The 272,850-nt window shown below is 38.3% G+C and overlaps 4 protein-coding genes and 1 pseudogene across 8 annotated transcripts in view; 3 read left to right on the forward strand and 2 right to left on the reverse strand.

Moving 5' to 3' along the window:
- The window catches only part of LCA5 (lebercilin LCA5), an 18,272-nt gene extending 7,039 nt beyond the window's left edge, over positions 1-11,233 (forward strand). For both annotated transcript variants that reach the window (XM_058021532.1, XM_058021533.1), the window contains 6 exons: positions 96-625; positions 2,125-2,262; positions 3,504-3,600; positions 4,721-4,866; positions 6,744-6,882; positions 8,693-11,233. In XM_058021532.1, the coding sequence (XP_057877515.1) occupies positions 96-625; positions 2,125-2,262; positions 3,504-3,600; positions 4,721-4,866; positions 6,744-6,882; positions 8,693-9,486 (1,844 nt within the window). In that variant the 3' untranslated portion in view covers positions 9,487-11,233. The remainder of the gene's footprint in view (positions 1-95; positions 626-2,124; positions 2,263-3,503; positions 3,601-4,720; positions 4,867-6,743; positions 6,883-8,692) is intronic.
- A 52,504-nt stretch (positions 11,234-63,737) lies between these two features.
- On the forward strand, positions 63,738-87,375 carry HMGN3 (high mobility group nucleosomal binding domain 3). Its single transcript, XM_058021278.1, has 6 exons — positions 63,738-63,888; positions 78,310-78,360; positions 82,430-82,459; positions 83,104-83,151; positions 85,440-85,553; positions 86,062-87,375. Exons 1-6 carry the CDS (start codon positions 63,874-63,876, stop codon positions 86,098-86,100), a joined length of 297 nt encoding a protein of 98 aa, XP_057877261.1. The 5' UTR covers positions 63,738-63,873; the 3' UTR covers positions 86,101-87,375.
- A 15,446-nt stretch (positions 87,376-102,821) lies between these two features.
- On the forward strand, positions 102,822-209,793 carry PHIP (pleckstrin homology domain interacting protein). 3 transcript variants are annotated; one of them, XM_058019812.1, is made up of 40 exons: positions 102,822-103,102; positions 103,212-103,270; positions 103,455-103,484; positions 103,642-103,701; positions 113,553-113,703; positions 113,817-113,915; positions 124,386-124,546; positions 129,569-129,790; positions 130,362-130,462; positions 138,278-138,348; positions 139,122-139,222; positions 139,339-139,379; positions 140,498-140,596; positions 142,525-142,678; positions 143,607-143,741; positions 158,742-158,870; positions 163,896-164,121; positions 167,010-167,147; positions 168,171-168,354; positions 169,007-169,130; positions 176,799-176,939; positions 177,729-177,805; positions 178,472-178,703; positions 181,659-181,778; positions 185,354-185,461; positions 185,905-186,029; positions 186,229-186,311; positions 189,440-189,551; positions 189,769-189,830; positions 191,356-191,511; positions 193,439-193,559; positions 195,176-195,301; positions 197,299-197,371; positions 197,762-197,812; positions 198,119-198,268; positions 199,738-199,890; positions 201,929-202,092; positions 202,568-202,848; positions 203,159-203,320; positions 205,132-209,793. In XM_058019812.1, the coding sequence occupies exons 1-40, from the start codon at positions 103,057-103,059 to the stop codon at positions 205,776-205,778; spliced, it is 5,475 nt and encodes a 1,824-aa protein (XP_057875795.1). In that variant the 5' UTR covers positions 102,822-103,056; the 3' UTR covers positions 205,779-209,793. The 3 variants fall into 3 exon arrangements, with proteins under 3 accessions (XP_057875795.1, XP_057875797.1, XP_057875796.1); XM_058019814.1 differs by having other exon boundaries at positions 205,135-209,793; XM_058019813.1 differs by having other exon boundaries at positions 169,010-169,130.
- Positions 209,794-218,881: 9,088 nt separating this feature from the next.
- On the reverse strand, positions 218,882-239,991 carry IRAK1BP1 (interleukin 1 receptor associated kinase 1 binding protein 1). 2 transcript variants are annotated; one of them, XM_058020706.1, is made up of 5 exons: positions 239,731-239,991; positions 233,267-233,332; positions 232,932-232,964; positions 229,291-229,421; positions 227,999-228,280 (listed from the first exon to the last, which is right to left on the reverse strand). In XM_058020706.1, the coding sequence occupies exons 1-5, from the start codon at positions 239,989-239,991 to the stop codon at positions 228,010-228,012; spliced, it is 762 nt and encodes a 253-aa protein (XP_057876689.1). In that variant the 3' UTR covers positions 227,999-228,009. The 2 variants fall into 2 exon arrangements, 1 of the variants encoding a protein (XP_057876689.1); XR_009114268.1 differs by lacking the exons at positions 227,999-228,280; positions 232,932-232,964; positions 233,267-233,332; positions 239,731-239,991 and adding an exon at positions 218,882-224,597 and having other exon boundaries at positions 229,291-232,726.
- Positions 239,992-258,138: 18,147 nt separating this feature from the next.
- Positions 258,139-272,850, reverse strand: part of LOC131081106 (nucleoporin NUP42-like) — a 29,418-nt pseudogene continuing 14,706 nt past the window's right edge.

Raw genomic sequence — 272,850 nt, forward strand, 5'->3', positions numbered from 1 at the left:
ATGATTGTTTCAGGCAGAGCTTGCTTCCAAGGATGTCTGAATAGACAAACTGCATTGTCTAATAGTAAACACGCTTTTTATTTTTCCTCTCTCAGCCACAAAGAAATTGGATTCCAAATATGCACCGAGCAAAAGAGGGACACGGTGGGGTTTCCGTTCTCAGAGCCTCACCAGGGATTCTCCTGCAAAAGATATAGATCTTGTTACAAAAAGAGTTCTTTCTGCTAGGCTGCTGAAAATCAATGAGCTCCGAAATGAACTCACTGAACTCCACATCAAACTGGATGAGCTGCAGAAGGAAAACAGGGCACTGAAGAGGCTTCAGCACAGGCAGGAGAAAGCCTTGAATAAGTTTGAAGATACAGAAAACGAAATCTCTCAGCTCCTCGCTCAGCACAACAATGAGATTAGAATATTAAGGGAGCGCCTACGAAAATCTCAGGAGAAGGAACGTGCAACTGAGAGACGGCTGAAAGATACAGAAGATGAACTGTACAGGAAAAAAACTGCCTTGCAGAAACTGAAAAAACTGTCTGCAGATAAGCACCTTGCTGAAAGAGATGACCTGGCAAAGAAACTAGCCTTAGCAGAGAGCAAGCTGGAGGACAGGGAAAAAAGAATTAAGGTGGGATGACTTTTTTTTTTTGCAAGAAATTCTGGTACAGATATTTCTTTCCACAGTTACTTGTAATTTTACACAGCCGTGGAGCAAATAGAAAAGCAGTATTTTTTGGTTTTACCCATAAGTAGAATCAAGTAAATTATTTCTGAGGTGATTATATAGTAACTTATGAGATAATTGTACATTCAAATTTTTCTTTACAAATTAAGCATATTTTGTCAGAATATATCCAGTGGATTTGTGCTTTTAAATGTTTTTATACCTAGCAATAACATTTCAGATGTAGGTGCAGATGTAATACAACTTTATGCAATCTAGTTTCTCCTTTTTAAGGGAAAGAATTTTTAAAATTTTCTGAGTATTTAGGGAACTTTACACTAAAATTCTAAAATAAAAAATTATGTAATAATTCTTTTTCAATTTTTGAAGAGCATTCATACAGTGTTTGATTGTCTACTATTCTGCACATCTAAGAGCTCAGCTGGACAAAATTACATGATGTTTTTTAAATACTGAAATATCTTTAGACCTTTTTACAGGTATCTATTATAAGAAATTTGTCCAATATATTTTAATTTCATCCAGAAAAAATGTTTATATTTTTGTAAACATGTCTAAGTATGTCTACACTGTAAATATGTTTATGAACTCATCTTACATAAATTGTGTTAACACTATTAAATCTGTTGGTAGTTGTACTGTATTGATAGTAGATATATTTTATATATTGTATATAAATTTTATACTATTCTTAGCTTAAATTATGTCATTGAGATGATGGTTTGGTGTCTATATTAGTAATTAAACCTAAATTATATTACAGAGATAAGAGATCTGAAAATCCAAGGATTGAGCTGGAAACTAAGCTTTCATAAAATAAATCCCACAGTACCAATATGTAAATGGCTGAGTTAGTTAAACCACCTCATCCTGTAGTGTCACCATCTGTCATGTGTACTTTTATGATTAGGTATTTCAGCATTTATGTACTGGATCATGTTAAAATGAATCCTGCTTTAAAAAGTAAGAGATTTTCTTCTATTTTTTTCCCACTTTCATCAACACAGCTTCATTTAAAACAGCTATTACAAGATGAGGGCATGTACATGAAATTGTAATCACAAAGCTAGTTTCTAGTAGAAAGGTTAAAAATTCCTTCTGGTTTTTCTTCCTTCTAATGCTGCACTCAGGGAAGGATTCTCTCTCTCATTCATCAGTAGGAGATTTGTCTTAGAGATCTGGAGGTCCACTGTGGCAAGAGCCTTGCAGAAAGTAGTCTGAGTTTCCATTATGTCCTCAAATCACCTCTGAATGCTCAAAGGGATGAGCTGCAGGTGCTTTGCCCCCTCAAAGTTAGGATTAAGGGTTTAAATTATTTCAGTGTTAGCAATGGTTGAGCCCGTATCTAAACCCAAGACACTGGTTTACTTAATTTTATATAAGTAATTTGACTATGAAAATTACTTCAGTTATTAAAAAATATTGTTTTGTTTTAATTGAAGGATCTGGAAAGAAATCTTGAATTAAGTAGTAGCAGTTTTCAACGAGAGTTACATTCAAAGAAAAAAAAGTTGTACGAGGCTCAAGAAGAAAACAGAGTTCTCCAAGAGGAGCTTAATCATCTAAATCAGAAGCTGAAGGTAAAATGTGAAAAGAATTGAAGTTGCTAACCATGTTCTGGGATTTTATCTTCAGAAGTATCTGTAATCAGGTTTGAATAGTTAACCAGTAGCTGCACTCTCTGATATGTATTTAATTATATACAACATGTGAGTTCTTTTTCTGCATTAAATTGAAATGTTCTGTGCTCTGACCCTACAGTGTTTATAACACGAATGCTTCTGTGTTAATCATTATTGTTAGCATTAGTTAAGAAAAGCAAGATCAAAGACATGGTCAAACATTGAGAATAAACCACAAAATCTATGCAAAAATAGATTTGAAAGCTTGAATTTAAAATTAAATCTGCAGGTGTAAATAGTGCTTTGTTACTAATATACTTGCATTAAAGTAGGTTTGAATGAGGATTAATGTAATTTATTTGTGATATTCACATGTGTTGCTAAATGTGTGCAAATGTTTATTTAGACCCCACACCATCATCATGGTTGTCCAAATTCTCAATAAAAGTACTTAAAATATTGTTGTATTCTATTTAGTACATCTTTAGAAAAACATAAATAAAATTCAAGCTAAAGTACTTTTGTTTCTGGAAGAATTTTCCTCAAACTCCAGGTCTCAATATGTTGGAGATTAACCGGTTCACCACGTTCCCAGCTATCCAGCAAGTAGCAGTAATGTTAGTTGCTCTAAAATGTTTAGAGTAAGAGTTTTAAGATTTTGTTAGTGGAGAGTTTACAGTTTGAAAACCTTGTCATTGTCAGATGAATTCTGATAACTCACTGTTCATTTCTATACTTTATTCAGTAAATGTGCTAAAAGTATCTCTACCTGTATGATGCAATGGGCCTCTGCTAACTGAGGCTCATGTGCCGTGTGACAAGTGGCATTGCTTGCTTTGAAATGTTTAACTCTTCACAACACTTAAAATTCAGTTGTGCAGTCTATACACATGCTGTAAGTCTTGTTCATGTTTATGGAAGCACTGGCATTCAGTTTTATTTTCACTGCAGAGATAGGGTTTTTTCCTTCATAATATTTTGCTAAGGAGTTTTTGTGGGAGAGAAAGTTGTCTGTTTTCTCACGGCATAAACAGAGTTAGGAATGTAATTGTTATTCTTAAAACAGAAACCATGGATGGAACAATTGTCTATCTGTTTCTATTTATCATATCTATTTTTAATTTCATTTACAGCTTTTCTAGTGGCTGGTAAATGAAATACTAGTGACTTGTTCTTATACCTACCTCTTCCATTCACAGGAAAAAGAAAGAGAACTTGAAGCAAAAAATATATATGCCAATCGTATGTTGAAATCATCACCTAGAAAAGACATGGATATTGTACAAAGAAAAAGAGGTAACTTGTATAAAGCAGTAAAAGCAGAAAAATTATTAGCATCACTTTGAAATGTCTCAGCTGGGTTATAGCTTTCATGCCACTCAGTGCTCAACCCTGATGCTGCTTGTTCAAGCACATTTACCTTTTGGCACTTCTTTCAACACAGCACTGGTTACAGAGCATTGGGTTTTTGTCTGTTCTGTAACACAGCAGAGCCAAAACACTGAACTCCACCAAACAGCAGTTTTATCTCCTTTCATACCAGAACTTCCTCAGTAAAGGAGGAGGAGAACATTGGTAGTAAAATCTCAAGTAGGTGATAGATATTTACTTGACAATAAATTAGAGAGGCTTTAAAAATACATATCTTCACTGCTAAGAATATTTTCATGATCTGTTGTATTTATTTTTTACTAATTCAAATGTATTGTCTGTCAAATGAGCTGCACTTATTTTTTCCTCAGAGTATATGTGTCCCAGAACATAATCTTCTAAAAGTATGGGCACAGTGATTTCTTCTGGTGTGACAAGACAGTCTCAAACCTTGTCCTACCCACATAAATATGTGTATCTCTGTGTGTGCTTAGGCTGTTTTCACTGGATCAGTAGAATCTACTTGTCAGACAGAAGAAGCAGAAATTTATGGGACTGTTTTAAATATTTCATGCCAGTATTTCAAACAGTTTGTCTGCAGCTTGTTTTATTATAGATGCTCTACCATTATTCCATTTTAGGTTCAGATTTTTTTAAATGTCATTCTGTAGAGATAAGTATATGTGTTTCAAAGATTCAAGTCAGTGAATTTTAATGTTATGAGTTTGATTCTGTGACAAGCAGTAAGATGAGTGAGATATTTTGTGGGGCTTTTTAACTAATATTCAGTGCACTGTAATGACCCTATAAGTAGCATTAAGAAGGGGTTTAATTTTTTTTTCAGTAGAATTTTTGCATACATATTTTTTTATGATTAGGTTTTACAGATGCTGAAAACAACTGTGTGAAACTCATCAATACTTTCCATTTCCACTGACTTCAGTACAGTCTTTTGTTTGCTGCAAATCATGAAAAATGAGAGACAGGTATATAGGGAGATATATTCTAGTGAAAACACCATTTAATTAGTTTGTATTTTCTACAGCCAACAACCAAAATATAAAAAAGGGACTACAGCTCACAAAAAGTATACAGACCAGTGGATGCTTCTCACCAGCAGAACTTCTTCCAGAATCAGAACTTGCATGTGCTGACGCAGCAAACAAGAAAGAGGGAATTCTTCCTAAAATAGTGAGTTCCATAAAAATTTGAGACCCAGTCCAAATCACCTATCAGATTGTAAAATGCAGAGCTTATATTTTAGAAAATGTGTAATATACATGTGTAAATATATAGAAAATACAACTTCAAAAACATTCTGTTCTTTAAGACAAGATCTACCTTTCTAGAAATATACTCTATTTTTTTAGAGAGTTTGTCATATTCTTTGTCTTACTAAAAGCCATTAGCTCAATTTATTTTTTTTCCTGCCACTATTACTTCTTTGAAGTTTTTACAACTTCATTTTCATTTTCACCCTTTTTATTTGTTTCTAATGCTTATTTAAGGAATCTGTTAAACAGTGATGGCTGCCTTCGCTCTGTTTTCTATTTGGTCTTAATTGTGGTTTCTTTTACTTTCCAGAATTATTTCACAGTGCATAAATCTAACACTTCCTCTTATTGTCGCAGTGCTGGTATTCCTTCTGGCTTTCCAGCTCTGTCAATATGCTTGAGGGTTTTTTTGTTTTTCCATTTCCCTTTTTAGTACAAAATAGTACCAATTAGAAATATTGCTAACAATTTTGTGTATTGCTAACCCCAGGCTAAAATCAAAGATTTGTAAGGTATTACAAATCAGAATGACATATCTGACAAATCAGATTCTGGTACAAATTTTACAAATTCTGATTACCTGAGGTTGGGACCTTTTTCCAGAAATAAAAGTCTGAGGATGGTCTTGGCTGGCTTCCTGTTAGGGCTGAAGCTTTTTCATGGCAGTTTATTTGTATGTTCTCTCTTCCCAAACCCTTTCTGTAACTGTGGATACAGTTTAATGTATTCTTCCAGTATATCCCTGGGTGAGTGAGTTACAGAACCACACAGCTGGTACAAGTGCAGCTCATGGAGTCCAGCTGTGTGTTTTCTATATGTCTATTGCTTTCAATAATGTAAATTAGATTTGGGTAGTCTAGGCTTTCATCAGTTTTTAAAGTCAAGCATTTTAAATACCTGGCCACCATCTCCTTATGTAGTTTATATTTTTTAATATAACAATGATAACCTTGTACATGAAGGAAAAATACTTGAAGATTTTTTGGGTAACTGTCCTCTTTTCTTTGTTCATTAAGAAGTAACTACTTCTCTTAGAAAGGTAGTTTTAATCTAGAAGTTTTTGTTCTAAAATAAGCACAATATACAAAGTTAACTCCCATGTGTTGGACTATGCAGACTTTCTCTTCACTTCATTGCCATTACTTTTCTGTATTAATGATTTTGTTTTAACAGCAGATTAACAACTGCTGTTGTTAATATAATTTCTGCAGGTTCTTGCCTTTTACATATGCATGTGTAGTCACTAGCTAAAATTGTCATCTGAGATTAAACTTTCCTCTTTGATTGTTTGTTACTTAATACTCCATAAATTTAAGTACCAAAAGGAAATTGTCTGAATCTACAACTGACTCATTTGAATAAAAAGGTCAGATTGTACAAGTAGAGGGCAACTAATTGCTTGCTTATTAAGAGAATATGATGGTGAAATGTGGCCTTCTATTAAACTGCCTGAAGAAGACAATGTCTGGTTTCTAAGGAGAACCACCCTGAGAGTGATAATTTTGCCTTATGGCATTGGAGCTACAACTTCCCTGAAAGGTGGAATACAAAATAGAGTTGATTGTCTATTCATTTTGTTTCAGGTGTATAAAAGTATTCTAGAGGTGATAATATTTTGGAACCAAACCCCTGAGTCATCAAAGCTGGTTTGGTTTAAGGTGACTTACTCATTTTATGTTTAGCAGTAAGAATGTGATTTCAGAATGACATAGAAATTCTTATGATTTAGTTGAGTTGTTCATTTTATTAACTGCTTTTCCCCATCAGCTTCAGTTTTCTATTAATTTATTTCAGGAAAAAGAAACTCAAGACAAAGCATGGAAAGAACAAACAGAACTCTTAAGACAAGAACAAGACAGGGAGAGGGAAGAGAAACTGAAACATTTTCAGGAAATACAGTCCTTGGAGGAGAGGGTTCCAAAACTTCCTGATGGTAAGGAAATGGGCAGCTGAAGGCTGAAAAATGCACCATAGAATACTGATCAAGTGAGGCTGCTGGTTTCTGGTGAAAATAGCAAAATGATTTTGCAGAGATCACTACAGTGGAAAATTATTTTCAGTTATATTATGCAAAGAAGAATCAAAAAGAAATACAGGATATAGAATAATCCATTCCCTGTACTCAGCTGTGATTAAGTATGCAGCAGCAAAAAATGCTGTCCACAAAAAAGTATTGGAGTCTGAGAGATTGTGCTTTACAAAACAAGAATGACATAGAAGGTAAATGCTGATGTTATCTCTGACTTGCTAAATGTTATTGAGATAGAAAGTAGATTTTTACTATTGAGATTTGAGTTACTATTTTTACTATTGTGCTATTATAGTAGAACAAATATGTTTTCCTTAATATAGCCCTTTTTTTTCAGTACTTTCTATTGCCTTATATAATTTGATATTTTAGTTTATCTTTTCAGGTCTGGTTATCTGGATCATTTGGTGTGGCTATTTGAGAAATGTCAGTTTCTATAATTATATATTAGTATTGCTTTTTTATTCATTGAGTTTTCACAGCATCTTAATCACTTAAATGCACAAGTCAATCTCAGGTATTTTAGATGGACTGCACCCTGTCATGTTAAAGAACTCTTTCAGTGATTGCAGCTAATGAACAGTAGTGCTTATTCTATATGACAGGAATTCTAAAAATCTATAGCTGTGTTCAGAAGTAAAAACTTTGAAAAATCTTCTATCATGACTTACATAAGCTAAGAATCTGATTTTATGTCTCTGAATAAGATGATTTACCACCTTACCCATCATATGGAATCAGCTGGTATTGCCCCCACCTTACAGACAGAAACATGGCTCTTGACTTAACTTGCATAATGATCTGCTACTGAAAAAAAATCTATGTTAAATATATTAACTGAACTACAGCAATTTTTTCTGAAAGCCCGAGCCGAAGTACAGTTGATAACAGGGAACTTTGTGAAAGCCTAAGTCAGAAATTTGAGTAAAGTATTCAAAGGAGAATGCCACTGTGTTGGAGGGACCAAGTAGTCCCTCATATTCAAGTTTTGGCCAAATATACATCTGTTATCTTTGGGGGGAAAATATTTTAAAGAGAGAAGTATTTGAGAAGCTTCCTCCCTCTTCTACACATAAACATTACCAGGTTCTGTCCATAAGTTGCTGTTGTGTTCCTTTGGTGTCCCTTCATAGCTGTGCACAGTCACTGAGTCCAGGCAGTGAAGCACAGAACACTCATGTAAAGGTTTTTTCTGTATGCAGCTGGTGCAGGGTATTTTTAATCATTCACTGCTTGAAACAGGTGATGACTCCTATGACTTTCAGGCCTGATTGCTTCACAGAAATTATTCCCTTTATGAAGAAAAAAGAACCCACACATATATCCCAGGACTGTCCTAATGTCAACAGTGGTGAAAAATAAAAATAAAGTATTGTGCAAGTCAGAACTATTAAAATCAGTAATGTTGTATCCATTTTCATTCAAACTCAGGAAATGGGAAGGCAATTGGCAGAAATCAAATTGCTTTGAAACTTCTAAAGCATGGGTAATGTCCTTTGGAAGATGACAGTAAATTTTTATATCTTATCAGAGAACCAGGAGTGGATTTAGTTGCCATTTTTGAAGAATTTATTCTTATAGCAGAAAAATGTCATTGTACATAGAAGAGCATGTTAAAAACTTAATGGCTTTCTTTGCTTGCATTATTTTCAAAATCTTATAAGGGTATTTTAAAATTAAAACGTTTTAAATATTGTTCAAAAAATTTTTGCAGAGTGGCAAAGGAAAGAATATGACAAAATTAAAAAAGAAAGCAACTTTTTATCGGATAAAGAAGAGAAAATAAAGATGGAGACAGAAATTCACAAACCTGAAGTAGAGAGAGAAAGCACTGAAACACTGGAAGAGCGGCGAAAAAGAGAGTTCCTGCTTGCTAAAATGCAAGAAATTGATAGAGAAATTCAAAATACAACAAACACAAAACCAACTTCCCAAGCACCACTCATAAATACAGCAAGAAAATCTGATTCACTAGAGAAAAAAGAGAAAACGAATCCATTCTTTGAGATTCCTGGGAAAGTTACTAATGGATTTCCTGTAAAGGACAGCCAGGATGATGGCACAAGGGCACAAGGGCAGAAGCAGCGAAGCGTAAGGACTGTAGATTTAAGTGGTGAGTTAGCATTTGGTAGTTATGTACCTTCCTTTGGGAAGGGATCAGGGAGACCAAGTTGGCTCACTGAGAAAAGTGACAAATTAGAAGAAAATGTTAAGGAAAATGCAGATTTTGATAGTAAGAAAGAAAAGAAGTCCAATTTAATGGAACAACTCTTTGGAAGCAGTACTGTTCTTCTTTCTAAAAATAACAATACACCACCTTTGGACATAGATTGGGGCTCTAGTAATAAGCCTTTTGTTGATAAAAACAGTAAAGTCAAAGAAGACAATGGGCTATTTGGTGAAGGAAGAAGCCTAAACAGACCCCGTCTGCAGTACACTACAAACAAGCCAGGAATTAGTACGCTTGGTTCTTTAGAAGATGAAGTTGAAGAAGTAGTCTTACAGTGATCGTGTTTTATATGTTTCATATGTAAATACTGAAAAACTATTTTCTTGTAATATTTATTAGGTATAGATTTGAAATATTTCAGATTTATTGTAAAGCCTTATGAAGGAATAATTTACATAGATGGGTATGTGTATAGAGGAGAGATGCAGAGGAGAGATGCTTGGGGTTTTTTTACCTGTATTTTTACCCGTAGGTCGCTCACAGTACGCTGCTTTTCATTTGGAGTATTTCTTTTAGGCCTCAGATACTTTCTTTATTGGGCATTTTAAGAACCTCTTAACTGTGCCAGGAGAAGGCATGTGTAATATCAGTCATGAAATGAGTAGAAGAGACATTCTTAGCACTAATTCTCTTAGAAAGAGTATCTTATGCTGCTGCCATGTTATCTCAGAATGTCAAAAGAAGCACAATTAACTCAGGAACAGTTGCTCTCTCCTTTTGCATAGGTTTTTGTGGACCTTACTACCAAATGTGTAACTCTTCTCATATATTTAGATTATATTTGTTATACAATGCCATCTTTTGTAATTTCTGAATTTTCTATGTAAAATTCCAATCATTACTAAGTAATTTTTAAACAAAATTGTTTTATTAAATGAGTTGAGTAAATTTCTTGTGTGTAGATCATCTTTAACACAAAGTTCTCACTTCTTGTATCATATTATTGGTATTGGGGATGTTGCCTTGTGAAGGCTGACCTAGAACAGAGACTAAACAGAGTTAAAGAATAAAGTAGGTATTTATTAGAAGGCCTCAATGGACACACCTTGGGCAGCACAAGAGCCCAACCAGGGCTACACCCAAGATGAACCCAAAATGGTCACAAAATGGATGTCCAATCATGAGGTATCACTCTTTTATAAGTTCTGGTCCATTTGCATATTGGAGTTAATTGTCCAGTTACACCTTCAGATTATGAAGTCCCATCCTGCTTGCATTTCTCTCTTCAGTCCACATTATCTTGGGCCTGAAATGTGGATTGTTTGTCCATGGTCCCCAGCTAGAGAAGGAATTGTTTTGTCTCCCTACCCTGTGAAGAGAGCTTACTATCCCCTTATATGAAGCTCAGAACTACACACTAAACCAATACAGAATCTGAAAAATATAAAAGCTAAAACCTGAGGCATCAGGGGGAGTTGGTTGCAACTTCACTCATTATATTATTTACTGGTTGTGCTGTGTACACAAATGAAAAAGATAGGCAATGAAGAATTTAGCAGTATTCTAGGAAATAAGATGAAGGTCATTCCTTAAGCTGAAGGTCATTCCTTACTAGAAGAAGAGATTTTCAAACACTGTCTGATATGCTCCCTCTGAGCCTGATTCAAAACACACTAAAATACAGAGAATTCTTACGATTTAAAGATGCATCGAGTCAAGATTTTTCTGAACACAGTGGCTCTTCTGAAGAGAAAGGCTGGTGTCTTCATCATGCAGTAACTCTCTTTGCTCCTCCCTTTCAGAAAGAAAATTAGTTTCAGATCCAGGGTGTGGGACAGTTCTCACCAGGTGCCCGGTAGTGAAGAGCAGCTCATGTTCACCTGCTTGCTTACAATCCCAATTACATTCATTGTGGTACTACAGAACTTACCTGGCTCGTTTTGCCTGCAGATGGTCAGAATATCAGAAATATTTTAACCAACAACAGTGAATTTAACTCTGTGTTGCTTTCCTGCAATGACTTTTTGGGGTAAATACTGTGGTGTAAGAGGTAGGAGAGGGCTGTGGGTAAACACTGTGGGTGTTTGTAACTGGGTACTTACTTGTCTTGTCCTACCTGTGGGTGGTGTTGTCTGTTTGGAAGCTCCTGAGGATGACATTCAGGTGGATTGTTTATTTCCTGTGGCTGAGGATTATAAGGCATAAAACAATCATGTATCTGCTGCAGGTATTAAGGAGGAGACTATTGGTTTTGTTTCTTTGGAAGTCAGCTCATTAACAACTGACAAATTCCAGCTATTGAACTGAACTGGTGTGCTGAACTGATGTGCCCTACTGTTTCAATTACAAATGTATAGTTTCTAAGCTGTTTTTTATTATCAGCCCCTTTTTAACCTCACAAATATTCACATCCTGTTACCAGCCTCTTCCTAAAGCAAATACTGTGGTGACTCACACCAAAAATAAAAGATGTATTTGCATTAGGAAGGTGAAAATAAGTTGATCTGCTGGAAACAGTGTCACAGATATAATTTCTCTTTTCCTCTCATGTCTGTCTATCTCTACAGTTTATTCTTCTCTCTTGCTGCATTTTCTAGTTTTAGAGTTAGTGGCAAAAGTACCATGACAGATACAATGTGTGAAAGCACAGATAATCTTCTGATTGCGGGAGGAAATGTTTGTGTCCTTGTAACATCTGTAAGCAGCATTTCTTCTGTGGAGTAACAGTTTTCTGCTCACTAGAAGAAACTTTTTCAAGGTCTTGAAAGGCTCTGTACACCTTACAAATGGGCACATTGATCCCCTGTAGTCCTTTGGACCCCTGGTCTCAGCTGCTGTAGCTGGACAGTCTGCATGTTTTAGTGCTTTTTAGTGGTGGCAGTGTTTTAACAGCATTTGATTGACTGCAAAAAAAAATTCCAGCTTTTGCAGTAAAAAGTAGGTCACAAAAGTTTTGATGACAATTTGTGTATGATTTTTTTGTCCAGTTGTAGGTTCTGTTTGATGTTTAGACCATATGGCTATTACATCTGTTCTTGCTTTCCTTCTGAACCATCAAAGGTGATGGAAGAAATTCCTCCATTCCAACAGGGAAGGATCATTCCATTTTGATTAACAGTTTTAGTGCAATATTCAGGTTCATTATTACTGTCCTGGAAAAAATGGTCTTGCAACTCTGATTCCCAGGAGAGTGGTCATCAAACAAAAGTATCTGAAGAGCATCTGATGAGGGTGGTCAGGTGTCAGGGCTCACTTGACAGAGAAAACAGGAAGATTTAGGAAGGAATATTTTTCTCTTTGAAAGAGGAAATGAACTGGTGAGTGTGTCAGGGCGGGTATAATAGATGTTCTGTAATCCAGAAGAAATGTAAACCACTGGAGGAGAACTTGGGAGACCCTTCACAACTTTGAACTGAAGCCTCTCAGCTGAGGTAAGAAAAGGAAAGTGGGAAATGTTTAAACACCTTTAATATTTTTCCCAGATCTGTGGAATATTTGGGCTAGCTAAAAAGTGGGAGTGGGGGGAAAGTGATTTTCTATAACCTTATGGGATCTTCTGTTTGTCAGTTTGCTTCTTCTATTGCAACCGTGCCTAAAGAGGTGAATTGCAAATCTGCTGCTTCCAAAACGAGGGCACTTAGAGAGGATGAGCTTAGGCTACTTGGTGGCCTCAAGTTCATTGCTGGTCCTGAGACAGAAGGTTCTATCCAGCCAGGCCTGGGCCTATTTGCACTGTCAGGAGGTGGGACAGAATATCTAATCTGGCATGTTAGGAGTACCAATTTGATTTTGGGGCTGGTGGCTACAGGAGCATCAGCAGGGCTTTCACTGATACTTGTGGTCTGCAAAGTGCTTTGGGTGAGCCTTTGCTATTCAAGAGAATAGTAATAAATTCTGCATAGTGCTCTGAAGCAGAGACCAGCACAAACCAGTGTGGCAGACACGAGTGCCTTCAGGAGAGTCATGGTTCCAGCAAGGGAGGTTTTGTTCCCAGCATCGCATGGCTCCGCTGAGCCTGACCTACTCTTGTTCCAAAATGACAACTTTAAGCATAAGAGATGCCCCGGGTGACATTGCTCATTTATAAAATTCCCTTTTGTTGGATCAAATTTAATGTGGTCTCCTGTTTCGAATTATCTCTTTGATTAGCTGCAAAGTTTTGATGTCTGCAGGAGGAGAACAATTGCATCAGTGTGTGCTGTCAGCCGGGACTCGTGGCTGCTGGGGAGTTGCTAGGATACCTCTCTAAAAGGTACGATTCACTTGATTAGCCACCAACCCAGTTTGCATGAGAAATATTTTTCCTATCTTTGTTTTGTGCTAGCATCAACTGTGCATTAGATGTGCACGTGTGTTTAGAGCAAGCTACGGGTAGATTTTCATGTGTGTCCATTTCCTCCTTTTGATATGCAATAAAACCCTCTCTGCTTCACCTCAAAGAATCCAGAGCAGTTATAGTAGCAATTCCAGTAATCTGTAAAATGAGCATTGCTTCCAGAGAGGAACATCAGCCTAGAGAACCAAGGGAAGGTTTGACTTTGGATATGCATCTTTGGCATGACAGCTAAAGCTTCACTTTATATGTGTGAACATGCAAGGGAATTTTAGTCTCCTATGTATTATTTTCTTCCCCCACTCTGAGCAGAGGGTTAGACCAGGTGACCTGCCACTGTCCCAGCCAAAACTATTCTATGATTCTGTCATCCTTTCCACATTCCTCTGGTATTAATGCTCCCTTCCAGTGGAAATGCCTTGCACAAAGCTACTTTGTTACACTTGCACAAAGTTGTCTCAGAATACCTCCTGTATGCCCAACTCTTCCTGAATATGGAAGTATTGTATTCAGGATGCAAACCCAAACTCAAGTCTCTCTCTAGTAGCTGCTTCCTACATGCTCACCTTTCCAATGCCTTCTTTTTACTTCCATTTTCCTGTTTCCTGGAACATATTGTTCAAACATTAGAACATCTTGCCATCATTTCTGTGAATCCTCTTTTGTCCCACAGCTCTCTTTCTGCATTTTCCCTCAGACTTCCATAAACTCCTTTTGCTGCTTCCACCATGTCTTTCCTCTGATGGACCATCATTCCTTCTTTCTGTCTGAACTGACTTCTGCTTTTCATCCCCTGAAGGATGAAGAAAAGTCATGACAGGGGATGTTCTCCCTATGTTCCCTTTATCTCCTATCCCATGGTTTCTTTCCCCACTCTCAAGCTCCCTAGGAGCTGTGTTGTGCTGTGTTCCCTCTCACCTGTGGGTGGAAGTAGTGTTGCAAGAGGGTAGGAAAGACACTGGAAAGAGATGTGACCTTGTTTTGGAGCTGAGTTGCCCACACATGAGCACTAAGAGGCAGGTGCTGGAGCACTGCCCGGCGAGCAGGTACCAAGACATGGACACTACCCAGAAGTTCTCCTCAACCTTAACTGGGGTGAGTGGCTGGCTTTGGAAGTGCCATTTGTGTCCTTTAGGAGCTGCCCATCTTATCCCACCTCTGCAAGTCATTAGGATTTCCTCACTGTCCTTTCTTGCCTTCTCAAAACTGCCAAGTGCTGCAGGCTGTTCTTCCCAACATCCTCCCTCAATGGCATGTCTGTTTTAGTCTGGGTATAGATCACCTCTGCTGTTCCAAGTAGCCAAAAAAGCTGCACATTGCTGTGCTAGGATCTTGATGACCTGCTAATCTGAGTGCCTCTGACAGCCCTTCTGCCAAACCTCCTGCTGCTCCCACATCCCAGCCTTCCCAGTCGTTTTTCCTTTTTGCTGTCTTCTTGTCTCCACTGTTGTGATATATTGGGAGTCATGGGACTGGGGCTGTGTGCTGCTGTGCTGTGCAGAGCTTCTAACGAGCTGTGAGCTTCACAGTTTGCTGCTTAATAATTCTCATGGTAGCAAGGATGGGTAACGCAGGTGCTGTTACTCACTGGAGATCACTTAATTACTAGTACTCAGCATGAAAAAATCGTGTTCAGATTGGCAAAGGGCACACACTGAATAGGTCCCAGACCTGACCTTCCTCTTGCTGTAAAGCTAACTCTGGCTTTGAATTCTTCATTGAAACATCTTAAACTGCCTGTGTGAACCAAGCCCCTGAGCCTTGGGGAATGATCTTTGTTTAACAAGTAAGCATTAGTTTGACTGGTACACGGTTTTCCTTGTCTCATAACCCATCATGTACAGTAACAACAGCAGCACCTGCGTTTCAGAGACATTTTTGACTCAACATTCTCTCTAAACTTACAGGTCTCATGCCACCCATGTGAAAACCCTGAGGAGATGAGAGGCCTTCTCCGAGTCACAGTGGCCAGTGGTGGAAGTCAGACTAGGAATTTCCACATTGTCATGCATTATAAGGCACTGTCCTCAATTTTCTTTGTGTATGGGCATCCTCTATCCAAGTGTCACGTATAGTGCAGTTCTGGAATGAGTTGTGTTCAATTTTTTTTTTTTTTTTTTTTTTTTTTTTTTTTTTTTTTTTTTTTTGCAGAAAAGCATAAATCTAAGATGGAAACATGCCCAAGATTATTCTAATGTCTTCTGAAAATCACGTCTCTCTGATATTTTGTTTGTTTCTTGTGACTAGATCACAAATGCTGGCACCTGTAACATTTGTGAGCAAAGGATGTGGCTTCACCTTATCTGCTAAATCACAGCATCCTCCTACTACACCTGCAATCCAGTGGAGAAAAAAAGCATGGTTAAAGATTGAGCATGATCAAAATTTAGAAGACTCACTGGAAATACTTAATTTTAAGCAATATTAATATTTTTATCTTCTCATCAGTTATAAATTACACTCAGGGTCTAGAGTTTCTCCAAAATGTAATCAAGTAAATCCTGATTTTAATGAGTGGCAATCACTAAAGCTGGGAATAATTGTCCTGACTTTCTTAGCAGCGAAGCATTGCAGCGCCTCTTGAATTCAACACAAGATTAATCTTCCTGGGGGAGCAGACTCTTGTCCTGGAATAATGTATCCCCATGTATAAGGTCTGCACATCAGTACATTGGAGATCAATAGCTCTTCTCCTGATTTGGCCAAATGATGGTGCAATCAGCCAGAGCTCAACTAGGAGATTGAGACAAAGTGTGTGTTGCTGTTCAAGCTACTTCGTACTTCTTGGAAGGGAACATGTTGAGTTTCATAAGTGAATCACAAAGTAATTGCAGGCTCCTAATGGCTAAGGCTGAGACACAGCACTGCTTACAGTGCTCTGGTTGCTCTCTGGTGCTTGTTCACTCACATGTTTCATTCCTGAGTAGCTCTTGTAATCACTGGCTGTGTACCTGCTGCTGTGCTGTGTTATCACACACTCACACAAGGAGCAGGCTTGGAAGGCACCCCAGTGGGTAACTAGGTCCAACCTCCCTGCTCAGGCTGGGTCATCCTACACCACACTGCACAGGATTGCATCCACATGGTTCTCAAGGAAGGCTCCAGAATCTCTGTGCAAGAATTGTTTAGCTCAGATTAAAGTTTTATGAAGTATATCAGGGTCTGCTTTCACTTGTGCAGACTGTCCTGGTAGTTTGATGTGCCTTTCTTTCCCTAGCCATGATCTGAGGTCTTGGTCCCAACATTTATGTTGCCTGGGACAAGGATGCCTTCTCACCATAAGCAATAAATGTTTGAAAAAAGCTTTCCACGTGGTTTGTTCCCAAATTCAGAAGATATATTTATGACTCTGCATGCTTTCGTCTTGCAGATTATTTAAGTTACTGCACATAGGCTGTTGCTGGGCTGTTCCATGGCTGCATGAGCAGCGGATCCCACAGCTGAGAAGCTTTCCTGTGTGTCACACGAGCTCCCTTTAGAGGGCACCATTGACTTCCCTGAAGCCTACGTTGATGCTTGAGCTTGCTTTTCACGAGGCTTGTTACCCCTCTCAGGTAGGTTTCAATATAGTTTTTCTCTAAATATTTTGGATGCTCTAGGCTACTGCACATTATCTACCGTGTGCAAATAATTGATATAAAATTCACCTTGTCTTAGACTTCTGAGGCCTTGGCTATGATCATTTTCTCAGCCACCAAGCAAAATGCTGGAAGGAACATACACTCCAGGATGCTGAACTGTGTCTTCTCACAAAGACCTTAAGAGGACTAAAAGGCTCAGCTTCAAAACATAGAGGCCAGCACAAAAGTGAGACTTCACTTCTACTGTGTGGTCTGGGAGATGCAGGTTCTCCTGTCACATCTGTGTGACTGGATCTGCAGAGATGTAGTGGATTCTCCTTCCCTACAAATGTAGTTGTGTTAGAGCAGACAGGATGTTTCTGCCGACAGATGTTTCATTTCATCTTCCTCTCTCCCACACTCAGTTTCTTTCTTTGTCTGCTGTCCCCAAGGTGGGCAGGACGTGGCTGCAGGGTCATCTTACTTCATAAAGTGGTACCAAATGAGCACAGCCTTTGGAGGCTGTTTGTGACATGAGTTCCTTGCTAGAATGAAGGAAGTTGCTTTTAGATTTTTTAATCTACATTTCTGCTTCTTGTCTTTAATGAAGAAGTATGGATATCAGGGAGGTATAGAAAGGGCCTACAGCAGCCTCACAGCTTCAGGCAATGCATGGTTCAAGGGAAGTCCACAGTGATGTAAGCAGGATAATTGTGAAAATAAATGTCTTCTCTGCAACAAAAAATGAGATTTAATTTTAGAATTGAACACTCAAAAGGATGTAACTCATTTTTACAGACAATTATTGTAATTTCATGAAGAACATCCAACAAAGTAGTCATTGAGATGCCTACCTGGTCTCTCACTCCTTATTACTGCTTATATCCTCTTCAGTGCAATTGCATCAACATGGTCCTCATACATGGGTTTATATTTTCTCTTTGTGCAGTTAATTAACTGCAGGGCTGCCTGAGCCTTTCTCTAATATTGCAGATGACTGAGGACTGTTCAGTGTTTGCAGCACCTGAGCTGGGTTTTTGATTGTGCTCACAACATTGTCTTCTTCATTGGCTTGAGAGGTGCCCTGGCCCCCAGTGGGAGCAGCTGACAGCCACGGGCAGAGGGGCAGGGCTGGGTGGAAGGCTGAAGAAGAGCCCAGGGGAGGGTGTAACAGCCACCCTTTAAAGAACTGCAAGGGGGTATGGCAAGCACCACAGAGCTCTCACAGGGCAGAGGCAGCAGCTGGAAGGCAGCCCAGAAGATGTCCCCAGGTGTGTAATCCTGGGAATCTCACCAACCCATCACTTACCTCTTCTTCCATCCCTGTCACGGGTGATTTTCATAACACCTAGCAGATTAAACCTCTTATTCAGCAAACTCAACATAATTTTCTTTTGTGTTAGTGGTACTTACTGTTACACTGTTGCACCTCTATCCCCAAAAGCTTTTCAACCTCACTCTTGCACCACACTGAAAACACCAAATCTCTTCTGAAATATTACAAACTGTCTTTTTGTTTTTCCCTAGTTAAATCATCAGACCCAAGTTGGAAGAAAAATCTAGTTGTACCAAACTTCTAGTTTATTTATGTAGTCATTGATGGCAGGCATGTTTACATCTCTGTGATCCTAAACCTTAGGGAATTACATTTCATTTCAAGGCTGCTGGGTCTGCAAAATCCCATGAGATTTTTGGCTTTGACTTAAAAATAAACAGGGTGGTTTTTTCCTATGGTTGTGGAGCAAACCTTGAAAGACAGAAGTTTGGGGACCTCAAAGAGAAAGAAAAGAAAGCACATTTAAGAGATAAAAATGTATGATTAAATAATAAAAGTTTCCAAATGCATATTTCATATTGTGCCTTTCTTAGAAAAACATTTTCATGACAGAAAGTGACAATGTATGATTTTGGATTACCTTGAAGGAAGGTTTCTTCAAGTGCTTATCAAGCAGACCATGACTTTCAGGATGGAATACACCATAACACTGAACTCCATGTTCTTCCTAAGTAATAGAGGATGTATCCTCTTTTAATTAAATAAATACATATTATTGGTATCTCCACCTTGCAGGAGAAGAACAAGTACACAGAATCTGACTCTTCCACAGCTCCTGGCTCCCAGGTACATTAAGGGAGCCATGCAGTTACTACACCCACTTTGTCCAGTTTCAGACTTGAAGGGCCATGTTTTAATCCTCACTCATATGGGAGCCAGTGGGGTTGGTGACAGCCTCTCTGAAATCACAGGTCCTTTGTACATTTATTCTTCTCTCTTCCAAAAGGTGAGAACAGTGGTGTGTCTCAAAGCATTACCAGTTAACTTAGTAATAATTGTAACCCTTTCTGTGATCTTCTCCTCTCACAGTTCAATGATCTGAGACACCTCAGAGTTGAAAGCATTCCAGTTTGTACAACGCAAATTGAAATTAAATCAGCTACCTGGTGATCTCAGATGTTTCACCTGCTCTGTTTCAAAACCATTGATAAAACACTTGACTCTCAAACCAAGTTCAAGAGCACTCAGGCTCCTGATCTGCAGGGAAAGCAGTGGACAGCAGGTCTTGAAACACTCCTGAGGCCACCAAGAGTGGAGCACCTCTGGGTGAGAAGGGCCCAGTGGGCTGCAGCAGTGTGTGGGTGGATGGAACATGGGTTGATATCTCGTGTTTATGTGATATCTGGTGTTTATCTCATTGGCTTGCTGCTCATAGTGATCCTTCATGGGATGAGCTGGTGCCCAGCTGTCAAAAAACAGAACTAGCAAAGCAGAAGGTGGCCACAGACACAAACCAAACCTCAGCCTGGTGCTGGTTCTTGCACTTTCTAAGCAGTTCCCTGCCACAGGCTTAGCCATAGCATAAAAACAGAAAAATACCTGGCACCCTGGATACCTTGTAGGTCCCAAATTCTCCTTTCTACTACAAATTGCATGGGTAATCCTAGTCCTCAAGTGAGTTAACACAGCAGTTGAGAGAGAGGCTTTCAGCAGCAGAGGAGGATGCTTCTGTTCTCACAAGTACACCCTTGGCTCTCATCTTTCTGGAGGCTTGTCCCAAAGAGAGCAGCACTTCACCTGCCTCAGCCTGAGACAGGCTTTCTACAAAAGGTGTGTTCTCCTGATCTTCCTCTTCTGAAGGTCAGTCACTGTCAGTGCTGCCCTTGGATGGTCTGCAGCCATTGATGCCACAATTATGAAATTGTTCCTCTGTCACTACATCTATAATGGGTTCTGCTTGGATTTTAAGCTAGACTTTCCCAAACACAGTTGGCTTACTCCCTGAAAAGTCCCAATTCAAAAGTCCAATTTTCTTTATTTAAGTGGAGGCTGTAAGTAATACAGCAAGAGAGTTGCACGCTTCACATTTTTGTAAAGATTTCCTTTTTACTCCATTTTATGGTCTTTTATAATTTTCATGCAATGTTTAGATGACCAGCACATGGACCTCTGTTTCAGTGTAACAGCAGAGAAGCAGAAGGCACCTCTTCATCATAAAACCCAGTCCTGCAGAGAGACAAAGGAACATGGCATCTCCTCCTTAGCTTAAGCTGAATTATCTCAGTCTTAAGACTGAGTTGTCTGGGTTGCTTGTGCTTCCTTCTAGAAAGCTATTTCTCAAGCCTCTGATTTTCAAAATTACCTAAATGGTACTCTTCTGTTTTCCCCCTGACTCTAAGGTATTTCTGAAAGAAGCTACTCTTGCTTTGCTTTGTGATGCTAAATAAGTCAGGTTCCTCTTATCTCCTCTGGAAACACGTCTCTGTGTCCCCTTTACTGTCCATATACCCTCCAAATTTGTATGAAGTCCTTTCCCTATGAGCTTCTCAGGCAGAGGTAAATTGGAGCAGGTGACTGCTAGAATCATTATTAAATATTATTTTGAGTTGAATTTGATACATGGATGTGACCAGCTTCAAAACTAAGGCAGCTAAGACCCAGGCATATGATCTGTGCTTCATCTCTTAATAGTGAATAATTTTTATGTATTATTGATTTCTTATCAGTTATTGTACTTTACAGTATTTTGCTCAAAACACTAATGAAAATGTGGCTGCAGCTATATTAAAATTCTGTGACAGTTTTTCAAATATAATTGAATTTGTCATCCAATGCATTGCTGATAACTGATGGGACCTACACAATCCCTGTAATTTCAGCTTTGTGGGCTAACTGCCTTTCACACCTAGCAAGCACAAAGGACAGTTATGAGGACAATTTCCCATTGTTTCTGTTGAGGGACAGGAATACTATAATTTAAGCAACTGGTTTTAAATACAAAAAGCATGAAAGCTCTTGCTCCTACTCAGGGTGTCATGCCTTACACATTTAAAGACAGTGTTAATCTTTTAAAGCCATCACTTTGCACTGAAGCTTCAGGATTAGGTCACCATCTAGTGTGACTCCTCAATTTCTTTTCCCTTCTCCAGAATGCAATCTCTGCTCCCATAAGCAGAAATGGTCTTTTTCCAAGTATTTAACTGTTTGGCTTCACTGTAAATTAATTCTGTTTGCTTGTTTGTGCTCAGTTTATTGCATCTGCTAGAGGGAACACCAGTTTCTCTTTTTTTTTTTTTTTCTTTTTGCTTAACAATCCCCGTGGTTTTGTTTTATGTACAAACTTTATCAACAGTGTTATATATGCTCCCAATCCACTGATACAAGTTAAATAATGGGAAGACACAGGGCAATGCACTAAAAATATGCTTCCTTAGTAAGGATTTTCCAGGAATGCTTAAATTTGAGATCAGTCAGTTGACTGTTTTTATCATCTACTACCTTAGTGACGATTCAGCAAAGGTGTAATCTACAATAATCAAAATTCCATACACACACACACACACACACACACACATATATATTTGTATTTGATATATTGAAAGAATATTGAGTTGCTTTGAAAAAAGACTTTGTTCTCTTATTTTCTCACTGGTATTGATTGCATGCCTCTCCTGTAATTTGTTTAATAATGAAATACCATATATACTCTTCTGTTAAATTTGCCAGAGCAGCCCTGTGGAGAAAGATTAGGTGGTTCTCATTAATGAAAAACAGGACAAAAGCCAACAGTGTGGACTTGCCACCCTAAAAGCCAACCACATCCTGGCTGCATCAAAAGAGGGATGGCCAGCAGGCTGAGGGAGGTGATTCTCCCCCTCTACTTTTGATACCCTCCCTGGAGTGCTGCATCCAGGCCTGAAGTCCTCAGCACAAGAGAGACATGGACCTGTCAGAGCAGGTTCATAGAAGGGCCACAGAGATGCTCCAAGGGGTGGAACTTCTATGTGGACAGGCTGAGAGATCTGGGACTGTTTGGCCTTGAAAAGAAAAAGTTTCAGGGACATCTTATAGCAGCCTTCCAGTACCCAAAGGGGGCTTATAAAAAAGACTGAGTGACTTTTCACACAGGCAGTTAGTGATAGGACAAGTGGGAAAAGTTTTAAACTGAAAGAGAAAAGATTTAAATTAGATGTTAGAAAGAAATTCTTGACTGTGAGGGTGGTGAGGCAGTGGAAGGGGTTGCCCATTGAAGCTGTGGATGCCCCATCCCTGGAAGTGTTCAAGGCCAGGTTAGACAGGACTTGGAACAACCTGGTCTAGTGGGAGGTGTCCCTGCCTATGGCAGGGAGGTTGGAACCAGATGATTTTTGAGGTCCCTCCCAACCCAGACCATTAAATGATTCTATGATTCATTCTTATATGTAGCTACATTTTCTTTTCTTCTTGCTTGTCTTACTTTTAAAGGCAAAAAATATGCCCCGAAATACAGTTTCTCTTGGCATAAACCAGCATATTTCCTATTGCCTTCTTTTCAGTTTGGGACAAGATGAGACTATCAAAGTCTAAAATCAGATGCAAAAAACATTAATGAATCATCCAGAAAAGAAAGAGCAATATGTATTTGTATATTAAGTCCATCTATTTCCAGGGAGAATCCTTTAGTGATGAGAGAATTGCTTCTTTTCATCTTGTAGGTACAATCACTGCTGCTGTGCTTTTACACTGATGCTTCTCCACTGTGACACACTCTTCTTTCTTCATTAATTTCAGGTGACTGCTGCTCTTGTCTCTGCTCTCAGCATCTTTTGTAGCTATTTACAGACTCGGAAGGTTGGTTTGCTCTCTTCAGATTACTTTGGCTACTCCTGGCAAGATCCCAGACTTATTTATCTGAGGAAATAGTTGGGATCTCATTGCTTTTCTCATCAAACCATAGTGAGGTTTCCCTTTCACACAGAAATGTCTCAGACACATGAGAAGCTGAGAGCTAGAGATGGGTAGAAGACAGTTTCCCTTTGATGCAAAATTATTTCAGATTTCAAAAGCTCTTCTATCCTACTCTGGGACAAATATTTTTCCAGACAGACAAGTTGAGAGAGCTGGAGGTGGTTACATGTATGCAGACTCTGCCACCCTCACCCAGGGCAGGAATTTGGTCTGTCCTCTGCAAGGCCCACAAGGCAGCTTTGAGGAGAAGTAGGTACAGGTAAAGAAACCTAAGTTTAGGAATCTGATTGTAGGTTGTAGAAGCATATCAGGCATCTGAGCTTCTCCAGCTGGTAGGTGTCAATGGAGCCAGTTCCACTCCCTCTGAGGCAGGTGCCCTGTGCCAAGTAGACAAACTGTGCTGATTCACTGCTTGATTCAGTCACCTGCACTTTGAAATGCTCTCTGCTGCCTTGCCTGGCTTTGCAAGGGGCACAGCTCTCCTGCTTCCTGTGTAACCCTTGCATGAAATAAACATCCCTATCCTATTGGGCAGGGACTTGGACCCGAATCCATCACCTCTAAGTAAAGAACAAATTTCTTTCTCTGGTTGGTAGATATGTCATTTATACAAAGTGGGACAGCCTGGATAGCTAAGGAGAATTTGTTAGAGTGGGAGAAGAAGAAGGATCAGAGTGAGCAGTGCCTGCATCCCAAAAGTTATTGAATATTGCCAGAGGAGCTATTACCATAGTTATTAGTACTAGAATACTTTAGGAAAAAAAAATGTTTGATAGCAGACACATTCAAAAAAAAAAAAAACTACATAGAAAATTTATGACCTGATGTTCCTAATCAACACACTTGGAGTGCAGTTCATGCTCAGAGCAGTGCTGAGAGTCTGGTTTATCTGGAGTGCAGCTCTGCCTTTGGGGGAATTGCTGAGCTGTGTCCCTTCGTGCAGCTGGCCCTGCAGCAGGGAGCTCTCCTGCAGAGGGGTCCCAAGGAAGGAACAAATACAGGCAGTGGAGGATGATGGGGTGAGTCTGCTGTGGCACACAGGTGTTCTGTCAAAGAGATAAGAATGCTCCTTTTGAAAGACAAAGTTGGACTGCTCACCCCTGTGTCCCTCACAGCTCCATGGCTGGCACCTTTGCAGGGACCATTTGAAGCCTTTTTCTGCTTTGAGTCTCCATTTTACAACTGAAGATGGAATTTTGGAGATAAAGCTTATGCTTCTAAAATCTCACTTCATGTATTATGATCCTTAGAAATGTTGGTGGTTTTTTTCTGGCTTAATTACACTATGAAACACACAAGACCACTTCTCACATCCTCTATTATAGCATGATTTTCTTTTTAATGGACAAGGAGAAAATGCAAATACTTTGCTTGGATTGACAGGGTGTTGAAGTGATGTCATATTTTCTCTGTTGTGATTTTTTATTAATTAAGCAGTATTTCTGTACGTAATTCCTCAAGTTCAACATGATTCTTCATCTTCTCTTGAAATTATGCTGCTTTTGAGGCTTCTGAGTCCAATATGGCCTGGATGCTGCAAGTTATGATACATCCTTTTTCTTCTTTTTTCTTTTTTTTCCCCTCTCCTTTCTTGTTGTCTGGGATAAAAAAGTCTAGGAAGTTATCAGCCCAAATACAAATCAGCTATTATATATCCACCCACCCCAGTGCAAGTTCTTTCAGTGTTACTGTTTGGCTTCAGTTCTCTGTTACCCAAAAGGACACAAGGACAGTTTTGGTTTTGTGTTTTTGAGGGTTGAATAAACTTGTCATCTTCCTACATCTATCCCCCAGAAAATCTGGAGTTTCCGCTTCCAGAAATTCTTTTGAGATATTTTAGCTAACAAAACTGCCTAATTTTTGATTTTATTAACAGGAAATATTTATAGAATGCCAAATCTCTACTGAGGTCCTTCATTGAGGCTCTTCTTTATTACTGGGGCTTGGAACCCTGCATGTGTCCCAGGTCACCCAGTGTTCAGAGTAATTGATAGCCTTTGGAAACCAGAATTTTAGGAGCTGCTGGTCAGTGTTTCTAACAGAAGTATGAGCATTTTTTCATGCACAGACACTACTAGTTAAAATGACTCCTGGGAGGTATTCTCTTTTGGGTTGTGGGTGGCTGACAAGAAGGTACTATGGTTTTGGCAACTGTTTTCTGCATGGTATTTTTTCCCCTTCCTTTAAAAAGTATGCTATCTAGGTATAGCCTAGGGCCATATCCTCTGCACTAAAATGAGTTGAATTTTTCCTACTGCTTTCCTTTTTCCCCTGACCCCATTCTATGTAGAATTTATCTTAAGAGCAGTAACCATCGGGACTGTCCCCTATTGGTGAGCCAGTCCATAATGACAAGGACAAACCAGCACCCCTGCAGATCCACTGGGAAAAGGGAGAAGATTCAGCAGCTGCAGGACTCAAACAACTCTCTCTGCAGAACAAATACTTCCTTCCTTCCCTCTACAGAGAAAGAGAGAGAGAGAGAGAGAGAGAGGCAGAGATACACTTTTCTTCTTTCTTCTTCTCTCCCACCTTCCAGACCTATTCCTAAATGCCTCTCCATCTGTTTCTCAACAACCTTAACATAATTTCAGGCTGTCTTCTTCAACCACTTCTCTTTCTGGGATGCCCCAATGGAGCTCCACTTCTGCTTCTTTTCTCTCCTTGTGTAACTGCTGGCTGTTCTCTTATACAGCAAATATTTCTATGCGGGTGATAGAGGGGGTTTAACTTCTGTTCCTCTCTCCTCTACTCAATCCTGTCCTGCTGGCAGCTCTTGAATAATTATCAGCTCCCAGAGTGATTAACACAGATCTCAGCCAAGCCTTCTCCCAGGCTTCTTTCTTTGTGGGGGAAGATTGTGCTGGTCATCCCATGCTGCTGACATTAAGAGCCTAAAACGAGGGATATGCTTTAAGTCACACCTCCCATCTTCAGGCTCTTTCTGTGACTTTCATAAATACAGATGTTTACATGCCAAACATCGTATGTATAAAATAGGTTTATTTGTGGCTTTACTCTTCTAGGAGATGCAGTTTCACTATCCACCAGCTGGTAGAGAAGTCACAAGCAGGTGCCAAAAGTGACAGCCCTTTCTTCCTGAGGCCATTGCAGACAAGCAGATACTTTGGTGCTTTCTCACCACTTACAAACACTGTGCAAGTGGCATGGGCCAGGCAAGGCTGGGGGATGCTCATTGCTCTTCAGGGGCAGGGAGGCTGTGAGGTCACGGGCAGAGGAGCAGCTGGGGAGTGACGCTGCTGTGAGCTGTGTGTGATGGGAGTCCCTCAGCCAGCTGAGTGGGAAGGGCTGCTCCAACAGCACTGATCCCAGCAGCACTGATCCCACACAGATGCTGCAAGGTCAGTTTGAACTGGTCAAACAGCATTGCTCAAGTTTTGGAAAGGTGAAAATTCAAAGTCAGGCTCTACCCATGCCATGCCACCAACAATCTCTGGGTTTTAAAAATTAATGGCCTTGTTGTTCTGGCTTTGTGCATCATGCAATGAGATCATGATCCATGACTACAACTCCTATGCAATAAAATAATACAAATAATTAATAATAATAATAATAATGAGTTGAGTTTCATTACATGTCTTGCACTGCTTAAAATCCCCTGTGAGCAGTTACTGTCAAAGAGAATATTTAATGTCTTGATGCAATTTGAAAGTGTAGTGCAAATGACAGTGTAATAAAACAAAGAACTTCATCAACTTCTAATTGAAATTAATGAGGACTGAACTTCTATTTTGTGCATAAAAGAAGAGACTTTTCCCCTGACCTTAAAAGCTGTTGGCTCCATCAGGGGCATGACTCAATTTGAATTATCTTCCTTTTCTACCTCAAAAAGATTTTACTGCAGAAAAGTAGTCTTTTTTCAGACAACCAGTAAATATCATTTGGATTTAAAAGTTAGACTTTTCTCTCGATTCCTGCAGAAATGTTTTCCCTATGTATTAGCAGATCGGTAAGAAATCATAACCATCTGTATTTTGTGACACTAGGAGCTGAAAATACATTCCTTATCTAAGACACTATTTTCTACAATACTATTTCAGAAATTTATACATAGACCAAATCTTAACAAAAAAGACTCTGTTATTTCAAGGTCATTTTGAACCTCCATGGCAGAGGTTTGAATATTAGTAATGTCATCAGGCAGAAGCACAGTGCACTGAGGCATGCCAGCGTGTTTGTCAAAATGGCTGTGGAAGCCCTTTTCCCATCCCCTGGCAGCAGAAGGGAATAACAGAGCTTGCTGGAACTGGCCACTGCATTTTATTACCATGCAATAAGACAGGCAAATATAATTCTCCATGCTAACATTTGGCACTGGTACAATTTCACAGACCCCTAATGACTGCAGTGGAGCACAGTTCAAGCCACTCAGGTATCTGAAGTGTTCCTTGCCTTCCAAGTTTTTCAAGTTATATGTAATATGTAATTTTCTTGTAACTTTTTTGCTATAAAACTGGCTAAACCAAGAATTAGTATGTTCTTTTTCTTTTTTTTTCTTTACTAGTTTGTACAGCTTTGCAGAGCTTTAAGAATGTCTAAATTGCTGCAAGCTTTAGCACAGCCATTTAGGTCATTCCACATTGCTATACTGCAGCTGTTTGCATTACATCTTGTGGGCCACTTGTGAAGGGAAGAGTTGTTGTGATGTGCTGCACTGGCCAACAGCAGGCACAAATCAGGAGAATTGTACTTGGAGGCATATCATTAAATTTCAACAAACAGGCTAACTGGAGAAGTCATTCTTCCTGTGAGATCACTAAAGCTGCCATTGCCCATAAACTATTTAGAAGACCCGAGTAAAGGGCTACTTAAAGTCTTCAGCTGATAAGGCTTAATCCTGTGTTTTCTTATTCCTTTGTTTATGATTCTCCTGCTTGCCAGTGGTTTCTTCTCAGTGCCCGAATAATTTGTGTTCACAGGCACCTACTTTCAGGAATGTTGGAAAGACAGGATATTTAAAAACTACCTCCATCTAGTACCTACAGAGAGAACTAAAAGTCTGTAAGTTTTTTGATGCCACAACATAAATGGATGTTTATCTTGTGATAAAAGTATGCCACACAAGCCTCTAAGAAGGTGAGTTCAGGCGACAGTTTTTACCTCAGATACTGTTGGTTTGTTTCTTTTCATAGCAGTTACATACACTGCTTCTAAAAATAAGTTTTTTTATACCATCAGCCTGCATTCTGGGTCTAATTCAAAGACTGTGAAGAAAATTGAGATAATTCTAAGCAAAGATTTAAAAAATCTCTATAAATAGAACTTGTGATATTTTGTTCCATTTTACTTTAACCAAATGTGATGATATAAAAACTAAAACTTCTGTTTTCTGAAAATGTAATTAGTCTGCACCTTCCAGAGACAAAGGAAGCAGTGCCCAGAATCCACAAACTCTTCTCCAAAATGGTAACCCTCTTGGAACAAGAAACAGCTTGTCAAAATCCCATCTTTCATAATGGAATTTGCTACTTCTTGATGGAGAAGGATGCTTCCTGCAGCAGTATTATACACTTACAAGACATGAATCAATTTACATTTTAATCATGGGGGGCCCATACCATCAATTGGTGAGAGTGCTTTTAATTTACCTGAACTCAGTCATTGGGTTGATCCCAGCGGATTTGCTTCTACGGCAACACCTGCTTTTATCATATCATCTCTTGAGTATTCAGCCTCCATAAAAATAAATAAATTCTCCTGAAACTGTGCTAAATTCCTTACCAATGAATCTCCTTTCACTATATGAAATTCTAAATAAAAAAAGACAGGTTTATTTTAAGCTTTTAACAGACTGTTGTAGTTAATCGTGTGTATCAGGCAAGAGGCTTGGTTGCTAAGAAAATCTTTGGCATGTTTCCATGGGATTTGTGTGTTATTGATGGAAAAAGTACCAATGATAGGAAATGCATCTGCTAATTTGAATAGTGAAACAAACAAAAAAAAAAGAATAGAACAATTTTCTGCCCAACTTTTGAGTTAATGCAAGCTCAGGCCAAAAATAACATACTCCCCATCAATTTACAGAGAAGATTTTTGGCTTCAAAGACTTGATTAAGATTATAAAAAATAGAATACCCATTTCAATGTGGATAGAACATATGGATCTCTGGTTGTCAGTGGTTTCCCTTACACTGCTGCACAGAGTTTCCTAGGACAAGCTCAAAGCTAAAATACATTCTGGAGGTGATCTGCAGAAACACCCGGTGTGTTTGTTACTTCCAGAAGAAATATCAGCTGTATTTACACTGAACGTTCTCCCGTGTGCAGTTGTCTGCCATGTGATCAGGCAGACCTTTCTCCATAGTTTTTCCAGCTGTCCCAATTATCATGGTTCAGAAGAGAGGGAGAAAAACAGCCAGAGATGGGGAAGACAGAGTGGGGCCTCCTTTAAAAATCCCTGAGAGTGTTTGCCTCAGGAAAGGACACAGCAGTAGGCATCCAGGGCTTTAGATGAGCAAAGCCTGCCTAGAGGAACAGATGCCTCGTACTGGGCCATAGCCTGGAGCTCAAAATGCTGCCAGAGAAGTTTTGCCAGGTGCTGGAGCAGCCAGTTGCAGAGAAAGCCAGTAGCCCCAATGCGGAGATGGAGCCCTGCACAGGCCAAGTTTTAAAGACTGGCTGACCATGAAAAACATACTTATTCCACTTTGAAACTTTTTATTTTTTGTAAAAATATGGGCCAGAGTCATCTGGAAGTCAAGAATCAAGCAATGGGTTAGATCTTATTGATATATTCTCAGAAACCATCATTTTAACTGCTCTGTATTTAGACCCTTGGCTGCACTCCATAATCAGTGCATGACCCCATAATTTAGGATTTTGGAAAAGGAATGAGTCCCTCAGGTCTACAAGCCAAAGAAAACAGTGGATGTATTGTGGGAGGATATATTGTTTAGCAGGATAACATAGTTCAACAAAGTAGTGTGGTGGCCAAGGAGACTACTCTGAGAACAAAGTTCCTGGGCACCCTGAGAACACTGATCTACAGTGTAAAGTTCATAAAATCTTGTGGAAAGTTAGTTATTCTCTGGGGTAATAATTTTATTTTGACCTCTTGAATTCCTGCTGCTTTTAGGCATCATTTTTTATTCCTGGACAAGGAAAATCAACTGTAGAGCTGAAGTCTGTAGCCACATAAGGCATGTGTGGGGCTCAGTAGTTGCTACCTACAGTGTTCTTTTACCTTGTGAATGAAACCTGGATTTTTTGTTCTCTCTCATTTAAAATAATTATTTCTTATTTCAGTTTAAACATGAGAGGATTTTAAAGGCCAAGGAACAGGGTTTATGCCTCTAGTTACCATTGAGCTAATTAAGCAGCAAAGCAGTACTGGGCAATGAGAGAATCTTATGGAGGCAAGAAAATTGAGAGTATAAGACTCCCTGTTACAATGCAGTAATAGCATTGGAGAGAATGCTTCATTTGTTGTGGATGATAAGCAGCCAGGAAAAATCTTTTCTGCTTTCTTTCTGCTTCTCTTTTTTTATCCACTCTGTGACTTTGGGCAAATCCTCCCAACTTCTTGGTCCCTTAGTTTTCCCTTTCTGTAAAACAACAAATCAAACTACTTTGCTAGAATTTTGGAGGAATGGATGTAGTGCTTTATAAATATGTAACGAGTTCTATTTTTGCTAGGAGGCAAAATGGACTACTATATATATAAATTTAATGTTTGCCACTGGCTTTGGAATTTTTTTCAAGACATGCCAGTAAGAGAATATACTTAGAAGCTAGTCTGACATATCTCATTGAGTGTCAAAGGTTTGCATCAAATATTTGATTTGAGCTTCTCTATGAGTCTGTTTTTAAAACAGCACAGAGACAAGGCACATTTGCTTAGCCTGCATATCCCTAGAAAGAAAAGGGATATACATTTTTAAACCATTTTCATTTACTTATGAGAAGAATATCTATCTGCAATACTTCATGTATAAAATGCTTCATGGGCGCATAACATATGTACAGAGCATATGTTTTAATTTTAGTTCAGTACAGTATTTCAAATTTAAACAAATTAGCCCAAGGCATAAAGTACTACCGACCATTTTTTCTGTTTTTAATACAAGCCAATTGTAGAGAAGCATTACTAATGAAAACAGCAATCATAAACCTGAGCATATTTTACTTATCACGTTAGTAACACAATGTACCTCTTTTTTTAATTTAGCTTTTCATATAGTGAAAAAAAAAATAATTGGTAATGATCTTATCCTGCTATTTCTTCACAGATTTTTGTCATCACTGTTTTAAGAAATTTTGAGTTGGTAGTACCATTAAAACATTCTTATTCAGGGCTATCTGCCTTCAACTTGTTCAGTTTCCATGCTCGGTAACCAGGAAACTTGGACACCACAATCCCTGAACTACTTCTAAGATAACTGCTAATGATAACTAGGAAAAGCAAGTCAGAAGGTTTAAATTTACTGCTCAGGAGTCCACATTTTTAATCCTGAGAAATGGTATCTATTATGTATATTGAACATGCACTCCAGTAAATTCTCCTTCTCCCATGGAAGGCTTAGCTATACAAATAGGATGCTGTTTTACCAGTTACAAATATTCTATGGCAATACCATAGGTAGTTGCATTGCTAGTTATATAAAATTTTATGGTGAAGCCTCTAACTTCATTCAGAAGTCAGAAGTACTCTCTTGAGAATCCTCTCACTGAAGGGAAATTGAATAGTTAATATTATTGCATGTTATTGAATACTCAGCTACTACAAAGAATTGTGTTAAGTCATTTGAATAGAGATAATAAATAGGCTGCTTTTTCTTTCCTGTGCAGCAAATGGGGCATTGTTACAAAAAAAGATTAAAGACCAGGTTTAAAGTCTATGTAAAGCAATACATTTAAGTCTCCTATCAAAATGTATTTGGGTACCCCTCCTTCTGTTCACAAGAACTCTTTCATCAGACAGGGCTCCCTACAGCATCCTCATTTGTGGATCTATCTATCTGACTTGCTCATATGAACCCTCCTCATTGGTACTAAGTGAAGGTATCTAGGATGGCTTGAGCAGAACTCATTTAGGTCTTTGACACCTTCTCAGGAATGACTTACAAGCAGCTCAGCTGGGAGGCTGAGGAGGAGGGAGATCTCTGGTGCAGAGAGGCAGAGAAAAGGAGGGAAAGGAAGGTGTGTCTGTATGGAGAGGGCACTCAAGGGGAGTGAGGGTAGGAGAAGAGGAGTGAAAACTCTTCCATTGGCTCAGCTAGAACTGGAGGGATATGTGCCCATGGCAGGGTGGGTCAGAAAGGGATCCAAAGGATGGACTTGGTGGAATTTCTGCAGCTTGCTTTCAGGCACTCAGTTAAAGCTCTCCAGCTCAGCGCAGCACCAGCAGCACTAGCACACAGGAGACCATGAGTACAGCATGTGCAGCTGGGATCCCACCCTGACTCTGCCTCCCATGCCACACAGAGATGCACACATCCACAAATAAGCCTCTTCAGGGAGACTCCTACACCCCTTGAACTCACAACTTTCTCCCTGTTTCTCCCCCAGAAAGGAGAAGGCTGAGCAACTCACTTTTTACAATTGTCTTAGAGTGAGATACCTAAACTAAGGTCTGGTTCCAGATCTCTCTCCAGCTTGAGAGAATATAAACTCCAGTCACTCCTCTGAGGAATTTCCAGCCCTGTATGAATAAAGAAATATTTTAACTTGATGTGCCATTTTCCAGAAATCCTCTATTTTCAATATTTTTTTTTTGATAGCAGCACCTAAGTACCACCCTGAAGGGTTTATGTTCCCCCAGTGAGCCCAGTGGGGTTCTGCAGGGAGCCCAGCCTTGTCAGCATGCATTCCGTGTGTGCTGACACTGCCTGCCAGACACACCCTCCCCTGGGGACAAACTGCCTCTTTGCTGTAGCTGAGCAGACACCAGACTACTCAGCCCTGTTTGAAGTAGGGCTGCCCTAAAACAGGAGTGTGGCTTAGGTGTATAAGGAATGGAAAAGCACTCCCAGGATTAGACAGAACAGATTCAGATTCTAATTTCTGTACCAATCTTGTTTTAATTTTCCTTTTATCTTTCTGAGATCTGGTCCTAAAACTCTTGCCTGGCAGCATATAAAGATGCTGCAATGGAGCAAGAAGTGGAATTCTATGTCCAGGTCTCAGATTAATTGAATACCTAATTTGTGTTTCAGCACAGCCACAAGTATTCATTTATTTATTGAAAGATGCATCAGTGCAACAAAATAAACTTTTCACATGAGCTCCCACAGACCTATTCTTGATTTATGGCATTATACTAGAAGCTCAGTCAAGCTAATTTTGTTCACCAGATATCAAGGGAACAAATTTTAAGTGCTCTGTTGAAGCGCTTTACTAGTTTGAATTTGATGTGAAAACCAACAGAGTCTACTTTGACTCATTCCAGTGCAGATGAGAAGAAACTCCACTGCAACTGTGGCACATGAAAAGCTGCCTGTTTCAAATAGTCATTTCTTAACATGGTAGTCACTTTCCCATCTCTCTTTGTTTCTTGGTTATAATTAATCTTTAAAAGAAGAATGGTCCAAATTTTAAATTTACTATAAAATCTATAAAAATATAAAATGAAGTATCTGAACCCAGGCCTTTGACAATTGCATTTATTACTGCACACTGACTGAAAAAGATTCTGGATTAGATACAGAAGGACAATTGACATCAGGCAGGCACTCAAAGTGCAACAATATGTATTAGAGAGGAAAGGCATTTGTGGGGCATTTGATTAACATACTTTTAATTGGACTTTCCTGCCTCATTGGTTTTATTCTTTCAATTTAGTTCAAGCTGCTCAAATACGTAAATAAGCAAGGCACCTACTATAATTAACACAATACACTGTTTGCAAATTACCATATTTCTCAGATTGTGTACACATAAATAGGATATTGTGCAAATATTGCTGAACTCCTAAGAAATATAAACAGGCAAGGAAAATCCATTATTGAGCAAGAAAAAAACCAAACAAGAAAAGAAAAATAACACCAACACCCTCCTCTTTGAAGGCTATTTGAGTCCCTTGACCTTTGTGATTTGTTTTCAACAGCAATTTTAACTTTAGTTCTATATGTCAGTAAAAATTCATTGGATGTTCTGTCAATATCATTCACGCTCAAATTTGAGAGTACTAATGCTAAGTTTTGTTCCCCATGTGATGCTCTCTAATCATATAAAAGAATGTGTGAGATCATACTTGTATATCCAAATTCAAGAAACAACAGTGAAAAGCAAGCATATACTGTATAAAGGATGCCTAGAGCATAGAAACACAACAGAAAATGCTAAATCCTATTGCTATTTATAATGCTGAAAACATTCCAGGATTTTTTTTAAGATCACATTTTAGGTGCTATTAATCTAGGATGTAATTAAAAAAGAATATTTAAATTGCACAATTGCCAATAAAACACATTAAACATTTAACAACTGAAAATCATATAGGTAATTTGGATTTGATACTTGCATTCTCAGAAAATGTGAATGGCATCTGGGCAATAAAGCACATGGACACAAATTCCATAGCCAGGATATAAGCTGAGTGAACAATTTGTTGTGTGAATATTTGGAAGAAAAAGAACAGACTGAAAACTGCACATCTTCCATGTTTGAGTGGTCATCAAGTTTTACATGATTTAAAAATTAGAGTCAGTATAATATTTAATATATTTTTAGAGGTTTTACCCTTTAAATGCTTTTCAGATGCCATTTTAAAAATCCCAAAGTTCTCCTTTCTCAATAAACACTATTTCTTTTTTGTTTTAGACTATGATTTACCTTGGGAGCACCACCTACCATTGAACACCCTCATGTACAGTGGCCAGGGGGAACACCTACAGAATTGGTGGTTCTGGTCAAATACACCTTAGAAAAATACACAGCATTTCATTTAAAATAAACATAGACCATAAAAGACACAAGTTCCAAAAGTTACCTCTGTATTATATGAGCCAATAGGGGAAGATATGATTCTTTTCCTCACACAGATTAAGTAAACGTTGCTCAGGAGAAATCAAATATTGGATTTGTTTTATATTTACTACTCTCCATCCCTTCTTCACTAAACTTTGCTACATAAAAGCATAAAATTTTTATTTGCTTTTTTTTTATGATGTTTTTTTACCATTTCACCCACAAATTCAATTAATAGGCTTGACTAGTTATTAAAATGAATCTAGTTTCCCTCGATAATTATTCACAAATGATTTTACAAACATTCCTGGAGTCCTTACATGTTCTTTACTTACAGTTATGAAAAGCTAATAGTGTGTAAGGTGTTACTATTTTCTCATTGGCAAGGAGGATTTTTGAAGTTGTACTCAGTTTGTGGTGCACCTGGGTATTTCTGGGGAATACCTGGATGTCTTGCAGGCTGACAGAGCACTGGGTGCTCATTATTGCCCTGAAACAAAAGGTTCTGCAATGTACACACTTAGCTAAAGAATTCATTTTATGGGGGAAGGAATTTAAATTGAATCCTCCACATCTGTGTTGCAATCTTTTGTGCTGAGCAAAACAGTAGCAGGGCAAAGTGAATGTCCATTAGGAGGTAATAGCTGGAGAATGCTCCACTGCTGCTGTTTCTGCACTGATTATGTAAAACAGCTGTCAGTCAGGAAATTCCTTTGGGAAAACAGCACTTCCTTCTTTCCAAATTAATTACATTAAATGTGGTGAATTACATTAGGGAATGGGAGCATGCAGGAATGGTTGTAGGAAGTTTGCTTCCATGCTATCAGAAAGTTTCAATCCGCTGTTTTCATGGAGGTGCACAATGTAACTGAACTGTCCATATTAGTTTCTTCTCCAGCTGGAATGAATATAGAACAGACTTGGATTTGGTTTTTTTTAAATGCATGCACCATTGCTTTATTTTGAAGAGAAAAATCCTCACCTGCTTCCTTCTCATAATCTATGTAATTATGTACATTTCTGAATAATTGCCTGTTACGTGTTTCCAACACATATCAGAGTTAATGTTCCTCTTACTTGTATTTAAAACTTCTTCAGACCCACAGTCTTTTCAACAGAATTGCTTCCATACTTCTAAGAAATATGCTTCTCAATGGCCCAGCGTCCTTTTAACTGAGGAAAAAAAATTATACAACTGTTGACAAAATATTTTAAAATCTAAATGCTGATGAATGGCTCTCTTATCTCTACATCTAGCTGTCTTAAGGAAAGAAAAATAGTTTCCTGTAGTATTCTCTGTCCTCTTTCGTTCCACATCTTGTGTCCAAGATACAAGGAAGACATTATAGGCTAGTTTTACTTGTGTCTACAAAATTTTCCAAACAGATTTTCAAAGCCTTCTCAAAACCACACCGTTCTGATTGCTTAGATGTGGGCTTTTTTTCAGTGTACACATTTGTTTTGAATTCAGACTGCCATATCTAATTTCTGTTACCAGTAATCTCTTTTACCACTAAACCTTCTCATTCCTTTGCTTGCTCTTTCACTTTGTGGTACAAATAGTTCAATAACTACTGAATAATAATAGCTGAATAACTCTGATTGTGTGTGTGTATATATATATATATATATATATATATATATATATATAATTTAGCCATTATTTCCAGATCCCAGAATGGCAAGAGGCTGGATCTAAAGATGTAATTGAAATGTGTGTCACTGTAGTTATTGAACAATATTGTTATAATGTAGTCTCCACATGTGGGTTGAATTAAATCTGTCAAGTTTGAGGCCAAAATGAGTAGAATGTCACAATGTTTATCACTGTCTGTTAAGCATCATCATTCTCCCAGTCAGTCATTCCAAGCTATGGATTTCCTAAAGTTATAGCTATAATCTAATATCATAAGTTTTTCTTCTGAAGTAAATGGATATTTCAGAGCAAGAAATGGAATTAAATATTTCAAATATAGTTTCAATACCTTTAGAACTGTCTGAAATCAGTCTCTTCCTGCTAAAAGAGTTTTTATAGTGTTCTAACACTAACAGTTTTCTTGACAGCCCTGAGCAAGCTCTGCAAATATTCTCTTGCTAGAGATCTCCAGTTTTCCACATTTAGGTCTCACCCTGCGAGCACAAGCAAGTATTACCACTGTGTTCAGTGTCATTATCCAATATTTATGCAAATCAGAAAGAGTGGATGAAAATTCACCTTCACTGAAGATAATGTAGTGACATCAGCAAAACAGGATTTCACTCAAAATAGAGGAAATAGAGGTTTTTCACTTTTTCTCTCTCTGGTTTATGCACCTGCAGTATGCTTGAGGAAAAGCAACACTCAGAGCTAATTTAAGTAATCAGAAATATTTAAAGAAAATTACTGCTTCAACTAGTGAATTGTAATAACTATACACAGCTGTTAAAATTGCTTATGCTGCACCACCACCAAACTCACAAAGCATCTGTGATGAGAGATCAATCATTTCCTGGTATTTATCAAGACATAGCCAATTAGAACAATAAACAGGATCACACACATTTTCGTGTTGTATCATCAATTCATCTCTTATAATATGTAGCTCTGATTGTCACCAACATTTGTTTTGCTGAATTCTGTCTAAATACTCTCTCAGCTTCTCAATTCAAAACTCCTTTAATGCATTTCTTCTAAAAATGTTCTAGTTTACCTTTTTCTACTGCTAAACTCACTCAAGCCCTTGAAAATTATTTGTAGTATATTGGCTTCTTGTCTTTCATGTCATATAGTGAGTGCTTGTGGAAAAAAGTGTATTAATTTCAATATTCTAAGTTCTTTTGGTCTGAAGGGACCAAAAGCTCCAAGGGAACACAGAGAACTGCTTCAAACCATTTTAACAAGTATTGTCATCTTATCTTAACTAGACAGAAATCTTCATCAACTTCAGTGTCAGATAGTCCAGTCACCATTCACACTCAAAAGGATCTGTGGTCTCTAAGCACATCTAAAATTCTGGCCATCAACATGGCTTGATTTTATTCAGTTTTAGCTCTCTAATAGAAGGAAAAGGCTTAGTTCTGTGCTAGTTCTGTCTGTGCTAGTTCCCAAATTTCATCTTCTCTCAGTGAGGAGTGAGGACTCCTCCAGAACCTGTTTGATCCTCTCTGTCTCAGAAACTTGTTCTGTGTCCATGCAGAAAGAGTCCAGCACTGCTGAGGCTGCTAAGGGTAAAAGAGATTCACTCCACAAAGCACAAGCAGATGAAGGCACACTGAAGCAACACTATTGCTACAGAAGTACAATCAAGAAATCAAAGGAAGCTACTCAGTGCAGCAATGCTATTTGAGCTTTCTCTCTGGTTTGCACCACCTGTTACAAGTAGCCACAGTCAGACTTTGCAGCTACAGCTTTCCAACAAATTTCTATTCACAACCACTGTCCAACATGACAGATTCTTCATTCTCAAGCATTGCCTACACTACTTCTGTCCCCTAGATGTAGAGTTTCCCTCAGACTGTCCTGAAGTGCATGTTCAGCACACTTAGAGAGAAATCCATGCTGCTGTCTGTCTCATTCTGTTACTTATTGCTTTCACAACCTCTTATGTCATCTTCAAATAGTGTTAACATCAGAATTTTGTTGCAAGTCTGAGCCCCTCAGCTGAACCCTGCAGGACAAGTTAGAACCACCAGGCCATTGGTGATTCCAAATTTATGACTTCATTAGGAGATACTGTAAGTGAAAGAGTTTATCCTTCTTTTACTCCATATCAAATACATATCAGTTAACTTTGTAAGTGTGTAGATTTTTGTTGTGGTATATGAGGGCATGCATTTTTTACTTACTCTATTATCTTTACAGATATAACATGAAATGTCACTTTAAAAAATCAACAAAGCAGGATCAAATCTATTTTCAGTGAAGTCCTGTTAGCTGGTATTAATTATATTCCCTGATTTTAATTCTTGATGAATCAAGTCCCATATCAGTCATTCCATTAATTCATCCAGGATTGAGATCAGGATGTCAGAACTATAATTAGATGGGTCATCCTGTTTGGCTTTAGTGTAAAAACTGGTCACACTCTTCTCAAGTTGTCATAACTAGATTATACTCACTCTCTTCAACTGAAAAAAAAAATTCATTAGCTATGTGATTATTGCTGTAAATCAGAATTTCTTCAAAGTAATCTTCCAAAGCAGAGATATATAGTATTAGAGTATGACATTAGCTCACAATTTTCTTGTATCCAAGGGAAGCCTTCAGGAAGGATGTTCTCCATGCTTAGACTAACAAGGACTTGGCTCTAGCTTCCCTTCACAGCCTTTCTAAACATAATCTCTTGTGGCTGTTTGTGAAGATGTTAAGGCAACCTCATCAAGCACAGAGACTTCTCTCCTCAGCCTAATGAGAGAAGGGACAACCTCCACAGGCTCATTTCCAAACTGCAATCCAGCTGCTGTGCTGCCCCAGCTATCCTCAGCTGCCAAGTAGAAGATATCTCAGACTCGTGGTCTTGAATGGACAATGCTTACAATATCACAGAATCATGGAACCATTTATGTTGGAAAGACCTCTAAGGTCATCAAGTTCAACTCCAAGTCCAACACTAAACCATGTCTCCAGGTTTCTTTGAAATACCTCCAGGGACAGAGGTAATCAGCATAATCCACACTCAATGTATCATAAGGTACATCCCTGCTCCCTTTCCTCACTATCTGAATTATGGAGTCATAGAATCATAGAATCATGATCTGGCTGTGAGATCTTTGGCCTTAATTTGTCCAGCCTCATTTGAAGCTGCCCCCAACAGTCCCCTCTGGCAACAGAAGTTCATTCCCCAAACATGTAAAGATGTACTTTTTTAAATTTGGGCTTTAAGATGCTCTATCCCTTGTTTCAGTGGATTTCTCTAGTTCTAGTATTGCAGGTTTCAATGATTAACAGTTCAGTTTAACTAACACCTACAAGATTCTTTAAATCCACCTTAGTTTTCTCCTCTCCAGATGGAAAACTCCTGTATTTTCACAGTATTTTTAACCTCTGGAAAGGGAAGAATGGGAGGTTTAAGCCTGTCACTCTTCATTTTGTGCCATTTCCGACTCCAGGATGGCCATCCTTTCCTCTCATTCCATGTGTGATGGAAAACCAGATAGCACCGAAGCTACCGAGGGAAGTGGGAGGCAGGGGTTGATAAAAGAGGTTTGACTTTGCCTGTGGTTGTGGGGCAGCTCACAGCCTTGTTATGTGCAAGAACCTTGTTGTTGACAAGGCTCCTGTGTATATCCCAAGCTCTGTACCTAATCCCTGCTGACACCTATCCCCATAGGACTACTGTTCTCAGAGGATTTGTGAAAAGGTGGTTCATTAAACCCAGAATGTTGACATAAATATGAATGAGAGCCTCAGTGCACTTGTTCCCCATCTCCCCTCTGACTGCTGGGACTGGGAGCTACTCATGGTGGTGCTGGTGTAAAGCAGCTCCTTCAAGGGTGACAAGTGAGACTCCTCACAATAGATCATCCTTTGAAAGTCCATCAGTTGAAGATGGATATGCCTCTTTGTCTTTACTATTTCTTTTAAACTGCTAGTGCTTAATGCTCTCTAGCACGTGCTTCATAATATATTTTTGGCCAATTTTCTGCTTGCCGGTCCGGAAAATCAGCATACAGTCATCTTTCAATATTGAGCTTTGTACACAGCTAATGTTAATGGAAAACAAGGGACTGTTAACAAAGACAAAGAGCATGAGCTGACATTATTTTCTTCAAGCTTCATTCAGCAGGAATGCCCTGTCAAGTGGAGCACATTATTCCCAAAAGCATTTTGAGAATGAGTGGGTGAACATCCTCTATCATTTTGTTATACTTGTCAAATATCAACTGTGCTGCCAGCAGGGATATACAGCATTAAGGGTGTGGCTAGGGGACTGAAACTCCTGAGCAAAGAGCAGCACAATACCTGTAATTTTTTTGTTAGCTCTTTGTAAAATAAACAAAGAATAATTTCAGGGAGTGAAAAGCTGGACAGAGTCTGGCTCAAGTTTACAGCTGAAAAGTATGCACAATGGAAAATAGAGGACAGAGTCCTCTGTAAGAAAAATTATCTGCCTGTATTTGTCATTGGATCTGCAGTACATCATTTACAAAAGCAAGGGTCTTACAAATGTTTCCTTAATGGTTTCCTAATTATTCTAATTAACGAGTGTCTACTAGGTTCCATCAGTCATCAGTGAACTCATTTGATGTGTTTCTACTGCTGCCTTGTCTTCAGAAATTCTGTAAGACAAGAAGTCAAGAATACAAAACAGTGATGAGGAAGGATACAGTGACTAGAACTTGACAGAAAATAATAAATAAAAAGAATTATGATTCAAAATGTAGGTACAGTGTTGGAAAAAGGCAAAACGAGAGGGGAAATGGTTTACTGTCTTACTAACTGGAATGATTAGGTGTGCTGTGGATTTCTTCCTTTTTTTTGCTGGTCATAGTGACAAAGAACAAAGACTTGAGCCTTTTCATTCTGTATATATTAAGCTATAATCTCCCATTTTAAAAGCAGCAGAGAATAACATATTACTTGGCAATATAATATCAAATAATGAGCAAATAATTCAGGAATAAATTAAAGTCCCACTGAACTCACATTGCTGTTTAAGCTGAGCAAGGCAAGCTATGAAAACATAATTATGTGTTGGGGGTTCATCTTGTCTTTCTGAGTAACTCTAAGTATGTATTTCACAAATCAGTTCATAGATTGTTTTATTTTCCTTCTTTTTTTTAAACTTCCCAAAGTCAACACAACAGAACATGAGAATACGGACAGTATAACTGTGCCATGACACAGAGACACAAGTTCATGGGTTTTTTCTTAATGTCACTCCAGAAAGAGTACTCTGACATGTTACAGATTACTAGGACACGACTGCTTTTCCATGAAATCTTGCTCGTCTGAATCAGTTAGGTGACATCAAGGATTTCCCACTAAATGGAAATCAATACAAAAGGGGAAAATTATAGTGGAAGAAGTAGGTTGTAAGAGGGAGAAGTTTGGGTCACAGGCTTTCAGATACTGAGGTTCTATTGCATAATTAATCTTCATCTTCCCAATAAAAAGCAGGAATCTGCTGTAAAATACTACTGCCTGTTTTTTCTTTAGGAAGAAAAGTATTCATGGTAGGAGTCAAAGGAAGCAGGGAAGTCATTAGGAGATGCTAACAAAGTGGTTCAATGGGATCTATTCAGAAGAAGCCAGCAGTGGGGATTTTTTGCTTAAAAGAGAAATGCATTTTTTCCTACCAACAACATCCAAGTCCCCAAAAATCATAGCTAATTGTACAATCTGATCCGTATTAACAGTGTGATATGAATGAAATATGCTCCTGAAATTCGTGCTGTTAACAAGGGTCCATTATCCTGATCACCTTAGAGAACCTGGGCACCAAGGTCAATTTCCAATTGATCAGCTTAGGCATGAAAAAAAGACATTATTATACTGCAGTTAGCCTGAACATTAGCAGCACCAATGCCATTAATTCAAAATTACTTTATTTGCAAACAAAAGTAGCATCTCTATGATCTGATCACTGGTGTCGAGAGGACACCGTAAGCATAGCTGAAATTTTAGGGCAGGCAATAGCTCTGTTCAGCTCACTGGCTGAATTATTTTCCTTTTAATGTCGAACCTAATGGGCTGCTAGAGGATGTTCAACACAGCAACACCAAGTATTGCATTAAGGCTTTGCTTAGCAAAGGCTAAGCTTCCCAAGAAAGGTGAATAACAATAGCCAAGAGGTAGAAATTCATTCCAGTGAAATCCTTCTGTCTGTTTCTCTCCACTTCAGCAAGAGCTTTTGAATTTTAATCACTTGGTCTGAATTTCACACACTTCTTTTTTAGGTTCAGTGCAGGACATGCAATATGCAGGCTACACATGGTTCATTCTGGACCCCAGGTATAATCCATGGTCTTAGAGACAGACCCATGTCAGTTTGCATTTCTCTATTTTCTTTCCATAATTACCAGTGAAACAATACAGCGATCCTAGGAGTAAACACAATAAAGCACTTCATTTCTGCAAGAACACAGAAGGAAACACTCAAGAATCTCTTATCCTCTTCTCAGGCTTATATGTACCCATTGCCAAAGCTGAAGAATTTCTGCATCAGCTTCTAGGACTGTACTGAGATGCTACAGTTATTTTTCCAGGGGTTTTTGTTGTTTTTTTGTTGGGTATTTTTTGTTTTGTTTTGTTTTTTGTGGGTTTTTTGTAATGTAGATTTCTTATATTTGCACAATTTCTATTCTTGAAAACCAGACCTGATTACATCTAGCCATTCTAGAAGCCATAAATGTTTTTTTAAATTAATCTCTGAATGTCTCAGACTCGGGAATTTTTACATATATTCAGTTAGAATTAATTAGAGCTTACATGAATGATTCTTGTTCCAAATAATGACTTCAGAAATGTTCCCTAAATCCTCAGACCTCTCCTGTCCACACTGGTGAGCTCACTGCAGACAGAAACTTACCAAGATAATACTGGAAAATTTTCTCCTAGCCAAAAATGCTAAAACTGATTCTACAAAAATCAAAACCAAGGAGAGAAAGGGACATCCTGTATCTCCAATTTCAACACAGAGGACAGGCTGATATATATGAGTTTGTTAAGCAGAAGGAGGACTTAGGGGATGACCAGGGGCTTATAGAGAAGACAGAGTTTTCTTCTACATAGTCAGAAATAAACATGAGAGGCAACAGGTACAAAGAGCTACAGAGAAAATCTAACTGAATGAAAGGAGAAAAAAACCCCAAACAATTCACAGGAGAATGGTCAAGTGCCAAAGTTGCCCAAAGTGGCTGCAAAATTTCATTTACTGGAGATAATTTCAATTCAAGCGGACAAAAATCTGAGCAACTTAATCTAACTTTGAATTTAGGCCTGCCTTTGAGAAGGAGGTTGAACTGACTGACCTCCAGAGTCTGTTCCAATCTGAATTATGGTTATTTTGCTAAGCTACCCAAGCCAAAAGTTTTTGTCCCCCTCTCATAAGAGAAGAACTTCAAACTCATTATTATCTACCATCAGAATGGTAGATAATATTATTTTCCTGTGTCAGTCAAGAATTTGTAAAGAATGGAGTGTATTAAACTCCTGTAAATACTTGTAAGAAGTACACTATCTTATTTGATAATCGGATAATAGAGGTTGATATAAAATAGAAGCTCAGTAGATGGAGACACTTCACACTGAAATGTATGCAATAGAGTAATGAAAAAGGAAGATGTTTCACTATATGTGAAGTCAAAGTTAGCCTGTGCAGATGACACCTGTTCTAGCAGTGTGACATTTCCAGCCTTGAAAAGGTGAATCTATTCCTAAATCAACAGGATGAAGATCATCTCTTGTACTACTAAGTTATTTTTGGTTGGGATTTCTGAATCTGAATGGATTCCCTGGAAACTTTTAAACAAACAGTGGCTGCAGGAGTTAAGATGGGGTACTAATAGGTGGTTCCCACTGTGGAACACAACATGTGAGAAGAGCAAAGAGAAAGAATCAGTAGAGAGAGGGGTACATCTATGCTGGTAAAAAAGGGAGAACTGTGACCAGTGCTTGACCTTGAGGATAGATATTATGGATCAGCAAAAGAGCAAAAGTCCCCAGTGTTTAGCTCCAGCCTCCTCTAGAGAAATCAATTATGTACAAACTACAGACTTCTTGGCACTGAGTCTCTTCTGTATCTTACTTTACTATCTTATATCCACAAGATCCTATGACATAATTGTTATATTTTGTCTTTTTAAAATTTTAATCACAAAGTCCCTGAAATAACTTCAGGACTATATGTCAGCCTGTCACTTTCATGTCACTGGAGTATGGAACTGGAGGGTTTGTATCATGTTCTCTAGGAAGCAAAAGTGTAAAAAGCCTTTAGAGGACTTCCTGGGAGTTAAACCTGATAGTCTCATCCTAATTGACTGCTAGAATGATTTCTGGATTGAGTTACTCCCAAAACTGTGTCTGGGTTTTTATGTTACAGAGAATGAGATAGAGTGGTCAAATGCAGAGCCTGGGGTAAGCTGACAAACAATTGCATATCCACATAGGCACCTTCCCCTTAGTTTCCCTAAAACTTTTAACAGGACAGCCATGGGTTCAGTGTTAAACACACTCCCAGGTCCTGTGTGTTTGCCAGAGTAGAAGAGTGTCTACAAGACCCAGAGTGTCTGCAAAGCAGACAGTAGACAAGAGATTTATTTTTTAGATGTTGATTTGGTATCAGTAGATTACACAGTTGCTTTTTGTTTTTATATGCCCTTGCAATTGTGACATCTACTTTACAATTGGAATGAATAATTTATCTTTTTTTTGACTTAAGTATGATTTTAAAGTAACTGCCTAAAGTAACTGGTCAGTGGTCCCACACCTCTTTTATTTAGCAAGACATTTATTTAGATTGGTAACAAGATAACTATTGGGGTAAATTGTTTACTTAGGATTTCAACAACTGTCTAACATTTCTGGAATAGCCAAAAGAAAAAGGACTGTAGCCCCACAGTAGCTGCCAGAGCTGCTTTGAGAGTTTGCATTACTGTGCTGGTACTGTCCAGGCACAGAGGAAGCCCGTAGCAGCTCCTCACAGAGAATCCCTTCCCTGGCTGACTTTCTCCCTCTTCACAAAAAATCAATCAAAGCAAAACCAGCACATTTGCAGAGATCAGGAGAGGAATTTGTGTGCTCCAGCCATAGCTAGAAAAGTTGTCCAGACCATAGCAGGGAAGTGGATGCTGATTGCAGAGCATCCACGCTGCCCAGTGCAAACTCCCCAAGCACAGGCTGATCGTGCACACAGCTCACAGCACCTGAGCTGGGTCTCCATGGGGACAGCACAGTGACACTGGGAGTCTAAAACATCACCTCTGGCTGTCTGTGGTGGGATGAGGCTTTAGCTCCAAGTGTAAGGATTATGCTGAATAGAGCTCACCAGAGTGTTGATTTTATAACAGGATTGTCAAAGTACCTGTTGTCTGTTCTGGGACTTGGTGCAGCCCAGTGGAGTTTAGGGATGTCTTGGACCTCCTGAGATAGTGTTAGAAGAATATGAAGGCTCAAGCAGGGGAAGCCTGGCTACTCTGTCTGCAGGGAACAACTTCTGTCACAAATAGTCACCAGAATTACCCCAGAGAATGGTAGTGCATCCAAAATAATCCAGGAGCAGATTTGCCGTGTGTACTCACATTTCCTGGAATCTGCCTCTTTCAAGGTCATATCAAGACCACATAGTCCTGTGGTCATCTGATGGACACTTATGCAACAGCAGAGATTCCTGTTCTTTGTTCCCAAGCCTATTTCTTTGCATGTCATATTGCTACATGCCATTCCATCCTCACACTCTTCTCCAGTTCTCTTTTTTATCCTCAGATTCTGTTTTACACTGTCAACATCCAAATCCTTTTCTATGTTAATGTTGCCTCTCAATTTTGCATCACCATCCCCCATTAGGGAATGCACATTTTCCCATGACAATACATACTACATGAAAATATTAAATTAGAGATTGATATGGACCAACACACTGCAACAGACCAACACTGCTCCTGGAGGAAATTTGCCACATACTTCCCTGCAGTATTATGACTGTTTTCAGCACAAACTCCTGTGATCTGTGTTCTAACTATCCTCTGTTCACTTCTTATACATAGCCTCCCCTTCATAAACTGATGTTTCTCTGAGTGGGATAGACAGTGAGTAAACAACAGCCAAGTGGATTAAAGCTATGGCAGTTCAAGAGAAAGATAACACAGAGAAAATGGTTTTGTCCTCAAAAAATTGTGTTGTCATCATATAATCTACTTCTGATGAACACGAGCCACATTTTGTTCCATTTATCCCAGACATACTGGCAAAGAAGCAAGTAAGATCAGCTTTGCTACATAAGATCTTCTGCTTTCTTTTGTGTTTCTCTTTTTGTATATAAGGATATATCTTAAATCTACTATTTTAATTGCATTTACAAGATCTTATTCATCTGAACATCCAGCAATTTTTAATTTAGTCTATACTTTTTGGTCTCCAGGAAACTGTTCAGTCTGGTTTTGTGTTTCACTAAGATTGTCTACTTCTTTTCCTGATACACTTTTTAATGTGGTTAATTGTCCACCTTGATTCTGAACATTTTCATACAAGTTTCTGTATGAAACTTGTATGTCAGAAATAAGTTTCACACTATTTTTTGCAGCTTTGACTTCAGAAAAACCCAGTTCAAGCATTCCCTTCTCTTAACCACTTCAGTCCATCCTGCCTCACTATATAGTTTTCTCAGCTTATGAAACTTGGCCCATTCAAAATCCTCACTGCAGGTACAGATCACTTTTGTTAGTTCTTCCATTTCATCATCAGTCTTTGCCAGAAAGCAATCAGCTCCTTGGTGAATTCTCTTAGCCTAAAAGATGATGAGCTTTGTTAATTCTGGCTATGGTTTACATGTCCAGATGAATGAGTCTGAATGAAGTTGTTTTACCTGAGGCACCTCCCCTGCATTTGTTTGCAGAGAAGATGAATGCAATGCCCCCAGCTTTCTCATCCGACTGGCATGTATAGGCATTTGTTTTAAAATACAAGATCCTGTGGAAGGAGTCATGTAAACATCTCTGTCTGAGACAGTCACTGCAGGTTGCTCCCCGAGTTCCTGAAGAGAAGCAGACATTTTAAGGCTGCAAACCAGAAATAAATATTTCTAGTCCTACCAATGACTAATTTTGCATAGAGAGGCTAAACATTTATCTCAGAAGTAGCTTCTACAAGGCACATAACTGCTGTTAAACGAAATTAATCAAAATGCTGCTCTGCTTTAACCAGTTGCTGCTGAAACAAACTATTGCACCCATTTTAGTGCTAATGAGGTTGTGGATTCTCTTTGCTACCTATTAACACTGCTGGAGGCAGGATACTGGTTACTGAGGCTTTGATATGATACAGTGTGGCTTGTTCTTATTGCAGACATTTTTCAAGATAATTATGTCACTTAGATTTTGGTTCACTGATAATTAATAGTAGTGAGATTCACTTGCTAGATAATAATTAGTATTATCCCTCAATAGTCTTTTATAAATTAAGTACAAAAGACAATGCTTGCTCAAAATGAAGTGCTGGTCTAAATACCTGCCTTAAATTATACATTAGATTTTGTACAGAATGTGATCGTTTTGGGAGACCTCTATAAAAGGTAGTGCATATAAGATGATGTATATTTATAGAATGTTCTCTACTAAGTTGATGTGCTAATAAACAAACACATATTTGTCTAAAAGTTTTAAGTTCACTTAAATTTGAATGGCCATAATAAAAGCTCACAATTGCTTTCTTCCCTCTGAGCCACCCTGATGAACCCTGTTTTATTCTATTCTTAGTTAAGCAGCCAATAAAAAATTGGAAATTTAACACATCTTCCTTCAAGCCAGGAATGGGTTTTCCTCTGATCATCCATACAAAAACTTACTACTGAAAATACTATTCTAAGAGGAAATAATGCAATTAAGTATTGGCTTTTGTTTGGTTATTTAATCATTAGGTCCAACATATCTTTTCTTTTAATGCCCCGATTTGTCAATAATCAGATGTGTAAAGTAATAAGTTATTTCCTGAGAAATATGTCTTTTACTGTAAGGCTAAGGAGAGCAAAGAAAACTGCACTGAACTTTTAGATAGTAATGAGTAACCTTGACATCTGAACCACTTTATGATACTCTTTTATCTTCAAGATGACATATAGAAGAACAATAATACCAATATTAAGCAGTATAGAAGTACCATCTGGTACTGACATTTTGACATAAGAAAGCTTAAGGTGATATACAGACACTCAGTGCCAAAGATTACCTGGTTTCCACAAGCTCAGCTGACACAACAATCTGGTGGAAGTAGAGGTGAATTTCCCCAGCAGCTGATGTGCAGTGATGAAAGGAAGAAGGACCACTTCCATTTCAGAAACAGGAATTTCTACAGCAGGAAAGTTGCACACAGACAACTGAGCTGTACAGTCATGATGCTTTTTAGGTAATCATCTTTCATTAGTTTAAGCCTTCCTTATACTTGTGAATATTTTAGCAATATTCACACCAGCATTTAGGTTGCAAAATTTGCAGGGGTATTAAAAAATACTGATTGTTTTTGGTTATTTTTACCAAAACTGTGTCTCCATTTTTCCACAATATTATAAGCTCACTATTGTCTGGTTTTCACTTGTGATAGGTAAGTCTTCACATCCTTTCTAATTATTGATTAGAGACAAAACCTTTAAAACAGCTAGGTAGGAAATAATAGATAGCAAGTACTATTTGGGAAAAAACAGGCTCTCTTTTTATAAACACAAAGCTACATCCATGAGGAATACAGTCATGATTGTGATGAGCCTTCCAAACCCCATTCCTTCAAAAAACATTTAGATTACAAGCACAATTGTGCAAGGCAATTCATTGGAATTTGAAGGTTATAAAATTCCTTTTCTGTAGCTTTTGGTATAAAACTGGCATGAACTTGAACATTACATGGAATGAAAGTAGTCAAAACAGATTAGATTTTATATTTGGTTATATCAAAAAAATAGTTTAGCCTGAATTACCTGACATTAACAAACAAAACTCAGAGCTACTTAACATAAATGTGCAACAACTCTATTACACACATTACATGGTATTTGTCAGTAAGTGATCTTTGAAGATTAGCAGCCAGGGAGCTTAACAATCAGATGCATTAAATTCAGCTGTCAAGTAATACAGTGACTCACAAGAACTTAGAACAAATTTAGGAGAAAAAATCCCAAGTAATTCCAGATCAGCACATGTATGAGGAAGAGTAGACTTCTGCCCATTGTTGGTGTGGTCTCAGGTACTAATGTGAAAAATAAGTGGGAGTGCTTTCAAGGTTCCTAGATAAGAACACAGGAGGCTGAGAGGTAGGAAAATTAAAGCATTCTATTATTTTTTTTTCCTCCTTAGTTTTCCTCTGTCTTAAAATATAGTAACAGTGCCCCAGGCCTTTGAGCATCCTGTCAATTACTTTGAAGTTTAACTAAACCAAACAATACAATCAGTTCATGCTTTACTACCAGGTGGTAGCTCCATGCATCTGTCTGCATGTCATTCCTCTCACCACTCTTCAAAGGGAAGCTAACAAAAACTGGGGTGGCAGGATGGGGGGGCAGGAGGCAGCATCCCAAATTCTGCACAGAGAATACACTCCCCACCCATCTCTGTCAGTTCTGCTGCACTCCAGCCAACCCAGCAGATCTCCAGACTGCAATCTAGGCCCTCTTAGGTATTGCACATAAAAATATCCTAGGACATACTCGGCTCATGATACTTTTAATTTATCTCACTATACTAATCCAGGAGAGTTCTACTGAAGCAGACTCTGGTGGATTTACTCCTAGCTGCTTGAAGATAGAAAATAATAATGGAATTCATAATTAGACAAATTGCCAGTTTCATTACTTCTGACCTCCATATCTCAGCTCCAGATAAAAGAACTATTGCTCCATAGTCTTAGATGAAAATCTATTTAGATCAAGGCTCAGCAAGAAGCCTTGGACAAACCTGATATATCTATTTAGAGCCATGACACAGAAGAGCAATTTATCAACATCAGTAAATCTTGATGAATGCCAAGAGACCCAAGCCTCCTAAATCAAATGAGGGCTTCAGCCAGGTTTTGTCTAATAATTGGTTGCTGAAAGCTGAATGCAAGGTAGGACATAATTAATTGGATTCTCCCTCCTTACAGCATAGCAAAGCCCTAAAGTACAGACTGTGAAGGTTTAGGATGTCAAGCAGGAACAGGAAATTAGCTTGCAGAAGATATAGGAATGGAATTCTCACCTTCTTCAGCAGGTAAGATCACATCATTTTTTTTGATTGACTTTTCCAAACACCAAAACTTATTTTGAAAGTCAAGAATTCTGCACTCCATCTGCTAATCCATTGTCCAAATACTGTGAAAATTTTATATCTACTTGGCAAACATGAGAAATCCATATTTGGTTTAGGTACTATATGATAATTAATTCCACCATAATGATGTACTGATCTGGAGATTAAAGGGCTAAGGGACAGTTTGGGGCTTATTAAATGAATCGATGCACTATTTCAGCTTGTGAAACAAATCAAACCTTGTTCTGCCAGAGAACAAATGCCATTTTCCATGACCATGAACTTATGTAATGTTGGGCAAGTCACTTAAACTTTCTTTCTGTTCCCTTTCCTTAAATGGGAATACCACTGCCTGACTGCAATGAATTTATGGACAATACATTTGTTTAAAACTATAACTATGCTGTAATAGAGGACCTGTGTAAGAATCTTCCAAATAGAACAGTGACATTTTTATTTCTCTCACATTTAGTCAATGTACAGAGCACGTGGTGAACCTGCAGGACCTGTGGCATCCAGCAGGTAGCAGGAATAAGTGAAAAAGGGAGAGCCATCTTTATGTTCCTGGTGTTTCCTTGGGACATAGGTAATACAAGAAAAGAAAATGCTGGGCTCTGCACATAATGTGTTTGGGTTTTGTAATCAGGATAAAAAAAATTACACACAAACGCACATATATCTAGAGGAAAAATCCAGAGAAATAAGTGAGCTTGCTTTCTCTTATATCAGTTTCTCCTCTGCAGAGGGAAATGGAATCCTAAGAAACTCATTTTCCTTTAATTTGCCAGAAGACAGCTTTGCCTGAGAAACAAGCTTTCAAGCTAGAAGGCAGACCAGCTCTAATATTCACCCACCAGTAATCCCCTGTAAGGATTATACATTTAAAAAGGAGAAAGGTGTACATTTTGTGATGATCCTTTTACTTCTCAGCATTTTTCATAGTTGTTCTGTCAAAAAGTACTGCTTCTTTGAGAACACAGTCCCCCTGTAAATGTGCAGGTGACTAAGATTGTTGATGCTTTTCAAAACCCACTGGCAAAAATCCCCAGAACTCAGAAAAACTAATTCCCAGGCATGCAAGGCAATAATAGCCAAGATGCAGCTTATGCAGCTTACCTGTCTAAAATGGAGGACTTCCTGTTGTAAGTTGTTAGTCTCATTCTTGAAAGCAGTCATCTCACAGAAAAAAAAAAAAAGAGAGAGAGAGAGAGGTGATACGCAGGCAATGCAGGCAAACCATAATGAATGTTGAATTTCCACTGACTTGTGCCAGCATGTTGCTTGTGCCAGAAAAATGGCAGAAGATGATGTACAACACAATTCGTGCCTAGCTAGTGGAAGAAAAGAGAGATTAAAAGAAAATTTAAGGAAAGAGTAACCGGTTTCTTATTTTCCACACAAGAAAAGCCCGTATAACCTGGGTCTTGTAGCTACATATAAATTCCACCTAAATTCCTGTCTCACTGGCTGCTACTGTCAATAAGAAGCAGGGCTGCTACTGATATTTCTGCAGGCAGCCTCTGTGCTGTGAGAGGTGGACACTGACATCCTGCCATTGTGGTCTAAGTGAAACTTAGGGTGAGTCTGTTCCCTCTGAATGACAACTCCCCAAAAGGTGTTTGGAGCTCAGCATTGTGCCTTCCCCTGCATGATTTACACTACGTTTTTCTGGGCTCAGTGAGCTGTACGAGGCAAAAATGAACACTTCATAGGCTGAGTAAAACTCTCTTGAAAAGGATGAATATAACAACTACTATTTGTTCAAGTTCATAGTTAGGAACTGCACGAGGGGCCTCACACCAAAACACTGCCACACGTTACCACTCCAAGCAAACTTGTGCCCTGAGATCCCACTAAGAAATTTGAACTATCTGGGTGGAGGGCTTGCATAGGTGGAGTTTGTGTGAGTATTCTTGTGGATGGGTATGGGTGGGACAGAGAGAAAGAAAAAGGGAGAGGAAAAGAGAAAGGCAGGGGGAGGAAGCAGGAAAAGAACAGAGAGGATATGAGGATATGCTAACTTTATTTTTCTTTTTTTAAGCAGATGTGAGCTTGCTTTGGTTGTGCTCCAAGCAGGCACACTTCTTGTGCCCACGCTATCAGCAAAGGCTCAGCAGCCAGGCTTACTAACCATGGCTACACTGTTTATGGTTTGGAGGTGACTCATACCCACCCAGAGTAAAGGCTGTTAAACAACAATGCAGTTAAAACCATAAGAGACCTGAAAAAAAACGCCAGACACAGGCAGAATAAGCAAGTTGTTTCTCCTCAGAAAAAAATAAAGTTCTTAGACTTTCAGTGGGGCACTGTCCATAAAAGTTTAAATTAATCTTAGCACTGAGCTATGGGAATTTATCTTGCAGTTCTTGTCCTTTAATCCAGTAACTTAGCTACATGTACATTCTGGCAAAACTACTCTTCCTAAATATGAAACTGGAGCACACTCTTCAGTTATCTGCCCCATAAATGAACTAATCCTTATTATTAACTGGTTTTGCTGACATCAGCTTTCAGCCGTGAGATTGTGTTTGTCTCATTTTTCTGTTTTCTGACATTTCATCCATATTCTGTGATGCTGGCTAAATCCAGCTGATGTGCATCAAATCAAATACTGATATACCCATTAAAGAAAAAATCAATTCTTTCAGGCCTCAAACTTGGATAAGGTATGTCCAAGACTAAAATGAAAATCTGAAACAAATCTTTCAGCTTTCTTCTGAAGGTGTATGTGAAGCATAACAGCACCTATGTCACATCTCCACCACATGAAGTAGCAAAATTGTGATGTTTCTCTATCTCCCCAAGAAGACAGAGGAAATATGGTCAGGAAGCCTAGCTGACCTTAGAGAAACATTTAATATCTGCTTTGACAATTTCTGCATTTTATAAGAAACAATCAGTGTAGAAAATTCATTAAGAGTTCTTGGAGCAAAAACTAAAAACCCAGATCTCCTCCCCTCCTGGTAAAGGCTCAGAAGCCTAGGATCACATCTCCTTTTCCACTGGGTGGAACTCAAAGGCTTTTTTCTGGTGCTGAAAAAATTGCTGGCAGCTGCAACTCCAACAGGTGGCAGGTGCTCAGAAAACACAGCTAAGAGACCACTGATTTCAAGTTTGTCAATCAGCTCCTATTCTTAAAAAGACATTTCTGCCACATGTCCTGAAGAGAGGAGACATCCCTCTTATCATGTCAAGTACCCAAGTGCCAGAGCAGAGCTGGAATTACCATCAGCACTGCTTAGGTGTAGGCAAGCCAAAACCTTAGAGCGTGCTGACCAAACCTCCTAGTGCTGCCTTCCTCTGACCACACAGAGCACAGGAACCCAACATGACTCCACCCAACAATTGCACAAGACAAAGAGATTGCAACTTTCAATGCTGTGATGTTCACTTATAGATATAGATGCAAGCTCTCAAGAAAGATATTGATTTTTCAGCTATGGTGGTTGTATTGCATTTGTCCTGAAAATATGTATAATTTCAAGGGCAAACACTACAGGTCTTTCCATGTGTTGATATGTCTTATGAATGTCTCTGAACCCTACATTTCAACAGCCTTCTCCAAGGACAAAAATATAATAATTCTGTATCTTGTTCTTTGAAAATTTGAACCTGAATAATTCAATGAGAGGTTTGGTGTGTCTTTTCCCCTTAGTTTTAATAAGGATAGGATTTCATTCTTCATACGCATCTCACAGTGTAATGTTCAAACCTGGCAATATTTCTAGTCAGTGATGGAGAGCATGTCCATGTGTTCCCCACATAATGAGGAGTGTTACATTGGGCTAACAAGCAGAGCTGACTGAAAGCTGGTTGCTTCCTGCTGAAGCACCAGAGGTATTACCTCTGCATTACAAGGCAACAGTGATAATAGTAAATTCCTTTCTCATAATCTAGCTGCATACATAGCTGTAAATAAGGTATTTAAAAGGAAACAAAGAAGCAGACAAAGCTGCAGATGTGGGCTTGAACCTGTGACCCCAATAATTTCCTTTCTAAGAAAACTTCCAGTTAAGAAGCCAGAGAAATCAACAATGTAACTTCTTAGCATATATCTTATTCTGTATCTAAAGTACAATATGTCATATGCAACATATAATACAATAGCATACTACAGTATATCTTATTTTACATTTTTATTACGTGTACATTTTGTATAGATGTGCATATATAAATAATTGCATGTTTAAATATAAAATCAAGTTAATAGCCTAATTTAAGGGAATGGCACTCAGTAGAGCTGAAAAATCTCACCTCGCCTCCTCTTCAAATACATGTCTCTGGCATGTGGAGATACTACAGCAAAACTGAGGCAGTTTGACTTTAAAAAGTGTAATGTCAAAATGCTTTCAGAATCCACTAGCATACTGCACTCCAGCAGCTTTGATTTCTTCTCACAAGAGTTAAGAAGAAATTCACTTAATCAGTACAGCTAGGCTCAGTTTACCAACTTCTTTTAAAACTTTATCACCTTTGTTGAAAACTGCACTGTGAACCCTCAAAATCAATCATCACAACTCCTGCTGGCAATTAGGATTAAGGAAATTAAGCTCAGGAGACACACTAGTTGTACATACAAAGCTCATCCCCATGGGGGAGATTGCTTCACCTACCAGAGCCTGCCAGAAACATCTCTTAAGGCTTTACATCATCACTACACAGGAAAAAAAACCCCAAAAGTTCTATAAAGTAGCAGTATGATATATGTGATGTATGTTGATACAAGTTGTAGGCCTCTGTAATTTTCAGTTAGAAAGCTCTGGCTTTAGCATTGCTATATCAGTAAAGCCCATACCAGGTACATTGCCTCAGCTGTGATGCCTGTCTGTTAAACAAAAATGAATGAACAAAAAGAGATCATCAGTCAACTCCAGATAACTCTCTTCTCACTAAAGTTCTCCAGTTTAAATTCCAGATGCAAAAAGTAGCAAGTACAGGATCCCTTCAGCTCATCACTGGAAAGACTTGTTACTGTATTTGCTGACTTTCACTGCTCACCCAGCTGCACGGGTTCCCCTAGGACCACAATGCCTGTGATGGATAATATTTCAGCATTTGGGGAATTAAAAAGCAATATGAATTTTTGGAAAGACTGGGTTCTTTTCAGTTCTAGTTTAGTTTAGTTAGTTTCAAAGCCTTTACAGAATGAGTCAAGCAGGTTTGTAAACAGTTCATATTTTCAAATGCTTTATGTCTTTGCAGTTGGGAAAATATTTATTGAAGGGCTCGGCTTTGGCCTCACTTTGCTTCTATCAAAGGTAATGGTTTCAATGTTTTCAGTGGCAGCAGATAGTTGACACCAAAGCTTTGGGAAATCCTACTTTGGAAAAACAATGATGTCTCCTGGGTCTGAAGACGATGTGTAATGTAAAGTTTTGTGGGTTTGGGGGATGGTGATGCTTATTTCAGCTTTGTTTGGTTTTACTTATCCCAGAGTGTAAGGAGCAACATGTCACAGAAAAAGGATGGACTAATTATATTCTCATAGATGGCTTTACTAGAAGGAAAAATTATTAGACTTTTATAATTCAGGAAAAAAAAAGTTCTGCGTGTAACTAAAAAACTAAAGAATGTGTGCAAGCATGCTGTAAAGAAAAACTATTTGTAAAGACAGCCATATCTAAACTGCCAAAATTGTTATAAATACATCTGATTAGAATTTACCATGCCTGCATGCGTATACAGGGTATTTTGTTTGGAGTTTTTTAATAGTGACAAAATTTCACCAACAAATGTTTTTTCAGCACAATGACTGTATCCTGTTTACTATACAGAACCATGCATTCCTGCAGTAATGGTTTTCAATAACGTTTCCAAAGCAGCACTCTTGAAATTTTTTTTAAATAAATGTTTAGAAGCTGCAATTTATAAACTCCATAAAAGTATTCATTATCTTTATTTCCTGGATTTCCTTAACTGTTCCTTGGGTGTTATGACTAGACTTTGATATATCAACAAACATAATTTATGGCATAATTGGTGTCTGGTTGATATGTTTAGTTACTGGTTGATATGTTTACGTACAGGTTAATATGTTTACTTACTACATTATCTAGCAGTTGATTTAGGATTTCCCATTTAAATTACCCTGTCTATTTAGAGGCCTCATTTGACAACGTTTCCCATTGCATTGTCTTTTTCTTCCCATCAGCTGAATCAATAATTTATTGGTATTTTTTACTAAATATTATTGGTATTTTTCACTAAATAAACACAAAAACTGATAAGCACAGTTAGCCCAGGAAAACATATGCAAGGAAAATGGAAATACTTATTATATTTTTACACAACTTCCTTGTTACAAAACAGCCAGTAAACTAACCTCTACATCCCTAGTGCAGCCTTTCAAAAGACTGATCCATATTTAACATTTAACAGCAGATTCTTACCCAGAAGCTTCAGTGTAAAGGAAAGCAAAGAGAAATTTCATTGCTGCAAACTCAGGAGCTCTGAGCCAGACCAGTGCAGCTACAGTTTGTGTTCTTTTGCATTCTCTCCACTTTTTAGTTTGAGGCGAATGAACTGATTACAGAGAAACTCAGAAAAGACTGAAGAGAGCTAGTAATAGGGGGTGCAGAGAAACTGCTTGTTTTGTTTGGCTGGTCCAGAATTTCAACAGAACTTTAGGAGCATTGACTTCAGCTGTTCAAAGTGTCATTAAATGACAAGCTCAGAAAACATTGTTCCTGTGTTGCAACATTTTGTTATTAGTCAAGGTGTACTCCCCACCTTTTCAATTAAGATGAGCTTTATACAGTGTCTATACCAAAAAAAAAAAAGAAACCTTACATTTTAGGAACATAAATAAATGTATACATACCACATTTAGAAATTTTTTAACAACTTTTAAATCAAATTTTAGTTGATCTAATTTGGCTTTTTCTAGTAGTAGTCCCTACATTTAAATTTTTACTGATTATTGACTGCAGGGTTTAATGCTGTGGGACAGAAACACTCAGTAGTTTGATTTTTTTCTCATTGTATGTTAAGAAAGGACCTACCATTAACCTGAAGTTGTCTTAAAATTTATTGATTTTGAAGTTTAAAACACCCTTTTCCCTATTTTTGTCAATCAGATGTATTATTTCAGAGAAATCATGGAAATGCTTCTCTATACTATCAGAAAAATAATAATCTAGATTTATGAATAACTTTATTATATTTATGTGGGTTTTACAATTGCAAAGGGTGATTCAGAAGCTTAGCAGGTTGAAGTATGTCTCCTAGCCACTCAAGCAACTCTATGTCAAAGAGGATGCTCAGGGACACTGGTTTTCTGTGGCCACACTGCAAGTTCTGAGTGTAGCTAGGCTACCAGAAGAACACTTAGGGAACACTTAGCTGCTCATTGCCACCCCCACCACAGATTTCCACCTCCCAGGTTCTGCCAGTGTAACTTGTCTGGCTGCTCCCCAGCCTGTGCTGAAACGAGCCAGGCCCACTCACTTTCAGTGACAGGTCTTTGCAGGTCCACCTTGGTTTGCCTGAACTAACACAGAGAGTGAGTTTTTGGAAGACTGGGCCAGCAGGATAGAGGGCAGCACTTTTCAGAGGATTTTTATGGTCAAGAGGTGGAGGTGTCCCCTGAACTATCAAAGCTGCCACTGAAATGGGGCAGGGCTGCAGGTGCCTTCTTGTCTGCCAGCGAGAAGGCAGGACAAGTGCTGTACTCCAAATGCAGCCAGATCCAGCAGAAGCTAAATGAGGCCTACTGCCCCAGCTACAGATTACTGCCCTCCCTCATTAACTGGATCTTAGCATTTCCCCCAAACCCACACTGTATCTGGGATTGCTTTTAACCTCGTTTTTTTAAAGTAGTTTGATTCATTAAATACCTCCAAACACTTGTATTTCTAACCTAACCCACTTTGATTAGTAGTGAACTAGGGTGTGGCCAGATAAATTGATATACTAGTAGGTCTGATAGGGATCTCTGGTTTCACCTGGTTAAGTGATAGGTGAAGCAACACCTGAGACCTTTGTTAAAGCCTTCTGAAGAGCAGCTATGTCTTCTTTTGCCTGCCTGATATAAACCTCCACCTAAAAATCACTTTAGGATGCTTTTCTAATTTTTTAGCGACTTCATTCTAGAAGAGCTTATACCTGCAAGGAATGAATGTGGAAAGCAGTGTATTCCAGCTAAGTTTCTTGCATTCATAAACCAAATACTAACATCACACTGGAAACATGAGCATATATGTTTAGAAAGGGCACAGAACTAAACACAGAATGCTGAAGGCAGGGCTACTGCAAGTAGAATTACCCAACAAAAGGTTTAAGATGATAGAATCACTTCTCTGAATTCTTGTGTAACTGAGACTCTTCCCCTGCTCATGTAGATGAATTCAAGGTTTACCACTTTTAATAGTACTTTATCTTAAAAGGTGGAATCTTTCTTGGACCAGCTTTTGCATACAAGGAAAACAGAAGGTAAGACCTTAGACAAGGGAGAGAAAAAGCATTGTGATAACGTTATCTGTCTCAGCTTAGTGTTCATACTAGTACTTAGAATGCCTCAGCTGGTGGTGTTGCTGGAGCTGAGACAGATGAAGGCCTTTGCTCTTACTTCAGCAAATCATGCAAAACAATGAGCTTGTATATAATAGGCAATAAGTTGTCTCATGAAATTATGTAATAGTGTAAGAGAGCTTGACTGGCAGACAGCTGCCCTATGTGACAATGGGCTGGATAACCATTGTGGTGTGCTGCTTACTTAACTTCAATGCAACTGAGCGTGGTGTCTGACCCTGCTTTCAGCAGAGGGTTGGACCAGACAGTATGCAGAGGTGCCTTCCCACTTCAGTCATTCTGTGACCTTAAAAGTTGTGTGAGTCTGTCATCTTGAATGCTGACAACTCATCAGCAGCTCATAGTATGGAAGTGTCCAATGTAGTCCAAGTTCTATGGTGTATATGGTGTTAGCCCACTTCTACTCCAAACTTCATTGACCTAATTGCTCTTGATTTGTATGGGAACTGTCTATACCAGATGCTCTGTTCCTGCTAATGATCAGGAGAAATTAATTGCAAAAATAAAAAAAAAAATTAGATTTCTAAATTTAACTGCCTTTCTAATATGTGTGAAACTGATTGCATTTTTGTTCATTGGTACAGTAGAAAAGTTGGCTTTGTTTTCTGTTTCATAGTAACTAGCTACTAAATATCTGGTTTTTTCTATTCCCTGTAGTATTTGTGCAGAGGATTATTGAATGAAAGTTCAAGAGGTTTAAAGTGTGGTTGTAGTGCTTTGAGGTGGTAGAGATGCCCCAAAAAGAGAGGTAGAAGCAGATTTGCTGAATACTATGATATGTTCCAAAAGCTTGATAGCTTAAAAACATCATTATAGTAGTTTGGAGTGCTTGAACATTTGTCTTATTTGAAGATAAAATGTAAAGCTGTTCTGAAATTTATTTTAAACGGTTTCTGTGAGATTCTTCCTAGCAATTGAACTGCATGACAGGTTTATTTTCAAAGGTAAATGTCATCGATTATTTTTACTTACAAATAACAATTCTGAAATTACAGAAATTTCTAGACAGCAACAGGCATTGATAATGATAATAAAATAGTTACCAGACTTCAGAGTGCCTATGTTTGAAGGAGTGGAATGAGAAGTGTGTTGAGACTGCTTAGTTTGTATCTCTGTAGCCCCTTATCATCACAATTTGGGATTATTTGTCTACAGCCACATACTCATTTACGAGGATTCAACAACAATGTCTCTTTTGATGGCTCCAAGGCTATATTTCAGGGTGGCTCTGTAGAGCAACCAGCATACCTTTGACACAAAATGTGACATAGGGCCACATTACTTTGATCTGTGTCCTTCTTAAATGTTGTTATAAAAAATGATAGTGTGTTACATTGCATCCCCTAATTACTTAAAAAAAGAAGCAGTTGTGAAGTTAAGCTATAAACTAATTTCTATGACAACCAAAAATATGGTCAAAACATGGCTTTTCTAGCAGAGCCTACATCTGTGGTACAGAAGTTTCCACCACACACTGGAAAGGAGAATTTTTGCCTTTTTCCTCTGAAATCCTACAGATCAGTGTTTCTCTTGTTAGTAACAGAGCTTTTCAGACAAGAGGCATTTTCAACACCAGCAGGTCAGGTATGATGGAAAAAGACAACAGCTGCAGAAAGATAAAGCTACCTGATAATTCTTGTGCTTTTTAACTGAAAGCTGTAACAGCAGGCCAGCCAGCCTGAACATAAATTGTGTTACAAAGTGCCACACAGACACAGAGGGATGAGTATATACATAGTATAGAGAAACAATTTGCTGCTGTATATACATAGTATAGAGAAACAATTTGCTGCTATTCTCAGGTTTTGGGAATTTCACCTACAACCTGCCATTGTCCAGAGAACTGATAGGACCTGCAGTGGCAGAAAGCAAACTGAAAAAATCAGTATTGACACAGAAAATATTGAGGGAATGAAGAAAGAGACCAACTGGACTCTTCTACCCATCAGCAACTTTCCTGAATGATTTCACCCTGAGGTGCAACATTTCCATTGAACCTGATTTGGTTCAATTGAGGAAAAAGAGCATCTGTAAATAAGTTATTGGCTCTACCAGTGCTTTCTCTTGCTGTCTCACTGCTAAAATTTTGCTTTTCCTTCTTACTGTTCATTAGTTGTAGATAACTATAAATTAAGTATCAACAGGATTGCTTCTCCCCTTTCCATAAATCCAGGCGAAATTACCTCTTCAAATCTACTGGACTTCCTCTCTGCCTGTTACCAGGCTCCTCCTGCTCTCATGGAATTGTTGTTGCTGTCTCCTAGCTGCAAATTGAAAGAAACTGGAGTGATTGTGGAAATGGGGCGGGGACAGTTTTAGAACTGAGCTTATGCATATGCAGGGAAAGTACCAGCAAAGGGTGCCTGGGAAGATGATGGAATCTGTGTTTGCAGAGACATTCTGAACTTGACAAAGTCTTCAGCTGCCTGCTCTAGAGGGCAAAGTAAAGTAAACCCTCTGCAACAGACGGTTTTACTTGACATCCTCCTGAGATTCCTTTCAACCTGAATTATCCTGCAAGGCTAAAAGTAGGGAGACAAAATGGAAAAGGCATATAATCAAATGAGGAAGGTAGCAATAGAACTAATCAAAAATTCTAAACCCCCTCCCTCAAAAGTTATTTTGGTTTGGAATGAGGTGTTGGACTAATCCAGACCTTTTTGATGGCATAGGAATAAATCACTGCACATGTGCACAATTCTCCTGTGGGTGACATTTCATCTGTGTTGATGGAGGGCTCACTCTGTTTTCTCCCTCTCAATGGATGGTGCACAGTGAAGCTGCAGGGGTTGCTCCCATCATCCATTGATGACTTAAGATACCTGGGAAAAATGGAGAACAGGTGGGAAAAGAAACAGGAGAAAGTAAAGTTACAGAGTAATTCTGACCTGTTTCTTTCCTATGTTACTTACTACTCAGGCAATATACTATGTTAAGGTGGGCCCGAATTTCTGATCAACACAGGCATCACCTGTTAAAGGCCATATTTCCAGTCTTTCTGTGTGGAACTATACCACTTTGTACAAACTATTTAAATATACACGAATAGCATGTAAACAAGTGGGTGTGACTCCCTAATTTGGTGGTTTACACACGTAACTGGGAGCAAACCCAGCTGAGTTACAGCCTCAGTGAATTATTAATACAAATTATTTAATTAGTACAAATTGTTTAAGCTCAACAAAGCTCTTGAAGCCATATCAACAGTAGGATCTAACCTCTCCTGCTCCAGAGATACTGCAGTTTGTTGTCAAAATAATGTTGTGGGAGAACAAGAGGTATGATTTCAAATGCCCCCGGGTAAAGAGGGAAAATGAGGTCTATGACTGCTGCATGATGCTCCACGTACATCCTAACCACAGCTCTTGGTTAAAAGGCAGATGGCCAACCCCTTGGAAAATCTTCAGGTTTCAGTCTGCTTCTGCAGGTAGGGAGAGGGATCTCTTAGTTTCAAGATGTGAACAAGTCCATCACTTTTCTTTTTCTCATTAAAACTAAAAGAAAAAAAAGGTAGGTGGCATTTGAACTTCAGAATAAGAATTGATTACCCCACCTTGTAACGGAGTGTTTTTCTCAGCGGCACTGGTTTGTCTTACTAGTAATTTAGCTGGGCAATGTAATGAAGAGACCTGATACAACAGCATGCTTGCATCTGGAGCACGAATGGATGTACACGGCAAAACAAACCCCCGGGCTGAAAAAGGCAGAACAGTAGTGATGGAGAAAGACTGCGGCTGATTTCAGTCGAGGAGGGGAAACCGGAACCTAGCGAGAGGAGAAAACGAAGCTAAATTTAGGCAGGCTGAAATAATGCACCTGTGCAAGGACCACTGCAGAGGTTTACGAGCGGATGCTGTTCCCCGTTCGCCGCTCACCGCACGCAACTTGCCCGACGCGCCCAGACCTCCGCCCGGTTCGCCTTCCCGACGGCTGATGGAGCATCCCGGGCCCGCGATTAGCCGCTGCCGCCGGGGCGGGGGGCGCGGCGCCGCCGGGGGAGCCAATCGGGAGCCGCGGCCGCGCCGCTCCGCCCGCCCCATCGGCGAGGCGGGCGCTGGCGGCGGGGGCTGCCGGGGCGCCGGGGGCGGCGGGGCGGCGCGGCGGGCACCGGGCGCGGGCACAGCTGCGGGCACCAGCCACGCCGGTGTCGCCGCCGCTGCCGCCGCCACCGCCGGGCGGATCCCGCGCTTCTGCCGGAGCTTCTTTCGGTCGCTTTACTTTGGCGGCCCGGAGCAGGGACATTATGCCGAAGAGAAAGGTGAGGCGCCCCGGGTGTGCGGCGGGTCCTGCCTCCCCGGGTGGGGTCGGGGGCCCGAGCGGCGGCCGGCGGGTGGAACGCGCCTCAGGGGCCGGGGCCGCCCGCCGCTCTTCTGCCGCTCTCCCGCCGCCGCTCCGTGCTGGGCTTCGCGGATGGCCGCCGAGCCCGGGCATTTTGCTGCCTGTTGCAAGCCCCCTCGCACCCCGCCCCGCCGCTCCCCGCCGCCTGTTTACTTTCCCGGTGCCGCGCGGGGCGATGTCGCCCCGCTCCCCGGGGGGTGAAGTCGCTATCACAACTCCAGCCCCCACCTTCCTCCTCCTCCTCCCCCTCCGCCGCCGGGGAGAAGCGCTGCAGCAGCTGCGGCTTCGCCCCTGGCCCCCGCGGGAGGAGTTTCCTGCTCGCAAACTCCGGCGCCGCGGCGGGGAGGAGGCAGCCCCCACCCGGGGCTGCTGGATCCCGCCGCCGCCGCTTCCCGCCGCGCCGGAGCGATGGCTCCGAGTAAAAGGGAGGAGGGGAGAGGCAAGCCATGTTTAAAACAAACTACACCCTTCTCCTCGCCTCCCGCGGCAGACCCGTATGTACCAACTCCGGCGCCCATCCGGGCAGGGCCCCCGGGGGCGGGGGGCGGCGCCTGCCGAGGGAGCGCCCGCGGCCCCCGCCGCGCCGGGGGAGCCGTGAGGGGCTGAGGGGGCCCCGCCGCCGCCGGCCGAGTCCGGCTCTCCCGGCACCTCGGGGCGGGCAGCCTGCTCCTCGGGAGGGAGCCGGCCGTGAGACCGCCTTCCCCCAGACAGAGAAACTTGGGCGGCCCTCGAGCGGCCGGGCTCGGTGCTGTGGGGGTTTCTCGGTGCCTGCCGTGCCCGCTGGGAGCGGAGCCGGGGCTGCGCGGCCGCCGGGAGCGCTCGGCGCTGGCAGAAGGCGGCTGAGCCCGGAGGGTGGCGGCCGGCGCCCTCCGCCCCTGCAGGGCCCCGGGGGTGGGCGGCACAGGGAGGGAGGCCCTGCTGCCGAGATCCTCGCCGAGAACTTGCCGCCTGCCTTCCTGGGCGCTAACAGAATGTAACGGGAGACTTGACACTAATACGTGCAATGACAAAAAAATTATAGCTGCAGTCCTTTAATTTTAACTAGGTCAACCGAGGCAAGGCAATTTGTGTTTTTCCCAAATGTCATCTGTGACCTCCTAATACACCGTTTCTGGGCACGGGCTGAAATCTGTTTTAATAAAGTTAGAGGTAGATGATGCCTTCCAGGTAACTTGGTGTTTGCTTGTCCTTTGCTTATTCCTTATGGGAGGTATCAAAATGTCAAATTGTCAAGTATGCTGCTGAATTATTTAATTCGTAGTTGAGGGCCTCATTCTGGTTCTGAAAATGGATACAACTGTGGGGTTGGTTGGAATAACTGGGCTTGAGGTCAGTGTATGATGGGCCTTTTTTCCACTTGCTCTTCTGTCATTGCACCCTCACGTGCTTCTGTGCTTTTAGTGCTCTTGCTTGTCGCCAGGAGAAACTAGAAAATTATCTTGTGTCCATAGGAACCACCCCCCCAACTTTTGAAACCTTGTGAACTTCCTACCTTGTTTACTTTGCTCTTCTGCATTCTTACACTACAGATGTTTCATGCTGTCCTAAGTGTGGGTAGAGTTAAAGATACTCCTGTAGGTTTTTGTGGTCTGTTGTGAAATGTTTATTAAGGGAAACTACCTTACAGTAGTAAATCCATAAGAAAATCTCTCATTTCTAGAAGATTATTTAAAATAAGTAATAAAAAGATTGTATATGGGATGAGAGCAATGGAGACGAGTTTTGACAGCATAGTAAGTTTTATTTTGGTTAGCATTGTATTGGTAAAGGTTTGCATTTAAAGATTATGTACAAAGTGTAGGTTTTGGGAAGCACTGGTTTCAGGGAAAGTGTGTGATTAATGGCTTTGCTTTTTAAGAAAAGTGTAATCATAGTATTTTACAATAGTCAGTTTTATTCCAGAATAACATCCACAGAGTGAGAAGTTGGTGATGCAGCAGTAACTGAATAATTACACCAGCCAATTTTGACATGGAGACAAAACCATCACATACAACTAGTAGTCAGTTCTTCTCTTAAAATTTCTGAAGCTTCTAACGGGAAAATTTTGTAAGGAAATAAACATCAAAAGTCAAAATGAGAAATTTTCACTGTTACAAGGGTAGGTAAATAAGTAATATTGCAGAAAGGGCTTAAATCCACCTGTATCTATTTTTGTGTATTTAGTTATCTAAGCTGGCTGGTTCTTTTTTGTTTGCTTTTCTTTTCATCTCTTTTTTTTTTCATCTCTGTGTAAACTCAAGTCACTTGCTAAGTCCCTGGCCCTATGTTCATTATGAATATTATGAGCAAAAAAGTGTAAGCTGTGTCCCCTTCTCTAGAGGGCCGTGGCATAGCATATCAGGGTATCATTACTCATTGCTTGAGGGTCACAGAGAAAAGGAAGAACATGCTCTGTGTTGAGATGGTGTTAAATACTGTGCTAAAGCAAAAAGGGGTTGAACTCTGGACTGCTCCTGTCAGATTTCTGTGCCCTTCATCTGCTGTAATAACATGTTGTGGTGTGAACGTGGCCTCTCTTAAGAAGAATGGCATGCCAGTGTGGGATAAACCAGAATGCTGGTTGTGGTATTGCTAGAAAGAATGCCTTGAAATGGCTTGGGGTGTTTTGCTCTTCACTTGTCTTTGTGGAACTAGCTCTTGGGTCATACTGACAAACTCCTTGACCTTGAAACAGCCCAAATAAACATATCTCAGTGTTATCCATAAAAGGGTGAAGAGCCATTCTGTACCTGATGACAAGGAGAATCGTGGTATGGTCACTTACAAGTGCACAAGCAGACATCAAGATGAATGACACTTCTCCTGAATGTGCATCATGTCTAAGGGACATTAATAGGTCAGGTGATGACTTGTCCTGTGTTGGATGGGGAGCCTGTCATTTAGTGGGGATTGCACTCCAAAATGACCCAACTTGTTCTTTAATCTGAATATCTGAATCTATGCAATACCACCTGCATCTCACTTGTTTTGAAAACACTTGGAGTTGGATCAGATATGAGGACTAAGTGCAACCTAAGTCATCTCTTTTTTTTATTATTTGCCATCTTTGAATATTGCTATTTTTTCAAATAAAACAAAAAATATTTTGGTCTAATTGGCCATTCCAGTTGGTTATTTGTTGGCTCCTTGTAGTCAGGAATGAAGTTTCTGCAGTGCAGTTGATGCTGTGAAGATGCAGTAGAGACCATCTGGGACAGGTTCCTGTTCCACTATGCAAATTCACTTTTTTTGAAGTCAGAGGTACTTGGTTATATTTACTGCTGAAAAACAAGCCTGCTGGGTATTTTGCTTGTAATGCAGCTTCTTTAGCAGAAGTCAGAGGGGACCACATTGTTGTCTTATCGTAGTGCATTTAGTTACACGATCACATGATTTTTTTTGTGAGACCCTTACTGATTATTTTGCCAGCCAGGTATCTAATCAATGTATTTTCTCACCTTTGGGGTTAAATGCATGTTCTTACAGGTACTAACCCAGAGCTGCTAAATTCTTCTTATGCTTCTTTGTCTGGACCTAAACTGAGTTCTCTTTGTGAAATTCTTCTATGTGTTTTAAGATTTTATTTCTGAAATGTCATGAATATTCAAAGAGAGTATCAACCATTTTTATCCACCAATAGGGGAAATGAGGCACAGAAATAAATTGCTTAGTTATTGGAATGGTCCCTTTATCTTGAGTTCTCAGGTTAAGATGTCTGTCCTGGCATTTTATTCCCACTAATAAGCACCTTCTGCACTTTTGAGTGGCACATTTGTTGTTACTTTGCCAAATTTGTCTTCTTGCTTTGTGCTGTGTACATAGAAACTGGGGAACTTGCAATAGTAACCAGTTCTCTAAAATTTTGTTGAAGGAGCTTGTATGTGATCAGAAAATTAAGTAATGAAGCTGAGGTCCTGCTGGTGACAGCTCTTTTTTGCTTTATCTCTGAATGATCTTGCTGTTGCTCTTTGGTCTGTGGAATGAAGTCTAGGTTTGTGCAAAGCATATCAGCAGCTGAGTTTGTGCTCATGGTGCAGCAGTGTGAAGTATACTCAAGTTGTGAGCAGCTCCATTTCACATCCCTTTCCATGTCCTGATACTTCAGCTGTGATTCAGTCTGCATCAATGTGATACACTATATGTAACATAGTGGATTTTTTCAAAGGGTCTCTTCATTTTGAAGCTGTTTGACAGGAAAGAAGCTCCAGTGATGTTGTGGGAACCTGCATCTTCCCAATAAATTGTTTCAACACCGGGGCTGGAAGCTCTTTCTCTGTAGCCAAGCTGCTCTTTAGTTTATCCTAGAACACAAGGGAGTCTCTGTGAGACATAGAAATGGGGGAGGTTCTGGATTTCATCTCACAGTCTGTAGGTGATTATAGAATAAAAAGGAAAAGGGAGTCAGTACCAGATCCAGATGTGTTGGCTGCTGCCCTCTCCCCACTCCTATTCTGTCCACTTCTTTCTCCAGATTTTAACTTGGATTCACTCTGCCTTCGTGCTGACTGCTTCCTTCTTTCTCCCAGTCCATGAGAATTAAAAGCAAAAGTCAGAGCTCTGAAAAAGGTAGTTTCTCCTTCCACATTTTCTGGTGGGTCACTCCTGGACCATTCAGTAACTACTGGAAAACAGGCTAAGCAGCAGCAGAAGATGCCCTTCTTTGCATCTGTCACTGACATGCCCTGACTTTGACAAATTTCTGTCTAATGTGTCAGCAGAGTCCTCAGGTGGACTTCCACCTTCAGCATGCCTTGCAGGGTTAGGTAAAATGATTGCTATGCAGAGATGCACTTTAAATTCAAGCAAGACAAGCAAAACAGATGTGCCAGAGCATCTTAAAGATTGCAGGAGCCTTGTAGTAGAAGGGAGATGGATGTTTTGCCACTAACAATTTTAGAAATTTTACTGGATTTGTAACTATTGCAGAATTTTAAACCTTGAGGTGTTTAAAAGCAATTGAAAACTGCCTAGTTGGCCTGCTTCAAGAAGGCAAACAAAGTCAGCTGACCAGACTGACTCAAAGGATCTACATCTTTCATAGAGAAACTAAGCAGAAAAGATCAAAAACTTTTATCTGCTCGTGAAATGCTTGGATACAAAGCAATGTAGCAGTGTTCAGTGGCACTGAAGAAAAAACATGCTTGAGCAGTGCTGCTATGGCACATTGCAGTAAATGAAGTTTACAGGACTATTAAATACATGCAGCAAATATTTTTTGATGTTTTATATTAGAGACTTTTTAACTTAGAGCTTATTATGTAATCTTTGCTATTGTTGTTGTTGTTGTTGTTATTATTCAGTTATGGAGATTAGAAGGTCATTGACCAAGGATTTAATGATCTAAAACATTTCTGATAATTTTATACCAGTCTGTAAAGATCTGACTCATTTATTAGCAATTGATAGCAATGTATATAAATTTTCTTCTTAGACTACACTAAAATACCATTGGACTTAATGGACAACCTAAAAATTCCAAGGTTTTCACTGAATTGTCAATTGAAAAGTATTTCCCATGCTTCTTGGGCACATAAAGCATAGTAGTACAATCTTTGTAAGTCATCAACTTCAAAATTGACTAGGTGCATGTAATCTTTCTGTACATGATAGTTCAACACTCAGATATGGGTGGTGTTCTTTTGTGTGCTGGAGTATCAGTATTGTTAAGTGTAAAAAATAAAAAGCCCTGTGTGTAAATGGAATGTAGTTATATATGTAAGTAGACTATACCTATGCATTATTTAGTTTAAGGTTGCTTTTCTTCTGTGCTGCTTGGGAAACTTCACTTTCTCTGCTGTTTTATACCCAAACAGTAGTGTGTATGGGAATGGTGTGTTCCAGCATGTATCATTCCTTTAGAGAAGCTCTATGAAGTTGAATTTTGCTTGACAGGATTGTGACATTGTCTTTTGCCTAGATGTAAGTAAACCAAATTGAGAGATTTTTCTTGGAAGTTAGCACTTGGTATGATCATCATGGCTGCCATCTACTTCCCATTCTTTACCTGCACTAAGCTAGCACTGTGATTTATCCCATGATCCAGTAGCCAAAATGGATTCAATTTGCTGGAATGACCTTTCAGGCCATGACTCTTAAGGCTTTTCTGCCTTAAGGTTGGAGCATTATTTGGATTTTTTTTTTTTAATTCTGGGTCATTGAACTGATCCAAGTTAGAGATGGTGCACGGTGGCACAATGAATGTGTGGTGACCTGCTAGAAAGCAGTAGGCTGGCAATGAGCAGCTGGCTGCTTGCAGGAAAGAGGTATGGTCTTATACCAATTTTATTGTCAGCAAAATTGGCAGTGTGGGACTTCACAGCTTCAACAGCAGTTCAACAGATACTTCAAGCTGATATATACAGGCCAGAAGCAGAAAATCCAGATGCCCATTCCTGTCCTTATTCTGATTTAACCTGTGGGATATCATATTTGTTTGAGGTAGTTTTTGGGCAGACCTGACTGCTGATCTGGTTTCCCATGCCATGACACAAAGAGTTAAGCTGGAGTTGGCAGGAATGATTAGGTGGGGAAGGGCAGAATTCTTAGCAGCAGCCAGGCATTCATCTTTGATTTGATTGTCCCTAACTCTGAGTTTCTAGAGGAGTATTCTTTAATTCATTAGAATAATCAGAGCAACTCAGTGCTCAAATTGTACGCTTGCAGCACCAGAGGGAGGAGGCATCAGGCTTGGTTTTTATTTTGTGGGTTTTTACCCCATTGGTGTCTTTGGAAGTTACCAGATTTTGGAGATACAGCTCCTCTCTTCCAATAGTAAAGAGTGGGTGTTCTTGGTAACAGTGAAAGCTGCAAATGAAAAATGCTGTGTTCCCTAAGAACATTGGAATCTGTCTGCAGAAAAGAATTGTGTATGTTCCCATCACTACCAGCTTTGTTGGGGCTGTTGGTATGTTTGCTCATCTCACATAACTTTCTCCATTGACCTAATGCTACCTGAATTAATTGTAGCTTCCATTACTGCAAATGAGGATCTAAGGACATTTTTACCTCTGCTGTGTCTTGCTCCTCTCAAGCAGAGTTGAGATGTGTCAGTGGTCTGTTTGTAGAAGGAAACCATCCTTTATCTCTTCTGCATCATTTCTTCCTTATCCCACCTGTGCCCACTTGGAGACTTTTTCATTTATTCTTCTCTTGAAGCTGCATTTTGGTTGCCTGTGGAGCTCTTCATTCTGGCTGTTGTAGTAAAGCAATGTTACTTTTAATCACAGCTGTAATTATTACTGGGATGTGAGAGATGGGTGTATCTAAGGCTTTGTACCAGTTGTGGTTTTGGTACCTGCTATCATCATCTCAGAGGTTTGGTGTTCTGTAGTAACAGTTAGCTGAAGCAACAACAAAAAAGGTCCTTTTTCTAGATTATTGTTGTTTTTGTCACTGTAATGTCCTCTGGTAGAAGAGGAATTGAACACCTCTTTTGAGTCCTTCACAGTATTTTTGTTTGTCAGAGGTGGCTATTTTAAGGAAACAGTTGTTATTGAAAGTAATTATCTAAATGTAATTTCTATTTTTAGATAATTTTTTTCCAGAAGTACTGTGTGCTAGTTTTACTTTGCAAATCTGATCAGTTCTATTTAAATACAGATTTTGGAACCTAATCTTGAAGGTTTAAGAAATTGCCTCTATATGTAGACTTGGATGAGTTCAGCAGCTTCATCTCACTTGCAGAACTGTCATCAGTTTTGAAAGTTAGAGAAGTAATATTAGGGACTGGATTTCATCCATCATTTTTTTTTTTTTTGAATCTGCCTTTTTATTTTATGGTGGCAGTAAAATGGTCAAGCAAATATAGAGACAAGAATCTACTCACTACCTAGCTGAATTTTCACATCTGGTGTTCAGGGGTAGCTGAGCAATTTCAAATGCTCGGTGCTCTCTGCTCCCATGGCTGATCTGTATTTTTCAAAATGCAGCTGATTACTTCACTGTGTGAAAAGTGATCTGTGTGGCTAATTTTAAATTACAATGCCATATATTTTTTTTAAGTCTGAGCCTCTAAAAACTGTTCTTACTTTTTCACTTTGCCATAGGTAGATGTCATGTTCAAAAACTGACTCGAGGGAAGAGAAACTTGGAAGGAAAAATAAACCAGTTGTGAGATTTTTAAAAATGTCCTATCAAATATGCAATGTGTTTTCAAAATGAATTTTGCAAAAATGCAATGCATTTTCAATTATATTTGTCAGTCTTTGACCCTCTTTGCAGTGGGAATAGCAGAACCTCAATCTACAATGCAGGAATTTCCTCTTCTGGAAAAGCACTTATTCTGTCTGCTTTTGGTTATCTGGAAATACCCCAGTTCTAATTTGATTTGCTGTCTTGCCTGGAAGTGCATAAAGCTCACAGAAATCACCTGTCTTAAGAACTAAGAATGAAGGAATTTAATAAAAGGCATTTTCTGCACCTACTGATTTTATTTATGACCGGGCTTTTTGTATTCTTATTTTCTTGTATATTCTGTGAAAATGCATTGCATGTCAACAAGTCACTCTGCTTGGGTTGAATCTTTAAGCAGGAGTGGAAACCTTGATCAGGAAGTGTTTCCCCTGATTTTTGCCAATTAACATGTAATTAGCATATTAATACAAGGGATATTAACGCTTGTCTTCAAATTTAAACCTTTAAGTACCATTCATCTTTTTGGAGCTTTATGATCTTGACATTCTCCCCCAAAGAATTAGAAAATTAGGTATTCTCTTAATAGATGTAAGATGGAGGGGTTTAAATTCTAAAAATGACATTTTATAATATTGTAATAATTATTAACAAAAATATTAAAATATTATATACTTAAAGAATAAATACTTAAACAGCATGGGGTTTTGTGTGGTTGGTTTTGTTCGTTTTGAGGATTTTTGTGAAAGACTTACTTACATGGCTATACAAGAAAACCCCACCTCATTTCTTGGAAGAGAGCAAGATAGATAAAATTTTGGATAAGTATTTAAAAAAATCCAACCTGTCACTAAACAGTTTTATGCTGTACTTCCCTTGTGGTTCTGGCAGATTTTTTTTTTTTTTTTTTTTTTTTTCAGTAGCAGCATGCATAGTTTTTTCCTCATCCAGGATCAGACTTTTGCTAGGAAAAAGAAATGAAGCTGTGTCGTGTGAAGACTACCTGATTTCTTAAAGCATTTATTAGGGGGAATTAATTTTACTTGCAAAGCTAATTCACATTGGCTTGGCAGTGAGCACTGTTCTATCCACTGAAAACAGATCAAAGAACTAGTTGTAAACAAAGGTTAATGATAAGATGCTGGAGGAGCTAAATGAGGAAACAATAGTTAGGAGAGTATTGCAGGAGTTGGTTGGTGTTAAATTAGTCAGCATGTAGTCTTCATTAATCTAAACCAATAAAGAAATAGCATTTTAATTACATTTATGAGCTATCTAAAAATTCAGAGCTGCTCTGAGGAGAAATAATAAGATATAGCATGTATGGGGAAACCATTCATGGCATTGAATTTAGTCTAATAGATAAAAACAAATGAGGGGTAGAAAAAATTTTAGGGAAAGAGTGCAATAAACCCTGAAAAAGACTTCAGACTTGATACATCTGCTCCTCTTGCAACGTGGGGGTTTTTTTGTTTTTTGTTTTTTTCCTTTTTCAAGCTTTCACATTATTTTGGTTGGTGAAAAAAAATTGTAGGAGGAAGGACCAAAAGCATTACATCATGGAAATTGCAGCTGCAAGAGTGAGCCAGGAAATCTATGGGCAAATCCCCTTGCAGGCAGTGTATCAAGATGTGACTGAACCAAACAGCTTGCAAAGAAGGGGAAAAGTGCTATTCAGAATGCTCATGTGCTAGCACAGTTAAGGCTTTCTGTCTTTCTAATTTCTTAATATGATAGTTAGAATGAATTTGCATCTGCTTTTTTTGTTTGTTTTGTTTTCATGGGGGTATGAAAGGACTAATTTCTCTCCCATCAGAGCCAGGGTGTTGAGTTTCGGCTTGTAATAAAATCCTTCAGAGAATGAACCATCTATTTAATTTTATACCGACCTTCTGCTGACTGTTACATCTCACCTACTTGTATTCTCATTTTTCAGACTTTTAAATGTACTTCTTTATAATAAATCCATTCATAATAGTGCAAACAAAATATTCATCCAGAAGCTGGACATTGCCATTTCAAATGCATATCTTTGGATCGCTCAAAAGACATCATCGGCTTCACTGCTTTGGATTACTCTCATTATATACTGCGTGTATTTCAGGGTTTTGGTTTAAAAAAATGAAGCTGTATGTTTTGTGGTGCATCTGTACCAAGTAGCCTTGCCTCAAGAACAGTAAAAACAGGAAATTGACCTGTGTTTTCTATTAAGTGTTTACTTAAAACAGTTGTCTAGTTTTCTCTTTTCAACCTAACAGTTCTGTAATGATGTTGGCATTGCAGATACTGCAGTATTGCTTTGGTGTGTGGAAACACTGGTTCTTATTATGTATACTTCACAGCTGGTGAAAGAGCTGTGTATACAAATAAACTCAATATTAATATTCCTTCAGGGGCATTTTAGCATTCTCTACCATCTATTAATATTCCTTTGTTTTTTCCAATCCACTCAAAATCATTTTCTAGATTGCTCTTAAAAATAGCTGGGGTAAAAGCAAGTGGAAAAATAAAAGCCAATTGCTAATAGACAGTCTTAAGGTTTGAGAGTTATGCAGCTGTGACAGATCTTGCAAAGCTTAGCTGCAGCTCAAGTTGCAATCTTATTGCCAATATTTAGTGCTAATGGAGATGTGACACAATGTGTGGTCATCTGAACCTAAAACTTGCTTGTAGTTCAAATGTCAAAAGCATATTTAGATATTTAGAGATGGCCAGTCATCTTCTTTCCTTGTGTGTACCTCCATCAGGAAAAAAAAAATCACCGTTGTCTGTGTCCTTATTTGCTTTTTCTATGTTTTGTCTCTTATAGGCATCCATACAGTATCCCAGACAGCAGGCCTATAGGGACTGCCTTATAAATGTAATACAGATATATGATGGAGTACAGCTGGAGAATCACTGAGGCTGGAGTGCTGCCCTTGTCAAGTGGTTCAGGGCGGTCTTGGATGTTTCAGCACAAAACTTGCAGTGTGGGTATTCCTGCTCCTGACTGGTTTAGGATGTACAACACAGTATCCAGGGTGCATTTTAATGTGGCTGGGGTGTCATGTGAAATATGGTGAGCCATTGCATTAGGTCATGAGGAAAAATGTGCCAAGGGGAGGGGTTGCTTAGTACATTTTGTTGCTTTGAAACCAGAGGTTATTCAGTAGTTTGTCACTAGGACAAAAAATGGGGGAAGGGTTCCCGTGGAAGAGTTAAGGAAGAAAGGTTTTGGTGGTATCTACATAAATGTCCTATGACTCCAGATAGGAGTGCAGACAGACTCTGCTTGTGGCATGCCAAGTTCTTTGGGAACTATGCTTGGCTCAAATCCATTTGTGTACAAATCTCTCTTTTCCCTGGGGAGAGGAGAAAGTATTGCAAAAACTGGTATGAAGAACCACATCAGCTGGGACTCATCAGAACTCATAGAGGGGGGGAAAATAAGTTTCTGTTCCTCTTTTAACAAGTACATTGTAGCTATATCTGACATGTATGTTTTTTTGGTGTGTCTATCAGCTGCAATACACAAAATAGATGGAGTCCCAGGCTGCCTGCAGCTGCCCCGTGCCACTGCATTCTTGTCTGTTGTACTGGCTCAATTGTTTGTGCAGCTGTGCACTAAAATGATTCTGCTGGAGCAGGGCAGACTATATATTTATGATTTGGCTATATATTATAATATTTATGCATTTGTTAAAGCAGCAGGCTTTTTTCAGCTGGATCAATTACCTTACCCATGACATGGCCTCCCACACAGCTCTGCCAGCATAGTGGGGAGCCAGGGCTGCGAGGATGAGCCCAGCCACCAAAGGCCTGGACTTGCAGAGATTGCAGAGAGGAGGGAGCAGGAAATGGAAATGAGAGCATGTCAGAACCCCTTGCTGCTTGTTCACACCTCTGAAATTACTATTATTCTCCATGGAGAAAAGTTATGTGGCCTTCAGAATTGCTGGTGGATTTTCTAACTTGGGATGGCTGCAAGAGCCCAATGCTGGGCTCATTAATTATCTGACTTAATTGAAGTATGTTATGCAATATATCACAGTAGTTAGTATACAGAGGTTGTGGTTGCATTAAGAGTATTTTAATATGATTTTCCCCCCCTGTGGTTAGCCTCATGAGCAGTTTTTTTGATCTGTTTTCTAGCAGTAGTATTGGCATCTAAACTCAGAGTGCCCTGTCTGACAGAAATATGGGAGAATCGTCTTTTGTAAGTGTTAAAGAGAATGGGGTAAATTGCTGTGTGTTTACTGTGCAGTGTTGCAGGTGGAGAGTTAGCCCTTGAGCAATTCCTGCAAGGCTCTTGACATGTGGCAGTGCCATCTTGGGATAATTTAGCCCTCTCTCAAAGCTTTATGATTCCTAAAAGTGAAGCAGGGTAAACCAGCCTGATTGTGGAGTGTCAGTCAACTTCATTTAGCTTATGAAGAGTTTTTTGGCTTGGCTTCCAAAGGAAATGGATTATGCCATCTTTCTGTCCTTACCCCTGAAAATCTGAAGTCTCTTGACCACTGCTAGGAAAAGATTCTAAAACCTCAGAGAACTTCCATATAAGTAGGTTCTGCCCAGGACAGGAAGGATGCTATTTGAGTTCTCTCTTGGGGAAAGGGTGCAGCACAAGTTTGTTAGAATTAGGAAAATTCAAATGGGAGAAACATCTTATGATGTTTCATAGCATCATGGACAACAGACAAGCTCTACCCAGAGCGTATCCTGTATTGTGAGTCAAAGAGAAAAGTTGTAGAACGCAGGACTTTGTTTCTGACAGGAATAATGGAATAGCTTGGTTTTCTCTTCTTTCTCACTTCTGATGCTCCCAGTGTCACAACATCAAGCTGTAGTAACTCCTTGGTAACCAAACTGAAAGACTTTTAGAAATGCAAGCCTGAAACGATCGTGCAGGTGACTGGTGAGGCTGCAGTTGCACAGGGAGCAGTCAGGCTCCATTTTGGATGCCTGCCTGTTGCTATTCTGAGTTGCACTACGCTGCGCGATGCTGCTTAACTTCCTGCTGGTTTCAAGCTACTTACATGATCAGTCCTCGGCTCTTTTTTGCAGCAGCTGCTGTTGTGGCATGCTTCCTTTCTGTCGGGAGAGTGCACAGCAACAAAGGCACGTTTTATTCCTGGTGGGGGGATGCCTTTCTCTAAGTGTGTTAGAGCCCCATGCCAGGAGAAGGCACTGGTCAACTGCTGCAAATGAGCCGGTCATTTTCTGTGCTCCAAGCCACAGCTCTCTAACTCCCAGACATCTTGTGGCAAAATCTGTGAGGAAGTTGGAATTAAGATTGAAATGGAAAGAAAAGGGAAAAGATAACCAGCCTGCTTCCTTACTGATTGTAAAACAAAACAACAACCAAATTGCCTTCTCTGCTGCCTGTAAAATGCCTTTTTGAAATATGCCATTCTTGTAGTTCTCCTCTAACTGCTGCTGCTCGCTTTTTATCCAGAACTTGCTTGCTCCTGCCTAGAAACACAAATGTTTGCAAAATGTGAAGTTACACATCTTGAGTTGTAAACAAAAGAGAAGCTTGATTTCACCTGCCCCGCCTTCTTTAATTTAACCAACCTTTCTCTAGTACCTATGCAAGATTAGTTTTACAGCGTTCAAGTTGATACTTTGTTCTTGAGAAGATGCATGTTTGTCCCAAGCTTTCCTGTCAATATCTCAGTATTTTACTGATTTATGCTCTCCTGATGGAGGAGGTGAGATATGATGTAAGGATACTTTCAAAACTTCCAGCTGAGTGAGGGTGGGAGGAAAAAGGAGTAAAGAAGGTAAAGAAATCATTCACTTCAGTAATGCTATGTATTTTTTGTTCATCTCACTGCATCTCATAACAAGTTAAATTCATGCTTGGGAAAAAAATGTGTTAAATTTCTTGGGGATATCAAAAGCCATCATAGAGCAAACCTCAGATTTCCAGTTCCTACTGTTGTGCTACCAACAGCTGATGAGATGGAGCTCCCACTGGAGCCTGTGGATGCTTTAGTTCATGGTCTGTGGGGACTCTGAGGGGTGCTGAGTGGTGTGATGTGTATGTACATGGTGCTCAGGCCTCAGCTGGTTTTGGTAAGGAGTCTGGTTGAGTACAATGCTGCTTGCACATACAAATGCAGATGTGTCAGGCTGCTTTAAATTGTTGCAAGTGGAAGAGCAGTCAGTCTTCACCATAATCTTTGTTTTGCTGTTGTCTGTGCTTTTAAGTCTGTAATAAAAACACTGATTTAATATTTTGTTTCAGTCTCCAGAGGGTGCTGAAGGCAAGGATGCAGCAAAAGTAACTAAACAAGAGGCAAGTATATATATTTAATTTGTTTTGGCGTGTAATTATTTAATTGGAGTTTTGCAGTCATGTGTATCAGAAGACTATGCATTTCTCTGGCACTTCTGGTGAGCTGTTTTCAGTGGGAATAAAGACAGTAAACCACATTTGTACCCTATCTGGCTTGATTTTGTCTTGGTGTACTGAGGATTTATACAACTTATTAGTACACCAAATAAATTTGAGAAAGTTTTAGGGCTTTCATGGACAAACTCTGGTGGATTTTGTGTAGTGTGTTACTGCCTGGAACTGTTGCTCTGTCTCTAGTGGGGTTGGCAGAAGGTTAATGCACACACTTCAACCAGTCTACTTCAAAACTATTCTTAGCTTAAGTGACTGATGGGAGAGTGTCTTGAATTAAGATACTAGACTCTAAACTGAAGCAGCAGACACATTTGTGTGTTTTCTTTGACTGGATTTGTTTAAAGGACACAGTACATTCTGTTAGAGAAGACAGCTGGTGATATCTTGGTATCTACAATAAAGTTTGCTAGTTTGTTTGTCATAGCCCTTAATGTGAATTTTAAAAACAGGTAAAGAATTATGAGAATTTGTTTTCTTAGGTTGCCTTCTTTTGTGGCAGACAAACTTAAACCAGGACCTTGAGAAGAATGGGGGAATATTTAATTGCTGTCTTTGTAAATCTTGGAGCATATTTGGTCAGGAAAATAGCAAGTAAACAAGTGGCATGTGCTGTAGTTTACTTCCATGTAAAGAGCACTTTTTCATAAGGTTCCCCAAGCAGGATCTTAAAGAAACTAGCTAGTGTTGAGGATCTTTCTAAGAATTTCTAACATGTAACCTTATGAGAAGAGAATGGAGGAGTAAAAGTTAATTTTCATAAAGGAGGAGATTATCAGTGGAGTACTGGATTTTGGGGGGGGGGGCTTTTGCTGCTGAATATATTTGTTAATGATCTCTAGGAGAAAAGGTACTAAAAAATTTACAAAGTTTGCTGAAGTCTACAATAATTGTCAGAATAGTCAGAAGTGAGAGAGGCTGAGAAGTCTGTTATGTCATTGACAAATAACTGAGCAATAAAATAGAAGAAATTGAGTATGGAGAAATGCAAATTAATACATGGGGAGAGGAAGACCCAGTGGTGGTCACAAAGCTGTTAATCGGGGGAGAGATTGTAAAATCACAGTGAATAGTTACTAGAAAATGTCAGTAGTTCTAAACAGAAAGCAACTAGAACACAGGAGAAAATGCCAGAGGAAAGAGTAAACATCAGTGTACCACAAGATTAATTTTTGTGCTCTCAGATAAGGGAGTACTAAATGCAGCTCTCCTGATAGAGGCCATGATAGAATTAAAAGGATACCAAGTACAGTAAAATTACATAAAAATACAGGGACAAATAGAGGATGTACAGCAGCTTTAAAGAAAAGGTAACCCAAACTAAAAAACCAAACAACACAGTTTCTCTAGGATTCTTCATCTTTTATATAATGGAGTTGTGGTAAAATAATTAGTAACACAAAGAAAGGCAGTTAGGGAATTACTCTTCATGAAAGCAGTAAATAAGAGGAATCTAGTGGAGGTAAGAGGCAAGAAGTTATAAGGAGAGACAGCAGAGGGTGAAGATTTTGCTTTTTGTTTTCCACATGGTGCATAATCCCCTTATGGAACTCATTGACATGGGATGTTATGAAAACTGAAAGTGTAAATGAGTCCTATATTATTAAAGAGATTTGTCTAGAAAATAACCCTTGGGGACTATTTAAACACATGATGTGATTATGATATCCAGGTTGGAGAGCTGGCAACTTCAGATTGCCAGAAGCTGGTGCAGTGGGAGTGTGCACAGAGTTGTTCTGTCTGCTCCTTTTCATGGACCCTTTCCATAGATGTTTGCTAGTGGGCCAGTGTCAAACAGACTCCTGGGGGAGCTGCTAATTTCTGGGTTAGTACAGCTGTTTGGAGGGGACTGAGGTTCCCAAAGCACATGAAAATGTGACTTTTGCTGACTTGGCTCTAGTTCCTTCCTTATAATCAGATAACACAAAAATACATACAAACTCCAAATGAGAATTAAAATTATTTAGCTGTCAAGGATTTTTGAAGACCTTATGGTTTATGCTGGCTTTCTTGTGGCAAACAAGTCATAAGAAAGTCAGGAAGTAGGGGAGAGAATTATAACTTATCTAATTCAACATATTAGGCTTTAAAAGGTAGATGCTAGCAAAACATTTCAGTTCCTAAATGTTAAAGGGATAGAAATAATTGCTTAAGAAAGCAGATTTGTAAAAGATGATCCCTTGAGTTAAGGGTTCTTTGATTACCTGACCAACTGAAATGTTTTGTTTATCCTGTTGTAAAATAATGGTGGGCTGCTTCTTTAGTGGTTGATATGTTAAATTGCCAAGAAAAGAGAAGTTTACCTTTTTGCTGTTAATGATGCATAAATATTTCATAGCTGAAAATATCTAGGTTTTTTTTTTTTTACTTCTATTTTGCTGGATGCAGATTTGAACAATTCTCTACTGCTTTCCACTAAGAATTCTTGAATGGCTCCAATGAACACAAATTACAGCATTCTTCAGATATTAACAAGGGCTTTTTCCTGTTGCAGGATGTGCCGAGCCATGTTTTTTTCAGCTCAACTTAACAGCTTAATATGTAATTAGAAGTATTTTTCATTCTCTTTTTAAGCTGAGTTATGTTGGATATTTGTTGCAGTTTAGTTGTCCCTTTATTTTGGCCACAGGTGTAGTTCTAGTTTTATGAGTAGACCAGACTTCAGCTCAGTTTATTAACCATGCTGTCTAACTGAGTGAATCTGATTTAAGTAATAAAAAATATTGTGAATGAGCTAACAAGTATTTTTAAGACTTCAGTTATAAATTTATGACAAAAAGTAGGATGAAATAAAATCTAACAAGGAAAGTATGTTGAAGTGATAAAGAAAGCTGGAGAGAAGCAGAATCTCTGGCTCAAGTCTCTCCTTTTGAGATTTGTGTTTAAACAGAAGAAATAATTTCCCTCTCTCATCCTGCAGCTGTCTTTGTGCACCTGGACTCTCTGAGCAAGTGTGTGGAGAACTGAGGAAGTGGAAGGACTTAGTTTCATGTTTTGAAATTTTAGCACTCTGATGTCCTCTAGAGAAGGATGTTAACTTTATTCAGCTGTTAATCAGATGGGATTTGTGCCCACTATTACAAGTAACGCCTGCTAGATTCTAAAAACATCGTGCTAAGTGTGTATGAAAAAGGTTCAGTCCTTTGCACAGGTAGTCAAGCTTACTGGATTTGTGAACCTTTCACAGACCAGGAAGGGACTCAGAAGCAGTTGTAAAAGGAGTGTGTGTGTGTGAGGTATTAAACTGTGTGGAGCTTTTGATGCCTTACAATTTTAGCTTTTATACTTTCCATGCATTTGTAATCCTGCAATTCTTTAGTGGATAACCCTAAACTCCATGTAGGATGTTAGCTACTACTTTCCCATTTTGGTCAGACAAAACAATTCCTCTCTAGGCCTGGAAGTCAAGGAAACCTCGCTGTCTCAGGCCCAGAGAGATGTAAACAAAACTGAGTTGGGAAGGAGCAAACTTGGAGTAAATGACTTCATTACTTGAAGCTGTAATTGGAAGACTGACCCCCAATATGCAAATGGACCAGACCTATGAAAGTATGAAAACCCCTGACCTTTCATCCATTAAATTTAGGTATAGCCCCTGGGGGGCTTTATCTCCCTGAAATGTACCTGAAGGCCATCAATAAACAGAACACCTTTTTACTCCCTTAATTTTGTCTGACTTCTGTTTTTAGGTAGTCCCAAGGAGGCATCAGTTTAGATGGTATAATTCCTGCACAACTTTTATTTCTAACTTTCACATCACTCCGTCCCTTTAAACTTTTAAGTGTCCAAGGTGATGAGATGTGAACTGTGTTTGGCAATAGACACAATCTTATAGATGCATATTTTATGCTGTCCTATGGAATGACTGATACTATGTTGCTTTGGATAGTTTTTCCTGTAAGCCTGTAAAAATGTTCTTTTTTTCTTTTTTTTTCTTTTTTTTTTTTTTTCCCTGTAGCCCACAAGACGATCAGCAAGACTGTCAGCTGTAAGTATGTGTGGTACCTCCTGGTGTATTCTTTTCTAAGCACATATGGTTTCTCAGACCAAACAAGTTCTTTACATTTTGCTTGATTCGATTTTTATTCTTGCGAGGGAAATTTAGGAACTCTAGCAATGAAGTTATCTTTGTTTTCTTGGTTTCAGGTTTTCAGATTGTTCTGACAAAAGATATATTTCCCCACTTCAGTGCAAAACTGTCTGTTAGGTGCAGTATTGACTTTATTTCATTTTGCAGGCTGATGTTAGTTGTGGAAATGCAGCTACTTCTCTGGAAAGGAGAAGGAGCTGTGTTTCAAGGACTTCATTTGATGCCACTGCTAGTACTTGGTTTTATTTCCTCTTCTCTGTTAGAATATAGCTGATGGGGGATTTTTTAATAGTTCCTACTAATCTCAGTGTTTTACTCATAGAGTGACCCCCAAGTTGCCTTCAGTTCTAGATGAGTGAGTTAAACAGGTGTGTTCAGAGATAAGGTGTATTTGTGCAGTAAGGTTTTTCAGACTATTTTAGATGGATACTATTGAGCAGGAAGTAAGGGAAGGTGTAGGGTGGGGGGGGGAAGCAGGGTGTGGAGGAGGCTGGCTTCTGGTGATGTGTCTAACATGTTGTGCAACTAAAAATGTTTTATAGAAACCTGCTCCACCAAAACCTGAACCCAAACCAAGGAAAACAACAAAGGTAAATACTCCTTTTTAGTTACCATTGTTTTAGCCAATAGTAAGCAAGTATACTCGTTCTTTATGTTGCAAACAGTTCAATTCACAGCATTTTTTTTGAGGCATGGGCTTCCCTGCCCCCCCTCCCTGGATGAAAAACGCAAATTAGATCATTCTTTTCTTTCTGTTCCACCCCTTCCTGGCCTCATTACTGGCCCAAAGAAAATGTCTTGCCTGTTTGATATGCAGACCATGTTAGTTTGTAGTGAATTGCTAGTTTTAGAAGAATTTTTACCTTTACTACACCTTTCCTGAAAAGTACAGGCTTGGTTGAGTAAACTCTTCCTGAGACCTAGCAATTTCTACAGAAGCATTTGAGATTACTCTGTATCATTCTGTTTCCTTGTCTAGAGGTGCAGTACTTCATTTTGTACTGAGAAACTCTTATCTGTTCTTGAAGCCTGGCTGCTGCTGAGAATGCACAATTATAATTAAAGGTGAAATTAAATATCTTTAAATTGAATGGTTTGGGTTTTCTGGGCCAGTTACAGTCAAATTAAAATCTTATTAGTGTTTGAAATACCTTTTCAGGATTTTTGCATATAAATCATGTACTTCAGAAACTGTAGATTTATTTGTGCCTAAGGGGAATGTTGAATAAGAGCAATTGCTTTATTGGGGGAGAAAAGCTCCCACGCTGGACGTTGCGTCTAGCACTTCTCACACTTCCATTTTTCAAGTCCTTTTATTGTCATCTCAGTTGGGCAAATGCCAGGATACAAAATCCACATGTAAAGTAAAACTCTGACTTTAAACACTGTTTGATTTATCATATAAAATTACCAGTAAGTCTTGCTGAGTCTATCCTGCTCTCCCCTCTCAAAACGAGTATTAATAAAGAAGGGAATGTGACAGCTTCTGTAGCTTCACATGTGTGTGGGATGAGCTCGGTGTCATGGACCCAGTCTAAGTTGTGTGAGATACATTTGAAGCTTATTTTGGGTGACTCAAATCCTTTATGATATTACTGTAAGTAACTTTTTAATACAGTTATCTTTTTTTCCAAATCCTAACTGGATCACATTTTAAGGAGTTTATTAATCTTGGTCTCCTCAACAGAAAACAGCGAGTGTATACTCTGAACTTGCTAGTAAACGATGAAAGATGGTGCAGATTTCAGATAATTTTTATTGTTAAAAGCTTGCATGCTATGAATTTGCTAAGTCAACTCCTTAGTTTGTTCTTTTGTAGGTGAAGAGTTTTAACTGTGTTTGTATCAACTGTAAGCTTCCAAATTAAGCTGCTATGTAACATTGTAGCTGAGGGGTGGAAGGAGTAATTCAGGCTGCCCTGGAACTGGGATTACTGGTCTCCTCTCTGTCCCATTCCTGTATGGGCATCAGTGGGGAAGGGTGGTAAATGAAGGAAGGCAGACCTTAATATCCCTGTTCACAACTATTATTGCCATTTGCCTGGAGAATTTGGAGCAAATGATTGCATGGAAGATATCCAGTGTTTATCAGAACTACTTTAAATACTAATGTAAAATAATAAATGCAATACCATTTAAATTTTATCCCATTGGACTTTAACTGCTTAACCTATGTCTCTGCTAACCTTTAGATCACAAACAGAAATAAGTATGTAGAGAAAGGATTTATAGAAAAATAGTAGCCTTCAACATAGAAATTAAGAGCAAATCTCAAAATTAAATTGTGGCTGTCAAAATAATTCCTTTTGATAAATTCTTTGCTTTCTGTTGCTGCAGATGGACTTTTATCAGTTTGCCTCCCTAGTGTGTTGGCTGGTTCTTTCGTTGACATGGAGTGACCATCACAGGTGTTATCAGAGTAACAAAAGGACAGCCAACAAAAAAGCTTAATTTTTAAAATATAATTTAATATTTTATATTAATTGAAAGTGTAGTGCTGTAGTTACACAAATTGTGGTGTCTGTGTTTGGCTGAATAAGCTTTCAATATACTGTAATTGCATTTGTTCACACAGATATGCTGTATATACCTCATAGGACAGCCCAACCAAAGTAGTCTGGCAGGGTTTTGTATCCCTGAAAAAATTTGCAGAAAAACTAAAGAAGCAGGCACCACCATTTTCTAGAAATGTTGAGTCTCTATGTAACTTATGTGGGTTTACAGCTTTCAGGTAGCCTTTAGGTGATTTTCTGTTTCAGTCCAGCACATGAAACTTGCCAAGACTTGCTGTTTAGTTCATGTGAAAGTTGTTTTGATAAAGATGCAGGGTTCTGGCTACTCATACAAGGTCTATGGCCATGTTTTTAATCTTCTGTCAGAAGGAACCTGGAACAAAGGCCAGCAAAGGTGCTAAAGGGAAGAAGGATGAAAAGCAAGAAGCTGCAAAGGAAGGTACTACACCATCTGAAAATGGTGAAAATAAAGCTGAAGAGGTACTTTCCACACATACCTCCTGCTGATTGAATCAGTGTTTCTTAATTATTCAGCCTTTCAGACATTGTTAGCATGTTCATAATGTTTCTTTTTATTGCCCATAATGTTATTGCAGATTGTCATCTCGCTCAACTGTTAGTGTTTCAACATCCAGAGGTGCCCCACCCAGCACACTGTCAGTAAAAGGGCAGATTGAAACAGTGAAAGTTAAGGGTGCGGTAGAGCATTCAGCATGTGTGCAGTGGATAGGAACAGGTGGTAGTGTGGTGCTTTTCAGTGGGAACCATGGAAGCTGACAGGTAAGGCTTGTATTGCTTTTGAAAAGCTGGGAGCCACGAGTTGAGACAAGTGTGTGACTGTAACTGTTCCGCTCGCGTAGATATCCTGTGGACACAGGTTTGGAGCTGGTGCAAGTGAGAAATCCAAGGAGTAAGGATAGCTTGGGTGTTTAGGTACCTAATAGCATGTCACTATAGTAATTTAGTTTCTTTCTTTTTTTCTCCACAGGCTCAGAAAACTGAATCTGTAGGTGACAAGAATGAATGAAATACCATGAAAATTTTGGGTTGATTTTATGTACCTCTTGGACAACTTTTAAAAGATATTTTTATCAAGTATTTTGTAAATGCTAATTTTTTTAGGACTATGATAGTTGACATATTAAACTGTATATGAACATTTCCCTTCTCATAACAGTGCTTTTAGAAATTCCCATTGTTGCCAAGTAATATAAATATCAACTTAATATTGCAAGGTATGTGTGAAATTGGATCAGCATTCCATACACTTGCTTTAAGAAATTATGTCTTGTGCATATGGTGATGTTTTTACTGTGTGTATTGGAATTTTTCATGCAGTTTTTCTAGAGCAATAATCAGTGGTGCTTTTGTACTTAGGTTTTATGTGATTTTAATGAAACATGGATAGATGTGGCCACCTGCTGACTATTTTGGGTTCTTTTAATGGATTAAAATAAAAGGTCTCCTTGCCCGCAAAACTAAAGACTCCTAATGTTTTCTCTTAATCTGAGGAATGCCATACTCACATCTTTGACTGTTACAAGGCAGACTAAATTATTTAGTAACAGTTGTTTTGCATGCAGTGTGTTTGCTTTTTTTTTGCCGATGTCTGATTGAAAACCACGCACACAGGAGCAGCAAACTGGGATTTTCAGGGGCCTACAGTTTAGGGGATTTACAGATAAATTCTTCATAGATACATTCATCAGATACACTGTCACAGGGTGAGTAGAGTTGCCATACTCTGACAGGATATTGTGTCTTCAGTGAGCTATCAGTACAGAACAAATTGCTTGATTGATAGAGACGTACAGTAATTTAAAAGTAGCTTTGTTTCTCCCCACTCTCTTTTCATTAATGTGCACTGTAGTCTATGGAAACCTTTCTTTCTATCTGTAGCCTCGAATTTAATATAAATAGTAATTACTGTTCTTCAGCTGAGGACAGTTGTTAATACATTGAAATCGCTGTTAAACAGTGCTATATATTTGGTACCTGGTGGAAGTGGAACAATGAAAGCTGGTTTTGAGGTAATTGTGGTGATGTGGTGGATTAGCTAATGATTTTTTTAGTGTCCATGTTTCAACTCTGCAGCTCATTCTAAGTACCTTTTATGATTTTTCTCCTTCTCTTTTCTCTAGGGGTCCTGGTGTTTCTATTGTTACTTCTGGGATGGGAGGGGTGAAAGAAAAGATGTTCCCTGTTCTTCGGTAGCATTGATTTGTATTGCTCAAGTGGTAGCCATTATGTCTGAGGATACCTTTTGCTTGTTTAAGTCAATAAATAAATGACTGTTGCCTGACCTGGCGTTCTATTTGTTCTTTGGGAAGAAATCTCTAGTTGCCTTTTTAAATTAAAACCAAAAAAAAGCCAAGCATATCTACACTTGAAAATTGAAGCTTGATTGCCAAAACTTTCTCTGCTAGCTAGAATAGGAGTTAAGACCTGCATTGATATAAATGTCACTTACACTTTTATGATAGGCTTGCTACACCCACAGAAGAGGAGGCTGTTCTCTGCAGCATGAACTTAGTTTTGTTAGAAAATTTAAATCGATGCTCTGCTTTTGGTGATGCAAGGGAGAGGGCTATAACAGAAATTGCAGACAATGAGAAGGGAAGTCCTTAGTGTTACCCAGTGATATGTGTTTGGTAATCATGCACATTACTTCTGATTTGCTTTCTGATGGACCTTGTTGAAAATTTATTAGAAATTATGGTTGTGGGAAGTTGAACCATCTGAACCCTTTCACAGAATCATTGAATTGCTGTTTGTAAGCATTTTTTCAATTTATGAGTCTCTTGTCCCTCTGTGTGTGTGTATATATACTCTGATGATTTTGTGTGGATCATCAAGAGTTTAATTGCCTAATCCTATCTAGGCACTTGAAGCTCTTGAAATGACCCTTTTTACTTAGACTTTAGCTTAGGCATGAGCATCAGAAGACACTTCTCTGGACAGTCTTATTTAAAGAGATTAATTTAAGGAGATTTAATAAATGGTTAAAAGGTAGGCAAAATTTGGGTCCTTAAACTAATTGCACAATACCTTGACCTAGTAATTTTGGCACAAAATTCTTCTGTTGTCCCAGCCAGATTAGGAGATTCGGCTCAGTGCCAGAATTCCATTGGAAGCACTTAACAAAAGATCCATGTGGCTGAAGTGCAGTGAAAGACACTATCCTGCTGATTCACTTAACATTTCTGATTTTTCAAAAGTCCTTTGAAAATGTCATGCTTACCTATATTTTTTCTCTATGTGTCAAATTCTCAGAGAAATCTTCAAGGCACTGTATCAAGTTCTAGAACATGTTTTTTAAAATTAGAATGGTCACACATTCAGACATATGTAGCAAGAGTCTTCGTGGGCAGGTGGTGATCTGCAGAGCACCTTCAGGAAGTATGTAAGTATTTTAGTTTTGAAGTGGCAGTTGGAAGTGCCAGGTGTCACATCTCTGCCATAAGGAAACTTGTATCATCAGTATTTAATGACTGACTGCTTCACACTTGAGCACAAGGCTTGGAGGGATCCCTGAAAGCAGTATATGTCCTTTTGTGGGATGTAACAGATGGGTAATTCAAGGTACATTAAAAAGAAAATTGTGAGGGTTTCTAAGTTTCAGCCAAGGACAGGGTTAATTCTTTGCAGTAGTTGTGAGGGGGCAGAGCCTGGAGCTGTATGGGCAAGTCCAAGACCCAAATGTTATTCAATACCATCTTACCTCATGGCCAGGGTTCCCAGGGCTGGGGAGAAGGGACTCTTCTGCTCCAAGGAGGAGCATGTCCCTTTCCAGTGGTGGGCTTGGGGTTCATCCCTCCCTGTTTAGTTATCTCAGGCTTGGTGAGCATTTTGTGTGTAAATCACCCACTCTGGGTGCACTTTTGGCATTAGTATTGTTGCTGTTACTGTTCTTTTCTTACCTCACTGCTGTTTCCAGTAAGCTCTTCTTATCTCAGCCTGTGATTTTAACCTTTTGTGCCTGCAATTTTCAACTCCATCCCTGATGTGGGAAGGACAAGGGGAATTGAGGAGAGTGAGCAAGTGACATCTGGCTTGGTAGAGTCTCAGTGGGGGCACTGAATTGGGGAGGACCATTCCTAAACCACGACAGATGTACAGACAGTTTTTTAAGTTTAAAGGAGGCAAATGTATCAGAAACAAGACAATTCCCCTTGGTTGTCACTTTCCAACAAGTGGTCTATCATTAACTGACCTTGGGCTAACTGCATGTGTCAGCACAAGGTTACACTTGGTATTTTGTCTGTTCAATGGCAAAGGCAGCTTTTTCTGAACTGCAGATAAGATGCAACCAATTAACAGAAATCCGAATGGAAAATTTACCCTTGTGCTAACCAGCAGTGAAAATTAGGTTGTTTTGGTGCATGTTGCTAAACCCTTAAAAGTTTGAGAGTTACTTGCTCTGTTCATAACTGCAAAAATAAAAAAAAAAAAACAAACTAGGGAGAGAGAAAAGAACTAGCAAGAAAATAAAGATCACTTACTAGAATAAATAACATGCAAGTTAAATTTCTAGTGGAATTGGGAAAAGCAAGAATTTAGCCAACAATGTCCATTTATATTAAATAAGACAGTAAAATTCTGTATGTGAATGAAAGCACTAAATATACAGGAGGATGTCTATGAACAACTCCAGTGTAGTAAGAGCTCTGCCACCCTCCTGGCTCGAGGTTTGTTATCTTTCTTGTATTTGTAGGAAAATGTGAAGAATACTTTCACTGTTAGTTAAATTGCTGCATACATAGTGGTCAGGAGAGTCATTAGAATGTTCAGTGCTATTATTTTTGGTAAAACAAAAATTTTCTGCTTCTGTTCTCTCTAATATTTTGCTTTATTTTAAAACTAATCAAGCTTAGCTATAGCCAAATTGGCTTGCCAAATTGCCAGCACCTGCTTTCTAGGATGTCCAGTTCTGCATTTATAATAGATCAGAATTAAATAGTTCAATGGTTTTCCCATAGAAAATGGACAGTGTAAGAAATAAACTGTTTTGATACATTATGCCCTTTGTGATGATGGGGACTAACAGGTGTTTGACTAATACAGCAAAGTACCCTCACAATCATCTTCAAAGTGGCTATAAATGAGTTCTGGTGAAAACTGACTTAACTAACACTAAGTTTTAACTTTGTCTATTGATACTAATAATATGAGTGGAAAATCATATTTGCATACCTGCTAAGATAAGGATTAAGCTAGTAATTCAAATTCATGCTCAAAAAATAAACCTGATTGTGTGAGGCCATTGTGCTTAGTTTTAGTACTGCATTTATGTCACGGTAGTATAACTTGTAGGAATTGTTTTATCACTGTTTCCATTCTCATTCAGAAATAAATTTCAGACTTGAAGCCCATAAAAACTGAATTTATACTGGACTATTTCAGGTACTAAGCTGTTTGATATGAATCTTCCAATAATGAACAATTTAATGGAGAGCAATATAATTTAAGATGACAATGCAGTGACTGGAAAGAGTGATCTTGTCAAAGTCCTCAGTCTATTTCTAAAATGGCTGTAAAATATTACTGTAGTTCCTTGCAAAATAAAAGTTGTAGAACAGGAACTTTTGCCCCACTGTAAGACAAAGCTGGAAGGCCATTCTAAGCTTTCTTTAGAATAGGAATAATAAATCTAATTTCTAAAAACAAAACCAAACCCTTCCTAGTTTCTAATGTCACATATACATATATATGTACATGTCAGGCATATTCTGTAAGAAGTTGGAAGATGTGAACTCTTGAAGAGGTTCATAACTATTGGAGACAAAGCATGTGGTGTATGTCAGGTGCATCTAGAATAACTGAGTAAGAAAGGAGTAGCAGTAGTGAATTTCTGTGATTCTGTTCATTGTCATCTTACAGATGGCTGCATATTATTCACAAGAGGGAGGAGTGATGCTTCTGCTGCAGCTGGGGGTCATCTCAGAATGAGCTTGGAAGAAAGTTCCTGGTGGCTGAGTGCAGGAGCAGTGTGTGAACACTGTGCAGTGATTGCACAGCAGCGATGCTTTGTGGAAGACAATCGGGGGGGTCATGGGGCAGAGCTGGGAAGGGCAGGAGGGGGAAAGTAGTCTGATCCTGTAATCTGGGTGGGTGGGTGGGTGTGGAGGAAGATATCTTGCACAACATAGGAGAAACATTTTTCTAGGAATAGGAGCAAGAGAGAAACAGCAAATTTTTTTGCATGTGCAAACAAGCCTTGAATGTCACTAGATTTATTTTTTCCCCTCGGGTCCTTTATCAACAATCCAGTTACTGAGGGCACAGTGCTTTTATTTTGTTCCCTCTGGGATACATTCCTGGTAAAGCTTGTAATTGTAGGGGGGGGTTTTTTCCTACTTCCTTGAAGGCATTATTGCACTTAAGTATCATTTGTGTATTGGTGCCAAATCTCCACCTGCAGGATAACTACTGGTTGTGTTGATGAACTTCTGGAGTCTTTCAGGAAGTTTTGCCTTCTTTACCCCCAAGGGAACTAAGTGAGTAAAGGTTTAAAAAATGGTAAATCTGAGCATCAAGAGGCTACTGGGGAGTCTGCTTTCTACCTCAGTGACAATAGATACCAGACTTTGAGGTGAGATGGAAGAAAGAGAGCCAGGGGAAGGCCAGGTGAGCATAGCACCTCTGTGCTGTTTTGAGACTTCTTTATAGTGGTCATAGACAAAATAAGAATTGCTTGGCCTCAGCAGCAAGAGGGCAGGTGGGGGCCTCAGATTCACAAGGTGTGTGCAGTGGTAGTTCATCAAAGGGAACAATGGGACTGGTGCAGGTTGTTCTGATGCGGAGTAGCGCAGAAAAGGCACATTTCCAAATAGTTGCATAAGGATAGATTTGGCTGTGACATTTTTGGCAGCTGGTTGTCTTTCTGATTCATCAACTCTATGATGAATCAGAAAGTTGACAATAGTTGTTAAAAAATAGTGAATGTGGATAGTGTTAACAGGAATTAATGACAAGAGATGGCTAGTGCTCTGCTATTACACATGCTGTTAGGACTATGGGATGTGTATGAAATTGGTTTTAAATATTGAGTTGCAAGTGCTAATTTTAGTAGCAGTTGAATATAATTGTGAAGACATCCCCCAAAAAACAGAAAAAAACAAAGTATTTCCAAATAGATGTCACCAGCAATGATGAAACTGCAAGGTGAACCACTGCCATACAGGTTGTAAGCAACTGATGGTAGGGCACTTGTCTGGCTCTGTCCCATTCACACTTGAATGATCACAGGGGTGTGCTAACTTATTTTTTAAATGCTGTCTCCTTTAAGTGAAAACAATAATAATGCTCCTCATCTGATGAATGCTTCAGCATTAGCATTGGATTCATCCTGTCATGGTGGGGTGGTGTTTTAGGTTTATAGATCCTACAATGCATTAGGTAATATACAGAAAGAAGCCAGCAGCACAAATATTGCATTCTTACAAAATTCAATGACCAGTTAATTACTTATAACAATAGACTTGGCTTACACCAAGCATGGAAAATACTGGCTGTCCCTTTATTCATCAAACAATGAGACAAAGCATTTGGTATCATATATCTCTTAATAACAGTGCATCTGGCATGTTTAGTAGGTTATATTATTATTGGACCATGAATAAAGGATTCAGTTATATATTGCTTCTTTCAAAAAGGGGTGTTCCACCTTCCTCCTCATAGTCATATTTACACCAGATAACAAGCCATTGGCAAGAAGCTTTGTGACCAAACACTGTTTGAGGATTCTTTTCAGTGCTTTCCATGCACTAGTCTTCCTGTTCCCAGTAAGGTCTGAAAAAGTCTTTGACAAATTAGAGGACTGGGCAATCACCCAACTGTATGAAGTTTAACAAAAGGCAAGCGCTGGATCTGCACCTGGGATGGGCAGCCCTGAATGTACAGACAGACTGGGAATGAGATGCTGGATAGCAGCACCACATAAAGGGACCTGGGAGTCCTGGTCCATGGCAAGTTGAACATGAGCCAGCAGTGCCCTGGAGCCAGGAGGGCCAACCCTGTCCTGGGGGCATCAGGCCCAGCATCACCAGCTGGGCAAGGGAGGGGATTGTCCTGCTCTGCTCTGCTCTGGGGCAGCCTCACCTCCAGTGCTGGGGGCAGCTCTGGGCACCACAATGTAAGAAAGACATTAAACTATCAGAGAGTGTCCAAGGAGGGCAACAAAGATGGGGAAGGGCCTTGAGGGGAAGCTGTGTGAGGAGCAGCTGGGGGCACTGGGTCTGTTCAGCCTGGAGGAGACTGAGGGGAGACCTCACTGCAGTTACAGCTTCCTTGGGAGGGGACAAGAAAGGGCAGGCACTGATCTCTGCTCTGTGTGACAGTGACAGGACCAAGGGAATGGCCTGAAGCTGTGTCAGGGGAGGTTTAGGTTGGATAATAGGACACCCAGAGGGTGCTCGGGCATTAGAACAGGCTCCCCAGGAAAGTGGTCACAGCACCAAGTCTGACAGACTTCAAGGAATGTTTGGGAAATGCTCTTGGGCATATGATGAGATATTTGAGGCGGACCTATGCAGCGCCTGCAGTGGGATTTTGATGGTCCTTGCTGATCCCTTCCAACTCAAAATATTCTATGATTCTGAGATGTAAGATGTCCTTTGTGACATCTCTCAAGCACCTTTAAAGAGATTTGTTGGGAGCAACTGCAGCCAGCACTTGACTACCACAAACTGTCGGTAGTTATCAGGTCAGAACACTGTAGCAATAATTGAGATGTACTGTGAATCTTTCTGACAGATGTTAATTTGTTTACCTTCTTGTAATGTTACATTTTCTTTCAACTCTCATCAGTTTGAGACTTTGTATTTTCTGGTTTATTTGCCACATCAACTCTTCCTTCAAGGATCTTTAGTGTGGCCCTGAAAAGCTTTTATTATCATTCTAAGCATTTCAGCATTTTCTCATTATTTAGTGGACAGAATAAAGACTCAAATAATTTGGAGGCTGAGCAAAAGGGAACTGAGCTGTCTTAGGGTTTATTACAAACTAGCTAGGATTTATCTCTGCCCCTAGAACTTCCTAGCAAAGGACATTGTTGTGGAATATATTCCTTGTTTTACATAGTATACCTTACTATAAGATATCTCAGTTTCAGAAGTAAAGAACAATGGCAGCTTCAGTTTTGTTTGTTGCAAAAGCTGTGTCTATGCTAGCAAACCAAAATGTGCCAGGGCACAGAGCTGCAGACTTGAAGCCCGGAGCTGACGCTGTTAAATTGTTGACAGCAGGGTCCCTGCACTAGGTCCAGGACAAGCAGCGTTCTCCCAAGCCACCCTTGGCATGGCTCAGGGGCTCGCTCAGGCCCAGCTGACAATGCAGATGCAGCTGTCCTGTTCTGGAGTTTTAAAGAGCCCAGTAATATGGATATGGCCACTGGCATGAGCAACTGGCCAGAAATTGAGTGGGCAGCCGTGCTCTTCAGATTACTAGTATGGGTAAAACTCAAAACAGGAATACAGCAGTAACAACACCTTACCTTCTGTGTACTGGATTTTGAAATCGTGTTGTCTGCAAATGTGTCATGATCTGTCCTCTTACAGAGTCCTATGCTATTAGAATTATCTATCAGTGAATGAACTGAAAGGCATACATACCACTCTCCTGGGGGAAGAGAAAAATGTAAGTATGCTGGCTGCTGAAAAATTTCAACTGAAAAATCAGGGTTGGGAGTACATGGGAACAACACAATTCAGAGGTACACTCAATGTGGTGAAATCTGGGATGCACCAAGACTGGCAATTTGTTAAACCCTGCTATGCAGGGTCTGAGGAAAGCACTTTCAGACATATATACAAACAAATTGATACATGGACTAAATAGATATCATTTTATTATAACAACTATATTGAAAATAAATTCCTCTGTATTTCTTCAATCTAGTTTTCATAAGATGCGTTTCTTTACATTAGCTGATTGACTTTTAGTTTTATTTGATGCTTTATTTATAAGGGTCTGTCAAGAGGTAATTATTAGTAGCCAAATTTGATGCTGAAAGATCAAGTTCAATTCCTTTTTCATTCAATCTTGGAAGTTAGATTTTAAAAAAAATTCACATGTGCAAAAACAAGCTCTAGGCTTGTGCTCAAGAGCTTATTACATGAACACCCATCAGTGATGGGGTGAGAATGTGCATGACACTAACTATAAAATAATCATTCCATTATTTTACCAATCAAAATATAGATACATCATTTTCCAACAGTGAGTTTCTGAGTATCTAAAAAACTTCTTCGTTTGCCCAGCACTGCCTGTTCCAGCTAGCTCACGATCCACAAATCTCTGCTTGTCTTGTTTGTACACCCTATCCATGGATCATTTATTGAGCATGCTTACTAAACTAGGTCCTAACCAAAGAGGGGGTTATGCAGTTTTAATTTACTCTTGTGTGCAGGAGGATCCCACTTCAGTTCAAATTCTTCCAAGAAAGAGAAATCAGTATTTTGTACCTCAGAACAGACTGAGTTAGCCACTTGGGAAAATATCCTCAAGAGTGGGTTCTTCTTAATCTCTGTTAAGAAAGCTGCTCCACTCTGCATGAGAAAACTACTGATTAGTCCATCTAGAATGATCACAATCTTTTAATCTTGTGGTAGGGCCTCACCTGGGAAAAGAGAGTCACATGTGCCAGTCTTCATCTTACATTAGTATTAGGTTAAAAACAAGGAAGCAAACAAAAAATGCAACCAGTGTCACGTATATGCAGGGATCATTTGCTGTCTGATCACACTCCTTGTGAAGCACTGGTACTCCACAACCTGTAAAATCAAGAGCTTGGTTCAATTACTTTAAATCAGCAGTTATCTTACACAATTTGTATCTCAATTAGTACACCATGCCTATGCAGCTCACCAGAGCTGGGCAAACTGAAAATATAAAATAATCCTTTCAAGGCACCAAGTAGATGCTATACAAGAATACAAAATGTTGAGAAATCTGGATCAGCAGACCAGTATTTTCTCAGAAGACTGAACAATAAATGGAGATCAGAATCTCAGTGATGCCTATTTCATGGATGACTGACAAATCACATATGCTACACAAAGTAGGCACTGTCAGCCAAATGGCTCAATGCTAACAGCCCTGAATTTTTACTGTAAGTGCAAATATTGGTACTACTCACTCTACATCATTGCTATTTTGGGGGAAGTAGATATTTCAATTGCACTGAAATAAAAATACTAGGTTGGTCTAAACTAAAACAACATTAGAAGGAAGCACTTGGGAAAAACTAAGGATGGTCTTTAGGCTGGCAACAGAGCAAGGCTGTGTTGGATCAGACTAACGAGCTTTAAAATTATGTATCTGTTCTATCACTGGCTGTCCTTACCTGTCGAAGTGTGAGTTCTTCTAAAGACTGCTAAAATCCTTGCCATTGAGACTTCTGAGGCAAAACTGAAGCCCAGATGGCTGTATTTTGAGGAAAAACATAGTTCTTAATTTGAAATCTTTCAAGCATTTCAATTCTTGAACTATGCCCTAGAGTTTATAGAGGGTCTTGCTTTATCTTCTCTGAAACAGAGAAATTTTGTATGCACTGATTGAATATTACTTCCTCCATGTATTTTATTCCTTTTCCTTGGTCTTAAATCCTATTCCTCAAGTATTTTTCCTTGATCCTAATTTTCTCCTGAACTCTAATTTTCTGAGATAAGGTGAAAGACTTAATGCAGTATTACAACAGAAGATGTGTTATTGTTTTGTTTCACTGGCTTCGTATTAGAGTTCTAGGAAAAAAAATTAGCATATTCTAAATGTTGAATATGCAATAAATAGAGCAGTCTTTTAAAAAGATTTACTACTGGCTATCGACAAGAGGGTTTTTTCTCCCCCTTATATTGATTTGGAGCCCATAAGGAGCATGAATGACTCATATAATTTCTTCAGTAGACTATTTTGAATGTAACATCATGAAATTATACCTACATTGTTCTGCTCATCTCTTCCCTGGGTAGATCTCACTGATATTTCTTACAGCCTCGTCTACTTTTATCTAAATTGCATATTAGCAAGTTTATCAGACTATATGTCTGATAACAATATCACAGAATCCCTTAAGTTATTACATAGATGTAAATCTTTAACAGTCTTTTGTATTAACTCAGAGCAATTCCAAGTCTATATTAAAGCTAATGATAGCCAGCATCATTTTGAAAAATCAGGCAAATAACCTCTCATCTGTATTTTTAAAAGTTGTATTTTTAACAGGCTACTACAGTAAATGAAAACATCAAATCCATACCCCTAATTGGAAATGACCCTCAAACTTGGTTAAACAGAAATCTAAATTTTCATTTAGAGAAATGGAAAGACAAACACTAGCTGAAGGCCACTATTAAATTGTGCCTTAAGAAACTTCATAATTTACCAGTTTAAATAAAATTTGTTATTTAACACCTCAAGTAAGTCAGATGCAGAACACAAATATGAAACCACTGAAACAAATGAATGATACACATTATTTGGAGAATCTTCTGCTCAACAAAAATTGCCTTAGCATATTAGAACACTTTACTACAATGTGAAGTAACAGCAAACATTTTCAAAATTTTTGTAGAAGTAATAATCTAAGCCAATAATTGTCAATATACAAAGCAACATAATTCCTATTTTCATTATGGAATAGCTCTCCTCTAAAATATACCCTGTGTATTAATTTTTTCAATGCTTCATTTAAAAAAACTTCTACATAATCCTTAGAAGACTCAGAAAACTTTGGAGACATCAAATAGACATGAAAATAGACATGGCAAATATCCAAGAGTCTCTGTGAAGAAAAGCCCAATAGTAAACAATTAAGTACTACATTTTAATAGTTTTCTCAACATCCTCTGGATAATTAGGGAATGGATTCAGCATAGAAAGTTGAAATGTGAAATAGATCCAGGAAATTTAAATGAAAGTCTCTTTTACAAAATACAGGAACACAAATAAATTTACTTTAAAACAAAACAAACCCAAACAAAATCCCCAGCATGAACCCAGTAGAATTCCTCTATTCAGTAGGAATAATATAGGCCTTATTCTTAGTTTCTCTTTGTAAGGGAAGGTTTGCACTCAAAGATATAACAGTGAAACCGAAAGAATGTCAAGGCTGGTGCAATTCATATTTATTTGGGTAACAGCATATTAAAGAGGTTTTTAGGTTCATTGGATGAACTCCAACAAGGCTCATTTACCACTCAAAATATAAATGACATAAAGATCTACTTTTAAAAGCCTGATAGTAGATTTGCAGCTAATTATTTGTTTTTACACAAAATTGATAGAGAACATTTTCAGAGGCCAATCTATTTGTGTGCTTTAAAAAAAATGTTAAATTGTCAGTGCTGCTGGTGATTTGGGTAATACAGGTGCCTAATTCTAAGCTCCTCTTGGCCATTGGCGAGAAGCAAGCAGGAGTAACAGGAAATGTTTTCAAAAATAGTGGAGTGGGAAGACATGCACGTTCTGTGGTAAAGGGCACACTGAAATGGGAAATAAAGTAAAAAATAGAAGCCTACAGTTCAGTATTTAATATCTGATAAGGGTGGAATACAAAGCAGCTAAGCACTCTATTAGAAACTTCATAGTAGCAAGTTCAGGTAGGTTACCAATGCTGAGTGCAGAAAAGATAAGGATGTATTCTTGGCATGAAGCATGACCAAGGGAGTATTTAAATGAATTTTGATGTGAAGCTACTTAGTTAAGCTCCAAGTAATTGTTTGAAACTACAGAAGGAATTTGCTCATAGTAGTATGGTAATTTAGCACGTGTGGCTCTTTCTGCATGAAGTTAACACAAATGATAATAATAAAAACCTTGCTGGCCTCACAGGCACTCATCACACACGTCTTGCCCTTGTAAAGTTTATGGCTGGTTTCAAGAGTAAGAATCAACAAGCAGCTAACGTTGATAATTCTCGTTTGAGGTGGAAAAACTCACCAAAAAACCCTGTTCAAGTAACCAACCAACCATCCAAACCCGAGGAAAACTTAGTCACTGCTTTATGTTGCTCTCAGCCACCCCCTGCCAATATCATGCTTCAAATATTTAGCTACATTGTTCAGCTTGACAATCTACAAACCCTAAATACTTTCCTTTGTCTGTAGAGAAAAGGAGAAGAGCAAATTTCAAAAGAAACAGAAAGGCTTTTCATGTCAAATACTGCCACTACTAGGGTCCAAAAAATGTACTTTCTGGGCACAAGGTATAAAATCATACTGACACAAAAAACCCCTGGCTAAAATATATCAGTAAAAAAACAAACAAAAAAACCTAACCCCAAACCCCTCAACCAACTAATCCTAAAAGTGCAGAAAGATACCAGAAAATTCAAGAAGAAACCAAAGATACTACATTCTTATCTGTCAAAGGTAACCAGTAATTCAAGAAAATTGTAATACATCTGTACTTGGATACTTATAGAGCTTATGGCACTTTTTAGGGGGGAAGAGGAGGATGGAAGAAAAAAAAAAAAGGCCAGGTTAGGGTGAAAAGAGACATCCCAAACCAGCAACTCTTAGGATCAGTCCATTGCTTAGTATAGCTGATGTGTAAAATCTACAGCAACAGGAAAAAAATCTATGAAACTTTCTTTTTTTTTTTTTTTTTTTTTTGGTAAAGTTAATTTAGTAATTGTGTCTGAATATTAACATTTGAAAGTCACAAAATGAAATCATTCCATTACTATTTTTTATTTTTTAATGAAGATCTTTCAGATTAATTTCTCCTGAAAACATTGAATCTTGCTGATGTATTTTATTTTAGAATAATGTAAGGGTGAAAAGATGGCATGAAAGAAAAGGGATTATTAGAAAGCAAAACAATAAAGATAGTGAAAGTTCAGAGATTATATTTTTCTTCACTTGTGTGCATTACAAAAAAATCTTCACTGAAAGAATAAAAAAACCTTTAAAAATATCTCTGAGAAATGAATGGAGTATTTGTTACTGCTACAGGAATTCAATCTAACATGTATCACCAAGCAATAATAATTAGGTATTTTCTCTTGTGTGTGACTTTCATGTTGTGCCACACATGCACATAAAAATCCCATCAGATCTAATCTGTAAAAAGAAAGTGGAATGTACGTTTGTAAAAGCTATTTATTAAATATTACTTGTAGTACTGCAGTGCTCAAGCTCAAGCCTGGGATTATGATTTCATTTTGCTTGGTGATCAAAAAGAATTAAATAAAAGACACAATCCTTATTTTATTGTCAAAACACCAAGAACTTTTTGATTCTGTAGGCTGTATTTTGAACTGCAATAGGAAAAGTTATGAGTTGCCAAAAGAACAAGGAGGGTCAATATATCTAGGAGAGGTTTTCCTGTACTTTCAGACTCCTTAACTGCTAAAATTTTTCTATTGCTTGGTTTACAGTTTCAGTGATGTCATACGTCAGTATACTTTCTTTTATGTAAACATCAAGGGAAATTAAAATGTTAATCACATTATTCATGTAGCCCTTTGTTGTGAGAATCACCTATGAAAGATATTACAATACACATTTCACGTTGCTAAGAAAAGATTCAAGTCACTTTATTTTTAAAATCTTTATTAGACATTAAATATGATTTCATTTCCTTTTCAATTATTTGAAGCATAGATTTAAAATGAAGCTGAAACAGAGTGGTTATTGTAACAAATCTGGGAAAGGGAGATACATGTGCATTTAAAAATATATAGTGATCATAGCTACAGATACAGTGATCAAATCCAGTACATACAGTCTTGCTTTTTTTTTAATTAAAATAAATTATGCCTCAAAATTAATTTACCTTAAGGTTAAAAATTCTAGATTAGGATTTTAATGATTTTTAAGAACATGTGATAATTGTATATAAAAAATGCACAGCATCTAGACATCCACTATATAAATATAGTTTTTGTAATACAACAATAGAAATAAGTGATGTTTTAGCCTCCCTTCTTTAACCTTTCAGGGTAACATTTCTTCAATAAAGCAGAAGGGTGATTGCAGCGAAGCTTGCTCACCATATCAAGCACAAAGCTTGAGCTTGTACACTGAGCTTGCAGGCCTTGGAAACACGTACAAAAATGTTCAATGCAGGTTACCCTCATCCGTACAGAAATGTTGTTCAAATTTAATTTTGTTGAAAGTTAGACAGTTGAGAATTTCAGGGGCCTTTATGTACAGGAAAAAAATAGTTCTTTGTCTAGTTTCTGTACAATTTCAAATATGCTTTTGTCTTTGCTTCACAAGTTGCATCAGTTAAAAACTGAGGCTAAAGACATGTTTAAAAATTACAGCTTGCCCCGTTTATATTGATCCCTGCTAAATTCATTCTTATTGTCCACAAACACATTCGTTCTTGCAAGGCCCAACCTCGATGAGAAAAAGCACAGACACGTTGCAAAACATAAAGACAACGAATCATTCTCCTTTAAATCCCTCATCAGATATGGATTTTTTTAAAAAAAGCTAATTATCAGCGAACACCGGCTTTGGTTTTATTTTCTTTTAACTGTAAACAGTAAAGAAACAGTTACAGCACAAACCGGAAGGTTTTATTCAGTACCCTCAAAGTAGCAAACATTAAATAAAGAAATTATTTAACTGCTAACCGGGCTCTGTACAATGTTGCAGCCTTTCAGGAACCTTCGGTAGGTTATCGATCCGCTGGTGATTTACCTCCAGTTCAGCCATGGGGTGCAGGCATCACCATCCCTCGCCGGTGCTCGCGTTGACAACGCCGCTCCTCTTGCCCACCGCTCCTGGAAGGCAGAAATTGGTCAGTCCCGCATGTCTGCTCTGCTTGGCGGCAAGAGCAATGAATAGAATCGTTATCAGCTGTCGGGGTTTGTTTGCTTGTTTTGGTTTTTGTTTCGTTGTTTTTGTTTTTTTTGTTTTTTTTTTTTTTTAAGGGAAGTTCTCAAAGCCAGCGCCCTGCGAGCCCTTCAACCCCCAGGCGGAGCCGCCTGGGCAGCCCAGCCGAACAAGGGAGAAAGGGATGAAGGCGAGTCTCTGGCTGCTGGGGGCTTGCTGGGATTTCCCCCCGCTGCAGACCCACGGCAGGAACCCGGGCGCGATGTTGCAAGAATAAGAACCAACAACGCGTGACCCTGTGGCACTTACGCGCAGATGCCAAAGCCCCTGGCAGCGCCCCGAGGTCCCTGGCTGGCTCCGAGGGAGCGGGCTGGGCACAGGGGGAGCCGCGAGCCGGGCGTGTGGAAGTGCCGGGCCTCCCCAGCCGGGCCGCGCTCCCCGGGGGCATTTTGGCTTCGTTCGCTTCCCATTCTTGCGGCGCTGGAACTCGGGAACTTCCAGCGCCGCCGCCGCCGCGAGTCGCCGCGGCCCCGCCGCTGCCGCCGCAGCCCCTCCTCCTCGCCGTGCGTCGTATCCCTCCGCGCGCCGGCACCGCGCAGAGAAAGCGCCTTTCAGCCGCCCGCCCGCCGCCTTCCCGCCCACCCCGCCGACATCTTCTGCCACAGCCCGCCCGCCTTCCCGCTAATAAACGCGTAGCGCTCGCCCCTTTCTCCCCTCCAGCGCCGGACAGCGCTGGGGGCCGCCGCGGCAGCGGGGCGGTAGCCGGGGTCGGGAGAGTCCGGCTCCCCCCTTCCTGCCCTGCCCGGCCGCCCCCGCCAGGCAGCGCCGGGGGCTCGGGGGGGCGCGGGGGGAAGGGGCGGCGCGCGGGGCCGTGGGGGCTGAGGAGGGGGCGCGGAGGAGGAGGGGACTCTTTCTCCTGGCGGAGGGATCGCGCTCGCTCGCGCTGGCTGGCTGGCGACGGCGGCGGCGTTGGCGGCGGGCGGCTGCGAGTTGTTGTTTCCTCCTCCTCCTCCTGCTGCTGCTGCTGCTGCTGCCCGTGGGTTGAATGGTGGAGCCGAGACTCTCCCCGGTGAACGAGCAGTGACAGCGACCGGGCGGGCGCATTTCGCTGGGACCCGACGCTGCCGCGGGAGCGCGGCCCGGGCAACCCCCCTTCTCCCCCTTTTCCCCCTCCCCTCCCCGGTTTTCGCCTCGCCATGTCCGGGGACGGCGGCAGCCGGCACACGGCGGAGCTGCGAGCGGGTGAGTGGTGGCCGGGGGATCCGGAGAGGGGCGGCGGGCAGGGGGAAGAAAGGGAAGCCCGCGGGAGAGAGGCGAGCTCCAGCCCTGACGGCCTGTCCCTTCTCCGCAGAGCTCTACTTCCTCATCGCTCGCTTTTTGGAGGACGGACCATGCCAGCAAGCGGCTCAGGTAGGGGATGGAGGGATGGATGGATGAAGGGATGGATGGATGGATGGCGCCGCCGGGCCTGGTGGGGAGGGGGCGGCCGGGCAGGGCGGCTGATCGGGCGGCGCGCTGGCCGCCTCGTCCTCCTTCTCCCTTTTTCTCTCTTTTTGAAACCTTTTCTCACGCCCCGCTTTTGTTGTTGCTGCAGGTCCTGATCCGAGAAGTGGCGGAGAAAGAGGTAAGAGCGGCGCCGTGCACCCGGCACTCGCCCCGCCTGCGGCCTCCCTCCCCCTTCCCTCGCTCTCCCGCTTCCCCCGCCCCATCCCGGGCGCTGCCGGGGGGCTCCTCGGGGGAGGGCGAGCCGCTCACGGGGCGCCCTCTCTTCCCTCCCGCAGCTGCTGCCCAAGCGCACCGACTGGACGGGCAAGGAGCATCCCCGGAGCTACGAGAACCTGGTAAGAGGAGCAGGCGCTGGTAACAGGAGAGAGCGCTGCGACGGGCAAAGTTGTTTTTCCCCCTCCCTCACTCTCCCTGAACAGCCCGGTGAAAAAATTGAATTTCCCGCAAAAAAAAAAAAAAAAAAAAAAAAAAAAAGGCACCAACTTAGGGAAAAAAAAAAGCAACAAAACTTTGGAATTTTTTTTTTTAATTTTAATTTTTTTCTGACAGCCTCTGTCCCTCCCTGCAGCCCCTGTCAGTGTCCCGGGGCGCGCTCGGGCCGGGGTCCGGCCGCTGCCCGCCCGAGCGGGGTCAATAACAACGCGCGCGCCGGGCCCGGCCGCGCTCGCTCCGCGACGTCACGGACGCGGTGCGGGCGGGCGCCAGAGCCGCGCGCGCGGCGCGGCGCCGGGCGGGGCGGGGCCAGCGGCGGGTGCCGGGGCGCGCGCGGCCGTGCGGGGGCGCTGTGCGCCGCGCGCGCACACAATGGCCGCGCTCCGCACCCGCAGCGGCACCGAGCGCTGCCCCGGGCCGGCCCGCCGGGTGCGCCCCGCGCCTCGGGGAGTTGGTGTCCGTGCGTGGTGCGTGGGAGGAACCGCGACTGCCAGGGTCACGTCAGAAATCTGATGGGTGGATTTTTGGTTTGTCCTTTTTTAAAACTTCGTAGTGTGTGCTTTTCATCTCGGGTTAGATCGGTGATGAAACCAAGTGTTCCTCTCAGCGATGTACCTTTGGCTAGCAGAAAGGGGCCTGGATTTTTTCGCCTTACGTGTTGTTGACTGCAGCACTTGGCAAAACAGCAAAAAGAGGTGTCTGAATTGTGAGTGTTAGCAACTTGTTGCTGGTATTGTGTTCATTGCAGGTACACTGTTGTATAATTTAGTCTCTGAATTTCTGAAAACGATTTAAGAGAAAGGCTGAGCCCTCTTGGTGATGCTCATCAAAGAGAGATTTCCCTTGCTGGTTGCTTGTAGTAGTTCTGAACTCCAATACTTCTGAAACATAGATAAGTTGATAGCTTTTGAATTTACACAAAAGGAGACAGCACCATCTCCATTTGTAATGCCTCTGATAAGGACAGTTGCCATATACATTTTTTAATTCTATAACAAATGTTATTGTATGAAGCATAGGGATTTATTGTAGTTAGAGCAGATTTACTTAGAGCATTGCTTTTTTTCTGTAGCAAGAGTTGCACTGGCATAGGCATTTTCACGTGTATGGTGTGGAAGAGTTGACAGCAATTAGCTTGTGGAAAACATAAGAATACATACAAGTATTTTTTAACGTTCTTGAAATCAAATATGAAGAAACTCAACTGGGAATTTCAAAGTGCATGTTATATTATGGTATTCTTATTTACTTATTTATTTGTAAGGCTGTTTTACCCATTTCAAGGAGTTGCTTGGTAAAACTTATCAATAACCTTTCTCTTTTATCCTGTAAGTTATAAAGACTTGGAGGCACAGTCTTAGTGTAGCATGGATTTGAGTTTCTTTTATACAGTTAGAGTATAAAAGGATGTGAGAAAAGGAAAAGTGAGGAAAAAAGGACATTTTAAAGTTTGAAGTAAGAAGAGTTGGTGAGAAATAAGTTCATTCAGACCCTTTCCAAGAAGCTTCTTTTCTTTGTGGAGTGCAGGTAAATACCAATTTAGTAAGCATAGGTAATGACACAAGATGAACTTCCTCAAAACTTGGACTTGATGCTGAATGCTTATATTAGAGAGGTGATGCTGACTAGGTCCTTTCTCTTTTCCTTGTCTTCTGTTCATAACAAAGTTTCCTTAGACTTCCTAATAAACATTTCTAAGTGCTTTCCCACCTGTTCCCTACCTAGATTTTGGAGGAGGCGTGTGTCTGTACTTGGTTACTTTGTTATTGATGTTTCCCTCCATGTGGATTTGTTCTTGCCTCGGTTGTCAAAGCTGTGTGAACTTTGTATTACTTGACAATTTAGGCATGTGAAAGCTGGCACGGAAGTGTATTTGCACATGACAGTTACATTTTGTACAAAAGAAGAGTTTTTCACTGTGTCCTCTTTAAACAAAAACTTATTTGTCTCAAACCAAAGGATTCTTAGCTTTTGAGATAGAGAATGATTGAGCTAACGTGTTTTTTTTTTTTAATTTTAATTTTTAATTTTTTCATTAAGATGCCAACTCTTCCTTCTCAAGATGGCACGTTTTGCCATGTTTTGATACCTTTCTCAGACATGAATGGCCTAAGCTTTCACTAAACTTTGTAGAGTGGTCTGAAGGGATAAAAGGCTAAAAAAATAAAATTACCAGTAAATGTAGTGTTAGATGTTTGACTTTTATACTGGGAAGGAATGAGGGCTCTGTTTAACTGGGATGAAATTTAATCCCAAGCTTCTCTTTCGCTGTGTACAAAATCATGCTTTTTATTATACCCATATTTTTGAAAAATAATTCCTTTAATAAATATGAATATATTTTCAAGAGATAGTATTTCTGGTTTTGTCCTTATTTGAAAGCATTTATTTAAGAATTTTTATTGGAGTTAACTTTTTGTTATTAGACTGGAATTCACAGCCTTAGATGTTTTATTTCTGTTACTTAATTTGTGCAAATAATGTTAAATCTGGTGCAATTTTCATCTTTCAAGTTACTTTAATTTTTCTGTTTGGTCAGTGAAAGTAAATGTTTCATTTTTCTTAAATAAGCTAATACCATGCTGTGCATGCTTGTAATGCTGCAGGCAAATATATGAGTTTAGAAATGCTATTATACATATATTATGTTCTTAAATGATTTTTCTTGAATCCCAGTACTCCTATATTATATTTTTCTAGAGTCAGTATGTGTGGTGAAATAAATAACATGAATATGTCTTTGATAGTGTAGGCTCTTATTTCAGAGTGCTGATCTCATTCTGATATTGCCAGTATTAAGATTTCTTTTTGTGCTATAACTGAAGACCCTGTGACACTTGAGTCCCAGTAGGCCACTGTCAATACAGATCTACCAAGGGTGGTGGGACTCTTCAGTAACAGATCTCAGGATGTTTTGTGTTCTTGCTTCTGTTGTGAAAACTTGCAAATTGTAGGATAGCTTATTTTCTCTTTTGAAATATTGAGGTTTTCTTACTATAGGGAACAGAAACTGAGAAATTTTAAGAGTTAACAGCAGAGCAAGGCAGCCCTGTGGATTGTTTAGACGTTGTGGATAAGATGTTTAAGTGTTGGGTTACATTTTTAAGCTTTTTAACACCTTTGTTAGGGCTTTTATTACACGAGCAAGGTTTGGTGCATCATTTGACTCCAGGGTAATTGTTTTTTTCATGTTGCAGTTTCCCTATGGGTGTAGCTGCACTAATTGTATGCTGTGGATGAAAGCTGTGCATTTCTACTGCATCTTTTGTGTAGGCACGAGTGCTTATCCAAATGTGTGCTTAGCTGGATGAGGCAGCTGGCCTGTCTCAAAAATGAACAGTAATTTTAAGATGGCTCAGCTCTTTTTGTGTGCTACACCATGGGTCTTACCACCACCACAAGGGAGATGATAAGAGTGAGTGTGGAGGGGTTGGAAAAGGTGTTGCAGTTGCTTCTTCTGGGACCAAAGTGTTGAGATTCACTTTGACAATTTGGAGCTACCACAGGGAATGTTGTGGTGGTTTTTTTTTGGTTTTTTTGGTTTTTTTTTTTTTTTGTGTGTGTGTTTTGTGGTGGTTTTTTGTTTTGTTTTGTTTTTAAGGTCTTATCCAGAATAATTGTCATTTTCTATGTTGAATTAGAATTTTATTCATGGTGGTGATGGTGGTGGTTGAGGAGGGAGAAAGCTGGGACTTCAAATAGGATGGCCCAATATGTTTAATAAGCAGTATGTCTTGGTCTCAGGAACTGTTGATGATTGTTTTGCTGACATTTTTGCCTTTCTCTTTTCCAGCCCACAATTATTAATGTGATTTCAAGTAAAAATTACAAAATACTTTTTTCAGGCCATTTCACTGTTCTTTGTTTTTTTGTGGTGCAAACCTCCGCGAAGTTACCAAGAGTATCTGTGGGACTGGGACACTGGGTACATTGCTACTGTGTTTCTTTGTTCATGTAATAGTTAAGTCTTCTAGCAGAATTGTGGTTACTATTTAGAAATTGTTTCTTAATAAGTAACCAGATAGTAAGTGGTTTATTTCTCTAGGAAAGAAAGCTTGTTCTGTAAAGATATTCCAAGAAATAAGGAGCAAAGTTGAGTTGAATCAGAGAGCTGCATTATCACCTAGATTTTATTAACAATATTTTGGGGACAATCTATACAATATTTTGGAAGGTGTTCTGAAAAGCTTGGCACAGTGGTAAGAAAACTGAATTATTCTGATTGTTATCTTTAGCCAGATTTTTGGTCTCGTTAACTGTGCTTCTGTTGGACATATGTCAATTTAAATATTTCCTCTGAGTTCTAAAAGACAAATTCCTCTGCTCTACAGACGATTCCCATAGCTGAGAACTTGGGTGATGTTAAAACCTCTCTGTTCACCAGTATATTTTGATATGGGAAAACACTTGTTTGTTTTAAGTAGCACCACACATTTGTTTGTTCCACAGATAATCAGGAGAAAAGGCCAAGCCAACTGTTTTGTGCTAGTTGTTTCAAACTGGGACTAAGAAACACTGTTGAGATGGGATGAACAGGAATATCAAGTTTCTAAAGTGTAACTTTTGTTTAAAAACCCCAAACCCAACAAAACCCACAAAACATTATGAGCAATTTAAGAAAAGCAAATAGCTACAGGTAATTTAACAGTAACAGGCACAGCTGAACATCTTAGTCCATAAGGCAAAAAATGCTGCCTCTGCTCACACCTTCTCATGTGCTAAGCTTGTGACACAGTGTTTATACTAAGGCTTGAGTTCATCTGCTCTGGCCTCACACCTATTGAAAGCATTAAATAGTTGAAAAAATGATGTGTTCTTGGGATGGCTGCTTTCATATAGATGTATTTAATTAGAGAAAGAGTAATCTCAGTAAAATAATAGTCATTCTGATTGGAAATAGTTGTTAAATATTTGTATAGTTTTAGCTCAAGCAGAATTGAAAGTATACAAGAAATAAATAGTTTTGGGGGGAAATGGTTCTCCCTCCCTGTTGTTGGTTGTCCCTGCCCTGTGTCCTCCCTAAGAAAAAGAAAAAAGGGAATGAGCATTCTTCAGAGAAAACTACTTGCATTTTGTTGCAATTCCTAATTTTAAAGGGATAAAGCAGTAGCTGGTGGTACTCTATTAGATTGATGATCTGGTAGAGTACAACAATTACTGTAATTCAATTTGGGGCTTGTTTTGGGTAATATGTTACATAGCAGGGTAGTTCAAGTGGGATAGCTGCTGGTGTTAGTAAGATTGAGCTCTCACATCTTGGAATATAGGTAGCTGACTGACGTAGTTTTTGTTGTTAAATGTCCTTGTGTGGAAATGTGTTTTTTCTGAAACATATTTACAGCCAATCTGGTAGTTGAACATGTTGACTGTTAGCAGGGTGGGGGGGGGGGAAATAACAATTTCTGAGAGAATGTTTCAGTGTGCCGAGTATTTGGAGCACTAGAATAAGGTCATATTTTACTTGCTGTCTAAAACCCTGGTGGTGAATAACTGCATTATGTATAACTAAAGGCTCTAGGTCAAATCACGATTCTTTTGTTTTATTCATTGTGATTCTGATGCTGAATTATGCTGCAGAGTCATGCAGAATGAAAATATAAGCACTTAGGTCTATTTCAAAGGTGCTAAAGATTTGTGTGTTAGTCCAGATAGGGGTGTAGCTGCATTTTGTGTATTCCCGTGCTGCTTGTTTGGAATGGGTGAGGTTGGGGTAGTTGGTAAAGGGAGAGGTTTGAGGGCAATGTTGCTTCTGATTTTCTAGAAAATAATATTTATGCTTAAGATCTGAAAATTCTGTACTTGCTAACAGAGTTTAATTTATATTACAGCAATGATTAAGAAGCATTAACTTATGTGAAAAGACTGTGAGAACAAAAAGAGGGTTTATTATTTTACCTTAAAAGCACATCTATGCATTTCTTTTGGGAGCACAGACAGAATTAGACACTGAAAAAAGCCTAATAGGGCAAGGAAGAAAAACAAGTAGAATTTCAGCCGAGACTGGCAGAGAAAAAATCCTGTGCTTTTTATGCTGTTTGACATCACAGTTTTGGCATAATAAATTTAAAATTCCTGTTTGTAGAGTCCAGTTTTCACTTTCATTTAGAGCTGTATGAATTTTAAATACTTGTACATCTGTTATTTTTTTTCTTTTGCTTTCCTTTCTCTCTTGGAATCATAGATTGATATCCAAGCAAATTTTATTCTGTTCTTTCATTCTATTCATTTCAAATTTCATTCTGAATCATCATGAGCTTTTCTGTTTCTGATAAAGCTTCTAAAGTTACCACTAAAACAAAAAAATATTTATTTTGTTTTGTTTCAATAATCTGACTTGAAAATACTCTGGATGTGGATTTTTTGCATTGCAGGTGTATTTTTGTTGATTCTAGGTTCTTTTTGCAGTTTGTAACTGCAAGAGTTGTTTCCTGGTAGGCTGCACCATGGAAAAATCTGAATAATTTTAGTTTAATGTATTAAATAAACTTATCTTGTCCTGTCTTGATTTGTTGCTACGAGGTTGTGGTTATCTTTTCTGCAATTCTCCTTTTTCCTTTTTCAAAATTGGGTGAATTTCTGTTACACAATTTTTTAATTAGTGACTTCCACCATAATACTCACACATACAAATTAGCACTGGAACAGACTTCCCAGAGAGACAGTTAAAGCCCCAAGCCTGTTGCTGGCTGAGACATTTGGACAGTGCCCCTAACACTATACTTTAACTTTGGGTGTGCCCTGAAGTGGTCAGGCAGTTGGAGTAGATAAAGAATTTTATTTTTTTTAACGAAGAAATTGTCACCTGGAGAAAATTAATAGCCTGTTTTAAATAAGTTATTCAAGTTCCACGTTGTATTTATTTGTAGAAGAAGAAAAGGAAAAATAAATCAGTCTAAATAATGACTTTATTTAATAAGTTTTCTTACCTGATTTTGCAGAGAAACAAAGCCTATCTTTTTATTTAAGCTTCTTGTGTGTACTTTAGCTTTATGAAGGAAAACAAGGGCCAAATGTTGACTGTTCATGGTTCATGAAATAGCTCTATAAACTTCCTGCAACTGTCAAGTCTTTAAATGGGCAGTGCCACTTCTGTTTTGGCAAAGTGTGCAGCTCCCAAGTATTGTTGAATCAGTTTGTTAATGAGCTGCTGCAAATGCTGCTTAGTAGTGAGCTATGATTACTTAGACAAATACTGTGAAGAAGCATCACACAACTGCTGCATAATGTGTCATAAATAGCTCTTTTCACACAAATGGACTTAAACTAGAAGAGACTGCAGCGTGGGTGTGAGGTATATATTGAGATCTTTAATACAGATGATCAAGAACAAAACAGACAGATAGCTCTTATCAAAACATTTGCTTTAAAAGCTGCAAAAGGAATTGAGCCTACCTAGTTTCTGCTAAAATAAAAAAGTGAGCGCATGGCTGATGACAAATCATGAGAAATATGACTCAAGATGTCAGCTTGCTGTAGTTTTGGAGTGTGTCTAAGATTATTTACTTCATTTACTTTAGATTTTGTGAATTTTGTAGGATGTGTAAAACTGTAGGATCTTGAGCAGGATAAAATGACAACTGTATTGTGTATTTAATTGTGTTATTCATGGTTAAACCAGAAAACTGTAGTTTTTAATCTTTGAGAGATGAATTCAGATTCTGCAGATGTAAATTCTGGTTTCAGATGGAATTAAGAAAAGAGCAGTGTTTGTTAAATTTTTGTGCTCCTTTTGATAGGAGAGAGAAGAACAAAAGCTAAGGAAATGGATCAGGGCAGTTGATGGCAAAAATGTATGCAGCTTCATAACTTCTTATGGCTATTTAGATATTTTACAGCTCTCATGCATGTATTTTGACTGTGATTACTTCTTTAAGCAGAAAAAAGCATATTGATTTGCTATTCTGATTAATTTTTCTTATCATAATAATTCTGAATTATTTTTTGCCACTCTTCTGCGTGCATGTCTGATGACATTGAATTTAGCAATTTTAAATTAACTGATCTTTACGAAGAGCTGCAATTTTATTTAAGCAAAATAAAATATTAATTTTTTTTTTCTAAATAAACTTTTTTTTTTGCTTGTGTGATTTTTGCAAGTTATTGATCTTTTAGGCAGCCAAATTTGGACGGTTTGCAAGGCTATCTACAAATTTAGTAGAATCCATAGAAGGAAAACCCCTTTTTCCAGGAAGCAGCTAAACATTTGCCTGCTGAGGGAGGTAGTAAATAAATTCTTATTTTGCCTTGCTTGCTGTGCAGATTTTGCTTTACTTATTCAATTGTTTTTATTTCAATCCACAAGGTTTTTCTCTTTTACCCATCTGATTTTCTCCACCATTCCACTACAATGAGAATGAACAAGTGGCTGCAGAAGGCTGAACTGCTGGCCAGTGTTAGACCAAGACAGGAGAGAGAAAACTTTCTCTCCTTCACTAGGAGATTGTGGTGGTGGTGGCAATTACTGGTGTAAGCAAGGTTTTTCCAGAACCTCAGTTTCAGATTTTAGCAGTCTTTGTTAAACTGCTGGAGTACATTAAATGATCATGGTTGTCAGCAAGATAGGAGAACATTTGATGAAGAATGAGGTTTATTCTGTTAATTTGGTGTAATATAGAAGCATCATTCTGCCTAAGTGTCAGTCAAGACCTCCTCTAGTTACAGAATAACAAAACATCACAAGCTTTTACTTCAGTATTTTGCTGGTTTTCCCCCCTCTCCTGTGAAGTAAAACTGTGAAGATGTATTTCAGGCTGTATGAAGGACAAAATTACTACATGCCAAATTCTATACAAGAATCTGAGAAACTGAGTCTATTCTCCCTCTTTATTGATTATTTTAATTTGTTTCTTTTATAGTCTAAATTGACAATTTAAATTTTGGATTTTAAAAATGCCATTTCTTAGCCAAAAGCCTTATGTTAGTAGGATTTTTACTGTTGTCACATACATTTCAAAAGCATTCCCCCCCACCCCTTATTATTTAAGACAGTTCTCTGATCTAGAATTATGGTAGTTCAAAAGAATAAACTGTTTTTATCTGGCAGTCATTAAAGGTGGTTTATTATCAAGTGGTGAGAAATTATGTTGCTGATAATAGGTTCTTGTTTTTGTACTGTGTAATTATGACCTGTTGCAAAAACTTGTCATGTTTATAGATGCAAGAGGGAAGACATATACCAATTTAGAAGTTGAATTACTTAAGCCAATGTTTTTGTTTCAAAGCTTTAGATGTAAAATAAAGCAAGCCAGTTGTGAAGTTTCAAGGTGTTTTAACTTAGGTAAATTGAGGCAGAATGTTTTTTAATTTTCTTTTACAAAGCTATGTTATTTATTTAGTATTTGTAATTCTTGAGAGAAGTAAATGTTCCTGTCTTTACAATCTTTGTCTCATCTTTATCTTACAGTAACTTAAATTGACCAGACCACTACTTAAGTGTAACATTGAATATATACTTTTAATTTTTTTTACTGTGGTTATAAGGGAGCTTATTAGTGTGATCAATTGTGGCTTGAAGTCAGAAAGTAGTAAATACCAACAGTTCTGTACAAAATGGCATGTACTGAATGGAAGAATTAATTAGGACCAGCTGGAATGAATTATTGTACTTAAAGGTCATTATATTTTTTATCCTTTAATGTCCTATAATTTTGTTACAAACTTGTGTAACAATCTGGGGGGGGAAAGATTAAACCAGTAAGGCATCAAAAGTTTTGCATTCTTTCTCAAATGTTCTCTTTGCTCTTTGATGTAATAGGTGAAATACTACAGACACTTGGCACCTGATCACTTGCTTCAAATATGCCATCGACTTGGGCCACTTCTAGAGCAAGAAATTCCACAAAGTGTCCCTGGAGTGCAGACATTACTGGGGGCTGGCAGACAGTCTTTGCTTCGTACAAACAAAAGTATGAAAATTGCATGAGCATTTTGAGACTTGCTGATATTTCATACCTTTCCTGTGGTTTTGCATGAAAAAGCTCACTTGCCTTCATTTTTTGGTGTGATTTTTAACAAACAGGTTGCAAACATGTTGTATGGAAGGGATCTGCTCTTGCTGCACTACATTGTGGAAGGCCTCCAGAGTCCCCTGTAAATTATGGCAGTCCACCTAGTATAGGTAAGTCAGTTTTATTCTGGCACTGCCATTTCAATACCTAACTCTCAGGGTGATTGATTATTATGATAATAGTAGTTCTGTTTATATTTACCCTTGTTACTGTCACATAGCTTACTTCTAGTGTTTCTATTAAGATGCTGTGTTTCTATACTTATTGTAAAATTTCTTCTGAAGCTAATTTTGTCTTTGAAGTATGAAATTGAATGAAATGTATTTAAACTATGACTACATACAAACAAAACTCTTTCTTAAAGATATAATAAGGCTGCCAGTAGATAAATAATTCATATTATAGGGCAGCAAGGCCTACACCTATTGGTAGGAAAGTAAGTCTGGTAATGGTTACCTTGGGAAAGAATTGAGTCTTGTAGAAGTTATTCTTTTTGCTGTCTGGTCCATTCACTAATTTTGTAGCTGTCCTTTAGCTTTCTCTGCTGTGCTATATCATGAAGGATGCATGTGCTGTATGTACTGTTGAAAAATTGAAAGCTGGAGGTCAGAGGTATTCTAGTTTTTATTTTTAAGCTCTCACATAGTCACTGAAATGTTTGTTAGCTTTCATGTTTTAAGAACAAAGATACACACTTGTTTAGTTGCTAGAAGGATCAAGATGTGATATTTTAGAAGATTCTTTAAAGAGCACCCTTTCTCTTTTTTTCATGTATAGAAAAATGAGCAGAATCACTGGCATCTTTTAATCTTTCTCTATTGATGTCCACTGAAGGGGAAATGATTAAGACCAAATTGTCTGTGTGGATTACACCAGAAAAGGACTAGGTTTTTTTAATAAAATGGTAGCTGCAGATAGATGTGCAGTGTTGGATGAGAGTGGGCAGAGAATATCCAGTTGATTGGCTCTGGATCAGGTGCAGCTGCTGCTGCAAAGACAAAGGTTTCTGTCTTGGCAAAAAAAAAGAGAAGATTTGCAGATGTACTGGGAAATGAATATATAACAAAGTATGTGAAAAAATGATTTACATACTATATATAGTATAATGATATAAATATGTAGGCAGACACTATTAGGAACAGACTTTTTTAATGTGGTAACTTGCCATGACAATTCTTCAATCTCTAAACTCCTTCTGGAGGCTTTTGGTAGCCTCTAAGTTTTTAATGAATTTAAATATATACATATAACATGTGTAAAATGTAAAAATCAAGAGAAGTTAATTTGGGCTATTTGTATTTTTTCTTCAGTTGAAGGAATTAAAAATCAAATATCAAAATATACACCATTACACTTAATCCAGAGAATTATAGTTATCTCACAACAGCTGGACCAGAACCATGCTATAGCTAAACTCTCAGGTTCAGCACAGCCAGTTTTGACTTGCTAGATGGCAGAGTGTTTAGTGTCCTAGTAGCATTTCCATTTTAAGGCACAAGTTACATGCTTTCCATATTTCTGTAGATGCTTGGACTGTAGGCTGAGAAAGTGGTTTTTGCTTGCTGTTTAGAGCTGAGCTTTAAGAACTCCTCAGCTGGTATGTGTATTGATCAGCACAATTGATCAACCCTAATGTAGCACCTGCATCATTCAATGTGGTTTTGTTTAGAGCCACTCGTTTTGTATTCACTTAGAGGATATTTTCTGTATTGTGCTCTAGGTGTGTAGGAGAAAATGCTTGTTGTTGGTTAGAAAATCCTTCCCTTCTTGAGTGGTTGTGCAATGGCTTGATGATAATAGTCTTGGAAAATCTTGGGCTATTTTTGCAAGGTGACTGTAGGACTGAGCTTTTTAATAGCTAAGATTTCTTTAGTGGTTGCTTGGCTTTTCTTGTGAAGAAATATTAAAACATGTTGGAGGAATCAGAATGATTGAGGACTGTTTTATGTTGTACTGTGGCTTACAGTGTATGGTAGCTGGTGTATACTTTTTAAAGGGAAAAAGATCAGTGTATGAGATCCATGGTAGCTGAAGTTCAAAGAAAGCTGGAGAGCTGCTGTGGTAGTGAAAGAAAATGTTAAGAAAAATAGCTTTCAGACTCTTTTTAGAGAAGAACAAGTCAGGCTTTCTAAATAAATGTTATTTTTATTGAGCCTTTTGCAGAGCACTGAATGTTTGCAAAATTACAGTTATTTCAAATACCACTTTTTCCATGACCAGTAATTTCCTTTTCCAAACATTCATATAAGTGCTGGTAACTGAATGTTTTCAACTGTGAAGTGTATTTGAATTTTTGGGATATTTGGTTCAGAGCTGTATGCTAAAGCATTTACTTTTTATGTATCTTATTCTGTCTACTCTGATCTCTCAATAAAATAAGGAACCTGAATAACACTTCTTTTATAAATTGAATTAGATTTTTTTTCTGTTTCCTTAAATAACTTCCAGTTTTCCCCTGGGAAGACTACATTTTATATATATAAAAAGTTAGAACCTATTATTATTCAGGCTGTATGTATTTCAGGTTGATAACCTACTAATGTTTAAGGAACAGGAATAAAGACACTGAAATTCTTCTGTATTGTCCAGGACAACTTAACTTACATTTCAGTGAATGTGCAAAGTTGTTCATTTATTTCCTAGCCTGATGAATCAATGCAGGTATGATGCTGATGGGGTATTGTTTAGAATTATTTTTGTGTATATTTTGCCACCTGCCTTGTAGGTAGCTGGCTTATACAAATTAAAATAGATATGTACAAGTACTTATTTCCCCTGGAAACTGTAGAGTATCTGTAGAACATGATGAAAAGTAAAACTTGAATATGGAATTGTCTTTGTCCGGTTGGGCTCGCTTGTGTATATCCTATAAAAAAGTTGGTGAAGTGCTCAATAAAGAGCAAAAGCAGCTAAATCCTATACTAATTTGTTTTGTTAAAGGTCTCATTTTTGTGGATGAAGAAAGAGAAAGAGAGCTCTTTTTCAGTAATTTTTGGGAACTGCTAAAAAAGGAACAAAGCTAAGCATAAACCTTCGAGAGCTTTGAGCTCAGAGCTCTTGGGAAAGTGACCACTTGGGTGTGAGGATCTGAATGAGACTGGCTGTTTGTCCCAGACAAAGAAGATTTTTTTTTTTCCTGACCTGCAAAAAATATCTGTCTTCCAAAATCAGTATTTCACAGTTTTGCAGAGTAATCTATCTCAAGAAAAGTTCTGAGATATTTTACACTTTTTTCAGTATGTTTATTAACCGGTACTGCTGTTTTGGCTGTAAAGAGAATGCCAGGTTCTAAAAGCAGTGTAAATGTCTTTTTTTAGAAATGCATTAAATACTTTAGGCCTAAAAACTAACTGCCCAGTACTTGGTGCAACTCTATTATCCTGTTAACCATAGGAAGAAAATAAAGGCAAAGACTGCATTTCTATTAAAAGATGTGTGTAAAAGTAACATCTTGTTATACACATTTAGTCATGTCTGGAGTGAATTATACTAAAGTAAATGACTTGTTAGTGTGCAAGAATAAATAAGTGGTAGAAGTCATGGAACTCTGGGTAAAGTACCAATGGAACTATATAGTGAAAGCAACTGAGGTATTACTGAAGTCAGGGAACTTTGGAAGATGGTGTAGCTTTCATTTATTTTTGTTTTCTGTCTCTTGAAATATCTCACCTTTTTCCCCTCTGAATTAGGAAGAGTTGGCAGTTGCTTTCATCAAGCAAATGAATATTGTATGGGAAGTTTGAGGTGTGTATAGAATTTTTGTGTTTTCAGAAATACTCCAGTTAGAAGTTGATATTCTTTTACCTTCATGATTTGACCAGAGACAAGTTTTGGCTTGATAACATAGCAAGCTTAATCCTTTTACTTGGTTGACAGTCATGTCTAAGTCAAGAGACTTGGAATACCATATAGAGTTTGAAAGCTGAACAGAGGAATGGTAGGAAGTTAGAACTCAGTTCAAGCTGGTTGGTTTTTGGTGGTTTTTTTTTTTTTTTTTTTTTTTTTTTTTTTTTTGTCCTGGATGTCTTTGAAGAAGGGAGGAAAAAAGCCTTCAACAGCACGAAACAGAATGCTTGATACATTCTGTCTTACTAGCTTGGAGAGTGGAAGGAGTTGTCTAGCAGTCTCTACTACTATTTTTTACAGCTCTGAATTCTGTGGTATTCATTAGAGGCCTGTCTAGCCTCTTAAGTTAATGAAACTTGATTCAATAAGGGTAAGAGTTGTAAGTGAATTATATCCTTTGGGTATCCTTCCAGGATTCTTCTGAATCTGGTTCTATTTTTATGTGACTGGATAGGGAATGAAGTTGGATTCTGGTTTTCAGAACAGAACTTCCATTAGTTAAATACAACTCCAGACAGGAAGAAAATGAAAGCTTGTGTAGGCATTTTAAAAATGTAACCTATATATGGTACAAAATTAAATTTGATTTATCACTGGATAGTGGATGAGGCAGATTACTGTCCCCCATCTTTAAGGCATATTCCATATTCAATGATAAGGCCACATAAATAAGGAGGTAGAATTGATCATTTTGGTAAAATTAGAAAGTAGAAAGAAAGCAAAGTGAAAAAAAAGAGGGCTAATACTGCCATATCTTTCAGACCCCCAAATTTATCATCCTTTTAACAGATTTCTGTTTTTCTTTGAGCTGCCTGTTCTGTTTGGGGTTTGAATGAGTTAGAGAAATTCTGAAACTTTGAAGGCATTAATTTGGTGCCTGTTGCATGACTTTTGAGTGGGAGAAAATCTATACTCTTGTAAGTTCCACTGAAAACTCCCCCCACTTCCATCATCTTTGTTTGATTTTTACATTGTTCCACAGGAAACCAAACAAATAAGATGTTTTTGACACTTTGAGATGTGTGGTTTTGAGATTAAGGTTGTTGGCAGCAGTGAATTGTGACAGCAGAAGCAATATTTTAAAAACAAAGTTGCATTTTAGGTTCCTGAGTGGCCCTTATGAAAAAAGGAATTTAAATTTTTACATTTAGAGCCTTTAGGTCAAGAATGGCAGGTTTTTTTCTCTACCCTGCTTGGTTTTTTAACTCTAGAGATTCAAGATTCTGAGCAATATTTGGCCCTTCTTTCAAAGTAGGGTTAGACTGGATGATTTTTATAGGTCCCTTCTGACTTCAACCATTCTGTGATTTTGCAGTAACGGAAGTTGGAGTTCTTCTGGCAATAAAGGTGGTGAGGGATATGAATCAACACATGAAGCTTTTCAGGTCTGTCAGCAGTAGGAGGAGCAGTAGTCCTGCTGCTGAATGGGACAGGGACCTGAAGTAGGATGAGAAGGAGACTTTATAGAATGAAAGTGCATCCTCCTCATCTCAGTCCCTGGGCAAGTGATGAAGCAAATATTTCTGGAGGTCGAGGTAGGAAAGGACAGGTACATGGTTAAGAGTTGTTGGTATTGATCTAAGAAGGAGAAATTATGCCTGACTAGCTCAATAACCTTTTAAAGGAGATGAGGGGCTTGGAGATTAGGGGACAGTAGTGAATGCTATTTATCCTGAGTTCAGCAAGGCTTTCTGAACAGACTTCTATAACATTCCCAATGACAAACTGAAAAGATGTGACAGAACTGCTGGGGTCAAAGGGCTGTGATCAGCAGAGTGAATTCCAGTGTCTGGCACAAGAGCCAGTCCCTAACGGTGCACCCCAGAGCTTGATGCAAGAACCAGTATTCAACATATTCATTAATAGCTTGGATGATGGAACATAACTTGGATGATGGAAAAAGTTTGTCAAACAACTGAAATCCAGGAGTAGTGAATGATTGAGAAGGACCTTGACAGAGTGGAGAAATGGGTCAACAAAAATCTAATGAATTTTCAGAAGAGAAGAGCAGAGGTCCTGCCCCTGGGGAGGAATGATTTCATGTACCAGTGGATATACTGGGGGTTGACTGCTGGAATGCAGCTGTGGAAAAAACGACTTGGCTGTCCTGGTGCTGAATGTGTCAGACACAATGTGACCTTGCACACAAAACCCAAACAGCATCCTGGGTTGCTGGAGGAAGTGCATTGCCATTAGTTTGTGGGTGTTCTTTCCCCTCTACTCAGTGCAAATGAGATCACACCTGGGGTGCTGGATCCAGCTCCTCAGGAAAAGACCTACATGGACAGTCTGTTAACTGGTCTCTCAAAGACCAGAAAGGTGATGAAGAAATTGAGGTGTCTGTTAATACAAAGAGGAGCCAAGAGACCTCAACTTGTTTAGCCTTGAGTAGAGAAAGTGTGGCATGGGCAGGATGGTGGTGGTAGTATCATTGGTTATAAATACTTGAATTGGAGCATGCAATGAAGATGGAGCCAGACTCTTCTCATCAGTGCATCCTGACATGACAGATCATGAACCAAAACTGAAATAGAGGAACTTCAATTTAAACATAAGAGAACAGCTTTGGGGGGTGATAAGATCTCTGGCACAGGTTGCTCAGAGAGGTTGTGAAGTCTCCATCCTTGGAGACTCAAAACTGGACTGGATGCAGCACTGAGCAACCTGCTCTAGCTGACCCTGCTTGAGCAGGGGGCTTGGAATATATTGGGTTCCTTCCCACCTTGGCCAATGGTTGGGTGGTACTAGACTGTATCAGTCTGGGAGGCTGGTCATAGTATAGAAACATAAGCCCATAAGTTACTAAAACATGAGTTACTAAAAGCTAGAAGCCACTTAATTTTGTTTGGAACCAGTTAGTAAGGAATTGTTAGCAAATTAAAATAATAAAATTTGTGAATAAGTTTCACAATGTCAACAAATTCACAGCTTTCTCAGACACTGGCTTTCACTGATTATTAAATATGAAGAATTCTAATTTTGAAACCAGAATATCATTTAGGAGTAAGTGGTTGTTTATCATACTGTGTTTTGTAACAACCACTTAGTAAAATCTGTTTTTTAATCTATTTTCTATTTTATTTATTTATTTTAAAAACAGAACCTTATGTGTAAGTAGAAGATGGGAATGTAAACCTAAGGTAGTATTAATTTCCGTGTCCATTTCACAGTTCCCTTCCAGCAAGAAGTATGCAATCTCTATTCTCTTGTTTTCTTCTTTACAACCCTTCCCTTTTAGTTGGTTGACTCATTGTAAGGTCCAACCAGCATTCTCTAATGCATCCTGGGATAAAGTATAATCTTCCTTCCCTCCCTTATGTAGTTTGTGGCTCCCACTGCAACCATTTAACTACTTATACCTTGTCATTCTTTCTGTGATTACAGCTTTTTCATACTGACTCATCTGTGTGAGGCCAAGCAAAGACAGAAGAGTGCTAATATGGCTAAAACAAGAGAGATTAGACTTGCTGTTGCAGAGTTTTCTGAATTCATTGTTTTCAAATGCAGTTAAAATCTAGCTAAATAGCATAGAGACTTGACAAGTGTTGAGGTAACAATTATTATAAAACCAAGGGCCTATAATTTGTACAAAGCCATTATTATGACAGTGGGTAACCTTTTTCATCTTGGCTTGGACAAGAAAAATCAAGTTTGTTGTTTGGATGCAGGAATTTTTCCCACAGGTATTTTTGATTTTTACCTGTACTCTGGAAGGGGAAAAAAGGTTAATGTGCTAGCATAATTTGCAGTTGTTTGCAATAAAATTGGGAATAGATTCTTGGCACTTGGCAAAGTTGATAAGAGTAAATATAAGGGTAGTTAAATGAAAGGGATATTAAAAAACAGTGGTGGATGTAAGAATTCCATTTTAAATAACCAGAAGATACCCCCCAGTTTAGGAAGTCTTAAAAGTTAGGTGTTTATGGATAGTGCTTAAACCTGTGGGAGATTGATTCTTCCCCTCCCCTCTGCTAATTGCATGAACTTGGTAAAAAAATTCTTCCCAGAGAATGTCAGTTCATAATACTGTGGAGTTTTTTGTTTTTTTTTTTTTTTCATGTCAGATTGTTCTTTAATTCACTTAGTTTTATTTTTAACCAGTTTTTTATACGTTTTAAATTTTGATCAAGGCTAAAGAGTAAGATGGATTCCAGTATTGTTTCTAGTGTCACAGTATTCCCTTTTATATCCCCTGGTAGGTTGATTGTTACTGAACAAGGGCTATTTCACCTGTTGAGTTTCCCAGGGATATGTGAACTGGTAGCAAGTTGCCCATTGGTGATTGGCATCAGTGAGACCATTCTTAGAAATACTGGCTTGTGTTCTGCTAAAATTATCTTCTCCAGTGTTGCCAAAAACCCCCCAAAACTAAACAACTCACTCCTATAAACTCTCTCAAGCTTGCAGTTGATCTCAAGTATTTCAGAAGTTTTTTATAAATTCAGGTGTATATTAAAAATTGCATTCTTATGTAAAGCCATTTGTTGTTTTATTCTAAAGTCTCCCTGCAGTCTTGTTTCATTGACACATCTCTACAAATTAAAATTTTAGCTGAGCTTTTTTCAGTTTTTGTGAGCTATTGTTTCATTTGAAGGCATTGGGATATCCATCAACCATATCCATCTTATATTAAAAGTAGACAAAATTTCTTTGTGGTTTGGGATTATTGTGTAAACTCACTTTGTTGGGACCAAGACCTTTATTCTCTTTGTACTTGTTTGGTTTCTTTTTTTGTGTGTTTAATTTTTTTGTTGAGGATTTTTTTCTAAACACAGGATGATTTGTCAGATACCAAAACTAGATTTATCTTGTGCCTAAACTAATCTTGGTTTCCTGCTGTTCTGCAGTAGACTGCTGGCAAGGGAAAAGTTTGTCATAAAGCAAATGCAACTGCATCTTTTTCTGGTATGAGGGAAGAGCGAAAAAACAGTAGAGCCTTAAGACAGCAATTGCTTCTTGACTGAAAGTGCTTTGCTCTACAGCTAATAATTCCACTTCTTCACAGAGCTTCTTGAACTAGGAAGAATTCCTTGAATTAGGGCCAGAGGCCAATGGACTTGGCACTTGGCTATAACACAAGAAGCTTGTGGTTCTTACAGAGTTGCTACAATTCCACTGTAAAAATTGGCATATCTGACATAGTTTGACCTGTGCTGGCTCATGAACCACTGTTCTGTTGGCCTGGGCCAAACCCGAGCAGTGTGAGGGGTTTATATTTATAGCTCTCTTGCAGTTGATACTAGGGAGCAAGTTGTCCATGAGCCAGCAGTGCCCTTGTGGCCAAAAAGGCCAGTGGTGTCCAGGGATGCCTTAGGAAGACCATTTCCAGCAGGTCAAGGGAAGTGATCTACTCAGCCCTGATGAGGTCAGTCTGGAGTGCTCTGTCCTGTTCTGGGATTGTCAGCACAAGAGAGACATGGAGGTCTTGGAGTAGGTCCAGTGGAGGGCTACGAGGATGATTAAGGGACTGGAGTGTCTCTCTCTGAGATAAATATGACAGGCTGAGAGAGCTGGGCCTCATCCTTGAGAAGCAATAACTGAGAGGTGACCATATCAATGTCTGCTGGTATCAGAAGGAAGAGAAAGAAGCCAGGCTCTTCTCAGTGGTGTTGAGCAATAGGACAAGAGGGATCAGGCAGAAACTGATGCACAGAAGCTTTGGCCTGAATCTGAGGAAGAACTTCTTCCTTGTATGGGTGACTATGCACCCATACAGGTTGCTCAACAACACAGAGAGGTTGTTGAGCCTCCCTCACTGGAGATGTCAGAACTGTCTAAGTGCAGTCCTGTGCCATGTGCTCTGAGATGGCACTGCTTGAGCAGGGAGGTTAGACTGGATGACTGACTGTGGTCCTTTCCAAATTTCTTTAAATCATCCAACACCATTCAGTGTGTGAATGTTATATTATGTGCCTTGTCACAGTTCTGTAGATTATAAAATGTATCACCATTGCCATTCTTTGGTCTGATAGGGATATGGAGTGTGACTAATGTTTATGTATCCATGCAGAGAAATATTATACTTTGTTGCTTTATTACTGCATGAATAGCAGTTTAAAATTAATTTCAGTGAGCTTAATTTTCTTCTCTGACATTCTTGATGAAAGATTTCCATTTTGTTAAACTGAATTCTTGCTCTTGGAACTCGTTAGCTTTTCAACGTGAAAAATATCACCAAGTTCTTTGATATGAAGTTTTGTTAGTCAAACTCAGAAATTTCTGTAGGTTTTGGTAAATTCATTTGTAAATTTTTGTTTGGTGGTTTTGTGTGCGTATATGTTTAGCTGTAGTGGGAAGCAGGATTCTTAAAAAATGAACGGTCTTACAAGTGATTGGTAAATGTTTGAGCAGACCTCAAGAAGCAGGTTGCCTTGGAGAAGATTTGAATGTGTGCTGACCTTCAGTTAATAACTATGGGGAAGCTTTTACACTTTTTATATTTGAAGTAGGTTACTCCTTCATGGAAGCTGCCTCAGTACTCCTGAATTTGGGCTTCCACTTCAAGTTCAAAGTTATATTGAATATTTGTACTATGCCTTGCAATTCAGTACTTTTTCCCTGTCTGTATCATAGGCTACTTTTGTATTTTTCTCTAACTAGGGCAAAATGAGAATTGCTATACTAAGCTGTTCATATGAACAGGTGTTAAAATAAATTTTCCATCCTTGTCAAGCATTTTAGTTTATGAATGCAATGTAAATGTGTCTCTTCTTTTTCCTTTACCCATTTGGTAGTGGACACCTTGTTTTCAAGAAAACTAAATGGAAAATACAGACTTGAACGCCTTGTTCCAACTGCAGTCTATCAACATATGAAGATGCACAAACGAATTTTGGGACACTTATCTTCTGTATACTGTGTAACTTTTGATCGGACTGGCAGGCGAATATTTACTGTGAGTACAAAATATTTCTTTTTGTAGATTCTTTTCATTTTTAAGTACACATAATATGTCACCTAGTTGTTTCCAAAACCTGAATATAGGGTAGATACAATGATGATGAATGAAAAGCAGAATAAGTCCTTTACTACTGTTCCTCTCATATTTGCTTTTTAATAGCCATGCTGGTTTACACTCTAAAATAGTTTTGGCATATGTATCTGAACACTAGAGATGTGATGGTGGTTGCTGATGTGTGTAGTTCATTGAGAAAAATGTTCATTTTCAATGGAAAGGATTTACTCTGTTTGGGTTCTTTCTTCTGGCTTTGTTTAGCAAAAACATAAACAAACAAGGAACTGCCACCACAGAATTAGATTAGGAAGTCAGAGAGAGAATAATCACATGGTGTGTTGTAACAAATGTTGATTCACAACAAATTGTCTTTATGAAATCCTAGGAACTTTTTTCAATACTAGTGTTTTTAGCATTTTTAAATATTTGCCTTTTTTTGTGTTGTTACGTCATAAATTCTGGACTGATGTCTGAAATCAGTACTGAAATTGCAGGTTTTCAAAGGAATGGGATTTGTAAAACCACATAGATGTCAGTGTAATATTTAGATTTCTTGGTGAGTAGTCAGTTTCAGTAGAGACAAAGCTTTCATAAACACACTTCATGCCAGTCCAGGATGCTTTGGCTGCATTTATTGGATTCCTACAAACACTGGATGTAATTGATACCTGTGTGGATTCAGGAGCTTGATTGTGTCCTTCTAACCTCATGTCAGATAGCTTGAACAATGCTGATAGAAGTACAGTTCAGGTTTCCTATTTTGCCTCGCAGTCCTAACTTCTAAAATTCTTTCAAGGCAGTTGTAAATATGATTCTCCCTTTTGCCCACGTATATTTTGCTGTGTCCCATGGGGAAATGTGTGGTTGAAGGAATGGGACACCTTGCAGTGTTCTGAACAGGCTTATTTATTAGTTCACTTGTTACTTCAGGCATAGAAGAGATTAATTTTCATATTTATTTTGTTTTTGTCACCAAGCTGAATCGCAGGCATTAAAATCTCATGTCCTGTGGTTTATACATGATTTACTTGCCAGGAAATAGGCTCTGTGTTGTGGGTTTATTTTGTATATGACATGGCAGAATGCATGAAAGAAAAAAACTGCTGTTACTGTCAAGAGAATTCTCTCATAAAATCTAAGAGAGAAGTAGAACAACCTGGAATAAAATGGGAGATGGAGATGGGTGATATGTTTCTGCAACCCCAGAGTTTTGCTGGCATTCCTTTGCTGACTGGTGTCCTGGTCTAGTTGCTTGAAAGAAAGTTCCCAGTTTAGATCATGATGACTTCAGGTGTTAAATAAAGTTGCCATAGATATTAATTGTGGTTGCTGAATTTTCATTTTGGAGGGCCTAGGACTGAACAACTTATCTCTGCCCTTTGAGGTAAATCCAGTCTTCTTCGGGTGGATGTTTAAGGGGTTGTTGGCAAATGGTTATATTCCACATTTCATTAAAACCCAAGTTACTCTAGCTGGCCTCATATAGTCAGTGGATAAACAGTCATGAACTGTTGTGTTGTAATTGCATCTGTATGATGAAATGGTGCCAGTTCTTTTCAATCTAGACCACTGCAACTACTGAAGTCTCTGGTGTGGTATGTAAATTTGTGTGCATCAGTGGGGAATTGTTCTTGCCTTACATTTTTACTCTGCAGCCTTCAGTGTGATGTTAGTTAGTCATGTTGTTTTAGATTTGTAATTGATTCTGGAAGCTGCATCATTATGGTTTCCTGTTCCACCTGACATTTGAATGATTGAAGGCCTCTAAATTCAAGCTTTGTTCATGTTCTGTTTCAAGTTAAAAGGAAAAAAAGGTGTTCTCAGCATATTTTTGAGTCATAGTCATCTGGGAGATGTTGTCCTTGCTAGAAAGATGTTACTTCTATTTTGCCTAAAGACAGTGGAAATGGGACAGTTACCAGCTTAGTTGGTCTTTATTGTGTTCATGTAGCAAGGTTGTGGTGCTGGGGGGCTTCTGTGAGAAGTTGCCAGAAGCTTCTTCCATGTCTGGCAGAGCCAATGCCAGCTGGCTCCAAGAGACACCCACTGCTGGCCAAGGCTCAGCACATCAGTGATGGTGGTAGTGCCACTGGGATAATGTATTTAAGAAGGAAAAGAAAAATCCCAGGGTGGCTGCAGTTGGGAGAGAGGAGTGAAATAAGTGAGAGAAACAGTCCTGCAGGACCTTATCATGAGTGAAAGAAGGAAGAGGAGGAGGTGTTTCAGGTGCTGGGATAGATACTCCCTTGCAACCTGTGGGGAAGACTGTGGTGAGGTAGCTGCTCCCCTGCAGCTTGTAGAAACTTTGTGTTCTGGTTCTACTGAAAAGCATGACTTGCAGAACCCATGCACAAAAATATTGTCTTCTCTAGTTCCTGCACTACTTAAATTTCTGACTGCAAATACCTCCTTTTCTCCTCACCTTTATTTTCCTGTCTCTGCTGAGATTGTTCTTTCTAGGGAATAATAAACAGCATTGTGTAATAGTCTGTGTAGGATTTCCAACCCAAGATTAATTTTTGTGTTGCTTGGCAGTTTCACTTCATCCCACAAGTGTTTGTAATGGTAGGAAAATGAACCAATTTTACTCCATACCTTGGTTATGCAGTCATCAATTCTCTCTTGGTGCTGAAGTTGTTTTAGGATTCACTTTTGACAGATGCTTTTTAATAGGTATATAATTTGTAGCAGTTGTGGATATAACCTTGGAAACATGAGCTGTGGTGTAAGCCAAATACCCTTGCTAGTAGAATTACAACAGTACTTTAAGAGTTTGGATTGTCCCATTCAGATCAGATAGTAACACATCAATTTGTCTGAAGTCTAATATTGATGTCTTGCCAAGGGGCTACAGAATTTATAATTTTACCTTAGTTTTTTTCTCTTTTGTTTTCTTTCCCCCTGCCTTATTTTTGCCTCATTTTCATTGCTGAGGCTTGGCTGACAGTATTTTTTCTCTGCAGTGGAGATGTAGGACATGTGCCTCTATAGTGACACTGTAGCCAGCTGGCAGGGAGCAGGCCCATTTTATGCTGATGTTCTTGCCTTGGTTTGCTGCTACTAAAAAGACCTCTGGGGACCCTCCAGGTGGTATTAGGTGCCACAATTATTATTTTTTTTCCTTGCTGACCATTTTACATCTTTGTCTGTAACTGATTTCTGCCTTTTCTAGTGTTGGGTCTGCCATTCCCTCCCCCTACTTTCAGGTCTCTCTAGAGCAGTGAGGCTCTTATTTGCAGTTTTACACACCAGCAAGCACACATATCCTTCTGTCTCAGCTTCTTGGGTTTTTTGGTGGTCAATGCTTTTTGATAAGAATATGCAAGCTTCTTCATACTCCAGTCTCATATCATGGTAACAGAACCACACAAGCAGATACTATCTTTCAGACAGTTGTAACATCTTTACTGACAAACTGATGATGTACAGGGACTGTGACACTGGCAGATTGGGGCATTTGCAGGTTTGAAGGGCTGTGATTAGCAGCACAAGGTCCAGTCACTAGTGGTGTACCACAAGCTTTGGTACTGGGACTTTGGTACTCTCTCATCCTTCATTTAAGAGCCTGGGTGACAGAACAAGAGGGTGCCTTCAGCAGATGCCCAGAAGATAAAAAATCCTGAGTGGTAGATACAGCATCATGTTCTAGCTGACCTTATTTGAGCAGGGAGTTTGGACTAGACCAAAGTATCTTCTCACCTCAGCAATTTTGTGATTCTGTCCTGCTCATTGCTGTAACTCAGACTCTGGTTGTATTCCCTGGTCTGGCACTGTGGCAGTCTAGCAGTTAAAAGAGGCAAATGTGTTCCACAGAATCTCAGCATGGAAGTTTTATGCATAGGTAGAAATAGTATAGGCTGTATCATTGCTCTTCTCACCCAAGAGGCAAAAAATATAATTATGAACAAGCTTCTGTAACTATTTCCTTTGCCTAGGAGACCTGGTGGTATTTTATAAAAGGTAGATGATAGTATTTCCATGCCTTCTGCTGTCTTTAAAGTGCAGTTGCTAGATTACAGAGGCAGATGTGCAGAGGCACTGTAAGTAGATGGAATAGGAAAAACTGGTGACATTTTATAAGGGTGGTGTCACATTGTAACGTGTAGCACCTGTGTGTGTCCAGTAGCAGATCAGTGCTCTGGATATTATAACCCAAATTTGTATTGCTTCTAAACCTAAGTAATTGAATTAAATGTTTACAATAAACCTTGTCTGTCAGTGTGTGTGCAGTGTTCAAATGTCATGGTATTGAGCCATGGTGTGCAGATGCTCAGACTTTCAGGAAGGCACAGAAATGCAATAAAAAATGAAGGAATGAGATCTGAATTTTTTGTTAGGGCTGGGAATTTGTTGTATACAGGCCAGTAGCTGTTAGAATTGTGTAGGAAGACCAACAAAACTTTAGTTAAGTATGAATATGTAGATGAAACCTCTTGAATTTGTTGAGAAAGAATGATCATTTTGATGTTTATGTGAATGTGACTATTTAAGCAGGTTTATAATACTTTGTCCTAATAATAGAATAGCTGTTCATAAATGCTCTTTACCTAACTTGTTGTGATAAGTATGATAATGATGAGACTAGGAAGATAAGGAACATATGTGGGTATAAATGATAGACTATAACCGTTTATAATTAACTTTCACTTTTAATGTAAATCTTTATTTTAATGTCTTGCAACAACTTCTTCATTTGTGCTGGATTTTTGGAAAAAGTGTCTTACTGAAGCATAAACCAACATGCTGTAGGATTTGTGATCTGTATTATAAATGCATCCTGATTTGTATATACTGTTGAGAATCAATGTAAACTTGTGTTTTGAATGCAGTGTGGAAAATGTTAAAAGCATGGGTGGGAGTATCTATCTGCATGTCACTAGTTCTGTTTTTCACTTCACTGTGCTAACTCTAGCATCAAAACCGCCAATGGTGTGGTTGAAATGATTTCTACCTTACTTCTAGGGGTCAGATGATTGCCTTGTAAAAATCTGGGCAACTGATGATGGAAGGTTGTTGGCTACCCTGAGAGGGCATGCAGCTGAAATATCTGATATGGCAGTAAACTATGAAAACACCATGATAGCTGCTGGAAGCTGTGATAAAATGATCCGGGTTTGGTGCCTTCGAACTTGCGCACCCTTAGCAGTCCTGCAGGGCCACAGTGCATCTATAACATCCTTGCAGGTAGGTTTTCACTTTGCCAAAATCAGTCATGAGAATGTTCAGCATAATAGAAAAGCATGCCTGGCAAGTAAGCTTGAAGTGGGAAGGAATTTTCATGGTATGCATTGTGAAAAAAAAAAATTACTGTCAAAATGCCTGACCTTTGAAGAATCCCAGACATAATCCTTGTTCAAAAAAATTGCATGACCTGTGTGGGCAGTTCTGTTTTGAAGTACCATTTCTTTGAGGGCTGTGATTCTGAGCACAAGTGCATTGAGTAAAAACTGCAGTCACTGGGAGTACTGTGGTTTTGTTTGCATGACTTATATGCTATTGTGCAGCTTTGTTGGTGGGGAGGGAGGAGGTACCTGGAGGGCTTTGGCAAGTAACCCAGAAGGGTTTTTCTGGAGTTCTGGAGGGGGTGACAGAGCAACATTTTGTTATTTTGGTGTTCATTCCAATCAGTTTCCCTTAAGTATGGTTTGATGCTTGACTTTTTTTTTTTCCCTGTTGAGATGAATTGGGGAATTCCTTAGCACATCTGGAACAGATTAACAGGAAAACTTTTCTTTTTTCTTCCTCCTTTTCCCAGTTCTCTCCACTATGCAGTGGCTCAAAGAGATACTTATCTTCAACCGGGGCAGATGGAACTATATGCTTTTGGCTGTGGGATGCTGGCACCCTTAAAATAAAGTTAGTTGCTATTTTATTTATTGCTACTTCTGTTTATGTGATTAAGAATGATGTACAAATATAGAAAAAAATGTGACTAAACCAAGCTTGTCATTTTGTCATTGACTACTTCAGTATATGATTGTTGGGTATGATCTATTGCTGATGTAGCTATAGCTTGCTTGCTTATCTCTTAAAAACTAATTTGTTAATGCAACATTATGTGGAGTGATAATGTATATCTGTTAATTTCGAAAATGAGTCCACTGTTGGGGTTTTTTCTTTAATATCATGTCAAAGTTGGCACTCCATTATTCTGATGTCATCACAATTTCAAATGAAATTAAAATTATGTTAATAAAATTATTGTGATATATATTGCAAAATCCACTTTTAAAGAAGACAGTAATGTCTTAGTATAAATCAGGATAGAATATTTTTAATGTTTGTTGTTTCCTTACCTATGTTACCTTTTCATAGTTGCTCTTGGCTGTAACATGGCAGAAGGCAGAATTCTTGGACAGCCATTATTGATGGCTGAAGTTGTGCCTGAAGTTTCTGCCTTCAAAGTTACTAAAAATGTTTTCAGGACTTTTATACACAGTTTTTTAAAATCAACTTGCTCAGCAGCTTTCAAATGTTCTTTGCTTTTTGTTTTCCTTTATCACTAAAACCTATAGCTTAAAATTGGAAATAGTTGTTTTAGTAATCATCAGTGGTTTAGCTCTGATGATGGGATATGTTCTTATGGATATATGCTCCTCACAGGTAAGTTCAATTTCCTTGTCGTTTTGGTAATTGCTGCTAGAATCTTTTTCTTCCAGTGTGCTGAGGTTGTGCAGAGCATGCAGGCACACTTGCATTGGTACTTTTCTAGTTGTTAGGGCCTTAACTATTTTGATGTTCCCTGGATGTTTTGTCTCTCTTTTGGAACTGTAAATGAAGCTGTGTCTCACGTTCTTACTCCTCTGTTGCCTAGTGCAAGCTGTAATCAAATTAAGACTCCCCTTTTTACTGAGCACAGGAGGAGATAGCTTACATGCTTATTTTTGTGTGAAGGAAAGGAGTTGCCACCACATTATTTTTCTTAAGGCTTCCTAAGTTTGAGCTCTTGTTGACAAGATGAAATTTTAGTCTCTCTGACTGGTAAACCTTTTGAGCCCACATGTTTTTTTCTTTTATCTTTCTCTTTTCTTTCTTTTCTTCTTTTCTAAGTAAAGGTTTAGTCTATGGAATTGATTTTTGAAACTAATTCTGTAATTAGAAAATAGTGAATCCTTGAGAGTTAGGTAGATTATAATATATAAGCTATGAGATGATTATTTAGAAATCATGAAAGTTTGAATGAATCATGGAGTTGGATGAGATTTGTCTTGAGACAAAACTTAGGGAGAAAATTGGTACCTATTATGGTAGGGGATTCTCCCATGGCGATGTATATTTGTAGAATAAAAATTGTTAGTGATGTGCTCAGCAAATATTAAAAGAAGAGAAGGCATTTGAGGTATGCTTTCATGTAGAAGTCATTTCAATAGATGTGATTAGACAGGGGCATAGAGAAAACAGATCAGGTGAGATGTCTTGTGCAGCACAGCAAGGAAGTGGTTTGGTAACCTAAGTCATGCCAGTGACTCGTGTTGCTTAACAACAGAGTGCAGATTAAATTTTGAGACTGGAATTTTTCTACTGCTCTTACCTTCTGTTTCGGAATACTTTTTATGTTGGGTTTGAGAAGAAGAGGAAGTCATTAAGCTGTATTTCTTCAGTCTGGAAAAAAAGGAGTAGATGAAGATGAGTAATGTACAGTTGTGAGTGTGTTGAAGAGGGAGTATAATGAGGAATTGCTTGTGGGCCCTTATGGTTCTAGAAGGTATCAAATGAAAGTATCAATTTTCAAAGTGGAAAGAGATGATTCTTTACAAAACATGCAACTGAGTTACAAAACTCCTTGCCACAGGGTGTTATGCATTATATAAAGATATTAAAAGACATCACTGTGTGCTTTTCTTCTTTTAGGTCTTTGTTTAAGAGAGCTGTAATGTATTTGAAGTAATTGATGCTTTTTAATTCAAACTAAAACTTGATAAAAATGTCTAAATTAGAAACAAGTATGTCTTTTAGGCCTGGAGTATAATTGTGTGCCATTTGTAATACCAAAAACAGTTGGACACACAGATGAGTCTTAATTTCTTGAATTGAACAGTGTACTAGTTTACCAAATTGTTGGTTAGGGGAAGTTTTACTTTATGTACTAAGCTGTAAACCTTCCTGTAAACTCATGTGCTTATCATGATTATTCCAGTAAACCAAAATAAATTTTACTGGGAAACTTGCAATCCAGTGTAATTTTCCACAAGAAGGCTGCATTGCATGGCCAGTGCAGCTCAGCAATGGGTGTATATTGTCAGAGCAGATTTCAATGAGGTGATTGCACTTCGTACACACTTTGGTGTGGTTCTCCTCCCAGAGCTGCACAAGTGTGGCAGGTTCCCTCTACATCCATTCAGTTATGTGCTGGGGGAAAACAAGTACCAGCAATATAAGAGCATCAAGAGAAAGAAAGATGCCTGTTAATTTTTGTCATAAGGCATTTTTGCCATAATGTAATTTTTGAAGTTACATTGAAAAAATACGATGTGTAGGCCATCTGGAAGAGAGTATCACTGGTAAGATGGGAGGTTTATCCTTCCATTTATCTATCTAGTAAAAAATACAGGCTTTCTTCTGTTCAATATTTCTGAAGAGGAGGAAAGCTGGCAGGGACAATAAGATCTTACCATGGTTGTTCAGCCTCTGAGCTTGCTGCCCTGTGTCTTGTTCTAGTACAACTCCCTCCCCCAAAAGGAGAAATTGGAGCTTTCAAACAGGACTTAGAGTTCTGAGTAGATCAGGGGAAAGATGCTGTAACATGTTTAAGTCAGAACTTGAATTCATGTTCCTCCTGAGCTTGACTGCAGCCTGCTCTACAAGGATGCAATTTCTGTCAGTGATGAAAATGTGTCACTAAATTATCCCATGCTTCAAATGGGGATGGGTGGTAAAGTCTTGAAATTTTAGCTACTTTAAAGAAAAAAAAATCAATATAGCCCATGCCTGCTTTTTGTACTCAACACTACTCGAATCACCTGGTTCCCCTGGTGAGGGGCAGCCTCATGATGATCATGTGGTTGATTGATTGTCATTTCAAGATGATTGGCAGCGCCATTAGTACTTTGCTGAACTTTTTCATGGAATAGGGGAGAGGCAGAGTTTGTATTGTGTTCAGTGTGCTCTCAAAAATAATCAGTTTTATTTTTAACTGCACTGTGTACTTTCTGTGGTTTTTCCTTATCTTTGCAAATGTTTATTTTGTTTCATTCTCAGATTGCAAAAATCTTGTAACTCAGCTTTGACAACAACTCTGCTACAGTTTATATTATTTAATTAATAGTATGTCTGAAATTAGTTGGTCTCCCATTTTTTGATAGCTTTGTTAATTGAGGCATGTTCTGTGTTTGGGTCAGACATATAGCTCAGTCTGGAGATGCTAGTGACAGCTTTGTTTTGATGAACTGCAAAAGGACATATTACAATAGATTTAGTGTCACAGGATGAGAGAGACATTGGTGCAGCTGACCACAAAACTCTCAGGTTGTTCAAAGGAAAGTGAGCAACCTTGTTCACATGATTCTTTGATTAGTGTGGATGCATGTTCTTTAGTGTTACAGGGGCACCTGTGTGCTCTTCTTCTTTCCTTGAAGAGATTTATGACCAGGAAGCTATCATGTCTGTCTAAAAGCAGTAACATTCCAGGTAGAATAATTCCATTTCCAAACAGAGGAAGACTGGTTGTTGCTGCAGGCAAGGAATTCACAGACTGTAGCCCCAACAAGATGGTAAAACAATTGAAAATTTAGGCATTCAAATCTTACCCTGGGTTTAGTCTTCTTTTACTATTCTGGGTGGTGGTAGTAAACACAGGAGTTGAATCCTGCATCAGTTTGCAGTAGGGAGGAGTGAGAAAGTCTGCCTCATCAGAAACTAAATAGTCATGTGCTTCATTCAAGTTTAAGGGAGAATTATTATTACAACTGGTCAGTGCATCACAGTTAAATTAGTTGTACTGTGAAATATTTCCCTATATATCCTTTCAGAGGAAGACGCTGAGTTTCATTTTTCTTGTGCCACCTGTTTGCATCACAAGTTTGCAGTGTTAGCCTGTTACTGACAGACCATATGAGCAAGGCAGCAGAACTGTCTCACAGATTTGAATAGAGGAGCTTGGTGTACTGCTTTTCTTCTTATCTATTTATTTTCCCATAATTTTAAAAAGATGGAAAAAAATCTCAGGAAAAACACATGCTGATTGTGACATTCCTGTTTTGGACAGGACACTGATTTCTCAATTGTCATCAGTGTGATGTGATATTTCCCATTTGCTTTATGTCATGGTTTGATGCTGGCACAATGCCAGTGCCCCCATGAAAATACACCCTCCCTGATGTCTGCTGTGAGATGTGACCAGGAATAAGCAAAGCAGGCCCCCACTTAGAAATAAAGAAAAGAAAACTTTATTAACTGCACTACAACTATATGTAAAAAGGAACACACAGAAAAATGAAAACCTTCCAAAAGCATTCCTCCTCCCCCCACCAAATTTCCAATATATCCATCCCTCAGATCACCAACTCTCAGTCCATCACCACCCTTTAGATAATCGTTTCTCAGTTCATCAAGAGGAGAGGAGTCCTTCTTGTGCCATAGGCTTCCCCAGGAAATACCATTGAAACCTCATATGTTTCCTGTCACACGTGGCACCGCCTGGAGAACATCTGCCATGGTGACCTCTTCCTTCCATGCCCAGTGCTCTCACCACTGCCCATGGACCAGAGCTGCTTCTAGGGTTGTCCTTTTAAGGATGCTTTGTCTCATTCCAAAAAAAGCACAGTCTCACCTTCAGGACACCTGTCTCCCCCAAATTTCACCTCCTGGGCCCATGGGTTCTCAACACTGAACACTGAATATTGGCTCAGAGAGGCTCTGAGCCCTTGCCTCTCCCTGGATGCAGTCTCTGTGTCACAGGAAACATGGTTCTGTCCATGGCTATAACAAGAAAAGTCCAGCTAAGCCACTCCATCATCTCTTCCCACCTAAGACACTTCTCTACTCTTCTGACATATTTCACTTCACTTGCCCTGACCTTCACACTTGCACATTTCCTTCTTCCATTTCATCTCTATCTCTCTCTTCTAGGAAAGGTTAATGTTCTGCAAATTTTCATTGTCCAAAAAAGGGTTTAAAGCTCGGGCTCTGCCCGCCCAGATCTCCCACAGAGGCCGGGCACCTTCTCACTGCACCCCCCCACCCCTTCTCCTCGGCAGCACAGCCGGCACATGTTATCGAGTTTCAAGGTAGCACAGGCACAGGCTGTTCTCTCTCTCTCTCTCTCCTGGGAGGAGCTGCCCGATCCCTCCTGGTGCTTCTCCCACCCTTCCATCCTTGGGGCCTCTTCACCTCCCATGGGCTCTGGTCCATGGGCAGTGGTGAGAGCACTGGGCATGGAAGGAAAAGGTCACCATGGCAGATGTTCTCCAGGCGGTGCCACGTGTGACAGGAAACACACGAGGTTTCAATGGTATTTCCTGGGGAAGCCTATGGCACAAGAAGGACTCCTCTCCTCTTGATGAACTGAGAATCGATTATCTAAAGGGTGGTGATGGACTGAGAGTTGGTGATCAGAGGGATGGATATATTGGAAATTTGGTGGGGGGAGGAGGAATGTTTTTGGAAGGTTTTGGTCCAAGGCCCTGGCCTAGCTCACCCGGCCGCATGGCCTCCCCTCCCCTGCTCAGCCAGCAGCTGGGCCAGGGGTGGGATCCGAACTCTTTCCCCACTGGAACCCAAGAGAGCTTCCCCTGGGAGTGCTCTGCTTTTAACCCCTCAGAGGTGTTCTCAGAGGTGTATCTGTGTCCCCAGTGGCCACACCAGGGGCCGATATGCAAATCTGAATACCTGATACAGTATATCCCAGAAAACTTATTTCCTCTCAAACCACAACACTTTATTATGCAGAAGGCACTTGATGTTAAAGGGGCTGGTAATATATCACAATTCAGATATGCTGAACCTTTTTCATTAACTTGTGAATGAAGACTTAAGTTAGAGAGATTATATCACACATCTTCACATCTGTGAAGAAGTCTTGCTTTAACTACTACATGACCAGAGTTTGGCTAGTCTGCATGTTAGATTAATAAACTAATAAAACACTTAATAAATGCATTGAAAATATATTTAAAGTGAAACACTTTAATGGTCCTGGAGAGAACCAGCTTTTGTTGCCTTTCCACGCTTCACAAAAATACTGATTGCCCAACTCATTTTGCAATCTGCTGTATTATAGAAGAGTGCTGTAATCTCTTGTCTCCTAATGCCTAAAATAGCACACATTGGAGAGATGCAAGTTTGAGAATTTAAATTGATTTTCTGAACTAGGATGTAAGTGCTTACTTTCTCTATTTTGTAGCTGTCCTAATGCCAAAGGCAGAGTTCACAAACAACAGTGGAAGAAAATAACAGCCTATTTATTTACATTTGTTCCAAGATGTAAACTGCATATTGAATTGTTTGATAGTTCTTGTTAGTATATCAGTTAAGGAACATTTCAACTGTTTTGTAGGAAAGATCTTTGTTTTGTTTAGTGTATCTTGTGAAGTTTTCTTGTCACAAATCTGCATGGAGTTACCTTAAAACTCCTGCAGGAAAGGTCACAGAAACAGCCTATATTGAATGGATAATTTGGAGAAAGAGTCCTTAACCGGTTCTGCTGATGTTTATTACTTTGTGTTATGCATAAACATCACCAAGGTTTAATGCTTATTACTTTTTTTGAGATAGCAATAACTGATTAGTGGAGAAAGATCTTTTATGCATCTCCCTTCAGGTGAAATGAATTATACAGGCCATTTTGCTTTTAAAAGAGAACATTTTGGATAAGTTCTGAATATGCATTCTTTTATGTTAGAGCAAATCTTTAGTGATGACACTCGTGGGTGTAGTGCTGCTGTTCTCTCGTAAGTTAATTCTTTGAGGGAAGATTGCAGATGGCATACTGTGCAAGACCACCTACTGGTTTGAGGTTGCTGTAATGCATGAACAGAATTGAAATAATGATTGAAGAACTTGATCTTATTTGTTTTGGCTTTACACATCCTTAAAGTGCTAGGTTCACTGAAGCTTTAGTTTTGCTTGCACATCAGATTCTGAAAAGCCTAGAGAAAAGTGGGGGCCATAAAGTAAAATTTCTTACAAACTTCAGTCTTTGTCCTGACATTTTGGGTACTGTTTGAAACTAACCTACAAGGATATATGTCATTTGAATAAACTCTTATATTCTAATACCATGAAAAACTCCAAATTTATTTAAATTTCTTTGATATCCTTGTCAGTATAGAACACCCAGCTCTGTTTCTCTCTTGTCAAAACAAGCATATGCCACAGGAGAAAACCAGGACACCCAGCGGTTTAAAACTGAACATCATGGGAAACTGGCTCAGTTCTGCCTTGCTGATAACTTCAGGAGAGTGTTTTGTGTAGCAGTATCAGAAGGAAATGGGATTTAAGTTACGTTACAACTCTTGTTGATGCGTGGATTACTTAGTCCATCTGTATGTCTTAGTTTCCTAAAGATCAGATCATGAAGCATAGTCACACAAAATTGTTTATAAATGGGCAGCCATCTGTTCCTTCATATTTAATTTTATCCTTCTGTCCTTTATTTCTAAGATACTGACTCGTTTCTTGAAACTCTATTAGGAAATTATTTAACTGGGTTTTTTTTGGTTTTTTTATTTGTAGTCCAAGGCCAACGAAGTTTACAGAACGTCCTCGGCCTGGAGTCCAAATGATCTGTTCTTCTTTTAGTGCCGGTAAACAACTTCTTTTTTCCTCCTCTCCTTGTATCTGTGTAGGAAGTCATTTGAAGTGTAAAATAAAGTACAGTACAGTTACTGTAGCATATTTCATTTTAATGAGATGGATTTGAGATTAAGTGGCTGTTAAAAGACCCCAAATATTTAGAATAGAAATTCAGAATTTATGCATTAATACTTGCTGCTACAGAAATTCCTAGAAACAGTTAAACATGAAATGTTGTAAGTAAGTCTCTTGTGACTGAAAGTCTTTTCAGAACAGGATAGATATATACCTTTTTTGCAGAATAATTAGGAGAGTCAGCTTTATCTGAGGTGTAATATGTGGGGATTTGTACAAGAAGGGGCTGATTACAGAGTTCTCACAGTCTGGGTTTCATTGATTCTAGAGCTGGTAACTGAAGAATGCTACATAAATAATTGGATAAAATATCAAAACGTACTGGAGCTCTAGTTCCGTTTGATTGTTTTTTTAAGGGGGAGGCTTCTGAGGCTTAGCTGCAAGCAAATTATTCTGGTTAGCTAATCTTTTGGATGCATCTGCTGATGCATATTTACTGACAGCAAATGTGAGGTAATTCAGCTCCAGTTAAACTTTGGAGTTTCTAAATCTTGTTTTGACTTAAAGGTCAGTTACAGACATAGCTGAAATGAGATAAAACTATAAATTTCAGAGAATAAATTGAAATATTTGATGTTACATCCCTTTGATAATATTGTAATAACAGTAGATTGCCTTTTTTTAAGACTTATCTGTTTGTTTTTCTCAGGTGGAATGTTTTTGGCCACTGGGAGTACAGATCACATCATTAGGGTTTATTTCTTTGGATCAGGTCAGCCAGAGAAGATATCAGAGTTGGAGTTTCATACTGTAAATACATTTTTTAAAATTACATATGTACTTGATTAAAGTAATAATTTGGATATAAGGGGATAACTTGGAGAAATTTGATTTCTTTTTTCTTTTTCTGCTCTTTTTTTATATAGGACAAAGTTGACAGCATTCAGTTTTCTAATAGTAGTAGCAGGTAAGCACACTATTCAGAGCTAGCTTTTTGAACTTGTAGACATTTTTAAATACCAATTTCCAGGGAGTGTTATTTAGAAAAAGGGCTTTATTTTGAGTTTCATCCAGTAAAATTGTCTAACTCTTGGAGTCTCACTGTTTCTTTTTAATGGTACTCCTTAGTTTCACAGTTTTTTTCATTGTAATGATTGAAGTATTTTCAATTTGCTAAAATTATGGGTATAAAAATACTTGGAACTTCTTCCTGAGAAATATATGTATGTGTGTGTGTGTGTATGTGTATATATATATATATATATTCACATATCCTATACACGTACTTTTAGATATATTTTAATGTGTAAACCTTTTTGCAGTTAAGTGACTGCTGCATACAGAGAAATTATCAAATTAGATCTAACAATGTGTTGTTTAGCTAGCCTAATGCTTTTTTTAATGTTTCACTTTAAGTTCTGAATGTTGGATATGAAGGATGCTCAAGAAAATGGTTTGGTTTATTATGAACCATCTGACACTTTACATATTTGATGTTCTAATGTACACTTTTATCATGACACAAATAGTTGTAAACCAAGCTTCACCCACCTCTTTCTCCTCCTCCTACCCCTGAAACTCTAAAAGGGTGATGAAAAGGATGGGAGAGAAACTCAGCCTGGGAAACACTTCTTCATATAAATATCATAATACTTACTCTGTATACAGTGTGAACTTACTGGGAATAGGTTTTGTTTTAAATCATGTCTGCACTTCTACTGGCAGGGTTCTCCTCTTGACCTGGTGTTACAGGGTCTGTCCCTTGGAAAGTTCATTGGGTTGTGCTGTCCCTCTGCCAGTGCAGTGTCATAACTCAGCAAGGTGCACCAAAAGTCATGGAACAGTTAGTTTGGAAGGGGCTCAGGACAGGGAAACAGATTTGACCTTTTAGAGACCTTCAATTTTTTTGCTGGTATGGGAAGTTTTTTTTACCTCAAACCATTTGTACAGCATTCTGACACTGTTTGGACTTCTTAATTATACCTTCTGGTTTTGAATTCTAATGTCTGGGACTTCAATTTTCAGATGTCCTTTCTGTCCAGATCTGCCTTTGATCTCTGAGTAACTTTTTCCCCCTTTTGTTAGATTTGTGAGTGGAAGCCGTGATGGAACAGCACGAATCTGGCAATTTAAGCGAAGGGAATGGAAAAGCATTTTGTTAGATATGGCTACTCGCCCAGCAGGGTAAGTGATGTAAAATGTTCTGCTCTCACATAGATTCTTGAGGGCCTTTGATATAATTTGCTGACTTAGTAAAAAAAAATTTAAAAAGATAGTGAGAGAAAAGAAAAGAAAAAGAGACGGCTTAAATTATTATTGCTTAAATGCACAGTATGCTTATCTAGCTCTTGAAATCCAGCTAAAATAAATATTTGACTACATATTCAGCTGTGGAAATTAGCTTGTCTGATAATAGTGCCACTAGTATTTTGATTAGATTAAAACAATAAAAGATAATCAAAACCCATTGAAGGTCAGATTTATATGTTTTTTTCACATAGACAGTTATTTCTGGAGCAAGAAAACCAGGGCAGGTCTCTTCTTGAGACTGCTTGCATTTTAGCATTATTTACAGATATTATGGAACATGCATGCCCAGAAAAGCAGTATTGGGTCCTTTTCACACAACAAAGAAATTGCTGGCTTTGTAAAGGTTTTGTGTTTGTTAAAGCAATCTGTGTTTACAAGAGTTTGTAGGTATGGGAAACTTCTGTACACTTGAACAAACAACAAAAAATGCTTGAAGATGGATTATGACCTCCTAGGAATTGTGGCTTGCACCTTTTTATTTTGACATGAAGATATTTTCCAGTTGGCATAAATTAAAAAGATTTATGACAGGTTTAAGGAATAAACCTTTTTCCCCTTACTGAGTGCTTTGAAGGATATTTAGTAGAAAAAAAATTATAATGGTTTCAGGAGTAATGTGTGGTAAGATACCTAAAAGACCAAGAGAGAGATGGAAGAGAAGGCTAAATAAGCTGAAATTTAGTTAGATGTTTGGATCAGACATTATCTTTTCAGTTTTGGACAGATGCAACCAAACATAAGTTATCAAACTGTTGGAAAAGAGTGTATAAAATGCTGCTACTTTGATAACAGGCTGAGTTATTCCCAATTTTAACTGATACTGGGCATTGTGGTCATGAATGCTGAATCTATCTGAGAAACTGAAATGCTCTTTTTGTAAAACACTATAGCAGAATTCTGTTTTATCCTTTTGGTGAGAGGAATAAGTGCAGTTCCAAATTTGATCTTCTCTGCACAAGAACAGTTTTATCAAAAAATGAAATCACTGCACTGAAAGGAAAGAGTGAATTCAGCTTATAAAGCCTGCTGGGTTTTGCATTGAATCTAAAAGGGAATTTGGCTATAACTACACTTTCTATTATTGAGTTTTACAATGCATACTATTGTGCAATGTGTTGTTGTGCTTACTATATGGAAGATTCTGTATTTTGTCTGCCTACTTAGTGGTCACATACTATTGTTGCATTTGGTTGATGTTTTCATAGAAGTAAATGTGCTAGAGAATTCAAGGGTGATTAGTCTTTAAATCACACCACCAAAATGTAATTTTTGAGTATTCTGGTATATTATATTATAGATTACTGTTGTTTGGGTTTCATGCAAGATTAAGTGCCATTATTACCAATAGTAAAATGATGCCAGGGTAGTGGTGTAGTTCTAAATATTGCCTGAGAATTTAGATAATTTAAAGGAATAGAATACTCCTCTCCATATTAAGAACTACTTGTTACAAATATTCTTTAGGACAATTTGCTGTTACTTGGTTAATTTGGATTTTTGTTCTTTAGATGTCAAAAAATACTGTGGCTATCAGTTTAAGTAAATTAGGTCATGTATCAGAGGACATTTTCTGGAAGATCCTTTAGTCATTGTTTAAGTATCTACAATTCTTTGTGATTGTATGTGCTGCATTATAGAAAACATCTTTAATTTCTCTAGTTTCAGAGAAATTTTAAGAATATTTCTCAGGAAATATTCTTAAAAATACAGCAAAATACAGAAGTATTTTCACTTGTTAACAGTGTTGAACTATTTTGGTAAAGTGTAGGATTACACTGAATTTTTTTACTTTTTTGTTTTAGACAAAGTTGTCAAGGAGTTGAAGATAAAATCACAAAGCTGAAAGTGACCATGGTGGCATGGGACCGCCATGACAACTCTGTTATAACTGCAGTCAATAATATGACTCTGAAAGTCTGGAATTCTTTCACTGGCCAGCTCATTCACATTCTCATGGTAAGGTGTACCATCTTGATTTATCAATCTTGAATGCAAAATTTATTTATACGTTATCAACATTCCTCCTTATGGTTTCTCCTGTCTGAAAACTGCCGTGACGGATGTTTCCAGATAACTGCAGTGTAATAGAGATGTCTGTCAGCTGCTTATGTGAAAATAAAAGCTTAAAGTTGCAAGTAACCACTGCTGTTCAAGATGTCTGAAACTAATTTTGGACATTTTGGTTTGTTTTGTTTTTTGTTTTTTTTTTTAATGGAGTTCTATCTTGAAGGAGAGAAGGAAACGGTTGGCTTTTTAATCTTTATTTAATGTGATGTTTTAAAATACTGTTAATGGGTAAATTTGCCCTCTTTAACCACTGACACTTCAATCTAATCATTCCATGAGTACAAAAGTTTGTCTTATAACTAAAATAAATCAACAATTTTACTAATGTCTGACACTTTTTTTGTAAATGGTTAACTCTAGGTAACTTGATACTCTGCTTAAACATGGAAATACTTAATGCAAATCTCTGAAATATAGCAAGATGAAAGATGTTTTTCTCTACCTTTAAGTTATATATTTCATCCTTTATGAGTTTAAATTAAATTTCTAACTGATACCCTGCTAAAAAAATGAAAATTTGTGGAATATTAAGACCTCAAGATACCAAGTATTGTGGACACTAATCTTTTTTAAATCCTGGGGAAAGTGTTGGGATGTACTTGTGAAGGTGACATACTTGACAAACTACTTAGGAAGGTAAAATTGCAACTGGAAAGAAAAGAGTGTAATCCACTACTACCAAAAATAAAGTGTGGTTAAAGTAGTTTTTTGCTGGGTATTTCATAGGTTAATGTGGCAACTGCTAGTGTTATCACATTGAGTCCTTGGGTAATATGTGAGACAATAATCTTTTTCATTCTGCTGTGTCTGTTTTCAGGGACATGAAGATGAAGTGTTTGTGCTTGAACCTCACCCATTTGATCCAAGAGTTCTCTTCTCTGCTGGACATGATGGAAATGTCATAGTTTGGGATTTGGCAAGAGGGGTCAAAATCCGGTCTTACTTCAACATGGTAATTATTGTGCTTTATACAGATATGCCAAAGCAATCATTCTAAACCTTCTGCTTTTAGTACATTTTTATGTGGGCCATCTTGAAGTATGATTTATGTATAGAGAAAGATCCTGCATCTGGTGAAGTTGTGAGAAATTCCTTTTCAGTTCAGTGGGGCAAAGAGTAAATCTGTAAAATGTTAAAAATTTTTTCTTTGGCTGTATTTTGAAGTGTTTTATTTTTGTATGCTGGATCCACACAAAATTGGAGTGTTAGTTACATTGTCAAAGATCATGTGTAAGAGACAGGGTGACAAAGACCCTCCTCTTGTGCTTTTTCCTGCCTGGGCAGCCAAGGTGGAACTTGGTTTATTTTTGCATTACTAATTCTTAATCTGGCTAAAGCTCTTCAGGAGTCTCCTGATCTCATACAAGGTTGTTGTAAGTTGCCTTGGCCCATTGAATGGAATACTGTCAGTCTTTCTGTGTAGACTCCCCCACAGGCAGGTTTCAAATTTGGTCTGTTCTGCACTAGACTAATTCTCCTGCAAGATGAATGCAATAGGTTTTTCATCTGTTTCTTGACATTAAGTGGGTCTTTGTACATACCTTTTTCCTCAAAAAGGTAATGATGTGTTGTGCAATTCAGACTTTGTCTCATGGACAAAATTACAAAAGCCTTTGTAGAATAGCCACAATAATTTGGAATGCTTGAGAGTAGACAGATGTGCTTCAGCTGTAGTGGAATGGCAGTTGTGGAGAACAGCATAAAGAAAATCATCTGAAGAAGAGGCCTATGATAGATATAGTCACAAAAAGGTAAGGGACATGTAGAAATGAACTCAAGCCAGGAAGGTCACTGAACCTAAAGAAAGATTTTGAGATGTGCATTACAGTACAGTTCATAAAGTCTTAGAGAAAATTCATCCAGTCTTAATCAGAGAGTGCAACCTAGATTCCTTCAGCAATGGCCTGAGTTGAGGAGTGTACTCTCTGCAGTGATTTCTGTAACTGAGCTTGTGAAGGATCCAGGACAATCATATTGGAGCTATGAGCATGCATCTTCATTACTTGGTGCTATTCACTGTTACCAGTTGAGGTGTGTGTTCTCATTTCATGGTTAGCTTGCATTTCCAGTTCTACTTACAATGGATATATGATGGTTTTCATGGAGTTTGGGTCAGAAGAGTCTGAGCTAATCTGCTCTTTTTAAACCAAGTCCATTTAAGAGCTATCAGAGTCTAAATTACTGGTGCCTTTGATAATAAGCAGCCTCCAAAACACTGAAATATTTGTGTCAAGAGTGCCATGCAACTTAAGCACCTAAAAAGGTAGTAGTCACATACATTTTACTATATTTGGAGTCAGAGAAATTTGTAGACAATCAGAAGATCTCAGCAGCTAGTAACCTGTGCTTTATGCTAGAAACCAATGTGAGAAAGTGTGCCTGCTGTGTGAGGTGAGGAGAATTGTAAATCTGACAATCAGTTCATCTCAAACCAAGAAATTAGACTGTGTGAGCCAGGTATGCCGGAGAGGCATCTCTCTATGGACTTAATATTTCACCACTGTGTTTGATGCTTTAAAAGACATGGGTGGAATTCAGGTTTTCTTAGGTGATGGGTGGCAGGCAGAGGACATTGTGCAGTCACCTCTGCAGAGCTGCAAAATTTAAGTGCTCTGGTTTGCAACACCAAGGTAAATGAATCCATACAGAGCTGCCAGTCTTCTGTTTCCTAAATGGCAAATGAAAAATCTCTCATTATCATTGCCTGGTCTGTGGTACCAGAAGTAGCACTTAGTGATTTTCTCATAATAAAAGTTCCTTAAAAAATGTTGCAGAACTTGGGGGAGTCGGTTGAATTAGCAAAATCATAGATGACTGTTGGATTAATGTTGGTCCAGTCCATCTATCCTGGATTAGTTGCTTTGTACATCTGAAGCCTTGTGGCAAATCCCTAAAGTAGAGTTGGGTTTTTTAAAATTACTTTCCACCCTGCCCCAAATGCCTTCATTGTCAACATGAAAAAACCTAAACAAACAAACAAACAAACAAAATCCCCCAAAAATTAAAAAAAACAAACAAAAAAACCAAACCCAAAAAGGAAACAAAACATCAAGGGATGCAAGCAGTGTCAATCTTAATTCTTTTATCCAGTCAGTGAACATGAAATTGCAAAGAAAATCATAGTAACCAAATATACTGTTTGTTTTGTATTTAACTTAAACTTTGATTCCTCTATTTATTTATTCCTTGCTGGTTGCAATTTGGTCCCACTAGGTGACTCTGGTGGTCCTGCAGAACATCCTTTCCCAGGTTTTTAAAGTGGAGATTTGCTATTAAATTAATTATCATAATTGTGGTTAATTTGAAGCATCTTTGGTCTGTTTGAAGCATCTTTGGTGTGTTTGCCAGATTTTGGTCTTTATCATTAACAGTCACCCCACACTGTCACATGGGGTACTGTCAGTAAGTATATATATGCTTTATATATTTCATGTTTTCACCTGTAGTCTTCATTTCATTTGGTCTAGTTGTGTAAATATTGCATAACTTGGTGTTGGAGTCCATGGACATTCAGAACTGGTTTAATTCAGTGACTTGATTCCCCTACACTCAGGGGTGTTTTCAATATGCCAGAGAGTGCAATTTGTCATAGAAATATCAAGAGTGTGAGATGGTTAAAGCATTTTAGGCAATTTTGACATTTAGCAAGATGATGAGATGGTTTTAAATTGCATATGTAAATACAGATGTTTGGTTTTTGGCCTATTCACACCAGGCCTGACTTAGTACAGCTGCTAATGAAGAATTTGCTCTTGGTGCAATATTAGGGAAGTTTTATCTGCAGTATTTCCCAGGTACAAAGAAGCATTCTGAAGAAACAGGGTAATAAATCTTAAGTGGTTCCTTTAGCCAACTGTTTCAGAATTTATGTATTTCACAAAAATGGTGCTGTTGCTACACAAAAGCAGTGCAGACTCTTGTAAATGTTTAAATTGTAGCTTATTTTGCTGAAGAATGTATGAGCTGTAGGTGTCTTTGTGGATGATCAAGGGGAAAAAATACACTGAATGGTAGGCTGTCTGGTGAAAGCAGCTGCATGATAATATACATAAAGATGTATTTGAGATGCAGTCCCTTACTCAAAGCTGCAGTGAGGCATCTGGATCCCTTGAGTGGTAAGGCATGTTTCCAACAACTGAGGGAGGTCCTTGCTTTCCTAAAGGAGCCTACAGGAGCAAGTGGCACTCATTTTTTGGGATAACCTTGGCTGATGGAGTCAGGAAATGGAAGACCTAGATTCTGTTACATCCTCAGTAGTAAAGCACTCAATTCAACATCTGCTTACTCAGGAGAGCATCTTGGCTATAAATGCCCTAGTCAGGACTTCTTCCCAGTTTTCCCAAATTATGCTGCTATGGAGAGAACTGAACCTGTAGCCTGTGCATTAGGTACTGGCTAGTTTTCTTGGGTGTACAAATCATTCTAGGTAAATTAGAAAGTGGTGGAAATTCTTTGCCTTCAGGCAAGCTTTGGTATTTACAGGATTCCTGTTCCATCAGGTGAAAAATAGGAAGTGTACACCACTCAGTTCTTGTCATAGCATTTATTTTCTTTCAGGTGTTCCCACTAAGTTACTTCCTAGTAGATCTGACACTGTTGGTTTGTTAGAAATTCCAGGCTTGACACTTGATGTGTGCTGCAGCTTAGCCCTTAGGCTTTAGACAGAAGTTTCTCAATGCTGAGAACATATGAAGGCATAAAACCCTACAGGGACAAAATATTTCAGATCTAAATGGAGATGTCTGGTAATGTTAGGTGAATGCACAGGTCTTTGGTTTGGTGATTGGGTTTTTGTTGGTATTATAATTTAGACATTAAGTATTGGCGTTCCTTTAGTGGGACCCTAAATACATTTGTGGTGTTATGGTGCTGCCCTTGATTGTTACTTAGGCAGTTTCACTTAGGCACACTTTCCTCTAAGAAATACCTCTTGGGATGGGCTCTGTTTACTCAGACTGCTTGCAAAAAGCATTTTGTCTGGGGCCTTGGAGTATAGGTTTCTCCTGATAGTTCTTGTCCCATGAGTAGGCTGCCTTGGGAAAGAATATTGAGAGAAGTTTCCTAAAAGATTTTAGAATATGTACAAGCCTGTAGTTCTTTTCTTTATCTTTTTCTATTTGCTTGGGATTGGGTTTTGTTTGGTTTTGTTGTTTTTTGTATGTTTTTTTGTTGTATTTTCTTTTTTTCTTTAGGTTGTTTTTTAAAATTTTTTTAAAAGAATAATTTGGTTTATAGCATAGATTTATGAACAGTTGCAGGAACATATGGTGACTCCTATTACTTTAAAGTATGTTTTTGAAAGTATGAAAGCTGTACTACAGTAGCAAGAATGAAAGATTAGGGGAGAGCAGGCATTTTTAAAATTTTTTTCACTATAGAATATTGGAATTCTTACTGTGGCTTTGAATGTCATTTCTTTACCTGAATCTGATACCTGACTAGGCAGATTCTGTAGGTAGGCATTGCAATTACTGAAACAGGAGGCCTGTGTTTTGATAAAGACAAGCCTTATGATGTTAAACAAGTCTTTGTGTAATGTAAAAATTAATCAAGTGGGAATATTGAAGCCTTTAAAGAAAAAAAAATATTCTGGACAACAGATTTTAAAAAAATACCCAAAGAGAACCAACCACAAAAGATATTTCATGGCTAGGTGTTGTTCTCCTGTCTTACTTGATTGACTCTCATTGTGAGTGGCTTCTTTGAGAAGGCAGACTCAGCTGTAGCCAGCAGTCAGCCTTCTTATGTCTGACATATGTGTGCCTTGGGTGCCTCCTGTGTGCCTGACAGCCTGTCAAGGTCGGCCTTTTGCTTATTTGTAATCTTAATGTGTTGCCAGTTGTGGAGTGTTTGTCTGGACTGATTCTTGTGACATTACCTCAGTGCTGAGGGATCTGTGTGAGCAGTGTTTGTGGTGGGGTATCCTTAACACGCTCTGGGTGGTAGTTCTGGGACTCCCTTGGAACTCAGGGCTGAGATGGCCGTAGCTCTTTCATTGTACTGTGAGGAATGCTTTGAAATACTGACATGAAAGATTCTTTTTTTTACAATTTGGTATTAAATTCACAGATCCAAGTACTTCAAAATCCCCCTACCTTTGTGGCTGTCTGAGTTGCTGAAAGGCTAAGCCACCCTATCCTTTGGCACTTACACATCACAGTGTGTATATCTCTAACTGTTGAGAATTATATGATGAGTCTTTTTCTAAATGCCAAAGCACATCTCATGAGAGCATATGGAAATACCAAGGGTGTTTCAGAAATGCATTACAATTTGAATTGTAAACTGGTCATTTGAAGCAACCTTCTGATTTCTTTGGAGGAGAAGGAAGAAAAAGAAAAATTCTAACTGAACCTGCTCTTCCCCTTTTCCACTTTCAGCTTCCTCTGAAATGGCAAGTAACTCAGTTAGATTTGTGAAAGAAAAGCTTTAATCTCCCCCAGAAACACCACTGTTCTCCTCTGTGTAAATGCTTACTCTCCACTTAGTAAATGCTGCTTGCCCTGGAAACCATATTGGTAGTTCAAAACCAGCAGTGTAACTCTTAGTGCTTGAATTGGTATTTGTCATTCTTATGCCCTCTGTCCCAGCTTTATGGAAATGGTCAGGAAATTGAAGTAATACAAAATAAACCTTTAAAATGGAAAGGCCTGAGGGACAGGCTGACATGCTTGTTGCATCGCTACTGGAGAAGATACAAGGCCACAGTTCTGTTTCTTGGCTGTTTCTGAAAGACTCTGATCCTGGAGCTAAGGATGCTCTTTCACTGAGACTTAGAAGGACAACATTGCCTTGGTAGCTGTAGTTGGTGTAAGGTAGGATGAGACTTCTCATCCTAGGGTCCTAGGTCCCAGGGGAAAAATAGTTATTTTTAATTTTTTTATTTAACTAGGGCATATTTTGTTCTAAGTCTCTATATCAGAATTCTATCTGTTTTCTTCATTTCTAGGCAGTGTTCTATTAGAAGCTTATGGTGAATGGTCCCACACTTTGATTTAAAATGCATTAGTTACATTTTATGTAAATAGACTTTGTATACAGAACTAGAAAGCTTGTGACGTGATTTACATGTGTTCTTTATAATATGTTTTAATTTTTAACAGATTATGAAACCTAAACCTTAAATATGAACATTTTTAAAGCAAAGTAAGAATTTAGATGTTTTTGTGTTTACTTAAAAAGGTTGAAGAGCTTGTTCAAAGATTTGGTTAGTGTGATGAGCGTAGTTTCTCCTATATGTGTCAAAAACCAAATTGAAACAGATACAATGTAAGCAGCTGAATTGAAAAATGACAGTTTTCTAATGAATTAAAGTTTTGCCTTTGCAATTTCCATATAAATTTAGCAGCACATTATTTTGTCCAACTTCATTTATAATTGTCAGCCCAGAAGGAAATTACTTAAAATTTTAGGATAAACCTGGATTTAACTCCATTAACAAAGATGTGTTTCTTTTTGGATTTTTTTCTTCTAAATTAAAATCATGACAACTAAAAGAGAAATGGAGAGGAAACTTTTATTTCTGAAAGGATGAAAGAACATATTACTGGAACCTTATGTAAATAGTTACAGATATTTTCAGCAAGATAAAGTTCTATGACTTGGCATTATGTTATCACATCAAAACTTAAATGTAGTCATTCTCTTTAACAACTGTATTAATAGGGAATAACAACTCTAAAGTTCTTGGTACTGAAAAACTCTTTAAAGAACTTTAATATGAACTATTGTTGAACATACAGTGCAACAGGTATAAGCTACTTTATCAGACCTAGCAAACTTGGAGGGCTGATTTTTTGCTTATGTTCTTGGTTGGAGTTGGAAAAATACTGCAGAAGTTAATAATCCTTAGGGGGAAAAACCCAAGCCAATAAAAAACCCAAACCAAATTAAAAAAAAACAACTCAGAGCTTTGCAGCAGGGTGAAATTGTTACTGACTCTACAAACGTTTTAGTTATAGAATTATAAAATACAAACATCTCCTACTTTCAACTATAGAATTGTAAAATTTGAATGTCGTATCCTGTCTTACCAACTTGACTCATAGGTTGAGTTGGCTTCCCTAATGTAGTCTCAAATATGATGGTTCAGTGCATGTTATCAGAGGGATGAAAATACTGAGCTGTGGTTGAGAAAGCTGGTCAGGATTTCTTAGCAAGACATGAGGACCAGGTATTTAGCATGACTGACTTAAAGTAATTGTTGTACCACAAATTCTAGAGAAATTACCCTAAAGGGGAAAATTTACCACAGCTTGTTTATGTAGTTTTCAAACCAACATGTGTTATGGCTCTCTAATTGCTATTTAATCTTTAGTGAAAGGGTTAAATATTGGTACGTCAAAAATCGCCTAATTGTAAATTAAATTTTTAACATCTATGCATCAATGTCAGGTACATGAAGTGAGACAGTTGTGTAAATAAACTTTACTAGATGCTTTTGAAGAGCTATGGTGGTTATGTCTGGTTATTCCTGAAGTACTGTTTGTGAAGAACAAAAGATTTACTTCGCTGTGAAACCTCTGTGTGTTACTTGAAGATAAGACTCCAGGATCTGCTTTTTCACTTTGAGGGTTGCAACATGACTATATTTTTAACAGTTACCACTGCACAAGTTAGGTAGAAGAAAAGGTGTGTTGGAAGGATCTTGGAATGGTGCAGGGCCACTCATTAAAACCTTATTTTCTTTTAGCTTTGCTGTAGTAGCTTTCATTTGACTGCATTCAAGCCTCTTATACAGTGAAGAGTGCTTTCCTGTGATTGAGAGAATATACTCACAAATTTATTTCTAGATATCTTGATTTTCTGGCCAATCTTGAAGTTAAGACCCAAGCTCTTACAACTTTGCTATAGTAAAGAAAAAACCCTGACTTGTATTGGTCCTTAGTTTTCTTTTTCAGGTTGCTTCTTTATTGAGAAGCCTTGGGCTGAAGAAACAAAAAGAAACAAAAAGTGGATATGATAAGGTTGTTTGGAAGTTGATCTCTGAAATTCCTTTATTTCATTTGATTGCCTTTGAAAACAATAGGAGCAGTAGAATCAGCAAGCAGATACTAACCTACCTTGTAAGGTTATGCTTATCTGGTTATGTGAAGATTATGGTTGTATCTCTCTAAATGCTGCTTTTATTTAAAATGATGTAGTAGTGAAACAGATTATACTTAGATATGCTGGCATAAAATCAGGAAATGGGGTGATACATAATTTAAAAAGCAATAATTGTATTTAAAACATTAAACTTGTTTTTGAAACTGAAAATGCATATTGCCATGCATCCAGTGAGAAAACTTTGAAGCAAGTGAGTATATTCATGCTAATTTTGTTTTACATTCACTATGTGAGGTTACCATGGTGAATATATGCCTTTTCATAGACAGATACAAGTAAATGTGTGTAAATGGAGATAAATTTTTAATATTATTTATATATTATGTATTAAAAAAACCCCAACCAAAACACACAAACTCAAAAAACCCTCAACCCTAAAATCATCTCACGCAATGGTGTTAAAGTTGAAAGTTATGGCTACACAGAAATTAAGGAATAAGATGGCTGAAGATCATGTCCAAGTGTTTTGTCCCCAAGTCTGTAGCAAACTGATTGTCTAATGTAAAATTGTCTGGTGCTATTCCTGGTTCCATGCGTTTCTTTCCAAATCCTTAATTACTTTTCTAGGATGTGTGGTAGTTGCATTGCATGATTCTTTTTTAAGCTTATACATTTTCTCCAACTTTTAAGCAATGTATCTTTTGAAAAATTTTAATAGAAACACTTTCTTAGCTTTTGAGAGCTTTGGATATGTTTTATATTTATTTGGGGTTATTAGCAGAAGCAGTAACAGAAGTCATCATGTACAGAACCTGGCCATAAAAAGGTCAAGTTGAAGCAGCTGCAAGAATTTTCCTGATTTCTACAATGGAAATTGTGGAGGGTGTAATTTTGATCCTATTAATAGATGGTCTGCAGTACAGTTGAAGAATCAGACTGTCTGGATGCAGTAATGTGTTGGTTGTCTACTTGCTCAGTCTCTCTGCCCTCTTTACACATTTTATAGTTTTTATATAAATCAGTCTAAAATATTAGAAAACCCATGGAGGTTGTAGTAGGAATGTATTTCTAGTTTTTGTGAATTTGGGCACACACATTTCCTGTTAATGACTGTTTTAATGTTTTAGTGCAGTTTAATCCTTGTTTTGTTTAGAATTTACTGTCAGTGTTATGGCATTAACTGATTCAGGTTAAAAGAGTTTCTTCCTGCAAGTTGTCAATCAAGCAGAGACCACTGAGTTGCAATTGGATTTTTCTGTGCTCTTGCTCCTTCAGAGAGCTGGTTGTTAACTGTCCTTTATTTTTAGCTTTAAGTGGACACTTCATTGCAGGCAGTTCCTATGCTATGGCTACTTATGTCTGTGTACCTTAATGTTTTTCCTGCCCCATCTTCTGAAGTCTGATCTTCCACTGATCTGTGTGATGTGGTTTCTTATTTTCTACTTCTACTTTCGATGTGAACTGGCAAACTCTAAAGCCATGATAGCATTATCATATCACTTACAATATTGTTTTCTTTCCTTTAAACCTCTCAGGCCTTTCTAGGTCTTTGTTAGCAGCTACTTCATTAGTTTTAGGCTGAATGATCTACCAAAAGATTGGAAGTCCTTGTCTAAAGAACAGTGTGAAAGATCAGGTTCCATTTAGAACACCTCAGCAGAATGCTCTGTGTGGATTTTCTGTCACACAAGGTGATTTTTTTTGACTAATGTCTGAAAGACATGACTTTTGCTTATATGAACAATGTAACTTCCAGTGGGAACTAGAGATGTGAAAACAATATTTCTTGTGTTATGGCTTTCATAAAGGCTTTCACTTTCAGTGGAATTATGTAGCATTGTATTTTTAGATCAGGTTTTGTAGTTATGTGAAATACAGAATGACCTAAGTAAGGTTATGGATGTATTATTTTGAATCAGTTTGTTTATAGTCCTTCTGTAATGGTTTGAAATTTTTGAGAGGTTCCACCTTTGAATAGCACATAAGAACACATCCTGAGAAACCAACTCAGGGGAACAAAACCAGCATAATTCTCTAGCAGTTCAAATAGAAGAAGCCAGTACTGTTTGCAGGACATATAGTAAGAAATATATATATATATATATATATATATATATATATATATATATATATATATAGCCTTTATATAACTTCAGGCATCCACAGGGTGGGTGACCTATCAGACCTTTTAACTGATAGATTTATTTTCCAAGACACATGCAGCATTCCTGAATAAATAACTGACTTGGCTAGTAGGAGAATAGAAACATTTTTAGTAAATATGTTACTCTGAATTTAATTATTCCTTGTCTTCTTCCTACCATTTTATCTCTTGTTACTGCTCTGGGAGCAGTGTAGATGATCTGCTGTTTTTTTTTTTTTTTTTTTTTTTTTTTTTAATTTTTTTAAACTGACTTAAAAAGTCAGTCTGCTTTCCACTCCTCCAAATGAGTAGCAACCTCCTTTAACTTTGCAGAAAGTCTGTAGATAATTTTTGGCTTATGGGGAGCATGTTGTGACTGAAGATTTTTCTTTAAAGCAAAGGAGAGCACAAACCTACAAAGGAACTTCCAAATACTTGGAAGCTGGTTTGACTTGAGCAGTTATGATGTGGTTTCATCACTTATAAAAGAGATTTTAATAATAATTAGTGCTGCTTTCTTTGCTAGTTTCTAGCATACCATTGTTTTTGTTAGAATCTGAATTTCAATTTTCAAGTTTGGATGTTGCTTGTAACTTATATTCATTTGTTCCTATGCATATAAGTAGAGAAGTTCTCATCCTCTTTAAGGTCTTAGTATTGTAGTTCTCTTCCTGCTGAAAGTCTTTTAGTACAGTCATACAAAATAGTCCTCTCTCCTTAGTGCTCTAATAAAGAATCTGAACTCTTAGATTTTGTGTTATCATGGTGAGTGACTCTGCAGCTGTTCCTCTTAGAATTTATTCATCTTGAACATGGGAAGGAAAAAATGTCTACTGCTTTGGAAGATTTTGTTCTTAGCATTGTCTATTTGTCTAGAACATATGCACTTTCTTTTCTAGATGCACTTCTGATCTGGTTTAGAATTGCAGTTTTCATTTTGTTGCTGCGTCATATTTAATGTACTGCAAAGAATACACAGTGATCTTTTTCCCTGTATTTCCAACTAATTGCCTCAGTTCCTTAACATGAAGGATGGATTCTACCTCAGGCTAGTAGAGGTTTTAGTTCACTGATTTTTATGTGTTTTTTTAAACTGTGCACCTGACTAGTAGTGGAAGATTTTATAGAAATGTGTAGTGTTATTTTATGTAGACTGAGTTTCATTATAAATGTGCTAGTAAGTTATTTCTAATAATCTTATTAGGTTCATACTCTTTTGCATTTTGTCCTGTTGGCTTTTCATTGCTTCAATTGATATCATTTATGCTGTCCCAAATTTGTTCTCAGTGGATGATTCGCTAATGTTCATTTCATCAAAGGGCTCTTATTTTTTATTCAGTCAATAACAGAAAGGCCTGACTTGAGAAACTTTAGTAATAACATCCTTTTAGCTCTGCATGTCTTTCTGGAATCAGTAACTGTTAACCTTTCTTTATAAAGTTTGCCTACTCTGCATTTCTCCTATTAATCACAATCATTTGAATCAAGTTTAAGTATCATGCCTTTGAAATCTAGCTAGGTTGAATGAGTTATATTTTCTTGGCATTAAAAAATTAGTTATTTTTCTGAAGAAAGTCTCCTAAATTTCTCTGGTACTCTCTATTAATTTTTCATCTTATTTGAATTTTTAACTTTTCCTTCCATGTCTTATACTCTTCTTGAAAAGTACGGTTTAGCTATCTCATACTATCTATTGATAACAGGTCCAAAAGGCTTATTACTGAGCTTGCTGTGTAAGTGTTATTATTCTGTTTTCATACAACAAATAATTTTTAGGCATTTAAGACATTACTTTGTGTACAAGCTTGACAGCTCTATTCTCCCTGGTTTGGGGCAAACAATAAGCTTTCCTCAAAACTGAGAGGAAAAGTCTTCCCTTTTTCATTCTCTTATTTCATTATCTTTCCTCCCTTCTGGTTATACCAATGTCCACATGTTTTCTTGCTAGTGAAAATATGAGCAAACTGGACTCTTCATTCTTGGAACTAAAATTAAAAATAATCTTTACTTAATCCTCATTGTATAGCATCACTGGTTCCTCCCTGTTTAGCTGAAAAATCCTTGCTACCTGCTTTGCTACCAGGAGTGTCTTGTTCACTTTTCACAGCCTTTTGTTGTGACACAGCCTTTGTTGAAGCACTGGAACACGATGTAAGTGAAACTGGGGGCTCCCCATTCCTGGCAGTGTTCAAGGCCAGGTTGGATGGAGCTCTGAGCAGCCTGGGCTAGAAGCTGTCCCTGCCCATGGCAGGGGTTGGAACTATGTGATCTTAAGGGTCTTTTCCAACTCACATAATTCTGTGATTCTATGACAGCTCTTAATTAACCAGTGCTTTTTCTGCACTCCTGAGCAGTCTCTTCCCTTCACAATTGATATCCTTTTATGCAGCATGGGAAGATTCAAGACACAATAAGCACTCTAAATCTTCTTGGGACACAGTCTTTACATAGTTCTTGCATCTTTGATTTAAAAGAGATGGACAGGGGAAGGCAACTTCCTTCTTGCTGAAATTCTTTATCTAGCTTGCTGAAGTAACAGCTTCACTGATTTACTATAGCTTCCCTTTTTGTAACTTAATGTTTAGTTTCCATTTCAAATGACTACATGAGCTTTATTATGGAAAAAAATGTATTGTAAGTTGTCACTTATTAATCCTGAAATAGTTTTATTGAAAAGAAAATTCTACTTGGTAGAATTTGGTTTCCTGGTCACTCTGGTTGACTTTGGTCTTTAATTTAGAAGAGTAATTATATCTTGGAAGGTTATCCTCAATGGTAATTTTTGTTCCTATAAGAATCTTTATTTTCAAGTATTTGTACTTCAGACTTGAAGGTTTGTGCTGAAAGGTCTTAGAGTTGCCCTTTTTAAAACCAAATTCTAGGCACGTTTAGATTAAAACTATTTGCACTGCATTTGTCCCCGAATAGTAGAACACTATTCTTTACATAAGAAGGGAATATTTTCTGATTAACACTTTAATTTCCAGAGGTTTCTTGAAAATGATCTATCCAAACCATTTCTTGATGGAAAGGATTAAAAACCCCATCATCTTATTAGTTGGATTTTTTTTTTCCTTCTGTTTATAATTTCCCCCCTCACCATGGTTAGCAAATAGTTCTTCTCACAACATGTATTGTTTTCCTTGCAAAACAAAAGGTAGAAAAAACTTAGGCTGAACCATGAAATTCTATTTATGAAGGACTTCAACATTAGGAAGCTTGATACTCATGTTTCCTTTGTTGGAGGAAGGGTAAGGGAACAGAAATCTCTACATATAAAATTTCTTTTCCAATTTTGAACTGTGTTTCTACAAAGCTCATTATTGTGGTGAAATTCTGTCTGCTTTCCACCTGCTTTCCCAGACTGTCTCCCTTTAATACAGTGAGCTTTCTATATGCAAAAAGCAGCACAAAATTGTAACTTTGCTGTGGTAGTTGGATCTCGCTTAGACTAAATTAATTCTGCATTCCTGACTGCTGTGATGTTAGTGTCACTTGCTTGAAGTTCTGTTTTTATTTTCCATCCCTTTCTGTGAGATACTTCTGTTCATTTCTTCTGGAATAATGGGCAAAATAGAACGTAAGACTTGCATTGGTTTATGTTCCTCTTTCGCTAGTCCAGAAACTCATTTGACTTTTAGGGAAATTGCCTGTAGTGAGAAAGACCTGAAAGCAATAGATGTAGCAGCCTCTCTCACTGGGGGGATGTGCAGGGGCGTGGATGTGTTGTAAGACTGTGGGGAAAAGATTTAGAATTCTTGCCTTTGTCTCAGCCTGTAAGAGAGTAAAAACAGTACATATCTCACAGGATTTTTGAGGCTTTGTTAACTTTTTAAAATAATGCTGATGGCCTCTGGAAGGTGCTGCAGAAGTGCACAGAGTTACTGTCTGAAGGCTGAATATCATTGTTTTTTGTTTTGTTTTGTTTTTTCCCCCCTTTCCTGGCAATATATAGGCATGCCACAGTTAGGGAAAGAATTTTGTTTGGTGTCTCTTTAAAGAAAATGCAAAAGTGCTTTGCTGGGGAGAATAGAAAGGGGCTTTCTGAAGAGGTGCTGAAGACATGAAAATTCAGAGTGGTGATTGGTCACCTCTGCTTGATTGACAGGTTGCAGGGAAAAACAAAAACCCATTTGTTCTGGCTTAATGGAACTGGAAAACAGAAAATGAGTATCAGGTAAAAATTCCTTTTTTAAAATCTTTGCAGTTCTCCTATAAAAGGTGGAGTTTTTACGCAAATTTACTCTTCCCCACTCCAATAAATTAGGAGTAGGAATTACAGAAGCAGGGAGTTGCTAAGCTGTGTAATGTGGGTTGTCTATGTCAGTGTGTTTGCCAGGGGGCAGGTGTTGTGGAACACCCCGCAGCAGCCACTGCTACTGGGGTAGCTTAGCAAGAAGGCAGAGGATGGAAAGGGTGTAGTGACCAGGCCCTGAACTGGGCCCAGCTCTCTGGGTAGGCTCATTAGCAGGACGTTCAAGGGGAAGCTTTTATTTTCACTTCCTATACTGTGCCTGCTTTGTGGATAAAGTCTGTCAGTTTCTACTGCTATCAATTTGGAATCTTTCATGAGCATTATTACAAAATTCACTGAAAAGTGAATAGCTAAAAAAGTAAGCTTTGTTTTAAAGAAACTTCCATCTAGCAGTATACTGTCATACAAATTTTATAATAAATTTCAATATCAGCACCACAGTTTTGAGAATCATAATTGAAAATGATTAATTTCTGTTAATTATTTTGTATGTTGATGTATTTCAGATTGAAGGACAAGGACATGGTGCAGTTTTCGACTGCAAGTGCTCTCCTGATGGACAGCATTTTGCATGTACTGATTCTCACGGTCACCTTCTGATTTTTGGCTTTGGTTCCAGTAGCAAATATGACAAGGTACAGTGCAAAATGTAAACCAAAATGTTTGTCTGTGTTGCATGCATTTGTGCAAACTTCTTCAGAGCTTCTTTCAAGAGGGCATGTCTTTTGAGCTATTAACTTCAGATGTTTTGGATGCCTGTTGTTGACAATGAGATTTCTTTCACTGTCTTTTTTTTAATTATAGAAACATTTTGTTAAGCTACTGTTTACATGAAAAGTATAGCAATAATAATGATAATTTAAAACCAGAATTCAAAATTAACCAGTCACTCTCTACTCTCAAGTGACAAAGTTACAAATATCTACTAATGGATCAACATGGATAATGGGAATAAGCTATAGTGGAACTGATAATAGTTACACATTCTACTTGAATTTTTGTTTTTTACTTCCTAACTAAGCCCAAAAAATGGATGTGTAATAGAACTAGTTCCTACTATCTGTATTTAAATATTGCATAACTTATGAGAGAATTATTTACAAAAAACGTGCTATGTTTTAGTGATGCAATTTTATGTCTGCTAATGAAATACCATCATGGATACCTTTGTGCTTGCACAGCAGTATTCCACCATTAGTGTGATTTAAATATTATATCTTTATTCTAATGTCTATTATCTAATGTCTATTCTAATAGTCTACATTGTGTATTCTGAGTGTGGGTGTCTTGCCACAGACCCTCATGACTGTAAAGATATGTGGTGTTGTTTATTTTCCTTTGTGGAGGAACATGCTTTGGGAACCATACAGGTTTGGAGTGTCCACAGGTTCTTGGTTCTTCATTTACTCCCCAGGAAAGAAATGAGGTGTGTCTCTTCTCCCTTTTCCTAGGACTTAAGTAGACCTGCTCCATTTTCATCTCTGCTTCTGGTAGCTGACACTTGAATGCTGTTGGTGAGGTTTTTTGGATCTTGCCTCCTGTTTTGGATCTTTGGGCTCAGGCAGGTTTTGAAAGCATTTTAGTGAACAGCAGTACAGAGGGAACTGAGGAGGGAGTGCAAAAGGAATTTAAATCTTTATCTTGTAAGCTACTGGATTTCTTTCTGTAGACTTGCAGGAGGATTTGCATTTGGAGATTTATTTTTTCTCCTTGTTTCTCAACTATGATTTGAATTCCTCTCTACTAAGCTGCTGTTGCTATCCCTCAGTTATTACTGTCTGTGCACTTCCCCTTCCATTCCAAATAAAACAAATAAGTAGAGACATCACAAGCAAGGAAAATCAGGATGATCAGATAGTTTTCTTTGTGTTTCAGGATTCTTACTGTTCTAGACTTTAAAGCCTGTTGTAATAGGAACATTTTTCTTACCATTTCTATGGATTGTTTCAGGTTTCTTTTTCTCTCCAACTGTTTTGGAAGAATTTAGATCTCTGCTACTTTGAAATGCTGGATATTAAATTGAAACTGTGAGTCTTTTGGTCTTTGCTAGGATAGACCAAAATTTTCCTTTATGCTGCTATTTGAGAATTTACCTGTGAAAGATTAAATGTTTTTGTAGAATGAATGCAGTTGCTTTTCCTTGCTTGAATTCTACAGACTCTTGGCTCTCTTGGGGGTTTTGCTGCAGCCCCTGAGAAAAGATTGTTTTAGACTTTTCACTTATTGAATGATTTAAAATAATCCTCTACCTGGTTGCTGTGCCAATGTTACTCTTGGCATGCTTCATCATAGCAGAAATGGGACCAAATAGGACTTATTTGTTACCACTTTAATCTCAGTCTTCCACTCACAGAAAACTCAGCTTGGAAGTGTCTGGTGTCTTCCATGTGTGGTTTCATCACCTCTGTTTTTGTCTGACCTGATTTATGGGAAAATGTTACTACAGGTAGGTAGGTGCTGGAGATGGTGAGGTTTTTTTGTCTTTCTCCCCTCAGATACTGGGGAGGGTTTCAGACATTTTGTCAGACAATGATCTGGTAGGATATGCTTTTTTTGGTCTTTAAAGTGTTTCCCATCTCTCTGGGGAAATTAATTTTATGGAAGAAAGAAGCGTGGCAACCTGTCCTGTATTCCTGCATTTTGGAATTGACAGTGATTATAGCTGAGATGGTGCTAATTCTACTGAGAGAACAAGCTCTTATTTTTCTACATCTTTGTTTTTTCATGTTATGTCCAGATAGTATCTACATTTCCTGGTTGACTGGAACCAATGCCTAGGCTTTCCTTCTCCTGTGGTGTGATCTTGGCCACAATGAAGGGGAATAGGGTGGGGTGTTGGTTTTTGTTTGGGGTTTATGGGGTTTTTTGGGGTTTTTTTTTTGGATGATATATACTTTTGTGAAGTAATTCTTTTGTGGGGGAAAATAAAAAGAATACATGTGCTGCTTGTCTTGGGTTGCTCGAGCCAATCTCAGCTGAAATATGAGTGTGTCATCACCAGAGTTGAGCCAAGTTCACTGTCAGCAGGGCATGTGCACTTCAGAAGTTCTTGATTAGGTGGAAACTTGTCCAGGAGTGACTAGGAGTTCTAGAGTGTAAGATACTATTCTGTTGATTTTAAATCATAGAATATTCTGAATTGGAAGGGACCCACTAGGATCAAGACCAACTCCTAGTTCTGCACAAAGCACATCACGTGCCTGAGTGCATTGTCCAAATGTTTTTTGAACTCTGGCAGGCTTGGTGCCATGGCCACTTTCCTGGGGAACCTGATCTCTGAGCTTCCTAAGGCATTTGTTCCTGCAGACTGCCCAAACCACAGTATTTAGCTGCAAGTTGACAGTTCCTGTACGGTGGATTGGTGCAGTACTGGGGAAAACCTCTTTGTGTAACCTCTTTGTGTAAACCTCTTTGCCCATTTTTAGAAACTGAGCATTCTGAATGTGTGATTGGAGGAGAATCTATCTATAGAGCTCAGAGCATGTGGAAAGCTTTTGTGCTTGTTCCCAAGCTGGGTTTGTGAAGTCATATGAAAAGAAGACTCTCATGCAAATGGTGATGTGATGTCATCTTACTGTCATAAATTTGATCTCTGAGAGTACATAAACAAGTCTCATTGTTAATACTTCTGGCTGGTTTTCTGATGGAATGTCTAATTCTTCCTATTTTTCTCAGGAGAAGACATTTTCCTGGATTCCAGTAGGGATATTCTACCTGAGAGTTGTTCTGAGCCTGTGTTCTCCAAGAAATGCCACATTATCTTATGGAGTAGAAAATGGTTCTTTAGTCTCCCTATTAACTTGATTGCCATATAATGTGCACAGAAGTGTAATTGCAACAAAGTCCCTTGTGTTCTTGTACCAGGTCTTCCCTTTGCTCACAAAGCTTGGGATGCAGACTACACTGTACAGCCAAGACACAACATAATAAAACTCACAGGTTGTATGACCTTGCCATTTAAAACTCTTTGTTTCTCAGTGTGGGAAGTACTTAGTAGGAAGACTTATACTAGGTGTACGTAATGCATATTGTATTATGATTTTCACAGGCATTGTGAATGCTCCTAGGGGACCTCTGTCTCTATCATATTGAGCTATTGTGAGATGAAGAAACAAAGGTGTTCATCAGGCCTTGATTCTGTCAGTCAGACACATGAAAGCACTTTTATCTTTCTCATTCAGCCTCTGTTAACAAAGAATCTGGCAGCAAGATTTCATCCAGTCAGCTTTTTTACTGTAGTGGGATATCACCTTGTCCACATGTATTTTGTAAGAGTAGTCTTTTAAAACTCTGAAATGAATTATTTTCCATTGATCTTTCTTTGTATCTTTCAAATTTCTTCTTGTTATTTTTCTGAGATTTTGTGAGGTCTAGAGCCCATGATATCTCTGATTTGTTCCAGTTCTTTTTTTAAAATCCATATCATATGGATGCACTTTCTGATGTTGTAATTGACAAATGTTTGTTGCCATCTTTGTTCCTGGTCTTCTTGCTTCCAGGGTGGGAGACATTTATCATTGAGAGACCAGACCTCTGAGTAGCTGCTATGATCTCTGCCTTACTGATTTCTACTTAACAAATTACTGGAAACCATGTTATGGATTGGTCATGGTAGAGCATACTCTCCAGAAATTAGAGGATGTTCTGTGACGACTTGGGCATTCCTCTCTCCATGCTCCAAAGACAAGATTTTTTTGAGATCTCTATGCATTGAGGCAATCATTTAATTGTGTTAATACTGCACTGGAAATCTTAATTTGTGTGAATGATGATTTTATGATTTGATTTTCATTTGTTCATTTAGTTCAACTGAATACATGAGCCGCCACAAATTTTGCTTGCCAGTAGGTGGTCCTGGGACGTGTAATATATGCATCAACTTCTCTCCTCTTCACTTTATCTTTTCTCCTTTTACTTCAATATCTTTCTTATTGTTTCTTATTGTTCAATACTGAGATACCTGTGCCAGTGAGGCCATCTTTTTATATTTAATTGGACAAAAATATTCTTCAGTCCTGAGGGTCTGTGGAAAGTCGTCTATAATAAATTAGGAGCAGATGGACAGAAATAGAAAACTTCAGTTTTTATTTTGAAGAAATAAAGTGAGAAATTCAATTTTTAGTTTGGCTTTATTTTATCAACTGAAACTTTTTCTGATATCTAGCATTATAGTAAGGATATATATATTTTGTTGATGTTAAAATATTTGGCAATGCCCTCATGCAATAAATATTTTTCCTAGTCTTCTGCCTGCACCATATCTCATAAGTCTGTGACACAATTTTTTATTATCAGAAAATTTATTCATATATTCAGACTGTAGAAGAAAATTTATAAACTAATACATTAATGCTGTATTTGCTCAGATGTCTTCTAGTAATTAAATATTACCACATTCCCCTATTATTTAAATGCTTCCCACCCTCAAACATGTGGATTATTCCCTTTGCAGTGTTATATAGAAAAGAGTACTTTGAAACAAAATAATAATGGAGTCATTAAATTTTCCCCTTTAAACTCAAATAAACACATCAGCTTATAGCCCTGTTTTTTGCAAAACTGACCATGAGTACCACTGTTAAAAATACTTTTGGCAGTTCTCTTCTGTATGCTTTTGTAATAGGTTCTTTTAAAAAATTACAAAATGACTTTGTTTACAGATAGCAGATCAGATGTTCTTTCATAGTGATTATCGGCCCCTTATCCGTGATGCCAACAACTTTGTCCTGGATGAACAGACACAGCAGGCTCCACACCTTATGCCTCCCCCATTTTTGGTTGATGTGGATGGCAACCCTCATCCTGCAAGGTATCAAAGACTAGTTCCTGGTCGTGAGAACTGCAGGGAGGAACAGCTTATTCCTCAGATGGGAGTGACATCTTCAGGTATGGAAAATTTGACTTCACTGACCAGTAGTCTATCTAGTTACCTTCAGTTGTTCTACACTTTCACTTTGTCCTTTTTCTTCATTTATGGGCATAGTAGTTCATGCAGTGTGGAAGAATTGCAATGCCTTTGGCACTGGTTGCTTGTGACAATTTCATTTACAGCATTGTTAGCAGCCAAGTTGGCACTTGTTGATGCTACAACACCAGTTAGCTTGGAGTTTGTTTCTTTACTGGAGCAATGTATAATGTTGGGTGAGCTCTCAGTTATCTCTTTGGGATAAGATTTCCTTTAGAAAACCTAGGAAACAGACTGATCTTCCACAGATCAGTTAGAAAAGGTAACACTTACAAGAACATCTCTTAAGCTTCAGTGATATGGTTAAAGAACTGAAGACTTGAAAAAGATACAAAATGTAGGAAGTTCCTTGTAAGTTTTATTCTCATGCACATGACGTGAGAAGAACATGCATATGTTGGGCCAATGGCTGGCTGTTGGAAACTGCCTAAAGGTGTTTCATGTGGGTAGGGATAGAAAAATAATGCCTACTTAAATGTTACAAATTTGATATTAGTATGAATAAGCAAACTGGTGACTGGTGAAAGTAGCTTTAAATGTTTTCAAAATAAGCATTGTTAACTATTTGGATATTCTTGAAATATATGAAAACTGACTGTTCCTATAAATTTTTATAGTTTATATGTTCACGATGCTTAAACTCGTGGTGTGTCAGACATTCCAGGAAGGGTAACTGAGAGTGTTTTTACCAAAAAATCTCTTTATCCTTATTTGTAGTTCTCAAGATTACAGGGCAGTGAATATTTAAGCATTTTTAGGGGAGGATTTCCATATTTCCTCCAAAATTACAAGAAGAAATGTTACTTGAGAAGCAACTGTAAGAAGGAAAATATGCTTCCTAGTGGATGTAAATTTCTTAGTTAGTGACTTATGAAACAAAATTTGATTTTTAGGGAAGGATCTGACTTTATTTCATTGTTACAGCTAAAGTGTGAATCCATTGCATTGTGAAATTCTCCAAATTTCAAAATGTGCTGGGCACATTCTTCAATGTATCTTGAAGCAAGTTAGACTCTACACACAGACCCAACAAAACTAAATTTAGTGGTCTGTCTGCCGGACACATGAATGCCTATAGGAAGATGATGTCCATAGCATTTTGTTTAGTATCAGAGAGCCATCCATCAGCTTGGCAGGTGATGGACAGACACAAGACATTATTCTACCTTTTTACAATATAGCAACAATGCAGTTGTATGCAGACCTAAACAACATTTATATAGTTTATATGTTCCCTTCCACTAAGAAAGTTCCTTTTCTTTCTGAAGCTTTGTTGTGGGGTTTGATGCATCTCACTCAGAGCACTGACCATTTATTTCTTGTTAAGTTTTCTGTAAGGATTTCTAAGAGTAGGGGGAATTCAGATAGTCATACTTGATTTACTGCCTTGATGAACATGATGCTCCTTTAAATCAGATGTTTTGAAAACATCAAGTATACACCAGTGTCTTCATTATTTCATTTAAAAAGAAACCACTTGCTGTTTCTTGCTAAGGCATTGTCTCACAGGCTAGATACATAGAGACATTCATTTTGTTTAGATAGCAGTTTCCTTATTTAAGATGATTCTTGGGTTATTAGTATTATTTCCCATTGTTCTCAGTAGTCAGTATGTCTGCTAATGAGATTGGCAAATTAATGTCTCACTTACCTGACTCAGAAAACATCCAACTGTAGTTATACCAGAGCTTTTTCTATTATTCCAAGGTTCTGCTGCTTTAGGGAAGTTGACTTCAGTAACCTTTAAAGCCTGAGAGCACTACCTTAAGTATTTATGGTTTTTTCTGCATACTATTAAGAGATAGCAGCTTCTGTTCAGCCACATAATCAAAGCTCTTCATTTCATAGCACAATTACTGTAATATCTAGCCTTTGATCTTGCAAAGTACAGTTTGTAATGTGATATTTCTTTGGAATCATACTGGAAAAATAATTTCTATATCTTGTTTCTTTGAACACTGTTATTCCTCATTACAAAGTTTTGCAAGTTCTGCTTCTCTTGACTAGAGCTTCCCACCATTCCACTCCACTCTCTCGCTATTCTGTGTGGAGATGTCTGACTTCTTTTTGAATCAGTACTGTAACCCTTGTCTTTTTCTCTATACCTCTCTAACTTTTTTGTGATCATTGTAAGTATGAAAACAGGTTTTGTGTTGTTCATGCTTATGTGCTGTGTATTTTGCTTGCTGCTCAGAAACAGTATTATCACCTTGTAATCGCTTCTTTAGAACTGTTTCCCATCCTCCAGTCACAAGACCTATCCCAAAGGAGATTTCTTGACTGTTTTACATACCAAAGAAAATTACCATTACTTGATCTGTGCAGTCATTATGTCCATGTGGAGCTCAATTAAACATTTTTACTGCTTCATTTTCTACAGTATAGATAATTATTTTCTAATTCAGTTAGACCTTCTTGATGTGGTTCTTTCATTGAAGCTTATAAAGTGTTTTTTAATGCATTTGAGGCAGGCTAATCTTGCATTTGGACAATTTGCATTGACTGAGCTGACAAACAACAGTTGTATTAAGCTTCTGTGGCTTGCTGGCACTTGATCAAATTTAACGTTTTATTAGAAGTGAAGTGTGGTCATCTTGACCCTGCTTAGAAAATATAATGCTCTCAAATATATTAAGAAAAGAAGTTGTCCTGTTTTAAGAAATGGCTGTTAGAAAAATAAGCATTAGCTTGTAGCTACATTGATAATTTTCTGACCTTGTTTCAAAGCTAAAGCTTAGATGAGCTGTCTGTAACATTAATTTCCTAGAAATTTACATTTGTGTGTTGTTCTGTACATTTTACTTCACAGGATTGAATCAAGTTCTTAGTCAGCAAGCAAATCAAGAAATTAGTCCGTTGGACAGCATGATTCAAAGACTTCAGCAGGAGCAGGACCTGAGGCGTTCTGGGGAGGCAGGAACCAGCAGCACCAGCCGGATAAGCAGAGGTAGATCACTGGGGGATGGGTGTTGAGGCTGGGAGCTGGAAAACATAAATCCCTTTATATTGGTTATGATCTGTGCATTTTGTTTAACTGGTAGAAAGGAGGTATGCAGCTGTAGAAAACAGTACAGCTTTCCCATTTTTTTTTTTCCTTTTGCAAAATATTTCTTAACATTACAGATTTATCTTTGTTATTGTCTCCTCACTCAGGGAAGTGCAGCAGCTGTGTTCTCTTAGGAGTAACTACCCTACTGTTACTGGAACTGGCCACCTAGTTGTTTGAAATCTGACTTCTTTCAAATTAGGATACAGGAGGAAGAAAAGTGGAAGGAAATACTTATTTCTCTGCAGAGTTGCTCCGTGTTTCAGTGTCTTGCACTAGAGTACGCAGTAGTTTTCAACACTTTAAAAATTATGGTTAGCAATCCACTAGAGTAATCAGGATTAGCTTGTGAGTGTAAGGATATGGAAAAATGTTGATATTTTGCTACTGTGTAGGTGTTTGAAGGCTCTTGCATGTGTGTGTGGTTTTGTTTTGGGTTGGTTTAGTTATTTTTAACCTCTTGAACATTTCAGTTTTTTGTCTGTAAATTTTACAGCTTGATTCCTAATTTCCAGGGTTGAGGATTCCTTTTTTTTGAAGGTAGAAGACTGTTTAAGGAACACACTGATCCAGTGAGATAGCTGTTTTATAATACAGCTCTAGAGTGCAGTAGCAATAGTCAGCTTTGCATAAATGTTTTCAAAGGTATTTTTAAAGAAGCAAATATTTGCTTCACTTCAGATTGATGGTACACCTGCTTCTTTTCAATGTGAATTTTTAAACAGGGTGCTGCAGCCCAGTAGCTGTTTGTGCTGTGTTGTGATGACTGTAGAAACTGCTGAAATACTTATATTCAGTTCGTATGATTTCTTTTGAAGTAATAGATCAACTAAAGTAATTTTTTCCATTTCTTTCCAAGTCTTTCTTTTCTAATGCTTCCCTAGGAATTTCAGATCAAGAACTATTGCTTTTTTGACTTTTTAGGATCTGTAAGCTCTACCTCAGAAGTACACTCCCCACCAAACATAGGGTTAAGGCGCAGTGGGCAGATTGAAGGTGTGCGTCAGATGCACAGCAATGCACCCAGAAGTGAAATCGCCACTGAGCGGGACCTGGTGGCTTGGAGCCGCAGGGTGGTAGTGCCTGAACTGTCTTCTGGTGTGGCCAGGTAAACACAGATGGAGAGTTTTACTGTGGTGAACTTCATTAAATGGAAAGGTTTTGAAATTCTTATCGCCATTCACATTGACATTTGTTTTCTATTTTGTCATCTCAAATTTCTTATAAAGTCAGTTTCAGTTTGAAATCACTTGTTGGTATATCGCTTGAAAAATCTTGTAATTCCAGAAGGATTAGGAATAAAAATTGTCCTTTTAATGAATGACAAAGTAATTGAAGTTGTATAGGCAATGGAATCTAGTTGTTTCAATATCTTCTGACTTGTAGCATAAGATTATATCCTGTCATTATATAGTGTTTAATGGCTGGAATACTGACCTAAACTATTAGATGCCTGAGATGAATTTTGATTTCTGAACTGGAACTTCAATTTTTATCAGTAAATGATGAATACTTAAATCTGTAAATCAAAAAACCTACTTTCCGTAGTCAAGCATAAGCTGCTCTAGTTTAATAAAATAAGATGAAAATCTTACTTTGTTTGAAAAAAGCTAATTTTAAAACCATATGCTAATTGTCAACAGAAGAACTGCTGCTCAAAGAATGGTGTAGATGTTGAATGTCTATTCCTTGGTTTGGAATAGATCCTCTTAGTTTTAGTAATGTCCTTTGAAGTTAACATCTCCATTTTCTTTTTTCAGTAGGCAAGAAGAATGGAGGACAGCAAAGGGAGAAGAAGAAATAAGGGTGTATCGATCAGAAGAGAAAAGAAAACATGTAATGAGTCACATTCCAAGAGAAAACAAAATACCTACTTTCTCCAAGGTAAGTGGTCCACATGTACCTTATCACAGAATGAAGCATAAAATGTTCAGTAAGTTGGGTCGCATAAATATGTATTCCTCTTCTCAGTTTTAAATTTACAGACCAGAGTATGGGAGTTTGTTTGCCTCCTCAGGATGAGGAAGCCTGTCTGTACTGATGTTTCAATATGTTCTTAATAATAAACAACATGGATTGCTTTCAGAAGTGGGGAGAAATCCCTCCAAATCTGGCGTTAGGGACGTGATTTGCTGTAGGGAGTCTGTCACTATTAATCAATACACCCTGCTGCTGTTGTCTACTGTTTGACATACTGTTCTGTGGAAAGGTTGTATTAAAACTCAAGTCACAGTTCTTAAGTTTAACAGATTTAATACATCTCCAAATAGATAATGGGGTATTTTTTTCTCATAGTACCCTAAAAATCATATTTTGGGCTATTATGGGCTATATCTAAGGCATGCTTTTTGCTAGAGCTGGGAGTACATTTTCAGAAAAGATGAAAGCAGGATAGGTTAAGTAGAAGGACATAAGTTGTGTTAAGAATTAGATTGTCATAAGCGACATGCTTTTTTAAAAATATGACTTGCAGAAAATTTCAATCTTGCATATTCTTGCTGGTTACAAAAATTGAAAGATATATATTTTATGTTCACAGAAAGAATTTTAAGTCTTCTTTGTTTAAAATTAGTTATATCTATTAATTGGACATGCTTATGTATGCTTTTCAGCTAAATAGCCAGCTATGTTTTTGTAATAAAGGAAGTAAATTTTAGCAATGGTAAAGAACTCATGCTTTGAGTTTCATAGTATGCTTAATATGGAGGAGACTCTTTTTGTCTTCAAACTGAAGCTTGTAAAAACAGCTTTCAGGAACACCTGCAAATTGTGGCAATTGTGAATGAAAACTAAAAATCATGAGATATAAAGTGTAAAAATAAATAAATGAAATTAAAAGAACAAGTATGCAAAAAACTACAGCTCTTAATTCATTAGAGTACCATACTTTATGCCTGTGAAGGAAGGAACTGAGATTGAAAACAATCTGAAAATAAATAAATTTCAGATGCTTTGTAGTGATTCTGTAATTTTTAATAATAATGAATTAATTTCATATGTAATAGTGTAAATTTGAAATGAGCAAGTTTATATTTGATATTAAATTTGAGTTTTGTTTTGCTACATTTTTCATACCCAACCAAAGTAAATATTTCAAAAAAAGTGATGTGAACAGTCCTCTGCCCACAGTTCCCTAATAAGTTTAAATTTCTTTATTTAATTTATTTCTTACTTTTTCCTTCAATTTCTTTCTTGTATTAAAGTCTAAATGCATTGCTATCTTAAAAAATGATCCTGATGCACTCTTTTCAGTTCTGCAGGCACCAACATTTTGTGTTTTCCCAAGATACACTGAAAGAAATTTGTTCACTTTTGTCTCCAAACTTTATGCCACATGACAGGACTCATTAGTGAAATACTGGGACATCAGAAGTCTTTAACTCTTACTTTTCTTTTGGGAATAATAGCAAATGGGACTGACAAATTCACATTTAACAAAATATTTTCCTGTCTTGAGGGAATGTATTTTGGTGCTGAATTATACAGTTTCTTTTAGTTTAATTTAACAGTTGCACTGCTTAAGGATTTCTGTTTTTTTCCTTGTCTTTTGCTGCAGCCTAGTCAAAAGATCCTTCCTGATAATGTGAATTCATACCAAATTACCATTAAATTTCTAATTGGGTTACAGTTTTCTTCTAAAATATCACTAGGACATAAAAGTTTAATAGAATTGGCTAGCTGGTCCAGCACTGTGGTTTTAGCAATTATTTTTATGATATATTTGCAATAAAGAAACTTAAAGCAATTTTTTTTTTAAATCCTGTTTAAACAATTTTTTTAATGGTAAAAAATTTTTATAATGGTAGCACTGGATCTTTTCGGTCCCATATTTTTATTCCAGATATTTATGTCCTTGAAATCCTTCAGAGCAACTGCTATTTAGGAATAACTTTGTTCAGTTTTCATATATTTACACATGGGGGTTTCTGTGACTGGATTCTGGATTCTCAGAATGTGAGGGAGATAAATTGGTAAATCCTTTAGTCACTTTCTACTTTTGTTCTGAGAAAATAATGAAAAACCCCAGGCAATTGTGGTCTTTTCATATGAGTATGTCAGTAAATTTTCTACATAAACATTACTGATATACTTAGTAATACTTTCAGAACACTTAAAGCCTTCATAAACCTTACTGAATACTTTTTCATAACACCTTGGAATAAAAAAAGTGGTTTTCTTCCATAGCTGATTCTTCATTAAATACATCTCTTTTTGGAGGACTTAGACTGCTGAGACGTTCACTAATTCAGATCTCTTGAGTAAAATCTCAGAGGGATTCAGAAATAAGTAGATATCCCATGGGCTTTAAATAAGCACGTTTCAAGAAGGAAAAGGTGTTTGATCTTGAGTGATTGTCTCACAATTCAATTAACTGCTTTTTATGATTTTTATGATTTTTGTTGTTGCTTATAGTGAACATGAGCAATACTTCTGCTCAGGAGTGTCTAAGCAACAGGAATAGTGAATTGGAATTGTCATCTTCTGTAGTATTCACAATAAATTCAAATAAACACCTGGGAAGAGAAACAAGATTGACTGCAATCCAAAAACTGTTGTGCAATATTTTTAGGGTTGTTTTGTAACCCTAAATTATAGTAGAAATTATAACTTCATTATGGTTGTTCTTCTGTTGCTGTTCTTATGCAGTGGCAGTGTGACTTGAAATAGAAACTGTGTTAGGTTGAAGATTGAACTGGAAAGCACAGTGCAAATCTTTCTTTTCCTTGAGAATATCCAGTAGGTTTTGATACTGATTCCTTGTAAGTTTTACTACAGTATTGTTGCAAGACTATTCCTTATTGCATAGGGAATTCTTACGGGTTTTATGAGAGAATTTATGAGCTAAAGGAGATGGGGAACACGTCCAGCAAAATACAGGGCATGACATTTTCTTCCAGTAATCTCTGGACCTAAGAACTACAGCATCAAGAATTCTAGAAAATGTCTCACTCTATAGAACTGTCAGCTTCTCTGGGAGCAGAGTAAAACAAGGCTTGTATTTAAAACATTGTCTTCATAGGAAAATTCAGTTGTAATTCATACCAGTAGGAAATACTGGTTTTTATATCAACTTCCAAAATTTATCAGGTATATTCAGATAATAATGGTGAAATAATATTTTCTTCTGTTTTCTTCTTCCCTTCTAACTGAAAAAAAGTTGAAAATACAGAAGTAAAATGAAAAGATGGGCAGGAATGAATGTTATTAGTATTTTGGATTGCAAGCTGAAGTGTAGGTCAATAAGGAAGAACACAGAGCAGCTGTACTTGCATTTTGAGGAGATTCCAAAGTCCTATTGCTAATTTTTAATTCAGGGTCATTGTAGGGTGTGTTAAAAGTAGTACAAAATTATAGCTCAGTCCTTCTTCTTTAACAATATCTGCAATTTAAATTGAAGTCACAGAAGTGTTCTGCCATTGAAAGCCCACATTTTTTGACACAGGTCATACAGAAAAGTGTTTGTATGTGATTGCTTAAGGGTCTAATGGAGTTGTGGGGGAGAAACTAAAAACTTGGGGTATTTTGACCTGAATAGTTTTTAGTAAATAGTATTTAGTATAACTGACCTGCAGGCTGAATGACAAACTTGGTTTGACTTTCAAAGTCATTGGTGAGGATTAGAGTTTTTTCTATTTTTAAACAAAAACATGTAAAAAAAGCAAACAGCAGAAACTTGAACCCCCAATACATTAATGAAAGAGGATAGAATGGATTTTTTACATCTTCAAAATGGAGCTGTATTCCAAATTACTTGTTTTCAGGAGCAGATGAAAACTGAGATAAATAACATGCTTAGGTAAATATTCCCAGTCCAAGTACTTAAGAGGGTTAGTCTATTAAACTACTGGGATTAGAGCATTTTAATAAATGTTTAAGAGTGTGAAATTTCTGTACACTAGAGGGTTGATATGATGTGTGTCCTAGTAAAATGTGACAAAAATGGAAATATTCCTCATTATCATTAAGTGGAAACGTGATGCAAATTAACATGGGAAATTGTTATGGACGGACAAAAGTAGGTAAGCCTCTGTTGTGATGGGTTCAAATGACTGTATTGTAAACTAACAGAACCCAGGGAGGAGCAACATGTACTTTGTTCTGCTGAAAGTGGCTTATTTTTGTTCCACAGAAACAAGTTTTTCTACTTACATGTTATTTAAACAATATTTCCAATTAAATCAGCAAGATGTTAAGAGGAAAGTAATCTAAAACTCCAGAACATAGCTCTTAGTGCTTAGTGTCTGTTATCTCACTGCTTTTGGAACAGTTCTTACTATTTTTTTACATACATGTGATGTGGTAAGAGTAAATACTGAGTAATTATCGACACTGAATCAGACTTGAGGTCAGTGTGGAAGGTGCTCTTTAGCCAAAGAGAAAATGCCAGGGAGAGAGACCTATTTAATGTTGGGGTTCTGATACTGGGCATATGCTTGTGCCTTGCCCCTGTTAAACTTCCTAGTAGAAGTTAATTCCTGTTTGGCTTAAGGAAGGAAGGATCATTTTCACACAAAAAATAGATTCTGCTGGTTAAGAAATACCATGAAATTGCTACAGACGAAGCTTTCCAAAATTGCTTGAGCCCTGTATGAGACTGCAGCAAAGCTGTGCTTCCCAGTGCTGTCAGAGTCATAAGGACCCTAGCATGCTGTGTGGTCTCAGTTGTCAGGACATCACTGGGTTTCCACTGTGTCTCTCAGAAATGATGTTACCAAGACCCCCAGCAGTGTCCAGTATCCCTCTCAAATACAGGAAATGCCATAATCTTTATTTCACAGAAAAACTTCTGTCAGGAGCTGTAATTTCTGTTGTATCAATAGATATGCTCTGATACTGACTGGAAGCCTTGGACAAGGTACAAGGTACTTGTCAGCATATATTACTGCTCATCAAAGTGTTTAGAGAGAAAGTGATGATTGCACTTCAAATCATAGGTTATCTTGGCTTTATTTCCCAGCCTACTGTTAGAGTTGAGAGTACAATTTCAAGCCCTTTCTTTAGGTTCTATATTGAGGGAGAGGAGGCATCAGCTGTGTTTCCTCAGTTTTAGTTAAACACGCTGGTGATAATTACATTTTGTTGGAAAAAAACCTGTTGTACTTTATAGTCAAACTTCCACATTCAACTCCACCTCTCCTCAAATAAATAAAGTTCTGCCTTTACAGCTTCTCTTCAGATTTTGAAAAATAAAGATGAATAGGAATGAAGTTAAAATGTATTTTTTTGGCAAGATGAGACCGTTGCATACATTATGACTACTTTTCTCATCCCTGCTTGAGCAGGGGGTTTAGACAAGGTGACATCTAGAGGTCCTTTCCAACTTCATTCTATCATTCTGTTACTCATGGATAAGTACTTTTGGTTTTGTTTTCCTTTTCTTTTTCTGTTCTTGTTTTGACATTGTATCTTTCCTTACAGCATCACTATGACCCAGTACTTATACAGTGGTATTGCTTTTTTCCATGTGCGAATGATTGGGTGGAGGGGCTGGGGAGTTGATTTTTCCCTCAAGCTTTGAACTGCCAAAAGAAAAGAACTCTTTTCAAAACCAAAGAGTAATGCAAAGTGCTTCAGTTTTCCAAGCATCTGTAGTTCTATTTGAGTAGGGAAAAGCTGTATTGATGATAACTGTTTGAGAAACCTCACCTCTGAAGAAAAACAGGGAGGTAAGGATTTTAGGACTTTTGTTTCTAGAGAGAAGACATGAACATCACAGTCAAGCTGTAACGTAGCTTCTGCAAAATATGTCCCCCTTATCGTGATGGATACTTGACTAAGTTCTTTCACTGGGGTTATGGGATTCCATTCTGTTGTCCCTGCTATGTCCCTACTATGTTTTATGGTGAAAAAGGCGCAGTGCAGTAGCAGAAACTATAGCACTGGCTTTTGTGACCTCTTTGCTTTGGTAATGCATCTTGAGAGCTTGATGAGAAGTGAGCAGCCCCAGAAGGCTGAAGGACAGAAGGCTGTGGGATGGGCTCAGCCACTGGGCTCAGGGCTGCCTTGGAGCTTTTCTGGGTCAGGTCAGAGCAGCTTGAGGAGATCCCTTGTGCAGTGCCAGTTTGAATCCAGAAGGAGGAATGAGTGCCCCAGGTCTCAAAAGTCTTAGGCAATGTTAAAATGCTGATAGCTGAGCAGTCCCATTAGAAGTGTCTCTGGTAACTGTGCTGTCAGTGATAACTTCCCCAACTAGACATAAGGACAGAACAACTGAAGCACAGTAAAGAAGCTCACTGAAAAGAGCATGGAGCAGTTTGTGTTGGTCCTCTGTGCTTTGATGAAAACTTGAACACAACTTCACAGAGTGGTGTGCTGGCTTGCTTTACTGAACTGTTGCCGTCATGCCTGCAAAAGGTGTGTATCTTCTGACAGGGAGCATGGGAGAAAAACCAGTTACTGGACTTCTGCACTTTAATGATGATTGTTGTGGCTAAGGAAAACTAAATCTTATAGCCAAGTTTTAGTACAGCTTTTACTGTAAAAAGTGGGAGTTATTTTCCTCAAGAATAAAATTTAACCTAATGAACCAGCTTATATCATACATGATAGAAAAGGTATTTTCTTTTGTACAAAAGAAAAAAAATCAAGAGTAATAGGTATAAGCAGTCTGCTCTACTAGAAGGCTGTCAAAATATTAGTGCCTTTCTTTGTTTTGTTCCAGTTTTGCTTTCTTCATCTCTGGGAGTGTTTTTTTTTTTTTTAAACTATTATCAGCACCTAACTTAGTAATGAGCCCAGAAATTATTTTCTTGGATCTGAACTAGGATGAAGTTTGACTATACATGCCAAAAAAAAAAAAAAATAGCACAAAACTCTTGAAATTGTGATCATGACTCTTGGGGTTTTTTCCCAGTGACTGGGGACTAAGACAAGATTGTAGACTTGATGTAGAGAGCAAGTGTTTGCATTATATATATTCTACAGGAGGAACAAAATCTCTTAATGCTGGAGCATGAAGTGTTTCTAAATTACAGCTTTATTTCATTCTTTTAAGCTTCATATTCTTTCAAACTGACTCATTCATTTGAATTCTTCAATGCATCATCATACTATTTAAAGGTCTGTATTTTCTAACAGTCATCTCTATGCTAAGGATGTATTACTGTACGGGTTTCTTTTCTAACACATCTGACCCCTTGGCTGCAAAATAACACTTTGGACTTCTGTTTAAGAGTCTTCCTTCCTTAGTAATTTTTAGTGTAATTCTAAGCTTTTACAAACCCTTAGCAGCCTATCAGTAGTTATGTTTTAGTCCTTATTAATTGACATGTACTTTTCAGAGAATGAATATTTTTAATAATTGCAGATTTAAAAATTGTGTTTGTGTCTGGGAAGAAATTTAATTATTTCCAGAATACACAGAACTGTTTGGTGCTTACATTCATTCAGCTATGCATGTGGAGTGTTTTCTTCAGCAGCTCTTTGTTTTGGACTTGTAACTTTTTGCCAATCCAAAAATTGCTTCCTGGAATAGTATTATTAAAGAAAATGCTATGTATTAATAAAATGTATACTCAAATATTATGTATTTTGACTTTTATATCTTCACAGAACCATTCTCATGATAATTTACTAGATGCTAATGACTCAAAGAAACAAGCAGCCAATCAGCACAACTACCGTACGAGATATGCAGCAGAAGAAACTGCAAGGCCTGCTGAAGAGCTGGAAAATGGACACAGTTCTTCAGATGTAAGAGCCTTATTCTTGAGGCAGTCTTACACATTGCATTTCTATGCATAAAGCTCCTGCTTCAGCGAATGAAACCTTGTTTTTTGTGGAAACTCAAGTTACATTTTTTATTGGGCGTTTCCTTTCACCTCTTTAAAAAATTATGTTGTATTAGGTTTTCACATGCTGTTGTATATGTTTGACTTTGACTTAAAAAGTAATTGACAAAGGAGAAAAATGTTCATTTGTAGGGGTATTTTCTAAAGTAAGTGTGCAATTTGTAAGCCTAGTCAGTACTGCCCACATGGCCTAGCAATAGGGTCACCAACTTTAGGTGACCCTGTTTGAACAGGGATGTTGGATAATATGACCTCCAGAAGTACCTTCCAGCCTCAATTATTCTGTGCTTCTGTAGCTATGGCAGAGAATGAGTGAGGAGTACATAATGTTCATATTGGGTTTTTGTTCAGTATTAAAAAGATGTGGAAATACAATGTTAAAAATAATTTTTGAGAAGGTAAACTAATTTTTCAAATGATGATGAAAAATGTTGCTCTACACTGCATCTGGCCAGGTACAGATATCTTCATGCTTCTTTATAAAGTCCACTAAAGCCAAGGAACTTCCTGCAAACTAAAATTCCTTTTTAACATAAAGCTTCTAGAATACCAGATGTTTATAACACATATAAAGCCTAGAAAAGTTTTCATTGTATTATCATATATTATAACTTAAACTCTAAAGAAAATTCTTTCTTTTTCTCTGCTTCCCTCTCTCCCCCTTCCCAATGCCCTCTGCTCTCCTTATTAGGAAGGGGAAGTAGTTGTTGCCAGTGGTGGAACTTCAGAGGATGATGAAAGAGCATGGCACAGTGATGGCAGTTCTAGGTAAGTGACGGTATATATAACATAAAGAGAAAAGTCTTGCTAGGAAATCTTTAATAATTTTTGCTGTAAATAGTTAATGATTAATAACTTGTGCAGATTTAGAAGAAAAAGTGAACAAGAACACGAAACTTTAAGGATTTAATTTTCAGTCATGTTGCTAACTAAAATTTAGGGAAGGTTTTTCCTTGTTTGCTAGAAGCAGAATTGTTTTGCAGGAAGGTATTTCTTTTCAGGCATACAAACACTTCAGGCAAGTAGTAGCAGTTTCCTTTGGTGCTCAGTCTGAGCTGTGATCCTTGGTTTGGAATTAAAGAGCAAATAGAGCGTCCTTTATTTTTTCATTCAAAGCTATTCAAAACCAAAAGTCTTGAAAACAATATCCAAACTTCAATGTTTATCCTCTTGAATTGATGAAGTAAATAAAAGTATTTACTTTGAGGAATGCTATAAGTTTCTTGCAAGACCAAATGATGTCAGGGCTTTTGGTTTATTACCATTTAAATTGTAGATAGAATATAGGGTTTTAATCATCAGGGATTTAACTATCAAAGCATTGTAGTTATCTAGACTGTTAACTGTAATCTTTTATTGGGTTATATTATGTAATCCAGTGCACTTTTTAACTTTAGGGTTTAATTTCTTTTTTCTTTGTTATATCATATATAGTGACTATTCTAGTGATTATTCTGACTGGACGGCAGATGCAGGAATCAATTTGCAACCACCAAAGAAAATTCCTAAAATTAAAACAAAGAAAGCAGAAAGTAGTTCAGAGGATGAAGAAGGACCTGAAAAACAAAGGAAGCAAATTAAAAAGGAAAGGAAAAAGGGTATTGAGGAGAAAGATGGACCATCAACATCACCAAAGAAGAGGAAACCCAAAGAGAGAAAACAAAAGGTTAGATGTTTGTGTATTGCAGGTTGCTCATTCCAGCTGACTTAGAAATAATTGGATGAATGATTCAGTTACATATACAACTTAATATTGTCTAATTTTAAAACACATAATGACTTTTACTCTTTACAAATGGTAATTAAAGACCTCTTGCAAGACAGGTAACTATAATGATATGCTTTCTGAATATGATACATTTGATGTAAGGAGCACTTCTAATGTCCTTGTCACTATCCTTGCTCACACCAGAAACTTCCTTTCTGTGGAAGTTGAGTATTCAACTTCCAATACAAATGAGTATTGTTATGAAGTGCCAGTATTTTTTACAGCTGTGCTGACTTGTCTTCTTATATAATTGCAATTTTTTTTAGATCTGCACAACCGTATCATTTTTTTCTGTCAACTCTATGATATATGATATTTGCATTATGCTTGTCAGTATTGACTCCATCAAGAGAAATATGACTTGATCAGGACTTTGTTGTTGTCTGTATTTTGTTTGCTTTCTAATATAATGTAATTACAGTTTATATCAGTACATAGAAATTTCCAGTGATTTTAGTTATTTTCAGTGGGGATTTTCAGAGGTTGTTTTGTTTTTAATTGTTAGATCTGAAAACTTCATTCTTCCTTCTTTCTTTACAGAGAGCAGAAGTGATCTATCTGGTAGATGTTAGTTGTTATTGTAAGCTTAAAGCTTCTGTTTTTGCAGTACCCAAGGAAGCTCACCATATAATCTAAACTAAGTACCTGTATTTTGTTTATTTATTAGGTTAGGAGTCCTCAGCATTCTTTAAGATAATTATTTCAGTGTCTTAGCCCTCATTAGAAGGTAGACTGAAAAAGCAGCTGTTCAAACACAGAGGCTGGCACAGTGTCAGATTAGCTGTGAATCTCTGGTATGGCATACAGGATGTCAGGTGGTAATCTTTCTTCTTTCTTTTGGCTACTTTTTCTGTATTGTACACAGTCATTAGTTGCACTGTCAATACTAAGAGTATATTGCTATTCATACAATCTGAAACAAAAAGAAGGTATCAGAAGGGATAAGAAAGCAGATGAGAAAAATAGATGCTGGGGGACTTTTTAGATGATTGAAACTTCTAGTTTAGCTTCTTACTATAAAAAACTGGTTGACAGCCTAGTATTTCCACTTAGATTAAAACTAACCAGAGTGTTTTGGGAATCTTGCATCCATTTTAGTCCCAGTTATTGAGATATGGGACATCTTTGATTTAAAAAGTACCAGGGCTAGATATTTCAGACTTTAAAAGCTGACCTGCTTATTTCTTGAGTCAGAAGAAAATATGAGGCTGGAAGTATTTTAAAAAATCATCTCTCTTTCCTCTATCCCTTGGTAGCATTAATTATACCTGTCATTCCTGACAGATGTTAGTCTTTGAAGTTTCTTGTGGTGGACATTTGACCTCTTTACTGAGCAGAGAGCTCACAGGCCTTTCTGGTAGAAAGTTCTTCCTCATTCTGATCCTGATTCAAAATTAGGTCTTTCAGTTGAGGAAAGAACTTCTGAATGTCTTTGTAGCCACACATAGAATCTTAAAAATTAAAAAAGGAGTAGAGAAAATTGACATTCATCTCTATTAATGCATGGGTTTAATGATTTTGAATGGTGCTTACACTTCTAATCCTCCTCTACCAAAAATCAATCTAAAAAATGATACAGCAGTAAAGAAAGACAAGGAAGGATCACCCAGGAAGATCAAAAGTGCTGAACATTTTTTTTTTCTTTAGATCAGACACAGAGGCTGACTCTTAGAAGGGAGAGAGTTTGGAAGAGATATGATGAAAAAGCTTGTGTAAAACTATAATGGTTTAGAAAGGAATAAATGCACAATGATTTCCTTCCTTGTTTTGTTACAGTGAGATGTTGCACCTGGTGACACAAAAAGCTCAAAACCCCAAACCCAATTGAGTGTGTAGTCAGGTAGTGGAACTAATTACTAAAGGATTTAGTAAAGTTTCAGAAATTATTTAATAAAATCACTGGGAATAGTCCCTTCATGATGAGTAACTAACTTCAGACTTCAGTTCCAGAATGTTTTCAACTGATGATTAATGTGTAAAGTTATAATAAGGGAAGGTTCTGCCTTCCCATAATTCACCAGTTAGCTAGACACTTTGCCCTGATGCAATGTATCAGTTTTTTGCAAGACAGACCTACTTGAACCTCAGAATTCACAAAGTGCTTCTATGTTATTGACTCATTACAATAGAGATGTTCTATTTTTTTTTTTTTGGTGGGCTTTTGTTTTTTACTATATGTATGCTTTTTCCTGTGATACTCACTGGTGCAATCATGACAGTGCTTTTTGTCAAGTGAAATCACATTTGAATTGGTGTAATGGAATTACACATGGGATATCCTACTTGCAGTCTGGAGATGCAGTCCTCCAGCAGTGGCTGTATGCAGTGGATTTCTGTACAGACATCCAGGGTTGTTTTCTGTACACACACACAAGATCCTGTTAGGAATTTCAAAGCAGCCTTGCCTGAATGGCTGTACAAACCTCTGCTTTATCTGACTTATTGGATACAGACAAGCAGTGTGCACCTAGGATGAGCAACTGCCTTGAGTGTCATTGCTTACAAGTATGTGATGTGGAAGTGCATTCTGAAAATGTAGTTGCATAGCACTTTATAGTAAATATAGTAAATGTGGATGTGCCCAATCCAGGTAATTTTCACATGATTTACCTCATAAATCTTCCTCCTTGTTTTATGCAAGGTTCCTTAATTGGAGGCAGCTGTATAATTTTAGTGCCTTTTTGGCCAACGCAGCCATGTGAATTTGGTTCAAGAGAATGACATGTTTCCATTGTATCTTTTTGGGCATGAGACATAATTACCTCACACACCCCCCAAAAAATCTCAAAAGGCAGTTAAGATTAATCCTCACAGTAACAATAATTTTGTACAAATCCTCTATGTTTTCTTCAGAGGCTGGCTGTAGGAGTTCTGGCAGAAAATGGTTTGACACTGGAGGAATGGCTGCCTTCAGCATGGATTACAGACACTGTTCCTCGGCGCTGCCCGTTTGTCCCACAGATGGGAGATGAGGTATTGCAGGTTTTGCCTCTGTGTCCTTGCTTCTTTCAGTTTGTTTTTGCCTTTTGTATTTTCATCTGTACATTTTTCCTCCAGAGACTTATAATCAAAATATTTTGGATTTTCTTAAAAACATTCTTTGATCTGGTTAAAATTGCTTTTGCTTCTTTGTACTTCGAAAATATTCTGCATAGCGTTGCTTTAACTTTATATTATTATTCCCTGCTGTTGCAGTAGTGTTCCTTCTTGTATGCTATTCAGTGTGTGGATTTCCTTATGACACCTGTAGAAAAGCTGTGTGAGGTGCTTTATGTTGTAAAAGTATTCCTTAATTGTAGAGTATTTAGGATCCTGAAAAGCAGGTAAGAAATCAGATATGAAATTAAGTCTGGAAAACATACTTCAGTTTGGGACTTGAAAAAAAAACGCCAGGAATCAAGCCTCCTGGGGAAGGTTGTGAGTTTTTTTGCTTGGTATGATTGTTTTGATGTCATTTTTTAAAAAAAATTCATTTATTTTGAAGAAAAATACTGATACTGTCCTTATCACTTGTGTTCCTGATATAAAAAGCTTCTGCTCATCTCTTACAATGGAAAACCACGAGAAAAGTTTTGTATATATGTATTTTATACAAACCAGACTGTAAATGACCCAGATGTCTCAAAATACAGTAGCAAAAGTATACCCACCAGTTTCTGTTTTGGAACATGTAGCAGGTGAACATTACAGTGCATTCTATGAATAAGTAGTATTAGGTAGAATGCAATCTTGAAAGCCAGAGTCTGTACATGTTTCTTAAAACACCCTCAGGTTAAAATAAGAGGAAATAGCTGGCTTATGCTGTAATGGGCAGTGTGTGTTGTCTGTTTGGGGAGCAGCATGTTTTCTGAGTTACTAAACAGAGTTGTTGTATAGCTCACACTTTTAGAATGCTGTTGGAGAAATATTTGACATGGTGGCAAAGTTGATTAACTTTGTTCCCAAGCTGAAGCTTTTTGTGGGCACCACCTCAGAAACAGAATCAGGAACAGAGGTTGCATGTGCAAGCAGTTTTGTTTTTACTGGATCACTTCACTGATCAGTTCATAGCACAGTTAGGCAAAAATTACATCAGCAAAGTCTAGTGAGGGAGGGAAGGAGCATTTCAGGTTGACAGTTGAGAGTTGCAGCTAGAGAGAATGCTTATGGATTGATACCCTCCAGGAAGCATGTTTTGGAGACTCTGCTGTTCAAAAGATCAAGTCCAAATAAATATATTTGGTGCCTGATACCATCTGGATCCAGTGAAGCAGCCAAGGATTTATCAGTACCATACTGCTCAGGAGACTTTAACATCATATTGGTTTAGTAAGATAAACAGTTGTGTTTGACTTGGCACCAGCTGAATACCATGTACAGTGTGTACTAGGAATATCTAAGTAGGGTACATCCTTTTGCTGAAAATGCTTTATGTGGGAAAACAGGAGGTTTTGTGTCCTGTGCCTAGAAAGTAGGAATAATTGCTCCAATTGAGAGTATGTTTGTAATCCAGCTGCTCTGTCTGAAATTCCATCTCTGATACTTGCCTTCCCCAGATTTGCTTAATATGTGAAAAGAAAGTATTTATCTAGAAAGTTACTTTTGACATGCACAGAAATAAAGAGTTGGTTTAATTAGAGGATTATGAGAAGCAGTATTGTGTGGCCTTCCAACACTTTGTTGGATGGTAGCTGTGTTTTATAAGATTTGGGAAGTGGTATATTTAAAATTTGTTCTCAAGCTGTACAAACATGTAATAAAAAACCAGTAGTGCTATATTTAGTTACACTTAGGGTATAAGAATAGCACATACCATCCCTTTTCCCTTTCTGAATAGTGCTGTTTACAGATCTCTGCCCTGCGACTTGTAGAACAGTGGAAACACCAGAGAGATGGGCTTGCAACTTTGCTGTTTGAATACTCAAATACCAGGCATGTTTGTTGGAGTGTTCTGCCCTTAACACAATAAAAACCAGTTTTGTCTGGTACTACAACAAACATGCAGAAGCAGGAATTCATCAAGCATAACAATATTATTTCCTGGGAAAAGATATGAATTTTTTTTTCTTTTCACAAATATCTTTGCAGTTTGTTCTTCTGCTGGAAGATGCAATGTTTAGAGGCATTTGCAAAATAAAGAATATTTTGCTTCTGTAAACAGTGGGTTGAATTTATGTAGTGGTTTAACAGAAACACTGAGTGTAGCAGAGATTGTTTGTAGCCTGTGCACTGTTTTTGTTTTGATTCAGTGGAATGTATGGGAAACAATCATCACAATGTTGAGAATGTAGTGTAAATTTGCCTTCAGATGTGTCTCAGTAGCCTCTGTTCCTTTTCCTGACAGATAGATTCTGACAGTGCCTAGTAGATTCTCACTGCTTTCATGCCTTTTGTAGCTGCTGTATGTTTTGTCCCTATGAGAATATTATGCATATTGAATACTCTGAAAACAGGGATTTTTAAAAAAATGTGGTGCTGAGTTCTTAATTAAAAAAAAAAATTGACACATGGCACTAAGAGTTCAGTACTCGTTAATGTAGAAACTTGGCAAAGACTTCTTTATAATGTTTTATGATACAAGTGCTTTGGCAAGTAGGTAGGAATACAAATATTAGTGTGTTTATTTGTGTATTTTAAAACTTAGAGTGATTTCTGCTCTGCTTTTTCTTGTTGTATTGGACCTTTACATTAAAGCTATCTTTCCTTTGTGCAGTTAGATGGAAATCCCATGTTGGGACACTTCAAGAGGATCTTTTATTTGGCATAAATTGCACCAAGAATACAGCCATTTATCAGATCTTTGTTCTTATTAGTTTGGGGAACCTCTGTTTCGCATTTCAAATGCGTTCCTTGAATACATGTTAATGGGTTTCAGCTTACTAACTCATTACAGTGATGGCTTATTATAAAAGCATTCATCCATGTGGTATGATATATACAAGATCAAAGCAGAACTGGATTAGACTGGATGTGTCTGAACCATGGAAATATTTACTAGAAGGATTAAAAAAATTAATAAGCATTGGAAATGTCTATTTTTGTTCAGGCATTTGTTAGACTACTTTTTGAGTGATATGGAAGCAAACACCAAAATCTTACCAGAACAATAACAGACCTTTTTTTCTAGAATATATTTCTTGTTCAAAAAAGATAGGCTAGATAATGAGTTTAGTGATACTTGATAGTTAACTTTGGGCTGTCCTACAGTGATGCCTAACCAGATAGATTAGTTCTTGCTGTCATTTAATTGCTCTGTGGTGCAATGATAAATGGATGGTTTTGTTAGTGATTTTGTTGGCCTCACTCATGTGTAATTTAGGGTATTTTGTCCATACAGAAAATAATCTTCTAAGTGTTTTCTGCCTTTTTTTTTTTTAATGTTTCTATAATTTTATATAATAATTCTTTTTTGATTTTCCTCCACTTAAATTTTGAGAACTCCTGACTTTGGCAGGAAAGCAGACTGAAAAGTTGATGAAATAGAAAGTACACACATTGTACGACAGTGACTTTTTAGCATTTCAGCTCCACAGAGTCTTTGTAGGATAACTGTCACATTTCACTTTTAGGTTTACTATTTCCGACAAGGTCATGAAGCATATGTTGTAATGGCCAAGAAGAATAAAATTTATAATATTAATCCCAAGAAACAACCGTGGCATAAAATGGAATTGCGGGTATGGCTTCTTTTTCTTTTATGTTTCTAACTTAATATTAAAAAAACCCAAATAACCCCCCCAAACAAACAAACAAACAAACCCAAAAAACCAACAAAAACCACTAATAAACAAACCTAACTGGAAGTAAGTCCCTGATACAAGTAAATCTAGTGCTCTTAATATTGTAAGATAAGGGGAAAAATTTGACTTATAGTCAAATGAAATCAGACCTTAAACTTTAATACTTTTTGTATCAGCTTGAGCAGATAAGATGCTTATACTTCATAGCAAAATATTTTTCAAGCATATTGCATTGTGAAATGATAGCTCGTTGTGAATGACATGTGATTTTTACATGATCTGGCAGAAATATAGTACATTCAATATACCCATGTTTTCATGTTTCAGAAAGCTATTTCAATTAACTTCAGTGATGGTACATAGTATTTTATTTATTCTAGGAGCAAGAGCTGATGAAAATAGTTGGGATTAAGTATGAAGTGGGATTGCCTACTCTCTGCTGTCTTAAACTTGCTTTTCTTGACCCTGATACGGGTAAACTGACTGGAGGAGCCTTCACCATGAAGTAAGGAAAGCAATACTGTATGCAAATTGGGGGTTTTCTTGGATGGGGATGGCCAGGGGGTGTTGAGGTTGAAAGTGGAATGATTACATAAATATTGCCTTGTGCTTTTCAAGTGTTGATTTTGAAGTGTTAATTTTTTTCTGTGGTTTATGCTTTTGCTGGTTTATTGCCTAATAGTTGTGTGTTCTGTTGTAATTAGGTACCATGATATGCCAGATGTCATAGATTTCCTAGTTTTGAGGCAACAATTTGATGATGCAAAGCATAGGCGATGGAATATAGGTGAGTTGTGGGGAAAGTTGTGTGCTGTGGTTTTGTTTGTTTTTCTAAGTGTCTACCTATTTTCATGATAGCTTTCTTAATAGTAGACTATGGTAAAGAAATCCTAATGCTATACTGAAGTCAGAGAGTGAACTCTGCCCATAGTTAGCTGGAGAGTTCTACATAGTCCTTGACCAAAGTGGCAGCAAGCAAGTTAATATTGCAGGTGATCTTTAAAAGAAAGTGCAAAGAAAATGTCAGTTGTATATTTGCAGAGGGAATAGTTAGGGATAGGTTTTAGGAATGTGGTGTTTGTTGCTAGCTGAAAACTTCTTGGAGCCTATATATTGTTTGTATCTCTTTTTTTTTAATTGAAGGCCCTCCTACAACTGCATTGCTACTAGGATTATTTTTTATCAATTTCTGAAATTTCTGCTGAAAACATGGGAATACTTTTTCAAAAATTGCAAATTGATGTCTAGGTTGTACAAAAAGAATGCTCTTTCCGTCTTCTTATCCTTTTTGAATTCTTTTCTAAACCCTATGGTTTAGCTTCACTGAAGTGTATATAGTTATAATTTGCTGCCAAGTGATGAGGGAATGACTTGGATTCTTTTTACTTTGGCTGTGCCCAGTTATTTCAGAGTACTGGATATTGGAACAATGCCCATATCTGGTAGGTCCTCCAGTCAGATCTATTTCCAAGTCATCTTTTCCATATGATGACAAAGATCATCTTTCAGCTGTGGAATGAATTAATCTCCTGTCCTTTGATATCCTTAGGTTGTATGCCTGTGCAGTATCCTTAGGATGGTTACTTTACATGTATAAATTACATGATGCCATAGGAATAAGTTCCATATCATCTCATACTTTGCACTATGTTGTCTGAAAGACAGCTCATCTTCAGTCCTACAGGGAATTTGGTAAAGACCCTAGACTTGTGATCCAGTAAGAAATGTAAACCTTGATTTCCTCTCCAAGATCATTTCAGTTTAAAGCTCTCATAAGTGACAAGGTTGATGAAGATCTACTAATAGGTCACTAAGCTTTGCTCTTTCCTTATGGCTATGGATCTGCGGTCTTGTCCTCCTCTGCCATGCCATGTTTTGGCACAAAGTCATTGCAGCAGCAGCAGAATGATTGCCATAGCTTGTTTGTGAACAGCCTAGCCAGGCTTCCTGAGCTGATGCTGTATTTCAAGAAATTTCCAGTCTGGAATAAATCCAAGCTACACAGAAAGTATTGGAAGTACCAGGACCTTTTATCAAGCTTCTAATGCAAATAATGTAAATTTTTGTTGTCATCTTGGGTTTGTTTCAGGGAAGAATATCTGTGTATCTATTATATCTTTTAATATTGAATTTATATAATTGTATGGATCCTTTTAGAAGGAACGAACATAACATTTAAAATTACAGGTTCTTATTTGCATTCAGATTCTATTAACTGCATATCTTTATCTTACTGTAGTTAACCTTCAAGTTTAACTATAGTAAGATATATTTAAACTTCTATCAGTTTAGCCCAAGTATTAAAGAGTTTAATACTTGGGCTACAAGCTATCCCAGTAGTACTCCTGCATCTTTGTGCTGCATGTCTTAGACAGGTGTGCTTGCCTGTCTCTTACATAGCAGCCACTGTGAGTTGCACATACATTTTTTTGTTATCCTCAAGTGAGCATTATGCAGGGATACTCAGTTCTGGAAAACTGCACCAGAGCTACCTTCTTCTAAAGGATTTTTGACTGCTTCCTGCATAGATGGGGTAGCACAGAGAACATGGGGAAAGCAGAGATTCGGGAGATGGTTCTTTCACTCATGTTGTTTTCTGCTTTAGCATTCTGTCTGTAGGAATGCTGTGGCTCTGGGAACTTAGAAGCAGCTGCCAGTATATGCCTCTTTAAGTGGTTTTGATCTGTTTTATGTTCAGCTCAGTGAAGCCACTCCTAGTTGCACCTATGGATGTTTCTTTGTAAAACTGATCTCTAGGGAAGGCTATATTGGAAAACTGTAATTTTATAGCTCTTCAGAAAATTAATTATTCTTTCAAAATAAAACATCAGCCCTTATTTAAATTTTTGATCTTGCATTTCACATATTCCTGATTTACTTGGTTCTATTCAGCACAATTATGATTATTAATAGAAGCTTTATAATTGTCCTGAATTACTAGTGATCCATTAAATTCAATTTTTTTTAATGCAGTAAAGAAAGCAGACCATTTTTGAGAATAGATTTACTTCCTATTATTTCAGACAACTTCAGCAAGCATTTGGGCAGAGGGTGGATGTATTGAAATGGAACAAATACTGCAGCAGCTGAGAGTGTGTATATATTCAAATCCCACATAAAAATGTGTAGTTCTTGGAATCTCAAGCTTAAATTACATTTTTTTCTTATATTGAACAGAATACTACACTAAAATTGTTTCTTAATTTTGTCGCATGTGTTATAGAAAATGTTAGCATTTATGATGGTGTGTAATACATGCATTCTCATGTGTAATTTTTTTAAATAATGCTCCTGACCTTTTTTCTCAGCTGCATGAATGTTTTGTGGTAGTGAAGCCGTTGCAAGTCACAGTAAATTACTTTGCTAACCTTTTGAGCAAGCTTTAATAAATTTTATTCTATTATCAGTCAGATTGCCTGCATAGTAAAGAGAATGAACCTCTTGAGTTACATTTGCATTGCTGAAAATGCACTTCAGAAATGCAGGAGGACGAGCTCAGCAGCTTGTAAAATATTCCCCATACAGAAGTGTCACAGTGCTCAGTTATTTTAAGGTAGCATGTAGCATTTAATGCAAGTAGTTTTGAGATTTAAAGGAGTCTTATAGCATTGAAATGTCTTACCTTTTATATGAAATTGAGAAATAAATTCTTAAGTAAAGAATATGTAGGTAGATTTGCAAATCATTATTTTTCTAAAATGCCATATTAACTTTCATTTTGGTTAAAAAACAATCTTCAAAAAGAATGTAATAGTTTTGTTAGTTTTTAACTGAGCATTTACTCATGCTTGCCTGCTGAGGCTGTAAATGTTCAGAGGATTTCTGTATTCAGGATCAAGCCAGATATATCTACACCTGCTTTTCTGGGAGGGTACATGCCTTATATTGATGAAATTTTTTTTTGTTCTTACCTAGGTGATCGTTTCAGGTCAGTGATAGATGATGCTTGGTGGTTTGGAACAATTGAAAGCCAGGAACCTCTTCAGCCTGATTATCCTGATAGCTTATTTCAGTGCTACAATGTCTGGTTAGCAAATTTATCTTCAATCTTTTTTATGTTAATTAGTTCCTTCATTTGAAGTACTGACTGAGAAACTTACTTTCATTAAATTCAGTCATGCATTTCACTGTACCAGTTTATTATAATATTCTGTAGTGTATAAATTACAGTTTTGTTACAAACATTAAATAATTACATTGTTGAAGCAATATTAGTGGATAATTTAAGTGTGTTTTTTTTTAAGCTGGGACAATGGTGATACTGAGAAGATGAGCCCTTGGGACATGGAGCTGATACCAAGTAATGGTATGTTACCTTATTAATATAATTTGCTTTACAAGTGTATTTTAAGAAGAAAAAATATGTTATATGGTTTTACCTAAACAATCCTGTTTTTTGGGGGGAGGGGGAAGAAGGCCCACAAAGCAGTTGCATTTAAAGAATATCTTTAAATCCATTAATAAACTAAAAGGGAATCAAGATAAAAGAAATGGGAAAAGCCAGCCATGCTAGATAAACTGAGTGATGTTGAAAATAGAAATAATACAAAAATTGCTATAGATAATGTGCAGTTAAACTTAACTCTTTGTACAATTATGAAGATAAACCTATGCCCAAGGTCAGCTTGAGGAAACTGCTGCTTTAAGATATGCCAGCATTTCTGCAGACATTCAGTGCATTGCAGATGCAACCTGTGCTTGTGAGAGAGTTTGGTAATAGCCGCATTTTCCTCTCCCTCTGGCCCAGCACATGTAGCAGAGACACAGGTTGCAGGGTGGACAGCATAACATGGGCACTATTCACATGTTCACAGCTTGTTGGTTGGTTGCTTGGGTTTTTCTAAGACTTCATAGTACTCTTGTTAAAAAGCAAACTAGAATCAGCATTTTTTCCTTGTGTTTTCCATGAAACATTTGATTATATTGTCTCTCGAAAGTAAGCATAAATAATTCTTATTTATTTTAATTGTAATTGTGTTCATTTCAACTTTTTATTTTGGTTCAGTCTTTCTTTTAATGGGCACCTCTTTATCATAAGTAAAAGACAGGTGTTAGAGTGATAACATGATTAAAATAAATAATTAAAATAGAGTGCCCCTGTTTACTTTTTAGTCGAGGCCAATTCCTGTTGTTTTAAGAAAGGAAAAATAATTTTCAGATAATATTGACTAAGATAACTAAACCTGAATCTGATTTTTTTGCTATATTCACAAAATCAACTTTTGTTAAAAATTGTTAAGAGGACTGCTTAACATCATACTTTAAAAATCTGCTGTTACAGTATAAATTGTCAAAACTGGTAGGTCCTCAAGGATGCTAAGGTGATGAGACTATTAATTTGCATACTCAGGAGCAGTCATTTTAGCATTTGACCTCAAAACTGTGGCAATGTAGAACTGCTACCTGGATAATGTTTTAGCAGCAATGTCAAAGTTATCTTAAACTATCTGGAAATCATCCACCATTCCTTACCAAAAGAACTTATTACCAAAAATACTAGCTTTTAAACACAGAATAACTCCAAAACCAAAACACAAGTTTTAACTGTGATAAATGAGTGTCTGACTTGGTTCTAAAATAAATTTTACAATTAGTATTTGGAAGAGGAGGAATCTTCAGGGAGGATCTCTACACCAAACTGCATTGTAAGGATTTAAATGTAACACAGCATAATATACAGAAAGGATACTGGATACATCCAAAATGTTTTTAAACAAATCAAGGGCTATGTATTTATAAAAATGATTTCATGATATCTTTGATTTACAAGTATATGTATTACACAAGATACAAACATTGATGTTGGATTTAATTTTTGTATTTCATTCCAGCTGTATTTCCAGAAGAACTGGGAACCAGTGTTCCTTTAACTGACGATGAACGCAGAACACTGCTCTACAAACCTTTGGATGGAGAGTGGGGTTCCAGGGCCCGAGATGAGGAGTGTGACAGAATTATTGCAGGGATAAACCAGCTTATGACTCTAGGTAAATTCTGAATACTATGTGTATGTTTGTAGTTGATGTTTTTCAGACTATGATCATGAGCACTTCTGAAATTGCCAAAATGAATGTGATAAAAAACACAACAAAACTTTCTCATTGAACATTTTTGAAGTTTTTTTTAATAGTGAGTACTTATGAAACCTACATTTTTTTTTTGTTTCCCAAGGTAACCGTTGTTTTTTGGTAGAGAATTTTACATATGCTAGGGGTTTGGGTTTTATATGTTAAAAGCAAGTTACTTGATTTTTTAACTTTAGCTACCAGAATCTCCTGTTGGGGTTAAAATTAAAACCTTTATGATTAAGTGAATATTAACATTATGGACATATGGGGGAGGAGGAAAAAAGCATAGATTTACTTAGATAATGAATGGATAATGTGTGGATTTTCCCTTTGCTAATTCCTGATTTCTTCCCCACATTTCTTTAATTACATAAAATGTTGAGGGCAAAGTAATTGATTTACCTTAGGAAAACTACTTGCTATTTAGTTGTGGAACAATTTTTCTTTATAGGCAGCTTCTGAAAAAGTAACTGTTAAAATGTTTAACACATTGCTGCAAAATTTACCTGATCACAGATGGATGGTCTGGATGGAGATCCATCAGTAAATACAGGCTGAATTATAAGTCTTCTGTATGTCTTTATGGGGATCGAAAGATGTTCAATCAGCAGTGTAGGTTTTGGGCTAACAGTGGTCATGCATTAAATATAAAAGTCACAGATACTTTATTTAACTGATTTTTGAAGCATTTAATGCAAAGTAAGATTTATGCTTCAAAAAAAGCCAAAAACCTCTCAACTCTTGAAATAATTCTGATTACCTGTATATTCCATATGGTTTCTTTGATGATATACTGCATAAGAAGCCTCCCTTTGCTTCCTAAACAAAAGGGTTATCTGTATAGTGTAGTAGGACAAATAAGAGATTTCTGTTGAAAAACCCTAAAACTCTGAGGAAATGAAATTTGAGTTGTTTTTGCTGTGCCATCTAAGAGTAATCATGTTATATATTGCATTATGGTGTATGGTGGAGCACTCAGTTTGGGATTCAGCTACAGCAGGTGTGGTGCATATTGGTACAAAGTAGCAGTTGCTAGGACATTCAAAAGAGTAAGTAAACAGCTTTAAGAAGAGCAGTCTTTTTAGCAGCAGCATATTTTCTGTTTTTAAAGACTTTTGACACTTTTAAAGATGAGTTTATGGTTTTGTATTGCAGTATTTTTTCCTTGAGATACAAGATGTTAGAATGATGTGTCTAAGCCCTCATGATGATTTTAAGTACAGGAGGGAAAAAGCAAGATTGTTTAGGCGCACAGATTAAATTGCTCAGCAGTCCTCTAGCACTATATTGGATAGATTTTGGAAGGCTTCCTTGCTTTTAGGTAGGGACAGGAATGAGTGTTTCTGTTTACTTTGAGCATGGATTTTACCCACATCTTACAGAGGCTGAAATAGCACTGTAGCTTTTATGGCAGGAATTTAATGTATCGCTTTGTTTAAAGATGTGAGAGTGGCAATATAAAGTGAAATGGAATGAGCCTGTGCTGTAAATAATGATACTGAATTGCATGCCTTCATCTGTGTATAATTTTTATACTTTTCAAATGCATATATTTCAAATATGCACTTTGCTATGCCTTCGGGGAGTGTGGTGCTTCATGCATAACATAACGGGCACCCAGTCACTGCAGCAATGGGATGTACAACAGAACCTCAGCAAGCACTCTAAATAGGATATCAGTAATCATTTGGAATATTTAGTTACTGTTATTTTTGGGAAACTGCTGTGCATTTCAAACAGGAAGAAATAGCTTATGTTGCAGGGGGGTGAATCTCAAAACTGCTATGGAACTTTGTGGTATATAACACTGAGGGTTTTGTGGTTTGCTTGTTTTTTTTTCATCTAGATATTGCTTCTCCATTTGTGGCACCAGTGGATCTTCAGGCTTACCCAATGTATTGCACTGTTGTGGCATATCCCACAGACCTCAGTACCATTAAACAAAGACTGGAAAGCAGATTTTACAGGTGAGACCATTTCTCAGTTCTGCTGTGATCTACCAGCAGCTTTATTTTTGTTAGCTTTCTGTCTTGTCATACAAACTAGGAGGTGGGCACGGGTGTGTGCTTTTATTTCCTTTCATCTTCTATTCTTGATCTAGGTTTCCATTTCCTAAAACTCAACAAAGGATTGAACACCTCCAAAATGTATTTTAGAATGACATGGCATTCAAATTCCTGGTTATGTAAATGACTTGTTCCATGTGAGATTCAAATTTACAGGGTTAGTAAAGTAACTTTTAGTCCAAAGGATAAAGTTTCCACTTAATATTTTTTTAAGTACTTTCAAAATTTAATAAGAGAGATATTAGAAATATCTCAAGTGGTTTTTTTGTCGTGATGTGCTTTAAAAAATATTTTTATATCACTTGAACAGCTACACAGAATCTGACTTCTTGAATTATTGGTGTTGAACTTCTGAGTTGTTGTACAGCAACAAAAAAGTTTCTATTTTTTGATACTGTTTTGGTATTTTCTTAAACTGTGATTTCAATTGCTGTGGGTTTCTTTTTTTTTAGTAAATATCTATATAGGAATATAGTTCTCTAAATTACTTCAGTTTCCTTGAGTTTTTGTTCTATTTTTAAAATCAGTGTCGCTTTAGTTTATTTTGAATAAATATGGACAGATTTTGTTTCGGGCCAAATTTCAAAATTAATTTTTAATGCTTTTTACATGCTAAATGAAGATTGAATTCTAAACTAAATTTGCTTTTTCATTTTCAAAATAGCACCTCTGGTTTTTATCATTCTATTGCAATATTGAATTCCGTGTTTATTGTGTCATATGAGGTAATTCAACTTTCTCTTCTATAATGCACTGCTTTGCTGTCCGATAGAGAGAACTTTTTGCTGGATTTTGTTTCTATTGTCAAAAGTGAAAGCAGTTATTTTTGGTAATCAACACACCTTAAATGAATGGGCTTTTTTAGTTTGTAATATTGCTGAGGCCTAGTTAGGTAATAAGCAACCATATTGTTGCACTTTGCAGTAATTTATATTTATATTTAGTGGATTGTTCAGATCACTTTTGATTTTTGGTGGTTTTTCATGAGGTTTACCTTAAAACTGTAACTTTTATGCCTTCAGTCATTACTATCTTCTTATTTTAACTTTTTTTAATATTTGGATCTATTTTTTTCAGTTATTCTGCTTTTGTGCATAATATTTTATAATGTGACTATTCAGGTTATTAAATCAGGGGAAATCTGATTGTTGTCTGTCAGAAAAAGGTACACTGTAAAACATTTTTATTACTATTTTGTTAATCCTTAACTGAGTTCACAGGCTATGTAGGATGGGTTATATATATCATAAAGGAAAAATAAAAGCTGAAGTGAATATATGTTCTTAAAGCCATTTGTAGAGATTACCACAGAATATAACATAAGAATGGGAAGCCAGAGGAAGCTGCCTGCTGCTGGTCACTCAGGGCAGCATATCCGATGTGCACATTTTCTGATGTAATGGAAAACAATGGTGAATGAGAAGAGGGCTGTAAGGTCTTTTCCCCTGTCCATATTTATTGCTAGAAGTTGCCCTTATTTCTTTTTCCTTTTCTTTCCTGTCACTGTTTTGATACAGGCGCCTTTCTTCGTTAATGTGGGAAGTGCGGTACATCGAACACAATACTCGCACATTTAACGAACCTGGAAGCCCTATTGTCAAATCTGCCAAATTTGTCACAGATCTTCTGCTACACTTCATAAAGTGAGTTGCTTAGTAGGTCTGTTGTTATTCCTATCTCTTATCAAGGCAAGAGCCTTTTTAGATTGGAATTTTAAAGTAAGATAGTTCTGCACTTTAAATAAACCTGTTGTCTGCTGTTGGGGCAGAAAAGAATAGAGCTTATGTTGACAAAGAATTCATAAGTTTGCAAAACAAGTTTTGTAATACATTGAAAGGCATAGATTGGCATGGCATTTTATTTTGAGAGACTTTCTCCTAAATGATAAAAATGGGTTTGAGTTCATGGAGTTACAGATTTTCATGGAGATACAGATATATTCATTGGTAAGTTAGGAGTTCTAATTTTGAGGTTGAATGCTGGCTATGTTAGCATAAATCTGAAATCTAGACTACAATTTATAATAGGTTTGAAAATGATGTTTTATATGTATGCAAAGTAAAAATTAAAGGCTTTGTAGTCAACTGAAGTTGTAGCTGTCTTTCAAACATTATATTATTATCTATAAACAAACCCAATGACAAATATTTAAGATTTTTCATTCAGTTGACACATCTACAGAGCTGAAGTTTGTAAGAAGTTACTGTGCCCACAGCCTTGGTTTGCTCATACACAGTGAGCGCTGCCATTTCCACCTTGCAGACACAGCAAGATACTTCATTAGTTTAACAAAAATTGTGACATTTTTAGTGATTTCATTTATCAGTGTTAAATTGAATATAGTTCTTTTTTATTTTGTGTGTTCTTAAAAAACATTGGAACTCTGTTTAGTATTTGGAAATCTAGGACTTTGAGTCCATAAATAAATCTTCAATTTCTCTAGTGCCTGTGATTTCTAATATTTGCTGGAGAATGTAAAACATTTAACTGCTTTAGACATTAAAAGTTTTAGTGAAGTATATACCATTAGGAACAGATGCATATCTAAAGGGCTTTTCTGTTACTAATTTTATTTTTTAACATCTTTGTCCTACATGTTTTTTTTTCTGATTAATTAAGCAGCTCAGAGTTTTTCAAAGTGTATGTAGCTCAGAGTTTTTCAAAGTGTATGTTTTTAATTGGCTTAGTTAAATTAGTGGATATTCTTGGATATTCTTATTTAATAAGGGGCTATAGCTTGACTCTATTAATACACTAATTTAAGTGAACTAGCAATTCATGTAAAGCCCAGGCTTTATGGTTGTAACTGTAAGGTAGAAGGCCTAGACAGTGGAAAGCAAAGCCCATAGTTCTAATGAGAATGAAATATCTCGATGCCTCTGAGAATATATGTCTTAGTTTCTTACATCACCCAAGTATCTTAAAGAGCTGAAGATGGGTGGTGGATGTTGCAGTTAGTTTATCTTTTTTACCTTTTCTCACACACAGCTGTTCTAGGGGTGATGGTAGTAGCCTGTATTAGGGATTCTGATTCTGTGTGGAGTTGCTGAGTGTTTGCAGTTACAAGTGGTAAAAGTGTTACAAACCACTTTTCTTCCCAGTGGTTTGTATTGCTACCTAATAGAACACCTTTGAGCTTTCCTTTCTAAGGAGCTTTACATGTTAATCAAGAATTGAGAATCAGCGTGTTTTGCTGATTTCATTATGCAGGTTTACACAATAACAGTGTTGGTCCTTCCATACGTGCATTTCAAATGTCATAGATTGTGAGTGCTAAATTAAATTATTAAATTGCACTTTTGTACGATAAATTTACTGTAATGCTTCTTAAAAAACTGCAAGCCTCAAACCTTTTATATAGTACAGGATTAGATTTTTCTGATGCTGGCAAATGCATGGTAAAGGATTATGATTTTTAATTTTAAAACATTCACACTGTTAAGTGATCTATATTTTACAACTTTTTGAGCAGATGGTTAGCTTGACTTATTACTTCAATTCTCTTAGTATTCATATAGCACTAAACACATTCTCAATTTATTTGGAGATGGCTTCATAAATATTTTGCCTTTCCTAAGCAAATTACAGTTGTTTCCACAGGTGATAGAAAATAAATGTTAGCTTCTGTTTCTTTTTACAGAGACCAGAGCTGCTATGACATAATTCCATTATACAACGCAATGAAGAAGAAAGTGTTGTCTGACTCTGATGAGGTAAGTGGTTGTGTCTTGGGCATTGGCATTGATGCACAGGAGAAACCAGTCTGCTGTCTGTCCTGTACTGACCAAAGTACTGCTTTCACTCACTGCTGGGAAGTGGAGTGTACTTTTCTGTCAGTACAACATTTCTTCTTGTCAGCTGGGAAACTGGGTGAAAATCCAGCCTCCTCTCTTCCTTTAGTGCAGAGAGCTTTAATAGTTTGCTGGAGGATGCTGCTTAGATTTCTGAGAGGTTCTCAAAATTGACTGCCATATGAAATGCTTCTCAGAAGGATGTAGGACTGTAAAAACTCAAATTATAAGTTTAGAATATAAAAGAACTCACCTACTCATATATGCTTATATTTTTTAACCTTTTTATGCGACTCATTATCTTGCTCAAAGGAAGAAGAGAAAGACACAAATGTGCCGGGGACTTCCACTAGAAAAAGAAAGGTAAATGTTTTTAAATTTTTCAATTTATATTTTTAGTGCTACATTGCTGAAATTGCCTTGTTTATATTGTATTTGTAAATAATGGAATGTAAAACTGACTATTTCTAGTATTGTGTAATGTCAGCATTTTGAAAGTTTTGAACTTTGTGATATGTTGTTCTACTGAACTGTTCAATGTAAAAGTATTTCTGTCTCTGCTGCTGCATGTTGTGAATTCATTTATATCCTGTGGGGGTAACTGTCCCATTAGATTTTGTAAAAGCAGCTAGTATATTTAATGTACACCAGGCAATATTGTCATTTCAGGACCATCAGCCAAAGCGGCGGCTGCGTAACAGGGCTCAGTCATATGACATTCAGTCATGGAAGAAGCAATGCCAGGAGCTGCTGAATCTCATTTTTCAGTGTGAGGACTCTGAACCATTTCGACAACCAGTGGATCTTCTTGAGTATCCAGTGAGTATTTTAGAACAAGATGAGGGGTTATAATCCGGTTGTTAAGTGGTGGGTTGGTTTGGTTTTTTTTTAACTTTGATCATTTCTTTAGTTCTTTCAATTGAAACTTCAGGCAGCTGTAGTGACAGAATTCTTTTCAGCACTTCATTGTCACTTATTTAATAATGTTTACTGGTTTTTTTTCAACTAATTTCTAAACAAATAATACTTCTCTGCTCTCTCAGATACTTTTGTTGGAAAATATTTTATATTCAGGGATACTTATGTTATTAAGTAGATTACAGCTTTTAAAGTAAATTACAGCTTTTGCAATTAAGATGTCTTTCCTTTCCTCACTGAAAAATGGTCATATATATGAAATGCTTATATTTGTTGCTGCATGTGATGTGTTGTCAAGGATCATTGGTTTCATTTCAGAGTATAAAAACTAAAAGCAAGATTATATGAAAACTTGGAGTAATAAAGCAAATATTTTGCTTGCTTTCCTTCTACTGTATCTTAAATTCTGTAAAATATTATTCCAGAGTGATTAACTTGGGCAAAATTAACTGTCTCAATTAGAGAAAAGAAATGCTTCTTTTTCAGACATCACTAGTAGATCCATCTTGGCACTTCTGCAGCCGCTGGGTGCCATTAGTTTTTATGTAACCTAAACTTTATGCTGTGGCCAACTGCAAGTAGCCCTATATATCTGAGATCCTCAAATGAGCTGATAGAGAGCACTCTGCTAGGCTTAGGCATGAAACACACTGGTCCCTGGTGTCACAAGCCTGTTTAACATGCAGAGGCACTCCTGTAGCTTCTGTTTGCTCTGATGGATTAACTAAAACTTTTTAGTTAAATTTGCTATTTAAGCTTTTCCTTGTATGAACATGTCTCTGTTTCTTCCATTGTCTGGGAAAAAAATTTCTGTCATTGGCTTGACTTGGGTCCTACCTAAGCCTGTGGAGTTTTTGATACTTCATTACATTCATAAATTGTTGGGCCTCCATTTAGGAAACTCAGGTTTCAGAAAGGATGTGATAAGCCTCTGATCAGGCTCAAGTATTCAAACTTCACATTTTAAAGCTAATATGTGAGAACAGTATTAGTCTTAGTCCTAAGTTTGAGCTGCTAAGCTGCCCAGAAGGCTTGTAGTCACACTTTCATATCACTGTTATCTTCATGTCAGTGTGTCAGTAATGCAACCCTTAGGACACCAAATTCTGAGCTCTGCGTTTCAGTAAATAGGTTTATAAAATGAATTAAATCATCTATCAGTTAACTTCTAACCTTGACCCTGCTGAGTATGTCTGCAAGGGAGTTATGTTGTATATTAGTGGAAAGGGGGAAATATCTTCAGCAGTCTTCCATACCTATTTAAAGAGAACATTTTACTTAAACAGGTTTATTAAACTCATCCTAATGAAAATTATATATTCAGGCTTGGGAGAAAAACTGTAATAAATTGCTTTGCTATTTCCAAACAGGATTATAGAGATATTATTGACACTCCTATGGACTTTGCTACTGTTAGAGAAACACTGGAAGCTGGCAACTATGAGTCACCAATGGAATTATGTAAAGATGTGAGACTAATTTTCAGCAATTCCAAGGCCTATACACCAAGTAAAAGATCAAGGGTAAGATTTTATTGCTTTCCATTGTTGTTGTTTGAAAGAACACTTATCTCTGAAAAATATAGGACTGAAAAAGCAGAGAGACAGTGTAATTTGATTGCTTTTAAAAAACAAGTTTCATTATTTCTGATCTTAAAATATGAATATTTCTGAGAAACTATTACAGCTTTGTATTTGAAGAGAAAGGAATGTGTGCTTTTGAAATATCAAAAGTTCTGTTGTTCTGCATGTGTGTTTCAAAAGTAAATATTAGAAAGTGGGTCTAAATGGAAAAGCACGTGGAAAAAAAGTTCTATAGAAGCAGGATTATGAGTAAAATAGTGAAATTTAACCAATATTTTGGGGAAGAAACCAGATTTTCAGAAGAAATACCCAGGGAGCCTCTCTACTTTGAAGGTTGCCCCAAACTGAAATATGCAGGTAAAGACAGATGAGGATGTTGAAATTCTCTGCTGTTTACTACTGTGCACTAGGATTGTAATGAAGCTCTTAGGACTTCTGGGAAACAGGGCAGTTTACACAAAGTGTCAGCTTACAAAGCTCTTTGTACTGAGATGTCCTGCTAGTAGTAGGTGCAGTGTCTGATAGCAGTTAAACCATGGATGCATATTTACATGGGTTCAAGGCTTCGGTGTAGCTTTTCTTCTACTAATGTGTGTTAGGTTTTAAGACCAGAATTATTAACAGCTTTTATGTTTGGCTGTTCTAAATAGCAAGTTAATCATTAGGACTTCATTGTTTTAAGACTTGGGCACAAATTTCTTAGTAGGTAACTAGCAGGATCAGTGATTACTCTCCAGTCAGTAGCAGACAGGCCCACTCTCTGTTGAGGCTGCCATAACCTATAAAAGAATTACTCTGTTCAGTTGCAGCAAATGGCAGGGCTTTTGGGGCAAGTCTGGATTCTTTTGTGGTTTTTCTTTCTCTCCTTGACCTCATCATACCTGACATTACCTTTAGCTTTGTGTGGTTTTACAGATTCTTTTGACATTTTCATTTCTTTCATGTTTCATCCAAACAGACAGATATAGTAATAAATTTGTCTTTTTTGTTTTACTCGGAAGTGGAAGGTTCTAATGTCAAGAGTTTTAATACTCTAGAACCTATGTGCTTTCAGTGCATGCAATATGTAGTTGAATGTCATGTTTATACTATGTCATGCACTTATATTTTTAGCATCTTACTTTATGTCACTGATGCTTATTTGAACCATAAACTGATGTCACTGATGCTTTCTTGATCAGTAAACCTAAAGTCATCAGCTTGTTTTTTGCTTAGCACATCAGACTCACATTCCTTTGCATGCTATCACCAGTCACACATGCAAAATTTGCAGACAAACCTGTTGAGTCTGGTGCTCAGATGGTTTGGTGTGGCATTAAGTAGGCACTGGTTCAATATTGTCTTTGTCTTTCATTCAAGGTGCTGTGTCTCCTCAAAGTACAGGTCACTAATTCTGTTTCCAGAATAGCAGCTGTGCTCAAATAATTACTTGTGATCTAAACTGAATTTGGGAGTTGCTGTAAATCATCCAAGTCTAGAGATAGAAAAAAAAAAGTGCACCTACATGATTCCAATACATTTATTGTACCTGTTGCAGCCAACTTACTTGTAGTATCAATTCATCTATAAAAGGAATAGAGTGTTCAAATATAGGATATAAGGATACAAGCTAATAGAGCAGAAAATAAGATTTCTTGACCCTAGGTATGATACAGCAAAATTACCTTAAGGATCTCTCTTTGTGATTTCTGTTGAAACTAGAAAGGGATACAGTCTAGAAAGGCAATTGAAAGACTTGTTTTTCCAATTCTTCCTTTTCTGTGTCATCTTCAGTTGTGATACACTTTTCAAAATCATGAAAATTGTTAAAGCAAATCTACACATGGGTTAGCATATATTTATTGAGGCAGATGATAAATTTCCCTAAAACATTTCTATATAAATAACTTTTTACTTTTCTAGCTATTGTTTAGTGATAAATAAGTAAAGGGACACTTTGGAAAAGTATCAAACTTGTTTACTGGCTTTTCCTTTTCAGATCTACAGCATGAGCTTGCGCCTCTCTGCTTTCTTTGAAGAACATATAAGTTCTATTTTATCAGATTATAAATCTGCCCTACGCTTTCATAAAAGAAATACAATAAAGAAACGAAGGAAAAAAAGAAGTAGAAGCAGCTCAGTTTCCAGTAGTGTTGCATCCAGGTACATGAATTCCTTTACAGTATTCATGAAATGCTGTGAAATTTTGACATACCTAAACAATAAAACTTAGTGTGTTTTTTTCTTAATACTTCCTTTACTATTCCCTATATTGCAGAATGGTAGCTTTGACATGCAAGTCCCTATGATGTGGAAGAGTTTTAAACTTTACTTAGAGCTATCCTAGTGTAAGTGCTTAAAATTCAAATAACTGCTAAATGTGTACAGTAAAACAGCATCGTTAGGATAGTGATGGCATCATGCTTTATCATATAACTATAGTATTTATCGTAAAGATTCACTTTCCAGAAGCTCACAACTTACATGAATTTCCACAGTAAATGCCATATTTTTAACATACTTCATGCAGAGGTGATTGTTTTACTCCCACGATCTCAGACACTAGCATTTAATTTTATTTATTCCTGTAAAATGACAAGATGGTCATCCAGGATACAAATTGTTACTCCTTTTGCAGCCCTGAAAGGAAGAGGAGATTAATAAAACCTCAGCTGAAGGCAGAAACTTCTGCCACTTCATCATCTTCTGCACCTGCCCGGTCGACAGCGCCGCGACACGCTCCGCCTCAGATGAACGGAAAAGCCGCCGAGGCCGCGTCCCTCGTGCGCACTCGGAGCAACAGGGGGATAACGGACGTGGCTGTCACAGAGCAACCATCCACCTCCTCAGGAGCAAAGCCTTTAACTATAAAGCCTTTAATTACAAAGCCTAATGCTACTGCAGGGGCAGGAAAGTCAGGCAAGTTTGGTTTTGGTTTTCTGTTAATTAAGCCATGAATGTTTTTAAAGATAAAACTGGCTCTTTGGAAATCTAGTATATTTCTCTCCATTAAGACTGGTTCTGTTTTCAAACTGATGGGCCTTTAAAGCTCTTCAGAGGAAAATTGAACAAGTTAGGCTATGTCATTTTATCTAGGAAGCTTTCTCCATTTTGGACCTCAGAATCAATTTTTTTGTAGTAGAACATGACTTCCATTTTAGCCCAACAGGATTGAGTGTAGTAAAAACTACTTAAGTTGATAATTTTTTTTTTCTTTTTGTCCTTCTAGTACTGGAGAATTCAACCAAACATTCCAAGAACCAGAATATTTTATCAAACCCTTCCCCATCTGATTACAGTCATAACACTAGGAATAACTCCACAAAAGAAAATCCTGAGAAAGAGAAGCAAATCAAGCGCAAAGTAAAATCTTCCACTGTTAATCCACAAGGTACCAAATTTCTCTGGAACTTCCTCCCCACCCTCAGAGTTATTGATGTAATGACTGTAGTGTTGTACTTACATTGTGGTAATTTGGGGAAATTAGAACACATTAAGATTTAGCAGAATAGGGAAATCTAACAAAACAACTCAGTCACCATTAGTTTCCTTCTTGATGAATTATCACGGTTTTGACCACTCTTAACACCATTTCCATGGTGTGATAACTGTTGTTTAGATGATTTTGAAATGTTAACATCTCAATTTAAATTGGAATTATTTACTTTTCCAAATACCTTAATTTAAATTATTACAAATGTCATATTAAAAGTTTCTAAATTCCAAAGCAGACTTCTGCATGGTCACACTTTAAATCCTGTGTGTTTAATCACATAAAACTTCTGTGGGTTATATTTGGGTCAGTAACACTGAGTGTGATGACATTCTGTGCAGCAGCAAGCATAAGGATCAGAGGGACCCCAGCTGTAAATTCATTCTTTCATTTTTTGGCACAGCAAAAAAACCTATGCAGTGTTTACTGCTTCTATTTAGTATATTTGAATGACCTGCTTGGACCTAGTTCATGAAATCTCTTGAGTGAGCTTGATTGGTCTTTTGATGTCAGAATACCTTAAAATTCAAAGCTTCTGTGGAGGTTGAAATAGGATCTCCTCGTCAGAAAGCTTTCCTGTTTAAGAAGGAGCTTTGAAATGTTCATAAGATGGTTTAAGCAGGTAGATCCACTAAACATCTTTTCTCTGAAAATGGGGACACAAATAGTAGTCTGCAAATTGAGTCCCATCTAATTAATCTGCCTACTCCTTGTAGTCCTCTCCCCAAGGAGTTCTTTCTTACTCATCCATGCTTCTGAAAAAGTAGCTCTTGATCTGATAAGTGAAATCATCTGTCCGTTGCTTGTAAGCTTTCTCACAAGGGCCCCAGCTGTTCCCATATTGCATGGCTAAATATGCAGCTGTTACAGGATGGGATGTCAGGGATTTCTGAATGTTGTTGACATGGTCCTGTCCCCTTACATCCACTCATAGGACAGAGGAGGCCTGTGCTTTTAGTGCATGATGGTGCACATTCAAACACAGCAGAAGCTGTGTGTAGGTGTTTCATGAAAGGGCTGCAGGAACTACCATGCTGGCTATGAGCCTGTTCTTGGCCATATTTTAGGCAAGGCTGTGGTGTCAGAACATCTTTCTAAGAGGTGCAGTGACGTGCTCCGCTGAGAAAATTGATTACCCCTCACGTAATGAAAACTCATACCCTGTAAAAGTCTCCAAGCAAGTACATTCTGCTGTCTGTTAGTGTGAGAAATCTGTACAAATTTGATACAAAAGATGGTACCTCAGGTTGAAAGAAAATCTTTATTTCTCCAGAGATGACTTACTGTGAAGCATTCCTGATCTTTGCACCACTCCCAATGCTTCTTGAGCAACCTTTTGCTGTTGCAGATACAAAATAGAAGTTCTGTCCACTGGTGTTGTATCATTTCAGAAAAACCCTTCAGCTCTTCCCTTTTTTCCCTTCTTCCCCCCCCCCCCCCCCCCCGCATTTTTCCTGGCTTTTTTTTGTTTCCTGGGGTTTTTTTCCTTGCAGCTACCATGTGCTAAATCCAGCTAGAAGTTAATCCTCATTCCATTGTAGAATGAAACTCTCTGAGCTCAACTTTGGGTTTCTTAGATTTTGACAGATTGGCAATCGCTGTGAATCCATTCAGATATTTTAGTAAGAGTTTTATTAAGGCAGTGTGAAAATGAATGTAAATGCAAATCTGTTTTGTGACGTGTACATTTCTGTACCATTTCTTTACAGCAGATTGCAAGAACAATGCTTTGGCATCAGGAAGCATTCAGGTGAATGGACATGGAGGACAGCCTTTGAAACCTCCAGTTAAAAGAGGTCCTGGACGGAAGCCCAAGGTGGAGAGTAATAACAGTAGCTGTGAAGTGGTGGTGCACAAGAAAAGAGGCAGGAAACCAAAAAAGCTACAAATTGTTGAACAGCAAAAGGTTGCAGAGCAGAATACAATCCAGACCACAAGGGATATACCAGAGGAAGCCTCTGTTTCTACTGCATGCAATTCTCTTTCTGAAAATAATGTGAAGGAAGACTTGTTACAAAGAAAAGGCCGAGGGGGTAGAAAGCCAAAAAGGAAGATAAAGAGCCGCCAGCCAGGCTCAGACCTCTTAGCTCCTGCAAATGTGAAAATGCAAACAAGAAGCAGGAGGAAAAAGACACACGAGCCTGTGGAGGAGGGTTCTGAAGAGCTTAAAGATTCTGAACCTCACATGAGAACTAGAAACCAGGGTAGGAGGACAGCCTTTTACAATGAAGATGACTCTGAGGAAGAGCAAAGGCAGCTATTGTTTGAAGACACCTCCTTAACTTTTGGAACTTCAAGCAGAGGCAGAGTCCGAAAGTTGACTGAAAAAGCAAAAGCTAATTTAATTGGTTGGTAATTTTTACCGAGGGTTTTACTTCAGAATGCTATGAATGAAGCAGGTACAGTTAAGGAACAGCAGAACAGACTTCTGCTTCCCTGCTGCTATTATGGGTTAGAAGAGTATGTTCTGATTTGAGGAGGAAAATTTAGCAAAATGATAAACTGAAAGAACATTCTTTGGAAGAAATATATATTTTAAACTTTTGCTATTTATTACCCTCCAAATAGGTTATACATTTCAACAGTCATTTTGTTCACAGTTGAAAATAATTGAAGCAATTTCTGACTGACGTACAGAGCTCAGAGCTACTCTGCTCAAGTAGTATGTAATATCTCTACACAATTGAAAAAAGGTAATAGAACTTTTAATTGCCACAAATTGAAAACAGAAATCTATTTTTGACCAAGCAAGGTACACTTGGATTGTAAAGTCAAGTCGCCTAGGAAGGCAGACTTTGGCAAAAAGTGGCAGTAAATTCACTTGCATTTCTATTAAGTAATAAAATACCAAACTTTGCTAATCTGAAGAAGTTTAATTTCAGTTGTGATGGAATGTTCAGCTGCAAAAGAAGCCTAGCACAGGCCATTGTTTATCCAAGTTCTGCCAAACATAGCAAAAATGTAATCACAAATATATATATCCACATTGGAAAAAGTTTGACTAATGTCTAATTTTTCAGACCTTGATTCTTGTATCAATCACTAATCTCTGTTTATTGTGCCAAAGACTGAGAATCAGTGCAGTGGAAAACCTTTTTTTCTGTTTGAGTGTCAGTACAGCATACCATTTGCAGTGATAAAAGCTGTGTCTTGTTTTAAATAGTAAGTTGTTAACATTGTTCTGAAATGTATCCTTTTTGGTACTTCTGGTAGAAAATAATGCACTGGTGGGGTCCTTTGACAGAGATGTTTTAGTCTAATTGTATAATTGGTTAAAGGATTCAAGGAAATTACAGGACAGGTATGGAATTATGATGTTTACTTTCTGATCCAGATTGATTGTTGTTCCTACAACTTTAGACGTGCTTAAGAGGCTGAAATGACCTACAAAGAATAGTGTATGTGTATATATTAATATATACATAAACACATATGTCTAAAATATTACCCAGGTATAAATTTTTTTCAGGATTTTTTAGATAGCACTAGAATTGAAAATTGTAAATGTCATACTTTATAGTTTAATTTTAAGGGGAAGATTGGTTATTTTCAATTATTAGGGTTAAAAGGCCAAATCACTTTTTATGCAATCATGTTTTATACAGTGGTCTCATTGCACATTGTGTTTTTCTGCACTTTTTATGGTATATCACGCTGACATATGTCAATATACACCCTAAAGAAAAATTCCATTTAATGATTGTGCCTTGTATTCTATTATTTCTCGCATCCTTACTAAAATTAAGTTGTCTATTGTAAATGATAACTATATGACTTAGGGGAATGTATTGTTATATGTACTGCTCTGGAAAAGAAAAGCAGTTATTTATTTGTTTATGGTACATTTAGTTATTTTATACCTTTACAAACAAACCTTAATACCATTTTCTATCACTTAAAAAAAGTATTGTCCAGTTTCAAGGAAAAAAATACATAAGCAGTGGTATTTACTGAGATCTGGTATGGTACAAAAATGTAACCAAAATTTTCTGGTTATACTTTTTTTGTTTTTACACATCCTCTGCAATGTCTGGAAGGGAAGACATGCAGAATTAAGATCTTAAATTTGCACAGATTCTGTATATGTATTTGAGGCCTGATTCTTCACTCTTTATTTTCTTACAAAAAAGGAGCCTAAAAGTTTGAAGAAAGAATATTGGTATTTTCCACCAAGAGTAATATAAATAGGCTACTGTGGGTAGCAGTTGAGTGTTCACCATACCTAGTTTTAGGTAGTTCATTTTGCTACAAAAAATGGCTGAGATATTGTCCAGATCCTCTTTGAATTGTTATGGATTTGAGTTTGGGGGCCAGGGATTAGTTTGTATTTGATTTGCTGGTGTATTTATTTGTTCTAACAAGTATTTCTTTATCATCTGATTAAAATGGAGTCACTAAACGTGGTAAGATAACAAGCTACGTTTGTACAGTTGCAATACAGCTTCACCATTCAAACATGATTGATCCTACTTGTTAATTTTGTCTAATCTCACTGATGAAGGCAATCATTTGAAAATGTGTAATTTCCTGATGTTATCTGCATTGTAATATATAAAATAGATTATATCTAAAATTCATCTTCTGTATTTACTCCGTTTGTAATAATGTTTTATACGGCATGTTTATGTATATATTTATATATCAAAAATACCTTGTGTGTAAGTTTTGGAGACTGAAATAATCTGTGTTCCCTTAACAGCAGGGAGAGGAGTGTACATCTTAATTTTACAAGGGTAGAAGGCCTTACCTGCAGAACATGGGTACTGCTTCCCACCCAGTAATATCGGTGACTTTAGCCAGTAACTTTTTGATTCTTATTAGACACATTAATGTTTTTCCTTTAAAAATAAACTGTGGATTTGGGTCAGTTTTTTATAGAAGCAACGCTAAACATTTATTAGAAATTAATGCCAGATTTATTTAAAATTTATATTTTCTATAATTTAATTTCACTAGGTTGCAAACTTTATTTATGAGACTTTAGTCACCATCAGACTGTATTTTGGTTGGGGAAAAATTTATTATTTGAGGTGGTTGTGAGTTACTGTATCAATACAGAAAAAGAGCTTTTGATTACAGAGTCTTAGATTTTTAAATGTGAGCAATAAAATATTGATCAGTGTTCTGAAATAATTTAAGATCTATAGTTATGCATGTTTTATAATGCCATCTCAAGTACCTAACAACTGGTTCAGAAAATGGAGTATCAAAACCTCACGTGATTGTTTTACATTTGCATTGTAAATAACATAGCTTCATGGCCACATACATGCAAATGATCTGGCAGCAATTAACTCAGTTTTATTCATTAAATTCGTTTATATTTGACATGGATATGAGGATACTGTTCTGGTACTTCTATGCTATACTGGGAAACGTTAAAATTGGTATTTGCTGCTGAGTGGTATCTGGATAACAGTGTGTTAACTGCCAGTGAGGAAATACTTCTGCTTCTGTCATAAGTGTGCTCTAAATGTTTAACAGGAATCATTGTGCCTGTGCCTACACACTTAACAACTCTTTACCACTCTGTTTCTGTTGTTAGTTTGTTCTCTGGGAACTGAACTGAAATCTTACCACTGTAGCGTTCATTATTATTGTCAATATTGAACCAGAGCTCTTTGTCACTGCACAGTGACCAGGGATCCAACTTCACAGAGAAATGTCTTCCTCCAGTGATTCGACTGCTGTGATAAAGATTTACAGATGTTTATTTGTACAGTGTCTGTTTGTACCTGTGATCAGTTTGTTGATAGACTTGTGAGGTTGAGTTGGTTGAGTTAAATATTACTATGGCTTAATATCTGTAAAGCTATTAATTGATGAAGGACCCTGATGCAGCACGTATAGATATTAATATCTATTCAAAAATAAATTGTAGTGTAGAGACAGTTTATTCACTATACTGCTGTACAAATATTTTAAAGTACCAATTCTGTGCCAGAGGCTTTTGTCTTACCAAAAAAAGGACTACATGCAACACAAAAAACAGTCTGTCTATTCAGTAATTTCAAGCTTGTTAGGATTTTTGCACCACATTTTAAAATCTTTTGCTCACATTTGTTGGATTGAGGACTACAAGTAAATTCTTTAGTGTGTAATTTGAATTTAGGCACATGTTAAATAGTTGATTGGTTCTATAAAAGCAATAGGCTTAACTGGATGGGACCCTTTTCACCCTGTATTTATATAGTAGATTGGAGTTGAGAGGTTTTTAAGCTCACTTTCATCAACATTCACATTTTATTTGTAGCATGTGAATCTTGCTGAGGTAATTTTAACATCACTGGTCAATTAAAATATACCCATACCACAATATTTACACTGTGTCCCAAATCCTTACCTTATTCTAAATAGTGTATTTTTGTTGACAGTAGATTGTCAAAGGTTTTTCTTTTTGCCTTTTTTTAACAGTGTTATAAAATCTTTAATTATAACTCTGCTACAGTGCTGTGATAGAAAAGGTAGAGGGTTTTGAAACCTCACCTAGAAACAGCAAAAGCTCATTTTCTGTTTATGACCTAAATGAAGACAAATGAACTGTGTAAAATGAGTATATATTTTCTTTTATCCCTGAAGTTCTTGTAACAGTTTGGTTTCCAAGGGGACCTAGATATTCAACTGATAAAAGGGCTGTTAGTTTTCTGCTGTAAATTACTGTATATACTTGTTTGTTCGTATGCAGAGGAAAGTGTATTACATTTCATAAATCTGGTCAAGGCTTGACAATGTGTTTCAAATAACAAATCTGGCATTGACAGCTTACGTAGCTTCTTGTTCCTGAATTGTGACTGCAGCTTGCTGACTTTCATGATGTCTGGGGGAAATCAGCAGGTAGCTTTTAGACCAGGGCTAACCTCCAGGTGCTCTTGTGTTTCTGCTGGATTTAATGCAGGAATTCGCCATGCCACTTTTAGAGTGTGTTAGAGAAGGAAACATGCCAGGAAGCCAGATTAAAAGACATCTAAAATTGCAGAAAAAGGTGATTAGCTGCTTCCCCCTCACCACCTCCCCCCGCTTTTCCCAAGGTTCTAACAGCCTCAAGGCACTCTAGAAAGAAACCTTATATGCTGCAATAAAATAAGGGTGAATAAATTTAGCTTTTAGGAGATATGTAGTGAGACAAGTAGTCATTTGGGTCCTTTTTAATGCAGATAAATACATCAGGAAATTCACTTCAATTAATAGAAACAATAAATTTTAGGGAGGGAAAGTAGTACTATACTATGAATTTCAACACTGAAAGAACAAAAATGAGGTCACACAAATTAGGAGTAGAAAGAAATAGAAGTACCTGTCATGTACTGTGTGATGTACATGTACTGTTTTGTGCTTACAACTGTGCAGGTTGGTTTGCTAATGCATTGAGACCATACAGAAGTTACATTTTTGGACCATACTAAAACTGCAGAAGTGTGGTGGACAACTGGATAATGATCATGCGTGAATTAAATTCTGTCATAATGTTTCAATATGTATAGGATGGAGCTCAACTTCAAGTAAATTACCTAGAAAGGTTAATTTTAAAACTGACAGATTTTCAGATTAAAAATTACACTTATTTTGTACAGAATTATGTAAAACACAAATCTGTTGTATGTAATGAGTAACAGTTTTGAAAACTATAATTCTTTAGCTTTATCAAGGCTTTTTTCCTTCCAGAAATCTAGATTATCATGTTATATATAACCTTAAGTATCTCACCAGGATAACAGTGCCCTTTCTTTTTGTACATATGGATTGGAAATTTCTTTACTGTTATGTGGACACTTTCTATGTTAGTTTTGATGCATAATACTTTGAATCCTTTTATACAAACTAGAATGTATGTGTAAGAATTACTGTCACTGCAATGTAGTAACTACAAACTTATTTTTAAATAAATAGAAAACATGTTTTTCTAAGCTGTCCAACAGTGTTTGCTTCTATCTGGTAATTTACTTTAATTATAACTCTGCTATGGGATGATTGGTTGTGTGTTTTTCAGAACTCCTTAAATTCAGCTCCTTGATTCCCTGTGGAATATGGAATAACTGTATCTGGTAGTATGGAATAGTGGGTACATGGGAACAGACAAAACTGGAACCAGAGCACTCTCTGACTCTGAAGAGAGATCAGAATTTGCCATTTGGTAGGGGTTTTCACTAAGCCCTGCAGTTCAAGGTGATTAATGTTTGGGTAGTAATAAGTTGAATGATGTTCCTAAAAAAAAAATAAAGGCAGTAGCATCTGGCACTGAAGACACCTCGTTGAGTCCTCTTAGCTCACTTCCATGTGTGCACCAGGGCACCTGCCTCTAGCCCTCCAGGAAACCCTCCCTGTTCAGGTGACAACTGTTTGTACCACAGCTGCGTCCAATCCATGGAAATCTCTGCTCCCAACAGCTCCAGAAGACTCTAGAAACACTTAAGCAGAGAGGATCCCCTGCCTTCCTCCTGCAGATTACTGGTCTGTAGCCTAGCTGCCCTGAGAGGGTGATGCAAGGAAGAGTCAACATAGGGTGTGTTTTCACAAAACTGCAGGGTTAGTTTGTTTATATCTTCATTTTTCTGTTCAATAGATGCAAGAAAAAAGGATTCTGTTTAATTTCACATTATTTACTTTATCAGATGATCTTTTCCTTACGTTCCTTACCTGAAAACCCAAGGCAGTGATGGAAGAGAGCCTCACTCAGATGCAGGTACGTGTGCCTCTGGGCGACAGCAATGTGCAATGGCCACAGTGGAATGAATTGAGTTCCCTGTGACTTTCCAGACTCCATGGGAAGTCTGGCAAAAGCAAGACTTGTTTTAACAACTGAGAAAAAATCTCTGTCCCAAGCATGCGAGTTTTGCTCATTGGCACATTCTGCTTGGAGAAAATCATTTAAGAATGCTGAAAATATGGCACACTTTGGTGGTGCTGTTATGTCCTGGAGGTGGTAGTTCTGTTAAATGTACATTTCCTTCCAGTATTACAGCACAACAGTAACTGTGGTGTGCTCATCCAAGCGTAAGCCACTCCACGTCCAGGGTTTTTTGTTGCTGAGAATAGTCTTAAGCACTTAATAACATTTCCTTTGTTTTGAAAATAGCTAAAAATATTTTTCTGTGTAACTCTGTACAGAATCCTTAAAATACAATTGTATCCCTGTTCCCATTTCTGTGACAGGTATATTTTGGAAACCTACTGTAGTTCTTTCATTTCGTGTAGAAATCAAGACTTTGCTTTATATTAACAGATGATGTGAAATGTTGGTACCTGACAATGCTGTTGGAGCATGTACTGATTTTAACACCAGCAGGAAATTAAACTCCAAACAAGCCACACCCCAGCCCCTGCCCCTTCCAGTAAAGGAGAGACAAAAGAGGAAAGATTATGAGAAGAGATAACAACTTACTGAAACACGAGATGATGGAATAAGATGCCCACAGTACAATGCAAAAAGAGAAGGTGTTTTACCCACAGAAAGGTATTCACCACCAGGAACAAGAACAAAGGCAGTTGTGAACATGTGGTTGTGTCCATGTGGTTTTTCCAGACAAAGGCAATAGGATGATCATTCCTGCATGCTGCCCACGTGACAGTCAGGAAACAAAGGCAGTGTGGTGGGGTTGCTCCCAGGGCCAACATTTCCCAGGCAAAAATAATGGAAAACAGTGATAGACAACCCTCCCCTGGAAGCTGAGTCATCTGAGTAGGGATTGCTCTGCCAGGCTCAATTCTGTGCATTTGCTGCTGCTTCCAACGATCCTGTGCACCAGGGCAGGGGAGGATGTCCCATTGGGATGCTGGCTTCATGCTGTCCCTGATCACTGTCCCTGCAGTGCCACACATGGGAGCCACGCCACAGCCTCGCCTCAGCACCGTGTCCCAGAAAAGTGTCCCAGGATGGAGTCCGTGGGTCCTTTGCTGTCACCCTCCTGCTGAAGCAGGAGAGGCAAAAGTGGCCAAGTTCCAGTAAGGGTGCCTGCCTTTTCCTGCTGAGTCCAGGTCCAGGTGATGCAGTGTGTGATGCAGAATAACAACTTGGCACACCCACACTGCTAACTCTACCCCCTCTCTAACCAGGACAGACCATAATGCTCATTAAACAAAGGGAATTGAGTGGTTGTTGAAGTTCACCATTTTGCTTTCAAAGCGAAAAGTTTTTTGTGCCAAAGCTGGTGTTCACTGCTCTAGCCATCAATATGAGCTTTGCAAAAAATTTGTCACTTTTTCCAAAGATAAATGAGCAAAGTGTAATGCATTTAAAAATTAATCAATGTTGCTAGTTGAAGCAAATGTGAAAATAAAGCAAGTGCCAGCAAGCAATGGACTATGTGACTGGAATTTAAATAGCATAAAGTTGAGTTACTGTACAACAAATTATAGTGCAAAATATAATTTTTGTGGCTTTTACTACTGTTAACAGTAAACTCAAAGCCCAAAATGTCTGGTTGTTTTTCTAGCTCAGAGAAATATTGTGCTAAGAAATCTTTGCAAGAGGCTTAATTTACTTTTTGAAAGGGCTGTAGTGAGAATTTATGAATCTTCTCTTATACTTTGAAATCTGTGTGAGTGCTGAAGGGATGACAGGGTAGAGGATTTGGGAATGATGTTCCTACTCTGGTAACAGCCATACAAACTTCCTTCATGCTTCCTTTTTTTGTCTCTGAAATGGAAAGATTTTACCTAAATTTGGTCTGTTGGCCTCTCATTTTACTTTAGCTAGATACACAAATAACAACAACAACAACAAAAAAAAACAAAACCAAAAAAAACCCCAAAAAACCAAAAAAAAACAACTGAAAAAGAACTCAAGAAGGAGGAAGCAAGAGGAAGGTAATCAACTCATTCAGCATCAAATTTCTGCAGAAGCCTATTCCTGGAGGTATTGACTTCAAACAATGTTAGCATTCAAGAGCCAGGCAACCTCAGCTGTTAATTTGTGTTTTGTCTCAGATCTTGGAATCCGACTTTGAACAAGAATATTCAAAATAAAATAGACAGAACTTAAAATGCGAACCTGGTTAGAATCTGATTAAAATATTAGAAAGGATTGCTGTATTTGTATTCTGTAGCAGAGAAATCTAGTGGGGTTATTTTTCTGAAATTTGAGCACCTTATTCAAAACTTGAATTCTCTTAACTCTTAAAGAAGATGGAGTAAACTTCCATGAACTGCTAAGAATTGGAATACAGCTGTCAAAAGCTTTAAAAAAAGAGCTACTTAGAAGTCCCTAATTAATGATTGCCTCTTAATACACTGCCTATTTTTACCCAGCTAAAATCTCAACATGAGGAGCTGGGTAGATGTGCAGTCTGTACTGTTGCTGTCCTTCATTGACAACAATTAGTCTGCATGCACAAGTACATGGGGAAAGATTAAATATCTGGAACTCAAAACATTTATGCTGTTTCATGCTTGTAAAATGTTTGAGGCTGTAAAATGTGCACCAATGTGTGCCAAACTTTTGATCAATAAAGTTTACAAGGGAAATTAGTGGTTAAGTTGTTTAGGAAAAGTTACTAGAAAATTCACATAGCATTGTCCTAAGAAAGGGGAGATCATCTGAAATTGTGTTATGGTCAGGATTGTTTCTTTTTTCTTGCATGCTAATTTATGAAGTTGTAATTTTCCTCTGGCTATGGCCTCTTTACCCACCTCTGCGTCATGACAGAACACACAGGGCTGGTTTCTTTCTGGCTCTTGCAGATCTCTGCTCAAGCACATGGGCAGTAAGCTGTTCTGTAAAAGAATCATCTTGCAATTTGATTTACTTTGTGTTAAGAAGATGTCTTAATGTTTGGGTAGTAATAAGTTGCTTGAGTCACACTAAAACCTTGAGCCTCCCTGAGGTAGGATCAGGTGTTTACATGGCTCCTGAGGTTTTGCTCAAGGGAGCTGGTAGGTCCCAGAATTTACTGCAGCCTGGGATTGGTGATGCAAACACAGCCACGATGTCCCCAACGAGTCTCTTCTCCTTGGGGTGGGCTCTGTGAGGCAAACAGGTTGCTCTGAACAACCTGATCTAGCTGAAGATGTCTCTGCTTATTGCAGAGGGGTGGATTAGGTGCCCTTGAAAAGGTCCCTTCCAACTCAAACCATCTATGATACTATGATTAAAAAACTATTTTTCTTAGGTAGAATTTGTATTTCTAGTGTAGGCTAGTACTCATGTGAGTTTTCAATTGGGCATTCCTGACATATTGCACAGGTTTAAATCCATCAACAAAATTCCATCCTAGGCCTGGGCCCTTAGTTCCCACATGTTCACTAGGTATGGCTTGGTAACATTTTTGGTTTTTTTCAGAGCCTTGCTCTTTGGAGAGCTGTGCTCAGTGAGAAGTGATGGCTAGAGCATTTCCTTTCTCTTGGTAAGGCTCAACGTTTGCCACTGATGAATCTCTCTTCTCGTCTATAATGTTCCCATTGCTCCGATCTCTCTGGATCATTTGCAGTTTGAGTCTGCCTCCTCTGTTTGCTCCCACTCTGATTTGGGTGCCATCAGCCAGCGTGGTTGCAGTTGAATTTACACACAGCAATCCGTGACACAGACGGGGCTCATGGCCGGGTTTGATTCCCTGCAGCAGGAGCAGCCCCGGGGCTCCTGCTATGGAAACCACTGAGGACGCTCCTGCTTCAGCTGCGCCGGCACCCAGCCGTGACACTGCCGGGCCAGGGCCGCACCAGGAGCTCTCTGAGGTACCAACAGCGTAGAGAGAGGCAGGACATGAGGCTGGGCTACAGGGTTACGACATATTTTGCATAAACATCACATGAGAGAAAACCACCGGACTTCTATTCATACCGGTTCACGCCACTTGTTCATCCATATTCACAGAAAAAAATACCTAGGTAAGGAAGTTGGAAATGTTACTGTCTTTAAGTTAGTCTGAAGAAATAACTTAGAACTTTTTATTTCTTTATTTTAATCTTTCTAAAACTGTCGGGGTGTAAAGTCCACGGGGGAGTTTGTTGCGTTTTGAGATTAAGAAATCCTTCTGCCCTGAAAGCTTTTTGTGCGAGGGAAAGCCGAGAGCAGGGGGCAACCTCCCAACGCGGCTGAGAGCCTGGCCCGGGTTCAGGCTCGGCGCTCGCCTCTCCGGGCTCCTTCAGGGCGCTGTTGCTCGGCCTCACCTCCCGCCCGTGGGCACCGAGCCGGGTGAGGGGCCGGAACCGGGACAGGAGCAGGACAGGAGCAGAGGGGCTCACCGGGAGCTGGCACAGGAGCAGGGGGGCTCACCGGGAGCCGGGACAGGAGCAGGGGGGCTCACCGGGAGCCGGGACAGGAGCAGAGGGGCTCACCGGGAGCAGTACAGGAGCAGGGGGGCTCACCGGGAACAGGGATAGGAGCAGGGGAGCTCAACGGGAGCAGGACAGGAGCAGAGGGGCTCACCGGGAACAGGGACAGGAGCAGGGGGGCTCACCGGGAACAGGGATAGGAGCAGGGGAGCTCAACGGGAGCAGGACAGGAGCAGAGGGGCTCACCGGGAGCAGGACAGGAGCAGAGGGGCTCACCGGGAGCCGGGACAGGAGCAGGGGAGCTCACCGGGAGCAGTACAGGAGCAGAAGGGCTCACCGGGAGCAGGACAGGAGCAGGGGAGCTCACCGGGAGCCGGGACAGGAGCAGGGGAGCTCACCGGGAGCAGGACAGGAGCAGGGGGGCTCACCGGGAGCCGGGACAGGAGCAGGGGGGCTCACCGGGAACCGGGATAGGAGCAGAGGGGCCCACCGGGAGCAGGACAGGAGCAGGGGGGCTCACCGGGAGCAGGACAGGAGCAGGGGGGCTCACAGGGAGCAGTACAGGAGCAGAGGGGCTCACCAGGAACTGCGACAGGAGCAGAGGGGCTCACCGGGAGCCGGGACAGGAGCAGAGGGGCTCACAGGGAGCAGTACAGGAGCAGAGGGGCTCACCGGGAACTGCGACAGGAGCAGAGGGGCTCACCGGGAGCTGGCACAGGAACAGAGGAGCTCACCGGGAGCCGGGACAGGAGCAGAGGGGCTGCGGCTCCCCCCGGGCGCTGCCGGCTCGGGGCTGCTGCGGCTCGGTCCCCGCTCGGGGGCTGCAGGCACAGCGCTCTTCTTGCGGGCGTTCGGGTGCTTCCAAATATGCACAAAAATGTTTTGATTCGGGCTAACTCGATTATGCCACCGCATCCTTTCTGTCTGGGGAATGCGGCTGCTGAAAATGCCGGTTTCAGGGACAGGAGGAAGATGCGCAGCGGCACAAGTTGTACTGCCCCAGAGGGCAGCGCGGCGGCGACCCCCGGCTCCTGTCCAGCCCCCAGGGCGCTCATGGCTACTTGGCTGAACCGTGACTCTTCCTCCCCCCACACCACACAAGGCTAAACAAGTGCTCTACAAGTACTCTACAAGTTTAGATAACGTCTAAAAGGCGATTAGGAGACGTTTTTTTTCTTTACTGGTGGCTCTAAAGCAGATGATGCAGAAGTTAAAAATACAGTTTGTAGTAAGGCTCCATCACACACTAAGACGTTTCCATATTCCTTACAATATTCTTTGAACCTCCTCTTTGTGATCTTGACTGCTTTTGTTGGGCAGTTTTCATAAATATACCTTCCCATGTGCACCTGTGCTGTGTATATTACAGTAACCCAAATTATTTTGCATATTACATAAATTAGGACAGCAGGATCTAGAAGCAATTCGGATACAACTGTAGTGAATCTCTTCTGCTTGTGGGCTGAGTATTCCACTCCAGGAGAGAGCAGGAGCTGCACCAGCTGCTCCTGGAGAACAGAGTGGGTGAATGCTGCAGTAAACCGGGTACTCTGAGAACACCTGCGTAGAAGACACAAGTCTCAAATTTCAGCATGTCTTAGTTCTGATTTGAAAAAGCCTACCAGATGTAAAGACAGTCCTCAGGTGAAGGTGAATATCTTGATGGTTTGGGGAAGGAGGGAAGAGCCATGAATATGCACTGGTATGGTGTTTCAGGTGCTTATGGGAATGAAAGGCGATGTCAAATCCTTTTCTAATCTAGTGGTGGGACTGTGGCACATTATCAGCCTGGTACAGTGCTGTAAGTGCCTTCAGCCTGAAAGAAAAACCCCTTAGTTCTGTCAGATGTGCAATTACCACTGAATGCAAACAGATTATTTTTGAGGCCATCAATCTGGTATGCCAGACATGTTTAATGCACTCAATCAGATGACAAAGCAGCACAAATAATTTGGTTCACGGACAGCAGCTTTTTACTGCAAATTGGACAACCATACACATTCCCAGTTCCTCTTTTCTTTCCCCCCCCCTCTGTTTACAGACAAAAGAGTTGCCTGTATAAATCTTAAAAGCAGGTTTTTCTGTCTTGTGTACTTTAGTCTTCTATTAGCTTTTGTAAGTACCATGAAATTTAATAGAGTTAAAGTGGCCTAAATTAAGTGTGCTCCAGCTGTAGCCAAAATGCCTGAGTACAGATTGTACATAATATTGTGAACCAGCAAAGCAACCTGAAGGAAACTTTTAAGTAGCTTGCAGCTACTTATTTTATCTCTTTTTAAAATTTTTCTCTTCCTCTTTTCAGAGCAGGGAGCAGTGAAGTGTCTTTGCCAAAACTTCCTGTTGGGATGCCTCACATCAATGCAGCTGCAGCTCTGCAGATTTCCATGCTGCTCTTTGCTCTTCCTGCACAGTATTTCATATCTCAGTGGTACGGAACGGACTCTGCCGAGCGCATCCAAATGACAGGAAGGTTGTAAGACTGCCCTTCCCTACTGGGTTTATTTGTAAGAGAGTTCTCTCCCTCATCCCCAATGACACTTTGTCCTGGAAGCTGAAGTGTGGGTGGATTGGCTATTCCTATACAAAACCAACATTTAAATCACACCTCAGGCATTTTTATGGCTTAATATGACTGTATTTAGTTTCAAAATTCAAACAGCAATTGTTGATTTCTTCACATATAAATCTTATTAATCTGCATGAGTGCCTTAACCTCATTCTTTTTTGTGACATTCCGATGTACGTTACTAAGGGTTATGTCCCTTTCAAAAGATGAAAATTAAGTGATTGATTAAGTAACATTAATTCTGATTTTCCATCACCTTTTGACATTTACTGTTATAAAATATTTTCTTGCATAGTATGACTCAGTACAGACTCTTAACCAACAAAATTCACTCACAGTAAATTACCTACGGCAGGGACAATGATAAGAGCTAAGTAAGGAGTGCCATTTCGTCTATGACTTAAGAAGTGTATTGGCAGAATCCCACACATATCTCCAAAGAAAAAGTGGAGATTATTACATCAGATCCAAATTTTTGATGGTGGTGTCCATTGGCAAACACTGGTATCTTGAAATGAACCATGCAAAGAGAGACTCAGTTGTACATGTGGCCTGTGCAGTGCACTGGCTGTGTGGTGCATCTGTGGAATTCCAGTGCATGAAGCAGGAAGAGCAAAAGATTGGTCTGAAGAAAAGAAAACTAAGCTTGGTTTATGCATAAAGACCCAGAGTGAAATAATTTTCAGGCCTCATGGAATGAGTCAACTACTTATTATTTAGATTTATGCAAAAACCTGTAGGCTTTTTTAATAGTATTTTGATTATGTACACCATTAAAAAATATCTCATGCTCTCTATTCTTGAGTAACAGTTGAAGCTGCACAATCAGAATGTAATTTAACAATTCCTATGGTCCAAGTACAGGAAGAAAGCAAACAATCTTGTAATGAAAAATGGTATTTTCCAAAATTTACATATGGTTTACTGGTAAAAGTGATGACTGAAAGAATATTCATTTTCAGTGTTGATATTAATCTTGAGGAGAAATTGTTCACGGTCACTGACCCCTTCTTTCTCTTTGCTACAGAAGTGAAACTTCAAAGCTTAAATATTAAAAATCTATATAAGAATACTAGAGAAGGTTTTAAAAACAATATTATGACCATTTTTACTCCTAAAGGATAATTGCCTCTTGGAGCATCTCAACAAGATCTTACTTGAGTCTGGATGCGTGGGCAGATCGTTTAAAGCTGTGGCTCTCAAAGACAAGGTAGGGTGTTACAGTCTGCACCAAGGAGATTTCAGCCATGGTCTGCTCTGAGCAGGAAGGTGTGCTATGGGGGAAGTAAGGGACAAAGGGGAAATATCTCTCATTTGCTTCTGAGACTCATCTGGAACTTTCTACACAAACATCAAAACTGAACTCCATGTGAAACTAAACGTAACTCATGCAGTAATTCTGTACATGTTATCCTCCAATTTATCTGACTCTGAAGGCAGAACAATTAGCCACATCAGATGCTTTAGCATTGGATGGATATCTTATGCTCTATATTGTAGTTCAAGTTCAAAATCTGAATTAGGAATCACAGACAGAAAATCTGTGCGCTAAGTAGTGAAATTTTGATTATTGGTCATATAACAGTGATTGGTCTAGAAAAAGTAAAATTCTGTCCATTCATACATACACACCATTTTAATTTAAGAAGACTTCATGGACTTCTTTTGGTTTGTTGACAGCCCTATTTGTGAGATTTAATTCATGGAGTAGAAATACTCCAAAGGTTTTACTTTGTATGGACCTTCAAATGTCCTTTATTCTTGATCCATGTACAATAATCAATGGTGTCAAGTCCTCTGAACTGTGGAGGATCCTGACTTAGTTTTGCTTCCAGCAAAAGCTAGGGGAATGGTCTGTGAATGGAATCAAAAACTGTGCTCTTCTAAGGTTCACCATAAATTGCTTCTCAACTTCATGGAAAGCTCCATGCATATCTAAAATAAAGCCTGCAAAGATGCAATGATACATTGATTATTTGTATATAGTTGGATTATTTGTATATATTTTGTGTAGAGTATATTGTCTGTGTCTTCTGAATATTTTATAAAGAATTTGCTATTCTAAAAATAATGTCATTTGAGACTTATATTAGCTGCTGTTTTAACTTTGCCCACTCCTCTTTCTGTTAAGAGGTACTTGTCAGCCTTAAGTCTTTCTATACATTTGAGCTAAACCAAAACTTTTGTAAAAAACATTGTTTGCACAGGAACCTGCTCTCATTTTCCTGCAAGCAGGGTGAAGGGAGTAAGACTGAAAGGCACCATCAAAGAGGAAGGAGACTAGGCCAACCTGTGGTTCTTTGGCACCAATGGTTTGCTGGCTGGTATGGATGCAGAATGTTACCCAAACTCCTCTGTTCATAGACTGCTGCTGTTACATTGCCAGCAGAAGGAAATGTTCCATATTCTCATTGTTTTTTTACACTTTCTCTTTTTCACTATAGCAATGAAAAATGTTAGCCATTTCCCCTTTCTAAACATGTCCATCTCCTGCTGCCCACCTTTTACATTCAGATGAAATTCAGTCTAGTGCAGAAGGAAAAGCTACACTTGCTGCAGCCTTAGGCAGGGACTCATTGCCAGACACCTTGTCCATACCAGTATAAACCAATTTTAAAAAACTTCATAAAAGATACTGAAGAATCACACTGCAGAGCAGTGTTTGCTCACCTCTATAAAATTAGTGAGTTTCCTCTGATATAAAAATTCTAATGCAACTGTAGAGTAACATATTCAAAGAAATGAGATTCATACTCTTTTTTTCCTGTTGGAACAAATTCCTTTTTCTTGTGTATTCCTTAAAAGTGTTTTTATGTAAAATTCATGCAGGCTTCAAATTGTAAAGAAGTTTGTATCAAAGGCTTTGCAGTATCCCACTCAGGATAATTAACCTTCTGATTATTATTAAAACTCAGCTTCTAAAGAACTTGTTTGTATGTTGAGCTATTAATTTTACATTTTAGGAATTGGTACTATGGAGAGAACAAAGCTAAAAGCGGTGCCAATGAAGTAAAACCCCGTTCTTATCTTGCAGGTATTGAAGTTTTTGCAATTTCATAATTTATTTATGATGTTGTCTACAAGGCTTCTATAGTGGATTTTTAAACTTAATTTGTAAATGGCATACTGTTTTCCTTTTTTCATGTCTCTAAACATGATTGATAATATTCAGTAAACAAAACAGTAAACATAAAATCCAAGGCCTCTTCCCTGTGTCGTGTAATAGTATCAATATGATGTAACTATATGTATGTATTTTACTGAATACCTCAGTGTATGTATTTTGAAGGAAGAAAAAAGAAATAGCTGACCACTTTATTCCTGGAAAAAAGTCCCTAATCAGACTGAATAGAAGAATTCTGTGACCTAAACTGGCAAAAAATAATGTCACAATAAGTTACCCCAAGTCAGCACCGTAAAATACTGTATGTAAGGCTTAAGTAACTGTCAATGCACACACCTGTTAATGCTTTCTAAAACTCTGTTAAAATCCCTATGTAATATCAAATGCATACAAATAGAAAAGTTTCTTAGTGGATGTTCCTCTGTAAATTATAGTAATTAATATTCTGGGAGGAAACAAACAAAGCACCTGTTCTTCTTTAATTCCCCTATTAATCTAATTATCAGTTCTCTTCATGTAGAAGTCAGAATAATTTCTGTTAAAATACTTAATATAGCTGACCAAACTTTTATCCTTGCTAAGTCTCTTTCTTTGTTAAATTAGAATCAGCTCATGTTCACAGTCCAAAGCCTGAATATATTAAATTCCGTGTGGGCCAGGTAATAATTCACAGAAGATTTGGCTACTCAGGAGTCATTGTTGGATGGGATGTAAAAGTTAACACTCCAGAAGAACAACTACAACCCAGATATCCTCCAGCAAAACAGGTCTGAATGTACTAAACTCTTGCTTTATTAATATATACACAGAATAACTCAGGTTAAAATACCCTCAGAAACACTGTTGCAGACCAACTTCCTGCCATCCTAGTGGGAAATACTCCAGAGTTCTGCATCACCTGTGCAGCTGAGTGGTACCTTTGCTGCTTCTGCACTGTGGTCCCAGTAGAGCTTGGCTTTTACACCACTGAGTGGCTAAGCTTTGCTGGTCAGGGCAGTGGACATATCTCAAATTATAACTACTCACTTTTTATACACATTGTTTTATTTGAAATAACAGTGTCAACCTATGATGTCTGAATGGATTTCTCCTGCCATGTCACTAAAATTGAGAAGCTGTTAAGTCCTTTATCTGGTTATCCATAATTGGTGGAATCTTCACTGCACTTAAGAAATGCAAGTAATCCTCTGTGTTTAATCAGTTTCAGTGAAAAAGCAATGTTTTTGAGGATCTGGTTACTGGGAGTGTAAATCTATTTAAAAACACATTTTTGTTAGAATTCTTGAAGCCTTTAAATTTCTTTTGCTTAAGTCCTTGTATTTGAAAATCTGATGCTAAACCTTTGTTAACAGTGCTAATCTGGTAATGCAGTGCTGCATACTCTGCATGCCACTGACATGCTGCTTAAGTGGCAGGAAGACACTAATTTTTAAGTCAGAGGAGTGAAAATGAGGAAAACACGAAAATCTTTGCCTATAGCAGAAAATTCATGTTCAGCTGGGAACTGACATTGTCCCATTTTGTGCATTTGGTTCCTTCCCTGATGTAGTTTTTATCCAACTGTCCCTCATCTTTGGCTTCTAAAACACCTGCATCCTTGCTTTCTTTCCTCCCCTCAGTACTGTTATCACCAGCTGAACCTCCAAGAATTTCTCAGCAGACATTGATTCTTTTTATGTACCTTACACAGTTCTGCTGTCCCAGCCTTGTGTTCATTTTTATTGTTTTTAATTTCAAGAGCAATGGCAAGCATCTTTTGCTGGTTTTGAGGTTTAATTGCCTTTGCCTATCATGTCACAAGCACTTAGCAAAATGCCTTCTGACCTTTAGGCTGCAGCTTACTGAACTTGGTCCTTGTAAATCCCTCAAAACATCGGCCGGGTTTTCAGCCCAACTTTTCCTAGCCTTCCTCTGACTTCCAGATCTTCATGAAATCACTGAGCAGAGGCCACTGCCTGTTCATTGATCGATACTGATTGCTTCATAAACTCCATCTGTATTCATCCATCACTTTTTTGAGTTTAGATTGTGGGTTACTTTGGGCAGGAATTATGGACAGCAGCGAATATCATGGCCCATATTCCCTGGCCCAGGATTTGTTTTCATAGGTACTTCTTTGTTGGAAGATTCATGTATATACACACAAAGAAGCTGCCTTAGCTCTTTCCAGGGACCGTGGTTGTTGGAGGTAGCATTATGTTCTGAACTTGTCTCTTCTCCTCTTGGAGTTTCATTGTCACTTGTGAAGGAAAAAGGGTGGTAGCAGATCGTCATTGGGCCTATGTACAAAAAAGCAAGGATATTGTAAATCTTGTTTCTTGCAAAGTCTGTGGGAAAAAAAGGTTAATTAAACTCTTGATTCCTAAAAAATGTTTCAGATATCCCAAGAACTTCGTGTGTTGCAGTTCTGATTGCTTTATATTTAATTCTGACATTGGTAAAATCAAAATGAACTGGCTGTATATATATATATATACTCACACACACACACACACACATATATATATACATACATGTATCTCAAGGGGATTTAGGTTCTGTAAGCCCACTGAAAGTTCACTGATTATAATAGGTAATCTTTAGTCATCATCTCTCTTTGAAGCTATTTATTTTCTTTCTATTTTTACAGGATCTAAAAGATACTCCTCACTATCGAATTCTAATTAACAAAGCAAATGGATTTGGCAAATCTACAGCTTATGTTTCTGAGGAAGAGATAACAGTTATTATGGGATTAGAGGTAGTATTTATTTTTATTCAGTTGCAACTTGATTGTTATCCTGTATGTTTAAAAGTTGGCTGACCTTTGGCTTAATAAATACCAGCTAGGAGGCAAAGCTAGAGAAAACTAATAGAGAAAGCAGATAAACAAATTACTGCTGTACTTTCAAGCATGGGTTTTTGAAGTTGAAAAATGACCAAACTCACTTTGAAGTGGGGAGTACCCACTTTAAAGTATCCAACTGCTGAGGTTTGTAAGTGTTTGAGCAACTTGATTTCCATGATATATAGGCTGTTGCAGGCACAGGCTTTTGTGATTTCTGAGGATCTAGTAAAGTATGCTGGTTTCTCAATTCTACTCTGAAAAATCTCCATTTCAAACAGCTCCTGCTCAGCTGCTGCCCAGACTGAAGAATGTCTTCTTTCTTAACTGTAAAATTCTTCGGGAGCCAAAAATTCTGTTTTGTATATCAGGGTTGAAGTAGCTTTTGATTCCTGGCTTATGCAATGCACACTTGAGTTTTAGACTAGTCTGAGACTCTGAGCCAGAAAACAGCCTTCAGGCATGCAAGATACATACAGGTGGCTTTTTGCAAGGGACCCCTATGCTGCTGTGGATGCCTTCTCTGTGGACAGTGGCAGGGTCTGTATTTAAAACAGCAGCAAGCAGATGAACCATTCACTTAACAGAAGACACCTGATCTAGTCAGAGCAGATTAAAATTGGCACATTCCTCTGCCTTTTGGGAAAACTTCCCAAAGGAATTGTGTAAATCAGACTGGCCTGAAGGCTCTCCATGCTCTCTCTCAAAACTGTGCTGCTGCACATAAAGGACCCCTCTCAAGCACAGTGTGACACAATCACCTCTTTTTTTTGGGAGAAGCCTTAGTTCAGACCATTCTGGTTTAGTCACCAATTGTAATATAGAATATGCCAACATGCCTGAATTTAGGAGCAGAAACTATGCTGTTCCAGATGAGTATCATAAATATTTAAAACTGTATTCTGCCCACACTGTCTAAAAATGTACCTTCCACTATGCCAGTTAGCTGGCTACCTTCAGTTTCCTTTGTATTCCATCAGGAGAAACAGATACTTCATCTTAAATATTTACCTTGTGGAATTAGCTTTTACGGTATCAAATTGCTTTATTCACCCACGTGGCAGGTTAATTCTCCACAAAGATTATTGGAGAAACTATTGGTAACAAGCTCACAAAACCAGGTATTTCAAAGTTGTCTAGCTGAGATTATTAACAGATGGTGAGTCATGCCTCAGGTTCAAAAGGTCTGTGGATTGCCCTCACTCAGCCTTTTGTACAGCCTGATAGGCACAGTAATTTCTTGAAGAGTTGAGAGATCAGAAAATGCTTAGACTTGTCATGACCCTTTCCCAGCTGACAGTTCTGAGCCACTCACTGTGGGCTTCCTGCACCAAGACAAGGCTTGGATTGTCCCTGGTGGGTTTGCATCTTCATATTGGACCTAAGGTCATCACCTGGGTCTGTCTTCACCATTTCCCCCACCACTTCTTTACTGTTCTCGCTGCCTCATTGGATTAGATAACTGATCCAGCTAAAAGAAATACCAAATACCTCTAACAAATGTTAGAGGTTCACAAGTTAGAGCAACACAAGTGGGAACTACTTCAGTAAGAAACAGTGCTGATTTTAAACACTAATGCTGGTGTAAATCTAGCTTGTAACATCTCATGAGATCTGTTCAACATTTGTAAAGTACTTGGAGAGAGTTGCTATTCTGATGACAGAAATTCAGTTATGGTACACAGAAAATGCCATTGAAAGTACCTCTATGTACATAAAACTCATCAGGACTTTTCAAACAATGTAGTAACTTCAATACTTCATTTAAGTATCAGTTTATATTTATTGCCAATTCTAATGCTTCTTCAACTTGAAATATTTTTTTCTCAGGTGTATCACCCTGATATGGAAACCTACTTCAGTGGATATGATGGATCAAAATACATTATGCAGCCATGGCTGAAAAAACTCTACCCTCATGACTGAGTACTTCAGTGTCTGTACATGTAATGTACACCCAGATAACAGATGTCCTTTTGAAAACTGAGCAAACAGGCACCAGGATAAAATGTATATTTTTTTTCCTATGATGAAATAAAACATTCCTAAGCAGGCTTTATGTTGGACACTCACTTTTGTCAGAAGTGAACACAATGCATGCTCAGTTTGTCATGACTTAGTAATGGAGATTAACTTCCTTCCAGTTTTGGGAGGAAAGGTATACATAGTTTCAGATATAGCACAGTTTCAGCCAGGTGTGCCAAACGTTTGGCACATCAAATATCTTGCTGTATTACAAGGGCCAGTGTGGAGAGTTTAGTTCAAGCATGGCTTAAAGAAAAAGGCCATAAAGGCATACAGTTGAGAGAACAATAAAAGGTAGTTGCAAAGCAGTTCCAAAAGCAGTTCCCAGGCTGATTTCTATAAACAATTAGGCTCTCTCATGTATCACTTTATAAACAATAAGGTTCTCAGACAGTCTTCCCATAACTAGCAAAACACGCTCTCTGGGAAAAGATGGCACCCTGGGAACAGATATGGAAGTTTTGGGAACCTTTCATATCGCAGTGGGAACACTGGTTCTGTTTTTAATAAACAATTATAGGTATTGTAAAACAAAAGGAGTGGTTAGAGGCTCTGTTAGCCTATCGGGATCTTGGATTTTGTAATATGCATGAAGTTAATTAACACTATTATATAAAGTGGCTGATCAATCAATAAATCCGAGTTCGATGCATTAAAGGATGGTCGTCTCCCCTTCACTTCAATAGGCCAGGAAAAAAAAAAGCAGTTGTGAATTGTACTTCAAGAATTAACTGTAACCTTAATTTTAGGGGATAGACTTACCACAAGAGTGAAGTAAAAAACCATCAAAAATCACAAGTAAGCATAAAAATTTTATTAAGATGTGTAGGATTTGAAGGTTTCTAGGGCAATTTGCTTCTTCTGTTTTCTTTTCCCTTTATCTCAAACACAGCAAACACTCTACAAGATGCATAAGCAGTAGCATTTTGGATTTTTTCTTGCAGAGTCTGTGAATCAGCAGAGAGTGACAGATGAGTGTCTATGTGGCCTCCCCATTCTTTGGTTTCCTCTTCTTTTATCAATAAAGGCTTTCCCAATGCCTGGCCAAAGAGCTGACAGACTTCCTGGGCCTTGCGGCGCGTGTTTCCCACGGCAGTGACGCACACTTGGCGGCTGAGAGGTGGAAGCAGCAGCACAATAACAAGCAGGATCAACTGAGGTACCGGTGCTCCCACCAAGCTTTTTGTTTTTAGCGTCGCAGGTTTTGTAACTGCAGAGATGCTAAGGCACATCACCTACATCACCTTCCCCCAGCTTCTGAGCCACAGCTTGGGTATTGAGGGGAGCGTGTGCGGAGGAAATGTCAGCATCCTCACTAATTCTGATGACATCGAGCATTTCTAACACCTGCACGCTGCAGGCATCCACGCTGAGTCGAGCAAGAGTTCAACCCTTGCTCCAGGCATTTCGGTGGCTCAGCGGCAAGGTATATTAGCACCTGCTTAAAGTCACTGGCCATATTTCCTCATCTCCTGTAGGTACCTCTGGCATTCACTTTTGGCATCTCTGGAACCTTTAACAGCAGCTAATTAAGCCTGCTGCTTGGACCAGGCAGTTCTTTTCTTACAAGAGGCAAAACCCCAACCAAGACTAAACTTCCTTCTGTCCCTCCCATTTAGTGAGAGAAGCCTGGACTGAACAGTCAATGCTTAAAACAGATCAAGATTGTGAGCTTCAGGGCAGCATATTTTGATGCTGAGAAGTGCCACACATGGTTCTTTCCAGATCATGTCAGCTAACAGTAATGGGAATTGGCAAAGGTACTTAAAATTATCAACACCTGGTAACACACTTGCACCCTCATGAATGAATACAAATGAAATCTACACATGATGATGTAATCAGAGACAAATTCTGTTGATCTAAGATTCCCAGCAGATTATACTCCAGTGGAAATCAGTGGGAAAATAACTTTTATTACATTCTGCTTTTGCACAGGGACAAGAACAAATTCTACCTTCTAGGCTGAACAACATTAACTTTTAAGTTATATTAAATACTGAAATCTCTAACATAAATATTCATAGGTGTGAAGGAAACTACTTGCTCCCATTGCAAACAGCATAAATTATGTATTCATATTAACTGAGGCTGTAAGACTTTTGGCACGTGAGAGAACTTACCGAAGTGAGTCTATGGCTTCTGGTGTATGGTAGAAATGAGGTGGATTGATGGTAACAGAAGTTCCTAACTTTTCAATGAGTAGATTGCAAACATTCTGCATTTTTCCAAAATCACTGAATATGATACAGACCTGGGAGTGAGTGAACAGACATCACATGAGTAATATTTTCATTTTCCACTATGACTCAACACTTTCATTTAAATCAGTGTAAGGCCAGACATCTACAAGATAACTAAACACACTAGTGCCATACACAACTCCAACATTTATGAACTTATGAGACTTTTATATAGCCCTAGAAACTAGCATTGTTTGTAACAGAAAGAAGTTCTTAAATAGCTTAAAACTGAGGATTAAGAAATCCCTTCCAGAGGAAATGCAGAATTCTTGGTATGCAAACAATCTGAAGAATGAATGTGCTATGGTGCACATGACTAGATGCATCCTGGTTCGTCCCTTCTTAGATTGCTGGATGTTAATTATGCAGAAGCTCATACAAAATTATGTGGAAAACACTGTGCATGAAGGAAAAATACATTTTAATTCCAAGCATTAGATTAAAGAAACCTCAGCTATGAGATTAAGCTAGACTGAGCCCAGTTCACCTTGCAGTGGGCTCCAAATCCTGTGTTGTCTGAACAGACTCACTGCAGCGCTGAGAGGGAACTGGGCACTTCAGACTTGGATTTAAAACAATTTAAACACCCAACAGGCTCTGGCTGTAAGAAGCATTAAATGAAGATGCACTAGGAATTGAGGTCCTTCCCAAATGCTGTGAAGCAGCAATCACTATCAGCCCTGCATCCAGAGCCCAACAGTTTTCCTGGTGCAAAGTCCAGCCAGGCAGCAACTTGCCAGGCAGAAGCCAGCTCTTCTCTGTGGCAAAGCACAGCTGCCAGGGCTGAAGCAATGACACTGAGCTGATACAGCATTCAGAACCAGAAATCCTGGATCCCTAACTTTAAAAAAAAAAAAACCTAAAGCTTCATCTTCACTTCCAGTACAGTGCTCCCACCATGAGTCAGGTTCACCTTCTCTATTATTCCAAATTCCCTTCTTTTTGGATATTAATACAGCTTCCACAGGAGTGGAAGAAAAACAGTGCAGTTAGGAAAATTCTACTGCCAACACGTGGGACGTACAGCTGCCCCCATGGCTGCTGCAGTCTATGCATCACTCTACCCCAGTGAAGGGATATGACACAGAAATCCCAGTTACAGCACATCAGCAGCACTGCAGCACCTTCCTGTGTGCATACCAGAGATTTATTTACCTTGTGCACAATGAGATAATTCACAGAAGCTGAGCCTCTCAGTGAGGGAGGAGGGAGCTACTTCATATGCACAGTAAGGTAAAAAGTAATTAATGCTCCCATCTTGTTACCTTGACAGCCTTTTGGTGTAGTACCTGAACCTTATCCTGGCTTGGATCCTTGCACTGGTTCAGTGGCTCTGAAAGGGGCAGTGTCAATTGAACAGAGACTGAAGATGAGGCTGCACCTACAGTTTTTTCTCCAGTGGGAGTTCTTGCCATACATATAAAAAGCACACATCCCCCTGTGATGTTTTGCCAGGAAACCGTCATAGCTGTATTTTGTGTAAAGTCTCACTATGAGGACTGTCATAGTGTTTTCCAGATTGCCATCAGCATTTACAAGATTTGTTCCTTCTAGGGGATGAAACAAAAAAAGTGATGAAACAAAAGAACTATGGGTCTTAAGCAGGAGATAAATTGCTCAGATTGGGGCACTTCTGGGCACTCAGGAACTTTACTGTTAAAAAAAAAGCACTTGATCAGGTACCCTCAGAAGCAGAAAACAACTGACCAACAGCTGATTTTGCTGTTTCCCCCTCCTAAAAAAAATAAAAATAAAAATTTTCATTTAGAGCTACATCTAATACATTCCACTAACAATTACAGAGAATACTTCAACATTAAAATGCAAATAAATGTTTTAACTTTGTCAGTTATTAAGATTAAAAGGTAACAAGAAGCTATGCAAAACTATTAGAGACTTTCCCAGGTTTGGAAAAGGCTGCAAATGACAACAAGTTATGGTTTATAAGGAGGTGAGCATATTAAGAAATGCACAAAACCAACATAATCTTCCTCCCATGAGAATGTCATGCAATAAATGAACTATTATGATAAAGATATTATAAAGCTTTGTGATCTTATACACAACTTTATTCTTCTGAATATTTTCCTTTATTATAGCATGAATTAAAATTATCTCCTTACAGTTGAAAGAATATCTTGAATTCTTCATTATACTTTTAAATAGCTACATGCCTGGGAATTTTTCAGTCTTCTAAAAATTCTTTACAGGAGACAAATGATGAAGAGTTCACAGAATGAAGTAAAACAGGATGTCCAAGACTTTACATGTAACACAGATATAATGGCAAACTCTAACAGAGAAGTGAGTGGAAGTGAGTTTTAAATTCATTCATGTTGCTAAAGTAGGCACACAGGCCTGTCAATGCACCCTCACTGGTTTATGAAGCTGCACTAATGAAACAAGGATATTCATAAAGGGAGAAGCAAGGAGAGACTGATCTCTGCATGAAGAGTGGCCACACTGCTACCTCAGTGTGCAGGGCAGCCTAAACAGCAGCACTGGGCATGGGTTCTTCCAGTTCCAACCCCCAGGGTCCCAGGCAACCACATAACTTTGCAACAGCAATTACAGCTGGTCCAAGCTGCTCACAAATCAACACTAAATCGAAGTAATCAGCCTTCCACATATAATCGTTGCTGTATAAAAACTAATAGCAGAAGACAGATAATTGGTTAAGTTACCACTTAAGACTGAAGTTGTAAGCCTAAGCTTGTCTGTAGCATAAACAATAATTCATATAATTCAATAATTAATAATAGGGGGTTTATTAATTTTTAAGTACAGGTCATCTAAAAAACATGGTGATTTAAGCTCTCAGGGTAGTATGTGTCTCCATGATGAAGCTGAAGTCATTCAGAACATGAATGCACACCATTTAAGTATCTTAAGACTCATTTTAAAATCCAACTTTTGTTCTCCAAATTCTCAATCATTTCTGTATTTATTGGTGTTATTTAGATAAGAATATGCCTTAAAGCAAGCAAACTAAGGAGGCTGAACTTGTTTAAGAGGACTCTAAACCACAGCTCTATAAACCAGCTATCATTTTATTGCAGGCTTCCAGGTTTACTTTGTAAGGATCTCTAAACTTGCTGGGTAGTGATTAAAGTTTTATGGTCTAAAAAATACATTAGCTAAACACACAATTTCCCTCAGTGAATGTTTCAAGCACAGCATTTATTTCCTACTATGGCATGAATGTGCAAATATATACTTCCCTTAGCAGATACTGAAGTAAATGGGATTGTTCCCATAATATCTGCATTTCACAGAGCACTTTTTACCTACAAAATTCTGAGCCAATTACCCAGGAAACAATTACCTTTACTTTACTTAGAGCAAGCTGATGGCAGAGTTGTACAGAACAGACCAAAATCCAGGTGCTCTGCAACTGTGGCCTAAGCAGATCTTGCATTTGCTCCCAGTTCAAGGAGCTAAAATAATGAAAAAAAAAAAAAAAAAGAAAGCTGAGCTGGGGGAAAAAAAGGTTATTAACTGGGGCAGCTTTCTGAACTCACCAACTCCTTGCAAGAAGCAGAGGGCAGGAAGGGCTATAGGTGAAGGAAAGTTCAGAATTGTTGGTTTGCTCACACTGCCCCAGAACCAAATATGCCAGTCTGTAGCATCAGGTAACATTTAAAAAGCACACATTCATCTGAGAAGAAAACAAGTTCAGCACAACAGAAGACTGCAGCTGAACTCTGCTATAAACTGCAGTCCTTAAATAGCTTTTTTGGACTATGCTGCCGTTATGTTCCTTGGTCTGAGTAAAGATAGTCTGCAAATTTTTATAGGTCCTTGACACACTTACTTTTTAATTTTATTTTTATTTTTGGTTAGGTTGAATACATACCTCTGCTTCCATTTGGTAAGTATTTTCTACTCTACTAAAATCTTCTGTTACAGTCATATTTTCTTCCTAAAACAAAGTAGAGGAATACAACCTTAAAAGACAGAAATTAAGGATCTGCTGTATCTACATGGTGTCCTATAAAAGCTGAACTGTTTTGGTATATTACTCATGACTTTGAAACAGAAATTTTGAATTTTCCATGCAAATATCTTCAGTTAAAAACTAGCTGGATGTTAAAGATTTCTTAAATTATTCTAAATCAATTATACAGTAGCTCTATAATGGGATTTTGCTGCTATTCCCTTGAAGAGAACAATTAGGTCATAAAAGTAGCTGCTAGGTAGAAGCTGTGTGTGTAACTGTAAATTCACCTGGTACAAGAAATCTAGAAGCTTCAATTGCTTTTAGAAAGTTAGTATGTGAGAAGTGCTTTTTAGGCCCCTATTTTAAGATATTTTAGCAGCAGCAGCAGCTTGTAGCAAGGTGATATGAACAAAGATTGAACAGCTATTATTCTGGCATAATGGTAACCCTTGAAAAAGGCTGTTCCACCAGTGATGCCTCGGCATCAACAGCAGCTCCACTGGTCAACACAATGGCTGCACAGAGCACCAGCAAATCCTGTAGGACACATAAATAAGGTACTGAACTCAGGAAGATACAGAATAACTGCAGTTACATGTGAATATTTGACCAGCTTGTACTGGTCTAACAGTCACATATCTTTCACCCACTTTGCTCTGCAGCAAACAGTTTGAACAAACAATTTATTGTGAAATTACTCTAACATAGCAAAAAAAGCACAGCCTACAGTTTAATTGCAACTTTGCATGTAACACCTATGAAGGGCAGTAAAGCAAATACCCAGCCTTCCAGTCACTAAAGAAGTTTTATTTACTAGATTTATTTGCATAGGAAATATTTTCTTCAATATTGACATTCAAGATGCTTTGTGTCAGAGCATTTCCTACAGAAGCTCAAGTCTTCAAGTTTATCATGTAGCATGCATGCATGCATAAGTCTATGCAAATGATATTAACTATGAGAAGCATTTTCCTTTTAAAATATTATATGGTTTTATTACCATTGAATAAAAGTCTACAAAAAACTGAAATTTCAAAATTTGTATCATGATTGATTGGTAGTGCTCAAATTTAAGCACAACAGTCCTATTTTTAGATATTTTCAGAAAGTCTCTTCTAGTAAGGGCAAGGATTAGCAAGGGCCAGTAGTCCATAAAAGCTGTATTTTTTCTTTTATTTGGCTGGGGTTTGCTAGAGTGATCAAGACAGTCTAGCACCAACAGCTCATTTAATTTACAGGATGGGGTAAATCTTACTATTTGTGTTAGAATTCAATTACAATTGCCAAGAAATATTTTTCCCCAGAGGTTTCACATATCTTATAGAAATTACCACACAGAAAAAAACAAACTACTACAACTCGTATCTTACAGAAATAGCTGTGCTGTAACACAACTGTGAACATAGGAAAAATGTATTTGTTTTCCCCTGTCCCCTCTCCTCAATCCTTTTTAAAACAGGTTCTCCTTCCTGCTGAGCAGATCCAAGCCTTAGAATCTGGCTGTGCCCTCCCAAGGCTCCTGTGTATTTAAGGACACTGCCATCCCGTGGCACCAGGCGCTATGGCAAGATCAATACTATGGAGTGAAAGATCATTCTGCACCACGTATTACAAAATTTCCTTCACAGCTAATTTTAATCCCACCAAATGTGACAGTAGCTGTATGTGCTACTGAAGATAAATGGATGAAATAATTGCTGAAGTCATAACAAGGTGGCCTTCTGTGATACATTTTCTGTTAGATACTTTGCTTCTGTTTGTGACTGTGTTCACACAAAGATACGGAAAAGACAGGTAGGAGACAACAGAATTTGAAATTGCAATCAAGACTGAGACTACTTCAAAAGCAAAAATTTTTCTTCCCTACTGTTTATGTCTACTATTCATATTTTGGCTGAGGAAATACCAGTTTGATTGAATGGCCCCAGAAGAAATACTTTTCACTGTGACTTAGGGAAAGCTGCACCTCAAGTATTCTGGACATCTGGAATAACTTTCTATATTTTCTAAATCTGTGGGCCAAGAATCACAAAAATAATTAAACCAATACAACAATATTGGTATTTCAATCACCCCAGAAGCCATTGAACAACTCTTAACAGAATCACACTTGTGAATTCTGCTTATAAAGCCAATTTTTTATGTGGCATTACATCACTGCTTCAGGCACTCTAAAATAAACAAAAATGAAAAAGACAGTCGATATCCCATTGAGCATATCAAGTCTAGAAATTGCTTTGCTTTATATTTTCACTCTTTTCAACTGAACACAACTTTTTATAGTCCTTCCTCCTATCTGATACTTCTGAACAATGTCTTAGTCACAGGACCATTGTGTTCACCCTCATGACACTGGCAGGCTATAGGAATGACTGATCTTTTCCCCAGAAGAGAACAGGAAAAAAAATAATGGGTAAGTTAGCAAAAGCATACTTCAAGGAGACAAGTATGCAACAATACACTAAGAGAACAGCCCATCTGCACATAAAATTATGTTCTGCTCTGGCTAATGACTTAATGAAATTATGAGACCTTTTTATGACACACAAGCCAAGCCTGAGCAAGGGAAAGCACTTATAGTTAGGAATGTATGCTAAAGCCTGTTGGGTAATGTATGCTGATATGTGTAACTGTAAATAAAAAATATCCAGAGACACTTGAAAATGTCTCTTAAAATCCACTTGTACATTTGAACTGATATGTCCAGTACAACTTTACATTATCAAAAAGAAGGATATCTGAACAGTCAAAAGGGTCAGCTTCTTCCATGTGATCATGGCATTTTTGTTCTTGGCACTATGGAAATGGTGTCTCCAGATGGTTAAGGAGCACCTTCTGGGATTGGGTAGCTGTGCTCCAGCCTCTCATCCCCACACTGTCTGGTCTATTTGGCATGAGATGACAGAATGACAACCCAAAACCCATAGTGAAAAAGTTTCTGCTGCTTAAAGAAGAAATAACAGAGGTATATGTAACAGTTACTACAAGAAAGACAAAAAGCAGATTTGTACTCAGCAAATGCAGGGTACTCTGGAGATATTTCTTTAAAAAAGGTGATGCCTTACACAGGTTTTTACCTTCAGTCAGGGATATATTGTCATTGGAAGATTTTGCAACTAAGTCAGCAAACTTTAAAACCTTTTTAAACTGACTGTATGGATGTTCATCCATAACTGTGACTCCTGAGTAAGTTTTGAAATATGAAGAATATTGCACATAAATCCAAGGGAGGTATCCCAGTTCAGACAATCTCTAACACAGAGCCTACCAGATATATTTTGCTAGATGGTTTGTTTTGTTCTACAACACTGACAGGTACAACAAATATTATCACTGTTATTTTAAACATGGTGCCAATGCCAACAGTTAGATATAGCCATTAAAGAAAACAAGTGTCATCTCCACACCACTCCTCAAATAAATCATAGCTGGCAAATATAAAATCTGTTTGCTTCCAGAGAAAGAGAAGAAAATGTTACTTTTGAGCAGCTGGGTTGATTAAGGGAGATTGCTTTGAAGGCTGCAGGGAAAGTAAAATCAATGGGAAAACCACATTCTGTGTTCTGAAGTGCTGCATATACTTACAGCACTCTATAAATAAATGCCACTATGTGCATCTATTTCTGATTAAAATCCTGTGCAAATGTATATGGAAATCAGGTGCTGCCCCCAGGCCTCCTGAGAAGCTGCTAATGCAAGCTCCTGCTGCTGCAAAGGTTATGCACTTCCCATCTCACAGGCTTCCTACTATAGCAACAATAAGGGTTAAGAAAATTGTGCTGTGCATTAATTAAAATAAATATATAGCATAGTTAGATGATTTCTAAAGAGGCCTTAGATAAGCTTGCAACAACTAGAACCATATGGAGACTGTGAAGAGACATTAATTTTACAGTTGCCTAGAATGGTATTAGCTGCAAGTGAAGTTAGCAAACGCAGTTAAAGAACAAATTGCCAGCAGTGAGAGTTGTTAGTGGAAAAGCTGCAAGGCAAATAAAAGCTCCAGCAGTAGAGTGATTTAAAACTGGATGAAACAAAGCACTAAAAATTATACCGTGGGGAACTACTCTGAAAAAAAAATAACTTCATGTTGTTTTTCTCAGAGTTCCCTAGAGCTAACACTTTGCTAACACTGAGAAACCCACAACTCAAGCAGCATTTCACAGTCTCTCAACTAAGTGGAAAGAACATTTCCATTCTCCAACACACAGCATCTTCGAAAGAGAAAAAGATTACTGTGAAATTATTGTAACTATAATAAGACACCAAATACTCTCACATTGTACAAACAGCCCACTCTCCACCCTGCCTGCCTGCTCACATTACTTTTCTGAACCTGACTGTTATAAATGCAAATAAAGCCATTTGTTTGTCCAAGTCATACTTCAGTTTGCAATCCTTTTTTCTAGCCTGGAGTGGTGCACACAGCCCCTCTAAAGCACACTCACCTCTGTCACACCCTGCCTGCTCTTGTTGTGTGCCAGCCACTACATGTTGGACGCTCCTTGCTGTCCCAATTCAACCAGTATCAAGTCAAAACTGGAAGTCAGTTGTTCAGATTCACTGTGGGGGAAATATCTGCAACTATCTTTTCCAATATAGCTATGCTCTGAAGAACTATTTAGTGACAGTCAGGACAAAAATCTCCCATAATCTGATAGCTCACCATGGTGGTGGGTACAAAGGTTAACATTTTCTCTACTAATAGGAAGGAATGCATGCTGAATTGCTTTGTCTTCTCCCATTCCTCTTAAAATCCACCACTTTGAACTCCTGTTAATTCACTTAATAGACACTGAAGGCATGTAACCTGCAATCCCTCACTAAAATGCACCAGTTTTGGTTGAACAAGTCATCCTGATGTCAATGAAACCCATGACAAACGCTGCCTGTGACAGACATGCACCCAGCCACAATCAATACCTGTCCTAAAGCGGCCTCCATACCCCCTTGTTGTCTCGTCCCAGAGCTGCAATATGAGCTTTTTCAGGGGCACAGTGGTCTTCTTCACTGCCTTCTTTATTCCTGAACAATTTATATAGATACTACAGAGACAGCATAACAGTTAAAAAAAACCAAAACCACAAAATCCTATTTTGTTTGGGAATGAAAGCTGATGCCAGTACTTATCTTCAAATGCATGCAGCATCTGAAATGTGGGCATGCAATTTCACTGTGGCACATCACTGTTTAGGCTGAGTAACTGACTCTACTTTGCATTTACTAACTCTGACTTGCACTGTACCATCATGCAGTATCTACAATTCCTTTTTACTCCATTGAATAATCTGGTGTTCATAGCAAACCTGATCATCTACCTTTCCCCCTAGCTTAACTGTGAATACACTCAAAAGGCACAAACCTCCTAGGGAACTTCAATAAGAAGTAACTTTTGAAAACAACTGCATGTTCCATAAAAAGGTTTTTTTCTGTTTTTAAGAGCCCTATGTGTGGAACACTGTCCAAAACTCTTTTGTGAAATCCAAAAACATCATCAGCACAATTGTTAGGACAAACATCACCCTTATGGAGCATTTACTGTTTGGACAGAGCTTTAAAGGTAAGTCTATGCTTTTTTCATTGTTGCAAAATTGCTTCCAGACGCTACAATATTCATTGTGGTAAAAGAACTTTCTGGGTCCACAAGGGGCTTCAGCTGGGTTCACAAGGTCACTTCAGCTATCTTGATCATATCTCAAGTTTTAAAAAACCTCTCTACTAAGTAGAACAAGAAAGAGGGAGAGGAAAGATCTCTGTATGTATTTGCTGCTAAGCTCTGGTCATCACAGTTACTCCGACACACACACAGGTACAGGTTATGCTGCTGTGTACAACTTTATCAGTTTCACTCGCCTGCACGGGCGAATGCTGTATTACACCAGAAATCATAGAATTAGGTTGGAAAAGGCCTCTGGTATCATAGAGTGAACCCTTAGACTGAACACCATCATGTCAATAGACCGTGGCACTGAGAGCCACGTCCAGCCTTTTCTAAAGTGCCTCAGGGACGGCGATTCCACCACGGCGCGAGTCGAACAGGACGGCTTTCACATGCTTAACAAGCAACATGTTGGAAAGCCCGGGTAGCGCCATTCCGCCTTTTCCGCTGGGGCTGGCATGGCTGCAGCCTTCCAAAGACAGGCAGGCTTTCCCAGCGGTTCCCGAGGCTCCGAGGGTTCCAAACCCGTCACTGCCCTGCTTCCCGCCGGCACCAAGGCGCTCCGCGGGCGCCTCTCCTCAGGGCCGCTCCGGCGGCACGGCACCGCACCCCGCCGGCTGCCGAGCGGCACTGGGACCGGGAATAGCCCCGCCTGCTGCCCCCCCGCCTTCCCCCTGGGGACACCCCGGCGCCTCAGCGGGCCCCGGGCGGCGGAGCTCACCGGGATGCCGTGCAGGCGGGCGGTGTGCGCGATGTACTGCAGCCGGCGGGACACGCTGCTCCGCGCCGCCACGGCCGCCTCCTTGCGGCTGCCGAGCCGCAGCGACACCCGCGCCCGGTCCGGGCGGGCGCTCAGCTCCGCGCTGCCGCTCACATGCACCTCCCGCCCGGGCAGCGCCGCAGGCCCCACGCGTCCCTCCGGGGACGGGGCCAGGTCGAGCTCGGCGAAGACGCGAGAGGGGGGCGGCGCGGGCGGCGCCATGGCCGTGGCTATGGCGGCCCCTCACGGCACCATGGCAACCCTGGGGCGCCACGTCACAGCGCCCGCGCGCTCCCCAGCGCCGCCGCGCGGGCCCGGAGCCCCCTCTCCCGCCGGGACCGGCGTCCTCACGGCGGCCTTAAGGAAGGAAAAGACGTCTGGGATCACCGAGTGCAACCTATGGCCGGACACCACCATGCCAATTAAACCATGGCACTGATTGGCACGTCCAGTCTTTCCTAAAACGCCTCCCGGGTGACTCCCCCATCTCCCTGGATACTCCCTTCTGATTTATAATCACCCTTTCTGTGAAGAAATTCCTCCTAATGTCCAGCCTAAACCTCCCTGGTGCAGTTTAAGACTCTGTCCTCCTGTCCTGTCGCTGGTTGCCTGGGAGGTCCCTCCGCCGCTCGCCATGGCAGTGTCCGAGGGTGGTACCCGGCCATGAAGGTGACCGAGCACAGACAGGAGCACTGGGTTCACGCCCTGGCCCAAACAGGGTCAGCCACAGCAGGTTGCCTAGGCCCATGTCCAGCTGAATTTTTAATATTTCAAAACATGGAGACTCCAGGACCTGAGCAATCCAAGTCAGTGTCTGACCATGCTCGGAGTAAAAAATACACGGTTTTTATGTTCACCTGGAGTGTTGTGTGTTTTAATCTCTGTACACTGTGTGCTGTCACAGATCAACAGTGAAGGCAGACTGGCTTCCATGTCTTCCATCCATCAGGCATCTAAATATAGACTGATAAGATCTCCCAGATCTTTCTCTAGGCTGTAGTTCCAGCTCTGTCCGCCCTTCCTCTCATAAGAGAGATGCTCCAGTCCCTTCATCGTGTTCACAGCCTTTTGTTGTGCTTTCTTCAGTATGTCCATATCTTCCTGGTGTTGGGGAATCCAGGAAACACTCCAGGTGTGCCTCACCAGGGCTGAGCAAAGGGGAAGGATCCCCTCTCCTGACCTGCTGAAAATGCTTCCTCTAATCCAGCCCAGGAAGCAGCTGGCTTGCTTTGCCATGGGGTCCATGATCCACACGTTGTCCTTTCTGCTTTCCAGCCAGTGAAGCCCCAGTGTGCCCTGGTGCACAGCGTTGTTCCACCCCAGATGCAGGTTTTGGTGTTTTCCCTTGCTGAACTTCATGAGATGTTTCTCAGCCCAATTCTTCAGCTGGTCAGAGTGACTGCAAAATGAGTAGCTCAGTGATGAGCTCTGTATGTCTGGTCTCGTTTGTATGAGGATTTTTGGGAAGAACTCTGGATATGTCATTGCTGCTTTACATTTGTGGTACATCGCGTTTTGATTTCCTGAAATCTGTAATCTAGCACAGAGGCTGGAATGGTACTGTATGTTTACAGAAGGTCTTGCAGCCTTAAGAATTCACATTGCAAATGTTGGAAAGTCTGTATTACTGTGATAAGTCAGTGTCTGATAAATATTGCTATATTCTCCTCCTAGATAAAAACGTGTCATGTGAAGACATCAAGATCTGATTTTAACACTCAGATGAAGATTTCTTGAAGGTGTCTGGATGCAGAAATACTGAGGGAGTTGAAGCCCTGTCTTTTGTCCCCTTCATTAGTCTGCTTGGTGTGTGTGTGTGTGCATTTCATGTCTTGTCATTAGACAGCTTCTGTACAAATTTCCTTTCTTGTCATTAATATCATATCTGCCTTAAGAGGTGTCAGTGAATTCTGTCTACTTCATGACTTTTGGAGTCTTCTGCCTTTGAATCTGGTTTTCTCTCCATATTTGCTGAACACTTAAAGCTTCAAATGAAACAGATTGAACCTCTTAGGTATTCATTACGTCTGGAGATGACACTCCATGTTTCTCAGCAGGAACAACCAGAAGTAGAGACTCCTAAAATTTTGAGTGCAACTGACTTTGATCAAAGTTATATGACAAGATAAGGAAGCAGCTTGTAACAGAATCCAAAAATATCAGTGCCTAGTCACTTAAAATAAATCAATTTGAGAGCTTGTATGAATAAATTGGCGCTGCTGACTTTAAGAAACAAAATACAAAAAAGAAAATGAGTACAGAGAAAATTATAGATGTATATTCCTCAGAAATAAATTCTTTAATTAAACAGAGAGTTAAATGCTTTTGAAAGTAGTCGGTCACATCTGTACTTACTTTTTTGTTGTTTTGTTTTTGTTTAGTTAAGATGTTTGTAATGGAATTACTTAAATATGTAATAGTATCAATCAACATACTCTAAGTATTGAATGGTGCTTATCAAGAAATCATTAATAAAGCTTTTAAAGAACTCTTGGATAATGTAATGAAGCCAAAGTGTGTACTCTCCATTTTTTTTCATGTTCAAGATAATTCTGATTTAACTATTGAGTAAAAGTTATTTGCCTTTTTATGAGACAGCCCACATCAAACAAAACACGTTGCAGTATTTATACTCAATATGTAGATATGCAATGAAATCTCATAGGTGCTACATGCTTCAAAATTCAGTGCTGTGTGATCTTTAAATTTTGGGAAATGCTGTGTGTGTGTTGTAGAAATATTACATAAAGGTATCAATTTAAGAGCTTAATTGGCTGAGTCCCAGAAATCTTTCTAAGGCCAGATATAAAATTACCTGAAATGCAAACTAATCTATGGAAAAAGACCTTTCTGTGAAACAAGGTCAAATGTGACTGAGTGGTTAGTATGCACCATAAGAACATCATGCACCAGGGATCTTTTAATTACTATAGCCACATTTTTGCTTTGCACTCTTTAAAGATACATTGCAAAGCTCAAGTTTAAGTGTATTGAGAGTCTGTCACTCAGAATTTTAATATAGAGCCAAATCTACAGATAATAAGCTTTTCCTGACTTACATTTTGAGTAGGAGGCATTTTTGAATGTGATGGATTAACCTGTTGTTTTAGAGTTGGAAAATCTAATTTAATTGTGAATATCATTCTGCTAACTTATCATTGAATTAAGAAATTGAAAACTTAACTACAGACTGTGAAGAAATAGAGATGGTGCTAAATGGTGCGTGGGATTTGGTTTTTCCCTTGGGAAACAGATGGTTTTATGTTTGGATCTATTTCTGTATGGTAGCAGTGAAGTGCAACATTGCTTATGACTTTTAGCAATGGATCTGTATTTGTTTGGTGAGGTAAGACTTTTAATGTTTGGAATGTGTGTGACGAGGAAATCTCTGTTGCAGGTGCTGCCACATGCTGTTTTTGTGAAAGGGCAGTTTGCAGTAGTGATGTTGACTGATGTCTTTCTGTTGTCATGTGTCTCAGCTCCTGACTTAGTGTGCTGCAAAACATTTAATGAGCAAAGGCCCATGTCATACTTGTGTATACTTGGTTGTTCCTTGCAATGTTTGTATGAAAAATCAGTCTGTCATTCACTGCTTACATAGACTGACAATTGCTCTGTAGGACAAATAAATATCCCCTGTAAGCCTGGTTTGTTACCTTTCCAGAACTGTATAAAACTCAAAATTGAGAAGGCTGGATCCAAACAAATGGAAAATAATCCTTCAAAATTTAAAATTATTTTTAAGAATAGAAGTCTAAATTACTGAATTCTAAACAACAAACACCAAGGAGCTTTAAACTTTTACTTGAGTATCTTTTAAGAAGAAACGTGGAAGAAAAAGAGACCAACACTAGTAGCTCTGTCCCTGTTGGGTGTTTTATTTTCAAGATCAACATTTACTGGATAAGATGAAACCAATGTAGAATTTAGATGATTTCTGTAAAATCTCCTATATTAAGGAAATATGTGTACTCAGAGGGGATTTTTTTCCCCACATGGACTAATGATAAAAACAGACTTGCCAAGGCTTGAGAGGAACATAGTCGGGCTCACAGGAGTTGAGGCTGGTGAGAAAGTTTTCCCTTTACAACATGCAGAGGTCTACAGAGAAAGGGAAGTGCCCCCAGTCCTCTCACTTTGGCCGTGCCTCCAGAATTTCCAAGTGCTGCTAATGATTTCTGTAGCTCAGAATGTCAGTCAGTGAGTCGCTGCTCTGGATGTCATTTGCTGGAAGACACTCCAGAATCTGCAGCCAGAGTAGAGGAAGTAGCTGAAAAATTTTCCAGTATTGCTGAAAAATATGAATGGATTAATTGCATTTTAATTTTACTTTTAAGAGCAGTAGTGATTTGACAAGATAATTTGTTTTGAACATAAATCCACACAAAGCTACTGTCTCAGGCTGAGTGCAGATGTAATCTGACTTCTTGTAGTTTTCAATTGGTCCTGTTAATGCAAGTGGAGATTTCTTTACTCTGCTTTTCACAGTGAACTTTAACATATAATGTGAGCAATTGTCTTGTTCTATGATTGTGGTTAGCTGTTGGTTTTGATTTAATCTACTGATTGAAAGCCCACAGTACAAAAAAAAAAAAAAGTAATTACATAATTCTTGTCCATTTCTGTAAAACTGTTAAGAACTTAATACAGTTGCTACTGAAATCTCTTAAGAGATTGCTTGTCTTCAGTCATGACTGAATGAAGCCTTAAATCATGGAACATAATGATATTAATAATGCTGTCAGAGAGAAAGTTAGGTTTAAGGCTAGAAGAACTAAGATTTAAATCTGTTCTCTCTGGTAGACATCACCGAAATGTCTCATATTCTGTGCTCAGCAGCAGCTAAAATTGTGAAAAGTCACAGTCTCTGTTCAAGGGTATGAACACTCCAGAAACGCTGAGTGACTCCTTGAAGTGGTCTTCAGCATTGCATCTGCAAGGAATTATTCTCTGTAAGCAATAAATCTTTGCCAAAAAATGTATGTGTAATATTTTAAAAATAAATTATAAATGAAATCATAACTGGAAGGTAGTCCTACAGAATGTAATAATTACAATGTAATTTTAAGATACTGGCTTATATTAAACTCTTCATTAAAATTTCCATGCCTAATATTTTTAATACAATTTATTTAAAATACCTGAGCTTTTGTAAGTTCTAAAGGAAACAACACATATTTTCTCTGGTCTCTAATTTTATATTTTCTTAGAAGCTCACAACAACTGTGAATGAACAGACATGTATGCTTCTTACATAAAAGTGCTGCAAAACATCTGGGTTTTAATTTTTTACAAATACTTTTCAGGAAGGCAATAAATCTTGATAATTTCACCACCAAGAACCTGACAGTTACAGCAATTATATGTTCAGCAGGAACACTTTAGAGAAGCTTTGTGGAGACAGCCATACAATTGAGGAGAATTATGCAATGTTGGATTTTAAAAGCAAAACTAATTCTTGTGTCCTGCTCTCTGTAAAAGGCCATGCAGCTTTTGAAAGTTTAGAAGTGAGCTTACCAAACTTTTTGAAGACTCTGCTGTCTTGATGGAAAGATTGCATATTATGGAGAGCCTCTTGATGTTCTTGGGCAGATCTTTTTTAATTATTCTGATTGAGAAAAAAGGATGAAATTATATGCCACCTGTATAAACAGAAAATGCAGACTAGAAGAGGCTGGAAATTACCAATTCTATTCTTTTCCAAGCAGTCCTTGGCAGACTTTAGGCTACTCACTTCTAAAAAGAAAACAGATTTTTTGCATATCCTTATCTGTCCTCACCATCTCATGTTTGCATATGTCTTTTTGGTTCAGGAATGCACTGATTCAGCACTTAATTATAATCAGCATCAAGGAAGAGACACTGTAGTCTGTAGTCCCCCTCTTTCCACAAGAAGGGATCCTTAATATCCAGCAAAATTCCTTCTGCACCATTTCTGTGACTTCCCTCTCTCACAGCTTGTTGCAGAGACCATGGTCCCAGCTTCAAAATGCAGAGGAAAGGAGTTTTTATCCCAAATGGATTTCTTTCTGGGACTCAATTCCTAGACCCTGTTCTTTGCCAACAAGCCTTAAACTCTCAAGGGTCTGTTTTTTCCCCAGGTCAGCTTTTATCAACCCTATTCATGGAATTTGTCTGCTCATTCACAAATCTTTTAATGTAATGCAAATGACAAAATAGAAAATAGGTAACTTTAAAAAAAAAGCTTAAATTTGTTTATTCAAGCTTGAATTAGGAAATATTTAAAAAATATTTAAAAATCATTCTTTCTTTCCTTATATATTGTTTATTTATTCAGCTATACTGAACCTATCCCACTGTCACATCACCATATCACAGACAAAAAACAGCTTCTTTTTCTGCAAGGAAAGTTACAGTTTCATGTCTTGAAGTGCAAGATTAATTGAGTATGGGATGCAAGAAATGTTGGCTTTCAGTAAATTACCCAGGTACTCTCTATTAGATTTGATGCCAAAATTTGAATCTCTGAATCAGTCTTTGAATTGAGGAAATCTATATTTTGACTGCACACAGGCTGAAAAGTTCCTTTCTGTAGTCTTTCTTTTCCAAGTTATCAATTCAGATGAAATCTTGCTGTTACACAGTTGGTGGAGGAAAAGGAAATTTAGGCCAGTCATTGAGTGATGTTCACCTTTTTTGAAAAAATAAAAAAAATCAGTACATGGCATCACATCTTTTACATATTTGCAATAAGATGTAACTTTAGTTTTGTTATGGGTCTTGGTAATGACTTTATGATTACTGTAAATTATGTCTATTGATCTGAAATAATTAATAAACAAAAAACCTGCAAAGTTGCATGTGACAGATACTTCTTTCAAATACACACATCCAAAGATCAAGCTGCAGATGATGAAAGAGATGTGAGAATAGCTTTGGGAGGTGTGGCAATTCAGAAATTAGCTGAAATATGGTGTGCAGGAGTTTGGATGCAAAGTGGAAGCAGAGGTGGGAGGCTCAGACCAGGGCAGCTGACAGCAAAAGGTGGCATTTGCTTTTATGTACTCAGGGAGATGAAAGTTAGAAAGAAAACAGTGACAGCCTTAAAAGAGTAAATGAAATGGTGTTAGAAATGTCTTCCTAACTTTTGTGCCAATACTTTTTTTCTTCACACGTTAGAAGTTACTGGAAAAGGCCACAAAAGTTCTTACTCTGTTTTTGGCAAGCTTTCATTAATTACCCCTCAGATTTTCCATTATGGGAGTTCTTATTCTTAGTTGTGAAGACCCTGTATTTTGTGTATGTTCTCTGGGTTTTGCTTCCCTCCATTTCCCTGCTCACTCTACTCAATCCAACTGATGTGTTTGTCACCTTCATCTCTACCTTTTAAAGACTTTACCCCCCTTTCTGGAGTTCCTTCAAGGGCTAAATTCACTGTGTCACCACCCTCTTCTTTACACCCTTCTTCAGAAAATGTTTCCCTGGAAACCCTAACCCTGTTCCCTCAGAAAAGTTAATCCATGCCATTTTTCTCTGTATTTACTCTTCCTCTTTTTGTATTAATAAGATCTTTATTTAACTAGGTTTAGATCTGTGGAGAAAAAATAAAAGCTCCAATATTTTGAATGACCTTGAGTATGCGTGACTGTTTTACAGGAGGGACCCTATTTTGCACCTGAAATGATGAATTAGAACTTCAAAAAGACAGACCACAGAGAGGTACACAAATACTGAGGAAAACAGATAATTGCAAGAACAACCATATGGTTCTGTGTATACAAATCTGGCATGTTAAGGGAATTTTTAATGTTAGATTCTTCACTCTTTCTCCTTGCAAGTAAGCAGAATGCAGCAACCTATCATTTCAGATTTCACCACACTGTAGTGAGTCCCAAAACAGAGGGTCATAACAGGGCCCCAGCCACAGAATCATAGAATGGCCTGGGTTTGAAGGGACCCTAGAGATTGTGTAGTCCAACCCCTGTGCCATGGGTAGGGACACCTTTCACTAGGCCAGCTTGCTCAGGGCCCCATCCAACCTGGCCTGAGATGGAATATTCTCAACTTCTCTGTTCCAGTGCTTCACCATCCTCACAGTAAAAAATATCTTGTAATATCCGATCCAAACCTCATCTCAGTTTAAAGGCATTGTCGCTTGTCCTTATCTTTACAGACCCTTGTAAAAAGTTCCTCTTCAGCTTTCCAACAAGCCCCCTTTAGATACCACAATGCTGCTGGAAGGTCTTCCTGGAGCCTTGTATTTTCCAGGCTGAGCAATGCCAATTTTCTCAGCCTGTTTTCATAGGAGATGTGTTCTGCCCCTCTGATTATCCCTGTAGTCCTCCTCTGGACTTTCTCCAACAGGTCAGTGTCCTTCCTATGCTAGGGATAGCAGAGCTGGATGTGTAATCCAGAATGGAAAATATCACATCAGTTTGTCCTTTTCTTGGATTATAGTTGTCTCTCAGGAAACTGAGCACAGGAGAAGGTAATTTTACTTTTAAATAGGATCCTGCTACATTAAATAACTCTCCTGTGGATGTATTACTGAGATACAGTAATTGCTACATTTTTAGGGAAAGCCAAATATTGAGATATTTTGCAGCTCCCATTTGACTGTACTGTCCTTGAAAGTGATCATTGAAGTGTGTTAAAAAGGAGTAGCACTTACTGAAAAATAAATACAAATGTTGTCTTGTAAAACTGTGTTATGGGATTGCAATAAGTTGGAACAGTTGAAGTCTTTGCATGCTACAAAAATGGAGTTCATGTGTCATAAAATATGATTGCTCATTATAAACCGTTATTTTTCCTTGTGCTTTACTCAGTTTGGTGTTCTGTCATTTAGTGCTGTTTAAATCAGCAACTTTAGTAAATTATTTTGTTTCAAATGATGTATATCATGAATCTGGTTTCACCATTTATAAGGAAGGCATATTTTTTTTTTTAACAGAAGGAAAAAAGGAAAACTACAACCCTTTCTTCATTTATTTTGTAATCCCTGAGCAGTGCTGGGAACCGTGGAGTCAATCAGTGCAAATGATTCAAGCCATATATTTGAAAAACAATGAGCTCCTGAAGAAATAGTTTTGAAGGAGAGAGCTTTTTAATAAACTTTCTTACACCATCCTGAAAGGTGCTAGGGATTCTCAGTTCTCATCAACTTCAAAGACAGTTTAGTGTTCAACATTTTCTTGCAGAACTGGAGGTGCAGAGATGAGGGCGAGATGATAATGTGCTGATAAGATCACAAACACTTGTGAAAGGCAATGCTTTATGTAAAAAAGCTTTTTTTTTACAATTTTTAGTATGCCATGGATTGTGCAGTGACAAAAAATGGCATAAGATGGCAGTAAGAGATTGCAAAATACGGTGGTTTGGTGTGACATATTCCAGTGAATCAACCTACTGTCTTGCAATAAGGATGATTGTATAACCGGTGATAAATGGGGATTTCTGGGCTCCTTCAGGACATTGTTTTCTAACTTTCTTTTTGCATTTTTCTTCTTCTCAGAGGAAGATCTCCAGTTTATTTGGCATTTATACTCTTTTATCTGAGTGTGGGAAAATGGAATAGTTTTCCACACTGCATTGCCATCTGTGTGGAAGTGCTTGAAATTCACTGCTCATACTTTTTAAATCTGTGCTGTATGAAAATCACTCCAAATTTAGCAATATATTAAATATGGTGTCATGTGCTGATAGAAACAAAGGAGAGGTGGATCAACCAGTCACTGGTCAGCTTTGCAGCCTTGCTAGTGAAGCAATATTGATAAGGGGCTGTTCAGTTTATCCGCTGCCAAACTCCAGTGGGGAGGACAGGCTGCTGTGGGCCCAGGCTGGAGTTGGCAGCTGCAGTCAAACCCCAGGAGGGTGGAGCTGGTCAGCCCTGCAGGAGGTTTTTTAGGTGCTCTCGTGACACCACGGCTCTAGGGTCTTCCCATCACTTTTCAGTCCAGGGCTGTGACCTGGTCACACAAAACTGCCTTCTCTTGGCTAGAGAAATGACTTTCAAATACATAAATAATTACTGCCTGTGATACCAGTACGAAAACCAGAGAACTTTATTTCTGGAGACTGATGCCTCTAAGATTTGTCCAATTTAAGAACTGCTAAGATAGGAAATGTGTGGATTATTTGCAAAATATGGGTATGTAATTTCTCAGTGCTAATGATTTCATTAGGTCTGCGTTTAAATTTTCAGTAACAGCTTTGCATTAGTATATAAAGCTATGTTCTGCACCCTCAGTGTATACTTTAAGTTTCTCTCAAACAAAAATATTCACATTTTCTGAATCCTTTCCAGGGGTAATGATGGTAGGATTTTTAGCTAGTGCTTTTAGTCCTTAGATCTAAAAGTGAGTTATAAATGTACATACCTCTGACCAGAAAGAGCTTTATGTGATCAAAGAAAGTAAAATTAATATTGAGCAACAGTGAGCAATAAATGTCTTCTACAGTGACTGGCAAGGTATTGCCTAAGCTCTGATTTAGTTGAGAAAGGTAGATGTGGAGGAGAGCTTTATGGTTGTCTAAGTTCATTATGACTTTCCCTCAACGAAATTATTCTTTTTTAGAATCTGTTTTAATGTAGTTGCTGGGGACGTATGAGGTTATGCATGACTTTTATCTGATGGCCAAGCCAGAGGTCAAAGCACAAAACTGACATTTAGAAAGACAATGTGGATTTGTTGTGCTCCCTGAAGGCCTTGGTCTTTAAACCAGGAGATGGATTACAGGTACCAATATTTTCATCTTTCACTGTAGTTCACATGTACCTGATTGCTTCCAAGGAAGATTTCAACATTTTAGGAGATAAAAAGCAAAACTCAATTGATTTTCTTTAGCATTCTTTTTTAATAATGATATTCCTGGGAAGGTCAAGTGGACATTCCATCGTATGTCTTTCCAGGACAGTGTTTGATCACATGTGGCAATAGGAGCTTCTCTGTGCTATAGGACTGGGTGCACCGTTTAAAACCTATGTGTTCATTTAAAGAAAACTGGTAGGAAAAATGACGTACAACTTACAACCATGAAGTACAACCATTTACTCCAAATCTGTGAGAAAGACAGCATAGCTTCAGAAGTAATATAGTTTTTCTGTTTCCTTTTGTTAATATTTTTGTTAGGCATTAAAATCCTCCTTCATTGTAATAATAAATTCATTAGAATGAAATTATAGTAATGGTACCTTTTACTGCATTTTTACCCCATTAATTCTGGTGAGAAACTGATAAGGATGCCTCAGTTTTGATTCAATTGTATAAAGAACATCAAAGTTTGGGTACTGAAGTTCACATTTTTGTGTTTAACTCATATGGATTCATAGGAGCAATTTGCATTGGTAAACATACCAGAACTAAAAGTGTGAATTGTTTTCCTTCAATCTGCTTAGAAATTATTTTAAATTGTGAATAGGTTTTCCTCACAAAATTGCTGTTATTGTTAATATGGTAGATTTTTGAAAATTCAGGTGCAAGCATGCTTTTTATTCTTATTCTTACCCTTTTGAATCCACAGAAATGGAAGCTTTCAGGTAGACTCTATGGTGTTTTAGGATTTAATTGTTTACCTGTCATTACCCATTTACGGAGATGTTTCCATATTTCAGGTTTGTATTCTGATAAAAACTGTCTCCCAGTGAGAATTCTGTTAATATATGGAAATCAGAAAGTTATCTGTATGACTTTTTATCATATGTGAAAAGAAAATGGATGCTCTCAAGTCAAGATTTTTTTTTTTGCCATTTTTGTCATAATCAATACAGTGCCATGATTGACAACTTCTGTCTGCTAATGATGTGTTTTCAATATAATTTTAGCCTTTGGCTTCTCTTCCCCATAATTTTGAATAATACAAGGTATTTTGAAGCCCAACATAGACTATTTCTGATTTCAGTAAGAAATACTTGCCATTGCTCTTACAATGGAAAATTTGAGTTTTCATACACTCTCACTGAATGCAGCCTCATGATGATTGCTTTCTTGTGAGCTGTTGTATGATATTGGAAATAGTTGATTGTGTTGAACTGGTCCTCTTGTCAGGAGAGGGCAAAAATCACTAAATTAGTAATGTGATTTCACCTCAATGAACATGTTTTAACAATGATATTTTCATGTATTAACCAAATTATTAACTTCTGATGAATTCCAGAATAGAAGGAATTCTAGAATTCAGGTTGAAAGTCCATTTTTCATCAGACTCTTGCAGAAAAACTCTTGCAATACTCGTTTCTGAGAGAGTCAGAAATTTCTTTGGCCTTTCTACTGGCCAGAAGTGAATGACAACCATATGGAGCAATTTTGGTGCAGTTTATCAGGTTATGCATGACAGTGCAAGATATGAAGACAAAAACTGCTAGACCTTGTGGACTGAAATGGGATAAGCAATACATTGGCCCTGTCTTAAAGATTCAAGGGAGAACTTTCCCTGCAATGACTAGACAAAACCGTTTTGCTGCTCTGTCATAATCTTGATTATGCCTTTGCCCTCATATTGATTTTCCCTTAAGGTCTGATTCAAAGATTGTTCACAGCAAAGATGATCTTCCAGTGGGCTCTGGCTCATGTCACTGAGTGAGGTCAGGCCAGACATCACAAAACTTGGCAAGAAAGGGAACCTGGTCACAAAGACCACAAAGGTAAAAAAAATCCACAAGTGACATTTCAGAGTGGAGTGAAAAATGACACTAAGTCAGAATTCATCCTGACAAAGTCAGACATTGAAAAGTTACCTATCATATTTTCTTCATAACCATTGTATGAGAAAGAAATAAGCAAGTGATTCATTGAACCTGTCTTAGATATCTTGGTTTAGATGAACTGCCTTCTGGAGGTGCCTCTTTCTCTCCTTCAACTATAAAGGAGCCCAGGGGACTAGCTGACATTTAGGGAGCTGACTTTTAGGTGATAAAGTTAGAAAATTCCTGTCAAAGGAATCTGTGCAAGTATCTCTCTTTTGCTCTCTGGCCTTTACTTCCTCCTACCCATTCAGACAGTATTACAGGTAGGTCTGCTGGCTTGAAAAGGAGCCCTCCTGAAACCTTTGGTAGGTCTGGAGACTATGCTTTCCTCTAGAAGAATCTCAGCTAGGAAACAGACATCCACATCCTTTGACCTGGAGTAAGTTTTTCTTTGAAAATCGGGATTTTTCCTGTTCAAGACTAGTAATTACAATTGAATACACTTCTTAGATTACTTAAAGGGAGAATAGAGCTCAAGATTCAACTGCACCTCTGTTTTCTTCCTAAATAGTATAAATATCCCCTATTATTCCTTCCATCCCTTCTAAGAATATATTAGCATGAATTTAAATAAGGTTTTCCTATATCCCAGATGTTGCTTTAACTACTGCTCTAGAGGTAACACTTTCTTGTTGAAATCAAAGACTCAATACGTTGACTTTGTATTTAATGTGTGTCTACAAATCTGGCCCAACATTTATTCAGGAGAATACATGCAGAAATAATTTTGTTTCTTTCCTCATATTGTTATATAAAACAGAGTATAGCTGTGTCCTTCACAGAGAAGAAAAGCACTTCAAAACAAAATGTACTTTCTGTTTAATTCTCTAGAGGAGGAAAACTGACACCTAATTTCTTCAGACCATTTATTTACTGGGTTGGGCTGAGTTCACTCTTTTCACATTTTCAAAGGAGATGTTTTAGAAGTAGCTTGGTTCTTAAAGGTATTTGGGTTGAAAAAATATGAGTTGCTCTACAGTGGGGCTTTTTACCTCATACTGCCTTTTTAAGGACCAAAATCTTTGGTAATTGATAGTCAATAACATTTAAGCTTCTAAATTTATTAAAAAATGTATTTAGGCTATTAAGGGAGTTAAATTTTAGATGATTTGGAAAATTTAGATTTGTATATTGAATCACTTTATGATTTTCTACTCAGTTTTGAAAGTTATTTGATTATAAATGCTATTTTTTAAAGTAGACCATAATTCTTCATTCAAGTGTTACATTTTGGTTCATTGCAAACAAATATCTTCAGGAAATTATTTGTGCAAATGGAGGCATCTCTTATAAGACACTCATGATCTGTTTTGGAAATGATCATCACTTGAGATACAGACTTTGGTTTCTTTACTTTTTACCCATTTCTTTTTAATCACTGAGAGAGAACCAAGTGTTTGTTACAGCAAGGCAAGAAAAGAGAAGAGATAACTTCAAATAAAATGGATCTGCTCATGAACTGTGAACATTGTGGTGGGACTATAGGTAGTTTGAATTTGACAATTGTTAAAATATATATGGATCCAGATTCTCCAGAATCAGATATGTAACTTAAAGTCACTGTTTCTGTAGCAAGTGGGGTTGGATCCTACCTATGCTATCTATTAAGCAAATGTCAGCTGTGGAACAAATAGAAATATTACTATTTTTTTAGTTACATGTTCATTGTTTGATTCTGCACCTATGGCTACATCAAAAAATAGAGTAAGATATTTAGTATGACTGAGAAGACATGCTTCTTCCTGAAGTTAATATGAGGTGTCTTCAAAATGTGAAAGCAAAAGATATAAAATTATAAAACAGTCTGCTTTGTATTTTAAAAATTTTAGAATATTGTTATAATTAATTAAAATGCTTATAAGTAAAAACATTTGCCAAACATAAAATTAAGCTAGTTTATTCTCAGAGCAATTCTTCTTTGGGTTAGCCAGAATATTAAGCACTTCTGGGAATGCTTTAGTGTTAAAATATATGAAGGTACGTTTTTCCTTATCTGTTTCATTGTCCTAAGAAATGCCTAGATCAGAAATATTTTGATTTGTGCTCATCAAAAGAGTCTTTTAATATCCTTTCTGAATCCCTGCATTAATTCCTCCAAAGCTTCAGGATTAGCTTGACTAATAAACTCAGTTCTGAATAAACTTAACATTGTTCTTCATTGCTTATAAACCTATCTGTTGACAACAATGAATCAGCCAAAAGCAAGAAAGCCAGAGGAAAATTAAAATCCTTTCTCATATTTTATCAAGAAGAAACAATATTTTGCTTTCTCTCTGAAGTTGGTTTTGTGGCTAAGTCTTGAAAACATGCTAACAATTCTCCCTGGCGAGCACACTCTTCCATGTAATCCATGCAGTTTCTGAAACTGAGAAATACAGAGCAAAGAAGAGCATAATTAACAAACTGCATACACATTTTCTCCCCTGGGTTTGAACTGGAAGCTAGAAATATCTTTATGTAAAATAGTTATAGCTATTCCTGTGTTGATTTGCCATCCTTTACCTCTGCTAAAGCTGCAGTGTGTAGTTCATGCCATGTTCAATGAGAAAACTTAAAGAGTTTGCAGACTGTGGTTGTCTCTCTCTTGATGGATTTGGACCACAAATACAAACATTTGATTCAAACATAAGCCTGGCACATATCTCCTGCACATAGAAAAATGTGGTTGAATAGTTTGTTAATAATGTGAACACACAAAGTAAAATTGATTCCAGATGGCTTTGTAAACTCCAGTAACTCAGTGAACCTTCGATAAATTTTTCTGTTCATTAGTCTCAGTAGATGAACTAAGTTATCAAACAGGAATACAAAAAGGAACCCCCTATTATACATATAATTTTGATCTGTTCAGAATTTTAGGCTCTTATGCTGAGCCCTTATTTTAATGCAAGTGCAATGTTCTGGTGTGGGGATGGAAGACTGACTCTGCTAGCTTGGTTTTGGATTTCATACTGATAGAAACAACCCTGGTACATAAGAGATAACAACTGGGAGTAAAAGACTCAAAACAAGGTATCTGAATATTAAAGTTGTAAACTCCATGAACCACAACTTTTTTTGATGATTACAAAAGCTGGGAGTGAGTATGGTGGATATAATTTCCATGAGCAAACATCGTCACCCAAATATTGAATGTGGCTTCATTTACTTTTGTGTCCTTAGTCATATGCTTGATATAATTCCAGCAGTAGCTTCCCAGCTGGAAGATTTTGGCATAAATGACTGCTTCACTTCCTGAAGGTGAAAGGAGCTGTGTTCCCTTCTACATTTCCTTCTAGGAGCACACTCAGGCCTTTGAAATGCGATTTTCATCTTTTGAATGCATAATAGGAAAAGTGTCCCTTGGGGATGTATATTTTACCTTTAGACTGTGGTTTGAGGAGTGCTCCTCTGTGGGCATTTCTTGATGCTGATGTAGGTGCTGAATTTCAGCCATTCCTTTGCTGTGCCCTGGGTTAGTAAAAGTAATGTTATATCAAGTTTGCAGGAGCAAGAGAAAGTTCAAGCAAGGAGAGCTTGGTAAGGGACTGTTATTTACATCAAGCTGGCTGAGTCTGTCCTTGCTTATCCAAGGCATACCTCCAGGAGGATTTACCCTAGTGTGTACATTTTTTTAGGATCTCTTATTTTCTGCTGTTGGGTAAGAGAGTTTGTGGTGGGCCGACAGCTTGGTCTGGGATGGCATTGTTTTCTCTTTCCTTATGACTGTACTTCCCACAACATTTAGGGTCTGTGCACAGGGCACAAAGCCTTCTTGTGCCAGATAGCCCAGGTGAAGGGCTGCAGTTTCCTGGGCAGAATAGCTGGGATGATGTGGGAGCTATTCTTGCTGAGAAGCAGAATATCTAGGCTATGGTAAAGCTAATATGATCTCACTGTTCCCAGTGACCAAGCTAGGTTGATAATTTGGGTAACATACCCATCTTAATTTGTATGCTTATACTTTTGCATTTTAGAATGGCTGAAGGAAATTCCTGCTTAAAAATCTGAGCATCAGTAAGTTGTCCACACAATGCATTTAAATAAATATTCTGTCTTAAGTATGAAAGTCAATCCATTGAAAACCTGGTCGCTATGGCTTCTCTCATGGATTTTGCACTTACTGTCTGTAAAACACAGTACCTATCTGTGATCTCCACACAAGGTGTCTCCAGACAGCCAGGGAAGTGATATTCAGCAGTTCATGAACAGGCTGGGCACCCAAATCCTGTATCATGTCTTACAATGGACCCAGTGTTAAGTACCTGTCCTGGAAATAAAATTTTTAAGCTCATGCTATGTACTTGATTTTGTTCTGAATTTAATAGGGACCCTTGGGTATGTAAGATAGGTATTAGCGGTAGACAGCCCACAGGGATACATTGAAACAGCCTGTGCAAACTGAATTGTCTATCTCCCCACCCTCTTGATGCTGGGGTAGGAGTGGGATTTGCATCCTTGAACAATTTCATGAGCTCAGGTGATGAGCTGTTGGATTAGAAACATAGGTGCTTACTGGGGAGGAATAGAGGTGCTTTTCATTTCTGTCAAAATTCAGCTCTCAGCCAGGCAAAATGGAAAGCACCCTTCTGCTGAGCCAGTAACCACTCTAAGCAAATGCTCTCTGCAGTTGTCCCATTGCAGTCAGACCACTGGATATCCAGGAGTGTAAGCTTCCAGGGACACAGGGGAAAAAGGGACCTGACATAGTTGGGTAAGAGCCACACTTTGGCAGAAAGGTGATGTTTCTATCACTACTCATGCATTTTATATAACTGTGTTCTAGTTATATGTGTGTAAATATTGTTGGAATAGAAGTTATTACTTAGGACTCTTGGACTCTTGACTCTGTTCTGGTTTAACCCCAGGCATCAACCACACAAGTGCTCTCTCACTCCCCCATGCAGTCTTAGTGTGGTGGGGAGGACAATGAGAAAAACAGGTAAAACCCATGGGTTGAGATAAGAACAGTTTAAGACTTCAAATACAGTAAAATATAATAATACTCCTAATAAAAAAACATGATAATAATAGCAATAATGAGAACAAAAATTTTATTGAAAAGGAGAAAGAGATATAAATAAAACCCAAGAGAAATAAGTTATGCCCAACACAATTGCTCTCCACCCACTGACTGCTGCCCACTCTATTCCCAAGACCTCCCCCTCCTGGCCAATTCTCCCCAGTTTAGATACTGGACATGACATTCTATGGTGTGGAATGTCCCTGTGGGCAGTTCAGGTCAGCTGTCCTGGCCTTGCTGCCTCCTGGCTTCTTGTGCCCCTCCTCTCTGACAGAGCATGGGAAACTGAAAAGACACAACACAGAAGGGTTTGGGGTGAAAGGGACCTTAAGGATCATCTTGTTCCAGGGGCACCTTCCACTAGACCAGGTTGCTCAAAGCCTCATTCAATCTGGCCTTGATAAGATTTTTTTTTTTTTAACCTGAGAGTTTATTACTGCAGAAGACTTAAAGATGAAACAAAAATGAACTGAAAAATACTACCACAAAAATGTGTAGTTGAGCAATCAGAGAAAAGAGAGTATTTCAAAATAACTTAGAAAGTCCTAAACATTTACAAGTTCTACTAGTGATGGCTTAAGAGGAATTTTTTCTCATTACAATATTATTTGTTTCAAATTGTTTCAGTTCTTCAGCTGCTCTTTGGTGTAAACAACTTTTTTCATGTATTCTGCTTTGTAAGTGCAGAAGCTGCTGATGTGATGTTGTGTCCAGAGACACTGGCAGTCTATCCAAATAAAATACTGCTGGACTGTGAGGCAGAAGTTGCTCCTGCTGCATTAAATGTTCCAAAGATTGTAAGCACAATGGCGCTTGAGGAGCTCACAGCAGAAAAATTCCTAGGCAAGGATGTAGCCTCAAAAGCAGGAGGATTACAGGCAGCAGAAATGCTCTCAAAACCATCAGAATTTCCAGATGATGATGCACTGGCAAGACTGGAAATCATTGTAAAGAAGAAACTGGTAGCACTGTTACTGCTGCTCTCCATGGGAAAGCTTGGCAGCCCAAAGCTTGATGTTTGCAGTCCTCCAGATCCAAAGGAAGGCAAGGGTTGAGTGATCGTGTTCTTTACAATCAGATGGCACAGCTGCTTTTGTCAATGCATTTAAAGCTTTCCACTGAGGCAGCTGATTTTTCCATTGTCCGTTCTGCTGGACAGAATTTATATAGAGTTCTGAATGTTTGCTCTGCAATCATAACGCTCCAGATGGAACTGTTCTGGCAAGAAATCTGAGAAGCCTGAGACACTGAGCTTTTCTTTCATTGGTGACGAAGATGAAAATACCCATTGTCCTGAAGATTCCCAAATTTCCACGTCTTTCATTACATAGTCAAAAAGTCTCTTCATCTTTATAGCCATCAGTAATATTTTGACTGTTTGTAAATGCAGAAAATGTGTTCTGCAAAAAGTCCTTGACCTAGGGTAAGAACTACTTAGCAGCAACCAAAACATCTGTGTGTTATCAATATTATTCTCATACTAAATCCCAAACCACAGCACTGAATAAGCTACCAACAAAATCAACCCTATCAAAGCCAAAAGCGGGACACTCTCAAAGGAGTGTTACTTTACTCACGTTCCCTGGGATTTATGTCACAGTGTCATCAATCCTGACATAAAAATAGTAACTGAAGAGCAATGATTCAATTGGGGATAAGACTCAACTCTTTTAATGTAAATTGCTTTGGAGTTAATTGTTGAGTTAGAAAGTGATCTAGGGCTCTTAATTGTTGAATAGAGAGACAAATGACTCAGCCCATCCTGAAATGGGAGATGCTGATGAATCACTGAGCAGAAGGATACCTACATCTATGTCTAAAAATGCTCCTTTGAGTATGGAGGAAACAGGGAAGACTTGCTTACCAAAATTGTTGAGCTTGAGGACAGATGAAGTGATGGGAGATCAATTGCATCCTAGGTTTGCTACAAATCAGGGTTTGGGTTCCCTGTGAATCACACCAAGAGTGCCTTAAAGGGATTGATTTTAAAGAGCAGATGGGATGTCAAAGGAGGAGTCCAGTTCTGTGAGCATAAAACTGTCCAGTCTTCCTCCTGCATATGTGAAGGTTAAATGACTGCCCATGTATGGAGGAGTTGCACACCACTATAGCCTGAACAATATGGGAAGCAATTCTGGTGTGTACAACAAAGCTGCAACTGAAAGCCCAGGCAGCTTTCAGAGGTCTGGAGAGCCTTTTGAAATGTTAGCCCTTCATGTAAATTCAGTGTATATATTTGAGGTGAAGAAAGCCATTATGGTTATGTTTTATTCATATTTATCTTCTGCAGAAAGGTAGCAGTTTTAGGAAATGAGACATGCTGTGACCCCAGGGGAAAATCCTCTGTAGATATGTCTTGTACAGGCAAGGACAGAGCAAGTCATCTGGTGGGCACACTGCATATGTGCCTTGCTTGGTGGAAAATTGCAAGTTTAATTGGGTTTTCCTCCTGCTGTTTTTTTAAATAGTACTGAGCCTGTCACTATGCAGGGAACATTGTATATGAAAAATGTCCAAAAAAAAATTAAGGTAAGTGGCATCCTAGTGCACTGTTTAGTGCTTAGGGCATAAATGGCAAATCTCAAAAGACTATGACAACAATAGAAATAATGTGTAAAAAAACAAAGCAAAAATTACCATACCATATAGCTTTGTTGTATGCAAACTAGGCAGCATTAAATGTCAGTATCCTAACATTTTTTAAGAAAGAAAACATAGAGCTAACAAACAATGTTAAACTTTCTGGTCCCAGTGGTGACAGAAATCCTTTCAGTTCCCATGTGGCACCAGCAGCAATGTAGATTTCTGTATATTCTACTTGTAGTGTGTCAGTGCCAACCTCAGGCGTTCTCCAGGAGACACAACACAGTGAAGTGAGCATTGGTCTGGGTCCACCAGCAGATTTGGGTGCTGGAAAACCGTGTGTGTCTGTGTATAGTCCAGCTTTAAGGTTCCTTCTGCCACACAGGAATCAACAGCCTTACAATGCCTGACCTTTCTGCCCCTTCAAGGACTCAGGTCTCATAAGGAATTCACAGTCAGCACTTTGAGGGGAAAGTTTTTCTCAAATCACTTTGAGGGGCTATGGGGAATAAGCTTCCATCTCACCTCCTGTCATGACCCACTAGTACAAGCAGGGGTCATGATGGTTCATTTACTGATCTCAGAGGCAAAAACAACACAGAAGGAGATTTCAGTATTAATCAAAACAAAATGCACCTTTTATTGAGTGCTCAGAGCAAATGCTATAGAAGGATTAGAAAGGAGATAAAGGATAGAGAGAGAGGGAGAAAGAGGAGGGGGGAATACAGCTACCAACGGAGATCCTTGTGGTCCAGCCAATAGATCCGTCTTGTCATGTCGGGGAGAATCTCAAAGTCTCTGGTTAACTCAGGGGTCTTTCATAGCCCTCCACTGGGAGTGGAACAGGTACAGGACAGTGCAGAATAAGTCTGACGAGAGGAAGTACACATGGTCTAGTTGTGAAACAGGACAGACCAGTCTCAGCAGTGAGCAGGAACCATTGTTTCAGGACTGGTTTCTATAGGGCCTTCAATCTCCATCCTTGACAGTGGTCGTGAGGCAGATGAGGGATTTTACATGGGAAATCACCGAAGTTACCTCAGAAAATTAGTCTTTCTCTAAAGCTGGTCACATCTGGCCAAGAGGTGGGGAAATCATGGGCTGTTGTGATGAGTAGGGATCGTGAAGCAGCTGTAAGGCTGTGGTGATGCAGCAAGCACACCTGCAAACAATCACTTGGTGAACATCCACCTCAACCAGGCCAGAACTCCAGTCAGGGTGTTCAGGGTCTTAGTCTCTGTCCTTGGGACGGTTGTGAGGCAAATGAAGGAAACTCTGGACAGTCTCTTACACATCCTCATCCTTGTCTGAACTCAAAGCCATCCTCCCTGTGCCTCCTGAAAAGTTCTTCCTTCCAAACACACTGAAGTAAGTAGATTGTCCCAGAAATTTTCTTTAGAAGTGCAGTAGTAGTCATGTATAAGACAAAACCAGAGCAAGTATCAATGACTTCCTTACAGGTAATCTATATAATGTAATTCTGGGTGGGCAGAATACTCTATATGGCATACAATTCCATTCCCTTCTCCATCTGAAAGAATTCCAATTGCCTCCCACCACCTAGGTGAATGTCCCAGCCAGCAAGGTGTAGATGCTTTGGCAGATGTTAAAGGAAGGAGCAGGGAGAAGAATAGAAGGAAGAGGGCTGGTAGTTACATTTTATTAAGAGTTAACTAAAATTGAGTGGGAATGACTTAATTTTTAAGATGTTTCTGTAGGATAAGGGTCCAGGGAAAGAGCAAAGCAGCTTGTCCAGCCTGGGGCCAGCCAGGGGTCACACTTTTGCAAGAAACACAAAGTTCTTTTACACTGTAGTTTCCATGAAAATTTCAGAAAACTTGTGAAACATATTCACTTCCTCACTGTTAAAAGATTGTAAGACTTAAACAGCTTCTTTTACAGTCATTCCATTTTTCTGTCACACCTTTCTTGGAGATACAGGCTGCATGTCTCTTCCACGTCCTTTCTCCCTGTTTTTTCAGTGTCTCTGCTAAAGCTTTTAGCTCTTGTTCCATTCACAGTGCTGCCTTTGATGTCTGTTTATTCCTGGTACCATGCAGTGTCATATAATCAGATGCAATAGCCTCACTGAACAAATCCTTCCTTCCAAGCAGAAAACATTTCATGCTGTTGGACCTAGATAAAAGTATACTCTCTTTTGCAGGACCCATATTTGCAGTGTCATTTTTGGGCAGCTAATCCCATAAGGCAAGTTCTAGGAGTCACATAAATAGTCCCAGATAATGAACTTTTTTTTTTTTTTTCTGACACACCAGCACTCTTTTATTTAAAAAAAAATAAATGTACAAGTCCAATGTGAAAATAAAGAGGTTCTAGAGACAAGAGTAGAATTCACAACAGTTGTTTCAATATTTTTATTACTTTATACTTTTGTCTTTAAATTTTTTATGTACTAATACAAAACATTTCTTATTTAATGTTTAAATAGCTGCTATGGGTCTTTTGATAACTTCATGCCTTTGACTTATCCACAGATCAGAGCTTAGTGGTATGACAGGTGTCATGAGCAACCATAACTGTGTGTTTTGCTGCAGAGAGTTGTTAACTAATGACAAAGAAATAACAGCACGATTTCAGCACATATTCTACACAAACTTAGGAATGTATTTTCTGAGTTAGCTGCAAATAATTTATTATGCTTGGGAAGCTCTATCATTTAAAATGTTCTCTGCAGTGGGTAAAACCTGCAGGAGAAATGGAGATATGGATATGATACAAATTTTGTGCATAAAATTCACTTCTGTGTAGAAGCCTCATGAGAAGCCTAAATACCACTTCTTTTCTGATGTTACAGAGAACTTGAACTTTGTGTTTACTATGTGCTTGCAATTTTAAATTTAGTTAAATTAATATACCTACTGCGTGCTATATCACAGGAATGTTAAAATGCTGGGAATTTTCTTCTGCTGATGAAAAAGAATCACTGTCTGAATGTATGCTTATACACATATAGTTCAGCCATTTGACAGACAATATTGATTAAATTTGGAATTTAATTCCTTCTCTACCTTGTGCTGTTCTCAGATGATGATGGCTGCATTTGGCAGGGGCTGACTGCATTTTTAAATTTTATTTACTTATTTTTGAAAACAGTGTTTTATTTCAAATATGCCCAAATAGAACCATATTTTGGTTTAAGGGGGAGCTGTGACAAATATTTGTTTGACCTGCTATTTCTTTATACAAGACTCCACAAAACAAGCTGCTAATTAATGGATTTCATTTTTCTTACTGCATTGCTTTCCTGTATATTTTTGTCCACTTATGTATCGGCTAGAATCTCTGTAAAGGCAGGGACCAGTAAGTTTTTTAGGCTGCACACATCTTGAGATTTTTATCTGTGACTTTATTTTTGTAGCACTCAAAATAATAAGCATAATTTATAGTACTTGCCTGTTTTGCAATGTTGAGTTATTCCATCAGATCTCAATGTGAAAGTTGCTTCAAAAGGAAGCTGCTGGTTATGAATACAGAAAGTTGTCAACTTGTGAAGTGGTTTGACTCCTGAAGAGAACATTCCTGTTTAAAAAATACTTACATCCTTTTGTAGTATTTTTTGATCTTACACTGAAGATTTTAAATTGGCTTTTGAACCCATGTCTGGCATTTATAGAGCTGAATTAATTGTAAGCTTTAGTTTTTCTTTTTCTTGAAAGATTATTCAGTTCCATTTTCTCCTTACAAAAATGCCATCAGGGGCTCCCATGAGCCCACAAGAGAAAATGAAAGCTTTCAGTTAATAAAATGCATTTACCTGTGTGTGTAAGCTGTGACTGACTGAGCTTCCCCCAGCACTGCTGTTATTATATGCCATACATCTCCCACAGATATACAAGACTCAAGGTCAGTGGGGAACAAAAGTTTTTGTAGAAACACTGGTATGCAAGAGTCCTTCATCTTCTGAAGCTGTTGTGCCTGAAGTGTGAAATGGCCATGAGGAAATTTGCTAAAATAACTACTGTTTGCCTTGACTGCTGCTTCTCCCAGAATGACACTTGCAGCTGCAAAGGGTTTCTGTGAACAGGTGCAAAATGGTTGTGGTTCAGCCCACAGAGATTTTATAGCAGAGGGAAGCAGAGAGGAAGAGAAGAGAATCACAGAATGGCTTGGTTTGGAATGGGCCTTGAAAACCCCCTTGTTCCAACTGCCCTGCCATGGGCAGGGACACCTTTCACTAGACCAGGTTTCTCAGAGTCCCATCCAACCTGGCCTTGAGCACTTCCAAGGATGGGGCATCCACATCTTCTCTGGGCCACCTGTTCCAGTGCCTCACCACCCTCTCCATGAAGAATTTCTTCCTAACATCCAATTTTAACCTGCCCTCTTTCAATTTAAACCCATTCCCCATTGCCCTATCACTACAGGCCCTACTGAAATGTCTTTCATATAAGCACCTTAAGTTCTGAAAGGTTTCCCTGGAGCCTTCTCTTGCCCCCACTGAACAACCCCAGCTCTGCTAGACTTTCCTCATAGGAGAGATTCTCCATTGCTAACTTGTGCTTTAGCAATGACCAGGCAAACTTTGGTTTTCTGTGGAAATATCACTTTGTCTTAGAGATGATGACTATCTGCTTATGTACTTACATCCTTTTGAATTCCTCAAACCTCTTTCAGACTTAATGCATCTCAACTTTTTGTGTCCTCCAAAGACTTCCACACAATCATCTCCTGATTAGTAATAACTTAAATGTACTAAATAGTACTGGCCCTCTACAGCTACCTTTAAATTCTTACCATTTACATGCCTAAATTCTCTACCTTTTCATCCTTTATTCAGTTTCAAATCCCACTACAGAGGTTTGTAATTTAACCCATGACTAATTTGTTTGCCTAGCAGTCTTAAAAAGAGCATAATAATAATACAAATAAATTATACTGTACCAACTTGCTTTATCTATCACTAGTATGCTAGTAGAGACATAACTTTCTCCTGCAGAATTGCTTTGTCTCTGTTGCCTTTCCTCTCAAACACACAAATAGTGGAAGCCACACCTTCAGAATCACTGAAATAATTTCTTTGAAGCTGTGCTAATTTGCATCTATTGAGGACTTGACCAGAAACACACAAGTCTAAGAACCTCATCAAGCAATCCCTTCTCATGCAATTAGTCCTTGATTGTGTGAGTAACCCCATTTAGGTTAGCAGTGAGATAGAATCATATATTGTGACAGCTACAGCTATTTTTGTGCTGAGGTGAGTCACAAAAAGTGCCCACATCTGCAGGAGCATTTACTTAGGTGAGACATCTCAGTGCTTCTCCCCCAGTGCTGGCAGTTCTGTGAACTCCCAGAATTTTCCAAGCTTGGTTGTTGTCTGCTCATGCTGCTGAGGGATGAGATACTGAGAATGGAAGCCCTTCTGGCCTTTTTCTGAAGGCTTAGCTCAGACAATGTTTTTCATTAAGGAAATGGGATTCCCCATCCCACATACCAGCTGATGGGTAGCAGAGCTACCCTCTCAGTGCCTGGGGTATGTCTCTGACCCACCTCAAGGGAAGTGAGCACTTAAACTTGTGTTCCTGTGATGCCAAGCATGTGCAAGCTTTCTCTGTAAATTCTCTGACACTCATATTGGTTTTGTGGTTTTCCTGTGAGCCGCCTAAGAAGCTCGCAGGTACACAAGGTGACCACTTGTTATTAGTGGTCACCAGACTCTACTTGCTTTCAAGATAGCTTTTCTCTGTATTAATTTTGAAAATCTTCCTCAGGGTTTTAGCTCAAACCAAACCTGCAAGCAACATGCTAGTTGTTGGGTCGTAAGAGTGATATGCTGTCAGGACAAGGGGAGATGTTTCCTTGAACTCTTTATATTTGAGCAATCTATCAGTCCCCCAGGGAAGATGAGACCCTTGTGCATGACTAGTCTGTCAGGGCTCTGTTCTGTGGACCCCACTAAATAGCAACTGTGTCGCAGGGTGGTTTGACCAATAATTCAGGGTCACACACTGACACTGTCCCCACTCTTTGTGGGTTTATTATCAGTTTTGTCAAGCATGTCATCCCCTGCCAGCAGCTGCCAGCACCCTTGAAGGACTCAAGCTCACACTTTATGGAATAGCACACTTTATTATCAAACACACTGGTAATAGAAGGCTGTGACAGGGTAAGGTTCAGAGATTGCCATCAGTAGTATACTGACTGCAAAAATTAATCTGAAGCAATATATAGACAAGCTCTAATCACCAATGAAAACTTGCTGAGGATAATCATTTGGTGAACATAAAATAAGGTTCTTACCCAACTGGCATCCCTATGGGGACAAGACAGGTTCAGCCCATCAATGGATCCTGGAAGTTGCAATGGAGTCTTCTCTAACCTTCCCCCTATTTAATTTATATTTATATTATTTTTGTTGTGGGAGGAGAAAATGTAAAGTTACAATTTCATGTTTAGGTGGATTTTGAGTGACTTTGCTCATTAGCTTATGCAGGGTATGAAAAGTACTATGTATTTTTGAGTTAATGAAGCACAGTTCAGCTTTTGATTACCATCTGGATAATTCCTTTGGCTTAGTTCCCCTTAGCTTAATTATTATCGACAGAGCATAACTCCTATACTGCTCCCTCCTTTGTTTCATATGTGCCTTGATTTCAACAGAGCATGACTGCAGCACCTTTGTGTCACTCCATCCTTTGTTTCAGGGCTCCTTGGAGTGACACACCCACCTTCCTCAGTGTTCCTGCTTCAAAGGTGTGCAGGCAGTTTGTACCTGGTGAACTATAGCCAATACATGCACTCCTTGCTGAACTTTGTTTTTCAGTTTCCCCATATATTATGTATATATTTGTGTGCCTATATATATGCTTTTTCCCTCCAATGCTATTAGTCAGATACTTGGGTATGCTTAGGGTAAGAAGTAAGAGCTGTAATTCTGATTTGTTGGTGCCTGAGTGGTGACCCAGGGGATTAATCATCTTGGTGGTTTTGTGCCCCAGGTTGCTGAGGATGAGCACAACCCCATGTGGACTTCTTGAGGAGAGGCCCCAACAAAACAGGCTTTGTGCTATACAACAACATATCAAATAAAAATATCAAAGTGGGCCTGTTTAAAGCCAGAAGTTTCTCAATAAAGAAATATGTCTGAAATTATCATAATCTTATTTTTTAAGAGGCCTGGGTAAAATGACCATTAGAGTTGATAGGTCTAGACATTATGCTGCTAGAAAGTACGTACTTAAAAGTAAATGGTTGCAAATGATGCTTTTTATATAAAAATATTTGGGGGTGCTGGATTGTGAATAGAAATCATTTGTCAGCTTCATTATTAAAGCAATATCCAATGTTGCTATCTGGTGAAACAAAAAGTATCATTGGAGAGAGATAATGCTGTGTTTCTTTTTTTTGTAAGTAAGTGCTGCAATGGTGGTGGTAAATTCAGCCAGGCTATTTTGTGTAGTTTTAAAAGGATTCTTTAATGCTTTTATTCCTGTCTATTGGTTCACTCTACAAATGGCAGCTAAAATATTTTCACAACTGCAGATGAGCCGAGGGCATATGCCATGGATTCTCTCAGGCAGGAAAAATCACAGCATGTGGCAGTATAAATATGACATTGAACATTTACTGGTTGTTCAGAGACCCATGACAAACCCAGAGCAGACACATAAATCTTCCTTCTTCATTTAAGACTATACCTAAATAATGTAGTCTTGCCTTCTAAGTTAAATGCATGGGGTGATTTTTTGGTTTTATTTTTGAGGGGAGGGGGAAGGAGCAACTAATTTACAGAAGAGTAAAAGAGCTAACTGTCTTGAATTTTTAATTTGTGGCTGTTATCTTTGGGGTGGTTAAATCTTCTGGGATGCAGTATTCCTACACTTAGGCATAGGATGCTATAAAACATGAGGCTGTGAAACTGATCATGTGTACACAAATACAGTCCCTTTTTCACTGCTCAATATTGAAAATAAAAATCTCATAAAGCATGAGACAGAAAACTCAATCAAGTTTTTAAAGTGTACTTTAAAAACTCCTATGAATATGAATACTTTTCTACCAGTAATAAAAGTCTAAAATGAAGAGGTATGAACTAGAGTAACTGATTTTGAATGAATATACTGACACCTCAAATTCAGCAGAAGAAAATTAAAGGGAGCCCAGAGAAAGCAGGGAACTAAGCTTAAAATAAATTCTTTTCGTTGGCATTCATTGGGGAATATGCCCAACCATAAAACCTTCCTTTATAGGAGGCAAGTCTGAGGAAGTGTCTCAATATAAAAAGACACCAGAGAGGTTTAGAAAATTCAGTGGAAAAGGAAGAATCAAACTGATGGTATCAGGCAGCATGAGCCAAGCACATACCTGTTGAGCTCAGGGTTGAGTTTGTTGAGCAATTAGTTGTAGCTTCCACCTTATTGTTTAAAATTATATTTCCTGTTGGATGGTTCAGGAGTGGCAAATGTAACACCAGTTTTTATCAAAGGGTTGCAGAGAGAATTCAAGGAACTACAGAGCAGTACCTCTGACTTTTGTGTTGGACAAATTGGTAGAAGCTGTTACAAATGACAGAAAAGAGTAGAGAGTGCTGAAATACAGCATAGAGGAGAAGGGTCAAAGCAGATTTTGTAGACGGAAGTCATCCTTCACAAATCTATTCTAACTCTGTGAAAAATATGTGTGTAAGGGTGATGCAGTTAATAAAAAATTAAAAAAAAAAAGACTTTCCATGCTATTTTTAACTGTAGAGTCTTGATGATATTAAGGCGTCACAGATTAATAATTGGCTAAATGAAAGAAGCCACGGGGTAGGAGTAAATGATCCCTATTTCACAATAGAGAGGAGTATGCACAGCTCCAGCCTCTGTTCTGTTTAGTGTATTCATTAATGATCTGAGAAAGGGATAAGTGATGTGGTGATGACTGCTGCTTGATCAGACAAAACATTTCAGAATAACCAAAAGTCAGACCAACTGCAAAGAGCACTAGTAGGATTTCTTATTATTAACTGACTGTAAAATAGAAATGGCAGAGGAAGTCTAGGGCTCAGATATTTTAAATAATGCACCTGGGAAAAACAGTCTCAAATAAATGTATGAAATTATAATTTCCCTATTAGGTATGTGAATTTGAAGTTATTATACATAATTTCCAGGAAAAATCATTATAATGATTATTATTAACTGAAAAGCAAATGAGATGTTAGAAGTTTTAAGGAAAGGAATAGAAGATAAAATATCTCTTCGTCATTGTTACATATATGGAGTGTTGAACAGAGAGCTCGTTTCTAATCCCTTAGTTTCAAGATGATGTAGAAAAGATAGAGGAGGACAACAAGGTTAACCAGAAGTTTGAAATGGCTTCTGCACATGGGGAGATTAAGTGAGTTATGGCTTTTAGCCTGGGAAAGAGACTACTGAGATGTATACGGTGCAGATCAGCTGGAGGTGATCATTCCCTGCCTCTTCCAGCCTGTGCAGTATGGACAGTGTAATGGTGCTATTAGACATCTGGCCCAAAACAAACAGGAGGAAATACTTTTCCACACAGCCTGTAATAGAGCTCAGGAGCTCATTGCTACTGGATGTGTCAGATGTAAAAGTAGAAATGCAAATTGGATGGATCTGGAGAATCAAGGCCATTGAGAACAAACTCTGGCACAGAGCAGCCTCAAACACCTGCTTGCTGGGAATATCAGCTGGGGTCAGCCGGGCTCTGTGTGTGCCCCGTTCCTGGCAGGAGCATCTGCTGATAGCCACAGCCAGACACTGGCTACAGGAATGCACGGACCTTTGGTTTGACCAAAGTATCTTAAAATATTTATGCTTATAGCCATTCCATCAGATATATGGAGTTAATGCTGTTCTTCACTATTGACAGAGTGATCAAAGGCTGGGCTGTGTCAGAGGCCTCAGGTGGCTCCTGTGACTCAAAACCTTCTACTAGCAGGAGGTTGTGGCTCTGCTGAGCTGAGCCCTGCGTTCAGGCTTCCCCAGCACTTCTGCTCTGTCACTCTCCTGGACTTTCTTTTTCCCTCCCAAGCCTTGATTTTCTTCAAAGATGGGCTTTAAGTTTTGTTCTTTGTAAGGAGCATAAGTACAAGGTGATGCCTTGAGGAGGCACATGAACACGATTCCGGTATATCTGTGTGTTGGTCTCGTAGCAAAATACCTTGTGGTGCTTCCTGGCATGCAGTGAGCAGTGCAAGCTCTCCTGTCAGGATCTTTCTCTGCCTGCTTGCTGTGGAGGAAGGAAAGGTGCCCACTAATGAGACATGTGATTCATTATGGCATGAAACAGACTAACTAGGGCTCCTTTGTAAATAACTTCTGGTCGTGTTTTCTGTCAGACAGGTGGAAGCTCCTTATTTGTATGCAATAATGACATGTGCTTATCAAAGAGTGATAATGCAAGGAACAAACAAATGACATTTCCAGTATTAATATGTAAATTACATGCTAAGAAGAAATGATCAAGCACTCCTGAAATACAGCAGCAAGCACTAATTGCATTCCTTGCCCTTCAATATGCTGTGCACTGCAGATAGCTCTGTTCCCTAAATGAGCATTTAAAGCTTTAATTTTTTCTGCTTCTTCATGCCTAAAGATTTCAGATACATTTTTCTCCCGAATTTGTTGCACTGTTTGCATACTGCTTTATTGTACTTCACAGAAAGGTGATGTTACCAAAGGTTTGCTAGAACAGCCTTTGTGTGCTCTGATTCCCTAGAAATGTCTGTAAATTATTCCTAGCTTGGAAACACCAGGCAGAGTGCTGAGGTGGATTTCTGTGTGAGAAACCATTGCAAATAACCCTCTTTTGCAAACATATCCAGCCCCATCTTGAAAATTGATCGGGGATTTTTGTTTTGTTCCTAGTACATTTTTTCTGGAAATCTGTTCCAGAACTTCAGTCTCCAGATGGCTGGAAATCTCATTTCTTAGTAACCATTTCTTTCATATGTCAGCACTAACATATGAAATTGGAAAGGTTTTCTCTTGTATTTTCTCCTTGAAGCATTTGTAGAACAGCTGCACCCTCTATCTGGATGTGGCACCTTTGCTTTTCTTGAGCTGAGTAAGTAATTTTGTAATAGTGTAATAAGATGACTCCCCATTTTTCCAGTGTTCTAGCCCCTACTCTCTGAACATGGGACAGTCTGAGTTTATTCCTTTAACATTGGCTGTTAGGAAATGTATGTGTTGTGTGAACTGGGGCCTTCCTTACCAGAACTTAACCCAACAATGCTGCTCCTGCACTGTCTGTGCATAAGAAGTAGGATGACTATGAATCCTATGGAGATTATGGAGACTTGTACAAAATATCTTTTCAGATCAAGCGCGACTGAGTGAAAAGATGCTGGTAGAATAGGAAAGAATACCTCAATATTCAAAATACCCTACATGTAGAGTATCCAGAGATGAACTGGAAGAACCTATGTAGGACAATTCAGGTTCATCCTTGTTCCTGTCCAAGGGACTTATGCAAGCCCAGACTGTGGCCACCCATCACAGTGCTGTTTTGGGTAACTCATGACTGGGAATGTGCAGTATTCTTTTTCCTTACTGTAGCTGTGAGGAAGGATTACAAGGGGGAAAGATTGACATCCTCTTCTAGCAGCTACTTTTGTTGGCAGAAGGAGTGAATTGCAAATGATTTCCAAGCTCCTGTATTCCTTTGCCTGGCCATTGGCATTCACTAAGGAGTACTGGTAGATACTGGAAAAGGAAGGGCCTGGTGTGTGAGACTAGTCAGAAATTTCCCCTGAATAGAGAGGGAAATTTATATCGAAGCTTTATTTATGTTTTTACATGATACCCTGCTGTATTTATTGTTGGAAGTGGTATTAAATTAGTTTAAGAGGGCAGATTCCTACATGCAAGTAATAATGGCAATTTGGCAATGGCTAGAAGCAATTCCTACATGTAAGGCACCTGAAATGCTACATCAGCCTTCACTTTCTGAAAATGTGAGGTACTATTTGTTCTCACCTGCAGCAGGCACAGTATGGCTATGTGGTAGTAGCAGCTATTCAAAGAAGTAGATTGGACACATCTGGTTTAAGGTAGTTTTAAAGCTCCTTCAAGCTCAGTCAACTCATCTGTACTCATTGCACTTGTATTTGCTCTCATAATTTCTTAAAGATGGCTTTTACACTGAGACATTAATAATTTCCTTTTGCTTTAAAGTCCTGCTTCTGAATGTAGCAGTGAGGTGTTAGAAGGAGCTGGGGAGAGTGTTTTATTCATCAAGAAACTAAAGGGAGACTTGAGGTGATGTCTCTGCCTCTGATGAAATTCATTCCCTTATCTAGAAGCTCTTAAATCATCCCTGGCAGAGGTGACATTATAAAAATAATTCTGAAGAACAAAAGTTCTTGCCCTTGGAATACACTGCATTGCACCAAATGGTAGGTGTTTATTGCCTTTTTTTTTCTTGTAGGGAGTCTAGGTGGATGCTTCAGTTTCCTTTAGATTTCTTTCATCAGTTTTTGCAAGCTGATAACCAGAGTGGTGAGTGGTAAACCCCAGAGATTGGCTGGGGACACCCTGGGTTTATCCCAGTTTCAGGGGCTTTGGGGAACTCAGCCTTGGCTTGCCATTCACCACCTCTGAAGGGGTCTGATGGCCTTCCTCCTCCTGATAGTATAAAGAGGTGGAAACTGACACACTCAGGTAAATTTGTTCATAGAACAGAGGCAGTTTATTGGTTTGGGGGTTTTTTGGCAGTGAAAGCAATACTTAAGATGTGCTGAAGGTGAATTATGGACATAAGGATATATGGAAAGGGTGCTAGTTAGAAGGACACTGACATCTGCCTCTTTATGTAGATT

This window comes from Melospiza georgiana, chromosome 3 (genome assembly GCF_028018845.1).
Source record: "Melospiza georgiana isolate bMelGeo1 chromosome 3, bMelGeo1.pri, whole genome shotgun sequence".
NCBI lineage: Eukaryota > Metazoa > Chordata > Aves > Passeriformes > Passerellidae > Melospiza > Melospiza georgiana.

Excerpts from the sequence above, each read along its gene's own strand:
- PHIP (XM_058019812.1), top strand. The coding sequence starts at position 103,057 with ATGTCCGGGGACGGCGGCAGCCGGCACACGGCGGAGCTGCGAGCGG. Across the intron at positions 103,103-103,211 it reads CACGGCGGAGCTGCGAGCGG|AGCTCTACTTCCTCATCGCT; the intron begins GTGAGTGGTGGC and ends CCTTCTCCGCAG. Across the intron at positions 202,849-203,158 it reads TGCAGGGGCAGGAAAGTCAG|TACTGGAGAATTCAACCAAA; the intron begins GCAAGTTTGGTT and ends TTGTCCTTCTAG.
- IRAK1BP1 (XM_058020706.1), bottom strand. The coding sequence starts at position 239,991 with ATGGCGCCGCCCGCGCCGCCCCCCTCTCGCGTCTTCGCCGAGCTCGAC. Across the intron at positions 233,333-239,730 it reads CCCGCCTGCACGGCATCCCG|GAAGAAAATATGACTGTAAC; the intron begins GTGAGCTCCGCC and ends ACTTTGTTTTAG. Across the intron at positions 228,281-229,290 it reads GAAGCCATAGACTCACTTCG|CCGCCAAGTGTGCGTCACTG; the intron begins GTAAGTTCTCTC and ends TCCACCTCTCAG.
- HMGN3 (XM_058021278.1), top strand. Across the intron at positions 78,361-82,429 it reads CAAAAGTAACTAAACAAGAG|CCCACAAGACGATCAGCAAG; the intron begins GCAAGTATATAT and ends TTTTCCCTGTAG. Across the intron at positions 82,460-83,103 it reads GATCAGCAAGACTGTCAGCT|AAACCTGCTCCACCAAAACC; the intron begins GTAAGTATGTGT and ends AATGTTTTATAG.